The sequence below is a fragment of the Pyxicephalus adspersus genome, chromosome Z (genome assembly GCF_032062135.1).
Source record: "Pyxicephalus adspersus chromosome Z, UCB_Pads_2.0, whole genome shotgun sequence".
In the NCBI taxonomy this organism is placed as follows: Eukaryota; Metazoa; Chordata; class Amphibia; order Anura; family Pyxicephalidae; genus Pyxicephalus; species Pyxicephalus adspersus.
This window is the reverse complement of record NC_092871.1, coordinates 17,024,460-17,278,468: the sequence shown is the minus strand read 5'-3', so window position 1 is coordinate 17,278,468 and position 254,009 is coordinate 17,024,460. Positions and strand designations below refer to the sequence as shown.

The following is a 254,009-nucleotide window of genomic DNA, read 5'->3' as shown; positions in this document are numbered from 1 at the left end:
TCTTCCTCTCAGGCCTAAGCAGGCTAACTTCAGGTGGTAACACTGTCACATGGGGAAGGGGAGAGGATCATTACCCCTGTGTAGGTGCTGACCCATGGAGCATACACGAAGATTAGATTTAAACCGATAAAGCAATGAAAAGTCGTGTGGTATTTGAATAGGAAATGTGATGGGTTACCCTGGTAGAAAGTATGCAAGATGAATGTAGGGCATGGCTGCTAATTTTTGGTATAGGGCTGAGAATTTGGAGACATTAGCTGTAAATATAGACTCAACTTTTACTTTACAAATTCCAATAGGCAATAAGAAATTTGAAGCAGAAACCAGAAATTTCAATGTATAATAATGCCATCTACATTTCTGACCTGATACATGCCCTCTCCACTCCTCCAATGACCTACTGACTTCCTTACTCATAACCTCTTCCCATGCACAGCTCCAGGACTTTTCTAGAGCTGGTCCCACACTCCTGAGTCCCCTCCCTCACCCTATTGGATTTGCTTCCAGACCTTCAAAAATCCCTGAAACCAGCCTTTTTTAAAATAGCCTACCCATTTTGTTTACTTCTTAATGCAAAACTAATTACCCACCAATCAATATCCCCCCTCCTATTGTGTACTACTCTCCCCCTACTCTCCCCCATCTCTTAGATTGCAAACTCTATGGGCCATGGTCTTCTCCTCCTCCTGTGTCATTGTTTACACTTGTCTAATATGCAGGTTTGCCATCTGCAACCCCTATTTATGGTACAGCACTATGTAGTATGTTGGTGCTTTAAAAAAAAGTTACTACAAAAAAGTTACTACAAGTTAACAAAATAAAGCATGCAGTCATAATAATCAGTATACACTCTATCAATGCTTTTAAAAAAAGGTTCATTAAAAAAAACTTTTATTTTTTTACAGTGAATTGCTGGAGGAGCTGGAGAACTGCACCTCTGCTCAAATGATTGCAGAATGCTTTGTTATGAGGGTAAGGCTCCCCCTGCTGACATAACTGCACCCTGCACAATAGCAACATTCCTCAAGGAGAGCAGATAAATAATTTTTTAATGTCTTTTATTTATTTATTGTATTTTCAATGTAATGTGTTTCCCAGGATTGCAAACTAAATAAAGCTGGATTTCTGATGAGCATGATGTGCAAAATCTCATGCAAAGCTATATAACAATAGGTCAGTCCATCCTCAGCTGGACCCTTCTGTTGGATATTCCAACAGAAAGATCAGTCACTCAGAATTCTCAACTCTGATCTTGGTTTATATTTTGATCCATTCATATTTAGATATATGAGCCCTTCATACAGAAAATTAATACGAAAAAAAGCTTCTTTATGGTCCTAGCCTAAGATTTGTCATTTTTTTAAACATTGGTACCTTGCATACCTCCAAACTTTTGGAGACAGGTAGGCTTTTTAGCACAAAGATGACATATTCCTGCAGTGCCTTCATTTCAAAGACCTTAAAATAATGTATACCCCAAAAAAGATTGGTTAAACAGTCACGTATTCCTAATAAATATTTGGCTTTTTAAAATGACAAATTTAATAATTTAGAGTCTGGATGAAGATTTAGTGCAAAATAACATATTTTAATAATTCAATAATACAAGAAGTGTACCTATCTACCCAAAAAGAGGGAAACTGAGAATAAAAGAGAGATGGGGGACTTGGATCTGAAAGAGGGACAATCTCTCCAAATCAGGTATATTTGGGAGGTCCAATGGATTGGGGCAGGGTCCTCTCCTCCTATGTCACTGTCTGTACCTGTCTTGTCATTTGCAACCCCTGTTTAATGTACAGTGCTACGTAATATGTTGGCGCTAAATAAATCCTGTTTAATAATAATGTGTTGATGGTTTATATTATGTCCCATTTCAATTGACAGAAGCATTTGTACATTACTTCAGTATAATATTTCTATTACATATTGTACATATTGTTGCTTTCCATGTCCCTATTCCCAAGATTTATCTGTAAAAAATACTTACAGTGGAGCAGAGAAAGACCCTCAGCCAGGGTTTACTGCTATGCATGTTTTTGTTCAATAATGCCATGATCAGACTAACTGTATTATATCACTGCATTTACTGCCCCTGGGTGCCCACTGTCAAAGACTAAGTGCCTGATTTTTTAAAGCTCTCCAAGGCTGGGGAAGATACACTTCCATCAATGAAGCTTGGTGATCCAGCAAACCTGGAATGGAACTGGTCCAGGATTCAAAACATTTGCTAGCAAATAGCAAATTACTTTTAAGAAATCTAAAAAAATAAATTTGGACAGCTAATACTGATCCCCTATGACTTTTCTATGATTGATGGTACCTGAGTACCAGCTTTTAGCTGCTTTAAAATCATTAGCCAAGTCCAAAATCTAAAACCAAATTGAAAGAAGGGATATCACAACATGTAGACATGTACCAGAAGCTGCTCTGCACTTTTCATGTGTGCTTCCTGTAGGAAAGTAGTGTGGCTTAATTTAAAAACCAGATTTTGTGTCCGTGTATAATGGTGATTTTACATTTCCTTTGCAGAGTGAAGAGTTTGACATCTATACAGTGTACTGTATGAATTATCCCAGGTAAATGCATTTCTCTGTATCTGCAATAGTTTCTGCAGAGATGGGGGGAAGTGTCTGCTAAGATGTCTTTAAATGTTTGGCACTTTGGTGAAGTCAGCAAATTGTTACAACCCAAAGATCTCCAGACATAGGACAAGCTGGAACCATTTAACAGTCTAAGATTGAGGCTGTGATGAAAGTATATTGTATCGTAAAATTTAAGAAATTTTCCACTTAACTCCTGCCCTGTTTACAATGTATTTACACTGATAGTGATGGAGTACCTTCATCAAACATTGGACATTTTCTAAGTAGCAAAATATAAACTGCTTGATGAGAAACTCACATCTAATTAATCAGTAGGAGTAACGTTATAGATGTTCTTTAACATTATGATGATAAAAAAAAGAAAACAGAAATTGATAACTTTGTAAAGTAGAACAATTTAAACCCAAAATGAGCAGATAATAATAACACATAGGTCTAAAGCAGCCTTTTCAACTTTTTTGACATTGGTAAACCCTTGAGATATCTTTCAAGTCATCAGAGTCCACTACTATAGTTACTATATTCTCAACTTACAGAACATTAGCCGGGTGGCCAGTAGGAAGGATGCCACGCTTACAGATAGCCAAAAAGATCATTGCCATCAGTTAAACTGATTTCTCAAGGAACCCCTAGCAACCTCTGAAAGAACCCTATGGTCCCACTGAAACCTGGTTGAGAAACACTGATCCATAATTTGACTTGACTCAAACTCAAGAATTCTTTTTATACCCTCTTTATCTCTGTATTATTCTTTACTACTCTTATTTTTTTTTCCCTTCCCTTCTTCCCCTTCCCTCCCCAGCTCAGTATCAGTCCTTCGGGAGTGCATGAAGAATGAAGAACTTGTTCAGTTTTTCCGAGAGCGTCAGGCGGTATTATCACACTCCCTGCCACTGGAGACCTATCTCCTGAAACCTGTACAGCGTATTATGAAATACCATCTCCTTCTTCAGGTGAGTTAATTTCATGTACAATATGTGGCCACACTTCATGTAGAAGATAGTGGACACCTGACCATCAGACCTACACACAAGGCGGTTTCTTGATGGTGACAAAAGGCCCATGGCCAGTCCTGTAACAAGACAAAACAATAACAAGAATGGCCTGAACACCAGTAGAATTACCCTTCATTTTTAATAAAAGCAGATTTTTTATTTGAATGATTAGTGAAATTACATTAACCCATTAGTGCATATGATGTAGTTGTTGGGTTAACATCTGCACAATCCACAGGTTAAAACACTTTTAAATTGAGCTGATCAAAGCCTGTGCAACACATGTCAGTATCCCTACAAATTCTCATCTGGAGGCCATTTGTCTTTTTATTTGCCTTGTCCAATTATTCTGATGTCTAGTCTGTGTTTTATCACAGGAGCTGGCTAAGCACTTTGATAAAAATGCCCCTGGCTATGAGGTGGTTGAGGAAGCCATTATCACAATGACTGCAGTTGCCTGGTACATCAATGATATGAAGAGGAAGCAGGAACATGCCGTTAGACTCCAGGTACTGAGAATAGTAGCATGAAAAGCTTGATGGGTAAAGTTTCAGAATTAAAGTCGACCATCATCCGAATTATGAATGTTCATTAGCATATTAAGTGTTATGTTATCCGCTTGGCAGCCCCGATTGTTGTCATTTTATTTTGGTGATGGTTATCTTAACTTGCAACTACTTTGACATCTGTAGTCTTATCTGTTATTTGTCTCTTGGTCTTTTGTCTAGGGGAGCTTTATATTGCAAAGAAACCAATAAAGTTGGATGCAACCTATGTATATGTATTTTTAATTTTTATATCAAGACAGACAGCAGACTGATAAAGTGGAAGACCAGGTCATTTAGTTAATTTTAACTAGTGGGAAAGGATTAGGCTATGTACACACATCAGATGATTCTCATTCGATAATCGGCTCAGGGCTGTTATTGGACAAAAATCTGGTGTGTGTGCAGCACTCGTTGTTCGAACAACTGTCCTGGTGGATCCACGGATGACAGGCTAGGAACAATTGTAATGAAAATAAAGAAAGGAGAGCACAGCGGAGTGCTGCGCTGTTGTTCTCCCCCCTCCTCTCTCTATAGAGCAGAACGGCGCTGTATGTACAACACTCATGTATTGTGCAGTCTTTTATCGTTGGAAAGGATCGTGAAAGATCCTTTTCAACAACAGTTATTGCACATGTGTACCCAACCTTAGAACTCACACAACATGTTTTTTTTTTCCCATTGGAAACCTAGCACACTGACAAATAACCCAGAAAGTGGTTCCACAGATAAACTTTAAAAATATAAAAACTATAATAAAAGTCTGGAAATACCAATATTGATAAATATGCATTACAGATTACTCAGCAATGTTACATTAAAGTGACTTCTTTAAAGTTTTACTTGGATCCAAAACATTTCAATTTTGCTTTACCAGGGAAATGTTTGCTTTAAAGAACAGAAATAGCTCCTATCCATCCTTCTTTTACAAAACACTGTCCTTATATTATTTTGTTTGATCCCTCTAGGAAATTCAAAGCAAGCTGATGAACTGGCTGGGTCCAGACCTGAGTGGGTTTGGAGAACTTGTTCTGGAAGGGACATTCCGTGTACAGCGCGTCAAGAAAGAGCGAGCTTTCTTCTTGTTTAGCAAAATGCTGCTGATCACCAAAAAAAGAATGGACCTTTACATCTATAAGATGCATATCTTTGTGAGTCATGTTGTTCTTTAAAGTTATACTTTTTCCTTCTTTTTTTTTTGTTTGTTAGCATTGGTGCTAGAAGGTGAACACCATACAGTGTCCATACTCAACCAAGGTTTCATGAAACCTTGGAGTTCCTCTAGAATTTGCTAGGGGTTCCTTAAGCTTTGGTTGATTGAGCTCCAATGTGATAGTGACTTCATTTTTGTTGTCAATGTCAAAGTTCTTTATAGCTATTGCGGACATCCAATGAAAGCATATTTTATCTATTACCCTTCCATGGTTTGTTAAGGGTTCCCCAAGACCTGAAAATGATTTCAAGGCTTCCTCAGAGCTAAAATGGTTGACAAAGACTGGTTATTAGTGTACCTTGCACTGTAATTGTACATTTTTAGCTAGGCATTCTGTATGGGTCACTCCACGCATTGCATGTACAGGTAATATGGCTGCCCAGAGACTCTATAAACCATAAAGACCATAAAGAAAGAGACTTTCGCTAATGGCAATACTAAGCTTGCTTTGGTAAGTAGATCACATGCACAGAAAAGTAGTCCACACTTCCTAAACACTGAGCTAGCATAAATGATGCTTTACATACTAAGTAACTATTTCTCTAGTGATGAAGGTTAAAAAAAATATTGATGAGTTCCATATCAAACTGTCTGTTTTCTGTTCTTTCTCTAGTGCTGTAGTCTGGCGCTGACAGAGCATGTGAAGGACAGTTTAAGCTTCCGAGTCTCAGACTTGACAATCCCGAAGCACCAGCAAGTCATCCAGGTCAGTGGTAACTAAAGTTTTTTTAAGCATTAATAATAAGTTTAGTCTTACACTTTCGCATGGTAAAGCAGTTTACCCATTGAAAGTGTATAAACCAAATAAAGGGTACCTAAAGCCATAACTTTTTTATGTTTTTGATATACTGAGGAGGGTTAGAAGGGTTAGAGCGTTACTGCTGTGTGCCTGCTGGGAAGACTAGCAATCTCCGTTTGTTATGGTGACTAGAAAAGTGAAAAAATAATAAACAATTTTGAGTTTTTATTAGAACATGATAGTAAGTGAATAGGTTGGAAAGAAGCCTTATAAGAGTTTTTCTTCATTTATACCTACTCTATCCAAAATGACAATATAAAATTGTTTTAATCATTTCTTGAAGGCAATATGACGACTTGATATTTGAATTTCTAAATTCTAGTGGTGGGTATTGGTCCTCAATGATAATTAAATATACCTGTCAAAAGTATTTTTTCTGAAGAAACTTTTAAGGGTTATTTCAGACCCATGGTGCTGTGGGTTCATTCTGCCGTGGGTTCAACTGTGGTCCCAACTTCTCCTATTCACTTGGTTGATAACCATTTCTTCCAAACAGCAGATGGTGATGCAGCTGCCAAAAGCAGAAAACTACTTTTTTTCTGCACAGTTGTTGCCTAAAGATTTGCTTCACAGATGCATGCAAATCTGGTTACCAGTAGTGCAGTTTGACAGGTTCACAGCAGCGGTTTGCTGTGCATCCAGGAGCTGCCAACTGCACGGTTGCTCTCCATAGGTGTGAACTCTAACTTTTCAGCCAATAAAAGGTATGAACACTATAATATGAACTAGGTAGCTATGCTTCATACAGCTGCAGCCTTAATTTCAGATCAAGTTACTTTTTCATTTTCCTGTTACTATTAAACGTCCCTATGACCTTCCTTTGCTGTTTTACATTATACTGTTCATTTTCTTTACTTCAGGCGAGAAATCAGGAGGAGAAACGACTTTGGATCTATTATATAAAGCGTCTTATTGTAGAAAACCACCCAGCATCCATCCCTCAGAAGGTAACATTTTTCTTATGACATAAACTGTTAAATTTTTTAGCAAAAAAAAAAAAATGTCATTACCCAGGCCATTCAGTGAATTAAGTCTGGAATAATTATGGTTTGGCTGGAAACAACATTCCTAACAAAAAGCAGCATTAAAAAATCACCAAATTGTGTTTTTGTGTTTGGACTTCAACCCACGCACAAAAATGCTGCACTTTAAAGGGTTTGTATATATATATATATTTATATATATATATATATATATATATATATATATATAATTGTCTCAAATGTCCCACTAAGCTCCCCTCTAAATCTCTAGAGTACATCCCAGTATTACTCTTTCCAAAATGCTGTAGCAAGAAAGCTTTTGTTACCACTACCAGGCTTGTAAATATTTTCCTATTTGAGTTCTTTTGATGTAGGCAAAGGCACCTAGAACTACATTTCCCAAGAGCCATTTACCATACACATAGTATATAGGGGGCACTTGGAGCCAGCAGCATTATTTAGCTGAGACAGAAATCATTGTATGAACATAAAGAAGGACAGAGGAGGGTAGATAAAATTTTAAAGCGGGGAAGGCATGGCTGACAACGTTACCTAAAATAGAACTTAAGTCCCGCTTTACAAATTCAGGCAGATGGTTTTTGCAAAAAGGGACAGATGATGTCCCTTCTGCAGTAACTATTCTTACCTGCCTGATTGCTGCTCAGCAGTCAAAAGTTTGCTGAGCTCTGCATTTGTTGCCAGATTTACCACACATAATTTAACACATCCAAGTTGCTTTAAATGTGCTGGGACTGAATGAATTCCCAAGCACCTGAGAAGAACTTACATCATATCAGCCAATGAAGATGGCTGAAGATCAAAATACAGAATAAAAGAAGAGAGAAGATGTTGCAATGGAACAAGGATAGGTGAATTATGCTGGGTTTAGTTCCACTTTAAGATTATAGGGCGAGGGAGGCACTTTGTTCCCAGCTCATACTGGAAGTGAGCAGTGTACTGAATTCTCTTATACTTGCATTTCAAAGGGGTAAAACATGGAAAAATGTGCAAATGTTTTAGAGGTGTACTTGATGTTTTGTAATTTTGCTCAGACAAACCATTTTTTATCATGTCATAAATAAAGACAACAAAGGTGTTTTGGACCAATCTCAGGTACAGGCTGGCCCACTTTTTTATTATATATTTTTATTTTAACTGATTTTTTCACAAAAATGTACTTTCCCACATCTAATGATCCTGAAAGATACATATGGTATCCGCTGAGAGTGTCGGCAGACGTCCAATTCCCAAAACTCAAAGGACTAGTAAAAGTTCTTTTGCAGGTGTGGAAAGTCTTTGCAGCCAAGTGTTACCTTGGGAAAATAATAAAAAGCCTCTTTAATGTACACCTAAATCACTGAAGGTCTTTCCAGCTCTGTTTTTGATGTGAAAACAATAAAATTCACTGAGGCATGCATACACTCAGCAAGATATTTCACAAACTGTTGAGATCCTCACATCACAAGGAGCAAAACTGCCAACCCGTCAGCATTTATTGGTGTGTTGTGGGATAACAACACATTGTTCTCCATCAATAAAAGTAAAAATTTAACGGCTAATGAAAAAGATTTCTTTAACATATAATAACCACAATTCACCGAATCCTAGATGTCCACATTAAATTTCAGCGCCTTATGTGCCACTTAATTTTTACAAAAACTGTAACCAATTTGCATATCTAAATATGCATTTGGTGTATTTCCTATTTCGTGTAAAGTGTATCTAAACTGATTTTTATTTATTTTGGATAATGAAGAAATGGATAAAATCCCTATCAAGTTTTGACATGTATATCCCATTAGGCAGATTTCCTATCAATACCTATCCTACATTAGAAACTTCCATAAAGTGAAGGAAATCATATTTAAAGATGGATCATTGTAACATATTTTCCCAATGGAAGATTTCCTTTTTATTCTTGTTTCTGGAACAACTCAGAAGTTAAAAAGTGTAAAGCTCTAACTTGCACAAACAAATAGGTCAGAAGAGTCATTCAATCCCTGTTTAGATGGGTCATACATATAAACATTGCTTCTACTTTACTTTCTTAGAAATCTAAAAAAAAAAAAAAAAAAAAACAATGATGTTTTTTTCACTTTTTTTTTTCTCTTTTTTTTTAGGCAAAGCAAGTCCTGCTAGAAAACACATTCCAAAGTAAGTACTGTGAAGTGCATCTCAGAAGAAAATAACAGGGCCACCTACTAAGGAATAGGGATTAGAAAATAATTCCTAGTTATATATGTTAGTTTAATATAGTACAGTATATGTTAGTGTGTATGTATATAAACTAATAAGGAGTTTTTTCTTTTTTTCCAATTAAACCCATGTTTATTAGTGTAACACATTTAGCAAAAGTGGAAACATTTTTCACCAAATATTGGGTCATTAGTAAACTGTGTGACTCTAAATATTTTTTGGATAAAGTGGTGGAAGGTAAAACCACTGTCCCCGTTTTGTTTTTTTTATTGTGATCTGTGTCTCATTAGGGACATTTCCCATTAACTTCCTATTATTTACTTCGACACAACAGTCAGATGGTAGAGAGCTACACAGCAATGGAAATTTGTCAGTGGTTCTTACATTTCACTGTTCTATTTATTCTATTTAAATCTTGTAAAGACCTGTGATTGCAAGCATTGTAAGCTGTACAACGTATTTCTTAAGGTTCACAGTTTGATCTGCTTGACTGAGGTTTTCCAGCAATTAAGTGTATGAATATGCAATCTATAACATAAAGTTTTATTGTTACAGATTCTGCAGATGTCCCAGTTACTTCAGATAGCCCCAAATCCCCCTGGAAGGAGGATCTGTGGACATTTCATCGTAACAGGAGGCAGTCTGGTAAGGATTAAATGGATCTAATGTAACCTGTGGTGGGAGGTAGAGACTCTGGCCCTGATTTATTAAAGTTCCCCAAAGCTGGAAAGAATACACTTTAATCAGTGAAGCTGAGTGATCCAGCAAACCTGGAATGGATCTGGTCCAGGATTAAAAACATTTGCTAACAAATAGCTAATGACTTTTAGGAAATCCATTCCAGGTTTGCTGAATTACCCAGCTTCACTGATGAAAGTGTATTTTCTCCAGGCTTGGAGAACTTTAATAAATCAGGGCCTCTGTGTCTCCTTTCTTTGTCTCATAGCTGGAGATAGACAAAATCCAGTTGTTGAACAGTAGCTCTGATTTTAGGAAATTGACATCCTTAAGTGCAGTATCTGCCAAGCAAAGCCTATCCACACTCTTTTACACAGAGCATCTCTTCTTAGCAATTTGCGTACCACTGGCCAGCTTCAGAAGAAGTGTGAAAAATTCTGGCAGAACTAGCAAAAGGACAGCAGACATTACGATTAAAGAATAGTTCAAATAAGTAGACCGAATCCTCCTTTACTCCTACATTGACCTCAACTAAACCACTCAGTGCAAGGGGAGAGAAAGACTAAAGCTACTTAATTTTTACTTATTCCTGAAGTTTTAGCAATGTGCACTATCAGGTCAAGTCAATGCCACTCCTCTCTCTCTCACCGGGTTTTACACCTGATGCCTAATAATGCAGCAACACTTGAATTTGGACTTTGTGAGCAGTGGACGGAGATACTCATTCTATATCAGCCCTTCTGTAGGGGGGATAATGGGCCAGATTTATGAAAGGGCTCAAAGACTGGAGAAGATAAACTATCCTGGGAGAACCTGGGTGATTTTCTATTATTTGGCAAATGTTTTTAATCCTTGACCAAATCCATTCCAGGTTTGCTGGTTCATCTAGGTTCATTCATGATACTCTATCTTCTCCAGTCTTGGAGAGATTTCATGTCCAATGTCTGGCTAGTTTTTTTTGTATTAGTAAAAATAAATGTTAGGAAAAGACAAATGTATCAAGACATATTCAGTTTTCGATATGATATGAAGTTCAGCTTCAAATAAGATAATGACATTGAATAAGTCAGATAGTCTTGTGCATGTTCTAATTTTCACTGCAATTAGCCACTAAAGGTGTTATTCTAAGTTACTTTTCCATTTTGCAATTAAGTGTGATTCTATTGACTAAGCAAATTATTAGTTTGTGTTAATCTATTGGTGTACTTGTTTTCTCTCTCAGAACCTCCTCAATACATGTGTAGCCCAGGAAAGACCAAAAAATCATTCACTCTGCAGAGTCTTGGCAACAGCTCCCAACGACGAGGTCGCAGATTATCTGGTAAGCAATGAGGACTGCTAAAGGTTACTTATAAATAACATTTTTTTTATAGTACTTTATCTTTAGGTGCATCCTAAAACACTAGCTCTGAGCCCAGCCGTGTTTATTCTGTCCTAATTTATTGCCCTGTCCTTTTGCAGAGCCGGCCAAAGAACTCCAGGCTCAGTTTGAACACAGCGGTAAGTAACATGGCAGCACATAGCTCTGTGGGGTTTCAGGTGTAGGTGTAATATTTGCTGAACTTTTGCCACCTTCACTGAATGAATATTTATGTGAATCCAGCAAAAGTAAAAATGTTGGTAAATGGTCACCTGGTGAATGGGTTTTATATATGTGGAGGAACCTGACACAGGTAGTTTAAGTATGCAAGATTGCTTTGGGGGTGATATAGGGGGTGATATAGTTAGATTACTGAAATAATAGTGCTACTAGGAGCATTAATGTGGAGGGTAATTGGAAGGTAAGTGGTGGGTTAGTTCAAGGGACTTATTACTGGGAGAATATGTGTTAGGGTCATAGGGAGAGTTATTGTTTAGGAGGCTTAAAGTATGGTATAACTCTCACAACCTAGGGCTCTATGATGTGAATGTAACTATGACCTGGTATTTTAATAATGCTGCATCAAATTAAAAAATTATGGAAAGGCAGAACTGCATTTAACTGATCACAATACTATAGTAAATAATTAATTAGCTATTCTGATATCCTGCTTTTCTGTTTCTTTTAGGTTTGGCACAGATGAAGGTTAGTATATGATTTTTTTATACATTGGAAAGTGTCAGACAACTGTTTAAAAAAAGATGTTTGGGGTATATCTATTTAAGTTTCCACTGTTCTCACATATGTGGATAATTGAAACAATAACATAATTATCCAAAGATTCAACAGGAGATTGGGTAAAGTTACAGCTAAAATATGTTTTTTTTTAATTTGCAGCATGCAGGTAGTGAAGGGGAGCTTTTTCCATCCACCACCTCGCTGCAGTCTGCTGATAGTATATGCACTCTGGAGTCTTGTATCCTGGAAGATACAGGTGAAGGTTGTGAGGAAAGCATGGAGGATTCTTCCTTCTGCTTGCCAGATGATGCTCTATCTGGAAGCCTCTCCATCACTGATGAGATTATGGAGCTACTCAACCAGAGAGGTCTCCGGACTGATCCTGTAAGCACTGAGTCCAATATAACAGCTCCAGAAAAGGCAACCAAGGAGGAAAAGGAGAAGGTAAAGTTTTTAGTTATATTTCCTGTAAATTATTATATAATGCATCCATCAGGCATGTACTACCTGAATTTATAAAAATCAGAGAAAAGGAAAACTAGATGTGCTGCCATAACAAAAAAAAAATCATACTAACAGGGTAGAATAGAAAAAGAGTCTGATTGTTTGCTGTGGGCAACATTATTTTCTCTATATATAAACCATCTACAATATCTGTGCCAGCATCAATAGTTTTTATTCATCTCTCAACATACAGAGATTTGGTGCATAGGTCATATATCATATTTTCTGCACACAAATATTGTTCAGTGCTTTCTGAAGAGAGATCAATTTAAAATGATTAAATTATTTTTTACTGGAGCCAAACTCAAGCAAAAAAAAAAAAGAGGACAAATGATTGAGAAATTGGACATCAAGCTGTGAATGCCGTTGTTTCTACAATTAGGCTCTTTGGTAGAAAGCAGAAAAATCTCCATCATGAAGTTACAGACAGATATAAAAGGTTGATATTGATTCTATTTGTTTCCCAGTCCATCCTAAACTAAAAATACCCATTTGAGTTTAGCTTCAAGTGAGCTCTTTGCTGAGAACCTCCTGAGGTTAGTTAACTTTTCCAAGGTAACCTTATACAAATAATAAGAATTTGTGCTAGGTGGCCTTTTGGTGGCCTTGTGTATAATGTTTTTTGATAATTTCAAAATAAGGTATCTTCCATATAAATGAGGCTTTGACGATTTTTTCTTTCTTTTGGGATAGGATTCTGTCGCCTCTGAAATCAGTCAGCAGGAGTCCATAGAAAATCATTGTGAGAATGGGGCATCTGATCCTACATCCCTTGAGGATACACAGGATGTCTTCACCAATGGTGACTCAGAAGCATCTGATTCTGTGGATGAGCTGAGGAATAAAGAACAATGTTCAGATGTCCCTGAAGTTCCTTTCTGCATTGGTTCTTCAGATGAAGACTTGCAGAAAAAAGAGAACAATGAATCAAGTGAACAAAAGTTTGAAGAAACAAAGAAAGAGGAGACTGGCCACAATGCCGGAAAAATTGACAGTTGTAAACAAGAACAGGGTTCAGCACGCCCTGAGGAAAGTACAAGTGTTTCCCCTGTGCTCAAAGAGAAGATTGAAGAACGGGAGTTAACTGTCAAAAAGGATACAGAGAACCATGAACATTCTCCAGAAAAAAAGGATAGAAGCACAAAGGCTAAGAGAGACTCTACTCTGACTCCAGATGACCGTCTGCTAATTGAAAGAATTAAAAACTACTATGACACAGCAGATGCTGGGGCATCATACCTCAGCAAAGAGGACAGTATTTCCTACATTCCCACTGGCGTAGTAAAAGACTCAATATTGAGATTTAATTACATAATGCAGCAGGAGGTAAAGAAGGATCGGGAAAAAGTCGTCAGGACCAATGGGCTTGTTTCAGAGGCCAGACAAGTCAACTGTCATAGAAAAACACAATTTCTTTCAGTTGGAGAAGCAACAGTTGAGGAAGAAGAAAACAAGATTTCTATAGAGCAAGACTCAGAGTACAAATCGTGCGCTGAAATACGCAAAGCTTGGAAAGAAAAAGAAAAACCAAATACACCAGAGACTGGACGGGTTTTGAAAAGAACTAAATCACAGAGAAAGCATCTAATGGAGAAAGGTGGTGAACTGGTTATTGTTGAAGAGTCTGATCTAGAACATGTAGGACAACTGACAAAAGAGGTTTCATTAAAAAAGGAAACAGGGAAAGAGCAGCAGAAAAATATTGTTGAAGAAAACGTGGGCAAACAGGATGTTCACCTTAAGACTGAAATTGCCTGCTTCACAAGTGACACCAATAAAACCACTTGCTGCTCTTCTGGTATAAGCATATACGAGACAGACGATATGTGTTTAATTGAGAACTCAGAGAAAATAATTAGTAAGGTGCAGCTGCTTGCCAAAATGTACAGTGAAAAAATTGGTAGGATGAAGACACAAAAGAAGAATGGAGAGAACAAGAGGGCAACAGCTTACAACAAGGCAACCATGAAGACTCATCCTCAGGTTGTGGAGGACAAAACGGAAGAAAGACACAAAACAGGTGAGTAGACTCCTGTTACATTCCTGTATAAAGATATTCATATGTTTAGCAAAAAAAAGTCAAAGTTATTTTATATATAAGAGTAGTGTTGCAGGAAACAGTTCCATAAACCATAATATTTCTTCCCCCATCAGAATATTTATTAATTAGTAACATAAGTTACGGGTATAATACCTATTTAGTGTGATTTAGACTTGAATGATAATGAAACCCTCAGGAAGCCATAAGTCCAGGTCATCTAGACCACCTGCTTCCTTGTTCTCTCATGTAACAATATTCTCCAATGCACTCACTCATGTACCATTTCTCCACTATACATACTACTAATCCTGAGCTTAACAAGCTTCTTCCACCTAGCTCAATGGCACGGATTTGTTAAAGCTCTCCAAGGCTGGACAGAATACACTTTCATCAGTGAAGCTATCTGTAAGGGTGTAATTCTTTCCAATGGCCAGTAATATAAGAAGCATTCTTCCCTTTGACCCCCACACTAATATTCTGTTGTAGCTATAGTCATTATAAAAGGGTTTCCTAAAGACCTGAAAGTTATTTCTAGGGTTCCCCCATGTTTAAATTGTAATACACTGATCTATCCCCTTTTTTTCAGGATCATCACCAACAGTTTTTTGGATTTCTAATTACTTTCCGTACTGAAGATATTAGTAAATATTACAAATGACATTGTGTAATCTTTCCATACTCTACACAAAACAATAGATTTATATACACTTTTAAAAATAAATTGCAAACTATTTCAGCCTTATTGCTTATTTTACAAACTCTATTATGTCACCAATCTAAATTTGTTTTATTTTTTTCACCTAGAACCTCAGATGTATGGGCATTTAACCATCCGAGAGACATTGCTTCACATTAATTGTGTTCAAGAAAATGGCCATTTCCTACCTGCAGTTCGTGAGAATTCTTCAGATCTCAACAAAATGGAGACTCCAACAGTTCAGCTCCCAACAAAGGAACAAGTTCAACTCCCAAAGTTGCCAGATATACATTTAGTGGTAATGGTACCCGAAGAAACATTTGATAAAGAAACAAAGGAAATACAAGAGTTCTCAGTTGATGAGTTCAAACCTATAGAGGAACCACTAGTCAGTGATGACTTTGTTCCTGAACTTGTGCCAGCACCTGTTTGTATGTCAGAGCATGTTACAGAAAATGACATTACTGATATACAATTGTGTCCATCAGCACATGAAGAGTTACCTGAATCTACAGACTACAAAGAAACCACTGTTTTAGAAATTGTGTCTGAAAAACTTAGATTGTCAGAAGACCAGAAGACACTTCATGGTGAACCAGAAGATTCAGTAACAAAAGATGCCAAATTAGGAGGATCAGAAGAACTGGAATCAATTATATCAATCAATGGTGAGATATCTCCTAACAAAACCACTAGAGTGAATGAATTAGGAGACAGCAGTGATATGAACCAGAAAAATGTGGAAGTTTCAAATATAACTGAGCTTCCTAACATATCAGAAGTCATTGCTCAAGACAAAATACAAGAAACAAGCTTACCTGAGCCAATAAATAGTGATGAGTGTGCAAATGTGCCACAATGTATAGAAAGAGAAACTAACATATCCCAACCACCCACGCAAGTTCTGGAAAATGGATCTCATTCAAGATCAGATGGCAATTTTGTTGGCTGCCATCATACATCTGAAAGTAAACCATCTGAGTTGCAAGTTCCAAGAAGCCGAGGCATTTCGCCAGCAGTGATGGATGTCATGCAAAGGCTTCAGCTTGATTCTACAATTTCGGTTTCTTCTCAGCAAAATTCAAGCAGCACAAAGAAATTAAGTATGGCAACTCGATCCTCATCCTTTAAGAGTAATACTTCGACTGCCAAAGAATTCCAGGGAATGTTACAGCCGCAAATTAAAAAACAGCAAAAAGTTGCAGCAAATCCTAGCCTCTTCTCCCGAATGAATTTGCAAAGGAAGTTATCACAAGCAGTGGCCCTGTCAAAAACTACACCACAGTCTCAACAGTCATTTACAAGGAGAAGTCCTATGACAAAAGCACGAAGTGCTGACACAGAAACACAACCCTTACCTACAAGGTACCAAAGTTCTGTTCGCAGTCCATCACCTTATAGAAATTCATTATACTCAGGGCTACCTGTGAGTGATACCAAACCTAGAGACCCAAACAAAGGATGGATGGAAAGCAGGAAGGCAGCAGACACAAATCTGTGTGACTCCAAAATGACACAAACTGTACCAACACAAGAACGTCCTCCTAAGCCATTCCTTCATTCTTCTACCACTCAAAGGGCTAATCATGGAGATAAAGTATTAGATGGGTCTGTATGTCTTTACCCAGGTTCTGCTGTTCTCATAGCAATCCCATGTCCTCCGAACATGAAAGAAACTCCAACATCCACAGCTTCTGAACCAAATTCAAGGGTCCAATCACCACTAACATTGCGTTCTAGAATGTTCTCTCCTCCCCCCAATCAAAATGCAATGGGTCCAAAGCCTTCACGCATACCCTCCTTTTCCAGTAGCAGACCCTGTGCATTTACCCCTCTTTCATTTAGTAGCCTGGAGAGGTCATCTTCCTCCTCAGCCAGTTCTACTCCAACTTGCACAAGTCCCCCTGCTCGACCATGGTCACCTCCATTCTCATTCCATTCTAGAAAAACTTGTGGAAACAATGCACACATTGCTGGAGACAATCCTGTCAGCCCAAGGGCATTAAGTCCAACAGCTGGACCAAGCGAAGAAAACAAATTTTGGTGCTCAAATAAATCACCTCCATGTCTGGCTGCAGATGGGGGTCCATGTAGTCCTGGGATTGGCACACATGAGCTAACCAGCATCCAGTGGCCCGATGTTCAGGAGCTGCGCACAAAGTATGGACTCTTTAAACATCAGAAATCTATCATTCATGACAAGAAGTATGATCTAAGGTCACCAACTCCATTTAGACAATGCAAATCTCTGGATGAAGCACCAAACATATACTCTAAAATTGCATCTCCATTAATGTCAGCACCCTCACATTCCCCAAGCATAGAACACAATGAAGCAGTAAAACCCTGTGAGAGTATGGAGAAATTGGACTTTGCTGACACAAAGGACAAAACCACTTTAAAGGCAAGTTACTCCACCACTGTTAACATACAGATTGGTGGTAGTGGTAGAATAGCCTCTTTCAGCAATGCTCAGGTGAGTCTTACACATCCGCTTTTGCAACCACCAGAATACCCCACTTCACGGAAGATCAACATTAATGGAAGCACCTTAGAAAACAAAATGAATCTGTGAATTACAGGAGAAAATACGGGCCAGCTGCATATGCCAATCCCACCTTTCCAAACTTTGTTGTAAACTGGGAATTCAAAGTTCAAAACAAAATAAATTCTTCGAACAGAACTACAATATATGCCAAAGATAAGACACAACACTATGTCCAAGTGCACTTTTTTCTATATAGAACTTGATGACAATGTGCCAATATGGCCAACACCATGATTGTTAGCCAAATTTCAGTAGTTATAGGTTCATTGATATTGCACTTACCATGAACAATTTGCACCAAAGACACAACGGTCAATGTATTTTTAATGTCAAATATACCGGAAAAAAGGAAAAAAAACTCCATCCACTTCTGTTGAGGACTTGCCATAATTATATGAGTGTGGGCTTCATTATTGTATTCACAATCTGCGTTGTCATACAGGACAATGATACGATAGGCAACTTTGCAAGACACATACTACAGAACAGTGTTTGATCATTTTAGTTGTGTTTGTACTGCCATCACTGCCATGTACTGCCATCACTGCCATGTACTGCCATCACAATGTCGAAAAAACAGTGCCAAATTTGCAGCAGGGTTTTTGTGGGTTTCCTTGCATCTACTACTGTTACATCCACTGTCTAGCTCCATCTGCTATCAATGCCTCTCTTCTTTTCTCTGTTGTTCCTTCATGTCATGTACATTCTGCCACGAGAGGCAAAAAAATCAAGATACCAGTCTCTTCAAACTGGCCACAGTGGATTTTACGGCATATATAGTATATAAGATCCCTCTTATATCCTATATATCCTTCTTATATCATCCTTTTCCTGTACAAAACAAAAGGCATAGATATTGAATGATGGTAAAAGGAAGGAAAACTATTTATTTTTCATACAAACCTAGTACTAGACTTGGAGCTCTTTACTGTGATAGGACAACTCGTTCCCCATACACTTTGCCAGCTTTTGACCAAATACTTTATAACATTAATGCTAGACCATACAAAGACCAGGACATTTGTGTGCTTATGGTCTGGTAACAACAGTTTAGAGAAGGTCCATTTCTTTTCCAGCATGACTTTGCTCTTATACACAATTCTAGCTTCATAAAGACATAGTTCAGTGAGTTTGGTATGAAGGAACTGCACAGAACCTGGAGCCAAACCCCAATAAACAACTTTGGGATGAGCTGTAAAACCAATTTCGAGCTTAGCCTTCTCATTTAACATTAGTACTAGATTTTACAAATGTTCTTTTGGTTAAAATGGCTGAAATTCCCATGAATACACTTCAAAATATTATGGGAAAGCATTACAGGGTAGCAACACCACATTAATGCCCCTGGTTTTGAGAAATATAACGAATATAGCATTGGTGGTCAGCCGCCCACATACAGAGAAAATAGTTGCAAATGAATAAAAAATGTCCAACTGCTATGTTGCCTGAAATTGCTGGGCTATGGCCAACTGCTAGTGTCCCAAGACAAAGGGGGCATCTCATGCCTATATTTGACTTTTTACTGTAAACATTTCACAGATGCCATATACTTTGTTTGAAAAGATTCACTTTGTTTTCATTTTTCATAAAGCACAAAAATATTTTGGGAGTTGTCTCCATCTATGGCTGTAATAAGATAGGGTGAATTATAGTGTTTTAGTGGCATAAAGATTAGAAAGTTGTTTGGAAGTCAGAATATATTTGTGGGATTGTTTGTATGTGAGCCATACTGTGATTTGGTTGCAGAATGTGAATTTAAAGGCTACAGTTCCACCCCTTAACAATAAAATACCTACATCAAAAGGTTTAGAAACTACTCAGGTCATAGTACTTGTACAAAGTTCTGTACCATATTACTACCAACAACAGTTCAGTTCGATGCAGCTAAAACAGTAGATGATAGCAGATTGGTTGCTATACATGACAGCAGTATTGCGGTTACAAAAATATAATTTGTCTGTTATTGTTGTAAATTAGTAGTAGTGCCCCATCAACCTTTAGTACTTATGGCTTTTTGGAGATATGTTATCTTTTTGGCTATTTTTAGGGGGACATAATTTCCACTGGCCAGTAAAGGTAATGGGAGAGGTATTCTTCCCAATGACCACCACACTAATGTAAAGTAAGCTGAAAATATAATAATTATAATGATGGTTCCCTAAGAATTTTTTAAGGTTCCCATGTGTAAATAGGTTTATAAACACTGCTTTGGACTTTCCTAGCATGTGCTTAGTTTTTACTAGCAGCATGGGGGTATTGCCAGATGTTATCCACTACTATGCAGCAATCTATCTGATGAGAATCCTGGATTGGTCATACAATGGCTAGCCATAGAACATGCAATACCCTCTCTCTTAGTAACAAATCCTCCATGGTGGTCACCATTATTACTACCTGGACCATTTTTCAAAACAAAAATCTTCTCTAGATGAGAATATGCAGATTTCACCATCTGCCACATTTCATCAACGCTGCCAAGAGCTGCAATCCAGGCCTATGGAAACAAAATCGTTATGGCTGGCAAAATTTAACTATTTTCTGCAAATATAGGTACCCCTGACAAATTTTAGAAATACCTGGTTTTACCCTGAAAGGAAGAGAATATTCAATACACAACTTTGTGGCTTGATCTGGAGAGATTAAATCTGTACTCACTTTTCATCTCCATCCCCACGCCTGCGCTTTTTTTTTCTATTTATTTTCTGCTTTTTCTCTCCACGTAGCATCTTCCTCTCTTTTATCCCTTCCTTTTCAGTTTTAGCATCCTTCAGCCCTACCCCTAATAAACCTTCTAGATACCCTTCATAATCCTCCAATATAAACTTTTGCATTTGTACTTCCTGCAGATTCTTCCAACCATACAAAAGACTGAACACGAGATTGATGATGACACATTCTTTATTGTAAATTTTTTTGTTTATTGGATTTTCCCTAATACAATACAATATGTATTGTCTATTTCTATGAAAAAAATATAATGTATCCACTGTTAAATTGTATGTTGTACTCCCATGGTACAAATAGTTTGATAAATGAATAATTAAAAAAAATGTTGGAGGATCCTTGCAAACATTTAGAATCCTACAGTAAAGTGGTTTAAATTTAAAGGAGGTTAATGATAAACAAATAAAGAAGCAATATTGTTGCTGCAAGTACTTAGAGCCTGTGAATGCATTGGAAGTGTGTAAGTGCAGAAAATATAATACCTTAGTCTATTTTCATTTTACAAACATGAAATGCAAAACAAAATGGTACGTAGTACTGTTATGTCACCCATTACTGAGGGTGGTGTAGATATGTTGTGCTGTCGGTATCTACATTTAGGGTGCACAGAACATATAGGCACCCCATGATATTTATACTGGGTGGTGTAATATAAACTTGGGAGCTGTGTAAATAGATTTGAGCATTTATTAATCCTGATAACCTGTGGCTAATTTTCTATACCTGTACAATAAATTTATGTAATCTTTTGTATTGTCAATAAAAAAAAATCCTACTAGAATGTGGTTTTAGTTATTTTTTTTAAAAGCTATATGGATACCAATGATCTTTTGGGCTATTTGTAAGGGTGACATTCTTCCCAATGGCCAGTAATGTAAGAGGCATTTTTCTTAACGGCCACCACACTAATACACTGCGAGCCGTGGATATAGTAATTATAGCAGGGGTTCTATGAAAACCTGAAAGTTATTTCAAAGAGCTTTGGTTGGAGCCTTCACATTGCTCTTGCAGAGAGCCACAGTAGTCAATTAATGTACAGCAACATGCAGGCTATACAGTTTCCCAGCACAGCCACAGTCACTTCCTGTAAGCTTTCCCCAGCAATTGTATAAGCCAGGTTTTGTAGCAATCTCTTCCACAGCCCAGGCTCCAGGCCCTACAGAGGGATCTTATGTTTAGCGTGTTAAAGGGAGACTGACCTTCAGTCCACAGTACTCTTCCCTGGACCCCATGATCACCCCATGATCACCTCAATCGCCCTTCTACCACCCTTTTAGACATTTTTGATCATACTTGGTCACATTTGGTACAAGCATAAATGGAAGTTTAAGACTGTAAAACATTTACCTTTCCTTGTGCAAATAGGTGTTCAGGCTTTCCCTGGAGTTTGGTATGTGGATTTTTTGGTCAGGAAGATTCTGTCCCATGCACAACCATATTCTTCCTTCTCTGGAATAACGTAACTCCCATACAGACAGATGGCACACAGATGTATCTTACAGGGATTTTAATCCTTTCGTACTCTATCCAAAATAAAACAAAATGTTTAGGCTATAAATATACTTTAATCATAAATTAGAATATATAGGTCTACATTTTTTTAACTGACTGTTACAATGCTTGATGCCTGAACAACAAACCACCAAGTACCAGCACTGTAAAGTGTAAGAAGGTGTATATGTCGTACACAAGTCCACATTGCACATTGGACTAATACACAGTGTGCAGGGTTTTAGAACAACTGGTAAATAGAGCAGAATCACACACATTGCCAGAACATTCAGATCTTCTGCAATAAATTTGCCCAAACTGACAATTTTTCTGATGAGGGGACCCTTGGAGATTGGGAAACAGTACACTATATTTGACATGACATGTAAACCTCATTATATAACAATTCAGCAGCAGAGGACCTGAGTGTGCTACCAATATATTTAGAAAGGGGAATGAGTAACATTCTTCCCCATACATAGATGCTTTGGGTATTTCTCCCTACTTCTAATGGCCCGACAGAGCAGTGAGGAAGCAAAGGAAAGGAAAAGTTAGAATTTGCTTTTGCAAGAGCTGCCAATAAAAGTAACTAATTGCTTTATCCTGCATAGACAATGAACAGCTATATGTTAATTATTAATACTATTATTTTGTATTAATGGAGTCCATGTATTAGTGGAGTCCATGGTCATGTCACTAACTGACCCCCAAAGGGGCTCACAATCTGATTTGCCTACCATAGTAATAAGTCATCAAGACAGTCTAAGGTCAATTTAGAGGAAGACAATTTACCTAACTCCATGCAGATACAGTGCGCGATTCACACCTAGGACCCTTTTGCTGGGGGGTCCACTAAACTAATACACAAAAACATAAAGAAATATTGCCAATGCAGACATTTTTGTTCTGCATGCCCCAGGGCTGTCATCCTCACTGACCAAGAACAAGGGCGTTGTGACACAAAATAGTTTCCATGACACGACTTATTATATCTAGGGGGATAACTGTTTTCTTTGACACAGAGGTGATGGGTTGGAACTTTTGTTAAGTTTTTAGAACTGCAAATGTCCCCACATTCACTATCTCAGGTTGTCCTGCTGACAAATAAAGTACCGGTAATAATAAATCCAAAGCCCCAGTTTTGTCACCCAGAACTGTAATAAAGGAAAAAAATAGGACCTTGAAGAGATTTCCTTTGGATTTCTATTGTGTCTGTAGTACAAGAAGTGAAGGGAAATGTCTCAAACTGCATTAAGATAGCAGAAAAGAATGTAAATCTGCTTACTCCATCCATCCAGACAGTATTTAAAATATATAAACATTGAAGGTTGCACAATACAAATGTTTGATAACAGAAAATATAGAGTCTTATTTCCAAGTTTAACTATATTTTCAATTCAATTGTTTAAATATTCATGTTTATGATGAAAAAATATTACCTTAGAGGCTTATACCTTTACAAGCTGAAAAGTGTAATTTGCTGGGCAGTCTCAAAGTCTACCTAACACCCCACTCAATCCCCCAAGCAAAGGATCTGGAAGATGGTAATGGCCAATTAGCTTATTAGGCTGTCCACATTTTGGCCAGTGACTTCACATTGCTCCAGGCCTATGTTTACATTTCTATTGGTGAGGTCACTCACCAGAAATACATTTGAAGCTGACTGAATCATTTTCCTAGTAATATGCAGGATGCTTTTCAGGTGAACTCAGTTTATGAACACCTAAAATATGAGCAGACGTGCTAAAGAGTATTAGACAGATCTGATCTATAGAAATATGCAGTCTAGATGGTAGACACTTGCTGGTATGACTTGAATGTATTTATCGTTGTGTGTAGATTGGAAAAGGATGTTGGATTACAGTCGATTTTCTCAGCCATATTCATGAAGCTAGGGAAATATTTATTGTCTCATGATTGTTATATTGTATTTCATTAAAGATTCCTTCTAATTTCTTTGCCCTTTTCCTATAAAGATCCTATATAAAATGAGGCTCCTTCAAACTCTGCACAGCTAAGTGTACTAAGGTCCATTGAAAACTTTTCCAGCTCTGCGTAGCTGAGTGTACCGACGTCTATTATTATGAATATTATCATTATTATTACCATTATTAATAAACATGATTTATATAGCACCAATGAATTACACAGAGCTGTACATTAATTAGGGGTTTTAAACAACAGACAGATACAGACAGTTACACAGGAGTAGGAGAGGACCCTGCTCTGAAGAGCTTACAATCTAGAAGGTGGTGGAAATATCACACAATGGGAGGGGGGATGTGGAATAGTGGGAAGTAATGAGGGTTTTAAAAGATAGAAGAAAATGGGTAGGTAAGCTGGGTTTTTAGTGCTATTTTAAAGAAGCAGAAAGTAGGAGAAAGCTTAATAGGACAAGGAAGACCATTCCAGAGAGTCGGGGAAGCTCTAGAAAAGTTTTGGAGCCCTGCACGTGACGAGGTTATGAGTGAGGAAGTCAATAGTAGGTCATTGGGGCAGCAAAGAGAGACGATGGAGGTGTATTGTTTTTTCAGGTCAGAAAGAGAAGTGGGACAAGAACTGTGCCATTAAACAGAGAAACCCTGACTGCATGAATAGTTCTTCCTGAAGGCCACCTGCTGGTGGCTGAAGGAAGTTTGCGGTAGACTACGTACACAGCCCCACCAGCAGGAGAAGCAGAATATAGCAGAACTTATAACATGGGTAGAGTCTTCTCCAGCTCCTTTAGGCTCTGTGTAGCTGAGTAAACTGAGGTCTATAAATTCTTCCTAATGTTCCTCAAGCTCTGCATAGCCATTAAGTCTTCCCCAGCTTCTTCACATTTTCATCCTACTCTACACAATCTAAGTATAAACAAACACAGGCAAATTGTTGTATTTAATGCTATGAAGATGTAATATTCCTTTAGGAACTATAAGGGAAATTTGGTCAAAACTATTTCTACAAAGAGAGAAATAACTGTGAGCTGCCATTTTGATACATACTGCATTCCTTATATACCAAAAACAAGAAATTAAAAGACAGACTTATGAAAAGTTATACTTGACTATAAAGTTATTCTGTCTCTGTAGAGACACACAGGTCATCCGGGCACTATGTATACCCGTATAATTATTGTTTGACCAAAACCCCATTCAAGTTTTGAAAGGAATGATATGCCTGCAGTATGGTACAGTGCCAAAGGGCAGTTTAAAGATATGGTTGGGTATGAGGACTGTGGCACATGTGTGCAATGTACACAGTAGGCTTATTTTTTTTTTTACCATGCCCCTTAAGGTCCATCTCACTGTCAGTGCAATTCAAATGCACCCATAGTTCAGTTAGCCCTATATTTTGCCTCAGTAATTGATATCGGCATGTTTTTTCCCAAACTACGCACCTGCACCTGCATCGAGTGATGTAGTTTGGGAAAAAACTTGCCTATCTCAATGTGCATGCGTGAATTCGCCAATTTTTTTTTTCCCTATTGATAAAGGGGGTCCAGAAGGAGCTGCCAAAAGCCTCTCGAGATACCTACGTCACGCATCCTCAGAGGCTCCTGGCAGCTCCTTCTGGACTCTGCCCTCCCAATAATTCTCGATCGCCTAGGCAATCGAGAATTAAGGGGGCGGTGCTGCACCATTTAAAAAAAAAACAAAAAAAATACAGAATTTTTATTTTATATAGAAGGGTTCTCTACACTTGTATGTAAATTAAGAATTCTGAGTTTAGGTATGCTTTAGGGTAAAAATGACATTTTTTTTTTTTTCTTTGGTTGGGGGGGACTAACACCCTTTATTTTATTTTTTTTTATCGCTGCGGTAATAAATACAGAACGGGACCACTGAGCCTACTGGGATAATGACATGGGATCGAGCATGTGCAAAAGGAGCTTTAATGGAAAAAAATTGCCAATCTCACACATGCGCACTTTTTTTCACAATATACAGCAGGTTACATCCCCCGACCTCACGCCTGCGCAGTGTAGGGTCAGGTGACATAGGCAGAAGACAAGAAAAGAGATGTTGGCATCCAGTGCTTCCTCCTTGCTGGAATGAAGCATGGTTGCTGAGTGGTTAGCACTCGTACCTTTGCAGTGCTAGGTCCCAGGTTTGAATCTCAGCCAGGACACTATCTGCATGGAGTTTGCGTATTCTCCCCGTGTCTGTATGGGTTTCCTCCGGGTATTCCGGTTTCCTCCTGCAGGTTTGGTTAATTGGCTGTCCCCCAAAATTGACCTTAGACTGTAATAAAGAGGTATGACTATAGTAGGGATATTAGATTCAGAGCTCCTTTGAGGGACAGCTAGTCACATGACTATAGGCTTTGTACAGCACTGCATTGTATGTTGGAGCTATATATTAAATATTGTGTAATAAAAATAACTGGACGATGCGGGACCTGATCCAGGAAACCTCCAGAGGGATCTGTGGAAGATAAAGTCAGTTTTGTTTTATTTTTTCCACGTTAAGGGCTTTTTTACCAGTAACTGGAATGTTTATTTCTTCATGACAGTTCTGCTTTATATGATGCTGGCCACCAGCAATTCTTCTCATCCCATACTGGTAATAAGAATTGAGAGCCTGTTTAGAGCTGGTGATCAGACATACAGAATATCAGCATGGGTGTGACGCCCTATCTATTGTCAGCTCTAAAGGAAAAATTCCACAGCGCTCAATTCTAAATCCTCAACTATTTTGGTCCTTGTTGCTACGGCGACGCGGCGTCACTTCCGGCGCGACGTACTTCCGCTCACAGAGTTGCTTAGGTGTGTGGTGACGTAACTTCCGTCCTGGACGGCGCTTCTTCGGTGCGGCGTTTAACTCTGGTGTACGAGCGGTAAGTGACTGGACTGTGTATTTTCGCGGCTAGGCTGTGGAATATGATAATGTGTGCCTGTGGTGTCCGTACGGCAGGGGAATGGACCATGCTCCCCCCTTCCTATCCCAGGACAGCTACCCTGAGACCAATATGGGGCCTACTACTTCGAGGCTCCTCCTGAGAATGCTCACCCAGGCATTTATAAATGATACAAGTGACCCCTAATATCCTGCTTGTCATGTGTTGTGTTTTCGTATTAGGTTTCTTGGTCATATAAAGCACCCCCTTTTTCTGCAAGTTTGGTTCCTCCTGATGATTTCTTGTCAATGCAAGGCAGAAGGAACCAAAACAGCCAAGGGGGGAGGGGGTAATGCTGTTCCACACACCTGAAAATGTTGAATCCTGGGTGTCAGCTGCATGGTGAAAATGTAACAAATGGTGACATGGGAAGATCTGTAAGATGTGGATTTACCTCCACCACTGGGTCACCCTAAAAAGAACATGTATTGGTTGAAGGCAGCCATGCAAGGCAATGCTACACCTCTCCTAGCTGCCCAGACCCAGATTTTGTGGGAAAGAAGGGAAACATGTGGGCAGCACGGTGGCTCAGGGGTTAGCACTTTTGCCTTTGCTTGGTCCTGGTTTCCGCCCACATTCCAAAAACATGCAGTTAGGTTAATTGGCTTCCCCCAAAAGACTTCTGACATATGGCTATGGTAGGGACATTAGATTATGAGCCCCTTTGAGGGACAGCTAGTGATTTGACTATGGTCTTTATACAGTGCTGCATAATATGATTTCTCACAATCTAATGTCCCTACCATAGTTAAATGTCTTTAATCTCCCTGGCGGTATTCCCGAGTGTGGCTCAGGATTAATTTTCAGTTCCAAAAGCGGTAAACCTGAGCCACACTCGGGTGGAATTGCCAGGGAGTTTAAAACTCCTACCTGATTCCAGCGGTGCCCGCGGCGTCTGCTTCCACTGGCAATGCCGGCGCTTCTGTCGCGTTGCGCTAATGGTAACCACTTGGCCAAACAGCTTAGCCAGATTCTGACCATCAATTATTTTATCTTCTGTCAAAGCAGTGCTGCGTGGTTTAGGCAATAGATAAAACAGTGCTTCATTGATGGGGTTGTGTGGTTGCTTTCTATATTATTCTAAAAACTCCATTTAGTATAAGCGCTTATATTTAACATTGAGCTGTTCAGTAAAGACTGATGCTGCACCTTCTTCCTCCGTCTGTTTGCAGGAGGCTGGTATAGAGGCAAAGCAAAGTAATGGGGAAAAGAAGACATTGTGTTTTATACAAAACTGGATGGATGATTTTTTTTTTTTAAGATTTGTAAGCTGGGTGGGAAGAAGCTGTAGGTGGGTAGTAGCGTCTGTATTGTGACCCAACTTTTCAATAACCACCCAGGTGGTGCGCCCAGCTAAAAGGTGCTGGGGAGAACACTGTGAACCCCTAACAGCGGTTAATGGACTCTGGAAATCGATTTGGAGCTTGCTAATTATGACTTGGGTACTCTAAAGAATCAGCCCACCAATACTATTTTACTTTTACCTAAGGCCTTGTAGACTTTGTCAGTTTCTGAGCTTGTTTACTCCAATAGTAAGTTTACTACCTGCTTTAACTTCTTACTTCCACAACGGAGTCTTAAGTGTTCTAGCTCCTTTTGCTGCATATTTATAATCCAAAACGAAGTATTTGAAGTATTATTGTTCAGTGGGCTCACCTTCATGCTTCAATTTATTTTCTATACAACTAGAGTACCAGCAAGATATAAAGGGGAAGGGTGGTATTAGAAACTAGTCAGGCTGTGCTGCATGCACATGTCTACATGCAGAGCAATGACTGCATATTATAAACTGGATTTATATAGCACCAACATATTACGCAGCACTGTGCATTAAATTAAAGTAGCAAGTGACAGTGACACCGGAAGAGGAGAGAACCCTGCCCTGATGAGCTCACAATCTAAGAGGAGGGGGAAGTAGCATTATTGTGTTGCTTTCCTTTATTGTACAGTCAGAAGGCTGCAAGTGGGGACACTAATGTGTTACTAAATGCATTTAATGATGTGCTTAATTATTCAAGTCCACATTTGTGTTTGTTTCCAGTATCATTTCTTTTAGATGTAAGTGAGCATGTAGGTCAGTAGTAACCTTCATTCCTAGGACATCACAAATATGCAGTCCTGTTATTTGCATTTCAGCACTTAGCGGAAGAAAATGTCAGACAGCGAGGACAGCAATTTCTCCGAGGAGGAGAGCGAAAGGAGCAGTGAGGCTGAAGAAGTAGATGACAATGAGGTGAGTGGCTATGTTACTCAAATATTTTAACGTTTGCCTCCCATATATTTTGAATTTTTTTTTAGTTGTAGAGTTTTCATTTTCCTGTTCACTGTTTTATATCTTTCAGCATTCCTGTTGTTTATTGGCCAAGCTTAGTGATGTAGTTTTCCCACGGCTGTGTTGTTCAAAACACTGTGAGGGTAATTTACGAAAGAAATTCAGGCTGGTTACTTAAAAGGTAAATTATCATCATGGTTTAGCCAATGTGGTGATAAATCAGGTTGAAAAGAAAACCCAATCAAGTGAAAGGAAATCCAAAGGGATAATTCACTTTTCTACATGAACAGCCTTTATTTCTGTAGTAAGTCAGCCCCAATGTGAGCGATATACACAAGCTGCCAGTGTATACTCCAGATCATTGTTTGGCTTCAAACAATGTGTTATTTTCAGCCAGATGTCAGAGGAAGGTTTTTGTATATGGTTTCTTGCACAGGTGTTTCAATCTGTGTCCTTGTCACTAATGTCCTTTTTTTTTTTTTTTAATGTTTTCACAGGAAGTGGAGGAAGAAAGGGCCAGTGCTGCAGGCAGTGAAAAAGCTGAGGATGAAGAAGTGGAAGAGGAAGATGAGGAGGAATATGATGAGGAGGAAGAAGAGGAGGATGATGACCGTCCTAGAAAAAAACCCAGACATGGAGGCTTTATTTTAGATGAAGCCGGTAAGAGCCTTTGACCATCTATAGATTGTAAACAAATAACCTGATCTTATGGTTTTCTTAAGTGTTAATCAATCTTCTTGTCTCCCCACAGATGTGGACGATGAGTATGAAGATGAAGATCAATGGGAAGATGGAGCAGAAGACATTTTGGAAAAAGGTAGTGTTTTATTTGGGTCTGGAATATTCTTGTATGAGTTTTGGCGTGCATGTATTTTTTGTTTGTTTTTGTTTTTTTTTAAGTTCTTAAGGCCAGTAAGTTTTTCTAGCACATGAAGAAACCATTAGTTAATAGAAGATACTTGTTTGTGATTCATGTCTTTTTGGTTTCATGTCTAAAAGGTGCCTAATTTCTTGGAGTCTCTTGTTTAGTTTTTACAATTGCATGTTCTCTAGTCTGATATTATAAACAGACCCTGTAATTTGTGTTCCCTTGTCCGTTTTATAGGTTTCTGATGCTATGTCTCATTGTCCATTCATTAGCATTGATTTCTGTGTCTCTGATTAGATTTGGGCTTTAGGTGCTGAGTTGTGTAGTGGCAACTTGGTGTTCTCTTTCTAGTTATAGCTAATGCAGAATCCAGGCTCCAAGCTTTCCAATCTGATCTCTGACTAGTAAGACAATATTAGGAGCAGTCGTGTATTGGCAGTAATACCTAAAGTCTTTTAAGTTAGGTGCCAGAAAATATACATTCAGCATGTAAGTTACCTGGGTGCTAGGATTTGATCAAGCCTGATCACAGTAATAGGCCAGGCAATATTTAGGCGTCAATTAGCCAGCGGTTGTCATGAAAGCTACACTTTTCTTGGTGATGATGACTACTTAGTAGCTGCTGGTTTAGATTGACTGGCTCCTGAATTCTACAATAATTTGTTTATCCTAGCAACCTTCTGTTTGTGTGTGAAAATTGAGTGTCCTTTCCTAAGTGTATCTGATGCCCTTTGTATGTGTTTAGCTGCATATTTCAGTACTTTCTAGTACTACTTTTGTAATTTATATTTTCGGGCTCAGGAATTACAATATCAAAGTATAACTGACTAATTGTAGACATTGACTTTTGGCTTATCTTTTTAATTTACTGCATGCTTTCTTTCAGTATCTGGTAATAAATCTTCTTGTATGTGATACTTTAGCTGTTGTATATATGTTATTACATGTTTTGTTTAATTCATTACTGCTGTTTTCAAGTAAGATTTCTCTTTCCTAACATACGTGCAACACACAGACAATCCCCTGTTTTCATGTTAGGCCCTTTTATTGCTTCATGTGATTCATGGCTCTCTTATATATGTGTTTGTGCTTTTGCAAATGTGTAGTAGTGTAGTGCAGGTGAAAGTATTAGCTGTCACTCTTGATTAGGATCCTACATTTGCAAGCTGTTACTTTTACTTTTTTTTTTTTTTTTTACTACCACAGATTTCTTGCCTTAACATTGCTAAAAGCTTTTTATTTGCAATTTTATTACAAATGCAGTATATTTGTAAGATATCCATTTTTTTGCAACTTGGTGGTATTCGGCTGTACAGTAGCTATATACATACCAAGACTTAATTTATTACAGCCACGGCTCCTTTTGAGAGAATATTTACAGTCTGTGGTCTACTAGTGGAGGGGTCTAGAAAACTCAAAATTTAATCACAATTTTTTTTGTGACTTTAAAAAAAAAGTTATTAATGTGGAAATTTCCATTACTTCCTTTCCTGTAACTTCCTATCACCTAAATGAGATAAAAAAGGATGTTTTAGTTCCGTAGCCTCTATGACCATTTGGTTGGAGGAGCCGTGCCGAACGTACAGTGATTCTCCATGAAGACAGTTTTTAATTGTATCTTCAGTTAAGATGAGAAAAAAAAACAGCTGCATTGAAACATTTTTGAAGTGGTCATCAACTAAATGGGGCAGAATTATTCAATTCACATGAAGTTATGCTGCATTGTAGTTGGATGACACTCATTGTAAGTTAATGATGCATGTGAACTGTGGTGGTTGTTGAGGTACACAACTAACCAGTGTTTGGGAAGTGCTAATGTATTTTTAGTAAATCGGAGAGCTCTGATGTACATGTGAACTGCAATAGATGGGTTCATGATCTGGAATGATCTGTGTGTTGCCTGTATTTGCAGGCACTTCAAGCATTTAACCGCACCTTTTACCTTTTCCATCTACAACCCGCATCCACTGTCCTGACAATCTTACTCGGGTCAAAGTTGGGAAGAGTTGAAACCTCTCTGATGGTTTGTGTCTCCTTTAGTCCCAATTTTGGGACTAAGAGAAGCAAGATAAAACCTCTCACTCTTGACATTTGTCTCCAGAACTGGTGACTCTTTTTGGAGATTTTTGTTTGTTGGCAACTGTCTACGGTGGTGGTTTTGTTTACTTTCATTTCTGCTTGCTAATGTTATAATCATCAAGATAACATTCTAAATCCGGAACAGATAGCAATAAAATCTAAAAATGTAAAATCCTTCAATAAAATCTAAAAATAAAATCCAAAAATGTAAAATGCAATAAAATCTAAAAATGTAAAATGTTGCAAAATTAAAAAAATGAAAAGCTTGCAAATGGTTAAAGCTATTGCTCCGTGCTAAACTTTCTCAGGAACTGAGACAGCAGGGTCCCTTAGGTGGCTGGTCATGTGATCTTTCTGAGTTGGGTTATGTACACACATCAGATAATTCTTGCCTGATATAAACAGTTGGGCTCATCTCAGGTGAGAATCAGACATGTGTACAGAGATGGAGAGCACAGCTGGGTTGCCACTTGCTCATTTTCCTCCCTCCCCTCTCCATAGAACGGACCGACGATGTGTGTGCAGATCCCTTCTTTCTTACGCAGCCTTAGCTATGTGATCTTCCAAAGGGCTTAAGGGTAATCCAGTAAAGGCACAGCTAACCAGTTAGTAGCTCTGCCTTAGCATTGCCATTGATTGCATTATTGACTGCCAGAGGGTCTTGGAGCACTAATTTCTTGAGGAATGTGTTTCACAAACTCTTGCCAAAAATGACTTGAATAGAGCAGGATTGTCAGAGCAGGTGGATGTTGCCTGAATTTCAGTCTGCTTTAACCAGATTTCCAGTTTAGATGAAATTACTTTCCAGGACCCATCTATGTAGTAAATACTTAAAACCTGGGTCAAAAGATCTGGGCATCTTCTCTACCTCACAGTGGAGCCCTAAATTAAACTGGAAATGTAGTTTAACAAGTCAGTATGCCCTTATGATGTTAAACTATTGTATTGAGGTTGGAACAGCATCTATATAACAATATTCTTTCATGAATGTACTGTTTACATTTAGCACATATTGACATGCAGTATGCTTCCCTGTGTGCTTTAGTACCATGTTTGTTATTAACCACCTCAGACGGAGCATATGCAGTTTGCTTGTCCTGTATTGTCAAGTAGAAGGGAACACGGGGAAGCTGAGGATATTTTGTTTGTCTACTTACCTCAGTACAGTGTTTAAATATTATAAGCAGACTGTTATGTCAAACCAACCCTATGTGCCGTCTCCCTTATGTTATCAATACTCTTGTCTTTCATATCATAGAGATCAGTGTGTGCCTTTTTGTTTTCTTATTCTCCCTTACACTCCAGCACTGCTTCCTTTTGTTTTGTTTTTTTATAATCACCCTTTGCAGCCTACCTGGCTCCTTGATTCATGCTTCTTTTTTGTGCCATATATTATAATTTCTCCCTTTCCCCATTTCCGGTCCCTCATCTACGCCTCGTGGTTGATTTTTGCCGCTATGTTTTGCACCATTGTGTCTTGGCTTCACCATCGTACACACAGAGGAGATAGAAGGTAAGTTATCATACCAACCCATATCAGACCAATCATTGTGGGTTAGCGGTAGTATTTGTTTCCCATAGACTATTAATATTGGGTGTTTATACAACTAACAGTTCCTGCTCCCCTAGCTCAGCATATCTTCCCAAAAGCTTGGGCAACTGCTAAGTTGTAAAGTGAATCCAGCTCTGGTATGAATGCACCAAGCTGTGACTTGTTTTCTATTCATGAGGGTACATGGAAGTTCTTACCAGACAGGGCTACTAACTTACAGGTAACATAATTATTAGCTTATTTCTGGAAACAACCATACTGCTTTCTGCTTGGGATCATTTCCAAATGATCATGTGACTCGCCAATTGCCAACCGGTGGTCCATGAGAAAATCTTTGTGGTCTGCGGCTCTGGCCGGTGCTCCCCCCAGCAGAGTCTGGAGAAGTACCACGCTAGAGGAGGCGCACCGTGCGGCCAGAGCCACAGACCATGCCCCCCGTATTCAGGCTCAGGGTGGTGGGCGTAGTGTCTCTAGAAGGGTTCTTGTATCATGATGTCACTTTGGGGGACGTTTCTTCCCCTTTAAATGACACACGGCTCCCCACGCTGCGTGCTCCGTAAGTCCGAAAAAGGTTGGCAACCACTATTTTAATGCGCCTGTCTGGCAGATAGTTATCTTCTACTGTGAGAGAAGAGAGTTGTTGTCATCCTATCTGTAGTCTTAAAAAAAAAAAAAAAAAAAAAAATAGGGGGAAGGGGAAGCAAAACTAATTTTTATGTTTGTGTTGCATCAAGTAGGTAGAATGTATCTAAACAAATATATTGCAACTTACTAGTCCTTAAATGGCTTGGTTATATTATTTGTCATGTTCAAGTACAAAATTACTAGTTCATCTATCAAAAATTCTGTGTACTTTTCACATTCTGTACACTGAGCTAAGCTTCTTGTCTTAGTGGAAACAACACTGTTTCTCAATATTTCCAGTAGGTGACCATTGTCCGCCTTGGAAGAAAGTTTCTGCTAGTATCATTGAGTTAAAATATATTATAAAAATAATTACATGGTGATTGAACTAGTAAGTTGCAATATATTAAATCTTGGGATTGGGATCTTGTTTTTAGGTTTAAATACGCTTTGATAATGACCCAATTTTAAGTTTTATTTGACATTTTATTACTGGACTTTGAGATAACCTAGATTACAGATTTCCTAATACCAAATTGACAACATTAAATGAGTTCAGATACCAGAAGACCAGTGGCATATTGAGCCTTTCCCTACTATTTATAATGCCTGTCTGACCTCTTGTCATCAGTTAGTTTAATAGGTGCTATGGACAGATACGTAAAGAATAGATCACTTTTAGTACTGTTATATAACAATGTACTTTACCTACAGCATCGAATATCGACAATGTTGTTCTCGATGAGGATCGCTCCGGGGCCAGGCGCCTGCAAAATTTGTGGCGGTAAGTGTTATGTGATTTAAGGATAAGTATTGCATAAAAGCGTCCTTCACATTGTCTTCTGCAGATTGTACATTGTTTTTTTTTTTCTTTTTACAGAGACCAGAGAGAGGAGGAACTTGGGGAGTATTACATGAAGAAATACGCCAAGTCATCTGTCGGCGAGCAGTAAGTCTTTTTCTTCTTTGTCTGTGGGCTTTTTTCAAAGTGTTATGTCTCTGTTGGTGCAAAACTTCTTTCTTTGTCTTCCCAGTATATACGGAGGGTCTGATGAGATGTCGGACGACATTACACAGCAACAATTGCTTCCTGGAGTCAAGTAAGGACAATTTTCTACAGGCTTTGGCTTTTCTGATCACCTACCATAGCCTAGCTTCTATATGTATGACTCTACCAGATCTACTCTAGGTTCTTCTTTTTAATGTTTTTCCCCGATAATTCTGTAAAACTTTTACCAATGATCAAGTATTTTCAGACCATTGTTAATGCTTCCTCTCTCTTTGTAGAGATCCAAATCTGTGGACAGTGAAGTGTAAGGTAAGTGTCACATTTGCAGTGTTCAGAGATGAAGAAGATAGATGGCAATGTGCTTTTATTTATTAGCATTTTATTTGTGTCTCCTAGATTGGAGAAGAACGTGCCACAGCGATTGCCCTTATGAGGAAATTCATTGCTTACCAGTTTACAGATGCAGTAAGTGTACTTAATTTATTTGTTTTTCATTCCACCTGTATATCTGCTTACAAATCATTTCTTTATGTGGTTTCTGTGGCTTTCAGACAGATAAGTATTGCCTAAAGCCTGTTCCCTGTGTACTTTTTTAGCACACCTAAAGTTGGTATCAACTGTATATGAAAGTAATTTTCAGTTGAGTTTCCCCCATCTAAAAAAATTTCTCAATCATGTGGGGCCGTTGTTTCCAATTATCAATTCCCTAGAAGCCACAATTGGTTGTCAAATATTAACAAATTTGCCTCAGAGAAACAGCCAAATTTGCACAAGGAAAGTTTGGACAAGTGTCTGAAGCTTTGTACCATATGCATGCTTTTTGAGGAAGCCACCAATTTCTCTGGTGAAGAATTTTCCTTCTCCATGTGTTAGTAATGGCAGTGCTTTTATTCTCCACCAAAGAATGTACAGTTTGTTAGATTTACTGCTTTATAAGCACATTAATTTGTTGTGCTATTTAGATGGAACCACAAATCGCCAAATAATGCAAATATGACTTTAGATCTGCAAATTGCATGCAGATAAGTTGAAACTCTTCATTTTGAATTGGGGGAGAAATTGCTTTTGACTTTCTAACTAGTATTTTTTGTTGTGTTGAAAAAATGTTTTTGATAGCATTGCTTACCCCCTGGCTTCTTTTCTTATTTCATCTCTGCTTTTTTCTGATTACCAGCCACTTCAGATAAAATCTGTGGTTGCACCAGAACATGTCAAAGGTTACATCTACATTGAAGCCTACAAGCAAACTCATGTCAAGCAAGCCATTGAAGGAGTGGGTAATCTGCGCATGGGCTACTGGAACCAGCAGATGGTGCCCATCAAGGAAATGACTGATGTATTGAAGGTGGTGAAGGAAGTCACAAATCTGAAGCCTAAGTCTTGGGTTCGGCTTAAAAGAGGCATTTACAAGGATGACATTGCCCAGGTGATTCTAAAAAGCTCTCATTACTGTGTGAAATCCATAGTCTGTCGGGACTGAAAGGTTTTAGTCAGTGGAGCTTCTATTGAAAGGCACAATTGTGAACAATAAATAACATGACAACAACAACCTGACAAGATTTAATTTTTACTGAAGTCTGTCTTTTTATTCAATTTTTTTTCTTTGATCAAGGTAACACACAAACCTGTATTTAGGTCATATTTATATTATTCAATTAATTAAAATGGCTTTTATATGTCCTTACTATTTGAGTTTTCATGAAACATTACTTATTGAAATGTAAGCCCTTTTTATTTAGTGAACTCTTAAACCACTACTTTTTTATATTTTCTAAAAAAACAAGCTTTCTTTTATTGCACACTATACCACCAACTGATGGTTGTCACGTACAATAAAATTGCGATGATATCCTGTGTTCAGTCACTCCTGTACATGTTTGCAGGATTCTATAATGTCTCTGATCCTCCCTGTAAAACCATCTTGCTCAGTACACACTTCTGATCCTCAATTCTAAACATTTATTGCTGGGCATTGCACTGGTAAGCATGTTTCTGATGCCTAAGTTCGGCCCATGTCACACCAGCAGTCCCATTTCTGTGACAAGAACAGTAACGGACCACTTACCATGTGTGTGTGTGCTTATTCGCCAATGTGATACTCAAGTGTTCTAGGCCAGCAGGGTAGCAATTCCATTATTTTTTTATTTCTTTTTTTAATAGTTTTTTTTTTTTTTTTAAGTTCCAGAGCTTTTGCAGGGAATGTCTTTTTTGAAATGTAGTCTTTCTCCTTTTGGTACTTTAGAAGATAACAAATTATTTTTTTTTTACAGGTTGATTACGTAGAGCCCAGCCAAAATACAATCTCCCTAAAAATGATACCACGGATTGACTATGACCGCATTAAAGCACGAATGAGTCTGGTAAGCAGAGCAGCATGCTGGTATCTATTTGTCAGAACTGTGTGCATAAAGTTATTTTATTTTTTTATTTTTTTTTTTCCTGACAATGTTGTATAGGGGATGGAACAGGTTTTGGAATCACTGTAGGTTCTTCTGCATCTTCTGGGGAGATTTTTACCTGTCCTGATAACAACATTGTCATGGTAGCAGGAAGTAAAGGGTAAATTACAAGTAAAAACTGAGGGTTTCTTTTTATCTTTACAGAAAGATTGGTTTGCTAAGCGAAGGAGGTTCCGAAGACCTCCTCAGAGACTATTCGATCCAGACAAGATCAGGTAAAACTCTTGACTATTAATGATAGGTCATTCACTAAAACCTAGTATCTCACTAATAACTTTCTGATTGTTTCTGCAGAACACTTGGAGGAGATGTTTCCTCTGACGGAGATTTCCTTATTTTTGAAGGAAACCGGTACAGTCGTAAAGGTTTTCTCTTCAAGAGCTTTGCCATGTCTGCTGTGGTATGTTATCTTTTTAATTTTGACAAACCATCTCCAGTACCCATTTCCTAAAGCGGAACTAAAGCGAAAATAAAAAAATCACACTTACCTTTAATCCTGCAGATTCCTCAATGGCGCTGGACCTTTCCACAATGTGGTCCCACGCCATCCTGGAATTTTCACACCAGATCTCGCCCTGCGCAGGTGTGAGATCGGGTGACTTAACCTGCTGTAAAGGGGAAAAAAAAGAGCCAATCTTGCTGCACCTTTTGAGAACGCCATCTCTTTACCTTTGGTAAAGAAAATGCCCCTTCTACTCATGCCCAAGATCGGAAATGCGCAGAAAACGCAGCCAAGAGCCTCCAAGGATACATGCATTAAGCATGCGTCCTTATTTAGTCTTGATCTCCACAGGTGTTGCACTTATAAAAATAATTAAATTTTATTTTATTTTTTTTTTTTTTAAAAGGGTTGTTTACCCTTTTATGTAAAGTAAAAACATTTTAAGTTTAGGTCTGCTTTATAGTAATACATTCTGACCCCATAGAAAGACCCTGCAAGACCCATCCATTTGGATCAAATTTTACACAAAGAGTTGTATAACGGGTCTCAAAGGCCAGCTGTACCCACTGTGACCTCAACTTCCATTACTAATTGTATAAATGATGGGTTTTTTTTACAAGTTTTGCTTTAACTGCAAAGCAGGTCAAATGCAGCTGCTCTTGATGAGGTCTTGCAATATGTGAGGTTCTTTCAACCCCTACAAAAGCAGATCATCTTATACATGTGCTAAGAATTTCCCTCTACCACATAAAAGAATAGTCAATGAAAAATTGACATTTATAAAAAAAAAGCTCTTATGTGTTAAATGCAAAAAATTCATGTGGTGTTTTTATTTTTTTTTTTACTCTCAGATTACAGAGGGAGTGAAACCAACTCTCTCTGAATTAGAGAAATTTGAAGATCAGCCAGAAGGTGTTGACCTGGAAGTTGTAACAGAATCAACAGGTACTGAACAGTTGTTTTCTTTCTAATTATTTTTTCCTGGTCATCTCTTGATGACTAGCAGCACTTTTTTAGTTAATTTCCTTAAGTTGCAATCCCTTGTGTTATTTGCAGGAAAGGAACGAGAACACAGCCTACAGCCTGGTGACAATGTTGAAGTCTGCGAGGGTGAGTTGATCAACCTGCAGGGTAAAATTCTCAGTGTGGACGGAAACAAGATCACCATCCTGCCTAAACATGAGGACCTTAAGGTAACTTTTTGTTTTTAGATAATATTACATTTTATTTATCAGGATGTTTTTAGATGAGTGGGGTTTGGTCCACAGCTAATAATCAGGTTTATTACCTATTGCAAAAACCTCAAAAAAATCTTTAGGGAGGTGTAGGGATTGCCATTACTGCTTCTTGTTTCAAAAGTGCTTTTTTTCTCTTTCGTCAATACTTTGTCTACCTTTGTGTAGCTAAAACAAGCATTCAGATAAAAACGTCTGACTTGTCCAAGTCAGTTTCTCAAATTTTAAAAAAGCTCATTTGGTCAATGTACTAACCAGACATCTTGGATTTTTATAGGAAGTTTGCTTTATCATCCCCCATGTGCTTAAGATATACCTTGATAAACCCTATCCTTGTTCTGCAAAGAGTAACATTGCATTCTTAAAAAAGGATTTGAAAAAAGATTGTGACCTATTAAGCACTGATAGGCCTAAAGTAAATCCTAAAACGAAGGCTAAAATAAGGCAGCTGAAAAAATTCTAATAATTCTGCTTGACACTACAATATTTGCTAGGAAAGGCAGCCAGTTCAGTTTCTGAGATGATATTATAACTGGGTAATTAAAGAAGTCAAACAAAATCTGTATTCAGAAGCTACCTAACAGACTCTGTTGGAGGTAGAAATTTTTATTTATATTGATGATGGAGTAGTATTACTGCATTTCCCATTCCTCCACTCCCTGACAAAATCTCAAGATCAGTACTCATGGCTTGCATAACTGTTCAAACTCTCTAAATAGTGGGTCAAGGATAAGGTTAATAACCTGGAATCTGCACCTTCATACCAAGCCAGTTTGCAAATTTTCTTCATGAAATGTTGCTATAAGTAGATCTTATTGCTTTACTGTATTGGTTTCCAGAACAGATTTAAGTCTTTGTGTTTTTCTAAACAGACTGCAAACTGTTTTTTGATTTGCTTTTAAATAGGACCCATTGCTATTGCTTTGGTCTCTTGTGTAAGGTTCCTTTTTTTTCTCTATAACAGGACATACTGGAGTTCCCAGCCCAAGAGTTGAAAAAGTATTTCCGCATGGGAGACCACGTCAAGGTCATTGCAGGACGCTATGAAGGGGACACTGGGCTTGTAGTGCGCGTTGAAGAAAATTTTGTCATTTTGTTCTCTGATCTTACTATGCATGAGGTGAGTTATTCACTGTAGGTTCTATAGTTTTACTAAATATGTAAATGTTTTCCTTACTACTTTTGGCACTTTGTTGATAAACCGGTCATGATTCGTTATCCAATAAATAGAATTTTTGTGTTTGTTGAAGAATACTTTTCACCCATCACATTGTTTTGTTGCTGTTGCCAACGTTTATGGTACTACAATCTATTGGTTGCAGATGGGGGTTGCCACAAGAAGAGGTTACCCTGCCAGTAGGAGCTACCCCCAATTTGTTTTTGTATTTGTTTTTCTCTATACTTGGCATCCTACTACTACACGTGGAAGTATAACCAAATAGTCTTGATTCAGGCAGTCACCTTGTATACTTCTTTATATTTATATTTATATGCATCTAACCTTTGGAAGAAGCATTGTGTGCCACAAATTTAAGTCAAAGATACAGTATACATCACATCTATGTGGCATGCATGAGTCAATTTACTCTACACTTTGGTGGTCACATGCTTCGTTGTTGGCAAGTGAAAGTAAAAAAATACCAATGTTTAGCATGCTTTAGCTATTTATGGATCTTTGAATTGGTCTTTAAAGCAACTTCTGAACTCTTAGGAAAATTTAGTTTTATAATTGTCCACATTTGTAATACAAATTTCAGATTCTTGTATATTACCAGTTTATCTAATTCAATCTTGGGTAAATTCTTAGCAATTTTTAACCTTTTAAAGTTTTTTTTCTGGCTGAAAATAGATGGTGTGTATAAAATAGCTTTAATTTACATTTCTGTTCTGAACCTTTTATTGCATTTCTTATTTTCAGTCTTCTGTAAACCATGTTGTTTTCTCTATGTAGCTGAAGGTCCTCCCCAGAGATTTGCAGCTATGCTCGGAGACTGCATCTGGTGTGGATGTTGGTGGGCAGCATGAATGGGGAGAGCTGGTTCAACTTGACCCTCAGACAGTGGGAGTGATTGTACGCCTGGAAAGAGAGACATTTCAAGTGAGTACAGAATAAGGTTCTCACAAGCCAAGCCAACAAAGTAAAAATGCACTGTTTACCTGTTATATAAACCTGGGTTAGAATGGAAGAATGAGATGGTGCATTTTAATCTACGTGGGCTGTGTTTTTGAGTATACCATTTTTACAAGGACAAATATTTAAAAAAAATAATTTTTTAATTTTGTTCTCAGGATTATTTATGTTGTGCTTGCTGCAGTTGTCCTTCTGTCCTTTTTTTTTACTTTTCCCATATTTCCTATATTACTTTTAAGAATCCTATGCACACTTTGTGTGACAGATTATCCCATAACCTAACCCCATCCTTTATTATATAAAGCAACATTGCTCTATTGCCTCTAACTTTTTTTGTTTCCTTCTCACACATAGGTCCTTAATATGCATGGTAAAATAGTCACAGTTCGGCATCAGGCAGTCACCAGGAAGAAGGACAATCGCTTTGCTGTTGCTTTAGACTCTGAAGAGAACAATATTCATGTAAAGGACATTGTCAAGGTCATCGATGGTCCCCATTCGGTGAGAGTGCTTTCCACTTATTCAGCAGTCAAATCTGATGACTGTGGCTATATACTAATTCTTTGATTTATCCTCATAAATGTTGTTTACTTCTTGCTTTAGGGCCGTGAAGGTGAAATTCGCCACTTGTTTCGGAATTACGCCTTTCTTCACTGTAAGAAGCTGGTGGAGAATGGAGGGATGTTTGTCTGCAGAACACGCTATTTGGTTCTTGCTGGAGGCTCCAAGGTAAAAAGCTTTGGAAGTAGAAAGTTCTTTGCACCAGAACCAAAACCTTGTACTGCATGTTTATAAAACACCTATTGGTTCTTTTCTTCCATAGCCTCGAGATGTCACAAATCTCACCTTTGGATTTGCCCCGATGAGCCCTAGAATTAGCAGCCCAGCTCATCCTGCAGGAGGAGGTAAGTATCTGTTTAGAAACAATAATTCTTGTTTAAAACCTCATACATTTGGCAACTCATTGCTTCTTTAACAAAACCTTCCACAGGACAGAGAGGCGCTATGGGTGGAGGAGGAGGAGGAGGAGGTGGTGGAGGAGGACAAGGAAGAGGAAGAGGCCGAAGAGACAATGATTTAATTGGTCAGACTGTCAGAATTTCTCAAGGTCCTTATAAAGGTCTGTATAAACTAACAAACTAACATAACAGAAATACTTCATATTCTGCAAACTATAAGTAGCTTAACCATCTTATTCTGCAAGGAGAAAATGCTAGAACTTGCACCAGTACACTGCCTTTTTACTGCTAACCATGCTTTCCTCTCTTCCAGGTTACATTGGCGTTGTGAAAGATGCCACAGAATCCACAGCTCGTGTTGAACTACATTCCACTTGTCAGACTATCTCTGTGGACAGACAGCGCCTCACAACAGTGTTAGTAATAACCTTTGGAATGTTTTATAGGCAGCATCAGATAGATAGATATAAAGATTTTTTTTTTTTTTTTTGCATGTAATGTTGGTCCTGTATGCTGTAGAACAGTTATCAGAGAATTGTATCTTTATCACTAGTTAGTAGTAAACTGTAACTCTAAGTCTCTAACGGTATAGGTTGTTTTTATTTTGCTTTTAAAAGTGAAATCATGCATGTTTCCTTGGTGAACCTAATCCTCACCAAGAAGTGATTGGTGTATCTGGGATATTTGTTGTCAGTAGTGTGTGTTGATGAAGTGTCACCAAACTATAGAAGACTGTTTCAGAAAATTAGGAATAGCATAATGTATCATAACATGGACTTTTTTCTTTTAGTGGTGCTCGTCGTGCAGGAGGAATGACTTCCACTCATGCCAGGACTCCAATTTACGGTTCTCAAACTCCTATGTATGGTACTGGCTCCAGAACACCCATGTATGGCTCACAGACTCCTGTGCACGATGGTAGGTTTTGCCTAGCTCCATGTCTGTTGTCCTTAACGTATATCTGTGAGTCCATGTTCTCACCGTAATATCTGGTATTGCCTTAATACAGGAAGCAGAACACCCTACTATGGATCCCAAACTCCTCTACATGATGGTAGTCGAACCCCTGCTCAAAGTGGGGCCTGGGACCCCAACAACCCCAATACCCCTTCCAGGTACCCATGTTGTACTTTTGTACATATATTGTTTCTAGCCACTGTAGTATGCAATTGCAAACACAACTGTCATACCAGTCATGCCAATGCATCATGCACTTGCCATAAAAGCACTGGGTATTGCAAGTTTAACATACCTTCTAGGCCTGATGCATATATTTTATTTGTTTTTCTTTACTTCCTTTACATTTGTTGCTTAGATTATGGTTAAGGGAATTGATAAACAATTTATTATTCATTTTTAGGGCGGATGAAGAATATGACTATAGATATGACGATGAGCCATCTCCGTCTCCACAAGCCTATGGAGGAACCCCCAACCCACAGACTCCAGGTTATCCAGATGTGCCGTCTCCACAGGTCAATGCCCCTTACCACCCGCAGACGCCTGGTACACCTGCCATGTAAGTAGAAACTCGCCCTGACATATTTTTGTGAAGGTTTCAATTTATCTGGGTCATGTTAAAGTAGTTTGGTCATATTCAATTTTTTCTGTAAAATTGACATTCTCAGCTTGTTCCAGATGTTTTTGTTTTCAGTTCTAATAAGTATTATATAGAACACCATAGAGCAGTGTTTCTCAATTAGAGTTCCTCCAGAGGTTGGTAGGGGCGCCTTGAGCCATGAGCAACTTTTAGATCACTTTAACTTACACCAATGACCTTTTTGGCTATCTGTAAAGGTGATATTCTTTTCACTACCCAGCTGTGTAGGAGACATCCTTTCTACTGACCATCATGCTAATGTACTGTGAGCCATGATTATAATAATTCAGGAGTTCCCAGAAAGGCCTGAAAGTTATTTCAAGGATTCCGCCATGTTTAAAGGTTGAGAAATGCTGCCCTAGAGTTTTCTAAACCGGCACATTCTGGCATTTGTTTAAAAATCTTTGCACCAGAATCAATGTAATGCTGCTCTTACCAGTCCTTAGTCAGTAGTTTGGTGAAGTCAAACCAGTACAAGATAATTTTGTAAACTTTTTACATTCATGTTACTCAGGGTTACAATTGAGCATTTGTCTGCACCCTGGACACAAGTTGCTAGACTACAATTCCAGATAACAATATATACCTCTGTATCTATAAGTTAAATAGCAATTCAGCATTATCTATTAAAATGACTTTAATTACTGTAAAAACAAAGGCAGGAAAGAGGTTTTAAAGAAAATTGTAGGAATTATCTGGCATCTTCCCAATGGTTATTCACTGTTGTCCTATCATCTATAACAGGTACAATACAGACCAGTATTCTCCCTATGCAGCTCCCTCACCGCAGGGGTCATACCAGCCTAGTCCCAGTCCACAAAGTTATCACCAAGTGGCACCAAGCCCTGTGGGCTATCAGAACACCCACTCCCCAGCCAGCTACCATCCAACTCCATCACCTATGGCTTATCAGGTAAGTTCTTACACTCTCAACTCTTTGTCAATGAGTGAAAAGTTAAGGTTATAAAGTTTCTACTGAATGTTCACTTTGTGCTGTTCTTCAGGTCTCTCATTTCCTATCCTGCTGGTTACAACAAACCCCTAATATGTACAGAGAGGATGTTTGTGTTGATCTAGTTTTATTAACATGCACAGCGCAAATAAAAAAAACTTTGCTCTCTGTATACATAATTTTTATTGTTTTAAGCTCTCGTTATTTTAATTGGAGACAAGTAAGTAAACAACAAAGTATGCAAATCATTTATAATACTGTATATTGAGTAGGAAATATTTCTATCTCTCCTCCTCTATGGTAAAAAATGAAGCTTTGTATTTTTTCTTTTGTCTTATAGGCAAGTCCTAGCCCTAGTCCCATGGGTTATAGCCCCATGACCCCAGGTGCACCTTCCCCTGGAGGGTACAACCCACACACACCTGGCTCCTCTATAGAACAAATCTCAAGTGACTGGGTAACCACAGACATTCAAGTTAAAGTGAGAGACACATTCCAAGACAACCAAGTTGTGGGACAGACCGGGATCATTCGCAGCGTCAGTGTAAGTATTCTGTGGTGCAGAAATATGGTCTCCCAATAAAATAAATGGCCAGTCCCTCCAAAAGTCCCAAAAAGCTCAGTTTTTGAGGTTAAGGTAAGGGGATGAAAATTGTTCCCCCTGCAGAAAGTAATCTGTCTCTGGTGGGAAGCTTGCACTTGTGTCATGTTTGCTCACATGTTTGTAAGGAACAGTTAAGTACCCAATAACTGTAGCACTACCTTGCCTCCTGAGCTCTGCCCATATGGTCTTTAATGGACCCAATCCAGCAGCTTATGTTTGTTACAGCTGTGTTTACCCTAAAATTTCCCTTACTGAGACTTATTGCTCCTCTTGTAAGCTGTATCTGATAACCAGAGTTTCTTGCCTTCCTAGGATACCATGATGGCAATTCTATGACCAGAGGGATCTTATCCCACTTGACACCTTATCTGCAGTTATAAAGGGGTTTGTGTCCCATAGTTAGGTTGTATAGGATTATGTCACACAGGTCCAACTGTTAATCAAATCCCTTTCCTGTCCAAAAAGTCAGATGATAGAACCTGAAGTCTGGTGTTGCCTCCACCTATATTCAGAACAACAGCTTTGTTTTATTGGGTAGCAAAAATATCACCCTTTCTTTGATGTCCTAATCTATAATTGTTTTTTTATTTCCCCTAATTGTCTTGATGTGGTTTAGGCTTTGAGAGTTTCTCAGTGGCTGCTTGCAACTTATATTGCAGAACAGTGTAGACTACCAGCTGTTTAGGGGTAGTGTGAAAAGTCTTTGGTGAGGGTCTCTGGTATAATAATGTCTCTTGAATTCCAGGGTGGCCTCTGCTCTGTTCTACTGCAAGATAGTGAAAAGGTGATCAGTATCTCTGGGGATCACCTAGAGCCAGTAACACCAACCAAGAACAGCCGGGTAAGTTGTGTATAATTTTTTTTTTCCCTGCAAAGTTATGTATAGACTCAGGCTTACTGTTGAGGAAATGTATATGGGTGTTGTGCTAAACATTCATTAAAGAATATGCATGTTTTTGAAACCCTTTGCAGACTTTCTAAAATTACTGGTTTCCTTGCTTATTGCTGTATTGTAGACTGTACTGGTATCCTCATGTATCAATTTAATTCAGATATCCTTTTTTAGTAGTTAATTTAAACCCCAGAATTCCATCAGACGTGCATAATCTATGATCTGGTAGGAAATTGACTTGCAGACTGTACATCTAAAGGATGTCAGCACTGAGCTGCCTTTTAAATCATAATATCTGCTAGTCTTAGGCTACCTACACACGTTAGATTATTCTCGTCCAATAATCGGCTCTGGGCTGATATCAGACAAGAATCTGACGTGTACATCGCTTGTTCATCGTTCATAGATCCATCCTGACGGACCTACTAACCATCATAATTAAAGTGAAGGGGAGAGAGCACAGCAGGCAGCTGTTCTGTCGTTCTCCCCCTATCCTCTCCATTGAGCAGAATGGTGCTGTATGTTTCAGTCGCGAACATTCCTTCTAACAATGTGTTCACAGCCTTAATCTTTTCTGCAAATATTTACTTTTCTATATTACTGCATTTTGAAAGTGTGAATTATATTATAATATCAATGGCCTGTCCTCCTTTACAGGTGAAAGTCATTTTAGGGGAGGATCGCGAGGCAATGGGCATTCTTCTCAGTATAGATAATGACGATGGCATTGTACGTATGGACCTGGATGACCAGCTGAAGATTCTTAATTTACGCTTCCTGGGGAGACTGGAGTCCTGAGGATTCTAACATTACTTCTGTCCTGGTAGAATGAGCCTACCTTTACCTCAGCAGATTCCAGGAAAACAGAGTATAGACCTGGCTTTGTGCACCCCACGGAAACCAACTATTTATCCAGGACAATAAGGAGTTACGGCAGACCTGGGTATCTGTCTGCACTTTTTTTCACATCTTCTCTTACAACATATGTAAATTCATGATAGTAAGTTTGAGAGTTTGTGTTTTTATTTTACTTATCACCTGTTTTCTGGTATATCAGATCATCTTGTGTAATACAGTGGGTGAACCACTATGTAATATTTAAATAATGTTGTCAATAAACCAGATGGAAGGTGTCTGTGTTCCTTTCTTCCAATCAATTTTATAGTAACCGTGCATATCAGGAAAATTAAAAACAATGTAGATCAAAAGATGGAACTTGGACATGCATGGACTCAATAGCAAATAGCATGCATGGACTCAATGCAATAGCAAAACTGTTCATTTAACATTGCACAATTCCTTTTGGTCAATGTCAACAACAGGTAATGGGCCTGATTTAGTAAAGCTCTCCAAGGCCGGAGAAGATTCACTCATTCTGGAATGGATCTGGTCCATGATTCAAAACATTTGCTAGCAAATAGTTTTAAAAAATCCATTCCAGGCTGGAGAGGATACACTTAATAAATGAGTGTGTCCTTTTTATCATGATTTTCTATAACTTTTTAAAATGAGAGTTCCAATTGCAATACCAATTCCCAAAAAATATAGTAAGTGGTACTTTGGTCCCCTAAAGACAGCAAGAATTTAGATGTGGGTGTGCAACCATGACTGTAGTTACCCAGGTGGGGTATTTACTGGGTTTAAGAACAGATTAAGTGTGATCCTAGTAAACTGCATAAAAGAGTGGGCACCGATAAGGGTTTCACCTATGATGGGGTATACAGAGACCACCAGGTAAACCTTTATTCAATGCCCTGGGACAAGGATTTAATCAAGAATTGTGACATCACATTCAGAATTGTGTGTTTTTTAATTCCAGGTTTTTCTTTAAGCCTAGCTATAGCCCTATTATTGCACTGGCATGGGAAAGGTTTGGAACATTGTCAGGTTTTAATTGCTTTCTGAGCTCTATTTATAAAGGGAGAATACAAATTTTCCAGTTTCATGTGTTCCATTGGAAGTTATTGTTTCCCACCAGGTAATGATAGATTCCCCATTTTCTAAATAGGACTCTATGGGTTAAAAGATTTTTTTTTTCTATGTCCCCTTTGCGGAGGAATTTCCCCTCCCTTTCTGCACTCTTACCCAATCTCACATCAAACTGGAAGGGAAATTTCCTTAACAAGGACACATGCCTATGAGTATAAAAGTATATTTACAACAATAATCACATATACAATTATGTATCCCAAACATATAAACACACATATATACACATATAAAACATACACACATAAAATACAACAATACATAAAAGTCCCATAAAGCAATGGGGTGCCCTCAATTGTTTTGTTTAGACACTGGGATCGATCTTAACCCAAAACAACAGCAAGGAGGTCATAATAATCCACTGATAAAAATATTAATACATATGATTCACATTAGTGCATTGCCTTTTTGATATAGGTCCTTTAAAGTCCCAAAAATTCCTTGTTCAATTAGAAAAATAATATTTATTTTGTAGGGGTAGTGACACAATGAAATCGAAATGATATTAGACATCACCCATTTTTGGTACTGCAATACCTGTTAGCTCCTAACCTCCTGTGCTCTTTAGGTTTTCAATGAGATCTCTGTGTTATCAGACAGTAACAACAGTGCAATGAGCGGTAATAAAATTCTACAGAAGCAGGAATGCTCTTGGATTTTTACATGATACAATGTTGCGGAGAGGACTTGGTAATGATCCTTTTATCTAAAGAACGGATGCACAACTGCTACAAAATATTGTGGTTCTGAAATTTTCCATTCTCTTCTGTGGAATCCCTATAGGTTTCTGCCAGGGCTTGCTGTGAGGGGGTTTCCTTAAGTAATTTGTGAGCCTCAGGTCAGTTTAACTGACACCAGTGATTCTTTTTTTTTTTTTTTTTTCGTCACTGTAAGGGTGACATTCTTCCCAATGACCACCATATTATTGTGAGCTGTGGACATAGTATTTATATCAAGGGAAGTTTCTTTATAGCCTCGACCATGTTAAAAAAAAAAAAAAAGGTTTAGAAACGCTGGTTTAGACTATAGCTGTAAACAAGTTTGGAGAATAGAAAATCCTTGGTTGTTACTAGATGGGAATGTGGGATCAGAACCAATAAATAAGAAAAGCTCACAGAACTGCAAAGAGAAAACAAACCTACCAATTAGTTCCAAAATTTGATTTCCTTACCGATATGTTATGTGGCCCATTTACCATCGGGTATAGGGGAATCCAATTCTCTCTTCCTAAATATTTTGAATACTATACAATATGGGGGAAGACATCATCACCCAGGATCAATGCAGAACACTAAAACTTCATATATAAACATCTCAGGATGTAACAACCTGTTTGACAGAGGAACTTGTCTTTCAAAAATAGGTAACTTCAATAAAAAAAAAAAATAAAGATTGAAATGTAGTCATGATGTTTTTTTCCTTTCCAAGCATAGACAAATGTTCTCCCATTCCCTCTCCTGTACTTTCCATACTTCTGGTCTTCTACAACCAGGTGTGTAGGTGAAACATATTCCTCCTGCTCTATTGAGTTATGGCTCATAGTTTACCTCAATCTGTAGCCATGTCTTCTTACTTCTGGACTGTAAACTCTTTTTAGATGTCCTCACACATTACTGAAGACCAGACAAAGTAATGATAGAGCAAAAATTAAATATAATCAGAACCTTCAAGGCACCTAAAAAATATTAAAATAGAACACTAATAGATCATAACAACAATACGTTTATTACAAAGTGACAATGATTTAAAAACTATTGGATTAATTTCTTAATAATAATTCCATTGCATCCCCTAAAAGAAATTATACTCTACTCAAAACGTTTTGCACAGTCCCCATTATGTTGTGTTTTTTTGCTCTAACTGAAATTCTAGGAAGTAGCATAGTATTATGAATGGATGATTTGAATAATATGGAGAAGCTGTTCTTATTGTTCTCTAAAGTAATGACGTCACAAGCAGCAGTAAACATAAAAGTGAAAGAGGCTTCCCTCCCAAAAGAGGCGCTGCAAAAAAAGAAAAACGAAAAAAGATTTTGGAAGTTTTTTTTCTTTAATTGTAGGGGAATTTGAAAATCAATATTTTGCATGTAAGCAATGTCTCCTAGATCCATTTTAAGAACAAGTTTTACTTCAAATGACACTCATAAGGATCAGAGTACAGAAAGCCTGTCTACAAGAGAAGAATTTGTTACATTTGTAAGGGAGGAGTTGGCTGTATGAAAGGTGTAGAATCTTTACAATCACCTGATGTCATCATGACATGTCTAGAATGGAAAGTGAGTGCGTGGCAAAAATTCCCTCCTCAATACAGAAAAAAGAAACCTTTACATCATGAAAAGGAATGTTATTCTGCCCTGGAGTGATATGAATAAAATAAATAAAATGGGGACACTTCACATCAACCTGCAAACCCACACTGAAGACAAATAGTGAAAAGAAAAAGGTGAGAGACTTCCAATAAATATATAAATCAAATAAATATTTTATATCAAACTATTTATATAGTGCCAACATATTACGTAGCGCTGTACAATAAATAGGGGTTGCAAATGGCAGATAGATACGGACAATGACACAGGAGAAGGAGGGGACCCTGCCCCGAAGAGCTTACAATCTAAGTTGGTGAAGCAGCATACAATAGGACAGGGGATATGGTAATTGCAGATTGTGTATATTCTGCACATTGACAGTATAATCACCATAAAGCAATATTAATATGCAGGTAATGCTTTTATATTCAATTCTTTGGTAAAAATCATTTGATATTTCTTGAAAATCCTTTAATTTATCCTTTAGATCAGGGTCTGTAGGATTACAGATGTTACGTAGAGGGCATTGTATTGCCTTGTCTTGATTATCTAATTGTGGTTTCCATTCAGCCACAAGACTTTAGCAATGCCATCCTACACCAGCACCCGCAAGACACGGGGGATTCAGAGAGGGTCAGATAGCCATGAAAGCAGAAAGGTAAAAGATTTTGTGTGTATTTATGTATATGTGTGTGTATTTGCAGTGTACTATATGTGTATTTTAATAATAATGGAGGTGCTGTTTGCTGGGCTCTATATATTTGTAACCCCTACACTCAGTAGGTTACATACACCTGACCCTTGCACTATGAATGTTACATACACCTCAACTAAAAATGCCTCCCATTGGTGTTTGTGATCAGCAATTTTAGGTTGAAGGAAGCTGCAAATCGGAGCTGGTTTATCAGTAGGGATTTACCTATAGGCACCAAGGAAACAAATGTTGGTTTTTGACCAGTAAAGCAAGCAAATGCGATCACAGCATAAGTTGGCACCAATTGTAAACCTAAAGGCTCCAGTGATAGAAATCCAGTCCACATGGCAAAATCTTTTCTCCATTCATAGCACCTTCACATATCAAATCACATTCTACTCGTTTTCACTTGTTTTTTCTCATTACACCTTTCCAAGTGAAAATCCATACTATATGGTTACTAAAATGTGAGGCATGCACTATTTTCATTTTTTTTTTTACCCTCATGAAAATGATTTCTTTCAGTTTACACAATGTAAATGAATATATCACATGCATGTTAAATGATTCATTCATGCAACATTTTTTATGTAAAAGGTAATTCGCAAAACACACTGAAGGTTATTTTTATGGAATTAAACATTTATATAGCAGTGACACCTTCCACTGTGATCTATATAGACGTGACTCCGGTTTCCTTCCACATTCCAAAAACATGCAGTTTGGTTTATTGGCTTCCCACCAAAATTGACTTTAGACTGTATTAAAGACATATGACTAAGGTAGGGATATTAGATTGTGAGCTCTTTTGATAGACAGCTAGTGACATAACTAAGGACTGTATAGTGCTGTGTAATATGTCGGCGCTATATAAATACTGTGTAATAATAATAATAATTATATATGAATATTAATGATAATGTCACTAGATGTGTCCCGGAGGGGCTTACCATCTAATGTGCCTACTATAGCCATGTGTCATTATGGCCAAATTTTTGATGGGGGGGGGGGGGGTCATTAAGCTACTTATATATATTTGGGATTTGGGGGAAGGACCACTGCAGAGGATTACTTTCACCATTATTTTCACCCTGCACAGGGAAGGCTCAAGTTCACTTTTAAAATGAAATTCTGGGATCCCTAGAGGATTTCTCAACATATCCTGTCTAGATGACAGGTGTGTCATCTAGACACACAAATTCTGTCCAAATAGAACAGAATTTATTGAAACCAAATAGATACCTAATGTTTTTATATCATTTTTGGAGATTGGGGGAGAAAATGAAAAAATAAAAATGGTGAGTTCATTTTTTTGGCAAGTTTTAGAAGGGATAAAACCATGATGGAAACTCTGTAAGCATTCAGTAATGCCAGACGGTGATGAACTTCCATTGAATAATAAATCCTTTGATTGGCTTTCCCAGTACAACAATTGGACTTGGAAGCTCAATGATCTCAGGAGGCAGGACTTCAAAAAATCAGGTTGTCTTGTTAGCATTTTGGTAACTTTCAGTTTCCCATCTCATCCTTAGGTATCTGCACCTTGTTGACCTTGGTTTGGTGGAAGAACTGAGTTTTCGATGGAATTACTGTGGAAATGGATCAGAAACAGAAGAACTTCAGCTTCTTTCTACAAGACCTGTACAGAAAAGGAAAAGTAAATCATTAAAAAGCAATACCCCGGAAACCTGTTCTAAGAAATAACCTTTCATCTTCAGAATTCATGATCTTTGATTTTAATGTGTGACACAGCTCATTGTTACAATTACCATTGTTGTAGTTGTATATTATATTATTGTATTGCTATGTATTCGGTAATGTATACTTTATGTGCACAAACTCAGTGAAGCATTGAGACTTAGCTCTTGTATTTAAAAAATAAAATTACTTATTTATTACATTCAAAGTCATTCATATTATATGTTTTCTGATTGCTTGAGCAGTTTTAAAATTCTGTGATCCAAAACTCTTTTTTTTTTTTTTTAATTTAAATAAAAATAAATATATATTAGCTGCATCTGCTATTGCCCACAGATGGTTAACAGTCTCACAGGATACCATTGAAACGAAGTGTTAAGTTGAGATTAAGCTTTTCTTTTCTCTTTTAATCACTGACTTGCTAACCAACTTTTGTTGGGGTACAGAAATAATGGTCATAGTTCATAAAAATATTGGGTCACTGGATTCACATCCTTGACTAAGAGCTCAAGATAGATGAATGTTTCAGATATTCAATAAAATGTAGGAACTGAAAAGGTACCATTCTACCGTTCTAAAGAATTTCCCCTTTTTTCTTTTGTGTGTTTTGTGTTGTTTGGTTTTGTTTGTTTTCTTGCTCCCAAATGTATAGATAAGATGTATAGATAAGGAGTTGAAAATAGATGGTACATCATGTCCTTGTGAAGAAGCCTTTGGTTGAAGCGCGTTAAGGACTTAAAATTCTAATTTGTTTAAAATATTCAAAATCATATGATCTGTTAAAGAAAATCATGATAATATTGTAACACATGTACAGAAGCTTTATGTTTTATAAAGACTGATTTTATTAAATGAATAAATTATGTGGATTATTTTAAATTGCATGTTTACTGAAAAGGAACCTAATTTAAATAAAAGATCTGGGATCAGCTACTGATGTTTAAAAAGAAGACTTGGTGGTCTAATACATTCTGAGGGTGTTTGGTAGGGTTGAGATCATTCTGTGAAAGCCACTGTAGGTCCACCACACTAGGCTCATAAAACCGTGTTCTTATGGAGCTGTAGTCATAACATTGCATATTTCTCTAAAATGTTTTTGATAATAGCACCCTTCACTGGAAACATCTTCATTTTAGACACGTATAGGTTTGTTGGTCAAGGATCAATATACATTACAGTATATTATTTATATAATATACATTACAGTATATTATTTGTGAAAATGATGTAAAACTTCTGGGGACATCTGGAGAATTCATCTTCATCTTCAAAACTATGCTTGACCTTTACAACTGAACATTCCAATATATTATTTGCCCCAGATTTTAATGGATTTTAAATTGGGATTTCTGCACTTAGTATACAATACATTGAAGTAGATCTAAACACTAATGCTAGGTACACACCTGCAATGGTTCTCATCTGATAATCGTCTCAGGGCTGATATCGTACGAGAATCTGGTGTGTGTACAGCGCTCGTCGTCCATTGTCCGAAAGTCCGTCCTGGCAGATCCACAGACTATGGAGAATGGGAATGGAAATAAAGGGTAGAGAGAGCAGCGGGGTGCTGATCCATCTTCCCCACCCTCCATCCCATTACACCAGATCGGTGCCGTATATACAACACTTGTTCATGCATCGTGCAGTCATTAGTCGTTGGAAAAGATCGTGATAGATCCTTTCCAATGCCAATTTTTGCACGTGTGTACCAAAGCCTAAGAGAATGACCGGTATTTTAGAATTACATTTTTACAATAAAATAGAAAATTAATTTTCAATATCTGGGGTGCTCGGGTGGAGTATCGTCACCTTAAAACAAATATCTCCAGGCATTATTTTGCTTAGTTCAAGCTGCATATTAAAAAATATCAAACATGACTCTAGATATTACAGTGACATGTTCAATCCTATGAGATCGATAGTTTTAGTTTACACATTCTTCATGTGTTTTGACTTGTAATATGTAGGTGTTACTTTATGGTGAGGACAGGATACACAAATATGCAACCTTCAATAATTGTAATAGTTTGCTGTGGGTAGAATGTCTTCGGATGTGTGAGCACACATGTTCTATACTTGGATTGCAGAGGTGGGGAAACACCTTCCTGGTTACATCACCTGTTCACTTGTACAGAGGGAAAGTGAAAGTGAACATTCCCAGAGCTAGGTATTTCCTTTCCTCATTAGGAAAATCTGGATATCATGAAAATGAATATAGTTTTCTTTTGCAGACCTGCATATAAAAAGACCAACATGGACAGTCTTCTCAGAATTCTCAAACTAGCACTGGAGAGGTTGCATGTGCTCCAAAGACCACAAAGTAAAAATAATTTCCAAGTAAGTGAACATTTTATAGAATAGGGTTATTCAATGAGCGGTAAGGCAAATTTCTTGCTACTAAATATTTCTCTCTATGGCTCATATTTATTTTTTATTTCTTTTGTAGAAATGTACATCATTGTTAAGTTGGTGGCTGCCTGTTGCCTGTGCAGCATATTTCTGCAGAATAAAGCAGTGGGACAGCCAATACACTGCCACCGCTCTATACTCAAAGGAATAATCATTGATGCTGTGCCAAAAGTGAAAGAACTGCAATATAAACATGTAAGTAGAAGAAGAAATAAAGTTACCTTGATACCCATTGATTGCCAGTGCGCACACTTGCTAATAATTGGCGATAGGCTAACAGAACAATTTTTAAAATCGGAGCAGGAGAAAGGGTTGACAATCATGTAGCAAATAAAAAAGAAATTACAGGTAGTCCTCGAGTTAAGGACATCCCACATACTTAAGACTTCTAGATACGAACGGGGGCTTCCCTGCTCACGCGTGTGCAGGACAGAGGCTTGGAGGGGGCGGTTTGCATGACTTGCAGAAGAAATCTGTTGCTAAGGGGTTGTGGGTGATCTTAAGAGCTGATCTGTAACATCTTGTAACTCTTTAATTACAAACTGCAGCTGTTTCTTTTTGCATATCAAAGCTTGCTCCAGAAGTTAATGAATGTCTAGGCTTCATAAAGTTTTTTTTTTTGTTTTTGCTTTGTTTGTGATTTGCTCACAGTGAGGATTTTATATAATAACTGACACCACACTGCCTAATAATATGTTGAGACAAACACCTGTCCTAATTGCATTTATTAAAATAATGTACCTGTTCTGACTTACATACAAATTCAACTTAAGAACAAATCTACATTCCCTATCTTGTATGTAACCCGGGCACTACCTGTATTCCTAAAAAACAAAAAATACAATAGCATTTGGAATTTGGCTACTTACTGACAGCTTTGCTGAAGCTTGCAGAACAACACATAGCACATAGTTGGAGGGTCTGATCCCTACTAAATTTTCACTGCTTGTACCTAAGTAAAGAAGAAATGTAAAAAAAAAAAAAAAAAAAAAGTGTGACTATAATAATTTACTATTTTTTTTTTGATGTATGAAAAGTGTTTGCGTAAAAAAAAAAAAGTTATAATGGTGAGTCCCTTCAAATGTTACATATTAGGATCATGTTTGAGGAATGTAGAATATTTGTATACACTTTATATTGTTTGCCTACCTACAATTCATATTTGCCTCCCTCTGCAGGAACGGGAAAGCCACAATCAAAAATGCTCTCATGTACTTCGAATGACAGATCTTCCCGAATGTAAATTAACGGTATGTCCTATCTCCTCGTTTCATGATTCTTCTAACCACTACAATACAATACAAGGTTATGGTTTGTCATGGTGTATGGTTTATTATGTTTATGGTTTATCAAGGTGTATGGTTTATTATGTTTATGGTTTATCATGGTTTAAGCAATACAAGTTTATGGTTGATCTTATGTTTGTTATGTCTTGTTGTTTTTTCATCACTTGTAAGTATAAACTGTAACTATGCAATGGGGCGGATTCTTTTTATTCCCTATACCCCCCAGCAGTTTATCAGCAGATATTTCACATTTTTGTACTTGTCCAACTATTCCATTTAGATACTAGAAGCGTACGGAGGGGAGGCTTGTGTAAGCTAAGATTTGATGGTGTTGTAGCTTTCACATGGTCCTCGTGACACCACTAATCGGTTCTGTAAATACTAAAAATTTTGTTTAGGAGTGATCATACCTACCCCTGATTTGAAAGGCTTGACCCTCTATTAGATCCAGGTCCTTCTATTCCTTATTCTTTCTCAGTTGTCCCCGTTTGGTGGATATATACACTTCCCCAAAAAAATATTTAATCACAAGAAAGCGACCTTTAAATTATTCAATTTGTTACAGGCACTGTTTGCATGCAAAACATTGGATAATGTGTTATTGAATACAGCTTTAAATATATTGTTATTAAATTGCATGAAAAACATTTTCACCGTATCTATGAAATGTACTCATCATCGCTCTACTGCTTTGTTTTTTTGCAGGGGATGGAGAGACTTCCTCTGTCATTACACAGAATATCACTAGTAGTGAATGCCCTGGAAAATATTGATCAGGATTCACTGGTGAAAAGCAATCTGAACACATTCAAAATAATTCAGACCGAGTTGTCCAATTGTGTAAGTTCTATCGAAAGTCTTCTGTTTTCTTTTACTGGGCATCGTGTAAGCCATAGCCTGCTTGATACCTTGCATATATCTTCCTGATACCTTTTTTTCCCAATCAGAGTAGCTGGTATGGTTTGGGATAAAATATTTTATTAAAATTATATATCAGTTGTTACATAGTTCAGCCTAAAGCAAATACACAACTCCTAGCTGATTCAGAGGAAGGCAAAACTTTTTATAAAGTCGAATCCTCCAATTAACGCCAATGGTACGAAAAAATCCTTTCCTGATCCCTAAAAGCAACATGAATCAACATTCTAAAATGTTATTTCCCATAAATATTAGTAGTCACTTACAAACAAATCCAATCTGTTTTCTATGCTTAGAAAAAAAAACATTTTTCTTTTTAGTTTTGCAATCTCTACCATTGGTGAAAATTTCCCTAATTTTAAGTTCTTGAGTCCCAAATATCTACAAAGGGAAGGCAATTGCCATCTTAGATAGTTGTCCCAAGTGAACCTATCGGTAGGTTTACCTTCACCTATTCTACCTTAGTGATAATGGTCATCAGGAAATATATAGAGGGAGAATCTACCCAATATATTTCTATAACTGTTTATGTGATGTTTCCATATTGGACCTCAAAGAAACAGCTTGTACTTTATATAAATGTTCATTTTGATCCCATATTCTAGTCTGTATACTGAGATTTGTTGTGTGCTTCATATTGTGGAATTGACTTGTGAAAACTGCTGCATTCTGGGTTGGCTTGGCTGACATTTTTATTTTTTTATTTTTTTGCAGGAGGCAACAAAATCCCAGCAGGGAGAGGTCTGCCTGAGACGTTTGATGAAGAAAACCGATAAGGTAAGTAATAGATGAAAGCAATCTACCATACCTTATTTTAAAGTGAAGTTATATTTTGTTTATGGCTAATCCCACCAGCTGTAGTGACCCCTTCACATTCAGCCATGGGGAGCAAGTCCAGTCCCAGTGGCCACTAAGTAAAGTTAAAGCAGAACTAAACCCTGAATAAAAAAACACACCTTTAATCCCGCAGATCAGTCTATCTGTCGGGAGGTTTCTTCCATTGTTTTCCCAGTATCCGTCTTCGGCCTGGCGCCGGGTGCCAACATCTTCTCTTTTCTTCCGGTTTCTTCTTCCTGCGTCACCCGATCTTGCACTACGCAGGCACAACGGGTGACGTAGATTGGGATAAAAGATTACCGATCTCACTAAGCATGTGTGAGATCTGCAATTTTTTTTCTATTATTGAAAGGATCCTTCTACGCATGCCGGAGAACAGGGCAAGGAGCAGTCAAGCGCCACCCGGGATGTGTGACATAGGTATGCCAGGAGGCTTGGCGCTCCCATTGGCCGCGACAATAGTTTTCTGAAAAAAAGGGTGTTGCACCAAAGAAAAAACAAACAAAATTTGTCTACCCTTTTATGTGAAGTAAAAGTTCCGAGTTTAGTTCCGCTTTCATTAAAATAAACTAACTCAACTATTGATCTCTAACTGAATTAGTCTCATTTTTAACACATTCAGGCAATGGTGTAATGAGACTGTGAAGGTTCTTATTTATCCAGGTATATCTAGTAGTAGTTTGTAACATTCAACTAGACGTGTTCTCTTTGTGTTGAAAACGTTTTGCAGATCCCCAAGCTGCTTTATCAGTTCTGAATCGGTGAAGCGGTTTGGAAAAACCATGAAACATCTTTATCGTTATAATAACAAATCCATTTAAACATGACATACTACTACTATAAATAGTGTAAAGAGAATTATTTCTTCTACTAAGCAAAGCAGTACTAGTATTGGCTGATACCTGTCAGTGGTTCAGCACCAGAACTGGAGGGGCTGCACCTATAATAGTGCTTATGGTGTCAATAAGGTTTATATGCTCTTATATTCTAACCCCAAACTTTTACAATATATTTTCTAGGTTTCTGCAGAGTGTCTACAAAGGGATGTTCTAGTAAACCTTCTTTGGTCTCTCATTGAAGATGTGGGCTTGGTCCTTCATGGAGATCATCAGCAAGGAGGGCAAAAAGGAAGCCTGCCAATCAACCCCAATGTCCAATCTTCCAAAAAACGTAAAGAAAAAAGAAAACAAAAAGGCAAAAAAAAAAAACAAAGCAAAACCAACAGAAAAAAAATAATATAACCACCAAATGAAAAGGAAAAAAGTAACAAACAAGTGTGACTTCATAAAGAAGACCTAATCCGTTTTAAAGACATTCAATGGAAAATAGATATGAGACTTTACCTGATTCTCTTCAGACAGAGGGCCCGATTTATTAAGGATCTCCAAGGCTGGAGAGGATACAAGTTTATCTGTGAAGCTGGGTGATCTAGCAAACCTGGAATGGATTTCCTAAAGGTCATTTTCTGTTTGTTAATGTTTTTATTCCTGGACCAGAACTATTCCAGGTTTGCTGGATCACCCAGCTTCACCGATGAAAGTGTATCCTCTCCAACCTTGGAGAGTTTTAATAAATGGGGCCCGGAAACTTGAATGGACCTGAAACAGACATGACTTGAAATCAAACTTATCTACTGTGATATTGAGTTATTTGCATACAATATGTTTTATATATTGTAATATATTTTACATATGTATTTTTTATAGAAGTGTAGAAATATATGTATTTATTGTTGTTGCGTACAATCTACAGCAACTATATTATATATTTATATTAGTTATGTATTTATATTATGTATTTATTGAGCCTTAATTTTATTTTATAAAAATGTTCTAAAAGTCTTATGCGGAAAGAGACGAAAGAGATTTAAGCTTAAACCTCTTTCTTTCGTCGCTTTCCCTATACAATATTGAAGATTTAAAGAGGTAGCTCCTTACATTTTTTACAAGGGAACACATCTTTCTTAAACTTTCAGCATTTTGTTCTAAAAATCTATTTGTTCAATTGAATAAAATCTTTGAATATTCATTGATCCTGTACTGTTTGTTTTAGTTTGCAATCACCAAAGCACGATGAAATACAGTTTTTTTAGGTTTGCTGTATTATCTTTGTTTTATAGATAATCTATTCAAATACATAATTTAATGTATGTTATCTATTCAGCAATATTTCTTTCATTTTCTCCTTTATGTCTGTACACAATGGGCTGCTCTGCCCCACAACCCCAACAAACTTCCCACCACTACATATCTCCCCTCCTATTGTGTGTTACTTCCCCCACCTCTTAGATTGTAAGCTCTTTGGGGCAGGGTCCTCTCCTCCTCCTGTGTCACTGTCTGTATCTGTCTGTCATTTGCAACCCAGATTTATATCCACCTGGTACCAGATACACTATTAGGCTAAAGGTATGAGGAACCCAAACTTAACTGAGCTTGTTAAGTACCCTTCTTTTTTTTTATAAACTTTATTTATAGACACAGAAAAGACAATGTACAAAGTAATAACCAAAATATCATCAGAACAGTACGAAGCCAGAGTAAAAGAGAACAAACAATAACAGGCTCAAGGTTAGTGTTACAAAGATCGGGCCGTAAAAAACATGAGCAATATACAAAAATCATAGCAAGTATCAACAGTTTGACATAGTACAGTGGTATAACATCATGTGTGCCCGTTCCTTGTTGTATGACAATTAAACAGACTAACAAAATCACGCCATGTCCGACTGTGTCCTAAAATTTTCCTTTTGCCAAACAATACTCCAAATTAAAAAAAAAAAAAAAAAAAAAAAAAAAAAAAAAGAAAAGAAAAAAGGAACATAGGTTCATAAACCATTGAACCAAAATAAAAACAGCCAAAACTCAGGGTGGGGAGGGAGGAAGGGAAACTTTTCTGTTCCGGTAAACTAGCATCCTATTTCTTTATTTTTTTTTTCTATTTCCATGTCATCTCTATGTCTCGAGGCATAAAGTGGATCCCATTTAATGGCTTATCACACTACCCATAGGGGTCCCGATCTTATAGGAAATGTAAATTGTGCCACATGGAATAGCTATACCGGTGCAAGACTTGGCACAACTCAGCTGGCTCCAGGGAATATTCCATATAAGCATACCATTTATCAAAAAATTTTGTCACAGCTTTGTCATCTGCGTCTGCCACCTCTAACAAATCCCTACGGTATAACATACCCATTGAAGATTCTATCAGTTTCAACCGGGGTGGATCTGCTTGAATCCACTGTAGCATTATTGCCCTAAGGTATCCTTCTTTCAAAACCATGGACATATAAATGGAGTTGTCCCTTCTCTGTTTTTGTGAAGATTTTAGGATTCCTGTGAAAATCATTGCCCATTCAGTCAAGCACACATTTGTCAAGTTCTGATGGATCTGGATGGATAGACCTGGCTCACACCTAGCATTGTTCAGGTGGATTGGGTTGGTTCTGTAGAAGTTAAGTTCCTTAACTAAAAGTTATCAAACTTTTTTTCCTGACTTTGTGTTCCAGACAACATCATGCCTTCCCTGAATTGTTACCACAAAGCTGGAAGCACACAATTGTCTACTTAACTTTGTATGCTGTAATATTAACATTACAATTTCCTGGAAACACCTTAACTCATTAATCTGGACGGGTGCCCTTTGGCATAAAAGTATAGATGTACCAGCGCTAGAATGTGAAAAAATGGTGCACCTATCAAGGACAGATGGGATTGAACAATAACTGCAGAACATTACGTCTCTGTCTATTCTTTTGAAAAGCTCTGCAAAATATTGGCAATTTATCTGCTGTAATATTGGCCTTATTTCCTGCCAAGTGATTTGTACCAGGTGACTGTTCCTGAGTTAACCTTCGCTACACCTGTGTTTGCCCATGCGAGAAGGGCAGCTGGAAGGCTCTTAGACTGCCAAGATCCACCTTGGCCAGCCATGCCACAGCGTATAAAATCTCCCCCATATCCCCACTGCTAGCAATCAGCCATGAAGATCCTGAGTGTCTACATCCTGTGCCTGCTGGTGGCCCTGTCCTTGGCATTATGCCCTGTGCCTGCTGAAGTCAAGGATGATGAAGGCAACAAGCTGTGCGCCCCGCTATATGCGGATAGCAGTGTCTACTATGAAGACTGCTGTGCCGGGGATTACCTGGACGTCAAGCCTGGAGAGGATGTGCCCTATATTGCCCTGAGGTTCAACAACCGTATCTCTTCATTGGTCGTGGCAACCCGATGTGAGCTGACCGTTTGGTCCAAAAAGCCAAAAGATGGCACCACTAAGAAGTTCAGCAGCGGAGCCTATCCACGCCTAGCAGAGGTCAAGAAAGGGCTACTTGGGAACTGGGATGACTCCATCTCTTCCTACTATTGCAAATGTAACTAAGAGAACATGGGCAGCATACAGAACCTTCTGGGACAAGTGGAACCTCCAAGAAGAAATTCCACCATCCAGTGACATTCTTCATGATGATAACATACAACATATAAGAATCATTTGAACATGCAAATAAAGCCTCTGAAAAATGCAAAGTTGTCCTTTTGTGTTGGGTGAGAATTCGAAAGGGTTTTTTTTCAGGGTGGGTGGAGGGGTAATTATGTAATAAAAATCCAGGAGTGTAAGTAATTCCAATGTAGAACACAGGGAACTGTCAAGTTTTTAATAAGATCTGTGTCCCTACTGGTGAGATATCCATTTACTTACTATTAGGACAAAAATGAATGACAAACTCACCAATGGGGTCAAAAAAAACAGGATTCTACTAGACAAACAGTTAGAATCTGTGAGAGTGGAGAGTTGTATTGATATCTATGTGTCTAAGTAACAAATGCCCCTCTATTTCATGAACAGGCATTCCAGGGGCAGGAAGACCCCTCCAATGGTGACCCAGATGGAAATAAAAACCTGACACTTTCTTTTCAAAAATGTTAGAATTAGACTTTAATTACCATAATCTAATTAGCATTGTATTAATCAATAAAGCCTGCAAAAGCCTAGAGATACATGGACAACTTATTACTTATCAATACTCAGTCACTGCTCAATGAAATCAATGCAATGCTAATGAGATACGTCAAATATCTAGTAGAAAAGAGACCCAATCAGCCGTCTATCTCTAGGCTAATTCTATGTGTTTGGTTTACTTAAGGGATAAGAAACTAACACTATTGGCCCAATACAAGTATGAAGATAAGATAAGACAGTATCTAAATTCCCATTTTTACTATAAATATATATAATGACAATAAACCATGTTCTATAAGGCACATTCACTTTTCATTTAGTCTGCTGCAACACCATGGCACACCATTGGCAGACTATGTTCAGATGGGTGGTGAGGTTGTGGTGCGGCTATTGGTTCCTCATGCTAAAGAATTGTGGCAAAGGTGAAAAGGATACATGTGGCCACCCATAAGAAAAGGAATGGGGAAGTAGTGAGAGGATAAGCAGTTACCCCCTGTCATTTGATATCAAGTGTTCAATCCCTGGCTCATTAGGAACCGGCATAGTAGTTATGGGCTAGCAAGATGCCACCTGCTGAGAGCCACTCATGATCTGCTGTTGCCACCACCCGTCGGAACTTAGCCTTGGTATGCTTTTCTTTTAGTAGCCCATAGATGTCCATCACTTCCGTGTAAAGTCCAAGTGGTTGTCACTGCGTTGCCTCTCAGACTAACAATTCCCGATTTCCTCTGGACACATATTTGTATATTATCCTTTTCCTTGCTCAGTCCAACTCATGGTTGTGCATTCAGGCATAACACAGCATTTTAAAAATCCAATTCTGTATCTGTATATCTTTATTTCTGACACAAGACAGTACAATAAAACAAATTCAAATATAATAACATGACCAAAACGGTTGGAAATCGGAGATTGTACAGAGATAATGGGGATCAATCATTAAAACCAGCGCAAAAGGAAAAAAAGAGGGATAGCCCATAGCAAACAGCAATCTAGGCTTTAATATTCCTTATCCGGCAAAAGACCCCCATAAATCCAACATTTCATTTCATTTTTATCTGTATGCAGAATTTTGATATTTCTTAGTGATAATTCCCAGTTATATTCTGTTCTTATAAAAACATCCCACTTTCTCTTAAAGCAATCTATAGTATTTGCTGAAACTACTTCCTGAGTGAGCCGATTCCACATTTTCACAGACCTTACAGTGAAGAATCGCTTCCTTATCTGGAGCTTAAACTTCTTTTCCTCCGGATGCAAAGAGTGCCCTCTTGTTCTTTGTAATGATCTCAAAGTGAATAATGGGGAAGAGCGTTCTCTATATGGACCATTTATATATTTATACAAGGTGATCATATCCCCCCTTATACATCTCTTCTCAACGGAGAATAAATTCAGTTCAGCTAATCTCTCCTCATAGCTGAGCTCCTCCATTCCTTTTATTAGTTTAGGTGAATGTTTATTTCATGAAAAAATCATAATATAAAATTTTCAAAGTTAAAGTTCCTTTATTATCCAAAGACAGCCCGGAAGAGAGGACAAGGCTAAACCGAAGTGGAGTAAATGCAGGTCATCAACTTGTCCGGTTGGGTGAAAAGAGAATGCCAATCATTTGCCAGGTAATATACACCTATATGTGCATTTTATTGATGTATTCAGCTATATGCTCAAAGTTCAATTTTAGTAACAACATCCCAAGCCTATGTTATGTTCACCAAAGCCATGGCTGCTGCTGGCACCAGTGTGCACTTAGAGGTCAGAGACAAGAGCTCAGAGTCAGATTGCCCGTTGCTCACTCCAAGTAACTCTGCTCCATTGGGGTTATTCAATACAATCATATGAACTGATCACATAGCAAAGTGAAACATCCCACTGCAAAAAGGTGTTGCACTCAAGACTTCAAACTTCCAATCAAGTGCAGGAAAACAGTTTTTTTTAGATTTCCTTGCACATGATTAGATATAATTTGTGAATTATTATAATATTGATAATTCACCTTAGTAGGTAGACTACATTTAGTAAATCACCCCCCATGGTCCCTACAGTGGACTGGGTGAAAGAGATGGCTCCTGCAGTCATAGCTTATGTAAGTATGGCGCTAGGACACTACAGAACAGGTTAGTTTGTTAGATTAGCAATAGGTACAGAAGAACATGCGGTGTACTATTCTCAGTCAGGTGCATCTGATATCTTAAATAACACTTCTACTCTTTATCAAATCGTATTTTATTTTGCACAAGTTTTAACAGATCAGCCCCAGTTTATTCGCTTATTCTGAGGAACGCAGCAATGACCTCCATGTATCTCCAGTGCATGAAGTTATTGAGAACAGAACAGTTTCTTGTCCCCATTACTGTACATAAGATGACTCTGTCACATGAGGTCTCCATCCATCTTCATATTGTCCTCCATTGTTCTTGCTTTACCCTCTTAGTTGGACAAATAAAGTGCTGTCAGCTACCCGGGTGCGGTGGAATCCCAGCACTGACAGGTCTTTACTCTTGTGTAAGAAATGAACATACCGAACACCAGGGCCATAGGACTTAAATATATGGGAGACCTGAAACATAAAGAAATGATCATTGGGTAGAATCCAAAAACTACAATACAGAACATTTTGGAAGTCACACTAAAAAAACTGCTTTTGCATAAATTGTGCAAAAATAATTTTAAATATATCCTAAGCATAAAATAAATCATAGTTTTATTTTTAGTATCATTAGATCTTAAACAGGTTTTATCAGACAGGTTCACATAATACGAGACATTTGGCATCCAAGATCTGACTTTGGATAGAGCAATCCCACACGTCTCCCAATGGCTGGCACTTTGCATCACAGTGCTGGTTCTTACACAACCAGTGTCTTTATATCTGTCAGCTGGTGCGGTGATCCTGGTACTGCCGTCCCTATTCATTTTCCATGGGGCTGACGCAGGAGAAAGCTACTTGTTCACTGCAATGAGGAATGGGCCCAACATCCACATGGCTCGTCTGAACACAGCCTAACAAGTCCAGATGGGTGAATGTTCACAGCAGAACCCATATAATTCACTATTGTCAACCAGTCCTCAATTATCCCAAATAATCCCTAGTTACCATTTCAATATATTGGATCAGTTGAAATCCCATTTTGTGCAGGATTTTGCCTGCGTTGACTTTGCGGTACAGCTTTTTTGTAGAGTCTCAGGGCAATTTGCCACTCACCCACTTCTATAGACTTGAACACAACTGCTTTTAAATGCTTTTCTAAATGTGATTGTCAGTGGTTTTGCATACAACAGCAAGGGAGTAAATATCTCATAATGAACTGCAATCAGTTCAAGTCAAATGCAATAAAACAAAGCATTTGCAGCCAATTGTCAAAACCAGAGCTGAATGTTTCTGGATGAGTAGTGCTGAAATTAGCACCCAGAAGGGGTTAACATTGCCGTTTTCACCTGCCTTCTGAATTTAGTCCTATTGTACCATGCATAAAAACAGACAATAGTTCAAAGTCTGAAGTCTGCAAATTTAAACCCCAAACTAATACAACAACACCATATTTAAAATATGTCTGCTTTGCTGCCAGCACTTATAACGCTCTACAAAACAGGACAGTCCAAAAATTCAGGAATATCAGGGAAATACAGGAAAGTATAAAGGGAAGACAATGCTAGCTGAGATTTAGCGACATTACAATAAGAGAAATTAAACTAACCCATAATAACTAAATAAAATGAATACTTTCAGTAACTTGACCAGGAAGGGAAATTCTGACTGGTGGCTTTGGGTTCCTGCACTGCCCATCATAGCTTTGTTCACCTTTTATGGGTGACCTCAGTGGGTAAAATATCATTCTTCACGCTATATTCCTGTACACTTTATTGGACTCACCATGTTCCACCCGATGGGTTCCCCGCTCATGTCATTCTCTGGAGTCAGGTCAAGATGAGCGAGCACCGTCGTCTTATCTTCAGCTAACAACCTGACATGCAGCTCATACACTTGTTTATGGAGCTTACTATCCTCATACCTGGAGAGCAGAAGAGAACGAGGTGCAGAATTTATTACATTGGTAAAAATCCAGAGCAGAATGTCATCAGCCAGACAGATATTAACATATTTATTATTATTATTAATAATATTATTAATATTAATCATATTATTAAACGGAATTTATATAGCGCCAACATATTATGCAGCACTGTACATTAAATCAGGGTTGCAAACGACAGTTACACAGGGGGAGGAGAAGACCCTGCCCCAAAGAGCTTACAATCTAGTAGGTAGGGAAGTAACACACAATAGGAGGGAGCTTATTTATCACACTCATTTCTATAGGGCTGACATAGTCTGTGGTGCTATCCACAGAACATTCAATGGAACCTTGGTTGAGAAACACTGACTTAGAGGGTGAGAGGAATTAATTCACATTACATTTGGTGCCTTGTTAATTGCCTGACCTCACTCACTGTTTCCCAGCTTCTAAATGTCCTTTACAATATCAAAAAGTAGCACCTTGATTGAGGGGAATCTAAACAACTGTTGTTTACAATCCAGTAAGCAAGCATTACTGCTATGACTATAAAATTTAAGTTAAAGGTAAATATTAGCTTTCTGAAATCTGCACATATACAGATTATACATTTATAATAATTTATTTATTAATTACCACCTTCTGTGCCATTTATGCTCTGTGTCTCTTTACAATTATGGTCAGCCAATTGATATTTATATTTCTTTTATGTGTATGAACTTTGCAATGATGTTCTCAGCAGCTGATTGGCAACTTTTCTATCACTTCTCCATCTTACACCAGCTAACCAGTGTGTGCTACTGTGGTATCTGCCACATTTATCTATCGAGCCAACCTAATTAACAAACTCCATGCAGCCAGCAACATAGTGTATATTTTATGATATCTGTATGCTTCCATTATACTGACCAGTCCAAGACGTAGATATCAGGTTGGTAAGAGTCCAGCAATTCGGGCCAGAGACCTTCAGAAACCAGGTCCACCATCTGTTCCTTTACACACCAACTGCAGATATCAGTCACATGTTAATAAAACAGACACAGATTTCCTCACATCGCTATTTCTTTCTTTATCTACAACCAGTAATTATTAATGAGTGCATAGCTGGATTAAATCCAAGTTACTAAGAGATTTAACAACTTGGCTATCACCTTATGGGGTTGGGGCTCCACTGTGCTAATAAAAAAGATGGATTATACTATTATTCTAATTGCTTGGTAGTTTTACTAATCAATTGGCTTCAGTAACTTGGCTTTGAACAAGGAAATCAGGAAAGTTCTTATCTGCATAATTGTTGTTGGTCAGTGTCTGAGTAATAAAGCAATGATTGCCAAGCACAGGCAACAGTGGCAGCCCCTATTCCTCTGATCAAGAGAGAGAGAGAGAGAGAGATACATACATACATAATGTTAGCACCCTGTAGACCTATTTTGCATAATAACAAACAGTTTGACCCATGGGTTAGATTTCAGTTGCTCATAGAGATGATATCATTAGTTGCAGTGTATCCATACTGCCCTATAGATAGGTAGATAACACACGACCACTCCAGGTGGGACTTTGCTCTTGTCCACTGGGATCTCCTCTGCACTTATCTGCCATCCGGTAAAATTTCCTGGGGAAACATAAACGTAGAGAGAGAAATCAGGAATTATATAGCATTAGAGAAATACATAGATTGTTATTGCTGAACCCTACATATAAGCTGTCAGCCTACTATGCTGGTCCCTCAGGGCCACTGCCTAAGGCACCCACATTGTTAGGGGCCCCAGAAGCTTCCTCCTCAAAGCCTCCTCTGAACAAATCTGAATTCATTCATTTCTAAGGCATTAACCTGAAACAGGTATACACCAAGTGAACATTCTTCTCCGCTTAGGTATTCTGTCAGTGAGGTCAGCAAGGGAAGTACAATTACTAGGTGTCTCCTCATTTTCATGGGATTGATCATTGGTGTGGTTCTGCCCTGCTCCCTGTACAATGGTATATTCTGTTCTGCCATTTCCTACATTGTAAAGTGTTATGAAACATAAATGCAGCTCTGTCAATAAAAAGTACAATACCAAAACATGCCAGACACACCCAAAAAAACAAAGGAGTATTCATTTTTCTAGTGCTAAAAATGAACTTTGAAATGAAAATTAATCTTTAAAGAGGCAGTGGTAAATATACTTACAGTATTCTCTTTCACACTTACCCTTAGCCAACCCTATTGGCTTTTATTCTGCCAGTCTGTCTCTGGCATTGTCTGTGCCACACAACCTCTTCTTTAAAACCACCCCAGTGCCCAGCATCTCCTATAAATACCCCCCGCAGATTCTATTTACCCCAAAAGATTTTGCTACACCCTCTGTCCTTTGTGTACAGATGCTGGGGTATTAAAGCAGTCCAGTAATGTAGTTATAAAAAAAGCAAATATATTGAAAGTTTTGGTAAGTTATAAAGGGGGCACAAGATATGAATCAAGCTATGAAACCTATGGGTGGAGGGGACTTTTTTAAATTCTTTGTTTCAGCATCCTTCTCAATACAGAACTAATGGAAGGTAAGTGCGTTAGGAAGGGGAAAGCTGTCCTATAGTGGGAACGTCATAAAGAAGGGAGGTGAATATTATGGGAAATAGAATACAGACCCCCACACCCACCTACCTGCTATGTTTTTAGCAGGCTTCCAATATTTAGGGCCAGGAGTCATGGACCTACTAATCCTCATTTGCACCAGGGGCATAGTGGGGCGGGCACATGTGGGTACGCCGTGCCCTCACTTTTTTCGGGAAAGCGGCATTTTCATAACAAGGACTCGCCATGCATAGCCTTCACTATTACCATGCCCCCTCTTCTTTTTTTATGACTACACCCCTGATTTGCACCAATTGATTTACTCATCACGGAACACTTAGAAAGGTTTGTGTTCTTCCAGTGATACATTTGGGTGTGACCAATATAATGATAGGACAAAGCAATCCTCTCCCACAGGTAAGGACTTTGATATAATATCGTCCGATAGTAGTACTGACCTAATGTCTCCAGGGGCTTCCTCTCAGGAGGTGGGTCAAATTCTTCCTGCGGAGGAGGCATGCTGGTGGATAGACCTGATAAAACAGAACATAAATGAGCATACAGGTTACAGCCTGCCTGGAAGAGTGACATATGGGAAAGAGGGTGAGAGAGAAGCTGGGGGAGGAGGAGAATGTACAGAAAACTTCACATATAGAAGATATCAGAACTAAGTTTTAAAGCCGCAGATTCCACAACTATCATCGTGATTCTCGCTTCACCAGCTAGTACTGTCATGTTGATCTTCATTTTTCTAGTCACTCACCTAGATCAAGCATACAACTAGAAGAGCCTGATGAGGATAAATTCCCTTTCTGCATGATCAACGACCCACTAGATAGGAAAATCGGGAATTAAGATTACGTTTCTGGGACATGGACATTGAAAGGAAACCTGTTATTGAGTACTGGCCCTTAGAACCACCAACCAACGGGAATTCTGCTTATTGTGTTAAGTAAAAAGAAATATATATAAGAATATTAACATAACCATTGTTTAGTTGCCTAAATGTACCAGTAGATTTTCCAAAAAGGCAAACCAACCATAGCAGTGAACTAAACATCATCCCTATTGTAAAGCAATGCCATGGTCATTGTAGCAGATAATCTACCTGGATTCTAATTTATTCTACATATCATTAGACTGAAATATAAAACAGCAAGCATGTCAAAATATCACAATTAAAAAAAAAAAACACAAAGCCCAACGTTAGCCAAAACACTTCATTTTGGACACTCCTGTGGGTTTTATTTCCCACTGACCGTAAATTGGGCAATTTTCTCAAAAAAAAAAAAGAGGAAACTTCTCCAATGGGAATACAAACAAATACACATTTCCCATAGGGCGTGGAAAGGTTGGAACTTCTGCCGATAATGTATTGCTCTCTTTCCATATCACTAATACATGGCCCAATTATGCAGAAACGACTGTATATATGGTCTAGAGGACCCATCAAGGTGGCCATAACATACCTTCTGGATTTGGAGATTTCAGAAAGTTCCTCCCGAAGGGTTTCTTCTTGTAGGTGTCTTTTAAGTTGACGTTTTTTGGGATGACCACTGACCTCTTCTTGAGACCCCATTCCTTGTCACACAGCTCTAGCCAACCCTCATCTGTGTCCGGTTCCTTCTCCACCATTGGCACATGGTCCCCAGTCTGCTGGCAGGTCTGGCCAGGCCTTCTTACCTTCTGTTGCTCTTGAACTGTTGGCCCACCTCCATCTTTGAATAGAGCGGGTTTTACACTCTCTAGTAGTTCAAGAAGTGTCTTCTCTTGGGTTGTGTCTTTTTGTTTCTCTTGTTCTGCAGATGTCTCTTTTGGTTCTTGAGTAGTCTCCAAAAGTTTTAGCTGCGCCTGAGGAGTCACTGAGATTTGTACCTGTTCCTTAGATATCCCCGGGTGTTGTGGTTGCTCCTGATGGGACTCTGAGTCTTTTACATGCTTCTCAGTGGTGTCTGTGTGTTTGATTTGCTCTTTAGGGGTCACTGAGAGCTGTACATGTTCTTTAGAGGTTTCTATGACTTGTGTTTGCTCCTCATGGGACTCTGAGTCCTTTACCGGCTTTTCAATGGACCCCATACATTGTGCTTGTTCCTGAGGGGTTCTTGAGCAATTTACCTGCTTCTCAGAGGTCACTATGTTTTGTTTTTGCTCCTGAGATACATTTGAATGGATCACCTGCTTTTCAGAGGTTTCTTTGTGTTGTGCTTGTATCTGAGAGGTCTCTGAGTTTCCCACTTGGTTCTTTGAGGGTACTTTATGTTGTAATTGCTCCTGAGGGGTCTCTGTGTGTTTTACCTGCTTATCAGATCCCTCTGTTTGTTGTGCTTGCCCCTGAGATGTCTCTGAGTGCCTTACCTGCTTCCCATTGTTCTCTCTGTGTCCTGCTTGATCCTGAGATGTCTCTAACTGTCTCTGCTTCTCAGAGGTCTGTCTGTGTCCTGCTAGCTCCTGAGGGGTCTCTGAATGTCTCTGCTTCTCGTGGGTCTCTCTGTGTCCTGCTAGCTCCTGAGGGGTCTCTGAATGTATCTGCTTCTCAGAGGTCTGTGTGTGTTGTGTTTGCTCCTGAGGGGTCTTTATCTTTTTTATCTCTTCCTCTAATGTCTCTGATTTCTTTTCTTGCCCCAGAAGAGTCTTTTTGTCTTTCTCTTGTTCAGGAATCACTACGTGTTGATTCTGAGTCTCTTTTTGCTTCCCTTCTCCTTGAGATGTCTCTGTGTTTTTTTTCTGTTCACTATCTTTCTTTTTATTTTCCACATTTTCCAAAGCTGTCTCATTTTGCTTCTCCTTTTGCAAACTTACAGCTTTCCCAGGTTTTTCATCTGTCTCCTTGTGCTCATTTAGCCCTTGGCATGTTTTTTTGTGTTCCTCCAGTTTGTCAGCTACCTCCTTTTCCTGAGCTGTCTTGTCATGCTTGGCTTGGTCCTGAGATGTCTCTGGGTGGTTTTTCTTTTCTGTTGCTCCTTCCCTGCATATTTCTTGCTCCTGAGATGTTTTTTTATGGTTCTTAGCTGTCTCTTTACCTTTTCCTTGTCCTCCTGGTGTCACTTTGTCTTTATCGTTTTGCTTAGAGGTTTCCTTGTTACTTGGAAGTTCTGGGTTAGCATCTTTTTGAACTCTCACTTTTTCAATAGGAACTTTGTGGTCTCTTTCTGTCTGATCAGCTTTTTTTTTGGCTGTCTCTTTGTTTTCTACGGTCACAGGATTGCTGTCTGTCTGCTTCTTTGGATTATTCCCTTTCGATGGCTCTTGTATCCTATGTTTGTTCTGTGTGGCTTCTTTTTGAGTCCTATCACCATATACATTCTTCCCAGTGTCATCTTTCAGATCACCCTCCCCAACCATCTTTTGTCCACCTTGTACACCCTCCCCAGGGTGTCTCACTGCACCTCCAGCTGAGCTGTCAGAGCTCCCCCCGAGCTGCGTACAGTCACTCATTTTGATGACTGCTCCTTCTAGTCTTCTAGGTGTTTTTAATCTGAAGTTCCTCCCTCCCAGCACCCAGGTGAGGAGGTGTGTTAGAATTATGGAGTGTAGGGAGTGTCAGTATAGAGGCGTCATCTCTTCTATAGTACAAGCAGACCATTATTCTTTGCTGATCCATGTGAAATAAAAGCAATGGCTCTCTTCTCAAACATCTGAACCTGTTGAAGAGAATGCATCACCAAACAAACACCTCTGTTATTAGGCCATGACTGAAACACCCCATCTCTGACTCATTCATACATTCTGATTCTGAGGCAGCACAGCTAATACAACTCTCTGAGCTACTGCCCCAGAACCTGCATGAAGCATACGAATCAAGAATGACAGCTTCTATTGCAGCCTGAACACCCAGCTGTTTTGCTTTGCAATGCAGGACAAGCTAAATCTTAACCAGAGCATAGTTATTGTTATTATTATTAATATTAATAATGATAATAAACAGTATTTTTATAGCGCCAACATATTACACAGCGCTGTACATTAAATAGGGATTGCAAATGACAGACAGATACAGTGACACAGGAGGAGGAGAGGACCCTGCTGCAAAGAGCTTACAATCTAGGAGGTGGGGGGAGTATCACACAATAGGAGGGGAGATATGTAGTGGTGGGAGGTTGTGAGGGTTTAGGAGATGGGCAAGTTAGAAAATATGGGTTTTGGGGGCTCTTTTAAAGTAGGAGCAAGCTCAATAGGAAGAGCAAGACCATTCCAGAGAGTTGGGGCAGCTCTAGAGAAGTCTTGGAGCCGTGCATGTGATGAGGTTATGAGTGAGGAAGTCATTAGCAGGTCATTGGAGAAGGGGAGAGAGCAGCTGGGAGGGATTTTTCAGGTCAGAAAGGTAAGTGGGAAAAGAACTGTGGAGGGATTTGAAGACAAAGCACAGGAGATGAATTTGATTCTAAGGTGAAATGGAAGCAACTACAAAGAGATGCAGCAGAAGAGGAGGGGAGGGAAGGATGGATGAGTCTGGCTGCAGCATTCATAATAGATTGTAGAGGAGAGAGCCGAGTTAGTGGAATACCAGAGAGGAGGAGGTTACAGTAGTCCAGACGAAAGTTGATAAGAGCGGGACAGGTAGGGGCGGATTTTGGAAATGTGTGATGTGTATTTCCTTCTCTAATAGAAGTTACAGGAATACTTTTTATTTTGCCGGTAGATTTTTAATAAATGTTGATAAGGGGGAGCTATTGTTGGATGGAACCCAATGCTGCTTTGTATCTAGGACACACAGAAGTGGTGCTGTGTCATGAATAGGTGTCATTCCCAGATACAGACCCCTTTGTGCAGAACACGTGACTCAAGCTGGAACTTTGTAATAAATCTGTTGCTTGATTTGCTGTTCTTTATTTCAGAATAGATGAATGACTCCCAATTATTATGATTATATTGTATTTTTATAGCAATAGGGGTATAGGAGTGCATAATAATAACATAGGAGAGGTAGGAGTGCATAATCTTACATTTTTAGCCTGGAGAGCTTCAGAAGCCATCTCTGGTCCAATATAAATAAATCCCTCAATTTACAATATTCATATAACAAAAAAGAATAAACTCTTTGCTAAATGCATCTAATTGTCATGATAGCAGGCTCATGCAATCCCTGTATATAAACAATGGAAGGTAAAGCAGTAGAAGTCACAGTAGAGAAAAGAATATAGTGAGCAGAAGGATGACGCATCATCGTGCTGCTGTTCCTTACTTGTTCAATCCGCAAGGAGGGGAGGATTTTCTTTGCAAAGCCCTGTTAAGTTCCATAGTTGATTTCTGGGGAAATGCAGTTTTTGTCTGGCAGGGGTGTCTATATCAAACAACTGGCAAAATACAATACCTTACATTACTTACTTGGTGCTTCTTTCTAATAAATGTAAGCTGTCAGGATTCAAGGATCACATACAGTTTGTATAGGATAGGTGTCTGCTCTAACTATAGTAATACAGAGAGTATGGTGGGGAATAATTTTTGAAGTGGTAAGAAAAGCAATAATATTACCAATAATGGAATAAGAATTAATAATATTATTAATAAATTATTATAAGGAATGCAGCTCATAATCAACATTTATTATTATTATTTATTTATTTTTACTCCCCAATCTGCACTGGTAGCTAGCTATGAGAGACAACTCACATTTCCATGAATCAGCTTGCTTTTAAATGATGTAACCTGTTGTTGTCTCCCAAATATTCCCCACATTCTTGCAGATTTGGTGTATGGGTGCATTAGTCATAGCAGAGTTTTTAGCTGCCTACAAATAAGGGATATTCATCAGAATAATAGCATTGCTTCTATTTTTTCAGAGAAGTGGCTATACCATGATAGAGAAGTGTTATCAGACCTGACTAAAGCACAGTGACCTATTCTGGTGTTTGTGTTGGAAGTTTTAGTTCAGTGATTGTAAGTAGTGTCCCCTCCCTGCTGACTCACTTATATTGGCTTACTTAGCTGGCTAGGTGACACTATCTTCTATGGATGATGCCAACACCCATAAAGAGAACCTGTACTGACTACAGGAAAAGCAAAATAAAAGAAATGTTGGGCTTTAATTACACCAAACATCCACATTGTTTTGCACAACCCACAAAAACCTGAGTTTCGGAGTAAGAAAGAAAATGCACATTACATTCAATAACCCTCAATAATTCTATTAGACGCCTGGTAGCTCTAAAATGGGGGGCTTCCCATGCCTGCCAGTTAGAGCTCCAATTGCCTTCTAATGGGGGCAACATTGGAATGGTGAGATGAGGCACCTTCTCTGCCTGGTCTTCAAAACGAGCTCCCATGGCTTTCTAATGGGGGCAACATTGGAATGGTGAGATAAGGAGCCTTCTCTGTTTGATTTTCAATTGGAGCACCCGTGGTTTGCTATAGGGGGCAAAATTGGAATGGTAAGATGAGGAGCCTTTTGTGTCTGGTTTTCAATTAGACCTCTAGGGGTTTTCTAATGAGGGCAACACTAGAAGGCATCTCCTTATGTCTGGTCATCAACCACAAGTTTATTTTAGGAAAATGGACACGTCGTCTGGTGAAAATGTATACCTGTCGGAATAGAGAATGAAGTAGACGCTGCATGTTTAGATATATATATATATATAAAGTTCAAGGCACTTTATTGTTTTGGGAAATATTTATTTACATGTATGAAATAGTGTTAGGATAGGATGTCACAGATAAACCAAAGCTGATAGTTTGGTGCCACCACTCTCGCCAGTAATTTATGAAACTACCTTATCAGTAGTCCATTTCACAGACCATTTAACAATCAACAATTCAACAATGAACACATTTACAAGGCTGTCTCATTTCCTTTATGGAGTAAGGAATGTGACTGGATGTTGGTGTGAACTCTTATATTAGGTTGATGGTGTAATCTTCAGATACTCTAAACAGCCGACAAAACAGGAAGAGAACTGAACAGCTTAAAACACTAGGAACACTGAAACCACATCATCAAATCTTGATGACGAAAGTTAAAAATCTTGATAAATATACATGTAATAATTGTGTAAATAATTGGGTTATTAAGCCACAAAGGCTGGATTTAAAATGCCACTTAAGTGATTACTAAACAGGTACATTTTATAACAGATCATACTGTGGCTCAGTAGTGTGTATGGCCCTATGTGTCTGTATGCACTGCCGACATTGCGCCAGAATTATTAAAGCTCTCCAAGGCTGGAGAAGTTACACTTTCATCAGTGAAGCTGGGTGATCCAGCAAACCTGGAATGGATTTGTTCAACGGCATTTGATATTTGTTAGCAAGTGTTTTGAATCCTGGACCAGATCTATTCCAGCTTTGCTGGATAACCCAGCTTCACTGATGAAAGTGTATCTTCTCCAGCCTTGAAGAGCTTTAATGTGGGAGCCAGTCAATGGCATCAATGCCTATGTCATTTAAGAACTGCCTTGATGCCCTGGGCACATGAGGCTGGGTATTGTCCTGCACCAAGAGGTACCACTTCAGCAGCAGAAGGTCTGGCCATGGTTCTTATAATTTCATCCTGGTACATATTGGCATTCAGTGTACCATTACCAAGCACATGGGGGGAAGGGGGTGTCTGTGCAGCCTCCTTCACATCTGTCACAGTGCTCATTGTGAATCTGCTCAATCTGACAATGGGGTACCAAATGCAAACTTGTCAGTTCTGGTGTTTTGTTGGCAAATTCTTATTGAACTGAATGATGCTGAGCTGTGAGAACATGTCTCACTACAGGATCTCGGGTCCACGTGCCACCTGCAGGAAACATGCACACAAATAGTCCAATGAAGGTGGTCATCTTCTATGGCTCAGGCAGAGCTTCTTCTTGGACAAAGACACAGATACATGTTCTGCTGCTAGGTTGTTAACCTTCTATGGTTCTGTTTAACTCTGCTTGTGTAAAGATCCATCTCCTGCTATCTCCTCCATGCTCTTGAGACTGCAATTCTGGACTACTTGTACAACCTGAGTGTAGTGCAGGTACCCCTTCATGCTACTGTGCAGTACCAGTAGTGTCAAGCTTACAATCAAGGTGCAAATCAGTCAGGAAGAACAAGAAGAGATAACTGATCTGTGATAAATACACCCCCCCCCCCCATTGTGGTTTCTGTTGCCCCTAATGCCCACCAATTTTTGCCTTTATTTGCACCAAAGCAGCTGAAACCATCCTACTTTCTTAAACAGATTGATATCTCAGAAATGTATTTGCCTTGTTGATTGTTCCTGTAATTTTATAAGCAGCGTTTTATGTGCATTATACAAAGAAAAACACAATGACACATTTGTTTTGTCCAAAAACTGTATTTGTAAAACTAGTAGGTAATCTATTTCAGCTCTGTCCAAACCAAAAGATGCAAAATACAGTTCAATTTATTTGTACAAATCAATTGAAAAGCAGAGATTCATTTTGTTTCAAGTCCCTCAGAGTCACAGCATATTTCAGTCTCCAGATCAAAATGCAGGAATACTGCAGAGTTCCAAACATACAATTTATAAATATATATTTATATATAAAACTATAACCAGTAGTAACTCAGGTAAGGAAAGGGGGGTGGGGGATGGGTTCAGGGTGAAGGTCAGCGATCTCCCAACACTACTAATATTGCTCACATGGATGATAATTCTGAGTGAACGGTCTGTGATTGTCATTCGAATGGGCTGAGGAATGTCAATGGATAAAATGCAGTAAGGCACTAATCGATAGTCATGGATATAACACTAATGAATGGGTGGCTGGGCTGTCCTATTTGAATGGCGGCTATACATTGCACATGTTGAAGACAAAACAGAAGGCAGTTTTACAGTAAAGCTATCACACTTTGCAAAACACAAAACCGGGCTTTTTAAAAATAAAAATTAAAGTACAAAGTGCAGAGAACGTAGCAACCGGAATCGCTTTATACTAATCTAATTATACTGGTTACTGCACATTTGCCTTAAAAAGTTTAGTTCAAAACTTCAAAACCCAGTAAAAACAGGGTGAGGAAGACCCAGAATTCCCTCGCCAGCCTCAAGCAGTGAGGCCATGCTGGATCTTGTGGTTCCCAATGGTTCTGGATATCATCATGCAAGCAGAAGCACTGAGCAGTAACCCAAAACAATAAAACATACAAGCTGCCTATTGCAGACAAAACAATTTTTTATGTTCAGCGCTGTGTAATATGGTGGCGCTATATAAACCCTGTATAATAACAATGGAAGTGGCATGAAGATTGGGTGTGATGGGTTACCACTTTTTTTTTTTTTAAATAAAGCTTGGTCATGTTGTATCTCATGTCATAGCAGAGATGTCTGAAAGCAAATACAAACTTTCTCTTTTTAGGGTGCTTGTACTACTCAGAAAACTTATTGCCTTTCATACAGGAACAAAAAAAAAAGTACAGCTGGGGCAGCACAGGTAAGAGGCAGTATTGGGGGTTATATAGCCAAACACACAAAGACAGATGTAATGTTCTAATGTAGTATTATTTCTCTCTACATTCAGGTAAAAGTATACACTGCATTTCTATGACACGGTATACCTACAGCTGGTGGCAAGCAAAAGGCGCCAGCAATCAATTATATAGAAGATCTGTAGTGATGAAATACCTAGGAAGATGTAGCTTTATAAAAAAATTAAAAGCCATCAAAGTGTACTCCATATGTGGGGGTGTAAGCTAAGCTCTTGTAAACCTATGACCTAGTCTGTGCTGGCTTTGATCACGCTTCCGGCAAGGTGGGGAGGAAAATGTAGCATGTTCAGCTTTGGTTTGCTTACATTACACAGAGGGCAAAGTGGCTTTGATGCAGGCGAAGCGACATTCTATGCTGAAAGTGAAGCTGAAGCATCCATAGAGGCTGACTGATTGCTTTTAATTGAAGGTGCTTCAAAACACAACTTCTGCACAGAGGAGGTACGGTAATTAAGGAAATTAAAGATGAGCTTTATCAGAAATATATCTGCAGAGAAGGGAAAGATATGTCAGCTCTAGGTGCTGCAAGAAAGCATTTAAGGATAAACCTAGGTCAGAAGCTTAGGGGAGCTTTCTAAACAAAACTCAAGGATTTAATTTTTATTTACCTTTAACTATATGTTTACAAACAAAAGTGACCTCCTCCGAAGTTAAATAAAATATCCGTGTCTGTGAAATGACTGGAACATACTATCATTGCACATTACAGCTCCCACTTTACTTCTCTATCATTGAGCACTGCGATCTCATTCATGGCTACACCAGGGCCGCTTTTCCCTTAGCTCACCACGGAATACAATGCATCTTGTGATGGTCCAAAGAAAGAAGGGCAATGTTCAACCCAGAATATTTTTTATGCTTGGTGGTAAGAAATTGTAGGCGGGTGGCAGCCCCTGTATTGTGACCCAACTCATCAGAAATCACCAAAAAACAGCCAGGGTGGTCACTGAAAAGTGTCAGGTGGTGCGCCCAGCTAAAAAAAATGCTGGGGAGAGCACTGAAAGGGATATAAAACCAAAACCTGTGCAGGGGTAAATGAGAGTTTTTATATCTGGAGCTGCTGGCTTTGAGAGTTAAGTTACTGCATATTTTGAATTTTTCATTTGTAAAATGCAACAACATGGATATTCCATTCAACCGGAGGATAGGTAACTTCTGTCAACAAATCTATTCTTAAAATAATATATTAAACGCTGAAATTCTAATGCAAGGGTCCAAGTAACAGCTGCTTCTACTAACAGAAATACTTGGTTTCTGTGGTCTGCCCAGCCCAAGGCACCCACATCTGCTTCTCTTCACTCCCTCTGTCTAGTGCTAGACATCATCAATTCTGAAATGGTTCCTTTACATTTAATTTAGAAGAACCCTCATACCTAGGTGATTTATTTTGACAGCAGAAAACACATATGTTTCTACTGCATGAAGAACCAAAAAAAGATGAATAATACTTCAATACTTCAAATAATTTTGTTAGTCACATGATCTATTTTACACTTGTTTAAAGTGAATATGGACTTTGTCTATCAGGAATAAATGAACAGGTTGTTTGATACACCCCCATGATGCTTCCTGCCTTGATGTCCTCCACCTCTCAGTTTAATACTCGGAAACACAGTTGCTTGTGGAATGAGCAATCCGTAAGCTAAATCCCGCCATGTTGTGGTAGGGAGGCAATGGGGCAGTCCATCCTGAATCCTCGTGGGATTGTTCTCAGGGCTCCAGTAGACATGGTAGGTTTGGTAGGATGGTTGGGGAGTGCAGGAAAGGCAAGTAGTAGAAGATACATGAAGAAAAGAGTCACTCTGCATAGTAAGTCTGCAATCAATGCAAAACCTTTAAGCAGAGTTTTCAATCAAAACCTACGATAAAAGAATGTAGATGTCCTTGCACATCTAGTTACATTCTCCATTGAGTGGTATGTTGGGAAGGGTTGAGCGTCGAAGCCAGGACCCCGCCGACTGCCGGCTACTATAACCGTTATTACGTCCCTCCCAAAGTGCAATCAGAGTTACCAGGTGCTGGGATTTTTTAGATCATTTTTAGAATCAAACAGCCAAATTGGTCATGTTAGCCACTGAATGTCTGAACTCAATGGTTTCTAGACCTGAATGCAAAGAAGCAACAGTTACCTTCAATTACACATATGAGTTCACTTTTATCAGTTAAAAACATGAAAAAGGTAAACTATTACCTTCACTTCACTAAGCCCAACTCTAGGGAAATAAAGCATGTATGTAAAACACAAACTTAGCTATACCCTCAATGTTTCCAGTAGTAATGCTTTCTGCATTCTATGTTCTCAGTCCTGTAAGTTGAATGACAACCAATCTCATTCAACAAAGAAGACTGAGGAAATTCTCTAAATAAACCTACCACTGCACCCTGCATTCACATACAACAATGCAGAGAGTTATAAGGAAGGGGACCCAGGGCTGGGCTTGATTTGGGCTTTTCATAAAGGCCAAACTAGTGACAGAGAAAAGTCTAGTTCTGTCAGGATAAAGTACACACCTGTATATACACAAGAACTGGCCCTTATAAAAAGTTATTTGTTAATGACCCAAAGTGCCTGCAAATTTTCAAAGTGACTTCATCTTATCTTTGTTGCAGGAAGAAGTAGGCTATGTTTCTGGAAATAGTATCTGATTGGCTAAGCTTCAAACATATAGAAAACACAAAACTTACCAACTACCTACTTATTAAAGCTACACATTTGATTTAGATTTTTTAGTGTTATTAATCTAGATAGTATCTGTCTTATTCTGCATGTTTAGCTGTACAATGATAGACATGGAAAAGTGTATGAACATCTAGGTCAGTGGTTTCTGAAACTGCCGTGTCCCACAAGCCCAGACTTCAAAAGCAATGCTAAGCACTAAACTGTTCACAATGACTTGATCCCATTATATTTCCTAAAATTAAAAATTATGAAAAAAAAGCCTGGGAACACTCTGGGTTGGGTCATTCTGCCTCTACCAGTCAACTGTGTGGAAGAACGCAATGGATGTAGTTACTCCTTTAACTTAGTTATTAAAGCCGAACCCCATACAAACAGCTAAATAACTTCTTTTTTTAAGGATTTATAATTCTGTTCAGGAATTCAATTGAAGAATTTACAGACCTCTACCACACTGCACAATCAAGGTGACTTGCCTTTTCAGGCTCACCTTTACAGCTTTCAGTGTCTCCCTGCCTCCAGCTTGCTTATTGGACTTTGATTTAGTATCATCACGTTGTGTAATATATGCAGGCAGATGACACAAAGTGGCAAAATATGGATGAACCTTGCTGACTGTACAGAGTGGCCGAGGTGTATCTGAAGAGAATTACAAATCTTTTGGCATGTTAAAGTTTATATAAATATATTTTACCGTTTGCATTTGTCTGCTGATTAGTTTCATAAAAATGTATCTGAAAAGCAGAATATTTAATAAAAAAGGAGCATATAAATCAAGCCCAATTACGTCTGACAGAGAGACGAGGGTGCAAATTAGCAGCTCTGTAAGACCCCCAACTTACTCAAACTATGTTTCTGTGTTCGAACACAAGGGAGGAGAGTCGTGGATGAGTTGAAGAGCTGTGGGGTTTTTGCTCCTCATTCAGACCTACTGAGGAGGTGTAGTGGCTGTTCACAGGGACAGAAATTTAGATTTTTGCCCACATTACTGCAAAGCAGATGCACAGTGATCTCCAGTACACAGTGTGTTTTTTGCCAATCCACAGACTTATCAAACAGTGCAAACAGCAGTGATGATACGCAAAATTCAGTAACCCCAAAGCAACCAGTCAGAATTTAGTGTTGTCGGGTCAGTAAAAGATCAGTTCTGATCTGTGTACTTTGGATTACTGAACACGGTTCGCTGCCTTTGTCAGGTAAGCCTGGAAAGATATCCAGAACTATCAAGGGACAGATGCCATGGCCGGCCTATAAAAGAACAGTGCTAGGTGAAGCTCTTATAACTGATAATGTCTCTGGGGACTACAGTAAGCAGATGATCTGTCCCCGGACTAATTGCTGGAAACACACGCCTGTAATCACACAGGAAATGCACTAAAGTCACCTCCAGCCCAACGTATTCCAGTTGTCCCCTGACTAGAGTGAAAGTCTGTTTATTTTTCCAGTGTTAAGTCCCAGGTAACAAATAGGGGCATTTCCTTGTCCTTCTAAGTGCTTTCTGATAATTACATCTGAATACAGCTGATGGTGAGGTCCAAAGCATTGTTCTGAACTCCTCTCCATTCTCCAAGGTTCATTGATATCAAATAAATTACCTGAGCACTCTAAGGCTGGCGAGATGCTTATGGGGTCCCCTTAGTGCCAGAGACAGTAGTATTAGTCACTAGTCTGTCTTCGTGGTTGAAGGGTTCAGAGAGATGAAGACCTTGAGGAAGCTCTGGGAGAAGTGTCGGTCAGTAGTTTTTCTCCAGGGTTTCTGATACAATACTGAACAAGTGGCTATTGTGCCAAAGCCATCTTCATGCTCCCCAGATTTTGTCAGTCTTTGGTGGTCTGTGTCAAAGGATAGGAAGGTCCTTCTGTCTACTGTTCATCTCATGCGATTCTGCCTCATAAGTGGAACAATGCATGATGGAGGCCCTGCCTTGGTCAAGAAAGGATGCTTCAGAAGCTCATTTGCAGAGGCTCGCTGGCTAGGATCTCTCACTAGAAGCCGGTCAAGGAAGCCCTTAAGTAAGGGTGATACCTAAAGAACACACAAACAGTACATTTTCCATAAGTTACAAAAATATTACCAGAGGAAACACATGTGTTTATGTAGAGTAAGGGGTCTGTGGGATCACATAATTGCAGCAGCTTTTATTCCTTTATATACGCCACCTTCTCAAAAGCTATGGCTTTACCCTAGAAGCCAAAACCTGCCTACAGGTCAACAGTAATATATAGGGAACAGAAAACAAGTCCAACCATACAAGCAATCTTTGCTTATTGGTAAAGCCAAACATTTTGCTATTAGTGCATTCTGAGGCTGTGTACAAGGACCGTTAGGTGGAAAACATTTCATAACTGACCCCCTCCCCCTTAGTTTGTTCCTAATTACAGTTGCAAATTTTTTTTAGATTTTACATCTGTGCATGTATATAAGATTGCAGTAGGAACATCAAACAGCAAGAGAAGACCATGATTTGTTCAACAAAATACATGTACAGCTAGGAATTTCACTAAGAAGAGATTCTGACACTCAAGAGTCTTAAGCTCACCAACTGTTCTATGTTTTTGTACATACTTTCTGACAATGCACTGAATGTATACAAAAAATACTAATAGACTTGGGAAATACATAATTTTTGCAACACATATCCATGCATCCAAGTTTACAAAACAAAATAAATTAGCTCTATCTATGTATGCTCAGGAACGTATACAAATGAGATGCTTTGTGTGCAAACAAGTAAAATCATCCTGATGACACCTTGTCGGACCAGTTTGATCTCTGAAATGGCAGCTGACTAAAGGATTACGATGTTTGAAATGATACAACATGGAACAGCTTGTGTAACCATATCCAGAGTTTTAAAAAGCATGTAATAGAATACTGCTGAGCTGTTTTGTGTCCTCTTCACTGTCCATGACTAACATGTACAGCATTTCAACATGTGTGCATGGGGGCCACTCCCATCCTCCAGAACCCACTGCCCAGGCCTGTTATGTCAGTTCACATCATCCACATATTCTTCATATCAGATCAATTTGTCAGCTTCTCATATACAAGAGGTATATGTACTGTAGATAATATTAATAATAATAAGTTCATACTGTTCTTGTCGGAACCCTATCTAAACCATACTGACAATGCGTCGCTATCAGGCAGAGGTGATATAATATAATAAATAATAAGGTGATATAATAAAATATAAAATATAAGCAGACATTCTTAAAAGATAGCTGTGCTTTCACAGTAAAGTTTGGCCCTCACCTGTGCTTAAGAAATGTAAATGGCACTCCCTATCTGGGATGTGCCATTAGGCAGATATAATTACACAGCCCAATGGTCCCCAGATCCTGTCCTACGTAAACAATACTGTGCATTGGCCAGCTTGAAAGTAGATACAGCTGCCACAGAGAACAATACACGCAGCAGCACACTATTAAAGTGTTTACATGGAGGATGTGAGCTGGGGACACACTAAATCATTGTAACTACTGTATATCAACCTATTTGCACATCTTAGATAGAGACTGCCATTTTTATTTCCCAACAAGGGTGGTGTGTCTAAAGAAAACTGTACTTTACTGTACATATGCAGTTATTCTTTCTACCCAGCCCCAGGGGGTTTATTGATAAAGTTAGACAAATGTATACATTTTATTTTAAAAGCAAAACTAATTTAATTTTTTAAACAATTCAAACCAAAAATTCTTCAAACATCTTTCTGGGATTGTGTCATTAAGAGATGAAATCAACAAAAACAATTTCTAAGGTGTGTTTACCCAACAGAGGCTCTGCAAGATATAAAGAGCATGGTATAAGCCTTACAGAGAAAAAACGAAAGAAAGATCGTCTTTCAATGAATTGAGTGTTTTATTAAACATCAACTGACACTTTTACCCAAAAAGCAGCCTCACCTTTTGTACATTCTTCAGTTTAGGTGGTAAGTTGTCCCTGATCATCTTCATTGCTTTTAGTGGAGGTTCATTGAAATAGGGAGGTTCTCCGTCTACCATTTCTATCACCATGATACCCAGAGACCAGATATCCACCTGTGAAAAAAAAGTGATAACCATCACAACCAGACATAAGGCTTTTTCAAAATGCAATCCAAAACAACAACACTGAGAGCTCAGCCTCACCTCTGGCCCATAAGGTAACCATGAGATGAGTTCAGGGGCCATCCAATAGGGCGTTCCCACCAAGGATTTTCGACGTGGAACCTCCTTGTTGACCTGGGCGCAGAAACCAAAATCGGAGAGTTTCACCTGCAAACAGTAAAATAATAGTGAGGCACAAATAAAAAAGAAAATGTTAAAAAGTTTGAGGCTGGATTAATATCAGCCGAATTTTTTTTTTTTTTTTTAAATATTTCATTGTATTATGTAATCTTTTATCCAGCATGCATTTCTCTATGATCAATTCACAGTTCTTTCCAATTACTAGGTGTAACTGGTATTTCTAGATAAAATAGTTAAAACACCAGCCAGTTTTTTACTGGGATCCTTCTTTACATCGGAACATTATTTTATTCCAGATTTATTCCAGCCATAAGCTAAACACTTAAAAAAAAGCCACCAGCAATCCCCCCCCCCCCCCCCAACCTTCCCATCATACACAGAGAACAGCTTACCCGTCCATCATGTGTCAGCAGAATAGAATCACTTTTAATGTCCCGGTGGATTACTCCTTGGGCATGGAGCACAGACAAAGCCTTCAATACCGCCACACAAACAGTGGCTATCTGCTCCTCATTCATCCTGAAAACAGAAAGAATTTATCAATACTTGGAGGAAGGGAAGAACCTTGACCTCAGTGTTGCCATCAGCAATCACATTCTCATTTCCTTCACTTCACCTCTACTGAAGGTTAGAAAGAGAGATTGTCATTAAATGCAACAGAGCCAGTTGTTTGGAACTTTGTCAGTGGCTTCCAAAGAAATGTCTATCAAAAGTGTAAAATAATTGTCACGTCATATTGGGCCTGGAAAGATATCTGACCCGCCTGAGTGTCTTGCCACAATATTGCACCAAAAGGTGTCAGCGTTTTTCACAGGAGTTTTCTGTTTTCATATTCCTTTTTTAAAAAGTTTAGAAAGTTCGCTCTCTCTTATAATAACAAATTATATACCCACTGGTCAATTAGTGGGCATTCTATCTTTGAATTCATAGTCGTGGGTTCAAACCACTATCCCATGGAATATGTATGTGCACCTTGTGTCTGTGCAGGTCTGCTATCATATTCCAATAATGTACATGTAAGTAACCTGAGCATATTGTATAATTTTCAAATGCATCAACTAGTCCATATTGCACTGCATCCAGAGGCCACAATAGCAGGGTTGGCGTGGACAACAAACGCACCAACCCAAGATAGAATAGAAGCCAGCACATCTGTATTGTAAGAAGTTGAATCATACACTGTTCTATTTTGTATACCTACATTTAGGACATTTGGAATAATGCAGTGTTCTCACCAGCCCCTTTAAGCTGGGTGCACCCCCCGGCACTTTTCAGCAACAACCCGGCTATTTTTAGGTGGTAACTGATGAGTTGGGTCACAATACAGGAGATGCCACACACCTACAATTTCTAACCCCATAAACAGTTATGGGTTAATCACAGTAATGTAAAAATGGCTTCTTTATAGCCTGCAAGGTTGTGCATCTTGTATAAATGTATCTTTGCTGTATATAAAATGAAAATCAATCCCAACATAAAGTACAAATTTAATTATTTGTGCATAGAAAACACTACTGCAATACATGATGTTATGTTACTTTGATGGTTGCCTTACCTGGTGTGTGTGACAATGTCAGTCAGGGCCCCTCCTTCCAGAAACTCCATTACCACCCAAAGCTCATCGCCTACCAAGTAGCTGTTGTACATCTCCACCACATTTTCATGCTGATAATCTCGCATTATCACCACCTGCAGAAAAAAGGGAATTGTTAATTGTGGTTTACAGCATTTACCAGCACGGCAGCAGACAGTCATTATATATTTGCCAACAAATGATGTTGTGTTGGGTAAACAAAAGGTCACAATAAACATAAAATGAACTGAAAATATTAGACATACATATAAGTGTTCCTCTATAATAATTTTACAAATTAAATGAAAATATTTAGCAAACATATGAATTATCTGTACACACTTGACACATTTACTAAAGTGATCCTTACCTGGCCTAAAATGTACAATGGTGCTTAAAGTATACCCAAAGTCAAAATTTTTTTGTTTGGATGAAGTAGAAACGGCTAGGAGCTCCTGTCAGACACAACACAGTAACCTGTTCTAACGTAAAGGAAAATGCCTTCTTAGATAGACTTTCAGTGAGGACAGCTTACTTCTCCTATTCCCTTAACAACTCAAAATTAGAGGCAAAACACCATGTGATTTGTCTAAAGACTGTGCCTTGCATAAACACAGAAAGCAATAAAAACATGATAATTTATAACCCTTCCCAAAACCCTTTTTACCTTGTGGTACCTGCAGGTACCTGAGTTAGTCTCCAAATAACTCTCAGTGTCCTTGTACAGGTCCTTGGATGCCAAGTCTGGACTTAAATAAACAAAGTCCAACCCTATTATTTAACTGTCACATGTCAAAATCACAGTGGTCAATAGAGACCCTGGCTTTTGACAGGGAAATCATGAAGCAGGGGATGAAATGGCCTCAAGTTGGAGAGAGGTTGAGGCTTAATGTACAGCCTTAGGTTAGGGTCCAAGATGCTCTAAAGATAGACAGGGATTCATTTGAATACAAACACAGTAACACAAAACTAGGCTAAAAAAATTGACTGGCGTCTGCTGCACCAGTGGTGCAAATTGGTAATATTTCTTATGCAGTTCTACATTGAAACACCATGTGTCACTGTTGTCAAAGGAAGCAAAACATTAAAATATTTCTATCATGAATCCCAGTGTCATCATTACAATAAATCTACCACTTTTATTTCTTACAGTGTCTCTGAAAAAAGTTTTCTTGCATAGCTTACTGCGCCAAAAGATCAGGAAGTCTACACTGCAATGCAATACGTAATTACTGCCCAAAAGAGAAGTTAAAACTTTCCAAAGTTTAAGGTCTATAACATGAATGAAGCTATCTTGCCTCTTTGCCAGGGGTCCTCGAGTTAGCACTAAAAGTTAAATTCAAAATTACGATACAGTCCTCCCCCTCAGTTCCAGAAACAGCTTAAATCGTAACCCTGCTGGTGTATGATCTATACAATAATGAGGTTATGTAGACCCAAAGATTTACCTCATTGAAAAGAAGTTCTCTTCTTTGCTGCTTGCGCAGATCCATCTTCTTGACAGCAACAAGTTTTCCAGAACTCTTTATAGTGGCAATACAAACGATTCCAGTGGAGCCCTCCCCGATTTTAATGAAGTTATCCAAATAGGTCCTGGGATCTCCAGGATCCACCACCATTTGTAGTGCTGCTCTGAACTGCTCGTGTGACACTCGCTGAGGTTCCCTTTGTGGGGATCGTGGCTGAGGAGGTTGCTGCGTCTGCTGTGGTGGGCGAGAAAGCTGGGGGTCAGAGCTGTGCTGGGAGAGGATGGCCTGAGATGGTTTCTCTGGAGGCTTAGGCTTGGCTTGACCGGGCTGTGGCCGAGACGACCCTCTGTTTGCAGGGTTTTTGGGGTCAAGTGGTACAGTGGATCGGGAATCTTGAATCTGCAGAAGAGAAAAAGAAAAAAATCAAACTTAACATATTAACTTAAAAAAAATGTAATACGCTTGTACTTTGTGCTGTTAGGTATTTGCTGGCAGTCAATAAATATCTTCTGTCTGTCTAGAGCCCGTGAACTCTGGCAGACACTCAAGTCTTTGTATGCCCAACAGCCAGGAACAATGCAACTAATTAAGGTGCAAACACTAAATTTGGATTGGTTGCATACAAAAAAGATGCAGTTATGTTACAAAAGACCATAAATATATTCACAATACAGGTAGTTCCCGAGTTAAGGACATTCGATATATGGACAACTCATAGATATGAAAGGGCAGGACCGAGGATTGATGAGGCAGTTTGAAGAAATATTTTGCTAAACACAGCTGAGGTTCTGGGTAAATTTAAGCTGCATACACACTTCCAATTATTATTGTTGGAAATGAACGGTGAACAACTGATCGGCCGAAAATCGTTCACAGAAAAGGTGACCAACGACTGACCAACAACGTCGACGAACGAGAACATGAACGACCACCACGGCGGATCTGATTGGCCAACGATCGTTCGCTACCTATCGTGTGTACAGTTGTTCAGTGATCTTGCATGTTTCTGCAATACACTTTCTCCTTTACATGTCACTCCCTGCATCATTCAAACGATTGTATTTAGCGTGTGTACACTATTGGTGGATTATATTTGAAAGATTGTATAGTTACAGCTTGTACAGAATTGTGCACAATAGGTTAGTTCAAATATAATCGTACATATTCGTTGATCGGTTGTAATCGTTCATTTTCTAACGATAATTTTGGAAGGGTGTACCTAGCTTTAGTGGGTGAGCTGTTTCTCCAGCCTCTTGTAACTCATTAATGACCAAGACAAACTCTGCAGTTGTTTCTTTTTGCATATCAAAGCACAGCTTGCTCCAGAAATTAATGAATGTCTAGGCTCCATAATTTTTTTTTTTTGCCTTGTTTGTGATTAACTCACAGTGAGGGATACAGTAACTGACACTTCACTGCGTAAAAATATGTTGAGACAAACATCTGTCCTAATTGCATTTGTTAAAATAATGTACCTGTTCCGAATTACATACAAATTCTATTAAACAACCCCACAAGTCCCTATCTTGTATGCAACCCGGGGACTACCTGTATTGGTTCACCAAGCTGATCTAAAAATGTAATTACATTCCTCAGAAACACACACTTGATGGATGGATGGATGTATATATATACAGCAAAAGATAACATATGGTGCTCATATATATTTATATTGGTTTTAATCCCCACCCTAAACCATCACTGATTATTGGCACTCACAACTGAGGATCAAAAGCTTTCACAGATATAAGAATCTGGCATAACTTCTCATTAAAATGGAGAATACATGGTTCAAGAGTTTAAAGCTGGGCCTTATTTTAGGTATTATGTTAAATTAGGGTTAGGATCAGAGATGATCACCCTCATTATTATGAACAATTGTTTCAGGTGAAACAAATGTGTGCTGTACAGATCTGTTCTATTAGGTGGGCCTGCTGTATAATCTACTAGTAATCATTTAGTAATTTGGAAGAGTGGAATGCTGCAGAATGTTGGGGCTGTCCACAGCTGCACTAACAAAAGTTTTTCCCGAAGGTAGTCAGAAAAGATCACTTTAGTTAACAAAAATTAAGCATCTGAAAGCAGCTTAGGATTTGCTGATAATGCCGGTTATGTTTTAGGGTTGAAGGATCATGCTGAAGAGATACATTGGCAGAGGTTTAGGCTATGATCACCTTGATCATGAGGTCGTGGTAAGCTTATGACATCCTCATGCCAGGGAACTGATGCCTCTGGGGAGACGTTACACGTTAGCTTCTCCTACGGCAGTGAGCAGTACCAGTAGCACTCAATGCAGCCAAATGTGCAGAGGCTGAAGAACCAGCACTATGGTGCAAATGACTAAGCGACCAACACTAAACTACAATGGTGCCAATGTGATAAGGGACATTCAATGTCTCTAGTAATAAATGTGTAGGGAAAAAAAACATAAGAAAATAGGGCTATGATGACCTATGAAGATAAAAGATTTACAAAAAAAAAAAATCTCCTTTCTTCTCTGAACCTTTGAAGGCACAGAGAACATGGAAACCAAAAAGAATTGTGCACAGCAGCTTATCTTTCGTTTCCAGAAGTATAAAAATAATAGCAGACTGTGTGCTGCTCATTAACAAGCAGAGCATGACAACTAGTGCTTGGTGTGGTCACGCTGACCCTGAAGTGTGGATTTTTTTTTTTGTGGCTAAAACAGCTCTATCAACAAGAGATGCATTTAGGATCCAAAACAGAGGCATGTGCTCCCCATATGTACCTTCATAATGACTTGAATTTAGGCAAAGTTCGCTGACTGCAAGTGCAAGCTGATCGCTTTTCAAAATGCAAAATGGTTGTCTGTCATGCTGGTCAAATGGCTTCCATACTTTCAAAGCCACTGATGTTAAACTGGAGCACTGATCTGGCTCAACTGAGTGGTGTTTATTCTATGTCAGTAATTCTGAAAGTAAACAAAGCTTGAAGCAGCAAGGAAAAAACTTACTCAGAAGAAGGTAGGCAATGGCAGGAACCATATTGGTTTTTGCTCTTTAAAGCTAAAGTTCCACTTTTAAAAATTTTAGATCAGTCAAGTCATTAGGGCAGAAAGGGACAAGCAATGTCCCTTCTACAATACCTGGCAGGAAACCCAGTAATCTGTGCTTGCTGGGACTGAACCTGCACACCTATGCGGGAGTTGCACTATCCCAGCCCAACCAAGATGACTGAAAATCACATCTAGGTTTATTTCCTAATGCAGACCTAGATCTGCATTATCATTTGGTCTTCCTTGCCTCTACTTGCTGAACCCAATAGGGGCTATTATGGTCCCATCAATACTTACTGGGTTGAAGGGCTGGGTGCTGTCCATGTATAAGTCACAGCCAGGGCAGGATCTGTGTGACACTAAAGGCAATACCTGGCAAGCAGTTAATCAGAGCCTCTATCCTACACAGATAAGAACTCTGGATTTGGCTTAGATACAAAGTCATTGGTAAAGAAACACACAGTCTGTTTATGGAGTGAGCTTCGTCCTGTCACCAAGTGTTTTATTTAGGATCTTTGTGCCAACTTGCATAGAAGCTGCCAAGTGGGTTGGGAGAAGTCAGACTATATTGTATGTCCGTTTCTGCTATATGGACTTCTTGAACTACCATACAAAAATCAGTAAGAAACTCTGAATCTATCTGAATCATGGTTGTGGGAGAACACACATGTAAGTCGTTGTGATAAAGAGACCAAATGCCCTAATATCAGAAAGTAATGTTACCATTTCAAACAACACTTCGCAATCAGTCTGACCAGACCAACAGAACTGCAATTATGTAATGTAATGTATAATTATAAATATAAAATGTCAACAAGAGATACTGAACACAATAAATATATATCATTGATATATATGCTACCTTTATACTGTTTAAAGCTGAACTCCAGGCAGATATATTGTGTGCACAGATATACTGTGTGCAAGTGGGAGAAAAGAGGAAGACTGGGAGACCCCTTCCTCAGCATATAACTGTAACAACGAAAGTATTTTTATCCACTTTACTGTATTGTTTGATGGGTCTGTAATACCCAAAAACGGATGGAGAGAAGTACACATCTTGGCAGGTAAAACAGATTTCATAAATGTATTTTGTTCTGTTCACTTTCCAGGAATTTGTCTCACTTAAATATTGAACTCATTGAATTGAACCCCACCTGTGTAATATACTTAAATTACCTGTACTGTACTTCATATATGATCTCAATAAAAGCAAAAGGACCCAAAACAAGGAATCTGCTCCATGGACATGTCAACCTACTAACTAAAAGGGGCACTTTAAAGTGGAACTAAACCCGCGATTACTCAGATATCCTATTTCCATCGCAGGGCGATGCCATCTTTGTTCTTCCTGAAGATGATCTCCAGCCATCTGCAAAGATGACTTTAACTTCTGCGCAGGTGTGCAAGGGAAGCCAGGATTGCGGAGTTTCCCTGGCAAAAGTGTTGAGCGTGCATAGCTCATCAAAATTTGATACCTGTGTGGTGATCAGGCAGGTAAGAACAGAAGGGAATCGCCTGTCCCTTTTTGCAATAACCACCTGCCTGAATCCACCCATGGTAAAAGCGGGGCTTTAGTTTTACTTTAGGGCATTCTGGTTGGAACACAGGTGGGTGTAGATTAGTTCTAGATATAGTGCAAAGAAAGAAAAATCCACCTACCGGCTGTGTTGACCTGTTCGGATCAGTGTCAGCACGTGGATAAGTGTTAAAAGGTCTTGCAGCCTGCTGTGTTGGCTTCCCCACTCCCCCTGCAGATTGGTTATTTGGGGTATGCATATTAGGCCCAGAGAGTGGTCTTTTGTCCCTAGGTGACTGAGGGCTACCTTGCCCTCCAGTGTAAGCTGATTTAGGCCTTCTGTCTTCTTTTTCTCTCCTGACCACCCTATCAGCTGGTTCACTGTAGTCGCCATCTGCAGCAAGGTGGCGGTCTCGCTTTCCATCTGCTCTCTCAGTATGGCGAACAGATCTGTTTTCTGAATGCTTAGGATAGTCAGGTGGTGGAGGCCTGTGTTTGCTGCTTGGTTCCTGTCCTCGAGGTTGCTGAGGAGCTGGTTTCTGTTCCTCCCTTGGCCTATCTCTTCCATGGTCCATCCGGATTTTTTCTGGCATTCTTCCTCCATCTTCACGTGGGTGTCTTATGCGGCCATCATTCACACCATTCTCCACTGGGGTACGCTGTTCTCTGGGGGGGCAAGGAGGAGACTCTCTGCGCAAGGAGTTTGAGCGACACACCGACATCATCTCAAAATCATCCAGCAGCCATGTCAAAGAGCCATCTTGGGATAGCTTGTTCCCACGTACGATCGTCTAGGAAGGAGGGAAAAAAAAAAAACAGAAAAATTGGCAAGTGTTAAATATTAAGATTTGTCCCCACTGTACAGGGTTCCCCACTGACCTGAACGGATATAAACATAAGAAGAGCAGAACATTTACAATAAAACCTATTCACTGATTTCCTGCAACTGCTAGTGACATGATACAATGTAGGAGGCATTTGATCACATGATTGCTGCATAATAAAAACTTGCTGCTTCAGTCTAGAAATATGGAAGCTGCCATCATTTTTAAAACTTTTGGGTTCTCTAAAGACCTTAAAGTTATTTCACATGCACCCCCGCTCTGTTTTGGACTATTACTACTAATACTACTAACAGAACCAGAATGTGACAAACTGATAAAGACTGACCGACAATGTTGTTTGGGAAATTTGGGAACTCATTGGGAAAATTACACACAGCAAGACAGGATCTATTTAAGTGAATACGAAAACTCCACAATTTCTCTAGAGACAATACGGCAGTAACAGGACATTGCTATTTTATCTTCTGCCTATGAAAAAAAACAAAAAATCAAAACATGCTTTCAGGGGTACAGTCTAAGGGGCGTCCCGTCTTAATGTACAGACCTTTTGTGGACCACGGTTGATGGCTGTGATGCATGCTGGATCCACCAGGGGTTTGGGTCTTTTGGCGGACTCCTCGATCAGACTCTGCCATTGTCGTGGAAGCCCAGTGAATTTCTGTTCCTGCTCATCAAAACCAGTATGAACGCGATGCTCGAAATTAGATGGGGCCGAGATCTCTATACGCTTTTTCTTCTTGGCAAACATGGTGGCTAGCTGACCTGGTTGTGAAAGAAAAATGAAAGATTATAAATAAAAGAGTGCAAACACAACATTACCAATACAGTCAGAATGTGATCATTTGGACAGGGAAAACTCCACTACAGGGGACAATAGCCCAGATAAGTAAGACTTTGGCTATACAGTTTTTCCCTATCACGCTGCTATACATCTACTTGATATGCCCCCATAACACACATTGTAGAACATTGAAGGAGACTGATGTGCCCACAGTGCTGGCAAAGTAAAAAGCTCAATGTGTTCAGCAGTGGGGAAATGTTTCCGCATCTAATAGTGCTCTGAGCAGGCATAATTATTTAGAAGGGAACAAAAGCCAGAATGCCTGCAAACAAGCCTGAACACAGAATCTTGGCATGATATACTGAATGTGAGGCTGTCCAAATGATTATGCGATACATATTTAACCAGTTCTTTTAAAGAGCAACACAAAGTCTGTCTGCTCCTGCTTTTAGCTTATAAAAGGGGGAGGGGGGTTGGGGGTGAACACAGAGATATCTAACTTTTTCGGTAGGAGGTCAGACGTGATTGTCATGACTAATTTGAAGTTGGCAACGTACAGTGAAATGATGTACTATGACCAAATTATAATGCAAACATCATGCAATCTTTCTTTGATACCACATCAGTAAAAACATGCATGCTAGCACAGTAATATGCCATTAATCCAGTTTGAAAGATCTACAATCGGGAAGGTGGTTTTTGCAGTAAAGGACATGTAATAACTGCTCATACCTGCCTGATCACCACCCAGCTGTCCAACATTGCTGAGCTAAACACATGGGAAACCTTTTATTCTCAGCATCCCTTGCACATGCTCGGAACAAATAGAACTCCTTGTGCCTGCGCAAGGGGGTACCTCATCCTGGGGCGGCCAATCGAGATGGCCCAAGATCACTTCCAGGAAGAAAAGAAGGAAGTGCCCGGCAATGGAGAAGGGGTAGGTGAGAATTACAGGTTTAGTTCCGCTTTCAGGTTGATATATTTTAGTGGCTAATATGGCACACAATATAACATGTACAGCACTGCAGAATATGTTGGCGCTATATAAATACTGTTTAATAATAATGAAGGTGTCTGTGTGTGTTTTAAACCTGTACCTGTAGAATAATGAGGAAGAATAAAGAAAGATCTAATAAATGCTGAAAAACTCAACACTTTTCATGGGGTGTACTTTTATGCTTTCACATGTATATAAACTAAAAAGGAAAAACCTAGCTGCATAGAAAACAAAAAATAATCAGAAATCAAAATAATGAAGTGAAGTGATGTGATGTGATCTTGTTTCAATTCCTACATGTACGACTTTGAAAATAATGACAACAATCTAGAAACATTCACTTATATAATCCAAGTTGTTGCTGTTAATTCCCTGTAATATATTTAGTAATGCAGCTTCAAGGCAAATACGAGACAAGAACTAAAGGCGAAACTCATCTTTGAACATTAGTTAAGAGTTCCTCAGGCCTGTACTGAAAGCAAAGGGACTTTCTGGGTCTGTACTAGTTAGCGGAATTGTGTCACTAAATCATTGAATCTTGGCAAGGTGAAACTTCTGCTTTGTCCTTAAAGTGAACTTTTTCTCTTTTTACATCTGGAAAAATGTATTCAGATATTTAAAGCAGACATTAGATGATGTCATTGTATCAGTATCATATGTAATCATGCATGTTTCACCCTGAAAGCTCAAAACCTAAAGAAAACAATAGAATACAAACAGTGAATTTACAAAATGAAGTCACAGTTGGCTGTGCCCTTAATGATTTTTTTTTTTTGCCCTTTATCTGTCGCTGAAGAACAGTGATAAGTGCGAGGCTGCATAAGCTTTTGCTTGGCAATACGCTAATACAGCCTTTTGGGAACACTTGAAATTACTTTTGGGTCTTTGGGGAACCCCTGCTATAATTACTATATACACAGCTCACTGTATATTAGCTATTATGGTGGTCAGTGGGGAAAAAACTCTCTTACAGATAGCCAAAAAGATAATTTTGTCATCTAGACTGACCAAAGTGGCACAAATTGCTCAGGGAACCCTGCAAGTCTGTAGTCTCAATTGGTGCTCTACATCATTTATAAACACATGCACAAAGCTTACATTACATGTGTGATATATTTTAGCAACTTTACAGGTTTACTTGAAAGCTTTCATTAGGTTGGAAGGGAAAATGCTACATTCTACTTATATGTTTGTATTGAAGATCCTCAGGTTTCCCAGTCTACTGAGCAATTTTGAATCGCAGGGGGAGGAAGGTCTAACAGAGCGGGGTTATATATTTTGAGGAACACAATTTGCTTTAACCTGTTACTCAGCCATTGTGTTAAATCAGAATGCTGGATCATATCGCATTATAAGCATGCTTTCAACAGTGCACTGAATCATCCGACATACAAAAGGGAAAGGCACGGTTCCATGCAAATCTGTGTTACTAAATGGAGAACAAACATGAGTGCAATATTTGCAAGGTTAGAAGGTTAGCTGTGATGTATGGAGGAATGAGCATGTACTCCCACAATCCCCTTACAGGGGCCCAGCAGCACTGACTGGTCTCTTCTCCTAATTAGTAACTGATTAACAGGAATCCGGCGCTGTCATGCAGAACACAAGTATGGGCTACAGTCAGCCCTGATGCACTATGTCTCGTCCTGAGCAAGCTAAAGGCTTGTATGCATGGCTGCTTTCAACGTGCCTGCAATCCACTGCATTTTGGATTTTTCCAAAGCATGGGAAGCGCTCTTCTGAATGGACTTGCAGAACTGTGATAATTTAAACCTAAAAAGAGCAAAAAACTGTTAAAATGAAACTCTCAGACACGGAGAGGTTCTGAGCTTAAAATGTACTGAGGGATTTCTCATCTGAAGGCTTGTAAGGCTGTAAACTTGTAAAAGCACCGTCCTAAATATTGGCTGATCTATCCAATTCCATAACATGCATGCGAGTTCCCTCGGCAAGCCAGGTAGCCATGGAGTTTACCAAAAAAAAAAAAAAAAGAAAGTAGTACTTGAATTCTGTCAGCAACATCATCTTTAGGAATTGGCATTTTCTTATTTGCCCATCTAGTGTCTGAAAGGGAGCTTTATGTTAGGAACAAAGGGATGCCAGGTTTTTGCTATATATTGTTCTACCGGTGTGACCGCAGAGGAGAAGTAATACAGATATCTTACATGAATGAATATTCTCAGGAACAGTTAACACCATGTAGATTCCAAAACAAGGCTGGATTCATACTATGTAAATGTGCCATAAGATATACACAATAAAAGCACACTTACAATTAAATGTGAACAGGATCTTAAAAGTGGAAGTAAAGTTCCACTTTGAAAAGTCCATGATCAGGCAGGTGCGGTTCTTACCTGACTCATTTCCGCCCATGCGCTGCTAAGCGCTTGCTTCCAGGGATACCCAATTTAATGTAAAGCGCTGTGTATGTTGGCCCTATATTAATGCCGTTTATTATTCATAATAATAATACCTGGCAATCCCAACTATACTTGTACATGCTGGGAATGAGTGAGTTACACCATCCTGGCCAATCAGGATTGCCTGAAAATAGGCTAAAGGAGGAGGAAGAGGATGGAGGGGCCCTGCTATGGATTGGGGATAGGTGATTATTGCAGGTTTAGTTCCAACTTTAAATGTGAGATTTTTTTTTTTCTGATAAAAGTTTGGATCAGGGGTCAGCAACATTCCTCACATTTAGGGCCAATTCACACTTCTCTATTCCCTCGTGTTGCATTACCACACTTGCTTCAATGCATGTTATTACAAGTTATTGTGTGTTGTGCTAAGACAGCCCATTTATTTTAAACAGGCCGCCAACAAACTGGCACAGACCAAAAAAAAAAGCACCACAATGCAAGGTACACTGTTCTTAAGCAAAGGAGCTGCATCTTGACCTTTTTAACACAGGGGAACTTTGAGATAACTTTTAGCTCCTCAGGGAATCTCGGCTATAATTGCTATCCCCACAGCTCACAGTACATTAGTGTGGCGGTCAGAGGGAAGAATGTCACTTACAGATAGCCAAAAAGATCATTGGCGTCAGGTAAATTTGAGAGGCACAAATTGCTTAAGGAACCCATGGAACCCTGGTTGAGAAACACTGCTCATAACCTTGAGACCTACTCCATTGCAATAAACCTAAACTTAAGCCTTTGTCATTTTATAGGCAAGAGACAATTGCCATGAACAACAGGCAACCCAGCGCTGTATCCGTAGTTTATTTTCAGCTTTTGCATAGTTGTACTGTTGATTGCATGTCAAACGAATTAAAATATTACCAGGTATAAACATAATCCTTTTTAGGATAATTCATATCTTTAACAGTAAAACTGGACTTTCTTTCAATGCAATTGTATATACCCCCAAAAATATATATCTAGCATGTTGCAAAAGGATGAGAGGGATGAGGGGTTGTATAAAAGTTAATTTATTATTTAGGCCCCCAATGTATGCCCGGTCATCTAGTATGAATTACAAAGAAGGCATTCAAGCTGCAGACCCAGCTTCAACTTTCAGCTTCAACTTTTCTAGCAAGTGGCAACTAAATACCGTAACTAAGACATTGCAACTGGGGAATAAAACATTTTATGATTTCTTCTAGAATAAAAATGTGACTTAATGGATGTTTATTTTACAAGACCACAATGAAATTTTATCACTCATTTTGTTCGCTTATTACAACGCAAGGCAACATACAGTTATGTCTACAAATATCTAAATGTAAGACGAACGTAATTAAATCAAAAGCATGGTTTCATCTGCTCAAAGCAATGTCATATCCTCTAATGCTCACAGTTCAAAGCTAATGCCTCAGACAGTGGTTTGTCAATGCCCACAAAGCTTTAATTTAATATGGGATGTGAAAACATGACATATGGGGGTCAGTGCATTAATTTCACAGCATGACAGAAGGTTAATTCCGAGAGACACGCCACTAGCACACAGTCGGTAATGACTTCTATGTCTACATGAAGAGCTGTCAGAGGTAACACGATGCCCTTCCAGGCTCGCTCATTTAAAAAAGGAACTACATCCAAAAGGGAAGAACGTAAGAAAATAGAACAAAGACGTTTGCTTCAAAAAGGCAATAACAAGGGAGAGATGCAAACTCAGCGTAATAAATGCGAAGTGGTCAGACCCTCCGTGAAGCACCATTTATTGCCTGTTGTTGTACATTTTTTTTGTTAATGATTATCGAACAATCGATCGTTGTTTGTTTCCAACGATAATTATTGTACCTGTGTACGTAAGCCTTTGCCGAGGTATCACAAGATGGGTTACCATCTGTTTACTTGTGACAAGGAGGTTCATCATGACCTGTTGGATCCTATCATGCCCACCTACACTAACCGCAGTCCAAGCGGCTCTGAAGCAGATTTTTTTATATGCAGCTATTGGAAGGAGATCAGGGAGATGTCTCTAATGTCACTTGCTTCTTAGGTAAATGGCAAGCATTTCATTCAATATTCCACCTTGTATATTGTAAATAGTTTTTTATTTTGATTGCTGCACATTTAAAAGCGCGCTCAAAACCCATTTTTTTCAAACTTGCCTACCTGTCTTCTTCTGTTCTATGACTACCCACCACTCCATATCTCCCTTCCTATTGTGTGCTATTTCCCCACCTACTAGATTGTAAGCTCTTCGGGGCAGGTCCTCTCCTTCTCCAGTGTCACTGTCTGTATCGGTCTGTCATTTGCAACCCCTACAAAGGTTTACAGCGCTGCGTAATATGTTGGCGCTATATAAATCCTGTTTAATAATAATAAATTGCGAGTTTGACGTTTATCCACCGATGTTATTCTGAAACGATTATAACAGCTATGTACTGCAGTTATTAATTTAATGTAGGCTGGGTCCACACGTTTTTAAAAACGCATGGAAACGTGCATTTATATGCACTTTTATTAGCGTTTTAAAGCTTGCCTTTAAAATGCTGGAAAAGGCCTATGCCGCGTTTTCCTTGTGTTTTTAACGAATTTGCATATGCTGAAAAACTGCAAGAAAACGTCCCATTGTAATCAATGAAAGCATTTACTGGCGTTTTTCAGCTTTAACCCAGCGTTAACTTTTTAAACGTTGCAAGCAACATTTAAGATAAAGCTCATAAACGTGCCTGAAGGAAACGTCCTGATGTAGTTTAACCCATTGTAATGCATGGCGATTTCAAACATGGGCTTTAAAAAGCCTCAGGTTAAACGCTGGGGAAACTTTAATAATTCAGGATCAATAGTGTAGACAGAACATCTAATATTAGTAAACTTAATCCTAAAAAGGAGCCAAGGTGAAGGACTAATTACCAATATTACCTGTGACTAGGTCTTGTTCTGCACTGTGAAACTTTAAAACCCGCTTTATTGGAAATTTATAATGCCTTTAGAACATATTTACTTAATTGATTTTAAGACAGTTTTCCCTTTTCATTTTTTCTGGTGTTTCAATTTTCATTTATGCTGGAACAAATCAGATGTTTGCAGAACTGCAGGTTCCATACCACCAATGTCCTCTCCCTTATGAAAGGGCTCATCAATTTTTTGTTTCTTTAATAGACATTAATGGGGAGCTGCAACGCAAGACATTGCCCTCTGATGTGCTTGTCTTGCATTGACATAACTTTAGCTTCTCATCAAACATTTACTTACCCATTAAATTGGATCTACACATGGTTGCACATTATTATGCATTGGGTTAAAACAGAATATTTATTTCTAGAACAAAAAGAAATTAGGACCGGCTTTTTTTTACCAGAATCAGAGACACAGGTATTTGAACTGATGTGCTTCAAAATACATGGTCTGTGCATTGTATGCATTTTCTGCAATGGAATTATGTTATTAGGCCTTCAAAGTTCCACGTGGCATGGCAAGCAGACAGCTGCAGCTCTTTAATTACAAAGAATAGCCAATATATATATATATTATATAGTCTGGTCATTTATGACTAAAAGCATGTTACGGTTCATTGCAGCTCATACAAGTATCTAAATGACCTTAGGAATCCTTAGTCACTTTGGGTATAAAGGATTTATACATTATAAAACTGAATTATTAAACAACTAATAAAACTTTAAGAGTAGAATGAAGTAACATAAATGTTATGACTGTGCTAAATATTTAGGATTTCGATGTTTGGTAATAGGCTGAATCAACCACTTTTTTTTCTGTTTTTGGATCTGTAAATTCTGACTTTCCTTGCATTACCAGTAACATATAATAAATGCAAACGTCAACAGGATGAAGAATACCCACTGGTGCCACGGCAGGTAAATCTGGGAGCTTTCATTTATCTATGACTAATGCATAAAAATTATATATCTATTAAAGCGGGACTATGCAACTCAACTCATACTATAGGCTTATGATCATTGTGATCTTTACACCACATACGTGTGGTAGGGCCATGTCATTTCAGCAACTGTGCCGTAGAGTATTTTTTAACTGCTTCTAATCTCATTTTTTGTTTGCTCTAGCAATTTGTAGCTAGTTGGATACAATATGTATCTACTGTATAGAGCTACAAATCACTGCAGTGCTAAGATAAACTGGCAGCATCAGATAACATAAACAGCTACTGAAGTTGGCAAACCCCAAAACTTTGCTAAAAGTAAATCACTACCAAACGCTACAAAACGCTTGGAACTTCTATGACACACCCAATTCTGCCTAAAATTCAAATCGTTTTTGAAGCAAGGTAAAATGGGGAGAAACTCAATTCTCAAGCTGTAGATACAAATCTATGCTATGAAATGCCCAGTATGGCATGGGCCTCATTCATTGCCTTTGTTTTAATATCTAACTGTCCAGTGCCCCTGTATAATTATCCAACTTTTCAGTAACCACACAAAACCAGCTGGGTGGTAACTGAAATGTGCCGGGCGGTGCACCCGACTAATTAAGGTTGGAGAGAACACTGCACTAGTCTATGGGCTTTTTCAGAATAGAAGAAAAAGCATTTACTGCTTCTGGGCACATACTGGCGACCGCTAGGAACTTTCTTCCATTCTTCCAACATCCAGTCTTCCAGAACACCTGGAACTGCTTAACAACCCAACTTGCGGAAGTGGTTTCAATTCAAGTTTATGGAGGCAGTTGGGGTGGAAATCCAACCTGTAACACGTTTTGCAGCGTCTAAAAAATACATGCAGAAAAGCTTGAAAGCTAATGTCTGGAAAAAAAAAATCAATCTAAACAAGCTCTAAGGGTTAATCGGATCAGGATCTCAATTTCATAGTACTCTCTGTTCTCACCAAAAAAATAAACTCAAGGCAAAAAAATAGAAAGTGTTTCAATAGAAGTAACAGTCTTCATACACAACCCAATGTTTGCTTCCTTCCTGAAGAATGAGCCAGAGGTAAGGAATGAACTACCAGGAACAGGGAACTCAGCAGGATCCAAACAGGAATTCAAACATTGAGGACTTTACAGGCAGGGCTGCATATCAGTAATTCCAGGGAGCAAGGCAGGAATGACAGACAAAAAGGCGGCCAGAGTTGTAAATCACCGATTCAATGAAGCCATAAAGAAGTGATAGGAAAGAATATCCTTAACACTGAGGAGCCATTACAGAAGAAGTAAAACTTTATATCACTAATACTTGTACGCTTGGCCCTATCGCTGCTGCCATGGACCAGAGGTGAAGTGGGGAGGACATATGAAGGCTTGTCCAGAAAATTAACAATTTAAAAAAGGATCATGAACAATACTTAACTGTTGATGTTGTTGCACGTGCACCAAAATGGCTAATATCACCTTAAGATGATGTCATCAATTCTGAAAAACCATACAGGAAAAGTAAGGCTCAAGATAGAGGCTTTTGATCCCGGGTTCCATAGACCTTAGAGTTTCTCCAGAGATTGCTGGGGGTTCCTTGAGCAATGAGCAATTTGTGCCTCTCAGGTCAGTAATTGTAGCAGTAGTTCCCCAGGACCTGCATGTTATGTCAAAAGGGTTGAGAAACACTGCTCTAGATCATTATTACCAAGAAATAAAGGATTGGTAGGTTTGTACTTAACTAATCCTGAGGAAAAACTAAATATCACTTACACCATGAAAATGTAAAAACCTAAGACTCCATTGACCGGCCATTTAGGAGAGTTAGAACTGTATATCACTAATGCTAGGCGTACAACATGCCAATTTCTGAACAACAAATATTTTTTCCATTATACCTAATCAAAACATTGATAATTTTATTCCAATGGTTTTCAAATTGACAATATTAAGTGTGAAGCGTCATAGGGAGATGTAGAGGTATTTATTGTTACAGTACCAAATATCAGGATCTATTTAAACAAAGTACAGTTATACGAGGTTTGCAGAGTCCCAAAAAGGACACAAACAGAATGAAAGAAAAAAGCTGGTTATGGATCCCAATCCTCATCGCAGCTGCTAGTGGAGGGTTTGGAACCAATATGGCCCACTGAGCAGCCATCCACAACCAGGGGTCTTTGGAGCCCTAGTGTTCTTTCAGAGGTTGCCAAAGCTTCTTTGCGCTGTGGCTGACGGTCCTACTACCTGATGGTGGCTGCAAAGTTTAAGGTCACAGCAGGGCTACCAGTGTGACCCCAATGATCTTCTTACCTGTCTATTTGGACCACCACGTAAGACGTTTGTTTGTCACATTGGCCATCAATATAAGGAACATTTGTTCAATTAATTTATTTCAGAACATTCCCCAAGATTTGACTATTAGTTTGAGGATTCCTCTATGGTAAAATGTTTGAGAAAAGCTGCACCAGGGTGTAATTCCTGGGATGGCATTCATAAAAGCAATTGCAACTCTGCCAATTGGTTCAGGAGGTAAACATTGACCATGTATAATGTCTAGAAAAAACTATTGATGCCTACCAAGAAGAAAGAAGGATAAGGGCATTGTCAGGGTAGTACACAGATTTTTTTTTTTTTTACAGGATTTATACAACACTGACATATACAAATAGTCATGTCACTAGCTGTCCCGCAAAGGGGCTCACAATGTAATATCCCTATCATAGTAATATTTCAATAATTCAATATAAGCTAAATTTTGGAGGGAACCCAATTAACCTAATGGAATGTGAGAGGAAACCCATGCAAACACAGGGAGAACCTGCAAACTTCATGCAGACAGTGTCCTGGCTGAGATTCGAACCTGGGACCGAGCTCTGCAAAGGCCAGAGTGCTAACCACTAAGCCAGCATGCTAACCTAATCTTTGAAAGGTAAAAAAAAAATACTTCAAGCAATACACACTATTTGGAATGCATGCCCTTGACAAGCAAAGGTAAAGTAAGCTTTAGCAACATATAACAGCATGTTGTTACATGGCAGCAACAGGTGGCAAGAATCATCTATCTAGAAGGGTGAAACAGGTGGGAAGAATCATCAAGTTCTAAAATATGCAATTAAAGCAGTTAAGTTCCAGTTTTTGGAATCCATGATCAGGCAGGTCATTAATGCAGTAAGGGCCAGGCAATGTCCCTTCTGCAATAATCTATTAATCTCTTCTTTCTGGCAAAAAGCCGAGCTGGACATGGGCAGCGTCTGTTTGGTTACCAGGATAGCCAGCATTGCCAGCCTTCTCTGCACAGTGCCGGGAATGGATGAAATCCCACATGCCTCCTCAGGAGTTTTGTCACCCTGACTCACCCAATTAAGATGGCCGTAGATACCATTCTGGAAAAGAAGATGGCAGCACCCTGCGAAGAGATATAATGCTGTACAATATGGGTGGTAAAATGCCATACCTTTATTCATTCATTTCTTCCTTTGCTGAAAACCAAAACTGAAAGTGCACTGTATAACACCACATTCAGGCCACTCTTTCCACAAATGGAATTTATTTTCCCATGAAAGACTAGCTTCCACCAACAAAAGTGGGGCTCCGAGACGAAGCATCCGAGGGATCTGTGAATGTGGCATGGGCTTGAAGGGAGCCGAGCCAACGCATTATGAAGAAACATCGTAGGAAATTAATTTTCAGGTCTAGTTTATAGCAGAGCTCCAGGCAAGCAGCACTGCTTGGTCAATACCACCGACTCACGGCCCATCACCAGCTTGCTGAGCAAACAATAATTCCATCCCTCTATATGATCTAGCCTCTGGTCCTGTCAGCACATGTGCACCATAGCTGACCCCAACTGGCTCCTAATGCTGGCACTTCTCCCTAATTTGTTGCTGTGCATGAAGATTTCTTGAGACTGATATAGATATATTTATATCTATATCTTATCAATATATTTTATAGATATCTTAGATAAATAACAAATATGCATTTTATATCCCTCTGGAATTTATTGTCATGGGTATAGCAGTTTGACCTTAAGTGGATTGGATGGTCTTTTGGATAGAGTAAAGGAGATTTAAAAGCACTAACACCAATCTGTGTACATTCTGTCCTGTAGAAGGTGGAAATTACCTATTAGAAACGTGTTCACTGGAAGATTTCTCCTTTATTATGGACCTAAAATATTGCATTTACTCTTTTTATTATTATTATTATTATTATTATTAAACAGGATTTATTTAGCACCAACATATTACGCAGCGCTGTACATTAAATGGGGGTTGCAAATGACAAATGCATACAGTGACACAGGAGGAGGGGACCCTGCCCTGAAGAGCTTACAATCTAGGAGGTGGGGGAAGTATCATACAATAGGAGGGGGGTATGGAGTGGTAGGAAGTAGTGATGGTTTCAAGACGGGTAGGCAAGTTTAAACAATTGGGTTTTGAGTGCTCTTTTAAATGAGCAGAAAGTAGGAGCAAGCCGAATAGGTCGAGGATGACCATTCCAAAGAGTCGGGGCAGCTGTTTTCTTTTCTGTCCAACAGAAAAGTGTTGGAGCCGTGCGTGCGAAGAAGTCATTATAAAGGGGGGGCAAAGAGAGGGGTTAGGTAAGTATTTTTCTATCAGGTCAGAAAGGTAAGTGGGACAAGAACTCTGCAGGGATTTGAAGGCAAAAACAGAGGAGCTTGAACCCTTAGGCAGGTTCAGACCTTCAAGATAAGAAAAATCCTGCGTAACTTCTGGTGGCTGGCACCTTGCCAGACATTCTGTCCCCAGCAGGCCGTTGGCACCTTGTCAGTCGCTCCAGGCCTGCACATTTGACAGCTGCAGTCAGTGAGCGGTACTCATACTGCTCACTGTCACTTCTATTGATTCCCTGGGAGATGGGAGATGCTACATGTCTTGCCAGAAGCAGCAGTTCCCTGGCATGAGGAAGAAGTAAATGTGCCACAACCTCATGGCCAGTGACAACAAAGCCCTAATTTAATTCCTGTTAACACTGGAGATTGTGATCATAAGGAGTGAATGTTTCTAACAGGAACATCACTCGATCCATATAAATAAAAATTCCACTTTTCTCTATACTTTAAGTATCCATAGTGCTTTCACAATTAATTGTGCGTATCAGTTCTGTGCTACGATGCTCCTAGAAGGTACGGCATGCTGCCAATATACTCCCATTGGGTATAACAATGGACCTTTGAAGAAAGCCTGGTGTTGACAATGCCATTGCTAATACTGGAGATCTATAGGAGAGGTAGCTACATAATTCAGTATCTATCACATGGTATCAGTGCTCAGGGAAAGTTGTTTAGAGGAATGTGACTTTCCCATACATCAATGACTTTTGCATGACAAGCAATATAATAAAGGGACAGACAAAATGCACTATATACCCGAGAGTGATTACACAAATTATCATTAAAACATTGCAAAAAGCTGTAACCGGATGACTGATTGCTTGCCCTGCTGAAGTCTACAGGTTTATTTCCTGGTAAAAAATTATCCATATGGTGTGTGTATGATTTTGCCTTGTGCAGCTTTACTCCGATTGTCCTGTATTCTCTCAGATTCAAACACTTACTGCAGGGGTGCCCAACACGTGGATGGTGATCTACTGGTGGATCGCAAAGGCAACACAAGTAGAACGCAGAGCCCTGCCTTTCAAAATAAAAACTCCTGTGTGCAGTAGAGTTTAAGTCCAAATACCGTTCCACCATGACTGATGATCATTTGGAAGTCTGAGGCTGGCTACCAGCAACTACTGTCCGGACTATGCAACTTTGGCTGATTCTATTCAGTTTAAGAAGTCATCAGAGTAAGGTAATGGCCGAAAATGTACAGAAATGTAATGTGCCATACATGTTCATGCTGTTATGCAAGGTAAACAATATATATTTAAAATATAAAGTATACTCGGCATATATACATATAAATAAAGTTATGTTTAGCATTTTTATTGTTGCTAGATAATTTTGACTTAAAAGTAGCATGCAAGCCAAAAAAGCGTGGGCACCCCTGGCTTACTGGTATCTGTTTAAATAATGATTTGCACACAATTTTCTTTTTCCGATCAATAGGTCAACAGTAGGCACAGGTATTCCAAGTCTAAATATAATGGATTGAAAATCCTGCAAAGTGTAAAGCTAGCTTTACCCACACGTGTGTGATTGTATGAATGAAGTAGGAACAATTATGTGAAAGTTTCCTCCTTGCAGCAGAAACTGATGTGATTTTTGCAGTGTGTAGAAATAATATCAGCATTATTTAAATACAGAATGAAAAGTTCAAGGTGGCAGACCTGTAGCAGAACCCACAATCCTTGTCCAGGCTCACATAGAAGAGGGAAGGCTGCATGTAACAAGTGCCTGCTGTCATAACACTTCTGACCAAATGACGGGCGTTGCTGTGCCCTGCAGGTGGGACAAGTCTATCACTGGGTGAGGCGCTGATACCCATATGCCCATTGTACAGAAACTTTCCCTAAAGCATGGACTGTACAATAAACACACACAGAGCTATGGCATGGCACTCACCCTTAGCATCTCTCTGAGATCCGGACACCACCATAGAGACCCAGGAGGGGAACAACGCACTGGCTGCACGGTTTGGATTTCTAGGACTATTTCATGGGAAGTTTCAGGCCCTCTCGCTGCCCCAGCCAGTTTCATGACGTGACTGCTCTGCTCCTCCCCAACCCATGGGAGGGAGGTGAAGGAGGGGGAGGAGATGCTGGAGGACAGCAAAGGATTACAATGCACTCATCTATTACAAATCAGCATTGTGATGAACATCTATTACTTCCACCAGAAGGTGTATGAATTACAATGTATCCAGCTGCAAAGGATATTATGTGAAGAACAGAATTGCTAGGGATGCACTGGACAGAGTTTCTGCTCCATTTTCACACTAAATGACCTTACAAAAAACTTGTAATAATAAAGCTGTTATAACCAACCACCTTCTGAAAAAAAAAAACAAAGCAAAAAAAAAAAAAAACAACAGTTGCCTGGTTATCTCTGTGTTCAGAAATATTTGGGTTACAGAGGAAGAACAAGTATAAATAAATACAGGAAATAAGATATCCTGATCATGTACTTGTTCAGAGCCAGTGATTTCAAGTACCGAAGCCATTACCATCACCAAGGTTTTCAGAAAAAAGGTCCACACCGGACTAAGGCTACATACACACGTCAGATGATTCTCAACCGATAATCGTTTCAGGGGTGATATCATTTGACACGTGTACAGCGCTCGTACCAAGCAGTTCATAGATCTGCCAGGACGAGGGATCGTAATAAAAGTCACTTTGAGATCATTACAAAGAACAAGAGGACACTCTTTGCATCTGGAGGACAAGAAGTTTAAGCTATGTTAAGGAAGAGATTCTTCACTGTAAAGTCTGTGAACATGTGGAATCGGCTCCCTCAGGAAGTAGTTTCAGCAACTTCTATAGATTGCTTTAAGAAAAGGCTGGAGATTTCTAGAAGCACAGAACTCCATAGAGCAGAACGGTGCTGTATGTACAGCCCTCGTTCATGCATTTTTCAGTCTTTTGTTGTTGAAAAGGATCGTAAAAAATCCATCCAATGACAAAAATCTAATGTGTGTACACAGCCTGAGACTGCAGTGCGATTACTGCTTCCTCATACCAGGGAACCTCTGCCACATATAGCCTCTCCCCCCAGCAGCCCCATGTAGAATGAATGGGGGCAGCAGTGAGCAGTACCAGTACTACACATTGCCACCAGCTGTTCAATGTGTAGACGCTGGTTCTTTTTCCTTCCTCATCTTGTTTACCACTCTTAAGCCCTGTATAGACTTCACTCTGGCACAAATACCTAATTAATAAAAGTGTCCTCCTTATTGTGTGATGTTGTTTGTGCCTGGCAACTTGGGACAGAACATTTTATTTTTAAAGAAGAGTTCCCTGCTCCTCCATTCCTGAATTGCCAGGTAGTTGCAACGGGCAACAATGCAACAGAGAACTATGGTAAAGGAGAGTTTTGGCGAGTGGGTAAGCTAGTAAGAGACTCTGTCACATTGTCCTTAATTACTCTAAAGCAGGGGGTGCCCACACTTTTTTGGCTTGCAAGCTACATTTAAAATGACCAAGTCAAAATGATCTACCAACAATAAAAACTTGTTCTTAACTCCTGTGCGTGGTAGAGTTTATCCTGAAAGGCAGGGCTCTTTGATCTACTCGCGTTGCCTTTGCGATCTACCGGTAGATCGCGATCCACCTGTTGGGTACCCCTGCTCTAAATAATACCTCCAGATAATGTTTAATTATCCAAGTCCAGTAGGTGTACATAAAGGTAACAGGTACTCCCCAGGTCACAGCTTTTCCCTGTAAATATATGGATTACAGTCTGTACAGTACAGCAGAGGATGTTGTGGCAGCTCTGGATGCCAGACTTGCGAAGATCTCTCCCTTCTCACTCCTTAGCCAATCACAGAACGCCTTGTATTGAATTTACAGAATTTATCTTCTTAGTGGTTGAACTTGATGGACTTATGTTTTTTTTTCAACCTGACTAACTATGAAACAACCTGAAGATTATGTTACCTTAGCCTATGTACACACATTCAATGGTTCTCGTCCGATAATCGGCTCAGGACTAATACTGGATAAGAATCTGCTGTGTGTATTGTGCTTGTCGTCTGAACGACCGTCCTGGCGGATCCACAGATGTCGAAGGATCGTAAAGCAAGTGAAGGGGAGAGTGTGCAGTGGGGTGCCGCTCCATCGTTCTCCCCTCTCCATAGAGCAGAACGGTGCTGTATGTACAGCTCTCAAATCATACATCGTGCAGTCGTTGGAAAGGATCGTGAGCCTAGGGCTACAAACACACATGCAATAATTATGGGTGGAAACAAACGACTAAACGATTGATCATCCAAAAAAAAGTGCACAACGACAGGCCAAGGATGACGAACATTGCTGAAAACGAATGGCCATGCCGGTGGATCTGATTGGGCAAAGATCATTCGCTATATTGTGTGTACGGTCGTTCAGTGATCGTGGATTGTTCTGCGGTACATTTTCTCCAGTACACATCACTTCCTGCATCGTTCAAACTATCGTATCTAGTGTGTGTACATTATTGATGGATAATATTTGAAGAATCGTGTCATTTCAGCAATATTGAGCGTGTGTACGTAGCCTTAGACTTGTCTTTAAAATAAATAAGATATATTAAATTACTTGTGCTACAAAATGTTTGGTAAACTTTCCAAAACAATATGATCAACAGAGCAGTCATGCAACTGTTTTTGCCTGGATGTACAATAAACACAGAACAATAAAATAAATAAAAGTCGAACACAGCTGAACATACATGGACCAACCATCTCAACAAAAGACCTGATTTATTAGAGTTTAAAAACTGAAGAAGATAGATTATTATAGAAAAACCTGGGAGATCCATCAAACCTAGGCCCAGGATTGAACAACAAATAGCAAATGTTTTTAGGAAATCCATTACAGGTTTGCTGGATCACCCAGGTTCTCACCATGATAATCTATTTTATGCAATCTAGGAGAACTCTAATAAATCAGGCCCTCCATGTCAATTCACAGAAACACACTTGTTCTAAATGCAATTACTTTATCAAATAACATGCGATTCTCCAGGGATATCCTGACACCCGCTGCCGCAGGCTGTTTTTTTTCCACTTAGTCTAATTAGAGAAATTAGATTTCATCAGACAGGAACACATGATCAGCAGAAGCATGAAGCCAAAAGGACATAGGTGTGCGGAGTATTGTGACTGACAAATGTAAACCAGGCAAAGTCACACTGGCTTCCAGAAATACAGGCGGAGCGGGTTTTAGATGGCACAGGAGACGCAGCCAAGGGAGGTAGGCGGGAACGAAGAGGCGTATAGCACACAAGTTAATGTATATCTGCTTTCACTGCTCACGCACACAAAGGGATTACAGAGAACTAAAAGCAGCGGTATCTTCAGCTCTATGACCCCGATCATCTGACTATAGACAAGTCAGGAGAAGAGCACAACACATGTTACCAACACATACACTGCAATAACCTACATCAAGATCACATTTCACCTTCTTAACATTAGCTTGGCCACCCATTGGCAGATTTTTACTGAAATGTTTACAAAAAAAAAAAAGGTAGAAGAATAACCTATGATCTGTGACAAACTCTTCCATAAATTCCACCAATAAAGATCAATAAAGAGATAACTGGTATAACCTAACTGACCTGAGAGGAATAAAGTGCTCATTGCTCTATGAACCCCAAGCAACCCCTGGGTAAAGCGTGTCTAACTCTGGCCCGTGGGCCAAATGTGGCCCGCCGTGTCCTTTTTTGGCTCCCAAAGTAATCCTTAATATGAATTGCAGCTGGCCCGCCGCTGCATTGAAATAGCGCCACTACTACAATTCCCGGCATCACTCACATCTATAGACCAGCGGCTTCTCGGCTTTTGCGTGGCCCCGCATTGGACTGTTTTATAGACGCAGGGAGTTGTAGTAGCGGTGCTATTTCAGTGAAGAGGGAGTTCCAGTCACTCATAACAATAAGCCCCGCATTGGACTGTTTTCTTGACGCAGGGAATTGTAGTAGCGGTGCTATTTCAGTTTCAAGTTTGGCCTGCGACTTTGTCTAAGTTTTTAATTTTGTCCCACTGTGTATTTGAGTTTGACACCCCTGCTCTAGAGGAACCCCGGATTGAGATCATAATTGCCCTACAATCAATAGTTCAAGATTTTTGAGCTGGGAGACTTTTTCTACAGAAGCAAATTATCAGAGTGGGGGGAAATATCTGTGATACATATCCAAGCTTAACAGCAACATAGATTAAAACCTGTTACATAGAAGAATGAACTATTGAGTGCCAGGTTATTAAGAAGAAAGTAAGAATCTCACCATTGTAAGACTTTTAGTATACTTTATTATTACAAACTTGTAAATAAATATGGTGCAGACATATTACACAGCACCTTACAAAGTAAATAGTCATTTCACTAACTGTACCTCAAAGGAGCTCACAATCTAATGTCCCTACCATAGTCATATGACATTACCACAGTCCAAGAGCAGAGGGGAAGCAGAGGAAGAGCAGAGGAAACACAGGCAAACAGGGGGAGAACATACAAACCCCTTTCAGATGGTGTTCTGGTCGAGATTCAAACCTGAAGATAAGGAAAAATTGTAAAAATACAGAAAAAGTCGTGTTATGTGAGACACTGTATAAATTATATTTATAATTGTGAGCTTAACTTGTTCCTGATGAAGCGTACTCACGTTGAACCTAAAAAGCCTGTCTGCAAAAAACCAGACCAATTATACTGCATACCATTCTTGGTTTTATGGAAATTAATTTTTATGTGTATTTTAAATAAATTATTAAATTGTTACTAAAGTTGATTTTTGTACAATTAAAGCCGTTAAAATCCAATGGTGATTGACCCACCCAAAATGGAAATTTGTATGTTATCAAAACTGATATTTTATGCAGGAAAAACTGATCAAAAGAAGTTGCTTTTAATATGCTGATAGGCCTATGACACCAGAGAGTCATACATGAACTTAGAGGGAGTTGCAAGTTGGCAGTTTTGGCAGCATAAGGGTTCAGAGTGATCCCGTGCAGCTCCTTGTAGCTGGTACCTTGCTGCCACACGCTCCGATTCCTAAGGAACAAGCATCTGCATATTGGTAGCTGGGCACAGTGAGAAGTACTGGTACCATTAGACACAAATGCCCATATGCAAGATCCAATGTGTTGATATGGATTTAACAATGAATGAATTATTAAAAGTTTTTAAATGCATATACTTTTCCTTTACAAAAATTATTTTTATTCACTGTGCCTCTGAACCTGCAAACGACTTGACTACTTCAGGTTAATTTTTTCCATACCACAGACTGCTCTTCTTTTAGGCGTTCCTAATTACTGCCTGTGCTGTCCAAGCAAATTTACTTCTCTCCTTGCCACTCTACATTTTAAGCAGCAGCCAAGAAAACTAAGGATAATATTATGCAGTGCCACTAAGCGACTGCCGGGGACTGCAGGGGTAACTGGCATTATATCCAAGATGGCTGCCCCCAGCAACAATCTCAAAACTCTCAAACACTAAACTTACTGAGCACTTTTTCTACAGCTTGCTTTACAAAAGATAAGATCATATGTCAGTGTGACATCTTGCAGTGGATTGATGAAAAGAGCATGTAGAGATTTGGATGTTTAGAGATGAGAAGAAGCAGATATCCCTGTGACCAGGAGGTCGAAAGTCTTGACCTTTCCTTCCTCTATGACTGCACACTTCATGCAGAGAAGCTGGCAGACATAGGACCATAAAGACCAGACTCTTTTGTATACTGCATGCAAAATAAAAGTTAACGACAAGACTTGGATGCAAAGAGCCTGTAAAAGCTGGGCAGAAATTTGGCTGGAACACAGAGGTGGCAAAATGTAAAGAATGCTGGACAGTTTCTACAGCTTGTCAGTAACGCAGAAGCAGCAACAGGCATAGCGGCACACCGCATTGCCACAGCCTATTCTGTGTGAATGGGGCCCCACTAAGAGAAATCACTACTAAACTCTTTTTACCACACTAAACTGCAATACAAAACACGTGTTGTGTTAACTGTAGCACCAGGCACCTGTTTATGTGCATTGGGGTGCCATTTAAATAAATGGAAATGCCCATACAGCGTGCAAGGAGGTAAAGGATGCTGAACCACACAGGATGTGTGCACTTAATGTGTACTTTTTGTTTTTAATTGGCCAGCACAGCCCAAAATTGCTGTGTAAACCAGTCCTCATTCTAAGCATGTACATATAATAATTTTGTATTCTGTATCTTATTGCATCAACCTGAATCAGTTACTTAATTTTCAAAGCTGTTAGGTATCATGCATTTAAAATAGTTCAGGGTCCAAGAAAGAAAACAAATAAAGGTCTGGGTGCAAGCAACATTTGCAGCCTTTTTAGAAAGCTTGTGCTGGGATTTCACGGAGATAAGTTGGTGACTGGGTATCTAAAAGAAACAATCTGCTGCTAGACCCCAATGCCAAAACCAATGGATTTTTAGAGTAAACATGTAACACTGTTTACTGTAAGAACTGTAACATTTGTTTAAAAAGAAGTTGTTAAAATGACCCTGCAATGACTAAGTTTCTAAAACCAGATTGCTTGGCATTGTGTATGTTCCTATGAAGACGTATGGGAACACTATCTGGAAGGTAAGGGCAGTTTCTGAGAAGGTGCCAGTGGTAGATAAAGGAATACAATTAGCATCTCTGCTGTCAGTCTGAATAAAGAACCTTCTATCGCTTCAATGTCCCCTACAAGTGTCATACAGTACTTCAAACATGTGTTGGCAGACACCCTAGCTAAAGCTCACGTCATGAGATCTGACACTTAAACAAGGGCCATTGTGAGAATGTCATATGCTCAGGTCTTGCATTGGCCACTGTAACATTTCGATTGTTTAATTCACTGACCTTTCTATATAACAGCTTGAGATGCTTGAACTACAGCTGCTACATTATGGATGGAGATAAGCCAGCAAGAACAGAGCCTGCCTGTGTAAAATGCATATTGCATGTGTCTATGTAGGGTTTCTCAGCTCACACATTTCAGTGGGGTGAAGGGGTGGCTGATAAGGGGGATGGGGCAGTTATGTGTGGAATGCAAGAAGAGATTCAGAGACCATCTCCTCTGATTAACCAGACACATGCCTAAGGACTGCCGGTTAACAGACAGCATTATTAAAGCAACATGACCCCTACAAATGACTTTTCAGGTTATAGACTGTGTGATGCTCCTTTATCCCTCTCCTTCCTGCAAGGTCTCTTCAATTCCATCTAATAATAACCATGTGTGACATGAAAGGGGTAGTGTCCTTCCTGGAAAGCTCTTTTGTCACATAGTTGCAAGAAGTATTCTGCTGTGTCGCTGACTTTTAGCTGTGATGTCTGCTACACAATATGCACACAAAGACATAGTGTGTGCCAGACTTGCACGTGGCCCTGCCCATTCCAAGAACCAGCTAGCACTTGCTGCCCAGGACAGCTGCTATACAAAATCCCGAACAAAAAGCACAACAGGCTGCTTGGGAGCATGATTTGCTGACGGATGAGTTGATTTGTTAGTAAGACGTCTGAGGCATGCAAGTAATGATCTTAAATAGTAAAGTAAAAAAAGTAAAAAAAACCCTCAGGTCTACAAATTAATTTCTACAATTGACAAATGAAAAATAGCCCATTTTGGGGGATGCCCATGTGTGTCTCTTTCTGCTCCAGCTCATCAGGCCTAGACATGGCCAGAAATATACATATAGGGATGACTATATGGGGATTGCGGGGGTCTCAGCATGCCACATTGAACACCCCATAGGAAATATGGCATAAAATTACACACATAGAGCCTGATTTATTAAAGCTCTCCAAATATACACTTTCACCAGTGAAGCCAACCTGGAATGGATTTCTTAAAAGCCCAGGTTCATTGTATCCTCTCCAGTATTGGAAAGCTTTAATAAATTAGGCCCATAGTGTCCTGAACAAAAAAGAAGGGCAGCAAAGAAAAAAAGCAAACGCAGTATGAAGCTAGTTCTATATTTTTTTTAATGAAGGTTGAGTAACTAAAAAAATCCAAATTGCAAAGAAGCTTCTGCTATTAAAGAAGCAAATATTACAGTAATGATGTGTTCATGGGCCAAATGTGCTTGTACACTGAATTATAGCTATTTCCTCTCATTTCCTAATTCAGCCAGTGGGAGGGTGATTCAGATGTGATCATGTGACTCCCAATACATGAAGAACAATAGATGCCAAATTACATCACCATCATCCCTGCATTAACCATGGAAACCATGTGTCTATATGAAGATGAGCAACTATACCATAGGTTTTTGAATTTGTAAAGTTCACTTACTATTATTATACAGGATTTATATAGGGGCAGCATATTACACAGCGCTGAACATTAAATAGGGGTTGCAAATGACAGTCAGATACAGACAGTGACACAAGAGGAGGAGAGGACCCTGCCCCGAAAAGCTTACAATCTAGGAGGTGGGGGAAGTAACACACAATAGGAGGGGAGATACGGAATAGTGGGAAGTAGTGAGGGTTTCAGGAGATAGAAAAAGATGGGTAGACAAGTTTGAAAAGATGGGTTCAGTTTCAAAGGAAACACTTATAATTTTTGCTAAATCAACATTATTGCTTTAAGAATTTGTCTTCAATTCAATTCAATTTTGGCTTTAGGCTTTAAAGTAGAACTAAACGCAGGCTATACTCACCTGTACCCGTTTCCTAGCGGGCGCCCCCATCTTCTCCCTTGCCCATTCTGATCTTCGGGGCATCTTGATTGAGCACGCAGGGATGCCAAAACTCCAGCACATGCCAGAGGAAGCCAGGTTGTGCCAGGTATCCCAGCAACCAGCGATGAATAAGGCATGCGCAGTTTGGCGATTTTGACATCCTAATGGAACAGGTAAGAATGTTTATTGCAAGAGACATCGTCTTTCCTTCTCAGGCAGCAAAGTCCTGCCCGATCCCAAATTCATAAAGTGGAACTTTTTTGTGCTGCTGATTGGCAAAATAAAAGTATTTTTTTTTTTGAAATGACTGAATCTGTAGGGTATGTGATCACAATATTAAAGCTTTTTCTACAGTAAGTGAGAGGTCTTACCACATCTGTTACCATCCTGTATAATAATGAAGGAAGGTAGTAGGAAAGATATGCAGCACTTATCAGCTCCAAGGAATGAAACCTGGACAGTGTCCAATCTGCTAGACACCCCCACGCTGGCACAGCCGAGTTCTCTGCCTTACTCATACAAACAGTTGCAGGACAAGGCAGAAAGAAAAATGTATATCTGGAGATTCCAATGATAATGGTATCTTTACACCCTGTACAAACCGATTTCATCAGTCAACCAGAGATACTCTCAGGCCTAGTTACCTTATTTCAGGATTCCAAAAGCTTTGCCTATTTATTTTAACACACTTTTCCCCGTTAAGACCTAGTTAGAAAAAAAAAACCTAAAAGTTGGTAGTGACAAAAGAACAGTGTGCTGAAATAAATCATATGCATTTAGCTCTCATAGCGGAGTTGTGATTATTATGAGCCTTTCTGAAAGTTTTTAACATGGGGGAACCGATAAAATAACTTTCAGGTCTTAGGGTGAATAGTGTGTGGTGAATGCCTCTTACATTGCCGGCCATTCTTACAGATTGCCAAGAAGATCATTGGTGTCATCTAAAGACTCACAAATTGCTCATTGCTCAAAAAACCCTCAGTTACCTATGGAAGAACCCTGGTTGAGAAACACTGACCTATTTACATAACGCCAACATATTACGCAGTGTTGTACATTAAATAGGAGATGCAAATGACAAACCTAAATAACAGACAAGCACAAACAATGACACAGGAGGGGAGAGGGCCCTACCCAAAAAAAGAGTTGAGGAAGAGTAGTACACTAAGTCAGAATATTTATAATATTTGCAGCATCCTGCCTAACGTCAGAAATACACATTTAAATCTCTCTTTTAGATCTTTGAACTATGAAGATATGCCTTGCTGGATTCTAAATTATTAAACTGATTGCAAAGTAGCTTCCTATGGGGTTTAGTAACAAAGATTATAAGCATTTTTTGTTTAAAGTGGAACTATACAAATGCATTCCAAAACTTTTTAGTATTACTAGAGAAGGGACAGGCGATAACTCTTCGGCAATAAAACACAGTTAAATGTCTGTTTGCAATCTTCTGTTCTCAAGTACATGGAGCTGTTCATAGGTATGCCAGAATCGCCCAGGACTTACGGGACTAAATGAACTCCGATGCGTATGCCCGCGAGTTATGTCATTCTGGCCTGGCCAATCAAGATGGCTAAAGATCCAACAAAAGAGTGTATAAAGATGATGGCACTTGTGATGAAGCTATCATATGTCAGGGGAAAAAAAACAGATCAGACAGGTATGTTTATTTACACCTCCTGTCCCTTTGGTAATAAAGATTCTGTTTGGTTGCATTTTTTTTGTGTTTATCGTTTAAAGTGCACCTGTACTCAAGCTATGGTCTTTGAACTATGTATAACAAGTAGAAAAACAGCATTACAACAAGCCATGCCAGATCCATCTGGGTACTTTAATTTTACCATTAAAAAAGGCAAATTCAGGTTCCTGGTGTAGAGAAGCAGTAAATGCACTGAAACCTTCACGAAAATTGTGAGGCTTTAGGTAGACACACAGTCATCCCTATCTACATGGGTTTCAGGAACACAACATACACTTATTTGTTTGGGCAAACTGCCAAAGATTTACTTTTAGAGCAACTAAGAAATCTCATTGTAGGATTCAGCTTTGTTTCAATTTTAATGCAGCATGTCACATTGAGAATGCATTAAGTGTGTTGAGTTAACAAGTTTCAATGCATGGCACATTACTGCCAGAAGCTTGTAAAGACTAAAGCTACGTACACACTTCCAATTTTTATCGTTGGTAAACGAACGACGAACGATCCTGCACGATATCTGCGAACGATCGTATGGCACCGATCCTGTACCTACAGATAACGACACGATCGTTCAAAGATACTGTACACATGATAGATGCGATCGTTTGAACAATACAGGAAGTGATGTGCACCACAGGAAGTAAGCGAACGTTCGTTCACCGCGCATGCTCAGACCATGGACGATCACTGAACGACCGTACACACGATAGATGGTCAACGATCGTCGTCCAATCCGATCCGCCGGTCCGGTCGTTCATTTCCAACGACTATCCTCGCTCGTCGGCGTCGTTGGTTACTTTTTTTACGAACGATTTTTGGCCAATCGGTCGTTCGTCGTTCATTTCCAACGATAAAAATTGGAAGTGTGTACGCAGCTTAAGTCTAACAGCGAAGAACACCTTGCTGGTTGTTTACATGAGAGAGTTGGAAAAACAGCAAGAATCGGGTGCTACAGAAACTAATAGGGGAAAAACTATGAATGTAATTATGTTGTGAACCTTGAAAACTAAATTTCTCCATAATATATACAGATGTCAGGGATGGTTGGATTTAATGTGCTTTTAACGCTTGGACAATATATGTTAATGCTTTATTGTGCATGATTAGGGCACAGGTTCACTTTAATGGCTATGCAAGAGATACAATACAAATAATTCAGATTTTTTTCTTCGGATATATCAAGTTTGCTACAAATTTTCTGCCGCAGCAGGCTATGATGCTTGGTTATGCAGCTATGAATCACTAGTATGCCATGAGCACTAGCAGCTGCATTGGATAATATGACTAGCTAATGAAGGTGGTGATATTGCAGCAAGATCCAGAAGTTATGACTGGCGACTTCCTAGTGGTATATATTTAGATTTTCTACAAAAAGAACTTTTTTTACAGCAATTTTTTCCTTACAAAATTACAAACAAGTAGTCTCTAAAAAGCTATGGAAGGAGTTGTCACCCAAGTGACATCTCTGTAGCAAATGTTGTCACATGTAATATTTTCCTATGACTTTACATTGTCTTTTCTAGCCTTGGGTTAAACAGCAGCCTACGAGGACTTTAAACAAAAGTCAAGAAGGTTTTATGTGGCTCCCGTGAAGTATCACAGTCATATCTATTGCACAGTCCCTGCTCTGACAGAAGTGATTCTGCAGCAATAACTTGCTGGGAGGAAGAGATAGCAGATAGAGAGTGACAGCTTATGCTTCCACGCTGCTGTGCTGTAATGACAGGCGTGGATAAGGATACACTTGTTCCTCCAGCATGTTTCAGCTCGCCCCACACAGAAGAGGAACCAGGGATGGCTGTGTGTCTGGAGGCTGTTTCACAGCTACACCTGTTTCATGCTTTGCTCACAATGCACTTTTACTAGATTTGCTGCAACATCCCTGACTCACCTGTCACAAAACAAAGTCTGACAGTTTCCACGGGAGGAAGAGTAAGCAAAGCACAGAAAGACACCAAGATACATCATGCACAATTATTATATTGCAATTGTTAGAGAAGCAACTGCAGCAATTTTATTTTTTTCCAGGCATTTACCAATTTATTGTCACCAAAAATCCTGCAATTAACACACTCCCTGTACTAAGGGTGGTTACATTCACTCCCACCATTGTATTTGTGGAGGGAGTTATGGTTGTCACCCAGGTTTGTGCTTTTAAGTTCAGCTTACAGAAACTGACATGCACAATGTATTACTGACAAGATCAGAAGATTTTTTTTGTAAGCCTGAACAATGAAAACAAATACAGCCATCACAATTAATGACTGGTGAGCTGTACTATATTTTTTGTTCTTGGGTTTAAAAATCTTGGAATCAAACCAAAAAGGGATCAACTTGTTTCTAAATGATAATAAAAGAAGCATTGTATCACCAATGACAATTAGTTTTCCTCTTACCTTTAAAATGGAACTAAAACTGCGAGTACTTACTTATCTCCGTTCCATTGCAGGGCAGTGCCATCTTCCTTCTTCTTTACTTGCCAAGGACGATCAGCTTTCCATGTTGACTGGCCATGATGGGATGACGTGACATTCATTTATCCCTGGCACATGCAAAGGAAGCTGGGATTGCTGTATTCCCTGGGCAGCCATGGCTAAACTGTACATTGTGCCGTTCAACAACATTTTGACAGCCGGCAGGGATCAGGCAGGTAAGAACAGTTATTGCAGAAGGGGCATTATCTGCCTAAAACTCAAAAGTTCATAGTAGAAGTTCAGTTCCACTTTATCTATACCAGTGTTCTACTCAGATCCTTTAGCTTGGTGCACCACCTTACACTTTTTAGTAACCACCCTGGCTGTTTTTGGGTGGTTAATGAAGAGTTGGGTTACAACACAGGGGCTGACACCCGCCTACAATTTCTTACCACCCAGCTTTAAAAAACATTCTGGGTTGCACACTGTATACTATATGGTATTTTAACTTCAGCTAACCTAACATCTTCTTTACGTATTTCCTATGCAAAGGCAACACAATAAAACCAAGGGGCCAATTTATAAAAAAATTAACAGAAGAGCAACGTGCTTTAAAAAGGAGCGCAACACTTTAGTTACTTTGGGATAACCAAGTAAATAAAGCAAATAAAACAAATTCAAAAAGCAGGGCCCGTCAAAGTCACATGACCCCAACTCTAATCACAGTGTTTTCTGCAGCATAATGCAAAGAACATTCTGAACGACATGACATAGGTAAAACCCAGGCAGAATATAGAGTGTGGTGCGATCTCCTCTATTTTCTGGATCAGATCTTTCTCAAAAGAGATCACACATACAGTAAGTAACTTGGATTGAGCCCCTACAATTCATCTGTAGCTTCCTACACGGGAATCCTTGTAGTTTTCCTAAAATGAATTTTCTATGTGCTTATCCAAATCAGTCAATCTGCAAATGTATAAACTTTACTTAAGTTATTTCTAATATGAGTTCACATGCTGGATTTAAATGTCATTTAAGAATTCCCAAAGATTTCTGTCTGTCTTAAACAAGCCAATGCCACACCCGATTCATAATCTACCAGCACCGTGCCAAATACAGGACTCTGACACAAATCACTCCCACCAGTGGCTGTCGTTTTAACTCTCCTGAATATCGGGCCACCGCATAGTTCAACAGGAAAGGAGCCAATAGTACAATCAACAAATAGTGCGCTGAATCCACTGTATAACACAACAGAGGAAATAACAGTCACCGGGCTCTCCCAGCAAGAGCTACAGCTGACTGTACAGCAATGTGGGTGGGTTTCCTCCCGCAATCCAAAAAAAATACTGCTAGGTTTATATTCCTGAATCCAAAATTACCCAGTAAGCGATTTTGTGGTAAGAGAAACGTAACCTCCTTCAGGGCAGGGATGGACGTGAGCACTTCAAAATTCTGTCAAGCCCCCAAAAAAAGGGCCAGCATTATAAAGAAAAAAGTGATAGAAAAGTTTATATAACCAAGTATAAGGTTTGTCCTCATTTAACACTTGATACAATTCACAGAGATGTCGTTTATAAGCATGAGGCTTGGTAACTACACCAATACACGACCTGATTGTATTATGAATAGAAAAAAGACAAAAAATTGACAAACAAGTCTAAAGGTTCCTTCTGGTGACAACTTTCTGGCTGCAATTACACTCTTTATGTTGAGGTAATGCAGGTTAATTCTTACACTTAAGCAAACAGTAACCCATTATTTATATGTGCATTCATTGTGAATGGCATCCCAGCACAATTATATATCAGACTTAAACAAACCTGCCTGTGAATTCTCTGTGCCTGCATTGGTACACATTGAGCGGGTGAATATTTCATGCATTGAGATCTGTTGACAGCCTAATGAAAGTGGGTAGGAAGCCATAATGCAACATTCATCAAGGCAGCAAAACAAAAGGTGTGAAAAGGATCTCATAAAATACTTTTTCAAGAACCTTTTCACTCTGGTTTCTATTATTGCAACAATGTAATCATCATAAGCAGCACTTGGTTGTGGTGAACCCATTGTGGTTACAGCCATGACCTTATCTATGCAGACACAGTAAGAAACTGTACGTTATATATGTATTGCTGTCACAATGGGGAGTTGTATTTAATGTTTTGTGCCCTGAAAAATATAGATAGTATTATAGGATCATCAGCATGTCAGAAGGGAAAACATTACTACAATGCCTAGGAAAATTTATCCTGGATGATTTTTACACCAAACAAGATCAAGTACTGGGAGCGGAGAAAGGTTGCAATATGATGATGTTCCCTGATCCAGATGTAAAGGATCAGAGAAACGTCAACTCTGTAGGAGCTTGAAAGTCTAACTGCAGGAAATAAAATATTTCTACCCCTCCACTGCAAAGGTTTAAAGCACATTTAGGTCTAAGGGTAACATAAGAACTTTATCATTTTTATTATAATAAATAATATTAATAAACAGGATTTAAATAACGCCAACATACTACGCAGCGCTGTACATTAAATAGGGGTTGCAAATGACAGTCAGATACAGACAGTGACACAGGAGGAGGAGAGGACCCTGACCCGAAGAGCTTACAATCAAGCAGGTGGGGGAAATATGACACAATAGGAGGGGAGATATGTAGTGGTGGGAAGTAGTGATGGTTTCAAAAGACAGAAGATGATGGGTAGGCGAGTTCGAATTGATGGCAAGCCAAATAGGATTAAAGAAGACCATTCCAGAGAGTTGGGGCAGCTCTAGAAAAGTCTTAGAGCTGCGTGTGTGAAGAGGTTATGAGTGAGGAAGTCATTAGTAGGTCATTGGAGGAGCGAAGAGAGCAGCTGGGGGGATTTTTTTTTTATCAGGTCAGAAAGGTAAGTAGGACAGGAACTGTGGAGGGATTTGAAGGCAAAGCACAGGAGATGAATTTGATTCTAAAGTGAAATAAAAGCCAATGAATAGAACTACAAAGAGATGCAGCAGAAGAGGAGTGGTGGGAAGGATGGATGAGTCTGGCTAGCTAAGTCGGGGACTTTCCTATTGGACCATTAGGTTGCAGAATGGAATATACTAAAAAGCACTGTCAGATACATTAAATAAACAGGAAGAAAAGGGGAAACAGTAAGGGGTCTATTGATAAAGCAATAAATCTAGAATTCACTCAAACATTCTCTGGTGGACAATGTTCAGGTCAATGTGTTTTAATGGCAGTATTTGATTATCCACCAGGGAATGTTTTAGTCAATGTCAGATTCACTAGTTTATAAAATAACCAAAACCTCCAGGTTTTGCAACTTTAAATGCAAAACCTGGAAACAAGGACAACGGGTCCTTTAGGCTAATAATTCATATCTGTGTGTATGAGACAGTAATACGCTGTATGTAAGATATGATAATAGTACCAAGAGTAGGGACAGGGGGAGTTTCTCATACATATGACAGCAGAAACAGGGGCAGGGGCAGTTTCTCATACATATGACGGTAGGGACGGGGGCATATTTTGATATATGACGGTAGGGACAGGGGCAGTTTCTCATATATGCCAGCAGGGACGGGGGCAGATTCTCACCTATATGACGGTAGGGATGGGGGCAGCATGTCACGTATGACCATAGGGAACACTATGCCCTACATATGACTGTAGGCACGGGGAAAGAATGCCATAAGTGACAGTAAGGACAGGAAGACAGCTCATTACTGTAAAGTTTGCAGCAGCCACACAGCATGTCACCTCTATCCATCTGCTGCACTACAGTCCTTGAAAGCTGGGACCTCCGGGAGAAAGTCATCACAGAACCATAGGAGGGGGGGTCACAGAACCATAGGAGGGGGGTCACACACCCCCTTACCCTAAACCCCTCTGACTGACCCAACCAGGACACCGCACCACAAAACGTCACCCGCCACACCGGATATACCAATATCCCACCTGAGCTCCCCTCTGTCCCTCTCTTCACCCCCCACATTTACCTGAACTCCTGAGCTCCCGCACTCTCCTCACTGTCCTCCGGCCCCAAGCGCCATATTGTCCAGCGAACTACAACATCCGGGGACTCCGAAATCCCACAGCGCCCGCTGCCCGGCAACGCCGTACGCTGAGTGTGAATCCGCCCACCGAGCTGCAGAGTGCTTGCTAATTCGCCGAGACAGCAACAAATAAGGCCAATCAGAAGACGAGAAACCGAGCTGTCAATCATAGGTTACTCGTGTTCTGATTGGTCAGAAGAGGTTGCTAAGCCGCGCCTGTACGATTGTATTCTATTGGGGTGAAGCTGTGGGCGGTCAGATGTCTCAGCTCTGGGGACATTATGGGGCTTTCAATGTGACTCATCTGCGGCCAAATGGCTGGCGATGACTCCACTGCCTGCGGTATAATATCATGCAGAATCAACTTTTTATTTGCTGACATTTGAAAGTATCAAAAACCTTAAAAAAACACAAAATTATCCTTTTATAACTATTTCTAATCACGTGACAGTCTCCCCAGTGACCACGTGACAGTCAAGGGGATTTTTTGACAATGAAAAGAACATATCACTTTTAACTTTCTTTAAGGGGCTGGCTATCACTTTATATATTGGAAGATTTTTTTTTTTTTTTTTGGGAAGACCCCACTTTTTCCATGTCTACTGCCGTGGCATAGACCATGTATCTCAGGTGGCTTGGGCTGCTCCTTCTGCGAATGCCTGAACTTGGGCATGCGTCATTAGGAGCTTTCCTATAATGTCATAAATTAGTGCTCAATCTCACGCATGCGCAGTAATATCAGCGCTTTTTTTACATTTTAAGAAAGCCACATCACCCAATCTCATGATGGCACAGGCTGCTGTATAAAAGGATTGCGGGCTTTGTTTTGTGAAAGGTCTGCTTTAATACATAAAAAAATGAAATGGAAAAACCTGGAATAGATTTTTCTAAAAAAAAAAAAAAAACAAAAAAAAAAAATATATTTTCAGTACTGAACCAGATTCATTCCAGATTTGCTGGATCACCCAGCTTCTCCCAGGATAGTCTTTCATGCTAAAAGCCACAAAGAAAATCTGCAGCATGCAGAATAAACAACACAACACAAATAATGTTAATAAATGATTTATTCACAGAACCGCAAGCATTTGTAGCTTTGTTTTTTACATGACATTTAAACATTTTGATTATATGGCCATTAGATTTCCACACAAATAACACTGAAACTTTCAGAGAGGTTGTGAGAACTTAATGTAAACACGCCCCTCCATTCAACAGACCAATAAGAGAGCCCCAGTGGCAGTAAGACACTCTTACATTGGACTGTTGAAAAAAAATGGGTGGGGTTTGGCTCCTAGTGGGCGGGAGCAATTAAAGCAGGAAAAGTTTTCTGCATGTGGTGCTACTGGTGCCCAGAATGGGTGTAAGGAATAAAACTAGTGAATTCTAATAAATTGTTAATTGAGTGGCAAAATCAACCAAATTAAAAAGCAGGAATCTGTAGGCCATATAGATCCTGATGTATTATTACAGAGAGGGTTTCTGGGCACATTCCAGTTTGTAGAAATCCCATTAAATAGTTTAAAGGTCTTTCTAACCCTTAATGTCTGCACTTTAAAAGAACACTGTTGATAGGTACACTGTGCAGAGTGAGAGAACAATGCTATGATACTCTAATTCATTACAGCAGAGGGCTTTATTTTTATCAAGTATTTATATAGTGCTGACATATTACGCAGCGCTGTACAAAGTCCATAGTCATGTCACCAACTGACCCTCAAAGGCTCACAATCTAATGTCCTTACCATATGTCTTTATTATAATCTAAGATTAATTTTGGGGGGAAGCCAATTACCTAACTGCATGTTTTTGGAATGTGGAAGGATATCAGAGTACCTTGAGGAAACCCACACAAACACGGGGAGAACCTGCAAACTCCATGCAGATAATGTCCTGGCCGAGATTCGAACCTGGGACCTTGCAAGGACCCGAATGCTAACCACTGAGCCACCTAGGGTTACCTGCAAATTGAAACAGATCCTGCTTGGAATCAATTAACAGTCACATTCGTTAAGCAGTGAATACTGATCATAGCATTTTCCCTTTAAAGAAAAATATAACCCCAAGTGTACAAGTCCTGCTTAAAGGTAAAGGTATTGGAGGCTTATTGAGTTTTTCAGCCTGAGAAAAATCTCCGAAGTACAACGTATTCATGAGTTTAGCAGCGTGAGTCACACAGTGTATAGCAGCAGATTTACAGGCATCGTGTAATCATTCCTGAGAGTTCTAAAGAACGAGGCATCATCCTGGGGATGAATCACAATCATTGATCTATTGAGCCGGATTTATAGGAAGAGTTATGTGACGTCTGCTATTTCCCAGGAATTTCTTTTTGTTCAGCGTTTATCCTTAATCAACCATAAATCATCCATAATTTCTCCATTCTAGAGGAAAACAAAAACTGATTAGGTATTTCCATAAACATACATAAACATGTTATACTTTTCAGTGAAGAAAATATGGTACACCTCTGCAAAACAAGCACATTGCTGGTTCTGCAAGTATAGAAAATACATGATCTGCCAAAAGTGTGCTCAGCTACTAATTTCTAGTCGAGGGCTGACAACACAATGCGCCTGATTTATTAAAGTTCTCCAAGGCTGGAGAGGATACAATTTCATCAGTGAAGCTGGGTGATCTTCAAAGTCATTTACTATTTGTTAGCAGATGTTTTGAATCTTGGACAAGATTCATTCCAGGTTTGCTGGATCACCCAGCTTCACTGATGAAAGTGTATCCTCTCTAGCCTTGGAGAGCTGTTAGAAATCAGGGCCATTGCCTTGTTTAAACTGAAATGCTGATTGCAAAAAAAAAATAGGAGTCCCATCCATTTGTCTAATACAGAAACTCCCTCCGTTAGCATACAACATAGGAGGTGATGCTTTGTAGTCCAATATCAGAACTGGGACTGCTGAATAGACTTCTCAGAATAACACAAGCAGAGTAAACATATCTGAAACAGGGGGGAAAAAAAAAACATTACAGGTATCTTTTTGCAACTGAACAAATAAATTAAATTGCATTTTATTGATACCTTAAGCAGCCTTAAATGGAGCAGATAAGGAAGTTTATTGGTTGTTTTTACATCCTCTTTAAAGTGAAAATGTCCTATCTACCAAAAGTTGTCAAAAGTTACATAGTAAGTCAGGTTAAAAAAAAGACATAAGCCCATCAAATTCAAGCACTAGGGAAATAAACATATCTCAGATATAAAACCCTAGAGATATAGTTGATCCAGAGGAAAGCAAAAAAAAATATTATTGCTTAAAAGGAACATATCAAAATAGAGATATGGGATCTGCCACTGCGTATTTGTTGCTGACAGAGCAGACCCATGTTTATCACAGCTTTGGTAGCTGCTGGATAGAAACAAGTGATTGTATATTATGTTTTTTAATGACAGATATTTGTAAGATTGTTGCAGATCAGCAAATCTTAAACAGATTAACAACATCGGAGCTGTGCGGGATCCATTAAGTCACAGGGGAAGTCAGGATACATCGGGTGTCCTGGCTTCCTACGCTGCTCAGCGTCAATCAACAATCAGGCAGGAAACTATGTTTTACCTGACCAGCCTGATCACATGATTTAAATCTTAGGCTGTGTACACACGTGCAATAATTGTCGTTGGAAAGGATCTTTCATGATCGCTGTGCTCCCCCCCCCTCTTCACTTCTATTTCGAGCGTTCTTTGTCCAGCGTCCATGGTTCCACCAGGATGGACGAAGAGCGATGTACACATGCCAGATTCTGGTCCGATATCAGACCTGATTATCGGACCAGAATCATTGCACACTTGTACCTAGCCTTAGTTCCACTTTAGGGTATCTGATTCTATTATTAGCACAAGAGCTGATAATAAAAGCCAAAAATTGACCTTATGGGGTAATCACACAAAGCCTCCCAGTGATCCTAATAAAAAATGACAAAAAACAGTATCATGAATGAAGAGGGATTACTCAACCATTCACAACCTGGATTCCTTGGAACCCCCAGGGTTCCTATAGGGTTCTTTGAACTGTGAATAATTGACCCCTCTCTATTTGTAGTGCCTGCATAGTGGTTGAGCCAACACTACTACAAAGTCAGCAGCATGGCACCAGATATCTCTCGTTGGGTTGGTATTTAGAACACCATTGTGATAGGAATATTCTTCCAATGGACCATCAAAAAAAGGAGCATTTTCACATAGACATCAAATGATTTGGTTGTAGCAGAGGATCCTTGAGCCCTGAAAATACTCTTAAGGGTTTCTCCAGAGACAATTGCTGAGAAAGGCTGGATTAGTTATTGCATTCATTTTTTGAGTAGTCATTATCATTTTATCCAAATCAAATATTTTGTCCTAGAATGTGCAAACGAACTAACATGTGCATGTACCTTATCATCAGACACTTGCTGAATGTGTATGTGAGTCTTGTTAGCGATGTGGATCCGAGTATAGCCATAATCTTCAATCCTTACTGCACTCCATTCCCGATGTAGAGGAAAGAATGGATCCAGATTCTCATTACAGCCCTGGGATGAGAAAAGGTTAAAATGAAACAGAGTATATTATATATATACATATCCTAGTTGTTTTAAAACAAAGCTCCTGTGCTTTGCCTTCAAATACCTCCACAATTCTTTTCCCACCTACCTTTCTGACCTGGTAAAAAATACTCCCCCAGCCGCTCTCTTTGCTCTTCCAATGACCTACTAATGACTTCCTCACTCATAACCTCATCACACGCACGGCTCCAAGACTTTCCAAGGCTGCCCCGACTCTCTGGAATGGTCTTCCTCATCCTATTCGGCTTGCTCCTACATTCTGCTCATTTAAAAGAGAATTTAAAACCTATTTTTTCAAACTTGCCTACTCATCTTCTTTTGAAACCGTCACTACCTATCCACCACCACATATCTCCCCTTCTATTGTGTGTTACTTCCCCCACCTCCTAGATTGTAAGCTCTTCTGTGCAGGGTCCTCTCCTCCTCTTGCGTCACTGTCTGTATTCGTCTGTCATATGCAACCCCTATTCATTTTACAGCGCTGAGTAATATGTTGGCGCTATATAAATCCTGTTTATTATTATTAATATTATTAATAATAAACCATCCCTGTTTTATCCAACACCAACTAGCCTTAAAGAGATTCAAGAGAGGAAGATGAAGGGGGTAACTGGTGCAAGTATGGAGTGCAGACACCTTCTAGCGCACGTACCTGCACACGGCTCCTAACTCTTCCTATCAAATATAAAACTTGCCAGGTTCTCACATGCAATACTCCAATCCCCAAATCCTGCTTCCAAACATTTCTATTGGTCAAGGGGTTTGCTAGGAACCCGAAAGATCCCGGGCACCTTTTGGCAACAAAGAAATGGGGCATAAACATATACAGGTATTGCCATGGTAGATTGTGGACAGGGCCAAATAATGGATATTTGATATCCTTATTCCATGTAGAGGTTTTCATTACATCTCCTATATGCAGGAGTCTGGGCAGCAGTGCTGCCTATGTGTTGGCCCAACCTTGCCACCCTTGAATAAATTGCTTTTTATATCCTCTCTAGACCTAAACAACAATTTACCCCAGCAGTATGGACTACCCAAACTCCAAGGTAAGTTAGTATAGCTTTAGGAAAATATGCTGAGTATAACATAGTATTTATATCCCTTTTTTCAATTCCTCTGCAGTATTTTACTTACAGCTGATCCAGTAGTGATGTGGACTGGAGCCCGAGGATTAGTGTATGGAGCATCAGTAGATCCATTATATACCTGTAACCAAAAGGCAAAGTGAGAGATTTTTACCCACGAGGTAACAGGTCTTGCACATGAAAACCAGAGGAAAGAATCATGCATTTCACGCATGACGGCTAGAATGGCTTGTAAAGTTAGTCCCTGAGTTAAGGATATCTGACATACGGATGTCTCTTAGATACGAACGGGGCTTCCCTGCTGGCTCGTGTGCAGGACAGATGCTTGATGGGGCAGAGAGTGGCGGTTTGCACCCTTTAAAAAAAAAAACAGAAATTTTACCATACATAAAAAGGATTCTTTACCCTTTTATGTAAAGTGAAAAGTCTCAATTTAGGTACGCTTTAACAACAAACCTACAGTCCCTATCTCGTATGTAACCCAGAGACCACCTGTATTGGTAACACAGACACTTTCTTTTTGTTCAGATTCAAGAGGTCTCATAATTCTGTAGACTTGTTGCTATGCTCTTCTCGCTCTCTCTCTCTTACTTCATATGTAGATTATCTTTAAGTCTTTAAAGAAACCCAGAGCAGTAGGAACTCAGGGAAAAGGTGTCAAAGAGAGTTTTATCCTTAACTGATTTTTTGGCTATGATCAATAAAGTGTAATCCAAGCAAAAACATATTTTTAGTTTTGGATAGCGCAAAGAAGTTTATATTGAAGTCTTAGTACCCACTGGAGATTGTAATCCTTGCTTTTTGCCCCATTGTCACCAGGACAGAAAGTAACGGGCAGCAATACCTTAGATCTCTCACTACAGATAGGCAGATATGAGGCTGTAGGCAAAACAGTGCCCAGGCACCCCTCACAAACCAAAAAAAGGGTAATTGGTAATAATTAGTCACAAATACCACTTCTTAATGTTCCCAAACAACATAGCAAATGTTCACTTTTTGAGTACTACCTGTAGTTATCATACTAGGGGCTCATCAATGGAGATTTGAGTACTTACCACTCGGTTATATACAGGCCAGAGCCTCTCGTAGGAATGTTCATGTGCCCAGATTTCCAGATCCACCCCTGAAATTATACAGCACATGTAATAAATTATATCTGATTGCATACCTGTCCAGTTCCTGCACTGCAGATTAATTATCTCTGTGGTCATGTTATTAGCTACATCTGCTTATGTCAAATAGCCAAACATTGAATCATGTGGCTGCAGCTTATATTATAAGGAATGCCGACATGGTCAAGAGTGGTGAGGATGTTGCGCTGCTGGTTACGGCCAGGTTGCGGTCCTTGGACACACCAGGGTGGGCAGAAAGATACACAGTACCAAATCACTAAGCAGAAGATTTGTCAAGGAAGGCCGGGGTCAGGGCAGGCAGCAAGCAAGAGAGATCAGACCACAAGCCAATTAAATACCAGGGATGCAAGAAATAAACGCCAGAGACACAGGGGCCACCGCAACACAAGAGACAAAAGGATCCAAGGGTGACACAGGAATATCCACAGGCAGACAGGAACACTGAAACAGCACAATAGAATTGGGTGGGAAACAACAGACTGGACAACAAGGAGCTAACACAGGAGTTGGACAGGGGGAGAACTGAATTAACCAACAGGTGTACAGGAGCTGCTCAGCAGGCCTAGGGGTTCGGCACCGGTGGAGACACGTTGCATGAATGCTGAGTGCAGTGTCTGAGCTACGGTAGCTAAATAGCCAGGGATGATCAAGAGACTATTTCCTGATTGACCTGCGGGATGGGCGAAACTGATATATCTTGGGAGTGCAGGCACACCTAGATTCAGTACTGTCCGCATGTGCAGGAGAGAGGCGCCTGCGCTTTAGTGAGGAAGAGGTATGTGTGACTCAGCATTTGATCGTAGCTGCATATGTCTAGTATGTGTGTGTGTGTGTTTGGATTTGCTCAATTTTAGCTCTTAAGTCTGCCCAAAGCTGATATTTAAGATCTGACTGCATACTGATGTGGTGAATCACACATTACTTTATTTTATAAATGCTATATGAAGTAGGTGATAGTTTAAATCAATTGACACTTACCGTATTTATAGAACAATTCCTCCAGAGCATACTGTCCTCCCGGTAATCCAGTACGTGTCTGTAAATGAGAACATGGAATCTATCTAAAGGAGCTTGTGCAATCAGATTGTAGCATGCATGATATGGTTAAGGAAATAAGTCAGCTAGATCTATTAGATCAGGCGTCAGAAGGCACACTAGGCCAGAAGAAACAAGGTGTCCAAGGAAAGGTTTCTGATTTAAAAATACAGTACGCTTGATGGGAAACATAATGTTGCATGTTCAGACAGATACAATTTCAGGTTCTAATGATGAGGAGTTCAAATGAAAAAATAAAATAAAATAAAAATTAAATTAATAAATAACCGTTATTAGAACAGGTTCAAAGCATTTTTTTCTTGGAATGGGACTTTATAGGTGCTTTGTCCAATAATATACCTAATGACAAGAAAATACTAATTTTGTTTAAAAGAAAATGTTTCCTTTAAAAAAAATTCACTGTGATCATGTTCAGATTAATCCAGCTCATATGCTAATATACCTATTTATTTAAATGTATGTTTATCATGATTCATTATCCCAAGATTAATGGCTCAGGGGTCAGCACTCTTGCCTTTGCAGTGCTAGGTCCTAGGTTTGAATCTCAGCCAGGACACTATCTGCATGGAGTTTGCAGGTTCTCCCCGTATCGGTGTGGGTTTCCGGGTAGTTCAGTTTCCTCCCACATTCCAAAAACATGCAGTTAAGTTAATTGGCTTCCCCCAAAAAATTTACCTTAGACTGTGGTAATGACATATCACTGAGGTTAGGACATTAGACTGTGAGACAGTTAGTGACATGACTATAGACTTTGTACAGTGCTGCGTGATATAAATACTGTGTAGTAAAAAAATTGTATCAGATGATTAATATATGATAAGTAACTAATCATTCATAAAAGATTAGTTTTTAATCATCTGATAAATTATGCATCATTAGTTGATATAACTTTATTTCTTTTTCCTGGCTCTCTGTTACTGCTTTTGCATCTAGTCCCGTGTCCCACGTGTAAGCACCCGGGAAAACGTGGGACACGGGACTCCTATCAGCGAGGGACTCTCTTAAATCCCACGCTGATGGCTGCACCCCCCACTAGGAATGCCTCCGAAGGGAAATCCTTCTCCTTTGCGGCGGAAGTTTTAACGCAGGTCGCGGCAAATAGGGAAGGGAGCCACAACAACGAGGCTCAAGACCGGCCGGGATTAGGCCAGATCGACTGTTAAAAAACTAGGGGGGCGTTAGGCTGGAACGCACTTCTGGCTAGGCCATATCTGTCCTAAAGACACGAGTTTGACGACCTCTTCATTAGATGAATACAAAAGCATTCCCTCAATCAGTAAATATTGGGCAAAGGATCCCATAAATATTATAGGATCAAACCTTCTAATTTTCTCCAGGGCTAGAGCACAGCAAAACCTGTCAGATTTTAATTTTGTCCTTCTTTACCACAGGGGATTATGTCCTCCCTTTCTGTTCATCATGACCTAAATACCTTTTTTCTGTTCCAGTTTTTTGGGCATTTTTAGACCTGAAAATCTTGAATTTTACACTTACAGTGCCGTTCACCTTGACACAGTCATCACTGTTAAAATTGGTGCAATACATGGGACGGTGAGCCATTGTGATGATCCAGGGGCGTTCTGAATGACGAGCCTTGCTAGTGGCCTCCTAAAACAAGAAGGTTTGATATGATTTGTCAGATGTTTTAAGTGGTATTTAATGCAAAAATTAAAGATTTGTTATGCAATAGTGGACTTCTAAAAATAGTAATTATGCTTATGCAGTACTCTAAGAAATGAACCTTTGGTCTGGAGTTCTGGTGGACAATAGCAATACACTTTCTGCTATGTGAGTGTGCCTAGGCACTCCCATATCTAAAGGCTCCTAGCTGTATATGTGCTATGTAAAATGTAAGGCACTGCTGCCTCAGTCTTAAAAAGCCTGATTTATTAAAGCTGGGTGATCGAGCAAACCTAGATTGCATTTTGTCAAAGTAATTTGCTATTTGCTAGCAAATGTTTTGAATCTTGGACCAGATCCATTCCAGGTTTGCTGGATCACCCAGCTTCACTGATGAAAGTGTATCCTTCCCAGCCTGGGAGAGCTTTAATAAATCAGGACCAAAGTTCCAGGAGAACACAAGTTAGGTTTTTGGATGTCCCCAATGTGCAGCCTACTGTTCTCCTTGCTGGAGGCTCTAATATAGAGAAGCCAAGTCCTGCTGCTACCAAACTGGCCTCCTCTATATGGAGATACAGTGCAGAACAAGGGATGGTAAGTCAATATTGGAGGACATATTATTAGCTGATGGTTAGACCTGTGCACATCAAGTTCAGTTCCCCTGTAATGTAAATGTAGAGGAGGACTCTAGCCTAAAATCTAAATACACAATGTTAATGTCAGATGTGGGCATTTTATTTTTTTTGGTTGATTACGATTCAAGTCATGATCAGGGGTTGCCAGTTACTATTGGTCATAGTAAGACTGTGCATAGAGATGGCAAAAATGCAGATTTTTGGGAACTGGACACACATTTTTTTCCTAACAGTAAAATCCGAAATACGACATACAAGGTTAATTACACCTTGTCAGAATTCTATGTCAGATCAGTCAATCAAGGAAAAGTTCTATATCAAAGAGATGACCATAGAAGATTGGCACCAAAATTGGTCATTCTGTCATAGTAATCTAGACCTGACATTGGGATATTTGGCCAGATCATTGATTTTATTTCACTATTGATGTAAAGACTGACTTCATTAGAAGATAAAAAACAACACCTCTAACTATAAAAGTCCACTTTCATCAGGACTAAGAAATTGTAGTCCCAAAGTTTGGTGGAAGATGGAACTTTTTTTTATTTATACAAGCCAACATGGGGACACGTGGATACAAATGACAATAAACACCCTACCATGCTCCACCAAATACAATATAAACTAGAGTCAGGTTTTACATTTTTACATTGAATATGCCATGAAGCACGATCCTGAAACTGTGTATTGTAAAAACATATGACAAGTAGAGAAACTTAGAAACATAGAGTAATGCTGTGCATCTAACCTGGAGATCCATTTGTAGCCATTTAAATTGCTCTGCCACCAATTCTTTGCCATATTTCAGGTAGAAATAAACCTCCGTTGAGAATGAGATAATATGTGCGGGCCCTAAATCCCAGCTGCAGAAAGAAGGATGTAGTAAATGTTAGAATGACATATTCCTTTCACATTATAAATGTCATTTCTAACTATGGCTATCCCACCTGTACCACAATCCTTCTGCGTTTCCTGGCATTGAGAAGCGCATACGATAATTGGAAAAGTTGCTGAAAAAGAAAAGGATCATTTTATTAGGATATCGGCATGTCGGGTAACAAATATTAAATATTAAAGCCCAATTAAACCCTCATGATTTATACTGTAATGAAGCTAGTCTACATATACAATAAAAAACCTGATCTGTTCAATATTATAATATATATTGGCCAAGATAATATATATAAATAAATAAATATCAATTTATATATAAATATATATATATATATATAATATATATAAGGTCAGGATAAAGTTAGCACTCTGGCCTTTGCAGCGCTGGGTCCCAGGTTTCAATCTCAACCAGGACACTATCTTCATGGAGTTTGAAAGTTCTTCAAGTGTTTGCATTGGTTACCTACGGGTACTCTGGTTTCCTCCCACACTCAAAAACATGCAGTTAGGTTAATTGTTTTCCCCCCAAAATTGACCCTAGACTGTGGTAATGAGGTTTCCTTTTCTCAGCCATTCAGCACTAGCATTGAATAAGGGGAGACTTGTCCCCATTCACCTCTAGTGCTAAATAGCTTAAAAAAGAGAAACCCTGATGATGGCTTAAGCGTCATCAGGGTTCCCCTTTCCTCAGCTAACCACAGAATGGAGAAATCAGCAGGGCTTTCTTGATTGCCGTAGAACCACATTATCCAGAACTCAGATCTCAGATAAGTCATCAGATCTGAGTTCCGGATAACCGGGGTTCTACTGTATATGCAATCAGTTGGATTTAAGAATTATAAGATATGATATCCAAAAGAAATATATTTCCCACTACAGAACATCATCCAAAACAGACCCATTTTATAAACAGTCGGCAAGATCTTAACTTATGGGCTACTATGCAAAATAAAAAAATACACATTTAACCAAAAGTCACTGATCCTGGAAATATGAGCATCAATACAGAAATTCGAACTTACTAGGCCTCCTCATGGTTTCCAGGACAGGTCATATAGGGTAGGTAGGCAGCAACTGACTCGATCTGACGCATGAACTCATCTCCTACCCTAGCATTATCCTCAAAGAAAGAAAAAAAGACTATGATCATTTTTTATCTTAAATATTACAACCATTATTATTATTCTTTATTTACAAACATCAATATACTATGCAGTTCCAAACTCTAGATGCAAATGACAAATTCTACATAGGAAAAAGAGTTCAGTGCAAAGTAATTATGAGTTTATAGGTATTATAGGATTTTTATGACTTTTTAAGTAGTATAAATAAAAGTGTCTTCAGTGCTGGGCAATGAGAAATATTAAAAGATAAATCTATTTTACCTTGTCCATGTCATATGCAAAATCACCTGCAAGAGAAAAGTAAAAGGAGATGTTGTATATAAGTGACCCATGTGACACTGGCTATCAACATTGGTGGAAAGCTAAATTATTCAACTTATACATGATCCAATGCACAATTATTATAATGAATCAAGCACACTCAGTATTTATTACACATGTATACTTCGCTGCACTGACCATGCCAAGGGGTCTATTTGTGAAGCAGAAATATGACCATATTGCAGAAGTGTTAAAGTACAAGTAGACCCCGGGTTACATACGAGATAGGGACTGTAGGTTTTTTCTTAGGTTGAATTTGTATGTGTCAGAACAGGTACATTATTTTATTAAATGCAATTAGGACAGATGTTTGTCTCAACATAATATTAAGCAGCGTGGTGTCAGTTACTCTATAAAATCCGAACTGTGAGTGGGCAAGAAAAAAAAAACTTCATGGAGCCTAGACATTGATTAACTTCTGGAGCAAGCTGTGCTTTGATATGCAAAAAGAAACAACTGCAGAGTTTGTCTTGTTCATTAAAGAGTTACAAGAGGTTGCAGAAGAGCTAAGTCTCAGCTGTGTTTAGCAAAAGATTTCTTCTGCAAGTCATGCAAACCACCTCATTAAGCCTCCGTCCTGCACACAAGTGAGCAGGGAAGCCCCGTTCATATCTAGGAGTCGTCAGTATGTTGGATGTCCTTAACTCAGGGACTACCTGTATATCCAAGTCCATTTGTCCTCAGAGATTTTGCCACTTACACGTATGTACAATGTGTTCACCTATATCAGAGGTAGCACTCTTGCCTTTGCAGCGCTGGGTCCCAGGTTCGAATCTTGGCCAGGACACTATCTGCATGGAGTTTGCAGGTTCTCCCAGTGTCTGTGTGGGTTTCCTCTGGTTTCCTCCCATGTCCCAAAAACATGCAGTAAGGTTTATTGGCTTCCCCTCAGAATTGACCTTAGATTGTATTAATGACAAATGACTATGGTAGGGACATTAGATTGTGAGCCCCTTTGAGGGATGGGGAATGACATGACTATCAACTTTGTACAGTGCTGTGTAATATGATGGTGCTATATAAATACTGTGTAATAATAACGGCAGAGGTACCTCCCGAAGCACCAGCCTGTGACAAAGCATTGTTCGCTATTTCACTCTATTGCTGCTAACTTGGTTTCTTGTGTTTCTAAGGTTTTCTGCCCTCCTAATGCATGGCAAATGGGTTAATTCATTCTATCACCTACCCTATGCTGAGATTGAACAATTGCTAACTGCAGGCTGGCTTACTTTGTGGTCTATAGCTGAGAATGCTGTATCTGCTGTCCCCATAACCACTTTGTACTGTGCACATTCATTGGTTGTGTCAGCTCGGTTCCCCTTTTGCTGGTTTTTATACAGTTGCTGTATGTCACTATGGATTTTCTTACTTTTAGTTACATTGGGAATTGTTTCATTTATTTATATTTATGATCCTGATCTTGTTAGAATGATACTAGGAAAAGCAGGAACTGATGCTCATAAAATCCAACCATTCTAACCATCACACAAACCTATACATCTTTATAAATCCAGTACACACCCTATAGATGTAGATTTAAAAAGTTGGGGAGGAGAGGTAGTCAGCTGCAAAGGAAGAAGATACAGCTGTTCTAGGGGAATTATTATTATACTGTATTTATATAGCGCCAACATATCACACAGCGCTGTACAAAGTCCATAGTCATGTCACTACCTGGCTCACAATATATTGTCCCAATCATAGTCAAATGTTGTTAATACAGTCTAAGGACAATTTTTGGGGGAAGCCAATTAACCTAATTGCATGTTTTTGAATTGTGGGAGGAAACCACAGTAAACCCACACAAGCAGGGGGAGAACCGTCAAACACCATGCAGATAGAGTATCGACTGGGATCCAGCACTGCAAAGGCCAGAGGGCTAACCACAGAGCCACCATGCTGCCCCAGGTATATCTTTGCCCCATTATTCCTTTCATTGTTTCCCTTCATAGTCTATAACACTCTGCACTCGATGTCCAATTTACTTCGACTCTGTTACCCCACTCTTTTATTCCCTCCACTATCCCCCAGTACAGCCAACTCAATTCTATACTTACATTCGGCTATACTCAAGGTCTACTACCCTGTGCAGTCTCAGCTCTCCGCACCCCTCCATAATATACCAAAACTCTTACTTACCCACATGCAGAATGGCATCATACATTTCCATCTGTGTTTCCTTCTGGAGCCGAGATAGGGACTGAGCATTTTCATTCCCCATATCTCCAAACACAGCCAAGCGTGGGCCCCATGATGGGTCATTTCGAAGGGCCCGAAAATAAAACTGGGGGCTCCAACCAAGTGAACTGCCACAATGGTAAACTGAGGAACATGAGAAGCAAGAGTAAGAAGAAAATAAAATAAGTGACACCAAGGTTTGCTTTTAAACAGATGGTGATATTTACTATTATCCAGTACTTATATAGCACCGACATATTACGCAGCGCTGTATAAAGTCCATAGCCATGGCACTAACGGTCCCTCAACGGGGCTCACATTCTAACATCCCTACCTTAGTCATATGTCATTATAAAGTCTTAATGGTTAAATTTTGCAGGAAGCCAATTAGCCTAACTGCATGTTTTTGGAGGAAAACTGGAGTACACAGAGGAAACCCACACAAACACAGGGGGAACTTGTTCTGGCCGAGATTCAAACCTGGAACCTAGCGCTGCAAAGGCCAGAGTGCTAACCACTGAGCCACCAGGCTGCCCATAGGGAGATCCATTGTTTTTATGAATTATTTATTTACAGTGTCGTGTAATATGTTGGCGCTATAAAAATCCTGTTTATTATTAATAGTAATAATAATAATAATAATAATGATAATGATAATATATATATATATATATATATATATATACATTAAAATACATTGTATTATATATATAGTTATACAATGACACTTGGTCAGATTTTTAAAGGGCAATTTTGTGATTTTTTTTTTTTATTGTATTCCTTGCCCACATTATGGCAACCAAATATAAAGGCAGAAGAAGGTGTGAAGGATATTAATGTGTGCCACCAGATTTAATATGGTTCAGTTAGCATATATGATATTTCCATCTTGTTTAATATTCTGTACAGTTAAGCTATACATTGTATGGCAATGAACGGTACCTTGTTGGTATGCTGCTGTGCCATTCATTTTGACTTGGGAGCTGTTTGGTATTATTGGCACCCCAATGCACTTTAGATGTGAACTTGTGGTGGACTAGCGTTACATTGTATCACTGTAAACTTTGTGTTGCAAAAAAATTGTATGTGATTGTATGCAAAAAATTCTGTATGGACTTGTTTTGCTAAGCTGCCGAGCATTGGACAACTCTTTCAAATGAACGGGCAATGCACCTCAGCACACGTAACTATGCACTTGTCTCCAAGATTGAAGAAGACGTTATGTTGTTTCAAATAGTGCATTTCAGGCGGGGTTTTCTTTAAAATATGATTTCGCAGGGGGTGTAGATATTATACATGGGTCTATATATATCATTTTATTATCTAAATATTGTCTCACCGTATCTCTGATCAGGAATCAGGTTTTTCAGGGTAACCCGATGGATAAACATTTTCCTCTTCATTGGTCCTCCATCCTCAAATATTGTGGTCTCACCATAAGCTGTAAGGTTAAATGTAGGAGGTCCTGTGAGGGGACTGAATTCTACTACAGAGGGAGTCCAACAGAAAGTTGTCCATGTCACTGTCATAGATGCTTCCGGACCTGGGTGGAACAGTTTGATGGAAGACATCATTAACCATACATAGAAAACAAAAATGTAGGCCTAATATTTTGTGTCTGTCATCCCCCCTTCTCTCCCATACAGTTTTACCAATAGGGTTCTCTTTATAACTTTGTTCAAGATTCACCCAACTTTTACCCAAAAGGTTTCATATTGGAATCAACGAAAAAAATGTATGAATCAAGAGTTAAAGATGCTACTTACATATTTCAAACAAAAAAGTTAGGTGCACCTTGAAAAACCAACCATAAATAATACTTCAATAGTAGAGTCATGTCTGTGCATCGGTAAAAGCTGAACTTCAGGCAAACAGTTTAATATACAGATGATGTATATGTATATAAGAAAGCTGTTTTTACCTGTCAGAGGATATATATTTATGTCCATCCAGTAATGAGATTTATACAGACATGACACCATATGGACACTGGGCTATGTACATACGTCAATTGGATGGTTGTGCTTGTCTATGTGTGCAGCCACTTCTATGGAGGAGTGAGACACATGCAGTGAGAATCTATGTGTGCAGCCATTCCTCAGCAGTCACTTCTATGGAGTAGAGCACAGTAGGGTGCTGTGTGCTTGTCCTGCCCCTTACCCTCTCCATTGAACGGAATGGATACAAATATGAATATCATTTCCAGCAGCAATCCTCTGAAGTCCATTGGACTCCAGGACGGGGCTTTAGTGGTAAAGAGTACAGTGGTGACTACATAGGCAATGACTAGACATCCCTCTGCTTTAACCTCTTCTCAGCATGTGCCTCGTTAACACAGGATTGTTTCTTAGGCTATGTATACAAGTGCAATGCTTGTCGTTGGAAAGGATCTTTCATGATCCTTTCCAATGACAAAGAATGCATAAAATAGTGTTCATACAGCACTGTTCTGCTCCATGTAGAGGGTAGAACGGCGTAGCGGCACCCCGCTGTGCTCTCTCCCCTTCACTTCTATTACGATCATTCATCATCCATGGATCCGCCAGGACTATGTACACACACCAGATTCTTATCAGATATCAGCCCTGAATAAATTATCCGACGAAAAACATTGCACGTGTGTACCTAGTCTTAGTTGTCCCATTCCTCTGCCACTGCAATGCTGCTGTACTGACTTTGGAAGTGGCTGACACGAAGCCAAATAGGGGTAGGTTTAAATGTAACAATATAATAATAGATTCAGAGCAACATTAATTTGTCATTTTTATCTGTAGTGGATTGAAGACAAAAAAAAACATTTCTACAAAAAAATCAGAGGAACGATGGGGGAAACTTGCACTCAGGGTTAGCCAAGGGTAAGAAGCCACCAGGCAGAAGCTTAGAATTCCTTTCAGCCACCAGTGGGAATAGTACTTACCTGTGTAGGACAGGTGAACCTGTTCAGGTTGGTACTGGTCAATGCTAGCACTGAGAACACATAAAGCGGTTGCACACAGGAATATAAAAGGCTTCCACATAATGCCTGCAGAAGAGATAAATTACATTACATGGTAATCAGAGGTCAGATTATTATACAGTATTTATATAGCACCAACCTATAGTCAAATATATCTGTGTTGTGCTGTGCCATGTGGAGAGGTCAGACAGCCCATTCTTTTGTCCCTGCACTACTTTATACATTTTGGTGAAATGCACTGCAGGTCAGTTGGCAAGGGGCATTTGGGTGCCATTCAGAATGCATTGGTGCACTGCGGTGCCATTTAGAAAGAATTGGACCGCGGCACACCAACCTGCATCCCTATGCATGGTACAAAGTACAATATATTAATGTCACTGACATAGAGAGCATGTTACATGATAATGACTTGTAATATTTGTCTGAGGGTTTTGGCTCTAAGGATTTCAGTAACATATATTTTAGTATCAATAACCTGTACTGCCTATGTTATATACCAATCATACCATAGATTGGTGTTTCTCAAACAGGGTTCCTCCAGAGGTTGCTGGGGGTTCCTTGAGCAATTAGCAGTTTATGACTCTCAGGTTAGTTTAACTGACACCAATGATCTTTTGAGCTATCCCTATAGGTGACATTTGTTTCACTGGTAAGAAACATTCTTCCCATTGACCACTAAACTAACATACTCTGAGCTGTAGATAGAATAATTATGACTGAGGTTCCCCCTGACTTGAAAGTTATTTCAAAAGTTCCCCAATGTTAAAAAGGTAAATTTTAGAAGAGGTTTTTTGGAGACCTAAACGTTATTTTAAGGGGTTCCCCCATATTAAAAAGGTCAAGAAACACTGCCTTAGACATTCATGTAACACAGCCGGGAAATCAAGAGTCCCTTACATCAACATTACCCATAATCCCCTGTACATTAACCAACAAAGTTAATCTTTCATCTATATTCCAGTTTTCACTTCCCTTTTTCTGTAGCAAGCAAGTACCCGTGTAATAAATCTTTGGTGAAAGCAGCCCTAATGCACCATAGTAGATCTCGATAGGATAGACTCATCCATCCTTCCCACCGCTCCTCTTCTGCTGCTTCTCTTTGTAGTTCTCTTCATTGGCTTCCATTTTACCTTAGTATCAAATTCAAGCTCCTGTGCTTTGCCTTCAAATCCCTTCACAGTTCTTGCCCCACTTACCTTTCTTACGTGATAGAAAAATACCCCCCTAGCCGCTCTCTCAGCTCCTCCAATGACCTACTAATGACTTCCTCACTCATAACCTCATCACACACACGGATACAAGACTTCTCTAGAGCTGCCCCAACTCTCTGGAATGGTCTTCCTCGTCCTATTCGGCTTGCTCCTACTTTCTGCTCATTTAAAGAGCACTCAAAACCCATCTTTTCAAACTTACCTACCTGTCTTCTTCTGTCTATTGAAACCATCACTACTTCCCACCACTACATATCTCCCCTCCTATTGTGTGATACTTCCCCCACCTCCTAGATTGTAAGCTCTTCAGGGCAGGGTCCTCTCCTCCTCCTGTGTCAATGTCTGTATCTATCTGTCATTTGCAACCCCTATTTAATGTACAGCGCTGCGTAATATGTTAGTGCTATATAAATACTGTTTATTTTTATTAATAATAAGAATAATAATAATAAAAAAAGTTTGGGAAAACCCAAAACTTCCAGGTGGACAGGAACAGAGCTGCTATTTAGGTATCCAAGACTTAGGAGGAGCTAGTGGTTGACTCCGCTCATCAGGTTCTAATTATATGTACAATATCATACTTAAATTGACATTGCGTCAGTAAACAAAGTAGATCAGATCATGTTTTATAAGAGGTTTTATTTTCATTCCTCTGTATCATCTATACAAACCATTCACAACCAAGTTTTTGTAGAGTCCTTGAGATCCCCTTGGAGGTTCCTAGGGGTCACATGAGCTGTAGCTGACTGACCTTTAAAACCAGCCATACAAATGTAAAAATTTGTAAAAAAAGAGGCGTGATAAAGGGTTTGGTGTCATTTACTTTCTAATAAGGGTCAATACATGGGACAACCATAGAGATTTGAAGGACAGAGGGCCAGTTGTTCTAAATGAGGGGAAGCTATGTTGTATAGCATGATTGGGATCTATATTATTATTATTATTATTATTATTATTAATAATAATAATAATAATAATAATAATAATAAACAGGATTTATATAGCACCAACATATAACGCAGCTCTGTACATGAAATCGATAAAGATGAACTTAGAGAAGACATACCTGGGATTTTGCTATATTCCCTATACAATTGGTCTAACCAGATCCCTGGCCTCCGGTTGCTTCCAGTGACAGCGGCACAAGAATCGGTGTAAACACAGCTTGGGAAAACCCGGAAACAAAACAAAGAGGACTTCCTCAGCAAGAGACAAGCATGTCTGCCCTCTTGTGAGAAAATCCTGAAATACATGAAGAAACATTGGGCCTGGTTTATGAAAGCTCTCCAAGACTGGGGAGGATACACTTTCATCAGTGAACCTGAGAGATCCATAAAAATCTGAAATGCATCTGGTCCAGGATTGAGAACATTTGCTAACAAATAGCCAGTGACTTTGAGAAATCCATTCCAGGTTTGCTGGATCACCCAGCTTCACTGATGAAAGTGTATTCTCTCCAGCCTTGGGGAGCTTTATTAAATCAGGGACATTGGATGTAAAGCTTCATTATTTTATTTAATGCATTACTACCCTGAAACAGTGATATTAATACATGGGTAAAGCTTGTTGGGCTCCTATAAGTCAGGGACATGATAAAAGTGAAATCTCCATGCTATAATTGCCAACTTTGTTGCTGTATAATGAAAGATAGGTGCAAACATTATACAAAAGTCATTGGAAATGAAGGATAAATGATATTTTCTAAGAACAGAAAATAACAGAGCTTGACTACATACATGCAATAATGATAGGATCAATCGCAGACCAAGCCAGAGGACTATACAGACAGCAGATGTGATTGGTAGGAGATTGGGTATTGTTGAAGAAGTGGAAATTACAGGGGCTCAGGAAAGCGTTATTAGGAGTCTAGGTGGTTAAGTGACTTGCATGAATTGAAACCCATTCCTGTGACCACTAAGTACCTATGAGATAGGGACTGTAGGTTTGTTCTTAAGTTGAATTTGTTTATAAGTCGGAACAGGTACATTATTTGAATAAATGCAATAAGAACAGATGTTTGTCCAAACATAATATTAGGCAGCGTGGTGTCAGTTACTGTATAAAATCCTCACTGAGAGCTAATCACAAACAAAGCAAAAAAAACTTTATGGAGCCTAGACATTCATTAACTTCTGAAGCAAGCTGTGCTTGGTATGCAAAAAGAAACAACTGCAGAGTTTGTCTTGGTCATTAAAGCGTTACAAGAGCTTGCAGAAGAGATCAGTCCTTAAATCACCCACAACCTCAGCTGTGATTAGCAAAATGTTTCTTCTGCAAGTCATGCAAACAGCCCCACTTCAAGCCTCTGTCCTGCACACAAGCAAGCAGGGAAGTCCCGTTCGAATCTAGGATTCGTCAGTATGTCAGATGTCCTTAACTCGGGGACTACCTGTATTGTGTGTATTATATTTTTGTATCATCATACACATCATACTGTGAATGGCATTTCTGAAGCTAATAAAAAGAAGTCTTGGATTTGAAAAAGAAGAAAAATTGGGCGTTGATGTATAATGCCTTTGGAAAGTCTGCATGACTTCTTGGAATGTCTTTCTGAAGAAGCTTGATGGTGAAACGCGTAAAGGACTGAAATGAGCATTCAATTGTATTTTAATGATGATTTGTATCTTTAATAGGTGTAAAATATTCTAATAAGCAATGAAATAAACTGTTATATTTAAAATTGTAATGTGTAAAAGTTCCATAAAAAACAACTTTTGAAAATAGAGAAGTATAAATTACATCATTCATGATTGTACACTGATTGTACACAAGGTAGATAACAACAGATCACTGGACATCCATCATGTTGGGTATTCGTTTTAACTAAGAATCCTAATTCATCATGATGTTTGTCACAAGTTTCATTGATGATTACGGAATGATGAGTCAGGAATTTTTCTGATATGGATCTGTCATCGCTGCGGAGAGGCTGCACATTGGTAAGTCTGTATGGATGCTTGGTGATTATGGCAGAAGCTCACCACCCATCAATGAGTTTGGTTTTGATTTAACATGCTCAGGTCAGTGTACAGTCACTGCATAATTCTTTGGAGCAAGAAGAAAAGGCTCCTTCTGCGCATGCCTGAGAGCACCCAGGAGCCTCCCGGGATGAATGACGTAGGTATTTCGGTAGGCTCTTCGGAGCATCTTGGGCATGAGCACAAAGCCTTTTTTGTGATAAGGGAAAAAATTATCGATCTCACACATGCACAGTGAGATGAGCAAGTATTTTTCCTACCTAGGTCATCTGATCTTGCGCCTGGGACCGATCAACTGCGCTGCAGGATTGAAGGTAAGTGGATTTTTTTTTTGCCTTTTTCAGTTACTTTCTCTTTAAATTGCACTTAGACAAAAAAAAAATTGATCAATGTTTAATAATAATAAAGTAATAATGTTGATAAATTACCTGCATGTGTAATGATTTCCCTGTGCATAATATTAATAATATAAATATTATCATAACACCTCTCATCCACATTGAGCGCAGGTGAGAGATTGTAACAAAGTATCAAAATTGGAGCCAGGATGCTTTGTGATTGGCTATTCTAAACTTTCCATTAGCTCCGCCCACACTGGTATACTCTGGCTATATTATAATGGAAAGTAAAACTATTATACGTTCGTTAAAAACAGCTGTGAGCGTCTCCTGCTTGTGATTGGGTGATAGCTGCCGATGGGTGGGGTTTAGTCAAGATGATGTCTTTGCTGAAATGGGCGGGGTTAGCAGTCAGTCAGCGGTGGGGTACATACAGATGGTGAGGTAAGTGGTGCTGGTGGTAACACTGGGGGTAGGTTCGGTGTGGCTGGGTGGGCAGGAGGGGGGAGGGAAGGCAGGCTGCTGTGTACTGACATGTTGTAATATGGCAGCTCTGGCTTCCTGTATCAATGTCAGAGCTGCTGACTTCTATGACTATCTGTGCGTAGGGAAGAGACAAATATGAAAGCTTCTTCTTTGTATTGATAAGCTGTATAGGACTTATGTAAAGGTAGAAAGTTTGGTCTTCATTCACATATTCTTCTAAGGAAAGGAGAATGTGATTGGCTGGCTAAACCTGTAGCAAATTACATAAGCAGGGGTAGGAGTGGGTCACATGACCAGTGGGATCAGGCACTTCGCTTTTTCACTGGAAGCCTTAAAAAGCGTGATCATCAATGAGGTATTACCTGCATGGATTTCTGGGTTGGATGTTGCAATGAATACAGTGATTATTCATGGGATTTGTGCATTAAAGTGGACCTAAACTCAACATTTTCACATAAAAGGGAAGAGAACCCTTTTATTTAAAGTAAAAATTTGTTTGTGTTTTTTTTGAGTGCAAAAAAAAGAGTGCAGTACCACCCCCTTAATTCTCGCCTAGGTGATCAAGACAGAATAGGAGTGTAGAGCCTCCTGGCATACCTATGTCATGCATCCCGGGAGGCTCTGGCTGCTCCTTCTGCACATACATGAGCATGCGCAAAAGAAACCATTTCATCCATAGGGAAAAAAAAGTTTTTTCCCAAACTACGTCACCTGATCTTATGCCTGGACAGTGCGAGATCAGGTGACATAGCAAGAAGAACTGAGAAAAAGAGAGGAGAAGATAGTGGCACGCGCCCTCCGTGCTGGACCGAAGACTGATACCGGGACAACAGGGGACCCGATGGAAGAAACCTTCTGATGAATAGACTGATCTGATTGAAGGTAAGTGTGATTTTATTGTTTTGGGTTTACTTCCGCTTTAATTGCATTTTTTTGGGATGTGCAGAATTGTAAGTGAAACACAAAAATAAAAGGGATCATGGCACCCCCATCTCTCATCCCAGGCTCAGACCTGCTTGCTAAACATCCTGGGTGGACAATGGCGCAAGGCTGTGGACACAACAAAAGTTTAGACATGATCAGCGGGGTCAAGAGAAGAACCAGAGCTACTGGCTCTTCAGGATGTTTAGCAAGTAAGATTGAGCCATGGGAACTGGGGGAAGTTTCTTCCCCTTCAAGTAACATGGCTCCCCCTGCATGTGCACCATTTAAAATTATGAATGTAGTGGTCCATGAGGTCCGAAAGGTTGGTGACCACTGTGTTAGATCATATTTTCTGTCCTGTGTGGATAGAATTTCTCTCATCAAGGTTTGTTGTCACGCAGCAATGACTGATGGTTTGGACTGACTCGTTTTCCAACTTTGTATCTAAACCAAAGAAAAGCTTTATGTTCGAAGTTTTACTTTCAAGGGTCCTCCCCTCCTCCTGTGTCACTGTCTGTATCTGCCTGTCATTTGCAACCCCTATTTAATGTACAGCGCTGCGTAATATGTTAGCGCTACATAAATCCTGTTTAATAATATGAATATTAGACCCCTGCAGGGTGAATGTCAAAGATAAAGTCTATTGATAGCATGCTCCAGGGGTAGGTTGGGACGGCCAAAGGCCTAGGGTCTTGCTCTATCATTCCTTCAATTGCTAGAGCAGGGGTGTCCAAACTTTTGCAAGGAGGGCCAGATATGGTGAGGTGAAAATGTGTGGGGGCCGACCATTCAGCAAGTACCCATGGTTAGTGTGGGCGTGGTCTGCATGGGTCCCGCACAGCACACGCCCACCAAGGTGAAGTGAGGGATTCCCTGTGCACATAGTCCGGTGTCCGTGCAGGCTCCGAGCAAAGCACATTGCCCACTATAATGACATTGGGGATTCCCTGTGAACACATGGGGACTCACGTCCTGTCGATTATGCCCACCAAGTAGCGGGCTGATAATTGCTAGGCAGTTGATCAACTCTAATGAAATATAAAATAGCTTTTTTGTACACTTGTATTTTATACTGTGGTCAACAGTGCTGGCGGGCAGCATATTATTGATTTTGACAGAGGCTGCGGGCTGGTGGAAATCTGAACACGGGCCGCAATTGGCCCCCAGGCCAGACATTGGACATGCCTGCCTTAGAGGGCTTGGCCTACCAAAAAGTTTACTACAACAGGTCCAGAGTTTTGGAGACAGCAAGTGACTCGCCAGAGGTTGTCAATGAAGGACTTGAAATCAGAGGGTTGAAGTATCTTCCCTTTCTGGATCCACAGACCATCTGCCCTTTGGAGGTCAAGACCAGGGTTGGGTGGGTGGATACGTGAGGCTTTCGTGACTTGGTCCATGGCTGACCTAATAGGTGGTGGGGGTGATGCAATAGAGCCTTTCCTTCAATATCTGGGCACATTGCAAACAGTTTTGTTCTTTTAGTTTAAATGTTAACATATTCCATCTTCTGCCATAGGGCTCGCTGAGTACCTGGTTTAAAGTTTGGCATGGGTCAACAGAGCTCCCACCAACATGAACACTCCTCCGGACAGCCCAGATCACTTCAAACACCTTCCTCCCTAAGGAACATTGTGTACATCATGGATTTGGATCCTCTTCCAGATGAAGTTCTTCTCTTGATCCTCAGCTTTGTGCCAGCAAAGGACTTGGTGCTCCACTGCCGATGTGTCAGCCATCGCTGGAAGTACTTGATTGACTCTCCCACCATCTGGAGAATGAAGTGTGAACGGATGAACAGCACGGACATCCTCAGAATGGCTGATATGTGTCACAGCATTCCCTGGCAGAGACTTTGTATAAAGGAACCTTTTTCCAGGAATTTGGTGTGCAACCCTTGTGGGACAGGTAAGACGGTTTTGTTTAAAAGTCAAAGTTAAAATCTGGTACACATATTACATTGTATTATTAATAATATTATTTAGGGCCAAATCTTTGTTTTCTGTCTTTTGGAGTATACCAGTGCAATTGATTTTCTGCTGGCATTTTGTATATTTGAATGCAGAACTGAAGTCCATTGTCTATTCTCTTCATTTTCGTTGCCACGTCTTCACCCCCACTGCTTAGTATATTTTGAACCAGGGTTCTTCCAGAGGTTGCTAGGGGTTCTTTGGGCAATGAGCAATTTGTGCCTCCCAGGGCAGTCTACATGACACTAATGATCCTGTTGGCTATCTGTAATTATGATATTTTTCCCAATGACCAGCAATGTAAGAGACGTTCTACCCACTGAGCACCACACTACTATACTGTGAGTTGTGGATATAGTAATTATAGCAGGGGTTCCCTGGAGACCTGAAGGGTATTTCAAGGGATCCCCCATGGTAAAAAGATTAAGAAACTCTGACACCTAAATTCCATCCTGAGATGCGGTAACCTCGAGGCATGCACACAAATGTTAATTTATCCCAGCACACAAACCATCCTGGAGTTGTACACTGATATATACATGTGCTGCCCAATATACAGTCTTTAGAAACAGGCCGATAAGACATGCTTGTGGCAGAAGAGTCTCCTGCACACTATAGTTCAGATTCAAAGATTATTTTTTTATTATACCTTTTTCCATTAAACTGGAACTATAATTACAAATTTAAACATTTGCAAGCAGGCAGATTTTTTTTTTATTGCAGAAGGGACAGGCTATGCAAAATTGAAGTTTTGGTTAGAGTCAGGCTTTATGTTGTTGCTCTAATTCCAAACCCACTTTCCTGTGTTTTCTGTATTATTGAGAGCTAGAATTTGGATTGTTGGTATATATTTGTTTACTTTCATCTACAGAACAACTGCAACATTGGACCTACAACAATGAAGGTGATGGCTGGGCAGTGGAAAACAATGACTCTGAAATAGAAGGAGCAGAGAGCCAGACCTGCTTTGTGACCTCCTTTCAGTAAGTGTTCAGCTCATCTGTTATTGGATATCATTCAGAACCATTTGTAACCATTCTGTATTCACTACACAGTTGGTGCGAGAAGTACCAGATCATTGATCTTGTGAAGGAGGGGTTATGGGAGCATTTCCTAGACGTTCACCAGCCAGCCATCTGCATCTCTGATTGGTAAGTTTTTTTGTCTTCAACATCAAGGAATCATCTTTTCTAACATAGTTTAATATTCATCTGTGACCTGGCTATGGACATTTATTTATTTTATTTTAAATATCCTTAACAAGTTTAATGAGCTTATAACCAGGCCTCACTTACTTTTGTAGCTGCAGCCACAGTGGAGCAATTTACAGGTAGTCCCCGGGTTACATACAAGATAAAGACTGTAAGTTTGTTCTTAAGTTGAATTCGTATGTAAGTTGGAACAGGTACATTATTTTAATATATGCAATTAGGACAGATGTTTGTCTCAAATTATTATTAGGCAGTGTGGTGTCAGTTACTGTAAAAAAACAATCCTCACTGTGAGTTAATCACAAACAATCCTAAAAAAAGAGCTGTGCTTTAATATGCAAAAAGAAACAACTGCAGAGTTTGTCTTGGTCAATAAAGACTTACAAGAGGCTGCAGAAGAGCTCAGTTTCAGTAGTGTTTAGCAAAAGCTTTCATCTTGGAAACTGTCCTGAAAACTGCCCCTCCCACCTCATCAAGTCTCTGTCCTGGACCCAAGAAAGCCCCATTCATATCTAGGAGTCGTCTGTATGTCGGATGTCCTTAACTCGGGTACTACCTGTATTTGTACAATTAACATTCACATATTTATACAATTCACAGAAATACTGCACTTTTGAGTATTTTTTTTTCAATAGCTTGTCTTTTCTCGTGGTAACATGTTGGTCAACCAAAACGTTTTTTGTAAATATTGGTTGTGGGCCTACCCTCAGTGGGTTGTCACAGAAATAGGATTACCAGTTAGCATAATCCTGGATTTTTGGGTATGCGTAGCTGTCCTGAGACCTGCATTCTATACTAAATGTGTTGAGGATTGTAACGCGAATGCCTTTTCTGCAGGTATGCTGGACGACACGACTGTGGCTATATGTATTATTTAAAGGTCCAACTGTTAGCTGTGGATAAGACTGGTGTGATCCAAGAGTTTACCAAAAGACCCGATCCTGTTCCACAGTGGAATGACACAAAATATACCCAGGTCTGTACATAGTGATCAGTTTCTCAAAGTTTACATCTGTTCTGGTCACTTGGCTTCATATTGGTACCACTTTTTAATTGTGTTTTGTGCTTTTTTGTTTTGGTTGAGCAACACAATGGACACAAATGGCTATTCCTTCATGACATAAATACAAGTCAAGTGTCAAGTGAAGATTCCACTTTTGCAACAAATACACACACAAGCCTCTAAACGCAATATTGTCTCATTGCAGGTTTACCATGAGTTCCGTGGGTATGGACCTGGGGTGCGCTATGTGAAGTTTATGCACAAAGGAAAGGACATACAGTTCTGGAAGGGATGGTACGGTGCCCGAATCACCAACTCATCAGTTACGATAAAATGTAATAACATTGAACCATGCGTTTAAAAAGAATGAGGATTTTTCCCTTTTCACTGGCTTCATACAAATATTATCCATGGTTCTTTCCCATCAGAAAAGCGTGGCATGGAGAGGTGTTAGAGCACAAGGGGAATATTACGTTTTGACATGAAGGTATTTCTGATTTGCTGCTATGGGTTCATTCACAGTTCCTGCCGTATTTGGCCTAAAGTCACTTTATTATGTATAGCAATCTTGTACTTGTGTGCTATTATTAATAGGAGTCTATTTTTTTTTTTACTATTTTTAAAAAAGCTCCCTTATTCAAGCAAAAGGGCTCACAAAATACCTGTTGTATTGTCACCATTAACCAATAATTGTGGTAAGGTCACCATTGCAAGATGTGAAAAAGTAAGTGCACCCAATGGAAATTATTACCTTTTGCAACATATTTGAATAGACCAACATTACCAGAAATTACTTCTTATTACTTCTATAGCACATTTTTCAGAAAGCCCAGTTTGTGGCTATGGGTCTGATTTATTAACTTGTAGCCTTGCAATAATATTCTTCTTAGACAGTCTGGAACTTCTACTGATTTGTTCAAACATTTTTGAACCTTTATTTAGTTGGTCTTTACCTTGACATTCTTTGTTTGTTGGTATTTTTTTAAAATAGTTAATTTTGAACAGCTATAGATTTTTTCCTGTTATATGTTTGAGGCTGTTTAAATCTTTAAAACCAACTCTTACAATAGTTACATACATGATTGCTGGGTTCTCTTTAGCATCAAGTGATTGGCTCTGTGGCTGAATTTGCTTAGACTGGCCAGTCCTTGATGAATTATTTATAATCCATTCCTCTTGTAAATTATTTTCCTTATGGTGAAATAATTGATTTTAAATAGGTTGGTGATCTTTTTAAACCCCTTGCCAGGGATGTAGGCATGGTGATCACATTCAAATCAGTATCTAAGGATTCAAAAAGACCAGTTCTACCTACCCATACGAAGAAGGTTGAAATCGCTGGCACATGATCTAGTATACCTGATTTCTTGTAAAGTGGTAATGGTGAGATGAATGTGTACATGAAAATAGACTTGTTGATTTAATTTATTATTATTATCTTTGTAGTGGATGTTATAAATGTAAAGAATAAAATATTTTTCTAACCATTATTTGATTCGCCTGAAGTCATTTGTGAAATGTTGATGAGAACAGGTCACAAAACAAATTTTCTAAAGCCTCAGCTCAAACTTGATATTCTGCTTTCCATGTAAAGGAAGTAAAGGTCAGAATACTGTGTAGGTTCCATCTCATTTACATGGTACCTAAAACTAAACATTTCTTTTTTTTTTTTCTAACATTTTCATTCTTTCCAAAGAATGCAAGCACCTTGGTACCATCATGATCAGATCAAATACACTCCTTTTACCTAAACCTGGCAATGTGATATGCAAATACTTTTTTGTTTTGACTATTAAGCTAAGAATGTGCAGAATGTAAATGACAGCTTGGCTTCACCATCTATTACAATGTTATAAACAGGACAAAAGCACTAAATTGGGGATCTTAATGGACACCAACAGACAGGCTTGTACAGAATGTGTTTGTTCCCGAGGTACTCCTATTCCCTAATTGTTCACTCAGTATGCAGTGTAAGTTATATATAAGATGAATAGGTCGTATTTAGCAGTGGTTTGTGTATACCTGAATAAAGGAAGGGGTTGACTCAAAACTCAACTGAGCTTTCATTTCATTATATTTAACTCGGTTTAATATAGCCAAGAGTATTAGAACAAAATGTGTTAAAGGTCTTGTTTTTCTTTCAAAAGCAGATGCAGCCTAGTAGAGTAGAAAAACTTGTCCCTTGCTAATAGTTGTAGCATTAGACCTGTGTTCTTTGTGTGGATTCAGAGGTCTGAAACACACAGACACACCCATAGCTGTTCAAAACCCATACTCCACACCATCAGAAATTACAGTCCAGTTATTATTATTACTACACAGTATTTATATAGCACTGACATATTAGGCAGCACTGTACAAAGTCCATAGTCATTTCACTTGCTGTGCCTCAAAGGGGCTCACAATCTAATGTCCCTACTATAGTCATTTGTCTTTATTACAGTCTAAGGTAAATATTTGGGGGGGAAGCCAATTACCCTAACTGGATGTTTTTGGAATATGGGAGGAACTGGTGTACCCTGAGGAAACCAACACAGACATGAGGAGAACCTGTAAACTCCATGCAGATAGTGTCCTGGCCGAGATTTGAATCTGGGTCCTAGAAGTGCAAAGGCAAGAATGCTAATCACTGAGCCACTGTGCTGCCCAAATAATTCCACCCTACACTTAGGATTCTTGTAGCTCTCTTGCCAGGCACAGAGAATGCTCCAAATACTCTTCTCTAGAGAATTTTTCCCTAAGAGGCCCCGTACTGTTGATCCCTGAGAGATTTACCCCAGTTGTGATAGTCTCCTGAAAGGTTAAGAGAAACATTACTGTATGGTGTATGCAGAGGAATAGCATAGCCTTGTCTATCTCAAACTCCTGAACAAGAGTGTTTTCTATGCCCCAAAAAACCAAAGGTAATCGCATGGAACATGGTGGCCCAGTGGTTAGCATTCTGGCCTTTGCAGGGCTGGGTCCCAGGTTTGTATCCCAGCAGGGCACTATCTGCATGGAGTTTGCAGGTTTTCCCCATGTCTGTGTGTGCTTCCTCCTGCATTCAAAAACATGCAGTTAGGTTAAATGGCTCCCCCCCCCCCCCCCAAATTGACCTTAGACTGTTATAAAGACATAAAACTATGGTAGGGACATGTGATTGTGAGCTGCTTTGCAGGACAGTTAGTGACATGACTATGGACTTTGTACAGCACTGGGTAATATGTTGGTGCTATATGAATGCTGTGTAGTAATAATAAAAAAGGTGTTGCTTGGACATGTTGAAAGAGGTGACACATAAACTTCCACTTCAAGCTTTTATCCCCCTCAAATCAGAAGCCTACTGGCCTGTGGGAACCAAGGAATTCCAAGCAACCAGATCGTATTTGTGTATTTTATTGTAATTTAAACCTAATGGACATCCAGAGTAGAGACATTACTGGCCACATTGCACTGGCATAACCCAAACTGGTTCTGGGTGACTCTTGTTATTTCCAGGTTTTTTAATCCTAAAACAATGCTCTTTGGAAGACAGGTATCACAATTCTAATACCATGGATGACTATGCAGCTATCCTGGACCATTTCTGCATTCAAATTACCAAGCAGCAACATAAAGAGGCAATCCTACAGCTGCTATTTCAGCATTGGGTCTTTCATTTGTTTTGCTTTATTTATCCTTTGGCTGCCATGTCAAATGATTAAAAATATACAGAATTTAATTGATAACCATTCATTATAGTTACTGTTTAATTCTTTCATTGTGTGCAGATCCCTTCTGGAAATCTGTTTGATTTGCTGCTGAAAATTCAGGGATTTTATTTAACATTCCCCCAGCATGAAGGATGGTAATTTACAAAAAAAGGCCAGAAAAGGGTTAAGGTAGAGTGTGGTTCTAAAAAAAAAAAACAACAAAAAAAACACCTATTGTAGTGCCCGTAACATGGACAATGCATGAGCAAAGCATTGGGTAGCTCAGTGGTTAGCACTCTTACCTATGTAGCACTAGGTCCCAGGTTCGAATCTTGGCCGGGACACTATCTGCATGGAGTTTGCAGGTTCTCGTGGGTTTGCTTCCACATTCCAAAAAAAAAAACATGCAGTTAGGGCAATTGGCTTACCACCAAAAAAATGCCTGTATTAATGACTTAGGACTATGGTGGGGACATTAGATTGTGAGCCTCTTTGAGGGACAGTTAATAATGTGACTATGGACTTTGTACAGCACTGCATAATAAGTTGGTGCTATATGAATACTGGGTAACAATAAAGTGTCACAGTATTTGGTTGTAAATAGTCATTTAGTAACACAAACTGTTTTTTTCTTTATTTCTTATCAGGGCACTTAAACACACCATTTGTTTCCCAAGGCCAGATGGTCAGCACAAACCCCCCTAATACAAACACATTCTTGCTTTAACTTCACATTTGGAATGTTTGTCCTTTAATGATTCCCCCACGCATGAGTGCAGTGATAAAATATCTTCCTGCCTGTTCCAGCAATCTTTGCTAATGTTGCACCTAACAGCCTTTGGAATAGTCACATAGCCTTTTCTTTAAAAGCAACTATATTGCACTATATTGCCATGGGGTGACCTGTCATTACCAGGGGGAAGATGCTCTCCGACCCTTTACTGGGGGGGCTTTCTGTGTGTGCTGGTGGGAAAGTAAGCATGGGTGTCATACATTTCTGGCTACTGCAGACTCCTAGGATCTTCAGGTCATATCTTGCAGAGAATTTTCACAATATCTGGTAAGAGAGAGAGAGAAGGAGTCAGTTCTGACAATCTGGAAAATACTTCTCTATCCCAACGGTTGAAAAAACAAAAATGGCAGCATGGGATGAGACTTGTACTTTGGGAATCACAAATGTGAAGAGAACGATGGCTTTGTATTCATGTTTAATATGAGAATTAAGGATTTAATGCAAAGGATACACAAGGTCCACCTGATAATCTTGGATGACAATCTAGTGTCTATGCCAGTGTTCTTCCAGGGTTTGCTAATGGTTTTTTGAGCAATTTGTGTCTCTGGGGTCAGTTAAACCGATACCAATGATCTTTTTGGCTATCTGTAAGGGTGACATTTTTTCCATTGGACAACAAGAGGCATTCTTCCTAGTGATCACTTCTCTAATTTATTGTGGGCTGTGGATATATAAACCACCAGAGACTCCTTGTAGACCTGAAAGTTATTTCATTGATTCCCCCATGTTAAAAAGGGGTCCCCCCTTTTCTTTACAGTTGTCCCCCAGTGTTGTTTATTGATCTGCTGTGCTGGGTCACTAAATAGCCAACATGAGCGACCCTTGTCATTTCCAAATAGCAAGTAAGCCACAAATGGGCACCTCATACCTCACCTCTCTTACTCATATAACCAAACTCTTCCTTCTGTACAGCATTCATTTGTTCTACTGACGCTAATCACTATCGGTCATTCCAAATGATAATTATGGAGTGTGTATGGGGATTTAGTCACAGATGTTTTTGACCCCCGTTGCCCGTCATCTAACCACACATGCCATGGCATAATACTATGACATAGAATAAAGTTACTTCCGTACTGCCATGTGCAGGAATGACATCATACTTAGAAATGGAGATGAAAGTGAGACCCCAGACTGTCTGCAAGTTATCAGACCCCATGTCAGTTTGGTGGTGGTGGTGAGGGGTCAATATTGGCTATGCCCCCCACTGATCACCCTGATCTGGCCAAATAAGCAGCCAAGGACACCAAGCACCACAGTCACATCACAGCACTGGATGGGTCACACAATAATGCAATCAGCCATGTTTTTTTGGACTCCATAATGTGGCCATGGATAGCAGTCAAAGAGGACCAGGGATTTAAGCCTTCTGCACTGTATCCCAAAAAAAATATTTTTTGACTTTCATTTGATTGATAAAAAGTTTCTAAATTAAAAGACTGCACGTGTGATGATTTTGTGAAATGACCCTTACCCCCGAAATCTGTGTACATTGCTCATAATCCCATCACTTCCCAGACAGAGAACTTTGTAACAAAGTATCACATTTCCTGCTTTGTGATTGGCCAGAAGAAAGATCAGAGAAAGTTCCATTGGCCCCGCCTACATTAACAGAGAGCAGGCAAGGAGAAGTTTCCGCTATACACAGCTGTGAGCGTCTCCTGCTTGTGATTGGGTGATCGCTGCCGATGGGCGGGGTTTATTGAAGACGATGTCTTTGCTGGAATGGGCGGGGTTAGCAGTCAGTCAGCGGTGGGGTACAGACAGATGGTGGGGTAAGTTGTGCTGGGGGTAACACTGGGGGTAGGTTCGGTGTGGCTGGGTGGGCAGGAGGGGGCAGGGAAGGCAGGCTGCTGTGTACTGACATGCTGTAATATGGCAGCTCTGGCTTCCTGTATCAATGTCAGAGCTGCAGACTTCTATGGCTTTATGACAAATATGAAAACACGATCTGATGTGTAGGAACTGCCCCAGGTAAGGAACAGCAGACTTATGGTAAAGGTGGAAAGTTTTGTCTTCACTCCCATGCTCTTCTATGGAAAAGGAGGAAATATTCTGATTGGCTGGCAATGAGACTGAGGACATCTTGTGATAGAACTGAAGTACTGTATGGGACAGCACTAGAGAAGAAGCCAGTATTGCAGATACATAGTAAAAAAAAAATAGCTTAAAGTTTAGCTTTATTAAACCAACTCCTGTTTGATTAATAATATTTTAGCATAGCGTATTAGATATCGGTCTCTGGGAACATCCGATTGGCTCATGGAATCAGGAAGGAATTTTTTTCCCCTGTTGGAGCAAATTGTACCAGGGTTTTTTTTTGCCTTCCTCTGGACCAACTATGTTCCGGAGACTGGTAGCTGCCTGTGTCTTCTGCTCTTTAGGCATAGTAATTGGGGTTACTGTGTAGGAACTCACGATAACGCAACAATTCAATTAGGCCAGATCCAACAATAAATACTGGCTAAGCCTACCTCTGGTAACTTTTTACATATCACTTTTACATAAACTTTTACATATCACTGACATAATAAATGTTTTATCCGGGCACATGGCAGCAGTTTTAAACATGGCCTCTTTTTTTTTTTCCTTTTAGTTTATATATTAACATATCCATCTTCTGCCTTCGGGCCCGCTGAGTACCTTGTTTAAAGTTTGGCATGGGTCAACAGAGCTCCCACCAACTAGAACACTCTTCCGGACAGCCCAGATCACTTCAAACACCTTCCTCCCTAAGGAACATTGTGTACATCATGGATTTGGATCCTCTTCCAGATGAAGTTCTTCTCTTTGTACAAGGAGTTTGGTGGTCTCTTAGGACAGGTAGGGGCGGTAGCTTAAAAACTACTCCTCACTTACCTGGAACAGGAAACAGTTCACAATGGGTATGATAAATATTTGGGGATTTGTTCATTGTTCCCTATTCAATTACATAAGTTTGTATATTTACATAACAGTTTTTATATATTTTGAATATTTTTTAATATTGTATCAAATATCCTATTGTCTTCAAAGTCTGGGTTTGTTGTAACTTAATGTTTAAAGGAATGTGGCATCAGTATTTTTATTAATAATACCTTTGGATTTCTCTCTCTTAGTGTGGTCCTACCCTATTTTTTTAAAATGCCTCTGTTGGCTGTCATTAAAAAGAGGGTGAAAATCCAAGATTACTCTTAATCTTTTTCATGAATCCTCCACAACAGCCAGTATCTCACCCCAAGCCTTATATAGATTTTATTCAAACATTGAGGAGGTGAGGGAGGGGAATTAATCTTCTTTTGATGTTTCCTGTCCCAATAATTGGAAGTCACAGTCTCTAGGTTGACTCTCATGCAAATAAATTTAACAGTAAGCATAATCCTGGATTTTAGCAGGTCTGAGGTCTGCAACTCTGCAATAAATTTGTATTCTGTATTTAATGTGTTCAGGATTGTACCATAAATGCCTTTCCTGCAGGTATACAGGACTACATGACTGTGGATATATGTATTTTTTAAGAGTCCAGCTGTTAGCTGTGGATCAGACAGCTGTGATCCAGGAGTTTACCAAAAGACCTGATCCTGTTCCCAACTTGCACGGTGTACAATATACTCAGGTCTGTACACAGAGATATATTATGTTATTTAATATATATGTTTAGATGTGTGTTAATCACACAGCCTTGTGATGGTGCATGTTTACTCTCTGGTGTGTTGTGTTTGTGCATTTGTTTTGCTGCTGAATAGCCACAAGGACTTTTATTTTATCTGCAATTCCTAATGGCTACTCCTCCATGACATAAATATAAGCAAGTGTAGGAAATGTATCTTCTGATGGCAGAAACTCTAACTACACATCCATCCCAGTAAAGATACCACTCCATATGGGTTGCAACAAGTACACTCACAAGATCCTAAATCAATATTGTATCATTGCAGGTTTATCATGAGTTCCATGGGTATGGACCTGGGGTGCGCTATGTAAAGTTTTTGCACAAAGGAAAGGACCTGAGGTTCTGGAAGGGATGGTACGGTGCCCGAATCAGCAACTCATCAGTTTTGATAAAATGGAAAAACATGGAGCCATGCATTCGAAAAGCATGAAGATTCTTCCTCATACATGCTTCATACCAATATTATCTGTGATTCCTTCTTGCCAGAAAAGCAGGACATTAAGAGGCGTTGGTGCACAAAGGGAATATTTGGTTTTGACGTTCATACCCTATATTAAACTACAGATTCTGATTTGCTGCTATGAGTTCATGCGTTTGCACTACCATTGTCCTTGGTCTAAAGCCTCTTTATTATGTATGATGAACTTTTACTTGTTTGCTATTGTCAATAAGATTCTATCATTTTTTTCTAACTGGAGCCCATTTTTTTGTGACATGTAGATTGCCTAATGTTTGGGTTCTTTTTAACATCAAATGATTGACTGAATTTGCTCAACTGGATCGTCCCTGATGAATTGGCAATTGTTTATAATTAATTCCATTTGTATAATAATTTTCTTACAGTGAATTAAAAAAGAATAAATTTTAGTAATCCTTTTTAAATCCCTTGCCAGAGATGTAGGGATCTGCAAACTTCTTTCTGAGTGCTGTACAAAGCTTGGCATGGTGACAGTATTCACATAAATATTTTAGTTGTAAACTATACACAACTAAAGGGGGTTGAAAGTGCTGGTACCTAATCTAAAATGCCTAATTTTTATTCCACAGATTTGAAGAAATTTTGGCGATATATATATAAATATATATATATGTATGTATTTATTTACATAAGGATTTGTTGAAGTCATTTTTGGTAGTATATGGTAAAAGCAGACCTAAACTCAAAATTTTTACGTTACATAAAAGACATCCCTTTTATTTAAATTTTTATTTTAAGTGCCGCGGCGATTAAGACTGAATGGGAGTGCAAAGCCTCCCGGGATACCTACGTCACACATCCCGAGAGGCTTCTTTGCAAAGAAGGAGCCCTTTCTTTAGTGGAAGAAAAAAATCTCACGTATGCGTAGTGAGATCAGATCATTTTCCCCATCTACGTCAATCTCGCGCCTGCACAGTGCAAGATCAGGTGACGTAGAAAGAAGAGGGATGATGTCAGTGCCCAGTGCCGAAGAGCGATACCGGGATGATGCGGGACCCATTTGAAGAAACCTGCCGACGGGTAGACGGACCTCCAGGATTAAAGGTGTGTTTTAAGTGCTTTAAATGAGTTATCACTGACAACTGCAGCGGTGAATGTAAAGAATACATTTTCAAAAAAAAAGAAAAAAAAAAAGCAGTCTACCTCTTTTTCATTTGTCCTTTGTGAAATGTTGATGTTTAAAGAAAACATGTCACAAACCAAAATATCTATGTAGGAAGTCTTGGCTCAAAATGAACAGTCTATTAAGACCCCTTTTTGTTTTAATATTTGCTACCATGTGTTTACATATTTTTGATAAATATGTTTTGAATACCCAAATCTTAGGAGGGGCTGTTGGGCTGTCGAGAAAATTGTCTTGAGGAAGAACTGCTCTACGATAACTGAAGCACAGCAGAGGTCAATTATGGCTTTTCTTTTTATTAAATGTGAGATTGTCCTAAGTCCAGGCACCAACATCCCTTCATTGTATTTGTTTTTTTTTATGGGCCAATTTACACTTTGTCCAAAACATACTTGATCATAGCCTGACCCATGGTTTCATTTTAAAGATCATCACAGAGAATTGTCAAAATGCCCAAGGCAGTAGAAATGACACTATATACATTAATGTTACTGCGAGTTATATTGAATTTAACACTTTTGCCTCCACTTTCATTAGGGAGGGGTGAAGTAAAGAAAAAAAATATAATACATTTACAAAATAAACATATTTTAATAACATCATTTTCCTTGAAAACAAATGAGCACAAGGGTCTGAGGTCTATTAAATTTGAATGCTTAGAAAACTGATGCTATATGCATACAGATGGTGTGAATCACCATCACCGTTTTTTAACTCTTGCTCTTACAGTGGTCAGATCTCTGTAACTCAATTCAATGTTTCTGTCACTTCCGAAGACATTACAAGTGTCTTGCTGTTCCAACTTGATTTTCTTTTTAACAACAAAGAATGCAGCACCAAGAGTTAGACTTCATGGAATGGAGTACCTGGCTGAGGGGGATGTTGCTGCTGGAGATATAAGATGGTATGTGATCTACCAGCATAAGTTAACAAAAGAAAGCATTATAAATTTGTAACTCAGCCAGATGAAGAAAAAAAAACTCCATGATCTTGCCAGTTGAGGTGTGCGCCTCTTATAAATGGACTAGCAGGGAACCAGTGACAGTCCAACCTCTACTGCTTTTTCTTCACATGTGCACAGTCGTATTTACCCCGCACCACTTTAAGTTTAACCCCAGGAAGGTCCTGCGTGCGGCCACCCTCCACTAGGACAATGCTGTGCTCCTGTAAATTATGTCCTTCACCTGGAATAAAAACCACCACTTCCTTGCCATTGCTAAGCCGCACACGGGCACATTTCCTGTTTGCGGAGTTGGGTTTCTTAGGCTTGCGGATCATAGTCTTCAGTACGACACCCTTCAGCTGAGGAGCGCCACCCAAAGGACCATACTTTGGAGGAGGGCGCTTAGGCCGGCCAGCTCGGTGCATCTGATTTAGAGTTGCCATGCTACGGGACAGAAGTGGAAGAGCTGGATAATTTGGAACAACTGTCCGAAAGAAGGAGGATCCTAAAAAAAAAATTGTGAATATTCAGTAAAAAAAATAAATAAATAAGTAATGAGTGAGCACTCTGATAAATGCATTTCCATGGACAACTCTTGGACCAGCCTTTTCCTTACTATTAATGACAATCTAAAGGACTTAACTCTTGATAATGTTTTTTTCCTCCTCCAATTAAATAAAAAATTGTCATCTCACCATTCATACTGTATGGTTGGGCTTCCACAAACACACACACTGGATGTTTCCTTCCTATCTTATCAACATATATCAACATCATATTACCTCATATCAACATCCTATTACCTGATCCTCATCTCTCCTACAGTCAGTTCGTTTGACTGGGGTAAAGAGATTTGTATGCTGCTAATTGCTATTATTAGAACTGTTAGCTCCTTCCCTACTTACCGTAGTAAGCAACCTGGATTAGGCAGATGTTCCAAATCTGCTAGCTGAAAATTTTCCGTAGCTCAATTAGCTCATGTGCAATGATTCTCGTCTGATATCGCACAAGAATCTGGCACATGTACAGTGCTCATCGTCCATCGTCCGCACAACCGTCCTGGTGGATTCATGGACGATGAAAGATCATAATGGAAGTGAAGGGGGGAGAGAGAGCAGCGGGGTGCCGATCCGACGTTCTTTCCCTTCCCCTCCATAGAGCAGAGTGGCACTGCATGTACGGAGCTCGTTCATGCATCCTGCAGTCGATTGTTGTTGGAAAGGACCGTGAAAGATCTTTTACAATGACAATTATTGCACATGTGTACCTAGCCTTAGAATACACTATAGCTGGTATAGAAGGACAGCAGCCAAAGGACCAAAAACTTCTGAATTAAACAATGGCAACTTTCATATTTCTTCATATGAGAGTATCAATTTAGGTTTGACCCTTCAATCAGTGTTTCCGATTTTGTTCTATACAACCCTTGCATTCCTCCAAAGATTGCCAATGGTTTCTTTAGCAATGAGCAATTTGTGCCTCTCAGAGCAGTATAACTGACACCAATGATCTTTTCGTCTATCTGTAGGGTGACATTCTTCCGAATGGTCAGCAATATAGGAAGCGATCTTCCCACTGACCACCACACTAATTTACTTTGAGCTGTAGATCGAATAATCATAGCTGGGGTTCCCACTGACCCGAAAGCTAATTCAAGAGTTGCCTCATGTTAAGTGATCACCACTGCCCTAAAGCGTTTGAGTTTTGCCTGTAATGACAACCTGGGCTTTCCCTTCCTCAACCTTTCTAACATGAGGGACTCTTCAGGGAACCCCCTTCTATAAATACTATATCCACAGTTTACTGTATATTAGTGTGGTGGTCAGTGGGTAGAATTCCTCTTACATTGCTGGCCAATGGGAAGAAAATCACCATTACAGAAAAAGGTAATTGGAGTCTTAAACTGACCTGAGAGGTACAAACTGCTCATTGCCTCCTGAGGAATGCTAAGGTTTCACTGAAACTTGGTTGAGAAAGACTTGAATAAAGTTTAAATACAAGTTTCAGACTTTTAAACCTGCATATGAAAGCTTCCTGAACTTGCATCTCCATATTTTGGTCAACAGGGTTATCCAAGTTCACCAACCTGTAGTCCAAGTTCTGGATGTTGCATTTATGATCTGAAACCTAAAAGCTCCATTTTGTCTGTAACAGCAAAGTACCAGTACTTTATATCTTAAGCTGATCGTGGCTCTTTAAAACAAGTTGGTTTCCAAAAAAAAAAAAGGATGAGAGCTGCATGGAAGAACTCCAAAACTGTACACTATTATTGTGTCTTCTAATGATACAGGGCTCAGCGGAATGAACCACTAAGCTTGGTGGGAGAATAGAAAAAAAAAAAAGATTCTATTGGAGAGAGGGGAGTTCTCTTCAATGTAGAGGAAATCTGTAAAAAGCAGGCAGGTTGTTTATTGCAGAAGAGACAGAACTTACCTGCCTGATCGCAATTCTTCCTGTAATCTGTACTGAGCAGAAAAAGCACAGCTCAGTTTATGATCCTAGTATTGTGGGCTTGCAGGAATGAAATACTTTCTGATCATTTAAAAAAAAAAACCTTAAAACCCATTTTTCAAACTTGTATACCAGTCTTCTTCTGACTTATAAAACCCTCACTACTTACCACCACTCCCTTTCCCCCCCTCCTATTGTGTGGTACTTCACACACCTTCTTTATTGTAAGCTCTTCTGGGCAGGGTCCTCTCCTCCTGTGTCACTGTCTGTCGTTTTACAATAATGACCTCCTTGATAACAGAAACTTAGAGAGGAACTAAACTGAAAAGTGCAAAAAAAAGATCCATCCAGGGGTGTCTTGCATTAGGTTCCGGGTCATCTGTCCCGGAGCTGGCGCTCTTTGCGCCACTATCTTTTTCACTTCTTCTGGGTTCTTCATCCTACTTCACCCTACCCAGGCGTCAGATCGGGTGACGTAGGAAAAAACTTGCCGCTCTCACTGCGCATACGTGAGATAGGCAAATTTTTCTCTTTGTGCGAAAGGGCCTCCCGGGATGCGTGATGTAGGTATCATGGGGGCCTTTGCGATCATATTCATTTTCGATCACCTAGACGATCAAGAATTAGAGGGCAGTGATGCACCTTTTTTTTTTTTTTTTTTTTTTTTTTAAAGGGTGTTGCATTTAAAAAACAAACCAACACATAGAATTGTTACCCTACATAAAAGGGTTTCTGAATTTAGGTACGCTTGAAAGCGGAACCAAATCCAAAATAAAAAGCACACCTTTAATCCCACAGATTTGTCGGGAGGTTCCTTCGTTTAGTATCTGTCTTTGGCCCGGCGCAGAGGAAGCCCCGGGCGCGGACATTTTCTTCACTCTCCTTCTGGGTTCTCCTATCTACGTCACCCGATCTCACACTGCGCATGCGTGAGATCAGCAATTCTTTTCTTCCATTATAGGAAGGGTTCCTCCTGCACGTCTGAGATTAAAGCATGAGCAGAAGGAGCACTCAAAGCCTCCCGGGGAGTGTGACACAGGTATCCCGGAAGGATTTGCACTCCCATTCTGCCTTGATCGCCTCACCAAACAAGACATAAAAGGGGAGGCGCCGCACCCTTCTTTTACTTTATATATAGTGGTTCTCTGCCCTTTTTTGTAAAGTAAAAATTCTAAGTTCAGCTTTGCTTTAATACCTTCCCGCGTTGAAGAGCGGCTAGATTCTGTATCAATATATAATATGGAAGAACAGACTTACCCCATGACCAGGGCGAGGAGACCAGGCTCCGAATTCCAGAAAGGAACATCATTAGTCAGATAATTTTATCTGGAAAAAAGAAAACATTCTGTAATATTACTGGCTGCACTTCATCATTATACATCAAAATGATCTTCAAAAGGAAAAGAATAATAAAGGCAGCAGCTGCAGAGCAGTACAGGAAGACCACTCAGGATAAACTCCTCTACAATATAATAATTTGGTATATGATGTAAGTATATAACAAATACATACACAAATAAATATATATACAATCAATTAAATACTTCTAAGGTAAGGAAGGCATTTAAATTTTTCATTGCAAAAACATCAGATGATCCTGCCATGAAAGTCCTTGCTCAGCCACTTCCTGCTATAAGGTGACAACACACAGTCACTGGGTACCAATTGCACTCCTGCGTTGTCACCGAGACACAGGGGTACTTAATTAAGCAACAAGGGGCTATTTTAAGAAATTAACCCTGAGAAATGTCATGCAGCTACAGCTGGAGGGGATCAGGAGAGGAATTTTGTCTACTAAATGTCATTCAGGGGTCACCTCTACTTTAACTCTGTTTCTACGATTACAGTCTGATATACTGGGAGATAGGACTGAATAATGACCATTTGTTATTGCAGCACTATAAATCCCAGCATGCCTTGCTGAGCCTCACTCACCTTGAGGAGCCCCCACACTCAGCTCACACACTCAGTACGCCATGTGAAACTTCTTCCGGGTCACGATGGCAAAGGCGGACCTCCCAAGAGCCGGCTCTCATTCTTATCCAATCAGAAACCTAAAACCCCGACTACTTAGTAGGAATCCACACCTCTTTACCAATAAAATCAAAGCACCGCCTTCTGACATACGTATTTCGGGTCAAAGGACCTATAATTATTTGATTGGTAGCTGGCATGCAGGTTAAACCAATGTCAGATGCTAATGATTGGTCAGTTACTGTGTCAGAGCTTCTGGTTAGCTTTGTGATTGGTTAGTTCGGGAGTTCGCGGAGGCTCCAGTTAGCTCTGTGATTGGTCAATTCGGGAGTACACGGAGGCTCTGTGATTGGCCAGCTTTGTGTCCCCGAAAAAGATGGCAGCCCGCATGCTGGTTAGGTTGTGTTCCCGGTCGCTGTGGAAAGGGGCAGCTGGGAGCCGGGGACTGAGCGGGCAGGAGCCGGTGAGCCGCCTGTACGAACATGTGAAAGAGGGGTACAGCGGGCGTCCTCAGCTGGATATTGAGAAATTGAGCCGGGAGTTGGAGCAAGCGGAACGGGAACTGAGAGACCGGAGACCTGGAAAAGCACCGGAGGGGGAACTAAGAGCTCTGGTGAGGGAAGCTGTGATTACCAGCGCCACCTGCTGGCCAGTGAGCGTTCTGCAGGTGTCATTGCTCACCTCTTTGCTGGATCTGCACAGAATTAAGTAAAAAAAAGTATTCAATTCTCTAAAAATCACAGTCATTGGTGATGTTACCACATTTGTCAGAGAAGCTCACAATCAAATGACCCTTCCATAATCATTAACATGGTCTAAGGCTGTGTTTCCCAATCAGGGCCCTACAAGGGTTGCTGGGGGTCCCTTAAACAACATTTTTCCAAAAAAAAAAAAAAAATGTAAATGGGGACAATTAGGTTAAGATTATCTTTGGCTGAATCTTCTCCTGACCTGGCTCAACCCAATCAAACCCCAGGCAGGGAATTTTTGGCAAAGTAAATTAAGTATATATTGGTAAAATGTCAGCAAAGTAAAACAACAACGTTAGAGTATGGTTGTGGTACAAAGAAACAATAAAGCAGTCCAAGACCCATTAATAGGTCATGGGTATAGGAACCTATCTCTATACAAAACTCATCCTAAATAAAACTTAAAATCAATAATGTGTTATTTGCTGACGCGTTTTGCTTCTTTAGTGGTGGATTGAGATTTGTTGTAGAGATTTCAAAGCTTGACACGTTTATGGTTATTGCGGACAGTGGTACCGTGTTCAACCCAGAAATAAGCTGGGTGGGAAGATATTTTATGTGGGTGGCAGCCCCTGTGTTGTGACCCACCTAATCAAATAACCACCCAAAAACAGCCGGGGGGGTTACTGAAAAGTGTTGGGTGGTGCACCCAGCCAAAATGGGCTAGGGGGAACACTGTGGTAGAACATGGAATTCACAAGACAGACTAGTTGTTTAGATTCCTGGGCTTGACATTCTTATACTTATTGCAGTGTAAGGCCCTGGTCAGCACAAGTATTCCCCAGACATGAGTCCCCCAATCTAATACTGCAGTCTTCACTTTTAGCAAGCCCCTGCTCAGCCTCGGGAGACTAGTTGCATCTCCCAGCACTCGGTTGCCCCCAGGACTTAGTGGGCAAGGGCTGAAGTCTGGGGATGGGCTGACAGCACACAGATAGAAGTACCAGGATTCCAATAGACAAGTCCCGAATTCAGGGCCAGAGATCATAACAGATAATCCGTCCACCAGATGTGTGACACTGGGACAAACAAGCAGAGTCGGGGTCACAGGCAAGAGGTCGGTCCGGGCAGCATAAACCCGCAGGGTCAGAAACAGGCAAAGTCAGCAACACTAAATCAGTCAAGAAACTTTCCAACACAGATTAGCCCAGCTAAACCCTACAACAGGCCCTGGTGACTGGGAGCAGAGGGGCTATAAAGTCCCAGCAGCCAATGGCAGCACAGGACTGAGTCAGGAACTGATCATCTTCTAAAATCCCCTTCAGCTGTGCACAGCCTCAGAGTAAGTGCTGGGAATGCCGATAAAATATCCCAGGCTGCACGGCTAAAGAGAAGCAGGGGCCGCTGCTATCTTAGTTCTCCTGGACAGAATAAACCGTTTTTTATACTGTGATGCCGCACAGCACGGAATCACCAGACAGATAAACATCTCCTAACATGCAGACAATGAGAAAATATTTGGATTGAAAATATTTTATTTTTTTTAAGCTTAAGAAACAAACAATTTCATCTTGAGGGTAATGCAAATATTGTTCATGTTGGATATATTTGTAGGGCTTCAATTGTGTATAATCATATTCTCCTAAAGAATATATTTGGTATCAAAGTGGCCACATTGGTCATATCAACCAACCAGATCTCAGAAGCCTAGAAATAGAAGCTAATGTGTGAATAAATATTTTGCCAGACCTGATTCATTAAAGCTCTCTTAGGTTGAAGAGGGATACACTTTCACCAGTAAAGCTGGGTGATCCAGCAAACCTTGAATAGATGTGGTTTATGATTCAAAACTTTGCTAGCAAATGAATTCGGAGAAATCTATTCCAGGTTTGCTGGATCACCCAGCATTACTGATGAAAGTGTATCCTCTCCAGTCTTGAAGAGATTTAATAAATCAGGCCCATTGTGTTTTTCGGTATTAAGGGATCTCCGATCTTGTTGATTTCACAGTTAAGTTCATGGGAGCAGCTGCAGAAGGTGAAGCAGGATATTCACAGCCTGGAAGCGGAGAAAATACTAATAGCCAATGAGATCAAGAATATGACAGTGAGTACTTTCATTTTATAATGACTCTCTGTATATAGGAAAATATTTACAGATCATCTGTTAGTCTGATAATCATGTAATTATACAAGGTTGGTATTGGTTAAGCACACCTCACAATGCAATGCCTGGCTTCAGCAACCCTTTGACAGTAGCATTGCATTATCCTGAGGGGTGCAGCAAAGTTTTGACCTAACTTTTCTGAAAGTAGCTATGGGCTCAGGGATTTGCTTCAACCACAATCTTAGAGGTTTGATGTACTTATTAGCCCATGATGTAGCATGCTGCAGCTGGACTAATTAGAACAGGAATCTGAGATCATCATTTGCATTTGTCAGGGATTAAAGCAGAACTAAACTCAAAATAAAAAAACACACTTGCCCTGAATCCTGCAGATTAGTCTACTATACCAGTGGTTGCCAACCTTTTCTCTTCCACAGACCACTAAAATTACCTGCTCCTGACTGCACATGCGCAGTCATAGTGATGTCATTGTGACATAACCCCGCCCACTCTCCCATCGCAGATCTGAGCCTGAAATGGGAGAGTGGGTGGGTTGTGTCCACGAACACAGCCTGCCCACTACGCTGAGCCTGGGAACTGTACGGGGGACGTGGTCTGTGGTTCTTGCCATTGGGGTCTTTCTCCTGACAACGGCCAGAGCAACGGACTACCAAAATTTTCTCGCGCATCACCAGTGGTCCGCAGACCACCGGTTGGCGACCGCTGTACTATACGTCAGGAGGTTTCTTCATTTGGGTCCCGCATCATCTTGGTATCCGTCTTCCTTTGCGCCGGGCGCTGACGTCTTCTTCTTCTGGGTGCGGGATCAGGTCAGGTAGATAGGGTAAAAAGATTGCCAATCTCACTGGACTTGTGTGAGATCGGCACTTTTTTCGTGACATTGATCAAAGGGATCCCTCTGCGTATGCCCGAGATTAGGACGAGAATCATCTGACGTGTGTACATAACTGTCCCTAAAATTGGCTCACATTCTAGTGTCCCTACCATGGTCATTTTTGGGGATGTGGCAGAAAACACATACAAACATGAGGAAGACATACAAACTCCATGAAGACAGCATATTGGAAGAGATTCAGACCCTGGACCCTAGTGCTGCAAGAGCAACAGTGCTAGCCACCGAGCCAACAATGCCTTCCACTGTATGCAAGTTGTTACTTAAGCTGTCCTGCATAATTCCATAATGTTCTAATGGCTGGATGTTTTCGCCACAAAGTTCTGCAGGGATCCATGTAAGCTGCTTGTCTTGAAGGAAAACCCCAGTGTGTATTTAGCTCTCTCACTGTGTTAAAAGTTTCCAGAGGTCGTGTTATATATATGAAACCCAATTTTATTTCATGCTTTCTCTAAAATGCCTCAAGGCATTCCTAAAAATGTATCCATCTAAACATAAACCATCTCATTTTACTTTTGTCTGCATACTAAATCTAATTAGAACTGCAGATATAGGTAGAAATACAAATATACATGCATGTAAGTGTTATATATATTCAATATAATATATTATATATATATATATATATATATATATATATATATATATATATATTTATATAATTTAGTTTGTTGATGTTTTAATATCTGTTAAAAAAGATATAATATTAAAGCATGTAATCACCTGTTCTCCGCTTTGGCTTCGTGTAATTTTGTGTCTCTCCCACAGCTCACACATGATCGCCAGAGCCTGCAGTCAGTAAGTACCGGTATAATCTGTATATTATTTTTCTGATGAAAAAGCTATGATTAGGAAAAGTAGGAACGCGGTCAACACATTTTGCATTACTACATCATTGTGAAATTAATTCTAGGATTACCAGCAATGTGTGGTGCAATGTCAATGTGTTGCAGCATTTTGTATTGCAATTGCCCACCTGATGTGAAATTAGGAGGTTGCTGTAGGCAGCTGTAGATTGGTTAGTTTCAATCAATTTTTTTCAGACAAAAAAGGTCTTTGTATATTTTGACTGGGTAAGACAAGTCATTTTTTTTTTTTAAACAATCAAATGTATCCTGATACACCAGCCTCAGAACTTTGATTTCACTATGCCTTTACCTGCATGTTTGTAGGGCAACAGGGTTTCCTTAACACTCTTGAATACAATGCTTGGTTTTAAGAGTCGAATCTTACTTGGAATTTTAAATGTGATTGCTTATAAAAGAGATAGAGAGTGAGTCTGACACAGACTTGGAACTTGCATTTCTGCTGACCCTTTGTGGAGTTGTATGTGCTGTTTATTGTAATTGATTACAAAGAACAGTGATTAGGGTGCTTTGAATGAATTTTCTAATGTTAGCACAGCTGCAACATTTTCTAGCAAGCCTTAGCATACATTGGTTTATTAACAATCTCAACATCATAGCTCCCCAGCTATCAGTCCATGAGGAAACGAGGAAAGGAAATCCGTCAGCAGCTTAGCAGCTTCTACCAGCTGGAGACTGATCTTGAGGATTCCTTCTATCTCCGTGCACTAAAGATACCAAACAGAACGCACCCCAGCACAGTGAGTACCAGGCAATCACTAGTTTATATGTCTTTGCCTCAGGGGTGAATTGATGCCTATGTATACCAGTCACCTGAGACTGTTGACATGAGATCTGTTGATGCCTCCTCCCAGCATGCCCTATTTTTTTGGAACTGGTATGATTTGTTCTGTAGTCAAAAAGTAATCTATTCAATAATGTAAACCTTTCCATACTATATACTAAAACAAATTTTGTTGATATCTAATATATTTTGTTCATTTTTGTGAGCGGCTCAAAAAAAACAAACACCAGGGCTTAGCAATATTTGACATAAGTGGCATACAATGCCACAAACAGAGCCAGCCATCGTGGATAATGTTACATCGTTCAATTGGTAAGGAGGATCGCCGTCTCCACCCAAGTCCACTATGGAGCCAACGGTAAAGATGATGGTTCCCTAGCATGCAGTGGTGACAGGTCCTGGGTAAAAAAAAGGGAGACGATCTCACATGCATGCATGAGATCGCATCATATTCCCTTTCTGGAGCAGCCAAGCCTCTCAAGATACCAACGTCACGCATCCCGGAAGGCTCTGTGCTCCTATTAAGTCGTGATCGCAATGGCACACAAAGATCTGAGCTTTTCTTGCCAATTATCCTTTACTGATTCTTGACAGCTAACATTCCTGTTTATAGTCCTATAATTATGTAGAAAATCTAAAGTTTCTGCATGATGTTGTGGATCATAGTTCAGGTCCTCACATGGGCAGGTCAAAAATGTTGATTGTTTTATTTTTAGTCCAGCAATGTGCAGACCTGTCATCCTTTATTTGCCTCTCTCTCTTCAATGGTGACCTTGAAATAGTAAGTAAGGGTGGGCTAAAAGACTGAGCCCCAAAAAGGAAGCTTGATAAATGTCTTGATTTCCAGTATTTTAGATCCCGTTTTTGTATCCTTACACTGTCTAATGCTGCTTCTTTCTTTATATTCAGCCAATAGGAGAAGAGAGCAATGCTCGAGAACTGGAAGTAGTTGGAATGAAGCCTGGTAAGTACATGTTTGTGAGGGGATAGGTGTGGGTATATATCTGTTCTGTGTTGACTGTGTACTAGTGTGTTGTGTATACAAACAGAAAGCCATATTAAGATTGCAGAGATAGAATCCTTTAATAAAAATAAACATTTCATACATGACAAACTATTCTCAGAGCACTATGGGCTATCTAAAGTAAGTGCCCAGAAAAATAACTACTACAAAAAAATGTAAATTGGAGCAGGGTAGGTGCCTGAATGTGACATGCCTCCTGCAGTCTCTGCACAGCAGGGCTGGAATGTGAGAGGATTAATCAGTACAAGGAGCCAGTGTTCATTTACTGTTAAAGGAATAAAAGGAATGGAAGAGCTCATCTATGAGAAGAGATTAGCTTAACTGAATCTATTCTCCCTTGAGAAGAGATGTATAAGGGGGAATATGATCACCCTGTATAAATATATAAACAGTCCATATAGGAAACCTTCTTCCTAATTATTCCCTTTAAAATCAATGCAAAGGACAAGAGGGCACTCTTGTGCGTTGGAGGAAAAGAAGTTTAAGCTCCGGATAAAGAAGGAATTCTTCACTGTAAGGTCTGTGAAAATGTGAAATTGGCACCCTCAGGAAATTGTTTCCGGAACTACTATATATTGCTTTAAGGATAAGCTGGATGCTAGAAGAATAGCACAGAATATAACTGGGTATTAAGGCTTTAAAGTAAAAAGAACAGAGATGGTTGATCCACGAGAACATCCGATTGCCTCACGGGATCAGGAAAGAATTTTTTTCCCCTGTTAAAGCAAATTGTACCAGTTTTTTTTTTTTAAATTCCGCTTAATTAGCATTGTCCCTAGGGCTTTTATCTGAAATATATTTCTTTCCCTAGTGGTGTAACTTGATGGACGTATGTCTTTTTTAACCTAACTTCCGTGTTTCCATGAAAATAAGACCTACCCCGAAAATAAACCCTAGCATGCTAATCATGCAAGGGAGAAATATAGGCCCTACCCTGAAAGTAAGCTCTTTGGCTTCTTCAAAGTGTAAGGTCACATGGTACGCGGAGGGATACCAAAAGGACGGAGAGAGCAGAGAGACAGAGCAGGAGATTCAGGAGGTCCAGAAATCCCAAGGTGGTTATTAACCTACTCTGGTGTGACACTACAACTAATAGGAGGTTGGTGGACTCTCTTTTCAAGGGGTCGTTGCTAGTATTTCTATCATTAGCAGCAATGCATATTTATTGACTGATTTTTTTTTTTTTTTTGCTTTTACTTTTATATTGGTTACTGTTCTGTGTCTGCATGTTACTCTATGAGTCATATAATAATTGTCAGCATTTTCTTGTTATGTTGCACTTGTTTGCTTATGAAGCTGTATTTTTTTTCATTAATCATTTTTGTCCATTCTTATTAATGACTTTCTGTATATAACAGAAAAAATAAGTGATTTTGACAGGTCACAGGTAACACAGAGGTATCTTTCTAAAGATTTTTGTACATCAGATAAATAAGACATCCCCTGAAATTAAGCACTAATGCGATTTTTAGAGGTAAAATTAATATAAGACTCTGCCTTATTTTCGGAAACACGGTAGGTAACTGCTGTTCACCCTTACACTATCAAGTCCCAGGCTAGAGCAGGCTTAGAAAGACCTAGAGTTTTCATGTAAGTGAATTAAATGATTCCAGTAATACTGATCAGGTCTAGTGGAAGAAAAAGTACTGCGTGGTAAAACTCTGAATTAAACCGGATTCTGTAGCTGAAGCTGTTTTTGCTACTTTGTGTTATGGGTGTAAAAGTGATTCCGCTAATATGAGAAACACTGTATACTGTCCCTTTTCTGTGTCAGTATTCTTATGTTGTGTCATATTAATTTTTTTTCAGAGTTTGATTTTAAAGTTCGAGGCCACCTGGAGATAGGAGAAGACCTGGATATTATCAGACAGAGGTAAAAAATCTGAGACATTGAAGCCATCAAATATAATGTTATATATATAAAGACAAAAGCCTAAATTCAGGCAAATTGATAAAAACACAAATCAATCTAGTAAGGTATTAAAAAAAATCTTGATCTTCTTTTTAACTACAGCTACTGTAAGTACTTGATTGGGCATACACTTGGAGAGGAAGAGGTGGTACCTAGTCTGTCAAGATCTGCTGCAGACATTCTGACAGGAGAGACATCAGTATGCCGCTGTTCTCTGTCCTTTTTGTAGCCATGTTTTTTTCAATGTGTTGACCAAACTGTGCTGTTGCAGTAGAAGTTACCAATCTGCCTCTGTTGAAGGTCTGCTTGGTAAAAACAGGAATGTAGTCTAGTTATCCTCCAGGTTTTTAAAGGATTTTTCCAACCCCAAAAATCAATAGGTAATAGAAAAAGGAGGCCTTTTTTTTCAGTGGCAAATATAGGTGTATTGGATTGTAGTAAATCACATATAACACATAAAGCTGTGTAACAAATGTCGGAGGCGCTGCAGAGAAATACATGTGCAGTGACACCTCGACTAATGAAGATAATTCATTCTGGAATCACACTCTTTAGCTGAAATCTTCATTAGCCGAATCAAAGCGAAAATTCAGCTGAATGGGCTGCGGTTTGTTATCGTTCATCCATTAATGCATTCGTTAGCCGAGTCCATTTTGGTTAGCCGAGACCGTAACACACCAGAAAAATCTTCGTTAGATGAAAAATTTGTTAGCAGGGCCACTTGTTAGCCGAGTTAGCACTGATTTAATTGGCCCTTAGCTGATATATCTATTCCTCTGCAGTGCTTCCAGCTGCCAAACTCTGCAAAGAATTGGATACTTCTTTTCTCTTTTTACACTATGTATCAGACTATATTGTGTATATTTATTCATGTTTACCATTGAGGTATCCATATCATAACATCCTACAACCTGTTACAATATTTAACACTTACCGCAAGTCCCCTGAGGAAGCCAATAGGCGAAACGCCTCAAGACATGGAACGCTCTCTTCTTTGCATATACTTGTGATTCTTAAAATTAGGAATCCTTTGTCTAGTGAACAGGTCGCACTCCCAATCTAATTGTGATTGGGAACGACCGATACCATATTTTATGAGCATTTGTTACACAGCTTTATGTGTTATATGTGATTTACTACAATCCAATAGACCTAAATTTGCCAATGAAAAATCCTGCTTCATCTGTCTCCTTTTTTATTACCTGAAGGTCTGCTTTCCTGGATTCCAGCTTTAATGAGAACCTGTCACCTGAGCAATTGACACACTCTACCTCCTAACATTCGATTTACTTTGATACCTGTCATCTGATCAACAGGCAGAGCTCTATAGGGCTAAATATTTTTTAGGCTCTGTGTTGGAAAGTGTGGGTGAAAGAGGTGCTTCCTTAAGAGGACCTGTTAGTTTGTCCAGAAAGGGCAAAACGACCGAGCCACTTTAAAGCACTCTATGACACCAACATGTACAATTACTCAGGGTCTGAATTATATAGAAGACATCTGGATATAGCAAATACCTGATTAAGTAATGGTGGCCCCAGGCAATTTCCATACTGAAGTCTTTTGCTAATTCAGTCTGCCTCCTAATCTCTCAGAACAAGAGTGGGATGTATCTGTCATAACACAATAGACTGCAGACTGTGAACTCAGTTGTACCCTTCTGGGTGTCTGTGTGGAGGTAAGCCCATTTGTTTGTCTCTGTACAGCAACATATGCGTGTTCAGTAATAATGATGTGTAGAATACAGGAGATGATGAGTCACAGGTGGAGAGATGAAATAGATAGGAGGGAGATATGTGGGCGAAGGTTTATATTGTGACAGCAATGGCATATGGAGGAAACTCTTTCAAACCCAGCAGTCTCCATGCCAAGTCTAGGCAAACAGACACTCTTTGCAAATCTATGCAAATATTATGGTATTACAATAACCATACAAATCCCCTGGATTTGCCATTAGATCTGAATAACGCCTTACAGATATTTACAGTTTCATTCAGTTGTTTGCTTCTCTGCCCTGTTTTCCACTTGCTCTTTATATCTATAATGGCTGTAGTGGGTAAGTAGGTTTCCAACTAAACTTAATGAATAGGAATTCTGCTCTGCCAGATACACAACGATCATCAGCTAGCAAGTTAGGAGTTCAGGTTGGGGCTTATATATTCAGGTTATACCTAGGGCCTGATTTATTAAAGCTCTCCAAGGCTGGAGAGGATACACTTTCTTTGGTGAAGCTGGGTGATCCAGCAAACCTGCAATGGATCTGATCCAGGATTGAAAACATTTGCTAACAAATAGCACATGGCTTTTAAGAAATCCATTCCAAGTTTGTTGGATCACCCAACTTCACTAAAAGTCTTTCTCCCATAGTTTGTTGGTTATGGTATGGCAGGAACAGCACAAGAGGCACGGCATTAACTCAGTGCGGGGAAGATTATTCAAGATTAGTTTTTTATCCCCTGGGCAGACTTTGTAATGAGATACACGAGAAGTTATGTGATTGATCTCCTGGAAAATGGGACATCTTCAATCTTCCCCTCATTGAGTTATTGCCCTGCCTCTCGTCCTGTTCCTGCCGCACCTTAACCAACAAACTATGAAAGAAAGACTTTTAGTTGACAACTTCCACCCAATATAATACATCTACTCCTCCTGAGGAAGCTATGTAAGATACCGTGAAACGCATAGCGAAAGATTGGAATCCCTCGCTTTAGAGGGTTTCCAGGAGATCTTTGCTGGTGCTAACGATGTTTTTATTTGTTTTTTGGTTATGCCAAAAAACCTTGAAAGTCCTGTTATCTGGTTATTTAACCAAAAAAAAAATGTTTTTTAGTTCCAGTTGTTTGGAATGTGGCCTGGTTTATAATAATTCTAAAGGGGTCTAAACTATACTATACAGTTTTATTGTAAGATACAAAACACAATGGCATAGAACATACATTAAAAGTACAAAATATGAGCGTTAAAGAATAAGCACTGTGAATCAAGTCAACAAAATTATGTGTGAGAGAGATACCATTACTTGATTTTTGCAATTTAGTTAGATGAAGAAGGTGATACAGAATTGTTGGTGTTAGTTTGTCATACTTGTTGCTAAGAACAAACTAATATTGAGATATAAAGGACATGAACTTCAAGTGCCATATACCAGTCTGGGAAAAACTGGATTTGGGAGATAACAGATGGTTGGTTCACCTTTTCCTAAGAAATACCGTAAAGTATGTTGGACACATTGGTGTAGCCTCTGTTGTGTAGCAATAAAGCTTTGCCATTTAACAAAAAATAACGTTTAAAAGGGAAATGAAAACCAATTTACATTGTAAAAATTTCGTATCATCGCCCTATACTTTAATGAGAAGAGAAAGGCAAAAGTTGTCTGTTTTTATTCCCGATCAGATTATATAGTGTTTGTTTTTAACAGGCGCCTCTCACATATTTCGGGTCACCGATCCTATTATCTTCGAGGAGCTGGCACAATGTTACAGTATGCTCTTGTGAACTTTGCAATCAATAAACTTATAAAAAAGGTAAGGGAACCACTTATCATTGTTATACACATTGGTGCCCACATCCTACTGGTTTACTCACCAGTTATTTTGTCTCCTCTATCTGTAAATTACATTAATCTGGGTTCTGGTTGAGCTACATAAATCTGTTAAATTATGTTACATCTGTCATTCAATGTCCTTGAAAGCTGTTTAAATGACATGTATGGCCAGCACTGGTCTGTGTAAAATAATGTCTAGTACTAATAAAACATTCACTACTCTTTCTTATCCATTTCAGGGTTTTATCCCGATGTCTGTTCCCGACATGCTGAAAGGAGCTGTGTTTGTAAGTACTGTCTGGTTTATAGTTTCTTTGATAAAGGTGTAAATGTATAAGCTTATCACACACTTTACAATTTGACAATGCATTTTTCTTTAGATAAATCAACAGCCATGTATTCAAAATTCTGCCTTATTTGATACTGAATAATTAGTCAGTTCAAGTCTGTCCAATAAAATATTGGGTAGTTCAAGTTCGGGCCTCATATTACAAAGTTTTGGTAGATATAAAGTTGATCATGTGGTCAGATTATTACATATACAGTGTGATGAGCTCTGGGCTTTGTGCATTGGACAGCTAGGCTGCGCTTTGGGAAGTGGCTGGTTGGATGATCTGAATATTACCTTTTGTGTATTTCAGCTGATAAGCCAGCATAGTTCTGCTCTACCTAGTCAGAGGAATTCAGATTACCCATCAAAAGAGTTAGGTTTAGATTGACCCTCTGAGTGGTTTACTAGCAATCACATTCCCAAATGTAAAACCTGTTTAAATAAAACCTGTGATGAGATAAATATTTGTTTCTATTTCTAATGTCTTTCGAAAATTGCTACGTGCTTGCTATCACCCTTTCTTAAGCCAGTAACCCAAGACAAGTATTCAGGTTAAAAAGTTCGGACTTTATGTGATCATACCTGTGACTTCCTTGGAAGTAGAGGATCAGCATGACCGCCAGAGAACCAGCAGTTTTAGAAAGAGATTTGAGATTAGGATTTATAGGTCTAATCATGTAACATCTGCACTTTTCCCCTTCTTCATATGATTCCTGACATCTGTGTTCTTCCATGTGTCCTAGGAAGGTTGTGGTATGCAGCCTGGTGCCCACAGCTCACAAGTATACAGCATGGACCCATCCTCACACCCTGATCTGCACCTGGCTGGCACCTCAGAAGTTGGCATTGCAGGTAACGTTGCACTTTCTGTCCTAACACTTGAGGTCAACAATGAAAGTCTAAGTATTTTAATGTGCACTAGATTTATATTGAGCATTTTTTTGGATATACACATGACTGCTGTTTATACTGGACTCTATTTTACACACTCCTTTTTTTTTTGCTTTGTTTGTGATTAGCTCACAGTGAGGATTTAATACAGTAACTGACACCTTACTGCCCAATAAGCAAGCATCTGACCTAATTGCATTTATTCAAATAATGTACCTGTTCCTACTTACATACAAATTCAACTAAAGAACTAACCTACAGTCCCTATCTCGTATGTAATACGGGGACTACCTGTATTCTGTAATATCTATCTTACACACACACTTTGCTCCCCCTCTGTACATTGCATTATACATTTTACACTGACTGCTCCTCTTAATATGTTGTGCCATGCCTGAAGCACACACTGCTGTACTCTGTATGCTCTGCTACATCTTACACACACTGCTACACTTTGTGCACCTGACCAAAGAAGAATGATTGTTAGTAATTCAGCTGCTGTCTCTTTTTTTCAGGTTACTTTATGGATCATGCAGTACAATTATCAGATCTTCCAGTACGGTGAGTTTTGTATGTTTTGGTGCTATTAGTACTATTTGCCTTTCAGCGGCAGACACAGCCAACAGCGGGCCCTTGTGCAGAATTGACATGGGTGGGCCTTCCCTGATCATGTACACACCCTAATCATAGACTTTAATCAGAAGTCCTTAGCTAAGCAGACAATCACATTTGTAGAGATCACATTTGTTGCAGGTAGTCAGGACCTGGCAGGGAAACAAATTCAGCCCCTATCTTTCCTATACCCTCTTTGTAGTATACACTGTTGATAGTACACACCATGCGTGGGGGAAGCCTAATATGGAAGTCCTTGGCACCAGAGAACACAGGACTATCTCCACTTTGGCTACCTTTTTTGTTCCTGCTATGACTGCTATGTAATTCTCTGTCCTCCCTGGTTTTCATTAGACTGTGTTATAGTTGATCATGAATTGGTGAACTGAACTTTTTTATTGACTGTTTTTTGTTATTCTTTTTTTTTTTACACCCTTTCCTGGTCTCTGGTAAAGTTAAGGATTTGCTTTTTTTTCTTTCAGAACTGTCTGTCTCAGCACATGTTACAGAGCAGAGACAGACACAGGCCGAGAACCGTGGGGTCTCTACCGAGTTCACCATTTTAGCAAGGTTTGTTACTTCATCTTTTCTGTAGTGAGGAGATATGAAGCCTACCATTTCTGACCTCACTTCCCAACAACTGGCTAGCTTCTATGGCGATTAAAAAAGCACACAGGTAGCTTTGAAGTCACTGACCCAACCAAGAATGCAGAATAGGAGTTTTAACTTCAACTTTTTTTTATTTTGCATTATTGTTCCAGGCCAGTGATTTACAAAAGCAACCTTTCAGACAAAGCCATGACCCATTTTGCTTGTTACAGAGATTTACTTGCTAAAAGCGGGTTCCAGGCTTTTAATATACGTTCTTTCCCCCTTCAGGTAGAGATGTTTGGGGTCACAGCTGCTGAAAGTGGGACTGAAAGTCAGGAGTTACATGATGAATTCCTGCAGCTGCAGAAAGAGATATTTTCGGAGCTTGGTTTACACTTCAAGTGAGTGTCACATTTATCTTCATGTTGTGTAGCTAAACAACTTTGCATCAGCATGTGGTAGGACTGAGTTGCTGTGGCCTAGTTCTGAGGCCTATTATGGAAAAATAAAATTAAAACTCTTGTTGTGTTGTTAAAGCAGACCTCTGCTGAACATTTTTCATTTTAAAAATCATCCCCTGCCATGTTTAAAAAAGGGTCATAAATGCTTTCTCCATACATATGTTGATGTCAGCAGTTGCACTTGAGACCTTCAGTTTATCAGGTACAAAGACTACTGCAGACTTGCTCAATTGCTCAATGTTGAGGTTAGATTCACCTTGCTCCTGTCTCAGCAAGGATACTCCTTTATGTCTAATCTTGTCTTTTTAACAATCTCCCAGTCCAAGCATGGTCAACGTCTAGCCATTCATCCCTGCCAGTGTTTACTTACCTCTTCCAGCAGTGACTGCTTGCATTGTCTTTAGCTTGCTGGGTAAAAATATATTGCTGGATGGACCAAGGTCCCAGATGTAAATGTGATGTTCCTCGTGCAGTACAGTATCTTTTTACCATCTCTTAGATTGTAAGCTCTTTTGAGCAAGGTCCTCCCCTTCCTCCTGCATCATTGTTTATCTGTCTCTCATTTGCAACCCACATTTAATGTGCAGCGCTGTGCAATATGTTGGTGCCTTTTAAATACAATTTAATAATAATAATATTATCCATTACATTGTAGACTATTATATTGATTCATTTTAGGGTTTTGGAGATGCCAACTTATGAACTGGGGCTACCTGCTTATAGGAAGTATGACATAGAGGCATGGATGCCAGGAAGAGGAAAATATGGAGAGGTAATGAAGTATTTATCAATAAAGGAAATATATATATTCCAGGAATCACTTTTACTCCTTTTTGTTCAAGAATTAACATTTTCCTTGCTGTATTACCTTATTCCAGCTGGGGGCACTAGAGCAAACCTGGAAATACTTTGAAGTTTTTTAATTTGCATATTTTAAAATAAAGCGCAATGATCTGTAATCCTTCTTTTCATATTTTAATCACCCCTTCTGCACCCGCTGAAATTCTAATTCTGAACTTAGTGTTCATTGTGAGAGGGAAGTGGCTGTGCTGGGGTTGACCAAGTCATACTTTCTATACTTGCAGCATGGTAGTGTTATATATTGCATGTGCTGGAAGTGAGATGGACAGCACAATAAAACCGTGCATAGTTTAGGGACGGTGTCAGAAGGTGACACACCTAGAAAAATAATCCTATGACCCTAAAATAAAGACATTAAAAATTTTAAAGAAAAGAAACAGCTGACTTTATAGCAGCTTGAGAACAGTTTGCTTTTATTTGTTTGCAATTTTTCTTGAATATTGAGCTTCTCTTTTCCTATCCCTAAGGTTTCCAGTGCGTCAAACTGCACAGATTACCAGAGCCGACGCTTGAACATCATGTACCAGGATCCCGATGGCAAGCTGCGTCATGCACACACAGTGAGTGTTTTGTTTCTCTGTTATAGTGAGCTTGCATAAGCCAGGCTTGGTTAACATGAAAATCATTTACTGAACAATTCCAGGCGATGAGTGAAATCAATCATTGAACAGCTTATGCCACCCAGCACTCTTTATTGCTGTTTTAAATTTGTAATCTTCTATTCTCTAAACTGTTTTCTCACATATTCCTTCAAGTCAGATTAAAGAGTAGTCTGGGTGGATCTGCTTCATATATATCTTCTTGTTCTCTATTGCTCTTCGTAATGTCTCACCCATCAGATTTAAACTTGAATATAATTTTTGACTCTGAAAAGTCTCTTGCTACTGGCCTTTTTTAAGTTTCAGTCATTTTGTTTGTAGGACAGTATATTAGCCTGCCCTGGGTGTACCGAGCAATACCGCTACTGTTTTACAACAAACAAAAGGATTTTGTTTGTTCACAATCAACAAGAGTTGGTGAATTATAGTTGTATCTGAGTGAAAAAAATGCAGCCTGCTGTGTTGCCAGTGTGTACTTATAGCCCCGTTCTCTCTGCTGGTTTACAGGAAAGCCTAACCTGGTTATATCAGGTCCTGTGCAGCTAACACTGTGTATAGACCCCCTTCTATCTATCAATCAATAAACAGAAGAGCCTACCTTATCTTTATAGAGATTTAAAAAAAAAAAGGTGGTGTATTATATCTACATTTTTTTTTCAGTTTATCCAATCTGATCCTATTTCTTGTAGGTTAATGGTACAGCCTGTGCAGTCCCACGACTCATTATTGCCATTCTGGAGTCAAACCAGTTAAAGGTAAATTTTATAAAGCTTGTGATGTGCCACCTCATTTTATCTAAATAATTACACTAAAAAATAAAAAGCACATTTTATCATGGATGATTGTACAGGCTCTTGAAGTAAGCAAAAAATAGAATTGCAGTGGAACAATTTATAACAGTAGATCAGTTGCCTATTACAGACAGTTATTTTTTTTAAAAAGGAAATGATTCTGGCTGGCATGGGTATAGTCTCTAGTGTTTATACCCCCTAACCAAAATAATTCAGTTTATGTAAACCTTCCTTTGAGGATTATTGGACAATTTATACACATGCCTATAGCAATGGGATTTTCCTGCTATATAAATGAATTTTCCAGCAACTGCCATGGAACATTAAAAGTGAAAGCCAAGCAAATGGGTAATATGTTCCTAAAATACATAAATGCCAACTGTTTTTTAGTTCACCTTTTATCCCGGAGATTACCTTAATTTTATTACTTGGTTATTAAGAGCCATCCTTCCCAGTTGTCCTTAAAAGGTGCAACTTAGAGTTATCAGCAGTTTGTGCTGCTTTTAAACACAAATTTGGCATGCTTAGCACCATGGATAAATATTTTAAAGATTAAAAAGAGAATAAAGAGCACACATACCTGGTGCACTGAAAGAGGGATTTTTCACATAAAATTATAATCACCTACATTTAGTATTCCTGGTACAAAGCATTTACAAATCCGTAGCTTGTATTTTGGGGTAGAAGCAACCACTTTAGTGGCTATAACCACTAATACTTTTTGGCTTGAGAAAGTGGAAAGTTGCCTCCGTAAGCCTAATTCAGTACTTGCTAATTCAAGTATAGTTTTTTATGTATGCAAGGATAAAGATTTACTTGAATATAATAATGCAAATAAATTGGGTTATGTTTACAAGGGCACAAGCAAAAAACACAATGGTAGCAGGCAAATCCATGTATGAGCACAGAGGACACGGGCAATATAATGTTTCTGTGTTTGTAAGTTTCTCTTAATCTGTGATTCTTGTCTTAGGATGGTAGAGTACAGGTTCCTGAGGTCTTGCAGTCTTACATGGGCACAGATATTATAGAAAAGCCTCCATACACTCCACAGAAATACATTGGACCAAACCAGAAAAAATCTGATAGCAAGAGGACGTGACTTTGTTACCAAAGGTGAATGTGTCAGTATCGAAGATGCAGCACACCAACAGGACCATGTGGAATGAAAGTCTGCCATCTTTCTTCAATAGCGAACGAGGGAACTGAAAAATGATTGTGTTGCCCGTAGCATGCAGTCATTTCCCTTTACATTCAAAGCTACAGAAGCAAAATGACAGCTGGGATCTTGGTGTAAGGAACAACAGACGGCATCAATAATGACCTTTGAATTTCTTCTATACAGAGCTGCTAGCATTTATTTTATATATAAATATATATATTGTCAATAAATCAGGTCTTGATGGTGTGAATCTATCTCGTTGTGTTAAGATGAGTTCTGGGGAACACTTGAATTATCACACTTTGTTACTGGATTCATGGCAGAAAGTTCACCTTACTAAATGCACAATTTAATTCATTTTGTTACAGAAAAAAAACAAACAAACTGGTAATCATGTCAGGATTCAAATGAGCTTCTAACTTACTGTTGTGAGCTGATAAGTTTCAGCTAGATATTTGCATGATTTCCAGTTCTCTGTGTGGATTACTTTGTCATTGAGATGAGTAGATATGTAACTCAAAAATAGTGCTAATCCTTTTACATATAAATATATTGGGCCTCTCCCCTAAATAGCATATGTATGTTGAAAAAAAAGACCAAGGAAAGCTAGTTTTAGTGTGGTAAAAAGATAATATATTGTAAAAAAAACTATTTTAAAATAATACCTTACTGAAATGTGTAACAGTGTTTTTGTTGGTCTTTCCCATATAGATTACCATGGGAAGAGTGACCTGGGAAGAGTGTAAAGGTGTCAGTTCTGCTTCTTCATAAATACAGTAACATATAGCTATGTCCAGGCTTGCTGTGGGAACAAGCTCCTGGTAGCAGACACCTGGCCAGGCCACTCGGCTGCCTGCAATGCTACGTTGGTTCTTAGAAACAGCATTTGCACTTTTTTACAGCAGGAGGTACTGAACTGCCTATTGCCACCCTCATTTATTGTCTATGGGCTGCAGTGGTTCAGGGATATGAATAGGCAGCAAGTGCAACACAACCTTACCACAAGTCTACATATGGCCTTAGTGAGCACTGACACAGTAGAGATAGGAAGTGTGTTGGCTGCAGGATTATTAAGGTGAAAAAAAAACAAAAGACAAAGCAGCTCCCATAGTGGACTAGTGAATTGAGATAGATTACTGTAAAGTCCTGGTTCTGCAGGTGGTGAATAAAATAAACTTAGGTTGTAAAACCATCCCTACTTCCTTGCATGGCACAATGTACCCCTGCATCATTTTTACCCTGTGTAAGCTCAGGCTTGTAGAGGGGTTTGAGAAGAAGGAGATAATGATAAATAATATGTTCAGTAAAACATGTATCACATAGGGGATTGTGGTAGTAGTACAATGAAAATGTATATATAATATATGTTTGCCTAAATATGAACTTTAAATTCCCCCTGAAAAGTGAACTTTAGTTTTCTAAAAGTTCCTTTTTTGCTCAGTAGATTTTTGGTCCTGTGGCCAACAATGAAGGAAATTTTGAGTTTTAGCATTTTCTTTAAAAATGTTGGTATTTCAAGCTTTTACTTAGTCTATCCATCCCAGCAAGACTTTTTATTATATCCTGTGTTAACCTTTGGGCTTAGGTTCATCATTTCTTTTTTTTTCTGTGTTGTTGAGAACATGGACCCCCCTTTCCCTTTAACCAAACTCTTTTATGATCGCGTGTACCGAGGGAGTTGTTTCTGCGTCACTCTAATATAGTTTGGATTGTGGTACTCCGGGCAGTTTTCCACCATTATCCAGGTGGTAGATAGCAGCCCTGCAGCCAGCAATTTATACACAAAGACCAACATAATAGAGAGGAGGACACCTGCCAAAGATCTGCTGGGAACAATAGCCAGCAAAGGACTGAACATTTACTATCTGTGCATTAACTGTGTGCTTGCCATTACAATTCATCATAATTCTAATATCTGATATATTCTGAAGCCACACATCACATAGCCCTTGTATCTATATCCTGACATTTATATTCTACTTTATACCTGCACACAGACATATACCATATTTTGCTGCTGTCCAAAGCAAATCTATAGTTTGGTTATATGTCAGGTTTACTTAAAAGCTGTTTTTTTAAAATTGATTTTCATATATTTATGCATTGCTTGTTTTATATAGTTTTCAGTATTTTTTTTATAAAAATCTGATGATTTTTAGTGTTTGTCCACAGAATATTTGAAGCAAACAATCAATATTGTTACAGAATAGTTACCATAATGACAGCACAGCAAGCAAGAAGAGTTTATCACTTTGAATCAGGGCTGATAGAATCACACAGAACCACACGGAGGTAATAGGAATGTATGAACAATAACTTTTCTAAATGACTAAATTTGGGTTTGCTGTTGCTAAAAAGAGAAGCACAGGTAAAAAAAGAGGGGGGGGGGGAGTGCTTATGCTAGTAAGGTTTGTGAAAATAATGTTGCTTGAATTCCTACTCAAAATGTTAAAGATTTTAACAAGAAAATTCCTTTTAGTTTCCGCTATTGTGGAAGTAGTATGAGAAGCCTTGTTTTTTTTAGAATATAGCTGTTTCCAGTAGTGCTCAAAAGCATTAAAGTGTGTGTGAAATACTAAATTATGGGAAATCAATAATACATATATGTATATAAGGTTATCTCTTGTTGTTGTTTTTTGTCCATGAGAATCCAAACATTTTGTAGCTCATTGTGTAAATCCGGTGTCCATGTTTTGGTTGAGTCTGTTTAGATGTAGTGTTTTACCCCCACCTCCTCGATTGTAAGCTCTTTGGGGCAGGGTCCTCTCCTCCTCCTGTGTCACTGTCTGTAACTTTCTGTCATTTGCAACCCCTATTTAATGTACAGCTCTGCATAATATGTTGGGGCTATATAAATCCTGTTTATTAATAATAATAATAATAATAATAATAAAAAGAGCCAATTGGACTCTAGCTTTGAACCTTCTAAAATATTGATATATTCATATTTATTAAACTCTGAGGTTGTCCAGGGCATTTATGGTAAAGAATTGTACAATGTCTTGATATGTTATGGTCCAAAAATCCTTTAGGGCTTATTTTGCTATACAGGATTCATTCCACATGTTCATTCTTCTAGTAAGAAAAAGAGATATAAATGACTTGGTTCTGATGAAAATTATGAAGCTGGTCATGCATTTAGAATGTTGACAGCTGAAACTGCCCAATAATGTTTCTTGGTGTAAGTCTATTTGACGGACAGTAGTCTTTCTTGTGGTTTTAAAGCTATCAAGAGCTACCATTGCTCTTCTAAAACTGTGAACTAACTGTCTTTAAGATTATTATTATTAGTATTATTATTATTATTATTAATAAACAGGATTTATATAGCGCCAACATATTACGCAGCGCTGTACACTAAATAGGTGTTGGAAATGACAGACAGATACAGACAGTGACACAGGAGGAGGGGAGGACCCTGCCCCGAAGAGCTTACAATCTAGGAGGAATAACACACAATAGAAGGGGACATATGTAGTGGTGGAAAATAGTGAGGGTTTAGGAGACAGAAGACAGGTAGGCAAGTTTGAAAAGATGGGTTTTGAGTGCTCTTTTATATAAGCAGAAAGTAGGAGCAAGCCGAATAGGAAGAGGAAGACCATTCCAGAGAGTTGGGGCAGCTCTGGAAAAGTCTTGGAGCCGTTCTTGTGATGAGGTTATGAGTGAGGAAGTCATTAGAAGTTCATTGGAGGTGTGAAGAGAGCAGCTAGGGGAGTATTTTTCTGTCAGGTCAGAAAGGTAAATGGGACAAGAACTGTGGAGGGCTTTGAGGGCAAAGATAAGGGTCACATAATAGATTGTGACAGTGGGTCTCCATAATATCTTTATTATATTTGTGTTTAGTATTTTATCTTGTCAGAAAGTTCAGTCCGCGTGGAGGGAGCATCTGATTATCTTGGGTATGGGAAAAGCAGATATTTTCAATCCAGATTCAGACCATGTCTGGTGAGTAGGGGGGATGGTGGACCAATTGGAAACCCAGGGTGTTCAATTTGGCAGCCACAATGTTGGACGTGTGCACAGGTGCATTGTCCTGCAAATAAAAGATTCCTTTGGTCAACTTTCCACAGCTTTTCGTCTTAATTGCCACCTTCACCTGGTCCAGGAGTTTAGCATAATACTGTCCGGTGATACTAGAGCCCTGAGGTAGGTATTCCACCAACAGAAGACCATCTTTGTCCCGGAAAACGGATGCCATGACTTTTTTGGCCGATTTCTGGCTTCAGAACTTCTTGGGCCTTGGGGACTCGCTGTGGCCCCATCCCTTTGACTCTTCCTTGGTTTCAGGATCATAGATGTGGAGCCAGGTTTCATCCTCAGTCACTAACCCAGCCAAAAAGTCCTGTGCAGCTTCAAAATGGGCCAAAACAGCTTGGGATGCTTCAACTCGTTCCTTCTTCTGAACTCTTTTCAAACATTTTGGCACTTACTTTGCTGAAAGCTTGCCTAGGATCATGGTGATTACAAACTCAACATGCTCCTGTGAGATGTCAAGTATCTGGGCTATCTTTTTTGCAGGTATTCGCCGCAAAAAGGCTGTAAAAAATGAATTAAAGCTGAAAGTCTACAGTTCAACTGCATCTGAGTTGTTCCATTTAAAATGAATTGTGGTAATGTACAATATTAGAAAAAAGTTGTCTGTCCAAATATTTATGGACTTACCTGTATATCACATCATTCTCTCAATAATTCAATGACTTATATTTCATACCTGTAAATCTAAAAAGATACTTATTTTGTAAGGGTGGTCATTCTTCATTGTTGTTTTATTACCCAATATTAGATGAATTAACTAATGACTGAACAGCTTGCAATTACTTATTTCCTAGGATAGTAATTTTGTATCTGCCTATGCACAGTAAAGGTGAAAAAATAAAATCTAAGTAAGCTCAATGCTTTGTTTACATGTATTTATGAATTGAACAGCTTACCATGGATTTGTACAGCGCTGCGTAATATGATGTCACTATATAAATCCTGTTTAATAATAATAATTTGTACGGATTGCTCTGTTTGTCTCATTAGCTGTGTAAAATGATGCTGAGAAGGAACTAAGACCCAGTTCCAGGAACAAAGAGAACTGATCATCCGTGTGCCCTGCATACAGAGATGTTAGAAGGAGAAAGAGAAGTGAGGATTAGGATGACAGTGCTGAGCTGTGCTGCACAGAACCATCTGCAGGAGAGATGGGCTGTCCATACAGGTGAACAGCAGACTGCTGATCAGTGGGACACAGTCACCTGCAGCAGAAAAGGAGGGGGGTGTCACATGACCACACTGCCTATACACTGCCAGCTATATAATCTGCAGCAATAAACAGTGTGCAAACTCTGGTCCAGCCTGGGGCTCAGGCTATCCTCTGCATCCTTTTATCAACTAAGGGATTCTCTGCACATCCACAATGGGTCCTGTGAAATGTTTATTGCTGGCAGTTGTCTGCATTCAAGGTAAGGACTGCAGCCTTAGAAAAGGTTCACTGCTATGCTTTATTAGATGTAATTTATTTTTCTTTATTTATTTAAGGTACAAACATTAACTTCCTCAATGATAATGCTAGAATGATATACATGGTCATTTTATTGAAAGGGAAAGGGATTAGGGATTTGCATCCCTCTATCTTATTATGTACATGATGGATACATTATGTTCAGATATCATGGAAGGTCATTTGCTTATCTCAAATTAAACCATAACAAAGGAAATTATCACCTGTGGTTTGTTTTCTGATTAAATTATATATCCCAGCATTCCTTTATTTTTCCTAGTTTAGCATTTTTTAAAAAGCAGGTGACCAAACTGGACGCTGGTGTCTTGGCCAAATCTGCAAGGTAACAAGTTTGAACCGTATCCCACTATTTAGTTAATTGTAAAGCAAAAGCAAAGAATGGCTAGCTAGGTACCTAGAAAAAACATAAATCAATTTACTACAATCAAATTAGTTTAAGATTTTTGGTTCTGTTTTTCTTGGTTGGTTTTAAATGAGTCTTGAAACCACCATTGTTTGTACCTATTATAGTACAGGATGCCATAGCTATTCCTATGAGATTGATCAGGTTCTTCAAAGCTTTTTAGCAAATAATCATAATCCTTGCACCCTCAGACCCCTCATTTACTTTGCTAGGAGATGATAATGTTAAAAGACAATCACTGTCATTGTGTACCCAACTGTATATGTGTTTGTGTGTATAATAATATTATTGATATTCTTGTGTTTAGTTTCCTCCATGCCCTTGTCCACCCAGCTTTCCGAGGAAGAAGAGAAGGTGAGAGGTCTTGTTCTGAATACAAATGGACTTCTTCAAAACAGATTGTAAAAAAATGCCTAACTGTGTATTGTACAAGTGCGCTATGGCCATTGCACATTGCAGAACTTGGATCCCAGGTTCAATTCCCGAAGGGACACTACATATGTTTCCTCCAGATGAGCTAAGTTTCCTAATTTTGGTGCTGCTTTTATATTGACACACCAGAAATGCTGCCCTTGATATGTTATTATTGGTTTAGGTTGGTGCATGAAACATTTAATACAATGTTGAATAATGCAAACATTTCAGTGCCAAGATACACCTGGGAAATTCATTTATATGATAAATTTTACTGTCAAAAATAAATGCCCTTTGCCGAGTAATTTTCAAGGTAGTAAGTGCACGTTTGAAAGATTTTTTTTTTTCAACAAAAATAACAAGGGTCCTTCTGTATAGATTGTGTCCCTGGATGGGCACCAGGGGTGTAGTGGGGCGGGCATGTGCGGGACCCCCGTATAAGCTCTTCTTGCGTGCTCGCCACTGATAGCTTTCACTGTTCTTTTTTATGACTACACCCCTGCAAGGTAAATGCTTTTTTAATCAGGCTGTTGTTGCTACCCGAAAGAAACAAGCAGTTCGACTTTGAAACTTGTTGGTTTGATATATTTGGAATGTTTTTAGCTTTTTTGGGCTATATACTTGGCTGTGAAGACTGGGTTTTGGTTAAAATGCTGAGTAAGTCAGGTAATTCTTTTTTCACAAACTGGTGAAATCTATCCATCAGTTAGAATTATATTCAGGGTACCCACAATATGGCGGAGATGTTTCATTGACAAATGAAAACCATAAAAATATTTCCCATGTGAAGATTAATGAACATTATTCCTCAGTATAAGTGTTGCTGGTCTTTTTGTTGATTGGTGCTGACATTATGGTTCTGATTTATTAAAGTTCCCCAAGGCTGGAGAGAATACACTTTCCCCAGTGAAGCTGGGTGATCCAGAAAATCTGGGATGGATCTGGTCCAGATATGAAAACATTTGCTAACAAAAAGCTAATGACTTTTAGGAAATCCATTCCAGGTTTTCTGTATCACCCAGCTTCACCGATGAAAGTGTATTTTCTCTAGCCTTGGAGAGCTTAATTAAATTTAGGACCAAAGGCTCATTGCCATAATTATATTGATATGGTATGATTAGTATTTGCCAATATGATCAATATTTGCAGGGATGAGAGCCAATGAGTAGAGAACAGCGAGTTGGTATGGCCTATGCAACGTATGCAACACAGCATACTATAAGAAGCCAATGGAAGGGTGTGGTTGTGTGTCCTTGTGGGATTTGACTGATTAGGTTGATATATAGAAGGCTAAAATTGTCTATTGCATTTAACTGGATACACAATAACATTCTCTTGTGTTTTCAGGTCACAAGATGTATCATGGAGGTCTTAGCCGAGTCGTTGTCCGTACAGGGATCTGAAAGAGTCAGCAGTGGCTGTATCCGACTACTGAGAGAAGGTTTTGTCTTCTATTAGTTCTCCATGCCTTTCCACATCCAGTCATTTGCCATGCTTCATTTACAATTTGTCAATGCAATGTTTTTTTAATAATTGTGCCCAGACATTTACTTCTAAACTTACTTAAAGTATTGGTGTACCCAAATTTTTTTTGGTAGATACTGAGGAGTTAAACTGACATTTTTTAGGTTCTTCTGCTGTAAGGAACTTTATGTTCCTGGGTCTGCTGTGGTAATTTTGATGGGGACCTATTCTCCCTGCTAGATTTTTAATCTGTTTTATGTTATTGAGAGTGCAAGATAGCAGATTCGAACCCCTTAGGACTGGTTTACATTGATAGTAAAAAAAAATGTAGCCTTTACAACTCCAAGGTGCCTATTGACCTCTCGGAGCAGAAACAGGTGGTAACCTCAAGGCTTTATTTTTCTTTATTCTTTTATGAAGCAGTACTGCACTGTTTAACTGCATGGCACCGCTGAAAAAATAAATGTAAAGTAGTTAGGTACCATAACCTCTAAAGACCAACATATCTGAATTTCTTTTCTTTAAGGGTTTTTAGATGATCTTTTATGTAGATACTGTGGTTTGAACTTTTAACTCTAACATACATAATGATTTATGATATGGAATAGCAAATCAAGGATCCTGAGCTTTGACATCTTTGTCAATGTTGAAGCACTATTCTGTTTTTTATTTCCCTTTTCCGTTTGGCTTTTTTTCGCGTCCCTAACTATATCAGTAATTTACCTCATTCCGTTTTCTATCCAACCATGTCCCCATCTATGTTCCATACCAGTTCGCAACATAATAAATATTCCTGAGCAAAACATATGATTCAACGAATTGTATACTACTGTGATATACTTTCAATTTGATGATTTTTGCAAAATACAAGAAAAAGGATTGCATAAAAATATCACTTTTTGCCATATTAGGAAAAGCAATAGAAAGCAAGCAGTCAAAACAAAGACAAATGATTGCTTGCTGTTTGTTATGATTACTACACGATGCCATTGTTCTGTGTCTCATTACATGGAGATGATATCTCTTTTTGTATTCCACATTGAATCCAAGCTGTCTATATAAGAGCAGATGTTGTTTTGTATAAATACAGAATGTTAATGTTGATAACAGAGAAGACCATATTAATCAAATTACCAGGGTGATTATCTACCTTGTGCAATCATCCTATATAACACCAAGGGTCTTACTCTATAAAAGTTTCATATTTTACAGTGTTAATACAATTGCAGCATTAAATGCATTATTTGGAGTATTATTTCAAGAAAAGCAATCAAATTCCATTTTGTAATGTTCTGACATCAAATGAAGTCTATAGTCACCTGTGTGATTAGAGCTTGGAAAAGAAAGCTTTGATCTGATTGGTTCATACAAGGCTGTGCGTATATTTGTTGAGATACAAAGCCTGGTTTTCAAATATTATCTTTCTTTCTTACAATACAATATATTTGCAGATGAAAGACTTATCTCCATTCTGCGTCATCAGCATCTTCTGAGAGAACTGGAGGACCTGAGCCATCGAGGTAATGTTTTAGTGTATAGTCTGTATTCTTCAGAAATCTGCAAACTAACCCTTGGAGGTCATGAGGCTGTAATGCCCAAATAGGTTCAAGACGTTTGGCCAGCCATTGCCAGTACATTGGAACTGTACATTGTCACTAGAATTCAATTGGATGTTCCCCATCCAGACCAAAAGTCATATGTAAAGTTAATAAATTATAGCAATGGACTTCCTATATCAGTGTTTCTCCACCTTTTTAACATGGGGAACCCCTTAAAATAACTTTCATATCTATAGGGAACTCTGGCTATAGCTCACAGTACATTAGTTTGGTGGCCAGTGGCAGAAGGCTGCCATCCTTACAGATAGCCAAAAAATTATTGGTATCTGTTTGACTGACCTGAGATTCACAAACTGATCATCTTTCAAGTAACTCCATGCAACCTCTGGAGGAACCCTGATCAAGAAACACTATCCTTTATAGATCTCAAAGCAGAGATCTATCCTACAGAGATGCGTAAATGAAATTAACCTCACAAAAAGTGCATTTTTCCTTTGTGTACTGTATATGTGGTAATAAAAAATATTATTCTTTTGCAGCAATTCTAGTTCTGTTATCTCATAAGAGCACAGCTCACCTCTATTTACCTCTTCAAAGTTTGGGATTAGTACTGCTTTGTATTTCCCATAATTTGATTTGAACTCAGATTAGAGATAATATAGACACCAAGCCAAGACTTTTTCTTTGTAATGAATTGCTGAGAAGATAAAACAGGAATGTCGCAATATGCATCCAAGTCAAACCAGCAATATATACAATGGTATTCAATAGGAATTGGCAACAAACCAAAGTGCCTGGAAAATTGCACTGGCATACATCATAGATGGCAGAAATTGATAATCTTATAATATAGAAACAGCAATAAACATGAATGAAACCTGATAAATCTAAAGCAATAAGTTAGTCAACTTTGAAGCTTCCACTAAAGTGCATTTCAATTTACAGAAGTAGAGTCTTAAACATGGATAATGATTAATGATCAGTTGGATACCGTGGACAACAGTCAGTTTATAATTTAATATTACAAAGAAAACAGGATTGCGAAATCTAGAATATGTGAGTAAAACTTTGAACTGTTTTCATTGAGTTGTGTCTCTGTTGCCACTACATTCAATGTACATTCAAGTATTGGGAAAAGATATGCTAGAAACACTAAACATGAGTCACTATAGGCTTGTTGTGATGAATGTGCCCGTAGGAGGGTTATTTGGGCATTTCTGTCTTGGAGCAGCACTGGAGCAGTTGGTGGTCAGTAGCAGGGTATGTGGGCGTCTTAACTGTGGATGAAATCCGATTTGCTGGGGCCCCAGTCAGGCCAACACCTTCCCTGACATGTTTTGCCTGTTCTGCACCGTCTCTATCATACACAATTGCTCCAAGGCAGACTTGCCTATACTAATCCTCTTACACTAAGTGCTTTCTTCTTTGTGATATCTACTGACATTCATTATGATCAACTATTATGACAACCAACTCACTACAACAAACAAGAAATCAGTTTATCTTTTGTTATACCATTGTATTATTGACTACAGCCACGTAATTTTTACTACCAGCCATACTATCAGTTTCTTACAGCGTACTTACAGCCTTGCTGGTCCAGATCCTTTTTATAAATACTACATTTCATGGTCCTTTGATTTTTTTTTTTTTTTTTACTTGAATAAAAGAAAGCAATTTTTTGGTAAGGTACAGTAATAAGTGTTACCTGTAAGCCATGTTCTTGGCTCTAACACCGAATATCACTTTCTTTGTTAACATTAGAAAAGTCACAGCAGCATGCAATGCGGGAAAGCAGTGAGGAGGAAGAGTTTAGAAAGCGAACCAGTGAGAGCCCTATACCTGCTCCCAAGAGAGATACACAATCAAAAAGAGGAACAGAGAATGAGGAATCAAAAGAGTTTGAGAAGATTGAAAAAGTGGATGTGAAACAGAAAGAGCATGGTGCATCAATTGAGGAGAAAGCCCACGAACTGCTAGAAGAAGAGGAGGAGAAAAGAAGCCCTGCTAGCAAGAAAGATGATGGTGAAGGAAAAAGATCTGGGAGTGTGGTCAAAAATGCCTCCCCAACCAAGAGACAGGACAAGGAAAAGAAACAATTTAGTGATGAGAGTGATGAAGACAGCTCAGAGGAAGAGCACGGGAGAGGATACCACGAGAACAACAATGGGTGGTACCACAGGAACCATGATGAATGGGAAAAAAGAAAAAGAGGATCCCAGAGGAGGATGGCGGAGGACCCTAGCCAAGAAGAAACAGCCCAGTTTGAGACTGAAGACAGAGGTATGAAATACTTCAATGCCAAGACCCACATGCATGGTTATCATGGGGAAGAGAAGAGACACATCCACCACCCAGAAGAAGGAGAGATGGACAGAGAGAGGAACTACTATGGACAAGAGGAAGATGAGATGGGGAGGGAGAGACACCATCACAATGGAAATCATGGACAAAGAGAGGAGGAAGAAGAAAGGGAACTGGAGGAGATGGAAGAACGAGAGGAGCACAGAGCTGAGGTGAGACAATGATAATAATAGTGGGCAAAATGTATTTATAGCCTATCAAAAGCCAGGCCCCCCCACCCTTTAGCTTTGTGCTAAACCCCTTTAGCTACTGAAAAAACTTTCTGTCCCGAGTCCCCTATCTTATTGCTGAAGAGTTGGAGGTTCTTCCTTTAGGTGCTGATGTTGCTGACTCGCTGATATGGAGACTTCCAATCAGCTGTCCAGCTCTCAAGCTCCAGACAAAGTTATCAAAGGGACAGCAGCAAGTCTGGTAGGTCTGGGCCAACAAGTTTCATCCTATGGTATTTTACCTAATAGGATTATCCTTTTAAACAGGGCAGGGTATTTATCAGTGATTGCTCAGTGTTATTGGGTTTATCTGGGATTTTACACCCCAGTGATAAATTTGCATTGGACCAAAAAGAGTACCAAAGTGCATGCTGCTCCTCTGAGCACTATCTGCACTTTTGGCAGTCTGCATTTATATTTATTACAGGTTAGGCTGTATCTGTGTTTTCATTTCAGTCTGCATTTGTTGTAGTGTGACTTTATTTATGGCTGTTCTTTAGGGAATCTGTTGGACTTTAGTAATTTCATAGAACATCAGCAGCAATAAATGTTATCACAAACACTGTGCTCTGTCAGCGATTATTGAAGTATCATTCTGTGTCTGTCCCTATAAGTTAAGGGTTTTGCATGTTCTCATTTGTAGCAGAACTCCATGGAAAAAAATACCCTTGCAGTGGGGTTGCCTAGGGTACTTGATAAAGGACTTTTACTTACCCAACTTCTTGCTCCACTGGCAGACAGCACAAGCTTTTTCTCTTCCTATAAGCTTTGGGTTTTGGGTGACCCCTTGATGTTCTCATTTACAATGTAGGGCTGTAGTGATGATATCAGGCCTGCAACAATGGAGGCTTAAGAGGACCAGAGACCATGAGAAGAGAAGACCAGCAGGGGCAGGGAACTGTAAAAGTTTTTTTGCTTGGTACCCAAAACATAATGGGAATTTTTTAGGCTTTGGTTCCTAAAATAATTCTGCAGATTTTCTTATTAAGATTTCTTGCTAATTATGTATATTTGACTACTCATTTACACACATTTTGTAAATGTATTTGAAAAAAAGCTATCAATTGAAATCAGCTAAATACTTCCCAGGTGCATCAAAACAAAAGAGATTCATTGTCTTACTGTTGATGTTTATTTGAAGGTGGCCATAGGTTGAATAGAAAAGCTTGTCCATTGTCAATATGCTGCAGAGTGGGACCCTTGTTCATTTAATGGAAACAGTGGCCACGCTGTGGAGGTCCAATACGGCCTCTGCATATTGAAACTAGAACTTTCCAATGAAAAGAGAGTGTGGGATTTGCAGAGAGCAAAGCTATTGGTCTGACCCAGGCAGTGGCATGTCAGACCTCTGCAGAAAGTGCAAATGTCCCTGTCTATAGCTTCCTACCGGGGTACAGCCTTCTCTACTCAGGTTATTGCTGTTTTCTAAAGAAAAACTGTGGGACTTCTGAAAATGTTTTGTTTGATGCACTTAAAATATATAGGAAGATACATATAACGCTTTTATATAAGTGTTTAGGTGCACAATGATAGAGTACAGCTCTGTGCATTTACAAATACTGTATGTTACGTGTTTTGCTTAATTTGGCACTTTAATGTCACATTCAAATTAATAAGAAAAAAAAACCATGGAGTGTTCTTTCTTTCTAAATTATTTAGAGACAATGCCAAGGCCCAGCCAAGGTTTCTCGCTGTGGCCTTCTTAATGATTATAGAACCTGAAATGCTGATGCAGCATGGAGTGAGCACTACAGTGTCCACGCCAATATAGCGATATCTGTTTTCCTGAATAAATGAAGACTTTAATGAACTAATTGTCATTCTTCACAATTCAATTTTTTGTGTCTTTCAGGAGAGAGATATCAAGGAGGTGGAAGAAGAGCTGAGGAAGGCGGCAGAACGGTTGCAAGACATCCACCGAGGCTAAATCTAAAAGGATTGAGAGTTAACCCTGCGTCTTCCAGCCAATAACCTGAACATATCTTGCACGTCGTCTGATTTCTCAAGTACACAATTCCTTGGTATTCTTCCACACTGGCCTGTATAATGTTTATATGACAACAGGCTGTGTTTGTTGCTGTTGTAAAATGAAGCTTTCTTGCAATGTTAGTATATTAAAGAAGAACTCCACTGTGTATTGTTATATTAGCAACTCTCTCTCTCTCTCTCCATCTATATATATATATATATATATATAAATGAATATTATATGGTATACATATATGTATACTATATAGTGTACATATATGTATTCTATATATACTATACTATATAAATCTATACTGTATGGTTTCCCGTTCCTCTAGTTATTAGAATTATGACCACTTCAGGACATTAAAGCTGAGCAAGATTTAATTAGTAAAACAAAATCTGAACTCCTATCATAAAAATGAGGTATACATAATTCTGTTCATGCATAATAAAGATTTTGTGGAGTGTAATGGCATGGATACAAAAAACAAAACCCAAATGCAAAGTGCAAAGAATAGGTGCAATGTCATCACATCCAATAAGATTTGTGTTTACTATAAATCATAAAAGAAACTTGAACGTGGTTTATTTGGGTTACTGGTCTTTGCACACATCCATTGCCTTACATAATGCAATGCCATTGTGTTCTAGAAAACTCCAAGTTTCAAGTGTGAATCAATTATATTTACAATGTCCATTTTTCGACAGTGGAGTTCTTTTTTAAGACCATATCCTGTTTTTGTGTGTCCAGGGCAGATTCTTTAATCTGTCCTCCTTCTGAAACTAGTTAGCTTGTCCAAAGTCTTTTGCTCACATGATGTCTAGAAGTTAGTGAATCTTGAAAATGTTCTATTGTTGGTTCAGTTACAACCTATTTAGCATATATTTTTTCCACAGATATACTTTATAGAAATAATATTTTTAATTAAGTTACAATTAGCAGAAGTACGGCAGTATCAAATGAGGAAAGAGGAGAGCAAGGTCCCAGGTACCATTGGATTCTTCAGAAAATGTATATAGATGCTCATATATGTCATTCCAGTCTCTGTCTCTGTGATTATGTTCAAGTTTTGCTGTGAGAATTAAATAAAAGTGAAAATTTCAGGGTCCACTTTCTTCAGCTAATGATTAATGTCAGCATGTTGTGCCATAGTTTATTTCTATGCAATTTTCAGAAGTAAAGTCCATGATGCAATATTGGAGATGGAATATGCGGTTCAAAGTTAGCCTTATATATTGTTCTTTGTCTGAAGGGGAAACATTCTTGTTACCTAGAGTAACCAGGTAATCTCCCTTTCATTATCCTAAAGAGAATCTAATAAGTTGCTTTGGTAACAAGATTGGTTTTCCACCAGACTGCTGGAAAATTGAGGCTCATCGTCCAAGTCTAGGTCCATTATTGTCCATGTCAATGCCAAGAACACATCAATGTCCACTAGGAAATCCACAAGAGTGGACGTGTTTTTTGTCAGCAATCAGCAGACAGGGGTGGGGTGTACACACTAAAATAGGAAGAGGAACTGAGCTGCCTCTTGCACGGCTCTGGCAGGGACCTCCGCTCGTTACTGTTCTCCTCACACTGGGGGACAGCGGCTTGGAGCTCCAAGGTAGAAGAAGGCTCCTGGTTGCTTTCCAGAAGTTTCTCTACATGGGCCAGTAAAGCAGAGAAAAACTCAGGAACCCCTTCATATCCTGTAAAAGAAATTTAGGAATGCATGTTAAACTCATTTGTGTGGTTACTGATAGTTGTTGTTGCATATTTGAAGTTCTACTAAAACCTTCTCTTTCATTTATTTCATTTTACCAAGAAGACTTTGTTTAAAAAGTGGAAATTTACAGCCATTTAAAACCTGTTGTGAGCCACCGTGTTCTGCTGCGGGCTCAGCCATGCTTCCAAATTCTTATATTTAAGCCAATGGTTGACGCTCTTTTTTTGCACACAGTAGCGGCAGATAGCGGTGCAAATACCAAAATGTTGTTTTGGCTTCTTTACATAGCTTCCCCAAAACATGACAGACCTACATCAGTTCTCTCAAAGCCCCCAGCCATATAGCCACCAGTGAATTGGCTCTAGGGAGGAGTTCAGCAAAAATTGCAAAGCAAAAATTCCTTGTTAATTGGAAGTAAGTTTGGAAGAGTGGGCATTTGTATGCAGACAACTATTGGTGACACATGCATGTGCTGAACTTCCATGACTGAAATCCAATGAAAGAAAGGGATGGGCCAAAGCTGGGGAAAAAATGGCTAGACGATGCAGGTGGACATCCGCAAGCAGTAAAAACGGCAAGCTCTATCTAACTTGTTGCAGCTCCCACTTAGAGTGTACAGTCAAATCAAGCAATTTTGCTGCAGGTGAGGAACTTGTACAATGGTGCAAAGCTGAAGGGAAGTTGGAAGTCAGCTTTAATCTGAATTCTGTTTGGACACTTGGAAGCAAATTTCAGGCAGCTCCTATTTACAAGGAGGGTAAATAGGTCTGCTTCCAGGATCTGTGCTATATCACTTCCTCTCTCTTTGTTTCTAGCTGTTATTCCCTCAAAGCAGATTTGAATCTGGCTACTGCTTGCAATGAATAACCCTTTATTGAACACATAACTATATCAGGCTTACTGTATGCTGGAGATAAAAAGAGAGCCTGCGATGGAACCGTTTAGAAAATTGATTGCTTGTATTACAAACAGCATTTGGAAGCGTATCCAGCATCTGCAGAAATTCGACTTATTTACCCCTTAGGATTCCCCCAATATTAATAATCCAATTTGTTCAACAGCACCAAGCCCTGATGAAGGGGCCCCCGAATCCTTGAAACGTGTTGAAATCTGAACTTTTTAATGAGCCGACTATTGGGTGTCACACTTTGGAGAGCTACCTAACAACAAATGATTAGTGAATTGGCAGAAATCATACCTGGAAAGGCATTGACATCAATCACTGCCCAGCGGCCAGACTGCGTGTCCACAATTAAATCTATACCGAAGAGGGACATTCCCAGTGCAGCCCGCAGGCCCTGGACCACCTGTCTAACCACGTCATCCGATGGGGGCAACACATCTGGGTACAGGGGAGTCTGCAAGAAAAAAATCAAGAACTGTTAAAGCATACTGGCTAACAGTCTGATTCTCAGGTGTCTCACGATTAATATTAGCTTGACAAAATATGTATGTGCATTTCAAACATTAATAAAATATAAAGTGCAGGTCATAGGTTTCTATAGCATATACCTGGCCTCCAATTCTTCTGCACCATTTATAATATTTTGTCCTTTTGCTGTAGACTGTTTAGAGATAACGTCACCATATAGGGAACTAAAAACCATTACAGTAATCAGATGTGGTGTTTAGATATTCTGCTTGCCTGGACCAAACAGGGCAAGCAAGATTTCTGTTTACCTGGCTACATGCTCTCTAAGGGCTTCTAGGTTGGTTAGAGGCCAGGCTGGAGATAAAATTCCGATATTGCCTCCGGGGCTTCTAAACTAGCTGGGTATGTCAGGAATAGATCAAGAAGAAGCCACTTCGAACTAGTAGACACGAACAGATCTACTGCTTAACCAACAAATCAATATTCTAATCAGTAACCAGTTGGTCAGAAGACCCAAAACAATGTGAGCAGTTGTATGACATTCCACCCTTCTGATCAAACAAGAAGTTTTGTCTGTATGTACTTGATCATTTACATACACCATACAACTTTGTTCTTTTTTTCTAAATACCCCAACACATCTGATCTATCCACAACCAATCTCAACCCTAAAAAGTCTCTTACATTTAGTTGGTGGTTAAATCATCCTCAGATTCACCTTACATCTGAACGCTTAATTGGATCATAAGTAAAAATCTCCCACATGGCCTAAGAACACATCGATTAGCTAATCTTGCTGTCGTCCTGCTTTCCACCTCCATCAACAATGTAACAAGGGACATAATGGGTCTGATTTATTAAAGCTCCTCACAACTGGAGAGGATACACTTTCATCAGTGAAGCTGGGGTATCTGGTCTAGGATTCAAACCATTTGCTCACAAATAGCAAATTACTTTGAAGAAATACATTCCAGGTTTGCTGGATCACCCAGCTTCACTGATCAAAGTGTATCCTCTCCAGCCTTAGAAATCTTTAATAAATCAGGCCCATTATGTTCCTTGTTAGCTGTGCAGGCCTCCTGAATGGGTCCTTCTGTTGCTTTTCTGTCTCCTAGTCTGAAGTCTACTGCACAGGTACTGCAAAAACCTGGACTGAGTTTTGATCCAGGCACTTAAATTGCTTACATGAAAAAAAATCTATTTATTATTATATAAGTGGATACAGAGCTACATTAATTTGTGTCTTTTAATACAAGTTGAGCTTTATTACAAAAACAATCGTATAAAAGGGCAGGTATTTAAATATTTAGTAGTTATAAAAGTAAACAATATAATAATGATGATAATAATTAGTTGCAATATGGTAGTAAGCGAGGGGTTGTTATAAACCTTTATTCAGTTTTATGAATATCAAAGAATGACTGATAGCAGATAAGAGGTCAGAAGAGATACAGATCTGCTGAGACTGTCCTGCAAATCCTTCCTAGCAAAAAAAGTTATCTAATAAGCTCACCTGAGAGAGGTGAGAACAGGATTCAGCTTTGGAGACATCATGGCTGTTGAAGAAAATGGTCTTCTGATCTGAAACAAATGAACATGAAAGGGAGGTGAGATAAAAGAACTTAGACAAAAGCAAGGTTCTCTTTCCTACCTATGGTAAAGCAGGGTTCTTTCTATACCTTTATCTGTACATAAGCAGGATTCCCTCATATACCTACACCAAAGGAGGGTTCCATATGTACAAAAATATGATTCACTCCTATACCATTATAAAAACAGTGTTCCCTCCTATACCTACACCAAAGGAATGTTCTTTCTATACCTATACCTGTACTAAAGCAGGATTTTCCCCAATGCCTTTATTAATGCAGGATTCCCTTCTCCATTTTCATACATATTCAAGCAAGGTTCCCTCCTATTCCTCTATTAAAGCAGGCCTCCTCTTATACCTCCCCGAAAACAGGGGGCCCTCCTATTCCTACACTAAAGGAAGGTTTGACCCATACCTATACTTGTACTAAAACAGGATTCCCTCTTATTCCTTCCTTTACTGATACTAAAGCAGGATTACCCCCATATCTTATAAGAACCTTCACCAAAGGAGGGCTCCATCCATACTTATATTTGTACTAAGCAGGATTCCCTCCTATACCTTTAATAGAGCAGGGATCTTCCATATACCTATATTGATACTAAAGCAGGGTATCCCCATATACCTATATTAAAGCATGGTTTCCGCCTCCAACTACACCTATATTAAAATATGGTTCCCTTCTTTAGCCCTACTAAAGCAGGGTTCTTTCTTTAATAGGTTCAGATGGCTCCTATACCTCTACTAAAGCAGAGTTGCTCCCATAAATATAGCTTTAATAAAGCGGGGTTCTTTGCTATATACCAAACCGTGCACATAATCAGAACTCCCTCCTATACATACATCAAAGATGGGTTCTGTCTATACCTGCACTAAAGCAATATTCCCCCTTATACATATATCAAAGATGGGTTCTTTCTTTACCAGTACTAAAGCAGGATTCCTCCTTATTCATTTATCAAAGGAGGGTTCTACCCATACCTTTACCTGTACTAAAGTAGGTTTCCCTCTAATTCCTATACCGATACTAAATCAGGGTCCCCCCTATACCTTTACCTATAAAAAAGCAGAGTTTCCTCCTAAACAATGTAGTTTTCCAACAATAACACAGAACTACTGATTATAAACTAAGCTAAAGTTATACAGATATGTGTTGTTGTGCACAGCCTTGACACCATGCAGCTTACGGATATCTTTAAAGGTCAGGCAAAGCTAGAAGTACTGATCTATCATTGGTGTGTAAGAGATACCATCATGATTGATGAGGTTATTCTCCAGGAACCCTTGCTGCTGTCACAGAGGTAGCATGAGAACCTGAATTTTGCTGAAAGTTGCTTCGGAATCTTATAAATTCAAGAAGGAGTTAGATAAGCCAAAGGCCTCTTTTATGAAATTATCACAGACCTGTCTCTCCCAGAGGAAAATTGCGTATGGAGGGTCTCTTCACCACAAAATGCTGCGACCCCACCACAAACACCTTGTATAGAGTGGCACTGTGGTTGATGAAGCTCTGAAGAAGGCATGGGGGAGTCACTTCCTTCAGCCCTTGCTCATTGAATATCAGGGACATCTGGGTAAGAAGGAAACAGAATGGTTAGATAACCCCAACAGAACAGCAAGAGTAAATGTTTTCTATCCATGAGACAGCAGGGTTGTGGCTTTATATCTATTGTTGTTTATGTCTATCTATATATATGCTGGGATGGTTTTTAGATTTGGTGTTCATTTACAAACAAATTGATTTTGTAAGTATAGAGAAGGGGTCTCCTAAAACAAGCTCCTGTATGGAACATGAATTCAAGAAATGTCCCCAATAGGACTGTGACCTCATCACCCTTTGTGTAATCTCATGCTACGGAGTACTACCAATTGTTTCTGAGCTCTAAATGGAGCAAAATGCGTAGGAAGGATCAAGTGGCAGTTGCATGCTGCTGGTAAAGCAATATTGCAAGGACATAATGGATGTCTGATGACCAATCTTGAAAACAAATGGAACCACCACTAATAAGTATGCCTGTTCTATGTTTACTACCTTTCTGGATAGTATCTTGGGTCCATTTATGGAGAGATATATAAACCAATGTATCCAGGACCCCATGAAGTCTAAATCTATGCTTTCTCCTAATAATAGATGAGTCTACACAATGGAGGATTTTACAGATAAATAGAACGTAAAGCTTAACTGCACATATATTCTTGCGAGAGGATTTTTACTAAAACACATGATCTGATGACAGGGTCTCTTTAGGCATACCTGTCATTTATGTAGGTGCAAGATAATGGTGGCTCATCAGTTAAGTCTCTGGCCTTTGCAGCTCTGGGTCCCAGGTTTGAATCTCATCTAGGACACTATATGCATGGAGTTTGAAGGTTCTGCCCTTGTTTGCGTAGGTTTCCTCCCACATTTCAAAAACATGCAGTTAGGTTAATTGGCTTCCCCCTAACATTTTCCTTAGACTGTGCTAAAGACAAATGACTATGGTAGGGGCATTAGATTGTTAGCGCCTTTGAGGGACAGCTAGTGATATGATTATGAACCTTGTAAAGTGTTGTGTAATATGTAAGTGCTATATAAATACTGTGTAATAATAATAATATATAAGCACTTATTGACCTGCAGCCTTCCAAGGTGTGTAACGTAGATATACCCAGAGATGAGGCCAGGTGACGGTATGCCACTCTCTACCAAAATGAGAAAGTAAGAGGGTGGAAAAGCATAAAAAGCTAAACAAAACTCTAAAATTGTTTGTGATGGTATAGGAGAGAGGTAAGAGAAGGGAATGTATAATAATAGTGAAAAGTCTTCTTTCTTTGGAAGAAGCAGACAGGATTGTTGTTCTACAGATTTTTCTTAGTGATATTCCCCTAACAAAGAACTTTTTGTATAAATTATTTTTTTTGGAGAAGTGAAATTATGCACTGAATGCTACGCACATTAAGGTTGGCTTAGCGTTCCATTACAGTCAATCCTTGTATAGGCATCCAGTGGACATGCAAGGATTGTTGCTGGAAACAGATGAATGGGGAATCACTGTATACACAGTGCTGTTGTTTTCTATGGAGGGGGAGGACAAACAGGCGCACCACTGTGCTCTCCTGTATAGGAGTGAACAGCAGTCCTTCCGCCATGACAAATTGATAAATGACATCGGGGACCACTGTACATATGTCAACTCTAACAACTATTATCTGACGTGTGTGCTTTAGCCTTCAGGTATTCAGAGACCAGGCAAAAACAAATATGAAACAAGACAGTTTTCAATTATGTGAAATGGCAATTCAAAAGAACAAATCCCACCTCATGCGATTGTGGTCCATGAGCCACGCGGGTTTTACAAACTGTAAGAGAGGAAACATCCAACCAAGTCATTATGAGATTATTGTACTATTTGTATTTCTCATTTGCAAACAAAAATGTAAAATCTTTGATGCAGTTAAACCATCCATCAAGCACTACCCGATAACCTGGATGGGAATATTTGAGTAATGGATTGCAGGCAGGTGGACAGCAAAGTTCAACATAAAGCTGAGGGTGATATTCAAGGCTATCACCATTGAAGAAGACTTTGGACTGTGAAGGCTTTCATTCACGGAGGTCATTGTATATCTAGTAGTTACATTCATCTGGACTTGTTCTTGTAATGTTGAACATGCTTATAACTTTCCAAGTTGCATTATCAATTCTGAATGATGAATTTGAGAAGCAGCTTGGAAATCTGACAGACATCATAAACATTACAAGAACAAGTCCAGTTGAATGTAACTTACTAGCAGTAGAGACACCAGGGATGGAGATCTCCACTGCTTTGCTGTCCACAAACAGGAGTTTTAGGTCATCCACAACCACTTTAAGGCAGCTTTTCATCACACAATCAACTTAAAAGATGATGGTTACCTGCCACTATACCGTAAATCAGTGTTTCTCAACCAGGGATCTGTAGAATCATAGGGTTCCTTCAGGATTTGTTCGGGGTTTCTTAAGCAATGACCACATTGTGACTCTCGAGTCAATTTAAGAGACACCAAGGATAATTTTGGCAAACTGTAAGGGTGATATTCTTTCTACAGGCCAGCAATGTAAGAGAAATTCTTCCTAATGGCCAATACACTAATGTACTGTGAGTTTTGGCTGTATTACTTATGGCATGGGCTAAAAACATCAGGGAGCGGTGCCATAGATCAATGGTCGCCAACCTTTTCGGACCCATGGACAACTACCGGCTCTGGATCACGCATGCCCGGGGAGCCGAGTGTCGGGTAAAGGGGAAGAAGCTTCCCCCATGGTGATGTCATGATGCCAGAATTCGCTTACTTTCCTACCACTGCGATCCTTATGGGGGACTTGGTCCTCGGCTCTCCCTGAGCGCGAGAAGAATCCTGCACACCGGCCAGAGCTGCGGACCATTAAAGTTTTCTCACTGACCACTGGTTGGTGACCGCTGCCTTAGATCATTAACATGAACTGTCAGTAGTACGTTGGCTTAGTCTGTATGGTTGTTTGCAATTTGAGGCACCTACAAAGTGGTTGAAATTGGATGAAGGTTGCCTTGAGCTGGCTACACATGACATAGCTAGGAAAACATGGAGAAGCCATCACATATTATCTTCTAGCACAACTTTTGCTCTACATAGGATTGTATAACAACTTGTTCCCATGTGGGGGTAGATGAATCACATGAGTATGTGAAAGAGTATTACTAATCAAATCTTTTTTCCTATATATATGTCTCAACTGTTTATTCACCTGTTCATCCAGAGTGACAACACAGCAGCACAATTACCAAGTATTCTTTTATTAAAAACCAAAGATTAAAACAACCTTAATATTACATTATCTTGGTAAAGCTTATATGAGTTTTTTTAAGACCGGGTTCAGGTCTATTCAACATTCACATTTGAGAAATGTCTACATTTAAATGTCTACATTTAAAAGATAAAGTGACCCTTCACCTTTTTAAGAGGAAAGGAGCACGTTAATGCATAGCTCACACATGGAATGCAGCAATGCAGAAGCTAATAAATACAAAACATCACCCGCCGTGAGCGCCTTGGCCTGTCTGTGATGAGCAAAGCTGGTTTAAGCATAATAGTTGTCTGTTCTGCTATCACAGTATCTGGCATCCTGCAGGTGCATGTAGGTGCCAGTCCCCTCCCTGCTTTAATGGTCCCTTATCTCTATGGAAGGGTGGAGAGTGTGTCTATCCCACACTTACACTCTGAGCAAAGTTCCCAGGGAGTGTCAGTGAGGGCCCTATTGTGCATATGAGCCACTGTACAAGCATGAGTGCCCTTATGTCATTGGGCTCTGTGGGTGTCATTTTGTTTGTGTTAGCAGCACCGAGTTACAGGTTTTCTTCTTAACATGCATCAGTGCACATTGCAATGTTTCCAGGTAGCTTCCAATATCTGGATAGTTTCTACAGCTTGGACAGATCCCTATCACATTATGATGACAGTGTTGTCACTGGTGCACCTTTATAATACAGCTCCATTATATTATCAGTTCTACAGTTCAATGACACTTAGCAAACACTGAGAATTACGCACAGGAGGCCGAACAGGAGAGGTGCAACCAGAGTAAATCCTAACCCAACCACACTAATCTCAATGTATTATCACAAACTGTATTCAGTGTTTGTAAATCTATTTACCTAAACCTTGTGATCATACCATAAAGATCCTTGCCCCAGCACTTCCTGTTATAGGGGTGACAACTTTATGCTTCTGTGTTGTCACCCTACACTTTTAAAGGCTGTTCTCAATGTTCGTAAAACTTCATATTCTTTGCATGAATACTTGTTGATCTTGTCATTAAGATTTTCTTGTTAAAGGGTGACAGCTATCACAGGTGCTCCTGTATGGTCATCCTGTAGCATTAAAGATCCCTGGTTGAGACTGCAAACGGCTGACATGGGACAGTTGTGTTTGCTCATTGCAGGCAGTATTATTAATACTATTATTAAAGTTTATTTCTAAATGGCCAACATATTATGCAGCACTGTACAATAAATAGGGGTTGCAAGGCACAAGGGGGAGGAGAAGAGAGTGGCTAAAGGAGCTTACAATCTAAGAATTGGGGGTGAGTGGTAACTTATAAAAGTAGTATAGATTGGTGGGTAATTAGTGATGGGTTAAGAGAAAAGTGGGGAGGAGGATTTAGTGCTTTAGAGCTCCATAGATCAAAAAGGCAAAAAACGGCTGAGCTTACTGATGGGGAAGGTGAGATTGGCTCGAACTAACGCCAGAACATCATGGCGTTTGGTCATCAGTTCCACACAGGTAGGAGAGAACACACCACCAACACCTGGAAAAGATAAAACACCAAAAGTATGTTTAGTTCAAGTACAAAGCAATAAAAAATGTGCATAGACTACTTGATGTTCCAGTAAAACCTTATTATGTACTTATTATTCTATAATCAGGTGTAGAAAAATGAATGAAAACTCCTGTCAATAGTTACACCTGCATGTGAAATTGGTCTGAAACAGGAAACATAAACCTTAAGTTCCATGTAGAGGTTGTGTTGCCACAGATTTCTTCTTTTTGAGGAATGTGGGGACACACGTGTTGTTCTTGGCTCCCCTAATTTGTGAAATTTCTGCTCTTCTATTGCCCAACATTTTACCAAAATTTTTCAATTTAACATTTAAAAATAGACCCCCAAAGAATACGCAAAGAATTATCAGTTATATCCCCAAGTGTTCTTTGCGACGACAACTTTTTTTTTATACTAATAATGAATGGAAGTTGTATAAAAAGTTAGGTGCTGTGTAACATTTATTGGGAAGTAAATAAACATTAGACTAGAAAGAAGGACAATGGAGAAGGAATTAGGGACAGGGAGATTTGACTCCAAAAGTAAGATAGAACCTCCATATAAGGGGCATATATGAGCGAAAATGCCACAGAATATCCTATACATTCTTACAAAGTTGCATCTTTTTTTGGTGTGTTTTTTTTTCTTCAGATTCAGTTTTTGGGTTTATTTAGAGGTAGACCATTATAATGGGCTGACTTCTTATTTAGAGTCTCCTTCAGACTCCCACAACATATTGATTCCAGTCCTTTTCAAGGACAACCTCAATTCTTTCTTTATTAGCTGTGATATTTTTTCCCAGATCTTCAACGCCTTCTAAGTAGTCACCCTTGTTGTCCCCCCACCCAATGATTCCACCCATGCCTTGAACCTGACCTTGGCTGCGGGACTCCAGGCTGCGAAGGAGATGGTAGGACTGGAAGCGGTCGAGCAGTATTTGCAGAGCTGGAAGGGGGTCCAGGAGGATGGTAAATGGATGTGTACCTAGATAAACCTGTAAATGCCAAAATAACCTTTCAAATATAAAAGTCTACTTTGAAATAGTATGCCAGTATATCATTTTTTTTGGCATTTAAAGACATAAAATGTTGCTGAAGTGGCATCAGAAACGCGGGTCAGAGGGTTTGAGGTCAAAGAACTTTGCTAAAGTTTTACCTAAAAAATGAGGGAACTTGGTTTCCATCATTTTAAAACACTATATTTTTTTAAATGTATCCAATAAACTTTTTTCAGTATTTGAGACAATGAAGGCAAAGGTTAGAGCTACCAATATATGGGGAACTCTTGAAATAACTTCCAGGTCTTTAGGAAACCCTTTCTATAGTTACTATACCCATACCTCACGGTACATTAGTGGGGTGGTCGGTAGCAAGAATGCCCCTTACATTGCTGACCAATAAGAAGAATGCCACCCTTACAAAAAGCCAAAAAGATAATTGGGTGGGTGGTAACTTAAACCAGTGGTTGCAAACTGGTGGTCCATGGAGAAAATTTTGGTTTGGAGAAAATGTTGGTGGTCCGCGGCTCTGGCCAGAGAAATCCTGCTGGGGGGGGGGGCGAATCGGCCAGAGCCGTGGACCATGTCTTTCGTACGGATCGCAGGCTCGGGGAAGAGGGCGGGTTGTGTCCAGAAACACTCTCCCATCAGTGGCGGGTTCTGCCATCATGATGTCACTGTGGGGAAAGTTTATTCCCCTTTGAGTAACACATGGCTCCCCTCCCATGAGCTGTTAGGAGTTTGTGACATTAGTGGTCCGTGACGTCCAAAAGGTTGGCGACCACTGACTTAAACTGACCTGAAAGGCACAGATTGCTAATCGGTCAAGGAACCCCTGATTGAGAAACACTGACCTAATCGGTTTTATCAATATTTTTATCCTTGTTTTAGGTTTCTTGATTTGAAAATAGAAATCTTACACCTATTAGTAGTATTACTACACTTTGAGAGGATCCCTTTTAACTTTATATTGTGAAAGATAATGGAGAGAAAACAACTTAACTATTCTTTGCTTGTAATTCACAATGGCGACGGGTAATAAAATGTAAAATACATTGCATGCAAATTAGCAAATTGACCCTATTTTACAAACATTACACTCCTCATTGTAAATCCTGTCAAATACTAGGCTATAGTGATTACATTTCACTGACAGCCATATGAAAACCAATACTTAGCAGTAGAATATCGTGCAACTGGGCCTCATTGAACTCTTAAAAGGGGTTTTGATTGAAGTTGCTGGCTAATGGGAAAAACAATAAACTGCCAGCTATTTATGATACGTTCTCCCAATTTCGGCTTAACTTTCTAACCTTCCCAAGGATAATATTGACCTACATAGCAGACAATCACAGAGAAGAAGGTAGGATGAAAAAATCAACGTTGGCTACTAATTGTCAGATATCTTCATATAGATGTTTTAGTTAGATGTGAGCAGTTTAATTTTAAGAATAAAAAAGCTTTTAATGTTACCTGAAGCCTTTGGACATGGTGATGGGAGGTGAGGTCCTGACCGGCCTCCACCAAGAGATCTGATAACTTGTGGATGATTAGATCAAAGGGCCCTTGACTATTCAGGCACTTGGTAAGGTCAACCTAAAAAAGACAAATGGATAAAGGTTTTGAGGAACTTCTAGGGACAAAGGCCCTGATTTATGAAAGCTCTCCATGGCTGGGGAGAATACACTTTCATCAGTGAGGCTGGGTGATCCAGCAAACCTGGAATGGATCTGGTCCATGAATCAAAACATTTGCTAGCAAATAACAAATGATTTTAAAAAATCCAGCCCATGTTTTCTTGATCACCCAGCTTCACTTCTAAAAGTGAATTCTCTCTAGCCCTGGAGAGCTTTATTAAATCAGGGCCAAAATGTCTGATTTAAGCTCTCACAGACTAGAAAACATTTGTCAACTAAAAGCAAATGAGTTTTAGGACATCTATTACAAGTTTGCTGTATTACTCAGGTTATTATAGTCTTTTTTCTCCAGTCTTGGGGAGGCTTTAAAACTCAAGCCCGACTATTTTGGGAACTGTGCTTCAAATGCAAGGTCCAAGAACAGTCTGAAAAAGCAATTGTATGGGAATCACTGATCTTTGCAGATAATCACTAGCCCATTGATCTCACTAAAAGGTTAACAAGAGCTAGGCTTGGTGTCCTGGGGCAGAAACATGCAAGAAGACCTAATACGTTCATGCATGTTTATACCACAATTGTATACAGGTAGTCCCCGGGTTACATACGAGATAGGGACTGTAGGTTTGCTCTTAAGTTGATGGTGTCAGGTACTGTATAAAATCCTCAAACAAATTTACAAACAATGCAAAAAAAAAACTTCATGAAGCCTTGATATTCATTAATTTCTGGAGCAAGCTGTGCTTTGATATCAAAAAGAAACAACTGCAGAGTTTGTCTTGGTCATTAAAGATTTACAAATTGCTCAGCTGTGTTTAGCAAAAGATTTCTTCTGCAAGTCATGCAAACTGCCCCCTTCCTCCCTATCAAGCCTCTGTCCTGCACACGGACATGCAGGGAAGCCCTGTTCGTATCTGGGAGTTGTTTGTATGTCAGATGTCCTTAACTCGGGGACTACCTGTGTTTGGGTTCATCATGTCTGTAGATACCCTTAGATATTTTAAATATATATAAAATACAATAACAGTAAAGCAAATATGTATGATATAGGGAACAACTGCATTCATGTGTAACCTGTGAAAGGAGGGCATAACATGGTTTTACCAGTAAACCTATGACAAGAATGAAAACAAAGACATTTGCAGCTGAGTAAGAGTGTTTTATGTAACTAATGGAATAAACATTTCACAGTAAGTTGTTATTAAATGTGATTACCAGAAAAACAAGATAGCCTATCTCTGCTTTATTGTATGGAGGCAGCCCCAATGAACAGAAGAATTGTATTTGATGTCAGAATTCTTAAATTAGGGTTTAACTAACTCCAGAAAATCATGGCTTTAGTTAAACCCTAGTTTTGACTAACAAGAGAGATTTCCCTACTTTTCCTGCCCTGGAACCGATCTGCCTGCAACGGGCAACTTTATCTTTGACTGTTCCATGTGCTACTGGCATGCAGACTCACGGAACCCTTGAAAATCTGTTGTACAGATATAATTTGTGTCTGCCAGAAGAGTTATGTGTTTAAAAAAATTCACATGTGATGTAGATAAAGATAATATCAAAAAGATAATTCTAGACAAAGGAATCTGCATGCCTCTTATAAACAATTGCTCAGTTACATAGAAATATGATTGTTTGTTTAGGTAGAGTGGACCTAATCTAAAATTTTTACCTTTACATAAAAGGGTGGACAACCCTTTTATAATAAGGTCAATATTACCCTTTTTTTTTGGGGGGGGGGTTAAAAAAAAGGGTAAAGCCCCTTTGTCTATATTGGTTATGGTAGTGCAGAGCTTCCTGGGATACATGCCCGAGATTGGAGCTTTTTCCAATCTCCCAGGCATGCGCAGTAAGGTCATCATGCTATTTTCACCATCTACCACAGGCTACGTCACCCAATCCTGCGCCTGAGCAGTGGGTGACATAAGCAGCGCCCTGCAAAGGTGGATTCCAGGACCCGATCCAGGAAACCTCCGGAGAGATCGATGGATCTACTAAAGTGAAGCTAAGTTTTTTGGTATTTTTTTAGTTTACTTCCACTTAAAGATTCCAAAAATTTCTTCTTCAAAATGTTTATTTCTTTTATTCTATAAAAAAATGTTTCAGTAGAACTAAATCCTAAAAAAAAAAAAAAAAAAAAAATTGACTAGCCAGGTCCTGCTTCGCAGAAGGCATTGGAAAGTACTTTCAAGCGCCGCCATCTTTATCCAATCCACTACTATGTGTTGGATCTTCGGCCATTATGATTGGTCAAGCTTAGATGAGTTTATTCTATTCTGGCAGTCTCAGAGGATGCCAAGATATTCGGCATATCCCGGCATCCTATTCTGTATACGCAGCTCAGTGTACTTTATTGGTCAAGATTGCGAACCAGTATGCTTTGCCTAAGAGACATTACTGGTCTCTTTTGCAAAAAAAATCCTGCCTGCTTGCAATTTTTTCATTGTAGAACTATAGTTCTGCTTTAAGCTGTCAATTTAAGCTTTAAGTTTACAATGTTATATTTTCATTAGTTGTATCTACAATTATCTAGACCAGTGGTCATCAATTTATATAGGGACTAGTGCGGCCCCTGACATCAACAAAGGGTCACATATAATATTATGTCAATAAAATGCTACAGAAAGCCAAAAGAGAAGGTCAGAGGCTGCGGACATGATAAAAAAGTTGGAGACAGAACATACTTCAGGAGACAGTCATAGACCGGCAACACGTTACATCAGACTGTGAGAGATCAATGCAAATACAGCCTTTTTTATTTAAATCAGGGATTAAACATTTATATAGCAGGTATCCTTTATCAAGGATCAGGGAAAAAACTAAAAGGTGAAGGCCCCCACTTTACCAAGACCTGAGCTATACAATCAGGCCAAAACACACATGGCCAATCTGATCCAATTCTAAATAATAGGTCTGTTCTGGAAGTATGGTATATCTGGTATATATAGTATGGTATGTCTGAATATATCTTCCATTAATGAAATCTGTCAAATAAGTATTTGCCATTTGCAGGAAGATGAGTTCATAGGATTCCCCTGCATTGTCTGTACCAGGAATGTGACCATGGTAGGAGGGCACAGCCTATATAACAATATCGGGTTCAGGTTTGGCTGTCACATTGTCAACTGATCTCATAACAAAAGAAGAAAATTCCATTTAATACTCACCTCTGTAACGTCATAGCCGCGATTCCTAGAAAGATGAGAAAGGGTAATGAGTACAGTTTTTTTTATAAAACCAAAAACACAAATACAGAAATATCACCATGTAAACTAGACATGTTCTGTTTTTTAATGTCTTGTTATTGTTATTTGAAGGGTTTTTTGATCTATATACTGTCCTGTGATGTGCATTTTCTGAAATGTAGAACTTGATACATGCAAATTAGTTCAATATAATATATAAAATACAACGTACAACACACTGATTTAGTTTAAATGCATTTGGTGTTAATTACTCAGCACAATCCAAGCTAATATTGGCTTACATTTAGCAAAATGTTTTTGGACCTGTCATTGGGTCTCTGTTTGGGAGATTTTCTATTACTTCCTATCAATTAAGGTTTCTATACACTGGCCAATGATATTGATGGTTTACCTGGTATTCTGATATTGATGGTTTACCTGGTATAACCATTGTGCACCCATCAACCTGCTTGATGCTCAATCAAGTGCTAATAAGACAATGGGGTAGGGAACGAGTCTATGGGTAAATTCTTCTTTCAATAACAAAAACTGAGCCAAACCCTAGGATATGCATATTAAATAAAAAGAAAGAGGAGACAGGCTAATTACATTTGAAATGAGTCAAATGATAACAGCAAATACTCCCTGCAAAATTAACATATAATCAAGACAATATAGATCATAGACAGCCCCCCTCTCCATTGGATACATCCAATATTGTGTGGGGTCACTCCTACATACTATACAAGCACTTTTACTGTAACGGACAGATCCGAGCACAGACGCTTGACCGAATCATAGCGTGTCAAAACATTCATAATGAAGTCTTAAAGTCTCCTAATCCCGACTCGTTTCACCTTACCAGCTTCCTCAGGGGAGTTGTTGCTGTTATCATTTGACTAATTTTGAAAATAATTAGCCAAAACAAACCCTTTTCTTCTCTTCCTTTTTATTTAATATGCTCAATTAAGTGCCACAAACTCTGACCCAGTTCTGCCCTTTAGAGTGGAGATGGGGTCGAACAAGAAAGAGGCCCCCCGCTGTGTCCTTCTCATTCCTAAAACGATAGCTGTGATGGTCACTTATTGATCCCATGCAGCATATTGCTACGTGAAATCATGGGACACCCCTACTGAGGTTAGATTTTCAAACAAAATAATCCCAAGAGATTGTCTAGGGCAGTGAAAATCTAAAGTCTGTATGAGGTTATAGATGTGAGAGAAAGTAAGGGGAAATCTCCCCCAGAGGTTAAATTGCAAAAGAAATCACCTTTAACAGGAATGCCTCTGTTTATTTATCTTCACTTCCCATAAAACAGGATATGAGGCAAAAGGAAGATGCAGTTGGAATTACCCAATAATCTTTGCAAGCAGCATAAACTGTAATAGATACAATAACTGTAGCTGGAATGATTGTTATTGATTATTACTAGCAGAAGTATAACAAACAAGTGCTGTTTTATTCTTTAAAAGAGGATGAGCGGGAGGCTTCTTGCTGCCTTCTCCCCAGTAAAAAGCACCAGTGGCAGTTATTGTCTGTCTTTAGGTTCTCTATATGAGTCAAAACATTCCATACCTGTTTCAGGAGAGGTAGTATGTGTACCACGAAGGATGGATGAGTCTGGCTGCAGCATTCATAATAGATTGTAGAGGAGAGAGTCGGGTTAGCGGAATACCAGAGAGGAGGAGGTTACAGTAGTCTAGATGAGAGATGATAAATTAGGTTTTTATATTAGTTGTATTTAAAAACATTTAGCAATTTAAATATTTTAATTAAAATATTATTTTTCTACTGATAGCCCATTTTCATTATCTATGTTTTCGGAGTTCTGTCTTCTCCATACTTCTCCAATCAAGTAACCAACCTTTTGTTTTCCCATACTCTCCCTTAGAATACCCCACCCTACCCAATGTTAATTGTATTAGATACCATATTATAATTATTAAAATATACGGGTTGATTCCAATAGGATTCTTTAATATACTGTTCAATACAAGTTTTCTCTCTATGTTCATTTTTATACACTGTATGATTCTCTTTGTAATTACTTAATACTGTTTTAAATTAAAAAAATCACAATAGCAACACACTATCACCCCCAGTAGTATACATTTTCATAATTATAAATTTGCTCCCTCTCTTGGGCATTGGTATTTATCTAGATGGGTGGGTGAGTACAACATTAAAGAATGGGGATATTGAGTCAACAGAGAATATATGACCTGCAGACATTAAAAAAAAGTTCTGTTTAATAACCTTGGAGAATAACAAGATCAGTCTTCCAACACAGGAAACAAACCAGAGGATCATATAAGGTCCTCAACTGAGCTCATTTTAACTAACAATGTGATGAAGCATATCTAGTACATTGTAAGACACCTAAAATGACTACGTGGCTTGGTCAAAGAGGTTTTCCATGTTTTCATGTAATGGAGAAGAAGAAGACATCCTCAACATTTCCAGACTGACATCCTGGATAGATACTTTCTCGAGACTAGCAGTTAAAGGCAGGGGTGGTTTTAAATGGTCTCATAACGTAAGTATATTAGGAGGAAACAGAACAGAAATGTCTAGGCACACGTCAAGAAGTGCAATGCTATTTTTTTTAGGAAGAATTCAATTAAAAAAGGTTAACTACTGGTTTCAGTCAGTAGTCAAATTCAACCATTTAAGATCCAAATAAAATAGCAATCCTTCACTTCCTTAGTTCACATTTAACATAAACCTTAATTGTCAAATCCTGATCAGAACCAACATTCTTCAAGCTATATCAAGCCTGGAGTGATCAAGACTTAATGGGAGAGCAGATCCTCCCGGTATACCTACGTCATGCATCCCGGAAGGCTCTGGCTGCTCCTTCAGAGCATGCCCTGATCTCGAGCATGTGCAGAAAGGGCATTTTTTGTGTGGTGAGATTGGCACCCTTTTTTATCCCCTTCCCTGTGCACTGGAAGATCGGGCAATGTAGCAAGAAGACAGGAAGAGAAGATGGCGGCACTGGGATCACCGGGATTGAAGAGGAATTGCAGGACGACCCTGGACCACGTTAAAGGTAATCGTAATTTTTTTATTTTTAGTTTAGTTCTGCTTTAAGTCAAACGTTTTTTGGTAAGAATAAGGGTTTTTGTTGTGTTTTTTGGGCTGCCCTTTACTCTGTTGGAGTGATTTCTCCTTATTTTCTTAGATAGGACTGTGAAAAAAAAAGGTGATTGTCTCTGGGAAAAGAAGGGATTGACATTATTATTATCCTAAACCCTGAATCACATGGGCAGTGGCTGAGTTTTGGCCAACTGCTGATCAATGGCGTTCTAGAGGCCTTTAACATCAGCAAAAATGAAAGATTCTTTCAACCACAGAGGCTTAGCATCATATGTGGATGTTACTTAAGTCTGTATGTAAATACTGAGGAAGGGTGCTGTGATGTTTTCAGGAAGCTAAGTACTGAAGTCTGTTGACCAGCCATTATCTGCTGGCATAGCAAAGAGGAACACGGAAATGATTTCCCAGGGTGTAACATATGTATGTCTGTATGGTATAATGGAAACTGGTTTGTCCAGGCTGAAAAGATTGCAAAAAGCAGTTCTAGTAAATACTCAAGAAACATTTCTGGTTAGATGCTTTCTCAAGACTAGCAGTTAAAGATAATGGGGAATAATAATGGGGTATTGGGAAAGGGTGCTATGATGTTTATAGGAAGCTAAGTACTGAACTCTGTTGACCAGCCATTATCTCCTGGCATAGCATAAGGCAACTCAGAAATTTAATAATGATTTTCGAGGGTCTAGTATATGTATTGTATAAAAACTGGTTTATCCAGACTGAAAAGATTGCAAAAACTGTTCTAGTAAATACATAAGAAAAAACAGCCTATACCAATTGGTCTGGGGCTAAGGAGCGGCTCTTCAAATAATGTATGGGGTTGGAATTCTTCTGTCTGTTGAAAAACATTGAAAACCACTTATATTTTATTTTTTGGAGTTTTAAACAATTCTAAGTCAGTTTAGGTTTCTTTTATGTTCTTTAAAAACTAACTGCCTTTTATCAGAAAATACAAAGGACAATGCTGTTGTTGGCTGCATTTAAAAATGAATCCTGATTGGTTCTATAACTGCATTTTGTAGTGTGTGGTTAAACACGTCAGGTAGTGAACAGTATATATGATGTTAGCTTTGGTTTGCCATTTACACAATTATGTCATTATTGTGGTATGTTTGATCAGTCATTCATTTTAGGTTTTGCAAACATTGTAATAGTTTCCACCTAAGATCATTACTAATAAGTGAATATACAGGAGGGAACTAATGGAAAACCTGCCTGAATGGTACAATCAAATATTATTATGTGATGGAATTTTGTTCCTAAGAGAAAATATTGATGGGGTTGAAGGTTACAGCTTAGAATTTATCCTGGCAGCTCCATGTTGTCAGGAAAAAGTAGTAAAAGGTTATCTAAGTGCAGCTGACCTGAACAGGGCCATAAAAGCCATCCTACTCAAACTGAGCAAGAACAACTCTTATCCTACGGCAAATATGACCTGTATTGTGTCAAGAAAATCCAGAGGGAGAGGCTGAGGCTTTCTAAGGGTGTCTAGAGATGTCGCTTTACCTTTTTACAATTGGTGAAGAATGATATGCCTGCCAGGCTTCTTCTACACACCAACGCCAAGCTTGCTTTGAAGACAGGAATATATTTTTACGAAGTGATCATAACCCTTTTTCCGTTATATGATTGCTTCTGTTTCCTTTCTCCAAAGGCATAAACATGCTTGTTCATCTGATGCAAAAGCCCATGTTTGTACAACAATAGCGGAATGTTTCTGGGCCTTAAAGTCCAATTGTACTCTTTTACAAAAGCTTTTGGGTTTCCTGACCCCACCTTACTTCCCCCCCCCGCACATTCTTGTTGGCCAGGAAATGTCATCATTTTATTGATGTCCAAAAAGAAAATGTTGGGAAAGAGCTGCAAGCTTCAACACTGCCTTCTGCTGTCCATATCAGCTGCAGACTACCCCTTGTTCTATGCTCCCCAACAAGGTATCTCTGCAGGCCAAATAAACTCTTTTACAAAATTGCACCAAAGTAGTAAAATTAATTTCATTTTAATCATTGCAAGTCAGTTGGGCCTGTTGGGAATCTATTGGGAGGTGGACAGTATAGAAAGGGTAAAATTGCAGCAGGTATAGAACGAAGTGGGCAGTTCTGAAGTTTGCTGTTACACCCCACATTATTTTATTGCCCTATCAATAAACAGCCAAGCCTCAATGGCCAGTAGTAATAGCAGGGGTAAAAAGGAGGGGGAAAGACAGACTTAAAAACATTGGAAAAGCGAAATTCAAAAATATGTACATATTGTTTCACATGGGTTGTATAAATATTGAAATGGTGCAAGAGTAATGGAAGTTTTGATTTCCAATGGAAAATTACCACTTAAAAGTTGGAGCAATGTCTACTAACCAAATAGGTAGCTTAACAGATACATGACAGCATGTGAACAATGTGTAAAGAGACTTCTGAAATTAGTTTTATCACCTTTAGTGAATGGTAGGCACTCCATAGTTTTAACAAAATCCCACTTTAAGGTGCCATGTTGGTGAGCTATTACATATTGATATTTACTGGGTTTCTTGAAGAACACTAACTATTATACAGATTAGAATAGGATTTTTTTAGTGCCAGACTTATTGCATGTACTCAGTCCTGGATTCCTCTGCAGATACCTTACTCAGGTGATAAAAACTTTATGATATGTCAATCTTGTGGTGAGGTGTGTCTGGCCTTTCTCATTTCATAGACTGTTTACTGCAAGGAATAGCACTAAGCTACAAATGTAAAGTTTCCATAATCTTTACATTCTCCCTTATGCCATGTTTACATGAGCTTCTGAAATTCTGAATTCTACTCCATCTAAGCCTAGGTGGCTCATATAGTGTTCATAGCCAAAATTGGCATTTACTTTGGAAGTGAATGGAAAAAAACCACCGTCCAGTTATTTTTTTGCTATCTTCATTGGGTGGTATACCTAACCCTCCTGCCCCAAAGATTGAACAAGAAGCAGATGGAAATCCTCTCTAAAAACTACAGGATAGGTGTACTCAAATTTCCCTTATTGTATGATCTGTCCTACCTCAAAAAAAACTTTGCCTAAACAGGACAGGGAAACATAAACCGGAGAGGCTTGTATGGGTAAATAGCCAGGGGAAAAAATGCTCACTGAAACATCTTCAACACACCAACCGGCTTTATCATCTTCCCTTGACTAGCTAAAACAATGTACTAGCTGTACCAATGTCATAGAGCCCCTATGTTTTATTTCCAATTCAGAATGTATGGTGGTGTTGGGGAGCAACCTCTTGCTTTCCGGTATACATGGTTGTCAGGACAGGATCCCTTTAGAGGTCCTTTGACTGGACAAAGCTGAGCTATGGTTTAGCTAACATGAAAGTATTATAAAAGTGTCTGCAAGTAGTGTGTGTTTTTTGGCCCCCAATGTTCCCCCATTTGATGGTGCCTTGACACAATCGGGATTGCACTGTTATTTTTTAGTTCTTTGGCTGAGTCAATTATTGGAAAGCCAAATTTTCCAAGTGTCCTATACCACATAAAGAGCAATTGACTTGATATAGATAAGAGGTAGAAATGTGTAAAGAGAACTAAAATACAGAGAAGTAAATACTGTCAGATTATTACAGTAGAGTATCACTATCATAGCTGCAATAAACGTACAGGCACTTAGCATTTAGGTGGTAATCAAGAGTTTCTAGGCTGGTCAAGTATATCTGAGCCCCACCTATGAGTGGCTCATCCTCTGTGTTAATCCCCGTAATGATTATTGTACTATAAAATTATATTTGCCATCACTCCCAGGTCTGCATGAGGTTCCTGGGCAAAGAGGGAACTGACAATTACATATTGGCAGGGACAAAGTACAGTCAATTTCCTGAGCTACCTGGCCATAGCACCTTCATAATGTTCTCTTGTAAAGATCTGTTGGTAATGTTTTTTTTGCTATGTTAGTCTGCTCTGTAATGGTGGTATTTATTTTTTATAAAGTCATACAAAGGAAGTACATACAAAGGGGTGCTGAGAAGTTCCTGGCTTTGAGCCCTTCCAGATGAAATAGAAAATTGAATGTGAGGGCATATGACAGCCTAATATCTTGGTATGTAACTGTGCAAATATCAGGTCTTTGCGATTCCTAAAACAATTTTTTCTTTTAGTGAGAAACTGTGATGGCAGAGACACGAGCAAGTTTCACGTTGTTGGAGTTACGGGCCGTCATGAAGTTTTTGTTTGTTTAAGGACATTCACATTGAGATGTCACAAACACTGGGGGAGAAGTGTCCTTCCTACAGCACTGTCAAAACCTGGATATCTCGTTTCAAGACTGGGCATTTCACCGGTGAAGATGAGCCCCGCAGTGGGCACCCCCCAACCTCAACTGGCCTGGCAACCTGCGATCCTGCCCATGAGCTGATTATTGGGGACCGGCGAATATCCGCAAAAAAGTTAGCCCAGATACTTGACATCTCACGGGAGCGTGTTGAGTTTGTTATCACCACTATCCTAGACGTGCGGATGCTTTTAGAGAAGTGGGTGCCGAAATGTTTGAACATTGATCAGAAGAAGGGTAGAGTTTAAGCATCCAAAGCCGTTTTGGCCCATTTTGAAATCCGTTTAAACTTTTTTAGCTACTAGGACATTTTAGGAGGTCAAAAAGGCACACTAGGCCAGACTCTCTCTCGAGTCCCGCGCTGATAGCTTCGCCCCCTAGCAGGAACGCCCCTGAAGGGAAATCCCTTACCTCCTCAATGCATACGGAGGAGAGAGAACACCCCTAAAAGGTAATCCCTCTCCTCCGCAATACATACAGAGTAGAGGGTATGTCCCCTTACCGCTTACCCCCGCATGCGGCTCCAGAGCCACGGGTTTCCGGCCAGGATTAGGACGGATCGACCGGGGGGTCATTAGGCCAGAACGGACTACTGGCCTAAAGGCCGGAGTTTGCCTACCCCTGGTTTAGTCCATTGTTTTTAGCATTGTTTGCCGACACCTGTGGGTTGTATTGGACAAAGCTCCTATGTGATGCATTAAAGCAGCGGTGGTCCGCAGAAAAATTACCTAGCTGGTGCCCCCCCGCCGGCGGGGTTCTTCTTCTGACCCCGCTGACCATGTCTCTCGTAGTCACAGTCCTGTGCTACTATACCCCCAGGATGTTTAGCAAGCAAGTCTGAGCCTGCGATGGGAGAGCGAGCCGCATCTGGCATCATCACGTCACTCTGGGAAGTTTCTTCCCATTTGAGTGACACACGGCGCCCCGCACATGCGTAGGATTTAAAATTATAAACTTAGTAGGTCCATGAGGTCCAAAAGGTTGGCGACCACTGATTTTAAGTACACTGACCAGTAGTATGCCCTCAAGTAGATTTAATGAAAAAAAACAATGTTATTATCCAATGGCAAATATTTAAACTTTTAAATATTTAAACTTTTATGGCCAATCTAGAAGGCAGAATTATTGATTCATCCAGAAAGAAACTGATATACCAATGACCTACATTTTTTATCTTTACACTTGCATGGTATAGGAGTTCATAGCTCGTCAATGATTTAAGTGGGGATGGTTTATATCCCATATAACATAACACCTCCATATAAAGGTTGCAATGAGTAAACACTATGTTATGTCTTATCACCGGGGAGTAATTAGTGTTTATGTATACAATGGTGATGTGTTAGAATAATCTAGAGAACACAATCTAGTCTTAGAATGCCCTCTGTAGGAAGTTACATGATGGCACATTACTATAAACTATGCTTTTATCTGGGTACTGGTAGAACTGCCATTGCTGACCCCCTTATTACAATGCAAGTTGCCTCGCTGTTATGCCAACCCTCTGGTTTTAAAACTTCAGAATTCATACATGACTGTTGGTATTGTGAATCAGCTTGCTACATACATTGTTTCAAGGCGATGGCGTTAAAGTGGTTCTGCAGTAAATATTTATAACCAGGCAGGATTTTTATTGCACAAGATACAGGTGAAGTCTCTTCTCCAATAAAACATACTTACCTGCTTGTTGGCTTTTCTTTTTAAAAACAAAAAAGCGCTTAGCTGTGCATTCGCAGCTTAGCGCATAATGCTGGGATATGCCAGGATTTAAAAAGTCCCATGCGCATGCTCATCATACTACCTTGGCCAGTCAACAGAAACCGGAAGAGGATCAAATGAAGATGAAGGCTCTTGCAATGAAATGTGGACAGGTAAGTATTTTAAAAAACTGCAATCAGGCAGGTAAAGGTATTTTATTGCAGAAGGGAGGACCTGGTCGCAATTTAGGGTTTAGTTCTTCTTTAAATCCATCAGCAGCTGATTTCTTTTCTTGTTGGTTGCCTTTTATAACAGACACTCCTAATTTCGGGTAGGTGTATTAGGGCGTTTCTGTTTTGTCTTCTGACGTATGCTTGTGAAGAATCTAGAATAAAATGCTTGGTTTTTGAACTGGATCTTTAGGATCAGTGTTCACTTATCTTCCTTGCAAATTTTGCTGTGCAAAGCATTAGAAAGCTTTTATTCTTCTTTTTATATCAATGATTAATAAAAAGCATCTTGAACAGTACTAGTGTTGTTGGAATTTGATTGAGTATTAGAATTGTTTGGCTGAACTGGTCAGAAAATGTGGGATATCTGGAATCTGAATGCCAGTAAAGTCAATATGGAAAAATTCTAGTGGTTTGTTTTGGTCTCAGGGGAGTAACTACAGCAGTCAAAATAAAAAGACAAGACTACCAAATATCTATTTACAAAAGGGGAAAAATAAGTAGTTGTAGGGGCCAATCAGGGTAGGGTGATGAAAACTGGGTAAATACCCAAGGTCCCCATCTGTCCCAATTGACAGAATGGCAGGAGGTGCAGGGAGATGGAATTCTGTGCATTTGGGCCTCTCATTGACCTGGGCTCCATTGGTACCACTTTATGGGGCAACATAAAAATTATACAATTCCTTCAATATACAACTTGTGGGGTCCTTCAATCCTGTTCACAGTGTTATAGAACACTAACAGTTATTTATTAGATACAAAACAGCTACATATAGGCTGGTGATGCCTACTGTGCCGGTCTCTGTTTGATCTTTATAGGGAAGGAAGGGGAGGTGGTTCGAGTTGGTCCTTGTTGGGTGTTTAAGCACACTGCGATTGTTGGTGAAAGACAGCATCGTATTTAGGAAATGGCAGTTGTACTTTTTCTATTACAGTTTGCTAAGCCCTATTGTGCTCCAGCTGATTGAGGAGACAATTTCACCCGTTACCTTCAACTCAATGCCAACCCTTCCTTTTACTCTGCCCATGTGATCTTTATTGTTTACGTTGTTGGAATTATATCGCTGCCAAGAGTTGTGGCTTTTTTTGACAACAGTGACATTAATTGCTTGTTATAACATGTCATACAATAAAAAAGGAACACTCCCCTTTTAAGAATGCTACAGATTTACGTACTTTACGAACACTTCTCGTCATCAATAACTATGATGACGCAGTTGTAAACTTTTGGATTACAACAAATGTCCATCTAAATTAGAAATATTTATCTATATCTGAAACCTCTTCCACCCAGTTACAACACATCTTCCTCTCCCAGAGCAATAGAAGAAAACAAGTTAGGGTAATGACCTTAGACTGTATTAAAGACATATGACTGAGGTAGGGACATTAGATTGTGAGCTCTTTGAAGAACAGGTAGTGACATGACTATGGACTTTGTACAGTGCTGCATATTATGTTGGCACTATATACATACCGTTTATTAATAATGATGCTTGGAAGTGTAACTTCAGCTTTTTCTAGCTAAATGTATTGCATTCTTATAAAAATGTGTGTGCTTATATTTTTCCAGGTATTTTTGGTACAGACTCATAACATCATGGTTCTTCTTTTCTGCCAGTGATGGATGCTTCCCATTGATTGAGCTGTCCTGTAATGACAGCATTTTTATTCCATGCTGGCTTGATGATGTCTCCTTAAAGGTTGTGTCCTTGACATCCTGGGCCTACAAGAAATAAAATTTAAAAGCAGCTCTTACAGTACTACTTATCACCGCACCAGTGCTGTCTCCAGGCTTAACACCATTCAACCTGGAAGGCAACTGGTGATGGACCACAGAGCATTCTGCAAAGACAGCATGGAGGTAGATATTGCTAAAAGAACTACGTTTTCATTTTATTCCATTCTGAGTTATTAATATCTAACTAAATAAACTCTAGTTAGGCTAAGGCTTAATGTTTATACATAAAAACTTTGTGAACAAGATTAAAACAGCAATTCACTCACTGAGCAACAGTTTATGTGTTTGGACACAGTTAAAAAAATTACTTTAAAATGTATTGCATCTGGTGGAATTTATGATGAAATTTATGAGCAAATTGTTTTAAAACTTAAGTTTTAAACAATAAAACTGTGTATTGCAGATTAAGAACATTAATTTGTCCGGGATTATTAAAGTTTAGATCTGTACAAGGATTCCCAAAGCTCTACGGTTAAGCCAATGAAGCAGTACAGCAGATACTTTTTGCTTTGAGAATCTGTCAGATTAAAATCTTGGACTGAACCATCTGATAAGTGATGTATATCACTGTAAATGTTCATCTACATGTATGTGAAAATTTCAGCTTTAACTATTGAGCAGTGAAATTTACCATTCTGCTTGTGAGTTCTGCTTTTGCCTGCAGCACTCTCTTCAGCCGTTGCTCATTGAGATGTGCATTTCAGAAGATCAAGTAAACAGTGTTTAGCAGCTTTCAGCATCCCTTTAGCCATATGCGTTTGTTTGTAGGTTGCTAGTGCGCTACCGGCTACTTACCATGCTACCCAGCATTACTCTGATCTGATAGACTTCTCAGACAATAAACCCAGCTTGACCCTTACTCCGTTGTTTGTTTTCTGCCAGCCCTGGCTTTAGATTGTCCTTTCTCTGATTATCTTCTGCTGCCTGCCCTGAATCCAGACTATCTAGACCTCGACTCTTGCCAGGTGCCAGCCTGAACCTTGATCTGTGTCTTCACAATTTCTACTGAGACACATCTTGTCCTGTACTTGCTAGCTGGCTGTCCCAACACCAAAGCCATCTGATCCTGCCTATCTCTGGTGGGGTGAGCCTGGGGGCCCTGACCTGGTTATATCCTTGCAACAAAGTAGCCGGGTGTAGCCTAGACAGCCTAAGTAGCCTAGGCATTGGCGAACCATAGGCATCATTCACCTTGGGGAATCCCATGCCACCTGCCAAGGGGCATAGCCCTAATAGAAACATCATATTTTGTCAATAAAGAAGCATAGAGAAAGCCTGGAAAATGTTAAAAGTTTTCCTGAAGCTCCACCTCCTGGTTAAAAAAAGAATTCAAAACTATAATATGCCTTAATGTATATAATATAGATTTGACTTTCATGCTGACCATCTTGCTCCAATATTGCAAGTAACTAAACCAGAATGTGTATACAGCTCTGGGACCTCTGACCTTCCTGATCTGTATACTTAGTTAGGTGAACTCATTATTCTCAATTTATACAAATATATATATCAGACCTAAAAGAGCATCATAAATGATGGAAATAGCATTTAATGACAAAAGAAGCACTATCCTCCCACATAGACTGCACCCATATGCGTTTCTAGGGAGTGGTATTAAACCTATTTATCTATTGTGGAAGTCGCCTTCTGTATATAATAAAATACATTTAAGGGTTTTGACAAATTATTATTATAATAATGACTCTGACTAAACTTGAATTGCACAAAAAAAACAACTCAGTAATTTGCCTAGGTCTAATGAAAATATGGAAAACATGAAAATATTCCATGTGATGAAAATACATCCAATCTCATCTAAATGTTAGGAATTAATTGAACCAACGTATGCTGACCATATGCTTACCATAAACACCCACTTGTTTTTCACATTTTTAACTTCTCAGTTCAAAAGTTTTAATTGACCAAATTCTTGTTCAGACTTTTTACAGCGGTATTCAGTGCTATGTTTGACAAATGGAAGCTTTGCTACCAGTAGAGTTGAACAGAATGGAAACATCCAAGTCAGACTGAATCCAGTGCAATTAGTTGAGAAATCTGAGAATAAAATTACTGCAAACACACTCAACAAATGTCGTTGAAAATTATGTTTCATGATTGTTCCCAGCGACAAAAGACTGAAAGATGAATGAACGAGTGCTGTACATACAGAGCCCTTCTTTTTTTATAGAGAGGGGATTGGGAAGAGAGAGCAAGTGGTTATTGCAATCGTTCATCGTCTGTAATATATGGATCCTTCAGGATGGATTGACATCAGACGACCTCTGTACACATGTCAGATTCTCGCCCAAGATGAGCCCGACTGTTCATTGGGGTAATTTATCTGACGTGTACATTGCCTTAGATCTCGCTATTTATTAGCTCAGCCTCATGTTCAAGTGAAATTTATTTGACCTTTATTTCAGAACATCTGGATACAACAACCCCTCTATGTCTGATGATGGTGCACAATGGAACCTCCTCCATCTAAAAGTATCAAGTCTACTCATCCTTTGAATGATGCCAAAGTATTGGACACCTCTCCAATTGTATCCCAACAACCATTATTTGTGGATTCTACATTCCCCCAGGATGAGGCTCTGCATGTGGAAGGAATAAAGTGGAAAAGGCCCAAGGTATGTTCATAAAAAGAAAAAATGGATCATAATGGATTGCTGTCTTCCACATGAAATTTTGTGTCTTTTTTTTATTAGGAAATCTGTGAATGTCCACGGTTCATTGTTGATGGCGCCACCAGAATGGATGTTTGCCAGGGGAACCTGAGTAAGTCTTCAGCATAAGAATACTGCCTAGAATGAAACTTTGAATAAATTTACAATTGTATTTCCTAAAAATCTTTACATTTACTTCATCTGATCTTGGTGTAAGTACCTTGATCTGATTTTTATTAGCCACTTGTGATCTTTTGCATCATAGAACTGGACTTGGCAGATAAAGAGGCAGTGCTGAGAGCCTATTGGGATGTGTTACGTGCACATGTGTTCACATAGGACATTGTGACTTAAGTTACTTACATATGCCAGATGATTCTTGTATGGTAATCGCCTCAGGGCTAATATCGAACGAAAATCTGGTGCATGCACATCGCTTGTCCAACGACGCTCATGGATCCGTTCTGGCAGAATAACAAACTATCGTAATACGAATGAAGGGGAGAGAGCACAGTGGGGTGCCGCTCGGTCGTTTTCCCCTCTCCATAGAGCACAGCGCTTGTTCATGCATCTTTCAGTCTTTTTCTCATTGAAAGGGATTGTGAAAGATCCTTTCCAACAACAAAATTCTAATGTGTGTAAGCAGCCTAATGAAGAGAGCAGAGGGATAGCCTTATCAGTGTGCTGTAGCTCCTTCATTATCTAATTAAAGCCTCGGGGAAAGAAGGTGAACAAGCTGTATTAATTAACTGAGGGGCAAATCAGTAGAACGGTCTGGGAATGGTAGGCACAGGCCGGGGTGCATCAAATATGCCGCATACAAGGAACTTACTGGTAAAATGAAAGAGCAGAATGATGAAAAGGACAGTCAGCTGCTGTTCTTGCACTGTCCAGTCAGGAAGCTGCTGTGTGTATTTAGCAGCTGGTCTGGAATTCACATTTAAAGCTGGATACATGGTGGGCAGCACGGTGGCTCATAGGTTAGCACTCTGGCCTTTGCAGTGCTGGGTCCTGATTCGAATCTCGGCCAAGGAGCTATCTACATGGAGTTTGTATGTTTTCCCCATGTGTGGGCACTCTGGTTTCCTCCCACATTCCAAAAACATGCAGTTAGGCTATTTGGCTTCCTCCAAAATTAACCTTAGACTGTGTTATTGGAATATGACTATGGTAGAAACATTGGATTGTGAACCCCTTTGGGGGACAGCTATTGACATGACTGAACCACTGCATAATATGTGGCATGTTGTATATCCAGGCTCTTAATTCACATTTCCCAGGAACAAAATCTGGTGGGAGGCAAAGCGTAAGGTAAATATTGGTGTATGACTTTATAACTACGGTGTAGTGACCATACATGTTTTATGCTTGTTGTAATCCAGATACAATTATTTGGGGTTAATACAATTCTATTGAGTGTCTAACAACTTCTTGCAGGTAATTGCTGGTTCCTCTCAGCCGTGGCATGTCTATCACTATATCCTCAGCTCCTGGAACAAGTCATGCCCATGGAACAAGACTTTGGGGATGGGTATAATGGCAAATTTAGATTCCAGGTGAAGTAGCACTATGTAAATCATTTTTTACAATTTACAAAATTCTTGATTGTGGGTATATTTTTTGCTAGTTCATAACAAATGGTCAGTTTGTGGTGGAGCCCTTTTAACCTCACTATACTAATATTTTTTGAGCAGATTTAGACCTCTCTATTAGGTTCTCCATCTGAACTGGTATTTCCCATTTTTGGTACATTCATACCATAGTAAGAGGATGCAAAATATGACCTGTTGTTATTAGGATAAAAAAAACCCTTGGTTGAATGAAAAGTATGAGCAGGGTAGTTATTATAACATCATACTGTGCAATCCTTCTACAGCCTTAAGAATGGTGAAAAAATGTTGTTAGGCCTGCCAGGGTTTTCCACTGCTGAACTACCTCTTCTTCTGTCCATAAGATGGTGGAAGTTGGGAGGTTCTGTAGTCCAGGAGAGAAGAACCTAAAAAAACTTGATTATTTTGAAGCTAAATAGGAAGATATTACTAATCATTCACACACCGTAATACCAGCATAATATAATGCCAGAATAATCTTCACACAGAAAAGGTAACTTGCACATCTCTCTTGTTACTTCTCTTCTAGTTTTGGCAGTATGGCCGTTGGGTGGAAGTAGTGGTGGACGATCTGCTGCCCACAGTGCCGACCTTGCAGAATGGAAAGCCTCATTACACTTTACTTTTTGTGCATTCCAAGGACAAGGCTGAGTTCTGGAGTTCACTGCTTGAGAAAGCATATGCAAAGTGAGTATTACTGAAGGGCCACACTTTTTATAGTGACGTGGCCTTGTGTTGCTATGTACTCATTCAAGAGAGATATTGGGTCTTCTGAAACCCTTCTTTTCCAACTTTGTCCTCTAGGAAATAAAAAGATGAGTAGTTGGTTCATACAACATGTCTACCTCTAGCCATGTTTTAAAGATTCTCAGTGTTGGAGTACTTTTTAGCATAGAATTAGCACATAATAAAATAATACCTCTCAGGTTAGTTTAAGTGACAGCAATGATCTATTGGGCTATATGTAAGGATGATAATCTTCCCATTGGCCACCACACTAATGTACAATGAGTTTTGGATAAAGTAATTATAGTAAGGGTTACCTGAAGACCTGAAAGTTATTTTAAGGATTCCCCTATGTTAAACATTTGGAGAAAGACTGCACTAAGACATGCAAAGGTGGAGAGCCTAGGGGAAGTTGGAAGGAAGTATAAATATATCTCTGTATTACAGCTTGGATATATCTTGGTTATTACCTAATTATATCAAAGTCAAATGTTTACCAAACTATTTCCAAATACAAAAAATGATTGAATATTAAAGTCCATCTTTCCATGTGTAAAAGTAGCCACTGTAGCCAATTAATCATTCCCATAATGAATCCTTTCCCACCCTATTATCATTGAATATTAATGCAGGGATCGATTACAGGCTCAAAGGTGGGTACTCTGCTCTTCAGATGGGCTTTGCTGGTGAAGCTTTGGAAGACATGACTGGTGGTCTTGTACAGAGCAGTAATACCAGCTGTCCTGCATCAGAATTGTGGAAGCACCTGGACAATATGCTTCAAAAAGGAGCTTTAATCTGCTGTGGAAACACTCAGGTAAGGTGACCCCATAAGCCTTAAAACATACACTGGGAACAAGCCATGGCTTTAGCTTTGCATTACAGTCTATTACACATTCTTTCAGTAGTTTGGTAGTAATTTGGGGACCCCTTTACTTGTTACTTGCAGTTTTGACTTGACTTTGAGTTGAAATGCAGAATGCTTTTGTGCTACCATGTATGCAGGGCATGATGAGTTTCTAATAAGAAAGCTCAGTATTACTTACACATTGTTGCATACTGCACTTCTACTCTTCAGCTGTTTTTTTGGGCATGATTTAATATTTTATTAGGACTGTAAAATAGAACATTTTCTATATAACTCTGGAGTACTTCCAAGTGCAATATATTTGGGGATATTGCCTGAGCTGTGCTGTCTGCATAATACTAAGCATTACATACCACTTCGCACTCTAAAAAAAACAGAAACAAATAAACGCAACTAAATTCAAATATAAGTGGAGATAAGACCATGCTCATGTCCTACAAAACATAATTTTATGAGCAAAATTCACACTTTAGGGCATTTACAGATAGCAACAAGGGTAAAAAAAAATACAATATACAAAAAAGCGTATCAAAAAAAACTATCGGAGCTTCTTTTTTTGAAGCAGTCTTTTAAAGGCTGGATCCAGACCTTTGCATCGGTCCTCAAAGGGAGCCAGTTGTCTTTAAATTTAGGACAGTCGCAGAGATATGTCATTGTTTTCAACCTTTATATTGTACAGGGTGAAGTTGAAACATCTAATTTGATGGGAATTCTTAGCCATCACATGTATTCAGTGACTGCAACTAAAGAAGTAAGTATGAAATTATTATGTATAGACTAAGATGACAGGTTGTGTGAAAATCTCACATGTGTATAATCCATTTTTGGGGAATAATTGGTGGAATCTGTAGGCCCGGGTGCAAATCCCAGCACCCCTATAGTCATCACCTCAGCTTTGTGAGTCAAGTTGCAGCACCCAGGAAAAGGATGGCATTTGGGGGGACAATGATTGCCAAAGGACCAGTAGCCCACAAACTGGACAAGGCCAAGAAGTAGCCCAAAACTTAAATACAAAACAAAGATTTGAGATCATACACAGGGTTCAGAAAGCCAGTTGAGGTGTAAAGGGGCAAGGAGCATTTAAGGATGAGGGTCAGCCAATGGGTTGGTCCAGGCAGCAAGCAACATAAGGTTAGCGATAAAGCAGCTGAGCAGCTAGGACAAATGTTTTCATGGGTAAGGTGGCCTGGGGAGGCAACAGTTTTTATTTGGTATTTTGGGATTGGGAATGTATTAAATTCAAAGCAGAGTTCTCATTGCTGGTGTTCATGTGTAGAAGGCATATAAATTACCGGGACATTCTTTACCCCTTTTACTCCAAAACCTCCACCTCCCCACCTGCTTGCCAACCCAACAATTTGAATAAATAACCATTTCAAATATAAATAACAAACACTTTTATGACTTCTTATAAAATCAAGCATAAATTAACATAACATAAATAACTTAACAATTTAACCCCTTTTACCATCAAACAACCATAGACCTGTTATAAACAGGAACAACCAGGCTGCAGGTCTCACAAAGCAAGGTCCGCACCCCAACAGGAAACATCACAACCTTGGCCCCTAGCTGCCCAAAACCTTCAAATATTTAAAGGGAGACCCAACCAGCAAGGATCCCTCATCTAGACCTAGACCCCAACCTCCCAAATCCAAACCCCCTTGTTTTTACCTGCTAAAGGAATAGGTGGGCAGGAAACTTTTTCTTTCTAAAATGGGTCTCCCATTTCTGTTCCCACGCTTTAAACTCTTCCTATGCTATACTCCCCCTTTACCTCTTAACCAATCACCATTTCTCCCCCTCCATAACCATTTCCTATTCTAATTAAGCCTTACCCTCCCTGGGCTTAGCCTCGCACCCTGTCATGTATGCCCTGAGCCTAATATTTTATTGCTACAGGCCTCTCTTTATCACTGCTGTATTTTTTTAAACTTTTCCCTGGCTACACCTGCATATCCTACACACCCAACCCCTGGAATCTCAACGTTTAACAATTGTCAAATATAATGATATATGTACATGGAGCAGCTGTACTAACTTTTAAAATTCCTTTTCTTTGTAAAAACTATGAAATGCAACCTCTGCTTCTGAAAATGTTAGCTACATGGCAGTCTTGCTAAACAGCTTTAGTACTTTTTGAGTTTATTAAATACACTTTAAATATAATCATGAACATAATGCATGGTAAACATAAAATGCAGGGATCTAGAAATCATAACCTGTTGGTTTTCATTAAGCAGCAAAGCAGAAGACTATTTCAAGTTGCATTTTCAGTGGTTGTTTATACATTTAGCTCTATCCAAGGCTTGACTTTTTCTTGTAGATCCAAACCATACAGGGGCCAGTATCTCTGCTGCGGGTCAGGAACCCCTGGGGACACACTGAGTGGATTGGACCCTGGAGAGATGGGTAGGAAGTTTACATCTTTATCATCTAAGGGGGTAACTGTCAGACGAGTTGACTAGATCATTTTGTGTTTTCCTTTCTCAGGGGGCCAGAATGGCAGACTGTGATTGACCCGGAGAAGCCAGAGAATGCAGTTCTCGAAGATGGAGAATTTTGGTATGGATGCCAATTTATATGTTGCCGCACATGTGCAGTATGTAGAATAATATAGTTTTAATCTTTGTGACAAATCTGCCTTAATATTAATTCTTCTATACCTGGCTCGAAAGGTCTTATCAGGTCAGGGTTCTGTGCTGGGCAGGCCATTTGAGTTCCTCCATACCACCCATGTGTTCATGGGTCTGGCTTTGTGCTCATGGATACAGACATTCTAGAACAAAATATGGTTCTTCCTGAGGCTGTTGGCACAAAGTTTAAGGTGCATGGTTGTCTAAATTGTAGTATTACTGCTCACTGAAAGTCCCCAAACCCAACCATGTGAAGGGATGTCCACATATTTTTCACCATACAATAGGCAGAATGATTATATAAACACAGAGTTTGGTAAAGGAAGGTAAATGGAATATTGTCAATTTTAAAAAATAGTAAAATATCTCATCAGTTTTTTCTAATGATAAAAAATATTTGTATCTCAGTCCACAAGGTCAGCCATAATTGTTCCTAAATATACGTGTTGGGCTTAGGCTGGCAAAGCCAGTTCAATAAACACAAGGAAAACGAATATTTCCAGCACTACACAACCTTCTAACAATAAAGTGATTACATTATGAGTTTAACTCCTTTTTTCCTTCTCCAAAAAATGAAAGTTGAAACTGTTGAAAGTTTTTTTTTTTCCCACCACTTAATGATTACTTATTATTCACTTATTATGAAAGAAATGCACGGGAATAATTATTATTATTATTGATAATAAACAGGATTTATTTAGTGCCAACACATCACGCAGTGCTGTACATTAAATAGGGGTGGCAAATGACAGACAGTGATACAGAAGGAGAGGACCCTGCCCCGAAGAGCTTACAATCTAGTAGGTGGGGGAAGTAGCACACAATAGGAGGGAAGATATGTAGTGGTGAGAAGTAGTGAGGAAGAAGACAGAAGTAGTGACAGAAGAAGACAGGTGGGCAAGTTTGAATAAATGGGTTTTGAGTGTTCTTTTAAATTAGCAGAAAGTAGGAACAAGTCAAATAGGGTTAGGAAGACCATTCCAGAGAGTCGGGGTAGCTCTAGAAAAGTCTTGGAGCCGTGCATGTGATGAGGTTATGAGTGAGGAAGTCATTAGTAGGTCATTGGTGGAGTGAAGAGAGTGGCTGGGGAGGGGGGGTTCTATTAGGTCACAAAGGTAAGTGGGGCAAGAACTGTGGAGGGATTTGAAAGCAAAGCACAAGAGCCTAAATTTGATTCTAAGGTGAATAAAAGTTAAGTTTAATATTACATATCCACCTTAAATTCCACAGAATGTAACCTCATTCTGTTAATCATTAATGCACACCATGTAATAATATAGTAAAGTAATGTGTGAAAGGTGAAATGATATCATTTTAAAGTGTCCAGATTACGATACTGCTGTACCTAACTATGATATTGTGTCTCTGAATGCAGGATTGCAGTTGAGGATTTCAAAGAAAATTTCCAATTTCTGGAGATCTGTCACTTAGGACCTCAGAGCCTCTTGGAAATTGATGGTGTTGCTAAGCCCTGGGATTATAAAATGTATGAAGGGCGCTGGGTGAAAGGACTGTCAGCGGGGGGCAGCCCAACCTCTGGTAATTGACCGGAACCTTTTTCTTCTGTTTATGTCACCTAATATGGGAGAAAGTTAACCTCTGATTTGCTCCTACAGTAAAAAAACAAAACAGATTCCCATTCCTGTACTTGGTATAGGGTACATGTACTCCATTTTTCTACCAGTCCACCTAAAATCACATGACACCATACTGTGGACCTTTTGCTCCATACAGTAGGGTGAACCTGTAACTTTTCCGGTGTAGTCCCCTTCTGCCCGTGTCACCTTCATAGCAATATTCTATATAGGTATGCGCAAGTATATATAAAAAAAAATAAACCAAATGTGTATAGATAAAATTTATTGTAGCTGACCTGCTAGTTGCCTGGTTGTAAAATTGATACATTTGGGCTAATGTTTTCCACACGGACCTGGAACACATGTGTAGAATAGGAATTCTGAATTTGCTCTAACTTGCTGCATGCTTGCAATGGGTCAGTGACACATAAATGCTGAAGCCAGAGTCAGTTAGGCACTTAGAACATTTAGAAAGAGATCCACAATGACATCTTCTGTATACCACGTTTAGTACTATCATCCTTTTACCAGAAGAATTACTTGAATGTGGGAAATCCTTGGGATGCCCAATTGCTTGCTGTTGGTTTCTTACCTTCCCAAATCATGGTGGCTTTGTGCTTCCTTAATAAACAAGCCTGAAAACTTGGACTTACCTTGTGTAACCAGGAATGCAGGTGACTCTTTTCAAGGAATCCAAACTAAATCTGCACATGTGAATTGGAAGAACGATCTTTTACAAGAGACTATCTTTTCAATGCCAATCCAAGATAAAGAAGGTAAATACCCTGTACCCCATCTGTGCCACTAAATCATTCCCACCATTATTTAATGTATTCTTAGACTGATTTTTAGTTATGCCTTGGCATGGTGGAGTGGTTGTCTAAGTATACTTTGAGAACTGTGCAAGGATTCATGAAAGTTTGCAACGATACACAGTATGTCGAACCAACATGCAGGTTCTGTTTTAAAGAAGCATGGAGCTTAGCCAAACCATGGAAAGTAGATAAAGCAAGAAATGTTTATACAGCATTCATTCTGTTTTTGTTGTTTTGTCTGTTCTGTTTTCTGTTTTGTTTGTTTGGTATACATTTTGTTTGATGAATTTAACAAATGATGTAAAAAGTTTTAGCCCAAACTTTTTTTTAAATATAATTTTTTTCCTTTTTTACCCCTTTTATGTTTTAAATATAATACAAAATGGTACCTCTGTCAGTTTATTTTTTGTTGTTTCTGTCTCGTTGTTTTATTTTATTTGGTTTCCTGGAACTGTGAAAGGAAATATATTCAAAGTACGGTGAAATCACTCTCAGATAGTTATCACAGACCTGACTTGACACAGACCTGAATTACACTTTACCTTTTTGACCTGGTGACAACTTTACAATTTTTAGATTTTAAGTTATTCTCAATACTATGGTCATTAGGGCAGTTGGAAAAGGTTAATTTACCCAGCATATGTCCAGGCACCCTACAAGTAAGGCTTCAATTGCCATTAAGGACGGAAGCGGCTATTGCTTAACAAAAGGGAGCTAATTTATAATAGTTTTAATTTTTTTTTGGCTTATATACTTTAAAAATGTGCTATACCTGTACTGTTTATATAAAATCCTATCACAAGTAAATATGTAATAGAGTGAACACCACTGACATTTGATTCCCAGCAGACCTGTTATCTCTCAGTCCCTCAATGTCACCTTAAAAACCCCCAAATGGATGCATTTGAATGAATAGGGAATCTTTTGTGGAATATTTTATCGACCTCTCTATGGATGTGAAAGCAAGGAGAGTAACTCCTTGCTTTTACATCCATAGAGAGGTCCACAAAATACCATAGATTGGCTAATTCTAATTATTGTACTTTTTTACCATACAGATTATTTTTGGATGAATCCACAATTTTCACTGACACTTCCAGGAAATGATGATGATAATGATTTATGCTGCTTTATTGTATCCGTCATGCAAAAACACCAGAGATTAAGGAGAGCCACGCAGCGTGTTGCATGTCAGATATTTAAGGTAACTTATGTTGTATTCTACAAGCCTTATAGGAAAATGTTCTACTAAAATAAATCATCTGGAGTGGAAAATAACAGTGGAATTCTCAATTTTCAATGCTGATTGTATGTGAATATTCAAGTAGCCATGAAAAGAAAACCTTGTATTAGGATAACATTGTACACGGGAGTAATATAGAGAGTTGTTGAAAATGTGAAAGTATGATTTGATGATGGCATTAAAGTAGACGTTAGCCAAACATGTTTTTTCTTTATAGATTTGGAAAGGTTCAGATTCTTTGCTGTTTATTATTTTTGTTCCCATTGGGGATTTAAGTTTTTCTCCCATTTTCTGTCCCGATGTGTCAGACTGTACAGGAAATGTGGGGAAATCCTCCAGCTGAAGGCAGTAATAGGAACATTTTTGTTCTTAGTATAGTGAAGAACAGTTAAAACCTTTGTCCAGGTATTCGCTGCTGTCTGTAGACATGTCTGCTCAAATATTGTTTTGATGACAGGTTGTGTATGCCCTAGGAAGTAAGTGGAAACCTTCTAATGAAAACGCAGACAAATCCTGACAGTCCCTATTGTTTGCGAAAGTGAAATGATGATTCAATTTAGGGAACATGTGTCCTGCATTATTAGCATGCCAGATAGATAGGTGTGGTAAAATATTACGGCAAACTGGAGAGGTTTTCCTTGGAATAACTCTCAGATGGTTGAGTTTAAATAAAAAAGGGGGAAAAAATATCAGCTTACTCAAATCAGTATATATAGGGATATATTCTCATTGGTCAGTATGGACAACTGTTCCAATTCTGCTGTAATTTGAATATATCAGTCCCAGAGTACGAGTATTGGCGTGAATGTCAGCAGAGATGTATGAAAATCATTCCTCTTCATAGGGGACCTCTACATTTTATATCCGGCACTGATCAAGTGTTCAATCCCCAAGGTCTGCCTCCACATGAAATGGAGTTTGGATAGATGTCAGAGTCTCCTCCTAACTTGTTCTTGTTTTCTGGGGTGGCAAGAAGCACCTCTGAAGGGACTTACCCATCTACACAACCCCTTATCAAGCCAAGCATTGTTTTCACATCTCCCGTAAATATAATAGGGAAAAAAATCCCTTGTAATATATTAACCTCTCATGCAAAGCTTAAGCCATTTGCAGGTATTTTTCCATTGCTGTTCCCAAGCATTGGGAGATTTATATCCCTCATCAACAAATGTAACCAGAGATGTTTTTATACCCTTGTAGATTTCATACATAGTCCACATGACTTTAGATGAAAACTTTAAAGCCATTCTTTATTGTATATTGCAGGTTGATGACCCTCATGCATATCTGCTACAAGATCAGCTTCATTCCCCTCAGCCGCTTCTCAGTGCTGGCCCATGTGCTAATCACAGAGAAGTGGTCATCTGCTCCAGCCTGCCTCCAGGACGTTATATCATCATCCCATCTTTGGAGGACTGCAGTGAGGGGGAGTTTTTGGTCAGAGTCTTGACTGAAAAGGAAAATCTCACTAGGTAACTATGGCTTGGCCAACTTGTTAACCAAAAAATCTTCCTAAAAGCACGTTACCTGTATACAACCCCCTCTTAAAGGTCTTGAAAAATTAAGCAGTATGTTTTATTGACTGGAGAAGAATTAGAACACCTTTTGATTATTGAAATCACTGAAAGGCTATAACCAAATTTAAGGAAAAAATAATTAGACACACACTTTAAGTCGTTTCCAATTCATTGTTTTTCTGTTCCAAATTTATGATCTAAACATGACAACTACAGATATACTAGCCTGTAAATTAAGATTTGTAACTTTTTTCAGGACATTGGAAAATAGCATGGATTGCAAGGAAACTTTGGTAAGTGCAAAGTACATATTGGCCTGATTTATTAAAGCTGCACATTTCTGTGTAAAGTTGATTATCATTGAGACTAACAAGGTTTGTCTGTTACAGACGCAGTCTATGTGCCCAAATGAAGCTGAAATTTTGAGCAAGTTCCTTAAGTTTGCAAATCAGGTATGTTTTTCACATGTATCTAAAGCAAATATTTTAGCTTGAGCCCTGGTGTGAAGCTAGGTCTTCCATACCTCCTCCATTATGCAACATGTTGGGTGAACGTCTTGTTATATGAAATAGTCTTTTGTTAGGGCATTCAGTAAAAAGTTTAGTAAGCTGTCATTTCTGTCTTGGCTGTATTAAATTTCTGCTTGGTGTTCTGATCTTCTGCTTTTAATACCTTCTTTATTCACTGCCCAAAAATAAGTATGGAGATTAGGTGTTGAGCTTATTGTCACACAACTGTGTGCATGCTTGTTTCAGGTGTGCAACTGAAACCAAATAAACAGCTTTACACCCAGGCAATCGGTGTTCATTGGAATAAGTTTGGCATTGACAGTTTACATAATATCTCTGCAGCAGGTCCACTAAAAGGTTCCTTTTGTGTACAGTGGTGTACTTTTGTGTAGCAAGAGCAGCATAGGAGCTGATAAATGTCCTACTACACAAGGGACCTGGACCTTCCTCAACCAACCCAGGGCAATTCTGCAATGTGTTTACTACTTTTGTGTAGTTTGTATGGCCATGCATATTTATTGCATCAGTCTGCTCTATCTCCAGGCTATCAAGTATCTTCTTCAGGGTGCTTACAGAGATAACAAAAAAGCCTATCTTGTACTGCGGTGGTATAAAGCAATATGTGATTAGGTAAATTAAACCTAAAGAGGCACAGAGAGTGTAAATGGTTCCTTCACACAAAAATGGACATTACTTCCATGGCCACCATCCCAACCACCATTTAAGTGTAATTCCTAAGGCAGTCAAAGAACCACCTAGGTGTGGAAGGGCAGATCCCTATCTACTAGAGATGATCCAACACATGGACTATGAGTCCAGTCATGGAGATCCATAGAGCTAGGGAGCAATTAATTACATGGCCACAAATGCACCCCTTAGCCTGCAGGGTGGCCTGCAAAACCTACACCCTACCACTAAAAAACAAGTAAATGTCATACAACGTTCCATACAACTTTCTTGGTAAAATGAGCTTATGGAAGCGTTGTCTAATGTGTTATCCATGGCTAAAATCTGGTATTGTTGAGAAATAAAAATAGAATAATTTTTTAAGGCCCTGTGATATTATAATGATCAAACCAGTTTAGCAGGTTCTAACTTGAGGGTCTCCTGTTGTTTACAGGGGTGCTACAGGAACTAACACCACCCTTGTTTTTACCAATAAGTCCACCAAATAATCATGTACAAACCCTGATAATAAAAAGTTAATAGAAAAACTTTGCAGACCAAGAGAAAACAAATCGCTTTATTTTATTCTCTTTTCTAATCATAGAATTGCAGAATCAACCCTACACAGCTTCAAAGACTCTTGGCTTCCCTACTAAGTGAGTTTGGTAAGTAACTCGTACAACCAAAACACCAACGCAGTCATAACAACAGTCAAAACAACACCCATCATTGTGGAATTCTAAACGTGCTGATACAACTCTTAAAGATGACATTTGCACAAAAACAGATTGTTGTTTTTTTAAAGAACAAATGCCAAAAACCAAAGGTGGATCATCACACAGATCACAATGTGCTATGTACTTAGGTCATCCATCTATTATAAACAGCTTTCTGAATACTTCTGTAAATTTAGAGTGCAGTATACTCCTTAGCTATGTTGGGCTGTGGGTTGACGTATATACAGTATAATTATTGGTTTTAACTGTTGCTGGTATTTTAGGTGTTCAGCTTTCCAATCTCATCCCTAACAGATTGATTTAGTTTTTCAGTATCGGTTGTGGTGGATTGAATTTATTTATTCAATTTCACTACTGTATTATCTCACTCCAGTGTAGGGCAGAACAAATGTAAAGAAGTAGCGTTTGAATTCCCTGAAATAACTCTTGTCATTGGAGCCTATATCACCAGCTATCACCACTTTTCCCATCTGCTAGTCCATTGGAGCCCTCATTAAATTCCTTGTCCTTCTGGGTATGGGGGAGCATATGAGCTCTTCCCAGGATCCATTTCTGGAGCAATGAGCAGCCAATCACTGTCATGTGAGAAGAAAGAGAAAGAAGGTAACTAGGTGTTAACTCGTACCATCCTGAAGGAGTCTTACACTGGATTTGGACTTGATTATGCAGTCAAAGAAAAGTCATGGTCAAGTAAAGTGGCTTCTTGTAAATTTGTGTAAGTTGGCAAATAATTTTTCAATGTAATTGTCCAAAATAATTTCTTTGTTTTGAACTGCCAACACTAGCTAAGAGTTTTAATCAGACTTGCAATGAAAGTGCCTGCTCTATAAGGTACTTATATGAAAAATAATAAGGCCAATTATTTTAGAGAGTGGCGATGTTCACCAGTAGTCAGTAGACAAATGAAGGGCTCTGGTACAGTACAATGTATAATACAATTTGTTGGCATATAAAACTAATAATAACCCCCATTGCCAACCCCTTCCTCCTCAGATATAGCTGCAGAATCATAAAGTGACATGTGTGTTATTTCTACGAATCACACTGTGTAGCAAACACCAAAACAGTTCACCCATGTTTTTTTTTTAATTTAAGCTCTTATATGTATTGTAACCAATGTTCGGTGGACTGACAATCTGAAATCTAATAAGTAACTAGTTGTGAAAATAGGCTCTAGCTATAACTCTAAAAAAATCAAAATTGTGATGCTGAGGTCACCAAGAACAAAAGTTCTGCTTCAACAATGAATAGGAATAGATTTTGTTTTTGGCACGTTTGTCAGATTCATGCAATATTAGCACCTAGTAGGTAAGAATAGTACTTGATATACAAAGCTGCATCTTATTATGTTTCTCTGTTTTTTACAATATTCGCCTTTTCTCCAATATGTTAACTCTCAGACTAAAATGTAAGTTCCACTTTTTGTATTTTCTTTTGTAATTTTACTTAAATGTTCTTAAACACAGAACATAATTATCCAATATTCCAATATGTGTTGCTATAGTCAATCCTATTGCTTAAAGACAGGTATATCTGCACAGTGGCAGACCTACAAAGTGCAGGGCCCAAGTATATTGTACAAGGAAACTCTTAAATCCCACTACTATTATACTTGTGAGAGTTGCTTTGCAGTAGGTATATGTAGTATATTTGTTCTTGTCCAGGAGGTATGTGTAACATATTGGCTTTTCCCTCCCAGTGTGACAGATTTTAGGGTAAGTGTACTTTTTAAAGTATGCTTTTGGCATGATAAGCATCATTTGACTAGTAAACCTGTGCTAGACCTTCTTTGCCTGGATTTCAAAGTGCAAGCATACCAAATAAAAGACCTGCCATTAGCACTGCTTAATAGAACTCAATGGGACCTGTGCTCCAGGTGTGTTCCAAACCTCAACGTTAGGAAAATGCATGTGGACACTTACCCGTAAATTGACTGATGTAAATATTTGTTGTGCAAGGCAATTTAACTCTCGATTAGATGCAAAGGCTCTGATTTATTAAAGCTCTCCAAGGCTGGTGAGAATCAACTTTCATCGTTGAAGCTGGGTGATACAGCAAACCTGGGATGGATCTGGTCCAGGATTGAAAACATTTGCTATCAAATAGCAAATGACTTAACAAATCCATCCCAGGTTTGCTGGATCACACAGCTTCACTGCTGAAAGTGTATCTTCTCCAGCCTTGGAGAGCTTTAATAAATCAGGCCCAAAGACTGATGATCACAGTTATTGATCTTCTAATACAACCAAGGGTAGAATAAATAATCATAGGTAAAGATACATGCATCAAAACTCAACTGTATATAGCGAATCTTTAAAATTAGAAAAATTACAAAAAAATTTAAATAAATTGTAAAATTTTGCATTTTATCATTTTGCATGGGAATATTAAACCTAACTTTGTAAATGTGGTGAAAAAAATCAATTTGACGTAAATGCCAAACCAAATGCAAAGAAATATAAAAAGAAACAAACAATAAAACATTTTTGTTTGCACATGAGTGTGCTTTTGCAGAGTGATTTAGTATGCAATGTAAAAAAAGAACTTTTTTCATGTGCTTACTTATTTCATGTGACCGTATTACTATTCAATTATTTGCCTTGGGGTCTCTTTCTAGCTAAGCTTTCCATAATATCCACCTCAGACTACCTTTACTGGTTCTTCCTGATTGGAAGAAGCAACATCGCTTTAGTAAATACCCAAAGCTGCTTAGATCTCCTCAGATCCACCTACAGTTTGCTGCTGTCAATCCATTCCGCTGATTCTATGGGCCATTTTGCACAGGTGATTTTGCCACTAATGATATATGCAGAAGAGCATTCTACTAAACTTTATATAATTGCTTCTTCACTGGCCTCAAACACTGCAGAATAACAATTGCTCTTTCATGATCCTTTCCAACGACTAAGCACTGCACGATGCATGAACGAGTGCTGTACATACAGCCCTGTTCTGCTCTATAGGGGGGGGTGGAACGACAGAGCGGCACCCTGCTACGCTCTCTCCCTCTTCCCTTGCATTAGGATCGTTCATCATCCATCGTTCGTGGATCTGCCTGATGGTCGTTCAGACGATGGACGGCGGACGCTGTACACACGCCAGATTCTCGTTCGATATCGACCCTGAGCCGATAATCGGACCAGAACCATTGGATGTGTGTACCTAACTTTAGTCAGAACATGAAATTCAATCACCATCAATCATAATTAGGTGATGTAAGAAAATCCCAAACAATGCAGAATAAGCATTTACAGCCAATTAAATTTTGACCTGTGTTTTTCTATTGTAATACATTTACAAGGAGGTGTCTACTGTGAACAATTTGTCACATATGAATGGTAACAATACAAACCAGCTCTCTGTTCTATCTCTACAGTACCGTTTGTGCCGTGTTTCCCTCCAGAGACCTGTCGATGCTTGCTAGCCTCCCAGGATGTATCCTTCCCCAAACCCATTTTAACTTTTATATGCTGTTTTTTGTGTGTGTTTTTATTTATTCCAGCCATTTAAATTTAGAAATTTTGTGTCAACCTTGGATTTTAAAGCGAAGGAAAAAGCAAAAATTATTTAGAACTTTTCCCTAATCTATCCCAAACTATAAAATCAGTCATCAGCCTTTTCTTCTCACTATGTAAGATTTTGGAAATTTTGAATGCCTCACTGCATGCCATAATTCCATTCTCTGAACTCTACATCAGTTCAGGGTTTACAGGCAATTTACAGATCAGGGAATAGAACCTTAGCATTTAGTAGGAAGCAACTGATAGTCCTTGATAGTATACTAGTTTGACTTCTGCAAAAGAATGTTCACGTTGGAGTGGTTTTGGGGCACAAAGAGTTAGCTTAGACTTTATTTTTTACAAAACTTTTTAGGAGACCTTACACTTACCTTAAACTGTTACATACCAATTATATTCCCTAATTTTTCAAACCACAATGCATCTACCTTTAGTCAAAGCTGATTTATCTTCTTCATAAAAAGGGGGGTTCCCAATCCATTATCTTGCAATGACAGGGCAAATACTGGCCAATACCTTTCTCATTGTAGTTTGTGAATGGGTTCGGAACCACTTTAAATAACTTTCAGATCTTCAGGGAAACCCTGCTATAATTAACGTATCCACAACTGGCAGTAGATTAGCTAGACAGATGCCTCTTACATTGGGAAGAATGCCACCCTAATGTTACAGATAGCCAAAAGCATCCTTTGTGCCAGTTAAACTGTCCTGAGAGTTACAAATTGCTCATGGCTCAAAAACCTCTAGCAACCTCTGGAGGAATCCTAGGGTTCCACTGAACCCTGGTTGGGAAACACTGGGAGTACTGTACTGGGAGTACAGAAAAGCTAGAAGACATCGCCTGATTATGCACCTGAAGGTGAGTACATAGAAGAGAAGTGTATGTACCTCTAGGATAACATCCTGGTGAACCACAAGCCTATACAGTTTAACTTCCCTGACAAATAAAACTTTAACCTATCTTCATTTATAACCAAATACAAAATCATACTCAGTATACTGTAAGTCAAAAAGATAAGATAAGAAAAAAAATGTTAATGCTTATTATTGTTTTTTTTTTGTTCTCCAAAGTTGAAGATCCCATTTTAAGTCTACAACTCCTCTTTCTATCAACTGAATAAATATCATATCTGTTCTGTATAACAAACACATGTTCTGGGACTACATGAACACATTGTACCTTCCTGTGTTCCCTCCTCTGCCTCTTCTCATTGCTGTATGTTGTGATTATTTGACTCCAGACAGATATCAGCTGTTGGTTCACTGGACTGGGACCAGTTTTACACACTCTGGAAGAAAATCATAGCTGGAACGGTTTGTATCTATCTTTTTGGATAATTTTTTTGTGCTTCTTAAAGGACAACTTTGGGCATGTGTAAGCACCCTTTGAATTCAGTTACATATTCCTTTAAAAGTCCTGAAATCTTTTAATAATTCAGCAAATGTATATTTGATAAATCTGTCTTTATATATTTTTTTTTATTTGGAGATAATGTGTATTTTACAACTTGTATACCATATAGTATACATGTAAAGAGCAACAGAGTTATAGCATATACATTAACAAATGAAGGAAACCAAACAATTATTGGTAAAACAATAGCTTAATATTAATAACTAATAACACAATTTTTTTTTATCAATGTTACCAGTGAAAAGCCCTTGATCCATCCAGATATTTGGGTATCCAAAATATTGTATCCTCATATAAGCAGAAATGGCAGCACCTTCCAGAACCATCGTTTATCATGATAAAAAAGTGTAAAGTGTGTATTCCGCTGGCAGGCCTACCCCATATCTCACAACTTTTCCTATATAAAAGAAACAAAATATGTGCACAAAGGACACATCCCTGCCATGCCCCCAGTTACCCGGGCCAGGTAAATGATAATACCAAAAATGATTGGTAAACCCACCAGCACAGGTAAAAAAAAATAAAAAAATTCAAGGTTACATGGTATTAGAAAAGAAAGGTTAAGTGCAGAATAACACCTTTGATAGTTAAATACCATGTTTTTGTAGATATCTGTACCAAAAGCGTCAGTGAGATTTAGCATAAACTAAGAGTCATATCGCCAAATGAGTGACCATTGGAAGCTGTGTCTACAATATAGAGTTGGCTATGCAGAAACCAGGCCCTGGTGCTCTAAATAGGATAAAGTTTTAAAAGTCAATTTATAATTCTTCTTTTTTAGCAAATATTCTGCAATGCACAGAAAGACAAGAATGATAGAATTTCCATCGATCAACTTGTCCCTGCTCTAAAGGCAGCAGGTAAGACATTTGGAAGTCATTAGTGAATATTTTGTCCTGGATTTTAAGCCATATATTCTAACATTAAGGCTGGGTACACATGTGCAATATTGTGGTTGGAAAGGATCTTTCACGATCCTTTCCAATGACAAACGACTGTATGATGCATGAACGAGCGATGTACATAAAGCGCCGTTCTGCTCTATGGAGAGGGCAGGGGGGAGAATGACAGAGCGACAATCGTTTGTTGAACATTACGATCGTTCGTGGATCCACTAGGATGGATCCATGAAATACGAGCGCTGTAGACACGACAGATTCTCGTCCAATATCAGCCCCGTGGCGATGATCAGACAAGAATCACATGACATGTGAAAGTAGCCTAATAAACATATTTAAAGATTGGTTATGCTTTATTGATGGGTGAACCCCTATTGCTAAGAAAAAAGCCAAAGCACGTGTTTACCTGTTTCTTGACTGTATCAGTAAAAATGAATAGTGGGATAGGACCATACCTAAGAATAATAAGGATGCCAAATGTGACAAGATTCCCTTTTATTTTAATATAAAGTCCCAGTAGGATATGCGACCAGACTCCGCAGCTGGTGTTTTTCAGTAAAACGGGGATTGTAGAAAAATGAGACAACCAAGTTGTAATGACTGTTAGTCTCGCCATAAACTGGTGGGCATCCCCCTAAAAAGATGGTCTTTGAGACCTCTTCCTGAGTGTGTCCATCATCCACCCCTCTTCTCTATATAAAATCTACTTGGTACAAAATCTGTAAACACTTATTTAAGTGGGATTGGGCAGTTTACACCATCTTAAGGGGCTTCTCCAGGTAATTAGACATTTGGCAAGCCTATCTTTTAAAACCATCCATCTGTGTTTAAATATGTATGTATTAGTCTGCTTGCTTTTTTTTCCTATACTTTTCACTGTATTGCACTCGGCCCACTCATTGGTGCCAGTCTTAGTAATTTTGAGTTTGAAGATAAATTAGCATACAGCGTGAGTCAGAAAATGTGGTTATTATGGAAGAGTGCAGACTTATGTAATACACATTCAATATTTCAAAAATAGATTTCCACAATAATATGGGCATACCATGATCATTTCAGGGACTCCTTATTTCTTTCATAAAAAAAGCAGGAATCTTGTTCTTTTTCTCTAAAGAGGACAAAATAAAATAATTTACTGTAAACAATATAGGAGTTATATAGTTATAAGAAGTTATAGGCATATATAAAGAGTTTTATGCATAGAGCAGGTTTTCTCAACCTTTCTATTGTTGGGGAATCTTTTAAATACATTTCAGGTCTTCAGGGATCCCCTGCTATAATTACTATATCCACACCTCACAATACATTGGTTGGCCAATTGCTTCTTACATTGCTGTCCAATGGAAGGAATGTCGCCCTTACATATAGCCAAAAAAAATAATTGGGGTCAATTAACTGACCTGAGAGGCCAGATTACCAATTGCTCAATGAACCCCTAGCAACCTTTGGAGAAACCCTGATTGAGAAACACTGACACGGAGTATGAAAAAGTCTTCTTACTGTAAACGGTATAACAATATCAAAGTTATAGCATATAGTAAATGCATCTGTTTTTTCTATTTTATTATACAGGCCTTCCAGTAGATGATTTCATGGTAAAGATCATAGAGTTAAGATATGGGGACCCGTCTGGCTTTCTCAACTATCATCATTTCATTGTGTGTCTCATAAAATTTCAAAGTCTGACAGGTGAGTGTCAGGAGGTCCATTTCAGACCTGTAGTAAACCACAATGTTCTGCTGCAGACTGAAGTGCAGACCCAACTGCTCCCAACTGAATGGGAGTGGTTGGGAACCATTTTTTGCACAGGGCTGCAGCAGATCACAGTGTGGTAAGTCTGTAAAGTTTAGGAATTCTCAACCACGAGTATGAAAGGGTTCTAAAGCAGAACTATCCAAACAGTAGGTTTATCCTTGCAGATATATTAGTGATACATCCATACATTAGAAAATGGATTAAGCCTGGAGAACTTGAACAGCCTCTAGCTTCTTATATGTCTAGGATATTCCAACAGCAAGATCTTCCAGCTATAAATTTAAATTTCATCCAAGTATTTTGGTTTTAAAGTCAATGCATAGCCAAAGTTTTCTTGTGTTTTTTCACTTTTGTAGAAAGAAAGAAAGGTTATGGTACCAGTATCCATTTTATAGTGCAGATTGCTATGACCATTGTCACCATTGGAAGATAATGAAAACTTCAAAATGTTGCCACCAGAAAAAAAGGAAGAGGGGAAATTTTGTAAAAGGGACACCTGCATTAGTGCCAGCTGTCTAACAGTGGATTACCCCTCAATTAATAAAATTTACTCTCACTTCCTGGTGTGTTTTTTAAAAAGGAGGTGGTAATGATTTGATATTTAAAGACTGCAATCTATTATTAATTAATAAAAAATAACTGGGGTATAACCTTTTCTCACAAAAAATACAAAATATTATTATGGTTTGCATTCAAATTAAATGCTTTTGAATGTTCTAGTTCCTCCTAATTCATTCCCATAATACAAAGTAAATAATCCAATATGGAGAACATATAATGGCCCCAATAGGTTTGGCCTAGACATATCCCCAATAGTATCTTTGTCAGATGGTTTGACTCTCCAGTATCTGCCAGAATCCAAAATATTATTGTTGGGTGGGTAAACCGTTAAGATATACAGTTGTGTTACTGTTTATATCTCATAAAAGTTGTGCAGATTTTTACCAATCTTATGTATATTCTACAGAGAAATTCCAGGCTGCAGATCCCACGGTCTCTGGCACAGTGACTCTAAACTACCGTCAGGTAAGTATGTGGTAAGGTTAGTGCTATTAGTAATATTATATTATTATTATTATTATTATTATTAATAATAATAATATTAATGATAATATTAATATTAGCGCCATTATATTACACAGCGCTCTACATTATATAGGGGTTGCAAATGACAGCCAAATACAGCCAGTGACAAAGGATGAGGAGAGGCCCCAAAGATCTTACAATCTAGTAGGTAAGGGAATTTACACACAATAGGAGGGGGATATGTAGTGGTGGGAAGTAGTGATGGTTTCAAAAGACAGAAGAAGATAGGTAGACAAATTTGAAAAAATGGGTTTTGAGTGCTCATTTAAATGGGCAGAAAGTAGGAGCAAGCCGAATAGGATGAGGAAGACCATTCCAGAGATTCAGGGCAACTCTAGAAAAGTCTTGGAGCCGTGCGTGTGATGAGGTTATGTTTATGAGTTATGAGTATATTTTTTTTTAACAGGTCAGAAAGGTAAGTGGGACAATAACTGTGTAGGAATTTGAAGGCAAAGCACAGGAGCTTGAATTTGATTTTAAGGTGAAATGGAAGCCAGTGTAGAGATCTGCAAAGAGATGCAGCGGAAGAGGAGCGG

General features: G+C 39.1%; 12 protein-coding genes across 22 annotated transcripts in view; 7 read left to right on the top strand and 5 right to left on the bottom strand.

The window, feature by feature from the left end:
* The window catches only part of PLEKHG2 (pleckstrin homology and RhoGEF domain containing G2), a 65,049-nt gene extending 43,644 nt beyond the window's left edge, over positions 1-21,405 (top strand). For both annotated transcript variants that reach the window (XM_072429706.1, XM_072429705.1), the window contains 15 exons: positions 906-972; positions 2,530-2,576; positions 3,406-3,556; positions 3,976-4,107; positions 5,112-5,294; positions 5,970-6,062; positions 7,016-7,102; positions 9,259-9,292; positions 9,890-9,979; positions 11,235-11,333; positions 11,474-11,512; positions 12,061-12,077; positions 12,270-12,554; positions 13,308-14,634; positions 15,460-21,405. In XM_072429706.1, coding sequence (XP_072285807.1) covers positions 906-972; positions 2,530-2,576; positions 3,406-3,556; positions 3,976-4,107; positions 5,112-5,294; positions 5,970-6,062; positions 7,016-7,102; positions 9,259-9,292; positions 9,890-9,979; positions 11,235-11,333; positions 11,474-11,512; positions 12,061-12,077; positions 12,270-12,554; positions 13,308-14,634; positions 15,460-17,927 — 5,119 coding nt within the window. In that variant the 3' untranslated portion in view covers positions 17,928-21,405. The remainder of the gene's footprint in view (positions 1-905; positions 973-2,529; positions 2,577-3,405; positions 3,557-3,975; positions 4,108-5,111; positions 5,295-5,969; positions 6,063-7,015; positions 7,103-9,258; positions 9,293-9,889; positions 9,980-11,234; positions 11,334-11,473; positions 11,513-12,060; positions 12,078-12,269; positions 12,555-13,307; positions 14,635-15,459) is intronic.
* A 5,408-nt stretch (positions 21,406-26,813) lies between these two features.
* SUPT5H (SPT5 homolog, DSIF elongation factor subunit) lies at positions 26,814-47,804 on the top strand. Of its 2 annotated transcripts, XM_072429392.1 has the most exons (30): positions 26,814-26,933; positions 29,130-29,226; positions 29,763-29,925; positions 30,017-30,082; positions 33,714-33,725; positions 35,103-35,172; positions 35,269-35,337; positions 35,423-35,488; positions 35,676-35,706; positions 35,794-35,862; positions 36,572-36,823; positions 37,668-37,757; positions 38,001-38,071; positions 38,151-38,256; positions 39,150-39,243; positions 39,355-39,491; positions 40,498-40,653; positions 41,485-41,631; positions 42,019-42,165; positions 42,268-42,393; positions 42,488-42,569; positions 42,656-42,784; positions 42,937-43,039; positions 43,414-43,541; positions 43,633-43,738; positions 43,984-44,142; positions 44,968-45,136; positions 45,516-45,719; positions 46,525-46,620; positions 47,329-47,804. In XM_072429392.1, exons 2-30 carry the CDS (start codon positions 29,146-29,148, stop codon positions 47,467-47,469), a joined length of 3,270 nt encoding a protein of 1,089 aa, XP_072285493.1. In that variant the 5' UTR covers positions 26,814-26,933; positions 29,130-29,145; the 3' UTR covers positions 47,470-47,804. The 2 variants fall into 2 exon arrangements, with proteins under 2 accessions (XP_072285493.1, XP_072285494.1); XM_072429393.1 differs by lacking the exon at positions 33,714-33,725.
* A 14,984-nt stretch (positions 47,805-62,788) lies between these two features.
* On the top strand, positions 62,789-63,333 carry SYCN (syncollin). The gene has a single exon (XM_072430496.1). It carries the CDS (start codon positions 62,792-62,794, stop codon positions 63,185-63,187), a length of 396 nt encoding a protein of 131 aa, XP_072286597.1. The 5' UTR covers positions 62,789-62,791; the 3' UTR covers positions 63,188-63,333.
* Positions 63,334-64,570: 1,237 nt separating this feature from the next.
* Positions 64,571-73,810, bottom strand: NCCRP1 (NCCRP1, F-box associated domain containing). Its single transcript, XM_072430602.1, has 6 exons — positions 71,806-73,810; positions 70,795-70,869; positions 69,303-69,397; positions 68,692-68,789; positions 67,641-67,779; positions 64,571-66,326 (listed from the first exon to the last, which is right to left on the bottom strand). Exons 1-6 carry the CDS (start codon positions 73,769-73,771, stop codon positions 66,189-66,191), a joined length of 2,511 nt encoding a protein of 836 aa, XP_072286703.1. The 5' UTR covers positions 73,772-73,810; the 3' UTR covers positions 64,571-66,188.
* Positions 73,811-78,579: 4,769 nt separating this feature from the next.
* Positions 78,580-126,678, bottom strand: PAK4 (p21 (RAC1) activated kinase 4). 3 transcript variants are annotated; one of them, XM_072429742.1, is made up of 10 exons: positions 126,530-126,641; positions 114,256-114,289; positions 95,624-95,841; positions 94,378-95,025; positions 89,679-90,098; positions 88,213-88,346; positions 87,050-87,176; positions 86,559-86,684; positions 86,334-86,468; positions 78,580-84,453 (listed from the first exon to the last, which is right to left on the bottom strand). In XM_072429742.1, the coding sequence occupies exons 3-10, from the start codon at positions 95,825-95,827 to the stop codon at positions 84,298-84,300; spliced, it is 1,950 nt and encodes a 649-aa protein (XP_072285843.1). In that variant the 5' UTR covers positions 95,828-95,841; positions 114,256-114,289; positions 126,530-126,641; the 3' UTR covers positions 78,580-84,297. The 3 variants fall into 3 exon arrangements, with proteins under 3 accessions (XP_072285843.1, XP_072285842.1, XP_072285841.1); XM_072429741.1 differs by lacking the exon at positions 114,256-114,289 and having other exon boundaries at positions 126,530-126,678; XM_072429740.1 differs by lacking the exons at positions 114,256-114,289; positions 126,530-126,641 and adding an exon at positions 109,662-109,824.
* LOC140343194 (F-box only protein 27-like) lies at positions 121,909-163,255 on the top strand. 5 transcript variants are annotated; one of them, XM_072429744.1, is made up of 7 exons: positions 121,909-122,063; positions 122,581-122,781; positions 151,593-151,981; positions 152,915-153,026; positions 153,099-153,194; positions 162,178-162,316; positions 162,639-163,255. In XM_072429744.1, the coding sequence occupies exons 3-7, from the start codon at positions 151,624-151,626 to the stop codon at positions 162,801-162,803; spliced, it is 870 nt and encodes a 289-aa protein (XP_072285845.1). In that variant the 5' UTR covers positions 121,909-122,063; positions 122,581-122,781; positions 151,593-151,623; the 3' UTR covers positions 162,804-163,255. The 5 variants fall into 5 exon arrangements, with proteins under 5 accessions (XP_072285845.1, XP_072285849.1, XP_072285847.1 ...); XM_072429748.1 differs by lacking the exons at positions 162,178-162,316; positions 162,639-163,255 and adding exons at positions 154,092-154,230; positions 154,463-155,745 and having other exon boundaries at positions 121,910-122,063; XM_072429746.1 differs by lacking the exons at positions 121,909-122,063; positions 122,581-122,781 and adding an exon at positions 148,486-148,642.
* On the bottom strand, positions 127,633-146,618 carry ACP7 (acid phosphatase 7, tartrate resistant (putative)). 2 transcript variants are annotated; one of them, XM_072429557.1, is made up of 14 exons: positions 146,417-146,618; positions 144,101-144,205; positions 142,523-142,726; positions 141,145-141,327; positions 138,946-138,971; positions 138,583-138,680; positions 137,614-137,676; positions 137,415-137,529; positions 135,906-136,019; positions 134,334-134,391; positions 133,278-133,345; positions 132,272-132,343; positions 130,964-131,101; positions 127,633-128,967 (listed from the first exon to the last, which is right to left on the bottom strand). In XM_072429557.1, exons 1-14 carry the CDS (start codon positions 146,601-146,603, stop codon positions 128,920-128,922), a joined length of 1,479 nt encoding a protein of 492 aa, XP_072285658.1. In that variant the 5' UTR covers positions 146,604-146,618; the 3' UTR covers positions 127,633-128,919. The 2 variants fall into 2 exon arrangements, with proteins under 2 accessions (XP_072285658.1, XP_072285659.1); XM_072429558.1 differs by lacking the exons at positions 127,633-128,967; positions 130,964-131,101 and adding an exon at positions 131,127-131,393.
* A 1,290-nt stretch (positions 163,256-164,545) lies between the features above and the next one.
* On the bottom strand, positions 164,546-173,854 carry MRPS12 (mitochondrial ribosomal protein S12). Of its 2 annotated transcripts, none has more exons than XM_072429750.1 (3): positions 173,774-173,854; positions 168,626-168,694; positions 164,546-165,422 (listed from the first exon to the last, which is right to left on the bottom strand). In XM_072429750.1, exons 2-3 carry the CDS (start codon positions 168,675-168,677, stop codon positions 165,028-165,030), a joined length of 447 nt encoding a protein of 148 aa, XP_072285851.1. In that variant the 5' UTR covers positions 168,678-168,694; positions 173,774-173,854; the 3' UTR covers positions 164,546-165,027. The 2 variants fall into 2 exon arrangements, with proteins under 2 accessions (XP_072285851.1, XP_072285850.1); XM_072429749.1 differs by lacking the exon at positions 173,774-173,854 and adding an exon at positions 169,304-169,446.
* On the top strand, positions 169,581-187,726 carry SARS2 (seryl-tRNA synthetase 2, mitochondrial). The gene is made up of 16 exons (XM_072429743.1): positions 169,581-169,955; positions 172,042-172,137; positions 173,819-173,848; positions 174,516-174,656; positions 175,610-175,664; positions 177,534-177,597; positions 181,052-181,157; positions 181,417-181,464; positions 182,252-182,360; positions 182,915-182,960; positions 183,494-183,581; positions 183,891-184,003; positions 184,742-184,835; positions 185,392-185,484; positions 186,213-186,278; positions 187,288-187,726. Exons 1-16 carry the CDS (start codon positions 169,719-169,721, stop codon positions 187,414-187,416), a joined length of 1,515 nt encoding a protein of 504 aa, XP_072285844.1. The 5' UTR covers positions 169,581-169,718; the 3' UTR covers positions 187,417-187,726.
* Positions 187,727-192,090: 4,364 nt separating this feature from the next.
* CCER2 (coiled-coil glutamate rich protein 2) lies at positions 192,091-202,470 on the top strand. Its single transcript, XM_072429811.1, has 6 exons — positions 192,091-192,923; positions 193,693-193,739; positions 195,147-195,240; positions 196,715-196,783; positions 198,587-199,338; positions 201,248-202,470. The coding sequence occupies exons 1-6, from the start codon at positions 192,878-192,880 to the stop codon at positions 201,320-201,322; spliced, it is 1,083 nt and encodes a 360-aa protein (XP_072285912.1). The 5' UTR covers positions 192,091-192,877; the 3' UTR covers positions 201,323-202,470.
* LOC140343239 (inositol-tetrakisphosphate 1-kinase-like) lies at positions 202,267-222,873 on the bottom strand (the record flags this gene model as incomplete). Its single annotated transcript, XM_072429812.1, has 10 exons — positions 202,267-203,058; positions 204,274-204,433; positions 205,961-206,028; positions 207,443-207,608; positions 209,337-209,377; positions 212,247-212,342; positions 213,231-213,348; positions 214,825-214,947; positions 218,153-218,177; positions 222,776-222,873. Coding segments are annotated over 10 exons (1,119 nt in total), but the record flags the coding sequence as incomplete, so codon positions are not given.
* Positions 222,874-231,628: 8,755 nt separating this feature from the next.
* LOC140343697 (calpain-9-like) overlaps positions 231,629-254,009 on the top strand; it is a 25,234-nt gene continuing 2,853 nt past the window's right edge. The window contains exons 1-19 of the mRNA XM_072430536.1: positions 231,629-231,861; positions 231,940-232,009; positions 233,335-233,453; positions 234,037-234,194; positions 234,879-235,050; positions 235,781-235,852; positions 237,428-237,513; positions 237,595-237,666; positions 239,113-239,276; positions 241,188-241,333; positions 242,639-242,844; positions 243,146-243,182; positions 243,279-243,341; positions 244,669-244,729; positions 248,178-248,236; positions 249,565-249,633; positions 250,515-250,593; positions 252,205-252,321; positions 253,355-253,413. Of these exons, the coding sequence (XP_072286637.1) occupies positions 231,697-231,861; positions 231,940-232,009; positions 233,335-233,453; positions 234,037-234,194; positions 234,879-235,050; positions 235,781-235,852; positions 237,428-237,513; positions 237,595-237,666; positions 239,113-239,276; positions 241,188-241,333; positions 242,639-242,844; positions 243,146-243,182; positions 243,279-243,341; positions 244,669-244,729; positions 248,178-248,236; positions 249,565-249,633; positions 250,515-250,593; positions 252,205-252,321; positions 253,355-253,413 (1,974 nt within the window). The 5' untranslated portion in view covers positions 231,629-231,696. The remainder of the gene's footprint in view (positions 231,862-231,939; positions 232,010-233,334; positions 233,454-234,036; positions 234,195-234,878; positions 235,051-235,780; positions 235,853-237,427; positions 237,514-237,594; positions 237,667-239,112; positions 239,277-241,187; positions 241,334-242,638; positions 242,845-243,145; positions 243,183-243,278; positions 243,342-244,668; positions 244,730-248,177; positions 248,237-249,564; positions 249,634-250,514; positions 250,594-252,204; positions 252,322-253,354; positions 253,414-254,009) is intronic.

Bases quoted from the DNA above. Each gene is read 5' to 3' on its own strand.
- CCER2 (XM_072429811.1), top strand. From the start codon at position 192,878: ATGGGTCCTGTGAAATGTTTATTGCTGGCAGTTGTCTGCATTCAAG. The intron at 193,740-195,146 runs GTGAGAGGTCTT...TTGTGTTTTCAG, and splicing joins TTTCCGAGGAAGAAGAGAAG to GTCACAAGATGTATCATGGA. The intron at 195,241-196,714 runs GTTTTGTCTTCT...ATATATTTGCAG, and splicing joins TATCCGACTACTGAGAGAAG to ATGAAAGACTTATCTCCATT.
- ACP7 (XM_072429557.1), bottom strand. From the start codon at position 146,603: ATGTATTTCAGGATTTTCTCACAAGAGGGCAGACATGCTTGTCTCTTG. The intron at 142,727-144,100 runs GTAAGTACTATT...TGTTCCACCCAG, and splicing joins GGTTCACCTGTCCTACACAG to GTCCGGAAGCATCTATGACA. The intron at 138,972-141,144 runs GTAAGTAAGAGT...TTTCTCTTGCAG, and splicing joins TGATGCCATTCTGCATGTGG to GTGATTTTGCATATGACATG.
- SARS2 (XM_072429743.1), top strand. From the start codon at position 169,719: ATGGCAGCCCGCATGCTGGTTAGGTTGTGTTCCCGGTCGCTGTGGAAA. The intron at 169,956-172,041 runs GTGAGGGAAGCT...TTGATTTCACAG, and splicing joins AGGGGGAACTAAGAGCTCTG to TTAAGTTCATGGGAGCAGCT. The intron at 173,849-174,515 runs GTAAGTACCGGT...TCAACATCATAG, and splicing joins ATCGCCAGAGCCTGCAGTCA to CTCCCCAGCTATCAGTCCAT.
- PAK4 (XM_072429740.1), bottom strand. From the start codon at position 109,695: ATGGTGGTGTCCGGATCTCAGAGAGATGCTAAGG. The intron at 88,347-89,678 runs GTAAATCTTTGG...TTTTTTCTGCAG, and splicing joins GAGAACTTCTTTTCAATGAG to GTGGTGATAATGCGAGATTA. The intron at 87,177-88,212 runs GTAAGGCAACCA...TTCTGTTTTCAG, and splicing joins GACATTGTCACACACACCAG to GATGAATGAGGAGCAGATAG.
- MRPS12 (XM_072429750.1), bottom strand. From the start codon at position 168,677: ATGATGTTCCTTTCTGGAATTCGGAGCCTGGTCTCCTCGCCCTGGTCA. The intron at 165,423-168,625 runs GTAAGTCTGTTC...TTTTTTTTTTAG, and splicing joins CTCCTCGCCCTGGTCATGGG to GATCCTCCTTCTTTCGGACA.
- SYCN (XM_072430496.1), top strand. From the start codon at position 62,792: ATGAAGATCCTGAGTGTCTACATCCTGTGCCTGCTGGTGGCCCTGTCC.
- LOC140343194 (XM_072429744.1), top strand. From the start codon at position 151,624: ATGGGTCAACAGAGCTCCCACCAACATGAACACTCCTCCGGACAGCCC. The intron at 151,982-152,914 runs GTAAGACGGTTT...TTTCATCTACAG, and splicing joins GTGCAACCCTTGTGGGACAG to AACAACTGCAACATTGGACC. The intron at 153,027-153,098 runs GTAAGTGTTCAG...TTCACTACACAG, and splicing joins TGCTTTGTGACCTCCTTTCA to TTGGTGCGAGAAGTACCAGA.
- SUPT5H (XM_072429392.1), top strand. From the start codon at position 29,146: ATGTCAGACAGCGAGGACAGCAATTTCTCCGAGGAGGAGAGCGAAAGG. The intron at 29,926-30,016 runs GTAAGAGCCTTT...GTCTCCCCACAG, and splicing joins CTTTATTTTAGATGAAGCCG to ATGTGGACGATGAGTATGAA. The intron at 43,040-43,413 runs GTTAGTAATAAC...TTTTTCTTTTAG, and splicing joins AGACAGCGCCTCACAACAGT to TGGTGCTCGTCGTGCAGGAG.
- NCCRP1 (XM_072430602.1), bottom strand. From the start codon at position 73,771: ATGAGTGACTGTACGCAGCTCGGGGGGAGCTCTGACAGCTCAGCTGGA. The intron at 69,398-70,794 runs GTCAGTACTACT...ATGTTTCCCCAG, and splicing joins GAAGCCCCTGGAGACATTAG to GAAATTTTACCGGATGGCAG. The intron at 66,327-67,640 runs GTGAGTCCAATA...TTTATGTTTCAG, and splicing joins AACCCATCGGGTGGAACATG to GTCTCCCATATATTTAAGTC.